General features: G+C 41.3%; 3 protein-coding genes and 1 long non-coding RNA gene across 11 annotated transcripts; 2 read left to right on the forward strand and 2 right to left on the reverse strand.

Annotated features, from left to right (window-relative positions):
* Positions 1-2,265: 2,265 nt before the first annotated feature.
* On the reverse strand, positions 2,266-22,645 carry HERPUD2 (HERPUD family member 2). Of its 6 annotated transcripts, none has more exons than XM_021553317.3 (9): positions 22,211-22,645; positions 16,769-16,846; positions 13,346-13,459; positions 11,198-11,352; positions 6,323-6,409; positions 5,560-5,682; positions 4,941-5,264; positions 3,639-3,726; positions 2,266-3,303 (listed from the first exon to the last, which is right to left on the reverse strand). In XM_021553317.3, exons 1-9 carry the CDS (start codon positions 22,355-22,357, stop codon positions 3,142-3,144), a joined length of 1,278 nt encoding a protein of 425 aa, XP_021408992.1. In that variant the 5' UTR covers positions 22,358-22,645; the 3' UTR covers positions 2,266-3,141. The 6 variants fall into 6 exon arrangements, with proteins under 6 accessions (XP_021408992.1, XP_021408991.1, XP_021408993.1 ...); XM_021553316.3 differs by having other exon boundaries at positions 3,639-3,753; XM_021553318.3 differs by lacking the exon at positions 16,769-16,846 and having other exon boundaries at positions 3,639-3,753.
* A 926-nt stretch (positions 22,646-23,571) lies between these two features.
* On the reverse strand, positions 23,572-57,967 carry LOC146768220 (uncharacterized). 2 transcript variants are annotated; one of them, XR_014953289.1, is made up of 4 exons: positions 57,746-57,967; positions 57,271-57,358; positions 29,015-29,566; positions 23,572-26,224 (listed from the first exon to the last, which is right to left on the reverse strand). It is a non-coding gene; the product is annotated as an uncharacterized LOC146768220 (long non-coding RNA). The 2 variants fall into 2 exon arrangements; XR_014953290.1 differs by having other exon boundaries at positions 57,271-57,967.
* Positions 57,968-58,497: 530 nt separating this feature from the next.
* SEPTIN7 (septin 7) lies at positions 58,498-136,755 on the forward strand. 2 transcript variants are annotated; one of them, XM_021553263.4, is made up of 16 exons: positions 58,498-58,618; positions 68,798-68,875; positions 71,225-74,434; positions 77,081-77,183; positions 110,150-110,256; positions 116,074-116,174; positions 116,782-116,916; positions 119,738-119,855; positions 121,428-121,520; positions 122,784-122,880; positions 124,915-124,966; positions 125,871-125,996; positions 130,095-130,115; positions 132,377-132,512; positions 135,046-135,185; positions 135,735-136,755. In XM_021553263.4, exons 4-16 carry the CDS (start codon positions 77,174-77,176, stop codon positions 135,772-135,774), a joined length of 1,176 nt encoding a protein of 391 aa, XP_021408938.2. In that variant the 5' UTR covers positions 58,498-58,618; positions 68,798-68,875; positions 71,225-74,434; positions 77,081-77,173; the 3' UTR covers positions 135,775-136,755. The 2 variants fall into 2 exon arrangements, with proteins under 2 accessions (XP_021408938.2, XP_085429467.1); XM_085573341.1 differs by lacking the exons at positions 68,798-68,875; positions 71,225-74,434.
* Positions 136,756-201,807: 65,052 nt separating this feature from the next.
* EEPD1 (endonuclease/exonuclease/phosphatase family domain containing 1) lies at positions 201,808-266,009 on the forward strand. The gene is made up of 7 exons (XM_021553314.3): positions 201,808-202,938; positions 235,516-235,567; positions 251,932-252,042; positions 255,427-255,561; positions 256,737-256,869; positions 263,976-264,170; positions 264,280-266,009. The coding sequence occupies exons 1-7, from the start codon at positions 202,085-202,087 to the stop codon at positions 264,477-264,479; spliced, it is 1,680 nt and encodes a 559-aa protein (XP_021408989.2). The 5' UTR covers positions 201,808-202,084; the 3' UTR covers positions 264,480-266,009.
* The last annotated feature ends 2,476 nt before the right edge of the window (positions 266,010-268,485 follow it).

Consider the following 268,485-nt stretch of genomic DNA (forward strand, 5'->3'; position numbering starts at 1 on the left):
TCCTTTTTTTCCTGATTCTCCTCTCCAGTCCATGAGGGAGGGAAGAAAGGGGGAAGGAAACAAGCAGCTGCATAGTACAGTTCCCAACTGGGGTTAAACTATGACAACTTATTAAGCCAACAGTGGCACTGCTAAACTCAATGTAAGCTGGGCTGTAGAAGTCAATGCAAATGTATGTATGGATACAAAGGAGTTGCAAAGTGTTTTTCAAAGTACAGCATTAAGAAATCATGCTAAGGAGTAGCTGTTTGTTGCTGTTTTCATACACCTGCTCCATCAACACTGCTGATCTGATCTGTGTCTTCACAGCAGAAGTATTATGGAGGGAATGTGCTTCACTTGTGTCTGTTTCTGATATGAGTCTCTTACATTAACACACTATGAAGGTATTACGCATAATGCCACAGATTCACTGTTAACCTACAGTTAGAGGAATCTAAATGCACCTGTCATTTCACATCTTCCTGCAAAGTAAAGGAAAGAATCAATTTTAATCACTTTTTCTAAATGCAAAGTTGTTAAAGTGCATGACTTACAAGTCAACTGGGGCACATCCTAGAGTGCTTTAATCCTCATGCCTTTTGATACATTTCGTGCCACAGACTTAATACAATTCTGAATTTAGCTTTGCCTAGAACCATGTACTACATAACTGTGTTTTGGTTTATGCTACTGAACAGTTTCTAAAAGGATATACTAAGAAAAACCAACAATTTTCCTAGGGTTTTAATTTCTCTCCCATCATGAACTATTACTTCATATGCTATTCAATTCTACTTGCAAATTCCTCAGAAAAACATGCAACAACGACCTTGTCTGACTACTCTTCACCATGTTCTTTCCTTTTCTAAAAACATTTCTTACCTCAATCTGCTTTTCAATGGTTGCTTTGTATTTAATCACGATCACAACCTTATTTTTGCTTCTGCCAGTAGCTTTCCTCTGCCTCCAATTCCTAGTAATGCTTCCTATCTCATTGTTTTTTCTCATTCACTTTCCTCGGTAACCATATTTTTGCTTTTCCTTACTTGCATCTTGGAAAGTTGTGGAAGCTGGGAGACTTAACGATCTCATAGAAGCGTGGCCACTCTGATACATCACTTCAGCTCTGCGTTCTGGTTAAACCTCGCAGAACATCTCCCTCAATGTCCAGCCAACTACCAGAAGCTCTCATTTCACCATTTCAACCTTGTGAAACCCATCAAATCTACCCTAGTCTAAATACAAATCAGCAGTGACAATTCTATGCCTTTTAACCAAACCATGGCTAGCAGCATGAGAGCAGCTTTTTTAATCTAGTCTGCTAACAGCAGAGAGCTGCCACCAACTGCTTCCTGCGGCATGGAAAAGAAACCAACCTGAATAACATTGGTAAGAAACAACAAATGGGTGCTGATAGCTGCATACTGTCAGGTCATAACTGCCCAGCTTACGGGCATGCTAACACAAGGACAAAAAGAAAAATAGTAGAAGAAAAACTTTGGTCAAAGTGAGAGGGAGAACACACAGGTCAAGCAGATGAAACTTCTTCAATGTATTTCAGAAGTAAGGCCAATGACATACAAGACACTTGTGACACTCCTTTAAAAATCTAAGTTTTTGTAGCAGCTCTTAAATATTAGCCAAGTTAGATCCATCTGCCAAACTAAAAAGGTACTGTTTCATGGACAAGGTCTACACATTTTATGCATATCTGGTAAAGAACTTAAACTGAGAGCAGCTTTCAGTAGTAAAAATGGGAAGGGAACATCATAATTAAAAATTACTTATTCATCATTGCCACCTATACAGCAATTAACATAATTGATGCTTTTAAGACTTACATCCCTATTTCTCCTCTGACAAACTTGTGAAACTTAAAAAGTTTTCTTTAGGTTTAAAACTTCGCTGCATAGCAGTTTAACATAAGCAAGTGAAAAATAAATCCCTATTTATCACTCATTCAGAATATTCAAGAGCTTTGCCCTGTACTTGGAAATCAAACAGGCTTTACTTTGGTGGAAGTGCAAGAGAATCTTTGCAGATATTTTTAAGTTAGAGAGCATGCGATAATTTTAGAATGCTAACTAGAAACAAATGCAAATGTACTATGATTAAGAAAGGCAACCAAAAACTTGACATAGCACTCTGCTACTCTTTCATGTACCATTTTCTTTTTGTCAGTTTTAATTAGGTAAATGAAGTTAAAGAATACAGATAGTCTGCTGTTGAGATCACACTCGTAACTGTATAGACGCTGCTACAAACATATTACTTTGGTCAATGTCAGTAATGCCACCATGATAACTTTATTACACTCTCAAATTAATCATATCCTCATCCTTAAGGAGGCACAAATTAGCCATTTCCATTCAAATATGCATATAAACATCCAAAAGAGTTACCGTAAGTTTTTATTAAAAAAACCTAATGTACATGTTTTGCCCCAACACAGCTATATTCTCCTTAAAAAGTACTGTATGTATCAAACATTTAAGGTTTATCCCATCATTGCCAATTTTCTTTGAAGAGCTGTCAAATACCTCCAACTTTAATCAATGTCAGTACAGTCTCAAGTAAAAGCTCTCAGCTTTTTAAATGAAGAAGCTTACTATGTTCTGACATGAAGACAAATGTGGTGGTGTGTGTTTTGCAAGATGTTACAATGCCATTAACAAGTAACCCTCGTGTTAACTGCATTCTCTCAGGAATTATATAAACTCCAAATTCCATGTGAGAATTCATACCCTGCATCAAAGACAAGATTTGTTATTCAGGTAAATAGAGAGCATATGGAGAGATCTGTCAACATTCATACTTTTAACAGCTCTTTAAAGAGGTAATGGTGCAGATTACATACAAGCTCTTTGCTTCAGAGTAACACACATTTGAAATTAAAACAAAACATGGAAGACCAATATCTTTACATTTTATTCTTCAGAAAAAGAAGAATCTTAAAGAAAGCATTTAGTAGTCCACTTGTGCTTAAAATATTCAATGCATGAGAAAGCCAAAAGAAAACAAATACACATTTTTGTACACCATGATCAAAAAGATAACATTATAAATTTTCAGAAATTGCACTGTATTTAGAACACTTTCTAGAATCTGCTCCGCTTCTACGTATGGCTACTGAGGCTGCCTGACAGTTCCTTTTCCACTTTAATTGCCAACCTGTGGAGGCCCTTCAGGGATCAGTGATGTGAAGAAGGTTGTGATAAAGGACCAAGCAGAAGCCATGAATCCAGGCTGCTGCTCTGTATTGCCATCTTCGCTTGAATCTTCTCCGTTGTCTTCATCAATCCCATCATCCATAAGTCGCTCCTTTAAAAACAGAAATTGAAGCAATTCAACTGCTTCTTTTCAGAATTCTGACATAAGGTAACTAGCAATACCTTCCTACATTAAGTGACTTCTCTCAGAACAACCTGCTGAAATAACTAGCATGAATAAAGTCTGTGATTAAAGTAGAGACAATCAGTAATTGTCAGACTGGAGAAATACAGAATTTAAGCAGCAGGCACAACCTGAGGACGATGCTGAAAACCTCTGGTTAAGCCAACTCCATTCCACAAAAGCTGGCTTTCTGTCCAGGCACTACAGCATACTTAACAATACAATACATAGGAGTGTCAAAAGACATGTCTGTCCTTACTCACCATCTCTTCAAGATCAGGATTATTTGCATGTTGCCCATCACGGTTCACTTCTGCATTATTGGCTGCCTGTTGTTGGCCTCCCTCTTGCCTAAAGGGAAACCATCCAGCTTGGTGTCTACATAAGAAAGCGGAACAGTTGAAAACCTCTCTTTTGAAAGGAACAAAAAAATTTTTCTTCTACAGATAAGTACTGCAGCAAATTCTGTAAGTATTTTCAAATGAATGAGGTTACATCTATTTTTCTGTAATTCATCCTTCTAGACTGAATGGCTATTATTCAATGTCTGCATTAAGGTCTTGCTGTTCACAGCCCTCAGTTTCAGAAGACAAATAATGTACCACAATTAGGTGATTTAATGTGTAGAATATGGGTCTCCTCCCCATTTTTAAGTACTGAAGTTAAGTAAGTTTTCAAAGGCAGCCTTAATTTTCCTAGTTTAAATTTAATTTTCTGTAGAAAAAAAAGCCATTCAAATTTCAGCTAATGCTTGAACCACATTACCACTGTAAATAAAATAAGCCTCTCCCATGTTTCCAAGCATCTATATTCTGATTTCAACTACCCTGCCTGTATGAAAGAACAGATCTAGTTAGGACTGAAACTACAATGTAAGGAAACTCTAGTGACTGACATCAGTCCAAAATATCAAGCATTATTTCTGTTTTCCACTTCTATTTACATCATTAAGTTACCTTCATATGCAAAAGGAAATGACGACAACAGTACTGGTATTTCTTAACTAAACACAGAATGTGCTTAGGTTGTTACGACATGTAGTTAAAAAATTTTTACATCTCTGTAATTCTACCATATCTAGTACTCCACCATTATAGCACCACTACCTTAACTTTGCCTAAGAAAATTTACTGCACACATCCCATAAGTTATTTTGGAAATGTACATGAGCTTTACTCTGCAATTTCATATCCAAGCAGTAAGTTTATGCAAGTATATGCTTGACCTATGTGAGCTTCCCTCCCCTCACACCCCTGCTTTCTAAATTTTCATCCCAAAATGGTACATTTCAACAATAGTGATCTATTAATATGACCAATATATAAGAACATTGTGTTTCAGATATAAGAGGTATCCAACTCACTGTAAAAACATTTTGAGAATTACTTCTTTCTTCACCTCAGTTTCTCTACTTGTTTAAATTTATTTTTTAATAGATACACCCTACTGTAAAGGAGCAGTGTATAAATTTTTGCATATAGATAACTTTTAATTTTAAATGGGATAAACATTAGCACCATACTCCACATCTCAAATCTGCAGCTATACTCAACTGTTGTACTCACAAATAAACCAGCAGCATGGCTCCCATTACCATGACAAACCGACTGAAAGAAGAATAGAAGTATACAATGCTCAGAAGAATTGCTGCTCTAGAGAATGTGTACATCCAGTCCAGCCAGTCCCGGTTGAAGTCCTCTTCATTCACTACTGGGCCACCCTGTGCATTCATCTGAACATTTTGGTTTACAGGCCTGTTTTCCTGGACAGCTACATTTGGCACTGCTGCAGGCTCATTTGCAGGAGCATGTTCTGAATTTACAGCCTGGGCAACTGCAGATCTCGCTGACTCAGTGCTGGAAGTCACTTGGGCTGAAACAGCAGCTTGGCTAAAAATTCAAACATAAACCTGGTTTGTCAAAAAACATGCACCATAATTACTAAGCCTGTCTTCTTTACTACAGTTCCAGATGCAATACATGTCTAAACAAACTGCGTTTTCCCTTAGAGTTTTATCTACTAAGACATTAATTCTAATTCAAGACTAGATTTCCTAATTTGCTGGACAAAACTAAGTATAAAACAGAGCTAGACAAAATAAACACAGGCATTTTTAACCTGAAAAAAACATTTAATATATTCTTTTCACTAGTGTAGCTCAGTACTAAAGTAATGCAGACTTACTATTGCATGTAGTACTGACGTACATACATCTGTTGCCACCATATCATCTGTAAGGGACTGAATGCAGGATACATGGAAAATCCAGCAGGAACACCTTGGCCTGGAAACTGGTTGCCTATGTTGCTAGAAAACAATTTAAAGAAAAATATTCAGCTCTGAATTGTGACATTTAAAAGAGTGCTAGTATTAAAAAACAATTAAAGTAGCATTTCTCCTCTCATTTGTCCCCCTAAAATAACACACTGAAAAAACAGTGACATCATCCAACCCACCCAAAAAAAAGCATTACATTTTCATAAAAGAAATGAATAAGCAAAGTTATTTCCATAGAAAGAATATTTGGTTCTGTACTTAGTACGTCACTAGCTGCATCTCTGAGACAAAACAATGCTGGAAATTTTTCAAGACTGTCCTAACTGCAGAAATTCTTTCATACAATTCCTTTTAAACTCAGAGATCATCCTTAAAGGTCTACAGGAGGACTAAAGGGAAAACCTACTATCTTCTATAGCTTTCTTTTAGAAGCAATACCTGAAATATCACTGTGATCAGAGATGTGAAGAAATAACATAAGCAAAAACAACTAATCTTTCAGATACAGCTTCTGAAGATTGCAACTAAGAACACTGCAAAGGATTTACTTCCCCCCCTTCAATATTTTGAGTATATGTGATTCTGATTCACATGCAAGAGAGATAAAAGTCCTGCACATAAGTTGTTATGTTTGGTTTTGTCTGCTATTAGACTTCTTATCCTCTCTTACCTCCTAGAGCATATAGCATGTTTTGGCAAGATTTCCAACTCTTTCCCAAAAGATTTTGATGTAGTGAATTGCAGTAAACCAGGACATCTTTCAGGACAGCATGAGAGTATAAAGCATGAAGAAAAGTTTATTCAGACTGCAGGTAGCAAAAGCTGAGACTGCTGTAATTGTACTGCAGACTACACCTGCTCCCTAAGTAAGGCACTCCCTGCAAAGATATCACCAAGAGATTTCATTAGTCTACCAGGCATTCAGATATACACGACATGCCCAGAAAGATGGGAGGAAGACATTAAAATCTGTTTCCATGTTACATGAGTAAGTATTTAACTGTAATTCTGGACAAGAGCCTGCCATGCAACTCCATGACCTCTGCTAAAACTGATATGTTTGCATTTAGCCATAATCTGTTTTGACGACAGTTTAGGAAAAAAAAAAAAAAAAGCAAAAGTACTTTCCTGATACCAAACACAAACTGAGACATTCACAGGCATTATTCAAGATTTTAAATGTTGAAAGGGTTAACTAGTAGCCCTACTGATGCTATTTATTTATGCATAATTAACATGTTGAAACAGTAGTGCCATGAAACTACTGTTTAATAACATTAATCATGACTTACAGCTGCAAGCTATAAGAATGTGTTTTTCTATCCCTGGAACTGGCAAACACTTGGAGAGATAAGACTCCTCCAAAATTCACAAAACATTTGACCTCAAAATGTAAAGATGATTTAAATATTCTACATGAGTGTTATTATATACTGTGCTGAGACCAATCACTGAGCAGTGTCTCAATTTCAAGCAGGTAGAGCATCAGATGGGGTTTTGAACAGGCAGGATCACTCACTACTACCGCAGTCACCAAAATGCAATACTACTCAACTTGCCTGGGTGAGTTCTGAAGAAATGTACCACTTCCTTTTCTCACCAGATACAGATTTTAGGGTTCTTCCTTGTAACTGCTATGTTGACCTCAAAAAAAGTTGAGAGGCCTTAATCTAACAGCTTGCCCTCACAGACACATCTTTTAGAAATATTACTGGATTTGAGCCTCGCCTTTCTTTCAAGCTCTTTTGAAAGCTGCTTTCTTGATGTCTCAAAGCTTAATAGCAGATTAAGTAGCCAGTCAAACAAGACACACCACAGAAGTTCAGTTGTGTCACGTTCTTTTCTTTCACATTCAAATATTGTGGTGGGTTTTTAATTTTTTTTATCCCAATAGCTTTTCTAGAAGACGTGACTTTTTGAGAAGCAAGACTTAATTTTTCAAGACTTGGCTCCATTAATTAAGCAAAAGTAGAATGGCTTACAACTGGCTTCTGGCTTAGAATGCCAACTAGTACAGCAGTACTTTGTTTGCTCATCAAAAATCAAATGTAGGCAGATGTTGTCAATTATACAGCTATTACAGCTGTCATGATATTAAGTAAGCGTATGAAATTCAGAAACATCACTTTACACTGTAACAATTTATTTCAGTGAGAAGAACCTCCACAGAGGAAGAGGATCTTCTCAGCAAACAAGGCAGCTTGCTGTTCAAGGAAAAAGTAAAGTAGCACAATACTTTCTCCTCATCTTTTTTCCAAAAGGAGGAGAAAGAGGTAGGAAGCATAGTATTTCAAAAGAATGGCAGCAACAGCATAAGAACAAAGAAACAAACAGGATCTGTACAGGCATTCCAAGACTGGAGAACAAAGCAGAGCAGACAACAGAACAGTTGGGTAAGCCAGAAAACAGTTTAAATGGTAGAGGTAGCTTCAGAATATTCTGAAAAGACACATAGTGCTCCTCAGGATGGCTAAAAAGTACAAAACTACTTCTTTTGGTCTACGGAAGACACCCAAATGAACTCCCTTGCACAGAGTTTGAAGGTAAGGTTATCACAAAGATACCACTCACCACTAGAGAAACAACAAAAATTTTTATTCAGACTTAAAATCTTGAGGTGGTATTTCAGCATCCTCCGCTATGATATCTGCTACTTAGAAGAAAATACAGAGCAAAGGTGACTGATGCAGCAATGTAGTTATGTGCTAAGATATGCTGCATGCTGTCAGTATGTAATTTCATTGTTTGCTTTCAAACATTACTGTGTGCACAATACAAAGGTATTTCACTAGATGGGCCACCCACACTTGACAGATGATTTCACTGCCTTGATGTCTCTTGTCTGTTTACTGCTTTCAAGTGCTCTCCAGTCTGAAATGCAAACCCTGTCAAAGCTGAGCCCATGTGTTCTGTTACCTGTGCAACACAGGCCCTGGTCCCAACAAAGTCCACAGGTGCAGACAATGCTGTGCTTGCTCCCCACAGCTAAAGACTCAGTTGGCACATACATAAACTACTTGCCCAGTCCTGTCTCTAATTTGGATTTCTTAAAAATGGCATTTGCAAAAGCTTAAAAGCAACAGAAGGTTTTAAATTTTTCCCCCATAATACTTCAACAATCTGAACTAAATGCTGTTTTCCCAAAGTATGTTCAACTCTCACACTGCAGCTTTAAGCCAGGAACTGAACAAAACATCATAAATGTAATTTAATCATCTAAGATCTACACTACTTATTTGTACAAATCAATCAAGTATTGCAAAATACCCAAATAAACTAACCCTTACATAAATTATCAAACACCTGGAAATCTTTCCCTATCAGTTGTGCCTATATTTCATCATGCAGCTAGAATAAAAATTGTTTGGTCATGAAAATAAAAGAAAAATCAACAAAGTAACACCAGCTTCAGCTATGAATCTTCATTTTCCTAACAAATCTTGATCTGCATATAAATTACATTAAATCTAGATTCCACTACCCCAAATTATGTTTAAGTGACAGCTAAAAAAAGAGAGGGCATTTCTTACTGCTGGAATACAAGCAGCAGTGCCTAAAAGCAAAAGCAGATGCATCTGGAAAGATTACCGAAGCATTAAAAAGGATTCTTAAAGAAGCAAGCAGGCTCCAGCAGGCATTGGTCACAGATTATTTCGAGTTGAGCAGAGCCAATACTCAACAGTCTACAAAGATCTACTTCAAGTTCTGATAGCATTCCATTAAAATACTTTCCAAAAAAAAGGAAAAAGGCCTAGGATTATTTAGGGTTTGTTTATTTTGGCATTTCTGTTTAGATTAGGAATGCACTCCTGGAAACCTCCAGTCACTTGCTCTTACTACAGTTCTGTCTGCACCACAGAATGCTCTCGGAACACCATCGGGATTCCTTCTAGATTACACAAAATTGAAATATGTGATTTGGGTGCACTGCTGATGCACCACAAACACAAGCAGGACCCTATTCCAGGTAATCAAGCTAGAAATAGTCCAAGTAGGACTGAAACCCCTAAAATATGTACAGTCTTGTCAGGTTCTCAGCACTTCTTTCAGCCTGCAAATCCACTCCTCTCAATCCACATTACATGCTAGACATAGCAAGTCAAACTTAGTATTTTTAGTATAAGATATTCCTTCCTTCCAAGACAGCAATGTCTCCCAAACTGACACAAATTAATTCAGCCCAAAGACTAAATAATGGTTCTGCTGCCTTTTTGAAGTCCACAGCCTATTCAGTTCAGAACACTTAACAAAAACTCACTCAGAATGTCTATGTGAAAAGCTAATTAGAAAAATGTTAAAACGTATTACACATTACTCATTCATACAACACATAATAAATTGTTTCTGGAATTAATTTACAAAACACCAACAGCAGTCTTGACACTCAACTTGGTGTCATCTAGCTTTGTCAGAAGGGCAAGTATGACCATGTCTGTGAAGGTGCATCGATCAGAATAATCTAAGTCTCCACCCACTCTTGACAGCAGATAGTACATTTCAGATAATAAAAAACTTTAACATATTCAATATGAAAACTAGCAAGAACAGTAAAGTCTAAGTTAAGTCTAATGAAAGCATGTAAATTAAACCGATGGTTTTTTAAGTTTCAACAGCTCTTGGCATCTATTTTCTTTCCAGCAACAGAAGCAATGTAACTGTTAGCACATTCATATTTTAGGGGATTTTGTTTCAACATTCTCTAAAGTAGGTTTCTAGAATCTATACAGTACTGGGATAACACCTTGTCAGAAAGGAAACTTGAAAGTGCTCCCTGAAGAAATGATAGCTATAATCTCAGAACACACCATCCTCCTGTTTTCCCCTTGGAAGAAGCTACTACTACTGCTACTAACAACAAAAACATGTTTAAGCAGCTGCTAAGGTCACATGGCTTAAAATTCCTAAAGCTGCTTCTTAAGCACAAAAAGAAAAGACAGAATTTTAATAGTTATGTAATAACAGACCTGATTTAGATCTTGTTACCTTCCACTGGTATGTAGGAAAATACTTAAAAATTCTGTTTTAGATACACAAGTACCCAAAACACCTGCATATCATTTCTACAGTTGAATAAAATATGCAGAAATGAACAATTACATTTCTTATGTGTAAAAAAAGTAGAAATCATTGTATTCGGATAAGAATTTAGTGTTGACTGCTAAAATAAAGGACAGATAGACTGATAGAATTATTACCAGATAACTGACAGAATTATTTCCAGAAGTAATAATTCTATCAGTCACATTGCTAATTACACCTACAAGACATATTAAAGCTGCACTTGTCCAAGAAAATCGAGGGCAGGAAGCATAAAGAAAAATATTTAAAAAATCAGCCTGAAGGGGAGCACCAAGAGTACTTCCTCTTTGACTGACATCCAGCTAAAAACACTAATTTTCATATGAAAACTTTTCTAATGCAACTTATGCTTTAAGGTGAAATAGCCAAATGGTTTTCCAGACTGTAAAAGAAACTTAATTGCAACTGAACATTTAAAGCACTGTATAGAGTATCAAGGAGTGGGGATTGCTTCAGTCTCACTTACCCTTGCATTAAATAAGGGAACTGGTGGCTTGGCATGGGATTGCTGTGTGCTTGTGGAAGATTACGATGTCTCACTCCATCTGCACTAGTGTTTAAAGACGTAGAAGAAACTTGGTTTGTGGGTGAGGCAGCAGTTGATCCAGAATGATCTAAATTCTTAAAAATAAATAAAATCAAGGTTGTGGATCTTTTGCCACAGCTACAAGATTTACTACCGTGTCTTAAAACAACTACTTGCTTTAATGTTTTGTCACGAGTTTTATTAAGAGTGTAAACACTGGGTAAGTCTTCTGTGGTTTCATCAGTTCTGGCAAGCCTTAGTAAAAACAGAAATTCAAAATTGCACTCAGGTGCAAGAGGGAAAAAAAAAAAAGAACTTTTCAGAAATACTCAACACTTGATAGTTTCCAGAGAAAACCACAAGTCACTGGGAATCATAGTTTCAAAAAGCTGAAGCAAACTAAAACTTAATTGAAAGAATATTTAGCAGGAACAAAAATACTAGTGGCTATTATTAACAGAAGTAATTACAACTTCAGGATATGACTGTTTTCAGAGACAGGGGCTTGAAATACCATTCCTCTATCCTTATTTCAGTTACCCCTTCTACTCTTCACTCTCTTCACTGTGCCAGCTGCCCAATCCGAATTGCTGCGCTCACCGCTGGAAGGGGGCTATCAATGGGAATAGGGAAACAGCTAGGAGCTACTTAGGCTCCAAGGAACACACCTGAAACTAGAGTCAGACTGCTGATACCTGGCTTATAAACCATCACCATAACAAGATTACAATGGGGCCATTGAGATGCATTATTTCAGTTGTAATAAATCCCCAAATCCTGTTGCTAAGAATTACTATAATATTTACTTAGTAAAAAATCCTCTTTAACTTTGACAACTCAGGAAGTGAGGAAGTGCAATTACTTATGACATCCATATCACTTTTGCCCTACAAAGAACACAAGTAAAATTTACTATTAGACAGTGGGGGTGGGGAGGAATAGAAACAAAACACAAATAGAAGGACAAAGGCCGTTCAAGCCTTGGGTTTAGGCTGTTTCCTCCAAAGTATTATGAACTTAGCACTTTGTATTAATGACTGCTTAAAGCAGGCAGTATGCAGTCATTCAAATACAACATTGACAGCTGATGTACACAGCAATAAAACACTTGCCAAGCTGACTGCCCGTCTCCTGCCTGTAAACAGAAATATAAATAAAGCCTTTGAAAAGATGTTGCAGCCACAGTCCCCTCTCTACCATTGCTTAAACTGCTTGTGTTTCTGACTGTCACAGAGCAGCCTGACACAGGCCCTATCAACAGCAGAATGAAGACAGACAGCTTCAAAGGCTATTGCCCATATGCTGACAATCAGCACATCTCAGATGAAATGTACCTACTCTGGAATTGTATATATCCCTTTCAGACCAAGGGTTCAAGAGTTGCTTAGTGATACTGCCAATTCTGGAAAAAAAACTGCCAAGCTGTCAACAGAAATCATAACTGCTTTTAAAACACAATACAACCAAAGGCCAACATCATTTTCAGAGGGTGTGAGGAGGGGAAGGTTCAAACACCATAAACAGACATATTCTGTAAACAATTAATAAACAAATAAAACAATGTTAAGAATTCTTCCTACTTTTGACTGTCTTACAAATGCTATGACTTGCTCCAAGTTCATACATAAATACTGGCCAATTTCTATCAAACAGAAAAAAACCTGGCCAAGTTCCACCAGTATCTCACAACAACAGCAATATTTTGACTGGTCTCTTAAATTTTCACAAAACGAATCTCAACTTAGTTTTCCTAAAATTCTGAATACACCATGCAATTTCTGCCAAAGATACAGGGATATGAAGAGAAAGGAAAGTGTACTTGTTAATACAGTGTTAGAAAGAAAGAATAGCTTAGGAAAAGTAGTGCTTTATAATCTAATAAAAATAAATATTACAATTTGAAAAAGGTCACCTTTGTTTAAATAAAATTACATCCTTAAATAATCAAGTCTAATTATACAAATTCATATCTCATGCTCTACTTTCAACACACCATTTTACACACAAACATAAAAAGTTAAAAGATAAATTAATGGCAAGTTTTCTTAGCATAGCAAGAATTCATCTCCTGTGTATGAAAACACTCACTGAGCTACTGCTGGAGGGTGACATTCCGTGACCTTCTCTACTGGTGCTGGGTTTTGGAGAACTTGGGGGTGTCCGAGATGTACATACCAGATGAACCATATGATATTCATCTTGCTAAAAATTAAAGAAATTGAAGAGCTAAAGCAACAATATTGGAGACACTTACAAGTAAAAAACCAGTCCTTAAAGTTCAAAGTTGCAAGCACTAAAGAAACATTATACAAAATATCATAAAGCAACACTTGAGACCAGCACAAGACAGTCCTACTGTTTCACAACAAATGTCTTCTAAGAAGGCATCCACAATATCATATGGAACATTGACTTTATCCTAGTTTTCCCTAAAACTGAAGTACAGCAGAACCAATGGAAGAGCTCTACAAGAAGCATGAGGAACTGCATCACAAGCTTTAACTTTCATTTGAAAAATCTCCCACCTTTTACAGGGCTCAGTTTACCTCAAGGTAAGAATGCTTACATTTGCACTGAAATCTAAGAAGGTTATTGAACAGAGACGTCAGGGTATGTGAAAAATGTAGGCACTGGAATTCCACAAGCAGACCGAGACATGTGCCAGTCATTGCATTCACCATTGCATGTTAGGCTTGAGCCAGGCTTGACATGCAGCTAAAGGATCCCTGCAGATATGCCATGCTCAGGGAATCGTATTCAAAGTGCTAGGTGGGGCTTGAGTATTCCTAAATGTTTCAAAGTGAAACTGTCACTTGAAGCCATGTAGCAAGGCCATGCCAATTCTGCAGGAGCATGCTCACCCCCAGTGTGAAGGCCATAACTTCATTCTGAAGCCATTTCACTGTACCAAATTAAAACATCCCCTTACATGGCCATAGCAACACAACAGCCACGGCTGCATATTTGAATTGCACACTGCAGCTTCCTCAGTAACTAAATTTTAAACAAGAGAAGCAACAAAAACACCCCTCTATCCTCCTCTAAAATCAGCATGGTGCAGGCAAGCTGCCATTTTTAATGAGGTGACATTCAGAAAATCTGCATTTGGAGGGTTTTTTTTTAAACTATATATAAATGTGCTATAACAGCCATTTTTATGGTTTTGATTTTTAGGAATAGAGAAAACTGGATAAATGCTTTTATACACCACTGTGCATTACTGCTAGCACAGGCAATGCACACTCAGTCATTTAAACTCCTCCCCATGTACTGGCCTCTTAACCCCAAGCACAAGTCTCATTGCTACATTAAGTGTAATTTCTTACCAGTCAGTGATAGCAAGGATCAAAAAGCACTGAACACAGGTGATCAGCACTGTGACCATGTCAAAAGCCTTTAACCTACCTAATCACCTTTTTCCTAGATAAGAATTTATGCTCCAGGGAAAGGCAAGGAAAGGTAGGCATACCACTGGTTAGCCTGCAGCACACACCTTTATTAAATGTGGCAGTTTATTGTAACATGCTTCTATTCATATGTAATGTGTGGACACCACTGTGCTAGGAGAGTGTCACAACTTCCAGCCTTGAGGCATTTTGTATTTGTGAAATGACACTGGTCAGTATCAAGGAGCAAGTACCACAAAACTAGACTGAGCAATAATAAGTCCTCAGATAATATTAGGAGTTTATAGATAATCCAGTAGGTAGATTTTGGCAGAGAATGAGACTGAATTTAAGTTTAATCATATTTTTCAAAAAGCTCTCAAAATCTTTAGCATAAAAACTCCTCTTCTTCCAACACAAATTTCTAACTTTGTGCTTAATACTGGTGTGTTTCCAAATTCACTAAATTTCTTTAACTACACCCAAGGCCTATAACTGCCATTATAACATTAAAGCATTATGCCAGGGCTTTAGAGGCAAACACAGCCCCTTTATGGTGACCGAAGACTTTAGTTTCCCTCCAGCACATAAACAAAGTTTGAAATCTTGTTTTCTAAAGCCAGTGTGCAGCAAGTACGCCAAGTGAATTTAAGGAATTCGGATTTCATTTTGTCCTTAGCAAGCAAAACTAAGCTTTGAGATAAGTTCTATAAGCATTTCCTTGAACATTTAAATGGTACAGGGTATACACCGGTTTGCAATAGCCCAGCTTCAGTTTTCTAGCAAACTGATACATAGTAAACTGCAAACATTTTCTTTGGTAAGAAGTCCCATTTAATAAAATCTATTTCAGAATAAAGATTATGAAGTGTTAGTCTGCTGAAGCAATACTCAAGACTCCTCTATATCTGTTTCTCCATCTTAATAATGAAATTCAGGTGCCCACTTTCACTAAAGCACCATCCACTTTGGAGACTTTCCTCCACAGGAAGTTTTAAAATGTGACCCCTCACTCTTGCAGCCTGTAGATTTATTTTTGCCTCAATACAGTACAAAAAAAGTATCCTTACCAACAGCCAGTTATTGTGTTACTGTATTATAGAGTTCATCTATTTCATAGTATTAAAAACTGTGCAAGGACCTAAGGTATTTCCCCAGTCACAGCTATTGATTCATTCTAAGCTACTTACAAAGAATTCAGACAAGTAAACATAATGCATCAGGTTTCCTGTCACTATCAAAACTGAAACAAAAGTTCTTCATAATCTATCCTTAATGTCTTGTTCTACACATTTTTAAGAACTTTGCTAACTCAATGAAGTCCTTATTAGTTGGCATCAATCCAAGCTATTTGAGCCAGTTTGAAAACCATGTATTCCAAGACTTCTGCATGAGATGCCACACATATTCCGAATTGGGATCTAGATGTTGACTGAAGAATCCAAAATTAGACTAACAGAATTATTTGTTCCAATAGGAACCAATACAATTTTTTAAAAAATAGAAAATTAAAAGAGCAGAAACTAACAAAATTTTAAATAACAGCTGCCAAATCAAAACCAAAACAACAAACAGCCTTCCCAGGAAATTATTCACGAATTGAGAATTCTTGGTTCTCCATAATTATCTGCTTACACAAGTGCCACTTTTGACTTAAGTTCTGGATCTGAACCTCTGAGAATTTAAAAGATGTTCCAAGTCACCACAAACATGTTGTATAATTCCATTTATGTGCCAGTGGTAACTGTCCAAAGAAGCCAAGGCCAGGCTGGAGCTCTAAGCAACCTGGTCGAGTGGAAGGTGCCCCTGCCCAAAGCAGAAGGGTTGTAACTAGAAGATCTAGAAGGTCCCTTCCAACACAAATCATTCCATGATTCTGTAATACACAACATATCATTTGCTTGGAACTTAGCATAGCCTACTTGCTCTCCCACCATTTGGAAACATGCCTCTTCAATCTACAAGTGTCATAATCCTACACACAAGGCATATTTCAAAATACATGTTCCAGAACATATCAACATACATCTCTCAATATAACAATGAAAATTTTAAGTTAAACAACAAATATAAATTCCTATTTCCCAAAAACAGGCTTTGATCAAATACTGGATATAAAGCTTACTTTTCTGAGAACATCTTTCAGCTGCAGATGATCAGGAAGCAGTCTGCCAGAATACACCAGTCTCTGATCCTTTGTAGACTAGGAGATGGGGACAAAGAAAGGAATTTAGCTTTTTTCCTGCTGCACAGGTATATAGGTGGAGATAAAAGGAATTTTTTCATCTACAAATGCTAAGTCCAATCACCAAGAGACATACTTAAGAACATTTCAGAGGCTTCACAAGTCCTACTCGCAAATTACTTCTGAAAAAGAATTATGCTATTAAGCACTCAGCAAGAGTGCCATAACAATTAACAAGGGTAAATGCTTGTCAAGAAAACTTTGGAGTACATTCAATAATTCCTGTCTTTTAGTGATTTGTTCTTTACCCTGCTCCAGGTCCCAGGCACCTTCTGAAAACATAAATGGACAAGTGGATGGGGCAAAGCAAGTTAGCAGAACAACGGAATGCCAATTAAAATACAGAGAGGAGCACAAACTGCAGTCTTTTTCAACAAGGACTTTCTGTTATTAGTCCTTTCCCCCACCTTCAAACCCCCTGCAGGGAAAAAAAAAAAAAAAACCAAAACCAACATCATTACAAATAACAAGAGGGAAATCATTTAAAAGGAAGAAGCAGCAAAAGCCTTTTTTTAAGGTAGCCTTCCAACCTGGCTAAATTTTTTCCCTATTTTTACAGTTTCCAAGTTTAAAATAATCTAATACTGTAAACAAAGATTTTACTTCATTTTTTAACAAATTATATACTATTCATATTTTAGTAACTTTGGATTATTCCACACAACAGAAATAAGAGAATTATTTCAAAGGAAACTATTTTATATCCATATCTGCAAGTAAGATGTCCAGTATGGTAAATCAAGGAGTTTACTCAATAAAACAAAATAAAGAAAAACAAAAAAATGCTTAAACAAAGCAATCTAGCCTAACAGCAATGGAACAGACATGCATTATCAGCATTAACTATTTGAAGAATTTCCCCATCATGCAAACACCAAACCTCACACCTCTCCTCTTCCTACCCCAGCCTTCTGCTGCCCACTCTATAGTCTTGTTCATGTTAATACTAGACAAATAGCTGAGCCCCAGATCTCTGTGATTAGGCAATGCTTTCACAGAAGTTTTGACTTTTTCTTTCAATAGGCTTCTACAAATCCCAAATAATTTAGCAGAATATAGAAATGTTACATAACTGGTTTTTTGTGGTTTTTTTTTTTTTTTTTTTTTGTTTTGTTTTTTTGTTTTTTTACCTGGAAAAATATGGTCATATAATTAGAACAAAGGAGATACTCAAAGCAAATACTGCTAATAAATACTCAGGAAATCTGAAGCCTTAACTTTTTTCCCAAACCATACTAGCTATTCATTATTAAATACATGGGTTTTTTTTCTAAAAATAACCTGCCACATATTGTGCAGAACTGTTTACCACTTCTGTTTAAGAGTAATTTTTCTCTACTCTTCTGCACTTTTCTGAATTTTTAATTAGTGGCCTTGGACGGTGTTTTTGTGTGTCCCAACATGGGGAACTAGTTATTTGCAGCTCAAATGGATAAATACATTCAACAACGCTATTTCTATTTACATTTAAAACAACAAAAAATGCCTGACTCATGTCACTAACTTCTTTTGAGCTATACTATTTTGTTGCTCTCTTCAAGATGGAACAGGCTACCAGCAGAATGCAAGCCTGCATTCTGTGTTTGCAAAAGGACTGAAAAAATCAGAATTTAAGCATCAAGATTAAAGAAAACTTTAAATTCCTGTAAATTGGAAACTTGTTTCTTTAGACTGACCAGTGCAATCGGAAGAAAAATTTTAAGAATCCTTGCTTCTGGGTCCTGAGACAGATTATCTGGAGATTAATCAGAACAGATAAGCACTTAAAACAAGGACAGCCCAACAGCAAAAACCCCTCAAACTCCAAATCTTTAAATCACCATCCAGCATAGCACTAGAGTGTTGTTTTGCCTGCCTCACTCCTAATGGAGCTTTCTACATTGCCACTTTCAATTGTTCTCTTCAGTACCTCACGAACCAGTCCCTCTTCCATCCCCTCTAATTAAAAAGCCTTCTCAAACAAGATAAAAGTCACTTTTAAATATTAATATTTTACAGAGATGAAACTGGCAAGACTAGAACAGCCCCTCAAAGCTGATTACATGGCCTTCAGTAATGCGTTTCAACTCCCTACAAAACCACAAAAGAAAAGGTTAAACGTGTGTTGAGTACTTTAATGGGGAAGATGGGACCTTAAACCCCATGCTCCTTCCTTCATAAATTAAACACCTACCTGAGAACTAAAGGATAATCACTTGCAATTTTCAGGTTGAAAGCCTGCAATTCTGAAATGGACATTTATTTTTTTAATGCAGATGGAAGAAGAGGTAATAAATATGGAAACATAGTAGCTCACATATATGCCAAAGTAAATGGAAAAGGCATTCAACTCATCCTCTGCCAGAGAAAATTTCACTACCACACCTCCTGCTTCAAGAATGGGACACTCACTGCTAGCTGAAACACTGAACTGTGATGGAAAAACACCTCAAACCACATAATTAGAGTAGCCCCATTTTCAGAAGAAAGCACATGGCATAAGAAAATAATTATTCTAGAACCTAGAGTGAGATGGGAAACAGTTTGCAGATCAAAATCCAAAACGTATGTATTCAAAACTAAGAACTCCAGAGCTACTGGTTCGGAATTTTTTCTTCCATTTTTCATGCAAGACTTCTTTTGCAATGCTTAGTCCAAACTAGCTATGCCCAGCACATTACCAAACACCAAACCTAACTCAGCGTAGCAGTATTTTGTAGAAACACAGGCAATCTCTGAGCTATACAGTTGCAGCTACCAGACAGGTATTATTTTAGCTCACCAAGCCTCTCTCCCATTCTTCCATAGCTAATAAAAATCCAGACAACCACATCTAGTTAGAACTTCAGGCAAATGCTAGATGACAGGCACGGTGGGAAATTAGAAACAGCAGTTTTAAATTACTCTTTATGGGTGTAATCAATGCAGCAGCTGAAGCACTGAAGGTAGGATCTGCCACACTGAGACACCCAGGCTGATTTTACAGCAGCCTTGTGTTATTCCACGTAAGTATTTCATTTAGGGACATTGTAACTGCAGTAATCTAGCTGTGAAAACTGGTTCAGACAGGGAGCAGAAGTATTGACAAATGTGAATCTTAGCAAAGACTCACAAACTAATTTAACACTCTTCTAAACCTATTTAGCTTATTCAAGTACTTACTTTGCAAAGTATATCAACTTTAATAACAACTAAACCAATCAAAATCTGCCTGTATTTGAAATTTGTATGTATTTAGGCAATTAATTTACACAAAATAATCTGGAAAAATCCCAAACAACATTGCCTTAAGACCTAATTTCTCATTTGCCTATTCTAACCACCTCACTTTCCAAAAACAGACTCTTAATAAATTGTAAACTTAATTAGGACACTTACAGTTATAATTTACTGATTAATTTGCAGATGTGCATACAGGAATGAGGTTCAAGTCACACAGAAAACTTGAAATGCTATGTATAGCAATGACAGCAACTGATTTCTATTTTACACCCTTAACTTCAAGAACACTGCAATGCCTATAGTCTCTGTGTTCTGGTGTATTCCCAAAACCTTAAAATAGCATTGTAATAGAAATTATTTCCAGGACCTATCATATTGAGGGAACAGAGAAATCAAGCTTTTAACACTGATCTGGTTTAAAAAAAAAAAAAAAAAAAAGGGAGGGGAGGGGAGCTCCTAAAACCAAAAGGACTTACATTTGAAAACTGCAGTAGCACTCAAAATATATCAAGCCAAAAATATACTTGTAAATTTTACTACACATAGGAGCCATGCTATTAAACACCTTTCTCCTCTCCCATGTTATTACTTTAATTTGAAAGGTCCTGTGAAATAGAAATATTGTGTTCAGTTATTAACTGCAAGTGCAGTAAATCCAAATTAAATTGGAATTACTGAGACAGTTCTCATTACAGAAACTCCCCATTCTTTAACCCAGAACAAACTTGAATATGCTGAACTAGCCATGTAATACTGAGAGGTATGTTGATGAATCTATTTTCACCAGAAGAAAGATGTTTCAGGAAACTGAAATTTAATACTATAGTACTGTTTAAAGCCTACAGTGCAACGCGAAAACCTCTTGTTCATTAAGGTTCTTTCCTCTCAGGAGCTCAATTTAGCAAGATCATTCATAGGACGAGTAAGAAAACTAGTGTTTAAACACCAACACCCACTGGAGGAAATTCTAGTGAGGAGGACAAAGTAGCAATCAGCTGGAGTGGTATTTTTGTTTTTCATAGCAGATAAGCTCTTTCAGCAGAGAATTACCCCCAGCAGTAACTATATTCACAAACTCTCACAACTGTTTAACAGATGTCAATGTACCAGTGATACAGCCCAAGTTGTTGGCTGCTTTTCTTCTTTCTTCAAAAGGCAGAAACCCTTTTTGAGACAAAGCAACCATTTTATTTTCCTTTGTCAAAAAATCAACAAGGACAGTAATTCTTCTATTGGACTAGGTGAAAATAATTTAAAATATAAATGCCACCTTCTTCTGGTGTTTTCTAAAGCCTGGTTGTAGGCCCCACATGCTGCTGCAGTTCTCATACTGTTCTCTGGAAGAAATTTTTAAATATACCGTTCTGCATGACTACCATTCTACACATTTACAGTATTATCACCTACTGCCTATGCTTTTTCAGAGCCCCTTTTAATTGTCACATTTACAATTTAAGAGGAATTCAGAAATAAACCGTATTCCCCTCAGAAACAAAAAAAGCTCCAGGTATTAAGTTTCAAAATACAGTCACGGCTGTCATACAAGTTTGTATAACACCTGACAGCAGAATTTTCAGCACAATCTCAAGAAAAATGGCTTTTCGAAGAGGAAATAATTTTGGAGGTTGTTCAACTACATAATTTCAAATAATTTTATAAATAAACATCTATCTGCTCCACACCTCAGTGAACTCCCTAGATCTTGTTAACCTTAAGTATATTGCTTGTACTTTTAGAACAGACAGAACTCTTAGCCAGTGCTCTTAGATTTACAAAAATCAGTCTCAAATTCAGTTAACTGAATCTCAGTTCCCAATAAAAAGAAAAAAAAAAAAAAAAGAAGATAAGTGAAGCATTAGTAAGCATCTTTAGCGATATCGCCTTTCAGGATGCTACACTGCGATCTTCTCACACGATGTAAAAGAGCAGCTTCATATTTGTTACACTTCCCTGAAAGCAGAGGGCCGGCCATCGCCTTCACGCAGGTCACACTCTTCGGCAGCAGGGCTCTTGTTTGTTTATTTAACAAGGCTTAAGGGAAGTCTTGACCGCCTGTCCCCAAGTCGCCGCAGCGCCAGCCTTACCGAGAAGGCGAGGGAAAAGGGCTGGCCAACAACTCACCGGCTTACTGGGGTACACCTTGGAGAGGTGGGACTTGAGCTTGCCCACAGTCCACTCCAGAAAGCAGCTGATGGTCTGGTCGGTGTATTTCTGGTTGGGGGCCTTGATGATGAGGGTCACCGGGTGCTCCACCACGCTCTGGTCCATGCTGCCCGCGGGGCGGCCGCCCTGCCCCGCTCTCCTCTCCCGGGGACACGACGCCGCTCCCACCTCGGGGGGCTCCGGACGGTTTCAGCGGCCGGGGGCGAACTCCCCGGGGGAGCTGGGGGAGCCCATCCCCGCGCTGGCACTCCGGGAACCGCAGCCACAGGAGATCACAACCTCGTCCGCCACGCCCAGAGGAGCAACAACGCGGCACCCGGAACACACCCGCGCGGCCGAGCCGCCCCAGCCGCGGCACCGCCTCGGCCCGCGGCCGCCGCCGCCGCCTAAGATGGAGGCCGGAAGCGGCGCCGCTGCCCCGCCCCCGCCGCTCCCGCCCGCCGGCGCCCGGGGGCGCGCGCGGGCCGCAATGGCGGCGGGGCTGCGGCCGCGGGCGGGGGGCGGGTGTTCGCCGGCTGCTGGCGTCGCTCTGCTCATTCACAAGAAGGTCTCGGCCACTGGAAGGCTTAAATGCTTCTCAGCATGGGAATTAATTAAAGCTTTGCTGCCTGTGTGTCTTGTCTCCGTCGCCGCTGCGTGGGAATGCCGCAGTGTAGTTATCCCAAACGTCCTTGTGAGGTCGGGAAATGCTATTTTATAACCAGATTGGAGGCCACTGAATCACAAAGAATCACCAAATCACAGAATACTTTGGGTTGGAAGGGATCTTAAAGATCATCTGGTTCCAAGCCCCTTGCCAAGGGCAGGGACATCTTGCAGTAGGGTCAGGTTGTGGAGAGCCCCATCCAGCCTGGCCTTATAGCAGTACCCAGGATGTGGCATCCACAGCTTTCCTGAGCAACTTGTGCCAGTGCCTCACCACCTCCACAGTAAAAATTTTCCTCCTTGTCTGTTTCATCTAAACCTACTCTCTTTTTGTCTGAATCCATTCCCCCTTGTCCTGTCACTACATGCCCTTGTAAATAGTTCTCCATCTTTCTTGTAGGCTTCCTTCAGATACTGGAAGGCTGCAACGAGGTGACTCTAGGTTGAGCTGTCTCTTCATGCTGAACCAACCCCACCATCACCCATTTTTTCTGAGAGAGCTGCTCCATCCCTCTAATTAATTTTAGTCTTGATGGCCTCCTCTGGACTTGCTGCAACAGGTCCATGTCCTTCCTGTGCTGGGACCCGAGAGCTGGATGCAGCACTGCAGGTGGGGTCTCACCAGAGCAGAGTAGAGCAGAGGAACAGAATCCCTTCCCTTGCCCAGCTGTCCACGCAGCTTTGGATGCAGCCCAGGACACATTTGGCTTTCTGGGCTGCAGATGCACATTGCTGGGTTGTGTCCAGCCTCTCATCCATGGGCTCCCCAAAGTCCTTCTCCCCACAGCTGTTCTCTATCTGTTCATCCCCCAGCCTGTGCTGACACGGAGGGTTGCCCCAACCCAGGTGCAGCATCTTGCACTTGGTCTTGTTAAAACTCAGGAAATTCCTATGGGCCCACGACATCTCAGCATCACTCAGCTTGGTGTCATCTGCACATTTGCTGAGAGTGCACTCAGTCCCTTTATTTATATAATTAATGGAGATATTAAATAACACTTGTCTCAATATGGACCCCTAATGTTGCTCAAGAATTCTGTCTAAAACCATAAAATAAGCTTCTGAATTTCGAGGTATTTCCAGGTTAGCACTGCAAACTTTTAATCGTCAATGGGGTTTTTCAGTTGTTGGGAAGAAAAGGCTTTAAGGATAACCATCAAAGTGGATGGATAACATGACACTCAATAAGGGAAAAGTTCAGTTCATGATACTTCTACTGAATCTTTACAATAAACGTTGGCCTCATTAACTTGACAAAAATTTGGAAATGTTTATAAAACCCCAATTTGTCTCTTGAACAAACAAACAATGTTTCCTTCTATTCCCTTCTGTCATCAAACACTGTATGTAGCTACAGAAGGGTCAAGAATTTCAGACAGGTTTGATTTTTCCAGTAGATAGTGTCCCTTTAATGCCAAAGAATCAGACCTTTAATTAGGCTGGAGAGAGGCATGAAGAAGTTTGCTAATGAAGAGAGGACCATGAGGAACTCCAGCTTCTGAAGGGAAAGATAAAAAGAAAAGCCTGAAGGAATATCATTAGCCCCCAGGACCTAATTCTCCCATTTAAATAAAACACGGATGCAGACAGTTAAAGTTAGCATTTGCAGAAGCAGAGGAAACAGTCCTTATTTTTATGTTCATTGTCTTTTAATTACCTTTCTGTATGCCTTTGCAAACCTTATGGCTGAGATGGAACATGAGACCTCAGGTGTGTTCCTATAGCACCTGTTGCCTTTGAGATGGTTTATCAAATTGTGAATGTTGACAACTGGTACTTGACAGCGCCTTCAGCGACAATGCTTGACATGCTCATACCAGCTTCCCAGTTCCCTCCCTTGTTATATAGGAGCAATTGTTTGCTCTTGAAATTCTGATCATGCTGTTACTTCCAGAGCATGTTACTTGAAATTCCTGGGAGTCTCCAAGAATAAACTAGAGTTTCCAAACACTTGGCAAATATTTGTACATAAGGATCAGCTAGCTGGAAGGATTAACATGCAAAAATCAAGGCAAATAGTCCACAAAATTTTTCATTCAGAGTGGTTGAAATTTTATTGCTTGACAATTTGGTGTCGGTAAATACACACAGTATTTTGCCAGCACACATTTTAACTACTATACAAAATTTCAGACTTGGGATGACTGAGAAATCTCCTGAGTAAGAACCTGAGAACAGTAAGAGCTCTTTGGTGGTGACATTTTAGAAGCTGCATGGTGTGCCAGCTCTGTGAGCAGATCCCCGCACTGTGCACAGGCCCTCAAGTGACAGCGTGACACTTGCAACAATCTCATTTTAGGACTAAAAGTTAAAACCTTGTAAAAATGGTTCAGCATTAATTTATGCTCCAGAAAATCAGATTAATGGAATTATAGAATTATTTGGGTTGGAAGGAACTTTAAAGAAGATCATTCCAAACCCCTGCCATGGGGGCATAAATGTCTTATGAATATGTATTGTGAGGTATCATATGACACCAAGAGTCCATTTGATATTTTAACATGCAAGAAATTATGTCGTTATTCTTAATACTTGTCTGGCTTGACCTATCTTGACACATCCACAGTAATAATTTTGCATATTTGTATCATCTGTGACATCTCTGTAGTTCAGAAGAAAAATTATGGCAAATATTTAAGAATGCCAAAAATTTTCTTTTTTGTAAAGGAATTCATGCATTAAAATGTTACAAAAGACAGAGGGATAATCTTCTGACTCTTGAAATGTCTAAAGCAGGTACCTGATTTGACAATTGGGCCTTCTTCTACAGCCTCTAGCCTATCCATAAGGAAATTCATAGCCTACGAGATCCTGCATCTCCAAGCTCTTAACAAAGGCACAGAAGATACATGTGTGATTAAATTATTAGAGAACATCCAAAGGGGGCCATGATGATGGTGACCAGTCTAGAGAGGGAATTCATACAGAGTGGCTGAGGTCACTTGACTTGTTCAGCCTGGAGGAGACTGAGGAGAGCCCTGATTGCAGCTTCCTCACAAGGGGAAGCAGAGGGGCAGGCACTGTTCTCTTCCCTGATCAATGATAGGGCTTGAAGGAAAAGCATGAAGCTCTGCCAGGGGAGGTGTAGGCTGGACAACCACCAGAGGGTGGTTGGGCACTGGAACAGGCTCCCCAGGGAAGTGGTCACAGCACCAGCCTGACAGAGTTCAAGAAGCGTTTGGACAATGCTCTCAGGCACATGGTGTGACTCTTGGGGTGTCCTGTGCAAGGGCAGGAGTTGGAATCGATGATCCTTGTGGGTCCCTTCCAATTCAGGATATTCTGTGATTCTATTATTCCAGTCCATGCTGATATTCCTTTATCATGCTGGAATAGATCAAAATCTCAAGTTATTGGCAGTAAAATACCATCTCTGTTTCTTGATTATTTTTTTAAATTTATTTATCTCCTCATAAGGTAGTATAGTCTAAAAACTTGGATCGTTTCTTTCTTTCATTCCTCTGAAGAAGCCAACAGGGCACAACTTAGGCACAGTAACATGAAGTGAAATCACAGCAGTTGCAAGCTGAATTACAAGCTGAGTTGCAACTAACAAATTACAATCTCTGTTTCTTGATTATTTTTTTAAATTTATTTATCTCCTCATAAGGTAGTATAGTCTAAAAACTTGGATTGTTTCTTTCTTTCATTCCTCTGAAGAAGCCAACAGGGCACAACTTAGGCACAGTAACATGAAGTGAAATCACAGCAGTTGCAAGCTGAATTACAAGCTGAGTTGCAACTAACAAATTCAGCCTCTTCTGTTATTTATACTAATAGTAGGGGTCATGTGAAATGTCTGACCTGTATGTGGGATGACAAACAGAAAGAACTTGAGAATCTCTATGCTCAGACACATCAGATTTCTCCAAGACTTTTTAAAAACTCTGCCTTACCATGAAACAATCACAAGAATTCCAACATTTGTTTTCCAGAACAAATGAGTGAGAAAATCAGTATTTTAGTCCTTGCCAGATTTTTTCTTACAGATCACAGAATTTACATTTGAGTTAATGATTTGGAAAACTTGATTGATGGGGAAGAAAGAGTGTGTTTCTGCTGGTTTTGCTCCGTTCCATGCAGCCAGAGTGGTTTATTCCTTAAGAAAACTAAGGGAAAGGTCATGCTCACATGGGTTTTCTCACTCTGGAACTGTGTATCATCTCCTCAGTACTAGAAATATAACAATTCCCAATAGAACTATAGGAATTTCCATAATGGATTTCCGTCAGGAAAAATGTCTCTGTAATCCTTTTTGTTGCCATATTAACAACACTGACAAACAGGTTTGACTACATGTCTTTTGACAAGAAGTATGCGATTTGTCAGTGATATTTCTGATATTTCTGTAAGCAAACAAGCTGAAATGCATATGTTTTTAAATATAATAATGGGCTTCTCAGGATTTTTTTTTGGTCAGGACTTTTGCACGTATGATTTCTATATGTACCAGTTGATTCTTCCTCTAAACTTTTAACTCAGTGTCCAATTTCCATAAAACAAGGGGTACAGTCAGATATTACTTGAAGGCTGCAAGAATTACAGGGCTATTAGGAGAGAGAGAGAGAGAAACTTTACAAACTTGTTCACTGATAAGAAAGCTAATATTCTTTCTCCTTTCTAGCCAGCAGAGAATTCAAATGGAGCAGACTGAGAGGGAAATACAGAATTACTTTTTTTCACTTGCAAATAATGTAAAGAATGAGACCGTTTAAGGCCCCACAAGTCTGCAAGGGGTGGCAGTTGAAAATTTGACAACATGGAAATGGGCTTCTGAAAGAAAAAGAAAAATTATTTCAAATACTTAATTTAAAACACTGCTAAAATGGCCATGGGAAATCTATCAAAACTAGCTATTACCATGGGTTTTTTTAAAAGAGCATTTGTTTTTGTATAAAGTACTATTTCCATTTAGCAAATTCCTTGTCTTTTTAAATTTCAAATAATTCTAAGACACTATTAAGAAAAATCGGATTAAAATCAGCATTTCTACAAAGAACGGTCTCTTGCAAAGCAGTAAATACAGGAAAGTCTACTGATACAATTGATTTTTAACTTTCAAAACGCCTCTGACCTTACTGCCCACAAGAGGCTGCTGATGAGATCAGTGCTGTGATCCAGCTTCTGCTTCCATCAGTAGCATTCTTTACTCATGTGACACCCCATTAACATTAAGAGACCTGTCAGTCTGCCCACATGAAAGAAATTGCAGTCAGCTCCCACAAAGACACTGATAGGGTAGCATATGATAAAATGACACAGAGACCTGAAGAAGTGTTTCTCACTCTAAATGTTTCCTTGTTTTCTGCTACTTGCTCAGCTTCCTTTTGAGGTTTACAAGCTCTTTGGAGCAGAGATTATTCTCCACAGAGCCTGGCTGTAGACCAAGCAACGAGCTGGTTGTGCTTTATGGACATGTATGAAATGTGGGAGGTGCATAACTGTGTGCTGGAACTGGGGCTTCTTGGTGCATCATGGCACAGCCCATGCAGCCCCACAGTTCTGGGTCCATATCCATAGAAGATTAAACTTGAAAGGATCTCTCGTAATCTGAGAACAAAGTGATACTTAACTAAAATAAGAAACAAAGTGCGACCCTTTCTTTTTATAGTTCTTTTTACAACAGCGTATAATTAGTCTGTGAACGTGCCATGTAAAGATACTCCCAAGCCCCAGTTTTGAGGGCAGTGTCAGGAAGCATTTGATTAGGGAAAGGCATAGTTCATGGTAGGAAAGGAGTAATTTGGCCCCCAGCTAAGAACAGAACAAGTGGAGCCTGAAAAGGTGCCTGTTTAATTCTCCATAGCAAACAAGCTATGTTGAAGCATTGCCAACAAGAGTATAATCCATTTCACCTCCAGGAAGCAGTAATGGACTCATCTGAATCAACAGCAATGTAAAATTTACTGCCACTTAAAAGATCACTCCTTCCTATAGTCCTATAGTCTTATTTTTTTCTTTGAGTGTGTTCAGGGTTAAAAACCTAAGGGGAAAAAAAATCAAGAGACTTGATGGTAGCCAGAATTCTTCAGGCTCAAAAGAGAAGTTTCTCTGAAACCTGATAGGTTCCTGATTTACATTACAGGGGCTCTATCAGATATTTTAAAATTGTCTTACCTTCTCTTGTGTAAAGTTTGTGTCAGCATCTCTAATTTCAGCTCAGGACAACACAGGCAGAAAGAGATGCAGGCATCTCCTGGCACATGCTCAGATAACTGGCACCTGCACAGTACATGTGACATGCTCCAGATACCTTGGATTTTTATTCACTTCAAGTACAGTTGATCTATGTATGTGTGCTGGCCAGTTATCAGTTGATAACATCACTTGACCTGCACTACTGCACATCCACTGAGGTTGCTAGCTACACAGAAATTCCAGACATAAGACCAAACTCCTGGTTTTCTGTGTTAACAAAATTTCAGGAGTGAGGGCGAGAAAGGAAATGCATGGAAAGAATTAAGATATGTAGGTGAATACCCAGCTTTTCATGAAAGAAGGGATTGCTCTTTCACTAATCACTACAGAGGTGTTTGTTGCTGAGAGCCTCCCCAGCTCCCAGGACACTCAAGGGAATTATAAGGGTGGAGCAGTGCAGCACTGCCAGTTCCAAGCCTTCTTCACCATGCTCCATGCATGGTGTGGCCCAGCATCTTCTTTCAGTGGCACCTGTGGGACAAGGAATAGAATTAGGAGTGTGGTTATGGCAGAATTGTCATGATGAGAACAAGGTGTGGCAGGCTCAGTGATGAAAATGCTTTGAATTAGCAAGGCAGCTCCTCCCTGCTTGCAACTCTGGTGTATCCATTTCCTCCTGGAAGTATCCCTAGCAGCAATGCCCTTGGGATTTCTCTCTTCCCCTGTGCCATGTGCTCTGTGTGTCAGTGCCACACGGGTGAAAACAGCCACACAAGTAATTCATTAATCGGCAGAAGAATGTGAAATGCTGAGAATGTGTCTTTGTGAAGGGGCAATCTAATGATTATAAAATATCTCCATTCTTGTCTTTATATGCCTTATTATTATTTATAACAAAGATTACCAAATGCTTGCTAAGTTTTATCCAGTCCACAGAAAAGAAACCATCGTTCTTCAGAACAATTTACCATTTCTGAAGTTTCAGTTTTACAGGTTTGCAGATGTCACAGCACATGACTGGAAACTTACAGACTCTAACTAATAACTTTACTCATGAGCAGTCCCAGAAAACTTCATTCATCCATTTCAGTGCATAGGTATTTACAGAAACAAGATCCGGTTGTCCTGGAAATCCATATATTTTGTATATTTATATTTATTATGTCTGAGCCATTGTCTCATGTCTGTTGTAATGACACTCTCATATATTTTTGAGTGGAAACAAGCTGGTTTAGATTTTCCTTCCAAATATTTTGATTCCAAATGCTTTTCTATTCTTGTTTGTCTTTTTAGGTGTCATCCTGACATCTGTACTCTGAAAAATATAACCTTCTCAGTCTGAAATGCTGTTCTTGTAGCTAGAAGATTTTATAATAACATTTATCTCTGTCCAATAAATATCACACTCTTACTTAAAGAAAGATTTTGCAAGTTCTTGAATATCATAAGAAGAGTCTTGGGTCTGTTTAAAGTTTCAAAGGCTCCTTGCTCATATATGTGGAGCTTTACACTGTGTTCTGAGAATCTATAATCACGTCTCATTTACAATAGCAAGATACAATGAAATAACCTAGGAGGGATATTTTGCCTGCATTTCTTGATGTCTTGGCTTTTGTTTTTTCTAAAAATTGCAAAGGGTGAATTCAGCCTATAGGTTATGTAAGCAATAGGGATTAAACCTAGATATAATTTAATTCAAGCCATGCTGAAGTGGTTGCAAGAGGAAGAAAGACACAATTTCCTCATAGTGACACTTCAAAGAGAAGCCTTAGCCATGTAAATCTGGATGCTCCAGTTCTAGCAAGGAATCGTATGTGTGTGTGCAATCAGCCTTCTTCCTAGCAGAGCACTCAGAGCTTCCTCAGGAGCACTGCAGGTTACACAGCTCCTCCTATACCCACGGGGGATCGTGGGACTTCATGCACCATTTGTGGAGACCAGGTTCTACAAGCTGTCGTGAGGGTGCTTGGGCAGGGTCAGTTGCTCTGACCAGTCTTGATCCCTACAGTCATTTCATAACAATGCCAGACTTCCTATACTGACAGTCTCTTGTTTGACTGCATTTGCCTGAGTGCCTTTTGGACTGTTCAGACAGCTACTTGTGCAGTAAGTATGCCAGGTATTTTCTCAGTTTGCTGGCACAGACATTGTTGCTGCTGAACCTTATATGATTATTAACTAACAGAAGCTTGGTAAGAGGGAGCTTCTTGACATCTATTCAGGATCTAGATGTTACTGTAACACAAATGGTCTTTAAAATCAGTATTTCATGCACTTTCATTCCATTTTCACATCTGTCATTTTAAGTTGCATGAGCCTGAAAGGTTCTTTGTTTGTTTGCTTTAATGAGAGTCTTTGGCAAGACATGGACTTCCTGCAAGACTCCATGGTCCTAGGACATGCAAGCCCTCAGGTCACATAGCACCCAGGGTCTTGCATGTCAGGCTCCATTTTCAAACACCTGCATCAGCACACAGCCTACAAATAGCTCCTAAACACAAGTAAAGACCCTCAATAATTCTCAGGTCAAAGATTTCCATCCTCTTATTTTGCTAGGTTGCACCAATAACATTGTGTTGATGTCCAGAATGTTTCTCTGCCTTCTGCAAAGTAATCTGTGTTTGGTAAACACCAAGCTTGCTTCTCAACCACGAGATGTGTTTTCATCTCATGCTTGGGAAAATAAATGACACATGCTTAGGAGTGCTTATTCACACAGGTACCTAACCAGATGTCAAAGCGGTGAGTAATAGGGAGGCTCAGCAAGTTGCTAATCAGCTATTAACTGTGTGCTTCAGTAATTAGCTTCTGCTGAAAACCAGCTCTCCACAAGCCACAATTTTAGGATGGAAGTGGCAAGTTAAGTGAGAAGAGCACAGAGATGCTGTGGTTAACCTTGTCAGTCAGTAGATGGCTCTGTTGCTTCTAGCCACCTTCAGGGAACAACACTGCATTGCCGTGGCCAAGGACTGACAGTGCTCGCAGATCTTTTCACTTCGTTGTTTCCAAATGGTTCAATTTGCACACAGTATTGTCCATCTATTTATTTTTTGAAGGTATTTGTTAGTTGCACAAAACCTTTGTAACTCTCTGGTCGAGACATCTATGCACTGCTGTTTCATAGAGCTTAGCTTAAGTAATTATCTACTCTTGCCATTACCATAATTTCACAGCAACACGTTACAAATGCCCCACTGGGAAGGAACAGGTTATTTCAACTGTGTTTAGAAGTGAATTGTGAGTTTCTTCAGTTGTGTATTCATAGTCACTGTCCTGTTTCCTTCTCATTCTTACCTTGTGGCCTATTGTGCAAGTGATGGGCTTACTGTCGCCTTAAAACATGGCAACGCTCACATCACCAAAAAATTACAATTGATTCATTGATTAGCTCCAGTAGAGAGAATGAATAAATACAGAGTTCAAGCTACTCTTCCCTTCCAAAGAAACAGTCACACCAAATTGGAATTGCAGGGGACTGCCAGGGCATCAGGAGGAAACTTGGAGTGTTAGGCTCCTTCTATTCTGCAGATAAAAACAACATTTCAGTTACCCAGAAAATCTATTAATGAGTTTTCTCATGCATTAAATGACCACACAAAACCCTCTTCCCCTCTGTCCTAAAAACACAAGCCAGCATGATGCCAGAAGAGCTCAGTGGTGGCAGAATTTGCAATGGGCACAAGGAGATTATATTGGCTGCAGTGGAAAGAAATTAAAAAAGAGACAAGTTTAAATTTTGGCAGTTGTGGGAAGATACAGCAAAACTAGTAGCAGAGGTAAAAAGTTCAGGAAGAAATAGTTAACACTTTCAGATGCAGTTGGATTAATGTGCAAAAGGTGGTAATATTATCTGAGCTCCTGGAGCAAGGAAAGCAGGTTCTGTAGGCAGGATCTGCAGTCCTCTGGAAGCAGTGGGAATGTTTTTATGGGTTTCAATAGCCCATAGAGCTGCCAAGTGTTGTGCATTTCACTCAGGACAGTGAGGACCTTCTCACGCTGGCCTGGCTTTCAGCTGGTTTCTCAGGCACTCAGGATGGCAGTGGGAAAATGTGTCAGGCTTTTGGCTTGTAATTCTTTCTTTGGACTGTTAGGGGCCCCCATGGCTTTATTCCTGTGTAATCATGACCTGTCTGTAACCAGAGTATGGCCCTAAACAGTGGTCCTAATCCAGGACAAGGGTACCAGGATAAAGGTTCCAAAGCTGACACATCTATTGTCAGTGGTGGCAGGATCCCCAACATTTTGCTCCTCAGGTAAAGTAGCTTCTACCTCTGGAAAGCCCAAGTCAGAGTGTGGATTGATTTTCCCACACAGCAATGTCTCACCCATTCATCATCCTTCTGCACTCGTACCAGATGTACCAGTGGGTCTGATGTTCTCTGTGTTTCCTCCTGCTTGGTGACCATCTTTTCTCATTAATCCCCTTTCTACTTCCCAGCAGCATCCATCCAGTAGCCCTCTCCAGCACTGTACTACCCCACACCTCTGCTCTACACTGCTTAAAGTAATGTGTGTTGCCTGCTAGTCTGAAAATTGTTTGCAAACATGTAAAATTGCACACAGAGAGCATGGCATCTTTTGGAATCACTGTTTCAGTCCCAGTCTGGGGCAATGCAATGAGGACAATAATAATCACAAAATCAAAGAAACAAATTTTCAACTTTTGGAAAATGCCTGCAGTCAAGGAATGACTGCACAGCATGTGGAAATGAATGACCAAAGTCTGGAACAAGATAGGATTTATATTGCCATAGATTTCATACTGGATGGCAAAAAACATCATACAGATTGAAAGAGCAGTGGAATTTATGTAGAAAATGCTGCCTCACAGAGCTATAAGAACATGGAACGTTAAAAATTCGTATTCAATGAGGGGTCAAGGAAGACATTTAACCTTTCTTGGACTGTACACATACAAAAACTTGTGTTAGATGGTTACAAGCTTTAAAGACGGCTGACCCATTTTGCTGTTTAAAATATTCTGAGACTTCCATGGAGACATATCTGATGCCACCTATATATAATGACCTAGATTTTAAAAACAGTTGGGAAGCAGACGTCTGGAAATCTGCTGTGAATTTTAACATTTTCCATGCAAAGATGGAGTGTAAACTGGCAGTTTAATTTCACTTATGAAGGACCAAAATGTTTTTAGGGCTTCCCAATTATATAATTAGGAATGTCATGTTTGGAAGATGACCGTGAAGTGAAAACAGAGCCATCCTTTCCCTGCTAGATTCCTGTCCTAAAGGATGCTCAGGTAAGCACAGGTCTGAAGTCATTGCTATCTAATAACTGTATGGTTGTCTGTGTGCCATATCCTAATGGTTTATTAATAAATGGGTGTCAGTGGCACAAAAATCATGGGCAGCACTAGTGGCTGCTGGTTATGTTCTCGTAGTGACCGACTAATGGAGCAGTGAAGAGAATTAATTGCTTTGCCAACGTGAAGCACTCAGAATAAAACAGACGTGATGATAGAGAAGAAGCACTTTACAGGATACCTTCCCCTCTCCTCAGATTAACAGGCTTCAGGCTGCAGGTTTTTCTTCCCAGCTATATTCTCTGGAGCTCACTCAACCATTCATAGCGTGGACTATGTGAAGTGGCATTTCTGGAGTTCAGCAAGCAGGCTGCCAAAAGAATCTCTTCTACTGCTATTTTAAACTGAATTTCTATGAGTTGGGGAAACTAAATCAAGCAGTCATATGAAAGGGAATTGCTGGCAGAAAATATTTGGGGGAAAAAAATAAAGAAACTAAAATGTCCCTTTTCGTATTTTAAATAGGAAAAAATATCCCAGAGCCTTGTAGGCTCAGGGATCCAAAGGTCAGGAGAAACAATAAGTAGTAAGCCTTAAAAAAGCAAATAATCTAGTAGAGGGGAAAAAAGAAAATTTGTAAAAATAAGCAAAAGCAAGTTAAAGAGTAATTAGTGAGATAAATAATACTGATTTACAAAAAATATTTCAGCTGACAGCAAGGGGACACAAATATGTTTTTAGTGGAAGCTGACCAAAGATAACTAAAAATTGGTCTATGGGAGTATGATTGGCTTGATTGTCACAGCTCTTTAAATAAGAGTTTTGAGATTATGAAACAGTTGTGTGATACTACTGAAAGTGCTCATTAAAACAAAGCAGGCATTTCTGCAGGCTGCTAACAAAAAATTCCTATGAAAAGTTTTGAAACTCTCTGCACAGCTTTTGGAGGCCAGAATCTACATGGAGCCAGAGAAAAGTAGAATTAACTATGTACTTTCTCTCACAATTTCATCAAAACTTTAGTGAACAACATTATAATCACGTTATAAAATAAATGCTCATTTTAATCCCCTGAAAGTCTCACAAGTGCTATCCCTGTTACACAAACAAAGATGACTCCAGACACAACAGTTATGTCTTGAGAAATATCAGGATAGATCATCTTTCACCAGAGCAAATGAAGGCCAGAAAGATAAAATACTGTGAAATTATATGTTGTCCTTTTTTGCAGATGTGAAGGCAAATTCTGTTATAGTAGCAATACTGAATTAAGTCAGAGCTAAATACTAAAGTGATTATTGCTATGCAGACTGATACAATGGCAGACGTATGTGCTATGAATTGGAACATACCAGATGCTTGTTGAATCTTTGCAAAAATTGAGTCTAGTGCAATAAATTCCAGAGCTTCAGCTTCTCAGAACACACTTTTAATTATTTCTCATAAATACTTGGTGGTTACTCTTCCAACTCTTCTTATTTCCTGAGTGCAGTCCTGTCAGAAGGAGACGATGTTCCTCAAGTCTCTTGTAGTCCAGTATTAGAGGGGACTGCCACCTGTTTTATGCTGCCCTGTGGCAGAACAAACTGGTTTTGGATGGGGCAAACATCAAGAGCATTTGAATATCAACTGGAAGTACCAGGTGGAAACCCTGGGCAAAGGGAAGCTTGCAGTGGTGCAGCAGACACAAGGAACCTGAGTAGAAGGCAAGAAAAAAAGCTTGGGATGGACAGAGGACAAATGCTACCAGATGCTTTAACATCAGCTGAGTAAGAGCAAGTAATTTTCACTTAACTGCTCTTTCTTACAACTGCAACACAAAGAAGCTTTGCCAATGCCTCCCATTCTTAACTGCACTTTTGCAGCAGAGAATTTAAACCTCACAGAAGCCAATATGGTACTGCTGGCAGAAAAATGGATTTTGCACTTTTTTTTAATATACAAATTTGACTAAAGCTTTTTAGTGTATACTGTGATTTCCAGAAATTACTAGATTTCCAGAAATTGCCTATTTTTTATACCAACTTTAATTAAGAATAACTCAGGTAGTAAAAACCTATACCCACTTTATCATCTCATAGCTTGCAAAGTTTTCTTCTCAACAATTTTTAGCTCATGCCCTCCACAAACATGACAAGAGTCAATCCCCAGAAGTTAAATGAACCACATCCTCTGTGAATATACCATCCCCCAGCCATCTGCAGAAGGCCTGAGAAAATAGAGCTAGTAGTATAACCCAGAAGGTCAATAAACTGATTCTTTCAGATCTGCACTATTTTGGATTTGGAGATAAAAGCCAGCATGTGAGATTTCTGAGACTGTTGCTTCTATATGTAGAGTGTGTTCACAAACTTTCTAAAGACAATTCAGAGCTATGTTAGTCTTCAGCTTTTCACACTTATTTGATATTTCCTAATTACAATTCCACTCAGTGACAGGACAATTGAAATTCCTGTGATTCCTGTTGTAGCTATTTTGCAGGCTTCCTTTATCTACATAAACATTTCCTGTTCTGCTTTCTCATCCTCCCCCAGTGTCCTATAATGGCTTCCTATTGTAATTTTTACCCTTTCTTTCACTTGAGTCCAAATTGATTTTCACTGGTGACCACTCTGTCTGTGATATTTCTTGGGTTAGAAATACATCACAGCTCTCCCCAAGTGAAGAGGTTTTCTGTGTGCTACCTAATTATTTGGATAAAATATGTTGCATAATGTTTAAAATTCTTGACACATCCTAATTTGACCAGAGCTACAGCACAGCTAGTTCAAGTTCTGCATCTTTCCCTTTCATGATTTTAACTCCTGGGTGGTTTTTTATTTATAGGACACCATAGGTGCAATTTAGCTACTGTACAGGTGCTGTGTTTCTCTGTGATTTATACTTTAGCACTATAATGATTTACTATGGAGCCTGCAGTCTGACTGAGATAGTTACAGACCACATAGCAAAAAACAAGGGAAAGACCAGTGCTGAACAACAGTAGTATGGAAGCTAGTTCATTAAAGTCAAGTCAAAGTCAAGCCAAAAAAGAGGAGTCTTAAGGAGGTTCTTAAGTCTTTGTTATGTGGAATAAGAGTTACACCTCAGGAAGGTCTGGGAAAGGCACCTGAGTGATATTTGCCTATCCTCACCCCACTGCTGTGCTCTGACCAAAAAAACTTGCCTCCAGTGACTGTTTTGTCTCTCTCCTACTGACCTTAAATCATATTAGTCACTTTTATAGCCTTGCTTCTCATCATCTTCCTTTCCAGTCATAAAATTTATTAATATCCCCCAGATACCACCACTGGCTCTGTCCCCTTACTAGCTTTACCAGTCCCTTGTTTTTTCTGTGCCTCCCATTCTGGATATTACCATCACGTGCACTTAATCTGCAGAACATTTTGCTTCTAGTCACTCAAACCTGACCCTTGCTACAGGCCAAGGGATTCTCCCACTAACACTTAAGGGTGCTTTGGGCGCTCTTTGGTGCTTTTCATTTCAAAAAGTAGAAGCCTGGTTCTTTTCCTTTCCCTGAAGTCCCTTCATGAAATACAAGTGTCCTTCTCTGAGACAGGGAGTGACCCCATCCTGTACACCTGCAGATCCTGTTCCATTAGTGTGTCTCAGTTCTCAGGTTAGAGTGCTCCTCATTAACTCCTATGAATTCGCTCATAATTGTCATGATTGTGGATGCCCACCACATAAAAAAGTCTGCTTTACTAAAACAAGTGGGCCTTTCTTTAGGGTTCTGCATGTTGTTTAAGAGGAAGATGTTGTAAACACGGCTTCTCTTACATCCAAGAATTATGTTGGCTCATCCTCAGCTGGAGCATCTCTCCAATAGCTTTTGTGTTTTGAGAAATTAGTAGATATAAGGGAGGTAAGAGACAAGGAAGATAATTTAGCCTGCTTCTATTAAAGGAAAGTTTAGAATAGAATACAGAATATTTGATATAGAATATATAGAAGATAGAATAGAATAGTTCAGCTGGATGGAACCTAAAATTATCTTCTTGTCCAGCTGCCTGACCATTTCAGGGCTGACCAAGTTAAAGCACAGTATTAAGGGTTTAGTCCAAATAAATGCCTCTTGAACACTGACAACTGTGGCACATCAAGCATCTCTCCAGAAAGCCTATTCTAGTGTTTGACCACCTTCTTGGTAAAGAACTGCTTTCCAATGTCCAGACTAAACCTTCCCTGGTGCAACTTTAAACCATTCCCATGTCACTGCACCCCAAGGAGAAGAGATAAGCAACTCAAAGGATATGCCCTCCTAGGGATCTTCACATCCTTTTTAAGTTTCGGGGCCTAGAAATACACAATATACTCAAAATTAGGTTGCAGCAGCTCAATATAGTGGGATAATTATCCCTCTTGGCTGGTAGTTTGATGCACTCCAGGATGAGGTTTGCCCTGCTGGCTGCCTGGGCACATCCTACTGACTCCTTTTGAGCCCCCAGTCAATTGGCACCCCCAGGCCCCATTCCGTGGGGCTGCTCTCCAGCCACTCCTCTCCTAGGTTACACATGCTCAGAAGTATTCCCTCCCCAGTGCAGAATCTGGTATTTCAGGTGGCTAAATTTCATCCCACTAATCATAAACTAATGTTCTTGTCTATCCATATCTCTCTTCAAGGCCACTTGTCCTTCAAAACAATCAACAACACTTCCCAGTTCAGTATCATCAGCAAAATTGCTGATGGTGCATTCAACTCCTGCACCCAAATAATTGATAAATATATTGAACAGAACTATTCCCGGGATTAAGCCCTGAGGAGCACTGATGGTGACTGATCTCTATCTGGATGTAGGCTCGTTCCCTACAACACTCTCAGTTCTGTCCTTCAGTCAGTTAAAGCTTGAGTAAAAAATATGCACCTTGCCATCTTTTTTTAAAAAGCAAGCAATGATCTGCATTTTTTTTCCAGATGAATTTCTGCAGTAAATGTGTGTTCCTCACTCTAGTCCCCTCAACTGATCTGAGTTTCATTTCAGTCAAGACAATTACATCATCCCTTTTGAGCCAAGTATCCCTGGAGTGGTAAGGAGGGAAATACAGTCATTAATGGGGTTAAACCCTATCCTTCAGAAAGCCAAAAAGAAAAAGATAATTGTTCTAGTTTAAAGTAGTGACTGAATGGGGAATCACTAAGCTGCAGGGAGATACATTCTGAGCTGTATGTATTTGCCTTTACAGCTCAAGAGATACATAGCTGCACAGTGGATTGGCTAATGCTTCTGAACAGCTTTCTGGACATTTCAAAAGATAAAGCATTCCCATCTTCCATTTTAGACATAGATACAGGGATAAACGCCCCAGCCCCAGGAAGCAGGTTGGATTAAGACAGAAAGTGTGTAAGATGGCTTCATGGGTGTTCAAACCCTTATCAGAATTAAGTATTACCTGGGTGCTGGTATTCTTGATGCTCTCTTATATATAATCTCTCCTTAGCAACTGATGGAAGAAGGGGAAAATCGTGATTTCCTTGAAGTGCTGTACCATCTGTCAGCTCTACTCATCTTTTCTTCAAACTTATTTTGAGATAGCTTCGTTTCTCCTTCTGACATTCTCTATTCCCAGGCTTGCTATAGCTGGGTGATCGTTATGTTCAGTTACAGATTATGAGATACATACAGCTGTTCACTTTGGAAATCTGAGGTATCTCACCAAGTGACATCCCATTGACACAAATATTGACAACCAGTTTTCCACGAGGGGATGTGAAGCAAGAAGATAACCATTCTCTCAGAAGATTCTCTCAGATATTTCTGCAGGGAGTGCAGATATAGCACAACCCCATTGATCCCAGATAGCTTCTGCAGAAAAGCAGATGGATCTGAAGTTCATTTGTGTTGAGAGCTGATGACAAACCTTGCAGACTTTTACCAGAGGTAAAAGGATCATATTCTGTGATGGCCATAAACCATGCTTAGAAAGGTTTGCATTCCTGTGAAAGCTGCTAATTACTGAACCTGGCTTTTTCATATTTTTCTTGAACTTAATACAGTGATTATGCAACACAATAATTAGACTCTTTTATATTTAAATGTGATTCTTTCATTGAGTAACATCTGGATCATGTATGAGGGAAGAAATTATACATATTTTAAAACTTCATGTGTGTTCTATAATTTTAACCTTGCAAAGACTGGTTTTTTGCTTTTAAATTTTCTTCTTGCTGTTATTAGAACTTTATTTTAGGGTTTTAATTATTTTTACTTGCCCTCTGCAGTCTCTCTAATGGAGCATTAAGGCAGAAGAGGTTAAAATGACAAAAAAAGGCACATCCTTATACAATCTGGATGCTAAATCCAGCTGAGCAAAGCAAGCAGAGTGCAGATGTAAGACAGAAATAAAATATGCAGCAAACTCAGAAGTGAAAGAATAAAGAAGTCAGTATGGCAGATAGTGAGAAACTAAGCAAAGACACTGAAAACACAGCCCACGAAAGAAGCAAATATGCACCACGTATAATGAGGAAGGAAAAGTCAGGCTCAGGCCATCCCCGCTCGTTGGCAACACATGAAGAAAGTCAGCAAATGCAAGCTTTATGGGTTTCTCTGAAAACAAAGGCTTGATTTTCAGAAATGGAATTTTCTTCTTCTCATGAAGCAGCATATCACTTTGTAAAAGTCAGTCCCTCCAAAAAGTCAATGGGAATACCAGAATGTGGTTTAGGGTTTTGTCTTCTGGGGAAATGTTTATCCACACTAACTGGGGGTAATTGGAAAGGAATCATTATAAATTATCTGTGGGACTTTGAAATTTATCTCTTGCATTGTGTCATGTTCTGGCAGTAAAGTGAAAGTAAGTTAATGCTGGCGGTTCAGGAAAAAAGCTCTAACAGGAAATATCAGGAAAAGTGAAGGCAGTGAGTAGCTAGTCAAAGAATAATTTAAAATATGTGGATGCTACACACATACCTGGTGCAAGATATGCACATGTACACCTTTGCCATGCAGACACTGAGGCAAGAGGCCAAAAGACTGAAGCAGAAAAAAGCTTTAGTACTCTGAGCCCATGTTCACATGTGTTAGACCTCTGTCCCAAGCCCACCCACACCGAGCCCTTTTTGTTCACTTCGCTAGGCTTGAAAAATGTGACAAAGAGCCCTGGCATGTGGCTAGTGGTTTGCTAAAGCTCTTATGGGTTGGTCTGCTTTCTTTGTTAAATGTGATTGCAGCTCAGAATTCATCCTTTTTTATGTTTTACAAATTGGATTAAAAATAAATAAATAGCTAAAAATAGCTTGCTGGCAAATTTATTTTATCTCTGTGTTGTTATAACTCAGCTAGCAAACACCAAGTTTTTCAGAGGAAAACATCCAGGGCTCAAGGCCTAAAAGATCAAAAAGCAGAAACAAGGGAGCAAGGAACTACATCCTTTGCTACCATTCCAGCATCCATTACTAAGATTTTTATTATTAAGTTACACAAAGGCAGCAGTGACAAATTATGAGCTCAGGAAGATCTCATATATCACATTAATGGAACTAACAAAATTTTAAAATATGTGTAGTTTTAAAGGGTAATGAATAAAGATAAATGTGTCTTGTTCCATACTGCAGAAATGAGCAGCTATTCAGAATGGGGAACTGAATAAACCTATCGCTTCATGTCACTTTCAATTCTTCTAGCATAATTTTCAAAGCCAGAATAACTTAATCAGAAAGTGACAGAGGTCACCGATATAATAAAAAGCTGAATGTCAGATAGTGAGAAAAAATCCTCAGTGGTTTTAACAGAATCAAGAGTATCAGAGGCTTGGCTTTCCTGAAGTGAGGGCTATCTGCACCCAGCTCTCACAGCATGTGCGCTGGGGGAACTGCTGTTGCAAACCAGGCAAAGCAAAATGAAGTTCCAAGTAAAGACCTGTTTCTGAAAGGTGGAAAGGTCTACAACAGACGCCTCAGCTTGACAATGTAAATTCTGTAAGGATTCAAACAGAAAGGGGCAATTACTGCCTTATGCTCAAGGTCTAATCTCAAATTATAGGATAGTTTCCTAATGAGGGGGAACATTGCTGGAGACAGCCGTGGTGGATAGAAGGGAACACTGCTGTAATTACAGATCCTTGCACATCAGTGACAGAAGTTACCAAACTCCAAGGGGAAACACATTCATAATGTTTGTTTTTACAGAATCAAATATCATTCTAAGTTTGCAGTGGAATGGAAACATTCAAGTATGGGAGCTTTAAAAGTAGATTTCAGTCCTACAAGATATATGTTAGGAGCTGGACTGGATTGGCAGAGGTGAGTTAGTGTGCTGGGGTCTTAATTTGGCTTGGGTACGGTAACAATGGTCAACTAGAGAAATGCAAGACTTGCCAGTGACACTGGAGAGGGAGAAAAAAAGAAAACCAGCAGACAAGTCTTAGGCAGAACATCTGATATGGCATAATCAGAACAAACTTGTTCCCTTCTTTCAAGATGACTGCTAGCAGCAATGGCGTTGAATATTTCGTATGCTTTCTTATGACACAGAGCATGTTACTGGACCAACTGAAAATATGATTCTTGGTTTAACACTTTTTTTTTCCTTTGTGAGCTATACAGCCATAGACAGCAGTCTAAAACATGTGATCCGCAGACTCCCAGGGTTCCACAGATGACTTCCAAGGGCTGCAGCAGAAATAACTAAAGAACAAGTTGTTGTCTAGTCACTATTCAAGGATCTGCATGTCTCCAGTAAAGTTTACAGGGTCTACAGGTGAAGAAAGCTTCAAATCTTTGCATTTACACTATTACTATTACATGAGAAGAAATGGATTATATTTTTCCAATTAGTACTTCCATGGATGACTCAGCTCCTACTAGCATGATACACAACTATATTTTCAGAGTATCTTTGTTTCAGCCCGTACACAGAACAAGACCTGATTATGGAATTAGCAGCTACTTAATGATTTCTGTTCTACTGGTTGTTTAATGGGGTTTCAGACTTCACTTTGCTGTATTCTTTTGTAATGAAGGAAGGATTTTTTTGTTTCCCAAGATGCTTGTTTATTGGCATTTAACAGTATAAAATCTGAGTATTTCACAAATATTTTTTTAAGAAAACCTGTGAGGTGAGTGGATAAAAAAATGGGGGGAAAAATAAAATAATCTTGGCAACCAATGTGAGATATTAAAACCTGATCTTTTTAAGCACTTAATGTTTGGGATTTTTTTCCATATACAATAAACACAGCCCCCATTGACTTTGGTCACAGCTCTGAACACAGCACTTTCTCACTTTAGGAGTCACATTGACCACCAGGGAAATTAGGAGCTTCCGGGTAAACATATACAAAGTTTGCCTGGAATGCAAGGATTTCTGGAGCAGTGGGACAGAGTCCAAGGTAGCATTTAAACCCCGGGGGCCATTTATCCATACCGTATCTTCTCTTTGCCCTCTGCTTTAAGTCCTGTACTTCTGATTGATTCAGTCCTTACCTCCACTCTCCACCAGTCCTAATCTTACTGCACAGCAAAACCTAGGCCTTAGTAAATCCAAGAGTAATGGACCACAGACATCAGCCCCATGTACAGCTTGTTTCTTGGACCAGCACCGTTTCCCCTCTCCTTGTCTCAGCATCAGTTTTTCCATTGCCTTTCTCCCTTTCTCCTGTGTCAACTCAGCCAGGTTCAACCACAAGTTCTCTTTGTGGGTATTCCCAAGCTCTGATGGTCCCTTCCATCTTTTTCCTTCCACTTTACTTCATCACTAGTGTTCTCCCCCATCTCTGATTCTGGCTTAAAACTTTCATCCTTCCTCCTGCCACCTCCAGGATCACTTTCAACTATTTTGAGGGTTCTGCTGTGCAGCAGCTTCCCCTTTCCTCCATAGTGCTAGCCAGGGGAAGCTGGCTGAAAACCAGGCTGTGCCCCTCTCTCAGTTCAGATCTCAACATTATGTGTGACCTGCCATAGAGCCAGCCTTGTAACAGCTGTACTGGGGGAAAATTTATCTTAAATTTTGATTGGAGTGTGCTCTGGGAAGAAAAGACGTCTGGGAAGTAAGCTGCTAAAACCGTGAACATTTCTGTTGAATATTTGTGAGTAACAAGCCTTCAAGGGCCTCCCTCTGACTGAGTGAACTGTAGCTGTGTTTGCTGAAGGAGTGTAAAAGAGAGAGCTCTTTCAGCAAGACCACTTCTCCCTCCTTGCCCCAGCCCTCCTGACAGCAAAGGCCAAATCTCCATTCCAAACGCCTTTGACCTGACCAAGCCTTTTAGGCTGTGTCTGAAAATTACAGCCATGCGAACGTAGGTGTACCTAGTAGAGCCAGACAGTTCTGAACAGCTCAATTCTGGAAGCTGAATTCAGAAGAAATTCTAACTGGCTGTAAACAGGGCTTTGTGAGGTGTGCAGACAATTTTAATAATACCTGGAGCCACCAGACTCACCTACAATAACTGATTTCATTTAGAGAAATCTATACAAAAACTGTTTTGGTACAGCCTACAATAAACAAGCTTTTGTTTTATCTTCCTCCTCCCCATGTTAATTGTGACAGATACAGCCTGACATCATTGTAATCTGGGAAACAGATAGTTAGGAAAGGAATTGCAGCCACACCAACACCTAGCTTTCATCTGACTTCTTTCTGCTCTTTGATCTCTTAGCTGGCTAATTAAGAAGCTTGAATCAGCATCCTACCAAAATAGGTTGTGCCTTTTTTCCATACCTGTGACCTTCAGAAAGAACAACCAGTGTACTCATGTTCAGTGAAAAAGGCATTGCTTATGAGCCTTTCAGCTCTGTTCATTTAGATGACCATATAAATGTGTGCTGTGCTCTACTGTGTACCCTCCTCTTTCTGCATTTCCTATTCAAAGATTAATTGAGAGGGAAAAATACAAGCCTTGACATCACATTTTGCAAAGGAAGTGAATGTGCTCCTCCCTAAATCTAAATGAATGGCCTTTTAAGGTGACTGCTGAATTAAATTCCTGTATGATGAAATCAACAGGCATGAGAAAGTTCTTATTTCCAAAAAAGAAAAATGCAGCAGGGGAGAAAAAAAAAAAAATCAGCCAGTATGTGATTGCAGAGCTGAGAGCGGAATAGGAGCTGTTTACACTAACTTAGTAAAGATACTTTACTCAGCTTTGGTAGTAAGGCAGCTTCACAGGCTGAAGGGAAATGGGGATATACATATTCTGAGCCTGCTAAGCTTCTCTAATGTAAGACATGTGCATTTCACTGAAGTCCTGAAATACCTCACTTAGAAGAAAGATGATTGAAACCCCAAGCCCATCTTTCTGTTTATCATACATTACATATTTCTGACGTACTTTGAGCAGTCTGTATGTAACCAACACCAGTCTTTATATATGTATGCCTGTAAGGTATGCAGCTAAAACTTGACTTCTGTGAAGACCTAAAATACCCTTAAGACAGAGTAAAAATAATCTCATTAGGGGAATGGGGCACGTCTGGACATTCTCAGGATAGAAGCTCTACCCAAGCACAGCCTGTCACTTTACCCTTGCAAGGGGAAATCACAGGGAACCAAACCACCATGAAATGCAAAAATTAAACAGTCTCCTTGCAGTCTTGAAAAAAAGAGCCAGAGACCTCCATGAGGGCCATAAATTTTGTAGAGCTCAGGAGGTCAATAATGGTTAATTAACACTACTGAAGCACTTTTCTCTCATTTTTCACAGTGATATTGCAGAAATATGAGAATACAATGGACATGAAAATCTGGCTCCATTTTTTTACCTTTTCTTATACCTGCTTCCCCAATGGAACCCTAAAACTTGGGTCCTTCCTCCATGTCTTCTATTGCTGGGACTTCTCCTGTGGCTGCATTGTTGATAGAAATAATAGCTTTAGGGCAGAGAGGTCCTTTAAGGTGTTGGTATTTTTATTATTATTCTATCATCCAGACTTGCATTAAGTAAAGTTAGACCAAACAGTGATAAAACACCCGATTCTTATCTTAACTATTCTCAGTGTTGCTACAGGCAATGATGCTACAGTAGAGATAACTGAATGTTAGGGGAGAGTGGCTATTTTAGACAAGCTTACATGTGCAGGAAGGAAGGGAACGTGACACCTCGTTAGGGATTTAGTTTTAAGATAAATGAAGCAGAAAACAGTGATTTTCCTTTTTCGAATGCAATTCCTCCTCCTATCACAGATTTACAAGCAGTAAATTAATTACTTGGGCAGTACAAATAAGGAATGGAGAAGGAGCTGAATGATGAATTAAAGACCTTTCAGAGGTGAGTGATTTCTGTCACAACAGGCAGGGGTACACTGCAGTCAAAGCAACTTTCTGTGTCATAATCTGGAGCTAACCCTGAACTGGATGTCTCAGCAGGGGACATGACAGCACTACACCCTTTTAATTTCTCTTCTTCTTTGCTCTCTGTCTATTAAAAGAATTAATTCTGACTTTTGGACCCTACATATATCTTATCCATAGCAACGACAACATTTCCCTGGGATTTACTAAAATGCAAATCTTGAATTTAGATGGAAGAATATTGATCTTCCCCTGATACTCTAATTTTGAGCTTGATTGAAATTTAGAGGTAAACATCTTTGTCAGCATCAGGGCTTCCTGATGGCCCATCTTACAGCCTCCAGTCTCTGGCTTAGCAACCCATGACCTTTGCTAGCAATCAGTGGGAAAGCACTGAAGAAAAATTGCTGAGTGATGACTCACTCTACCAGAGCTCGGTTGCTCTATCATTTTCTAATTCTGCTGATGGGAAGGTATTTTCTATTGTGAGAGGCTTGTTTTCCTACTCCATAAGAACAATGATCCATAAGGATTTCCTGAGGAGTGACTTCTCCTTAGAGTAAGTATTCTTGTCTCTTAGCCTCTGGAAGACTAACTGAATTACCCATTACCCAGTTACTTATAACCTTCCTGTTCCCCCCTATGTTTTCAAGACCTGCTTTAATGTAGAGGACTCCTCATTGGACACAGGCAGTGGGGAACAGGGAACTAATGAAAAACTTCCATAAATCAGCAGAGAAGGTAGGAACATGTAGGACCCACAAGTGGAATTAGGGGATCCACTAGGGAATACAGCATGGGGGATTGTACTTAGAGTTGAGCAACACGGTTCTGGCAATGCTGGAGTGTGAACTCCAGCTTGGAACAGCTGACCCTGATGAGGGTCATGGCAGCAGACTTCTTTCTTCTCTGATCAGAAATAGCACTTGGGGCTTCTTAAGAAAGCAAAGGCACAACAGCAGTCAAAATTTATCTGTTTGGGCAGAAGTCCCAAAGCCACTACATTCTTCCCCTTTTATTTACAGCCTTTGGTGATGACTCTTCTCCTCTGATGGCTGCAGACTGTAATGTTTCACTGCAAGCACAGCTGGCTGTTTGGGGTGGCTGACATGCAGAGCTGCACCTGCTAGAATAGATGCTTAGACAAGAGATGTGTTCTGAGAGATACAAAGGCATTGTCTGACTCGTTATGGATTGCACTGGCAAAAGGGTTTGTTAAGACCATCCTGTGTGACCTCCTGCATTGACCATTTGCTGTCTCCTGGCTGGGTGACAGAAAGCCTTTCAAGATGCTACCAAACCAATAGAAATTACTCTGATTTGATGGTGAGTATGTGTGTGTGTGTGCCTTTAGATTGGAAGAGATGTCAGTCACACTGCATAGCTCACTATTGTCCCTTTTTCTACTCCCAGGAGGCTGGGAGAAGCAGCTGTACTGCAGAGATGCCAACCATCAGCAAAATACAGCAATTGTTTTATGAGTTTAATGCTATTTATCTTCTAATTTATTTACCAGAGATACATGTAATGTTCAATGAAAGCCAGTTTGCTGGGGAGAAAAGTCTTAAAAACACCCTTTCATTTGCTAATGTATTTTTCTTATTAAATAGATGTTTTGTTTGTTTTAGAATATTAAAAAAAAAAAAAGGAAACAAGCAAGTGAAGGTGGGGAGTTCAAGCTGAGAGAAGATGGGAGCAGGCAATGGAAAGCAGGCCAGACAGGTCTCATCTTCTTGTTTCTAATTACTTGCTGTAGCAAGGACAGGGCCCCCCGTTGGCCTGGAAGTGTTTGCTGCCTGCTCCAAAGGCTCACACGTTTAGGCGTGAATGGTCACTTTGTGTAACTGTGTGTCTGAAGGAGCTCACTCTGATCTCCAGACAAATGTGAGAAAGTTGCTGGCTTGGTATTTGCCAGCAAAGGTACTGCCATCTCCTCTGTGTTTACTACAGGTATTTGTAATTGCTGGGACTGCACTGCCAGCCTCTGCACCAAGTGGAATTAATTGCAGGATAGAGGCCCACTGAGGAACAGATAAGAGAGATCTAGAAAAATGATGGAGGCCAGACAGCATGAGATAAACAGTGGTGAGAAAGCCTGCATTAATAGCGGTAATGTAGCTGTGTTTCCTGAAAAGAGAGCAAGAAATTCCCCAGTGTGGACACACTTCTTGTTGGCCAAAACATTCTGAATTCCTCAATAATCAGGCAGGAAGTGGGGAAATCAATCAGACAAAATGAACAATATGTTATTTTTTCCAACATTAAAAATACATTTTAGGTCATAACTATTACAAAAAAAAAAAACAAAAACAAAAAAAAAACAACAAAAAAAAAACCAAAAAAAAAAACCAAAAAAAACCCCAAAAACATTTTATGGCCAATCAGATTTATTTTTTCTGACACAATTTTTCAGTGATGGATGTTTTAGTAGTTTCCCAGTCAAGTAACCAGAGAGAAAAGCAGAATTATAATAGCCATGAGTTTTGTGCTTTGTGTAAACAGCTGGAGTGAGATAATTTCCGATTTATTTTTGTCACTTTGTCTAGTTTGCACCATGACTGCAGCCAGTGTTCACTCTGTACCACAACAGGTCTACAGCCTTGTATCTACTTTGCCTTGGTTGGGTGTTCTGAGAACCTCCTACCAAGATTTCCTGTTGCCTCCATTTTAAAACATTTTCTCCAATGAGTGGAAGTTAGTAAAACCCAGCAGATGCTGCTGCCTGAGTTCAGTCAGCAGAGTAACACTGTGATTCCTTCCAGCTTCTTAGCTAGTACATCAAGAGGAAGGAGGATGCTAACTTTACAACTTCTCTCCATTGTGCCTCAGAGGTTAGGCACCTTGCCATATACAGATGTTATCAAAAGTGGAATCATTTTATAAATAAACTGTGAAATAACAACGGTCTACATAAACGTATGCTTTGGTTCAAGACCGATGTATTCCATTATTTGAAACATTCTCTAAATAAACGGAATGTTTTAATTTTATACCTTATTATGATTTATCACATTGTGGTTTATTTAAGGCTTTCAATGTTCTCTCCTCCATTTGCTGAACTATAGGTATGGAATTAAAATATGCTTGACTGCACAGTCTTCCTTTATATTCAAAGAAGAAGCCATGCAGCTATCACAATGGATTAAGACATCCTACTTTAAAACGTGTCACTTTTGCAACTGCATTTATGCAAGAAGACAACAGTAGCTAATGGGTCCATCTAAGACATTGAGTTGAATGGACAATTTTTCAGAGCTGAAAAAGGCTGCTTTGCCAGTAGTAGCCCAAGAAAATTGAATACTGTTCTCTTGCAAAAAATGGTCTGCAAGTATTCAGCCATCTTATTCCATTACATGCCATTACAAAAAACAGTGACTTGTTTATTCATTGGAAGTTCATGCACATACACTATATCTTTTGACAGTCCATAAATACTTCTTTAGCCTGCTTTCTGTCAGAGGCACAGGCTCAAGCTAAGAACTATTCCAAAGGATTACTTCTCCATTACTTCTCACGATGGACAGACCATAGCACTAAGAGATGCATGACCTCAAAATTAAGTGATCTGAATTCTTTCATACAGGTTCCAACAGCCAGCTGTGCTATCTAGGCTCAGGCACAACAGAGTTATGGGGTGATCCACCCATCTGCAGAGAAAGCTTTTCTTTTGGGGGACATCCCCTGAAACATCAGGACCAAATGTTCAAGTCTGTCCAAAACAACTCTTTCAAGAAGTAGGGGTTTCCAGGAGAAAATATTAATGGTGTTGAGGTATCTTCACAATAAACTTTCTGCTGTTACCAAACCAATTGACTTCCATTTGGTATTTAGTTGTGCTTAAGTCACTTATTTACTGTCTTGTAATGATTCATATAACTATATAGTGCTGCCAAGTGAATTCCATTACCATGGGGACATTTGCAGACATTTTAAATATTTGAGATAAATACAATAATTTAGAAAAAACACCAAGAAATAGATTGATATAAACTAAGAGATCACTGGCTCATGAACTGGCTGGAATGAAATATACTGCATTTTTGAACCAGCTAGGCAACACAACAGTAACTGCACAAGCTGCTTAATAATATACTACAGGTAGAACAATACTACATTCTTTCTGCAATAAAGAGACAAAACACTTTTTAAAGAAAGGTAATGTGGGCAAGTATTTGCTTCCTACACAATTGAACCCTCTTTTGATAACATTCAATTTTTCTAGGTATTATTAACTAGGTATTTCAAGAAAATAAAGAACACACAGGAACTGGCATGTAAGTGTCAGTCCAATAGACTATTTCTATCACAGTATCTTTGGTGAAAGTCAGCAATATCTGAAGACAGGCATGGCCATTACAAATAGTACTAAATTAATTTCATTTCAGGTCTGTCTATCTATCTATCTATCTATCTATCTATCTATCTATCTATCTATCTATCTATCTTTTATTTAGTATATTCTATAACAGAGGTGTTCCCATGCACTCCATCAGCACAAGATTAACTATCAAAAAGTGCTATCAGTGTAAAACCAAACAGTATATGCTTCTCATATATTTGACCACAGTTTTTTTACCATGGTTTTTACAGGACTTTGGGCATTATATTGGACTGTTGGGGAAAAAAAAAAAACCCAACAGAAGTGTTGGCAAGGAGTTTAGAAACATCCTGTGAGGAAGAGTTCATGCTGCCAGTTTATCCAAGAAGGACACTTAATGAGCTCATGACCCAGAAGTTGTTTCAAAAAATGTATTAGTGATATTATGCAAATAACCCCAACCCTTATTTTCCACACTTCCATGCAGATTATGTGTTTTGCATTAAAATTTACACACTGTAAGGAGTGTGTCTGAAGTCTAGCTCTGTAACAAACACATAGTTTCTTCAAAAACCCTCTAACACTCTAAGTTTCTGTTATTACAACAACACAAGAACTTTCCTTATCTGGAAGACTAAGGATAAGTTTTGGATTATGCTAATGGATCTACTTTAAAACAAGCTCTTGAAATATTCTTGGCGTATATAATGTATTCATCATCAAAAAGACCATTATCTCCCATTATGAATCCCAAATGTCTGTGTAACTAATTCTTTCAGAACTGTGCTCTATTTCTAGTATTGCTTAGTCATCATAGCAAAATCACTAAGTATTTTTCTCCTTATGTAAAACAGAAGTTCAGAATGTTGCAATTCAGAATATAAACACAAAGAAGTAATCTAAATTAAGTTGCAGCATTTTCCTTGTTCTATATTTCTAGTTTTTTTCCCCACATTATGCAACAATAATTTAACTAAGTGGATTGAACCATAATGTATAGTGAAATACTTTCTATGAAAGTTATATTCATATTTTAGCAGTTTGTGGTCTTCTTACAAAATACAGTTTTGAGATTTTTTTTCTGTTAATAATGAGCTTTGACTATTCAGGATTGAATAACCCTTAAATTGCAAAATTCTCACTATCACAATAGCATTCAGTGAGACCTATGTGCCAACTGTCACACATGGTTTAAGTAAAAATTAAAAAATAGTTTGTTTTTTACTTACTGCTAAGTATTCCATATCGCCTCTTGTTGCAAAAGACAAGTGAGTAGTTCTACTGGATTAACTGGAGCTATATGCATAGGTGTGTTCAGCTTAATGACTGCCACTAAATAAACTACCAGCAAAGCCCAAAAGACAGGGACAAATAAGTCATCCTCTGACAAAAGCAGGAGACAAAACCAAGCAGTGAACTATAAAAGCTTCTATTCATTTATTCTAGCCCAGGGATTCAATGGCTGGGTTTAGGCTGGAACCTAGAGATCACATGCATAAGGAGTACCTGAAATTTGCAACTGAGTGTCTGAAAAGTGACTTTCAGGAGGTTTTGTAAGGTTGATGCTCTGGTGCCAAGACACCAATAAGTTTGTTCATACAGGGCAGCTTCTCAGAAAAAACGGGAAGGACTGTCTGACTGCCTGGGACAAATTACACTGTGTGGTAGATTACACAGGAGTGGTGGTCCTATTCTGTGTGAAACCCTTTGCTCCTAAAAGTTGTGCCAAGCAATTAATTTTGCTTAATCAATTCATTTAAGTGCCAGGTGCAGCCTCCAAGGGCAGATCCGGGAGCCAAGTCACGTGCTGAGTAAGCACAGTGGCACAAGGGTTAAGTGCACTGGTGGACTCAGGACCTGCCTACCCAGAGGGAACAGAGTCCAGGCTGGTCCAACCTGAGGCACAAAGGGAGAGACTCATCACTTTGGAATGAATTTGCAGAGGATTCCAGATTGTAGGCATGGCAGAAACTAAAACAGAAACTACAGTCACATTTTTACAGGTAAAGGGAACAGAATGAAATGACAAAGTGATTAAAATGCCAGTAAGTGGCACAATCTGCAACACTTGGCTTCAGCTGTTCAGCATTTCTACCCAAGGTCTTGATGTGCATACTGCTACCTCAAGTCTAATGTCAAGTACTAGATGTACTGCTGCTTCAGTATGTGCAAAGACAAAGCCCAATTCAATGCTCCTAGGCTGATATAGATGTCCTTTAATCAAAATGGGACAGCTGCAAAACACAAAGCCGGACTGCTGGGGCCACAGTGGCACAGGTTACACAGTACTTGTTTCCCATCAGAACCTGTCATTCACTTTATTTTTTATAGAAACAATGTCCTGATATGAGTAAAGAGAATAACGAGCTGACTACTGTACATACAGAATTGACGTTTTAATTAGTTCTGTAATATTTGATTTATTCTCTAATATTTTCCTTCTGGAATTAAAAAAACCCACTGTCTAGCATTTATGCGGGAAATTAATTTTTAGCTCATTAATTTATTTTAAGAAAAAACACTTTTATTTGGGAAAGCATAACTCCTTTCCTGAAATTACAAAAAAAAAAAAAAAAGGCAATAAAATGTCACATTGCATTGCATTTTAAGTATTTTTTTATCCCTAATCTAATATGCAAATTTTGACAGCACTGCCTTATTGTAGGCTAGGAAGCACTTGCTAACGTGAATAGGCAGCGAGCCGAGATGCCCAAAGGCCTGGCTCTCACAGCAGTGGCAGCCTGAGCAGCCCCTTCGTGTCCTGCTCAGACACAGCAGCCCATCAGCTGTGCACAGCTGCAGCACTGCTCATTAGCGATTACACATCTGGCTATAGGGAAAGCCTCACAAGCATCTACCCAGACCTGCCCAACCCTAGTGGGGCTTACTTATTAACAAATAATCAAATGGAGAACTGGAATTACAGGACACGTGGCACACACGATCACCTAGCTCCTGGTCATACCAGTAGTTGCTGCTGCTGCCTGCAAGCAGAGAGATGGAAGGGTGAGAGGGGCCTTTGCTCAAGGCTCTGGTTCCCTGATGTAGGAAATGTATTTTTCAATCTGTCAGCTCACCAGCTTGCATCTGTGACTTTTGTACAATGCATTAGATGGTGCATTTTTCAAACTGCTTAACACCACTGGAAACCTCCTATGTCTCCCAAGACACAAGTCTTTCACATGGATGAAGGAAACTGCCATGAAGGTTGTATCTCACCTCACTTAAGGAAGTAATCGTTGCTGGTGTGAGTGCGGGGCTAAGGGTTAGGCTGCCTTCCTTCTACTGAGCTATATTCCCTGCTACACCAATATAACTGCACAAAGCAGCCATTTTCTACCTTAAACAATAAGTGCATGTGTGTGCCTCTCACAAGGATCACATCATTGGGTCGTAATCTATCAAAGCCTCTTTCTTTAGATAATTGAAGTAATGGATGTATACCAGGACGATACAGTAAACACACTACAAAACAAGAGATGCTGTATTTTTCCTGTAGCAATTGTTCAATAGAAGCCTGTGTTCATAACTTTTACAGCATTCACTTGCTGGTGAATGTGGCTCTTTCTCATGGCTGCAGAGCACTTTTTAAAAAAGAAAATGGGAGAACTTAAAAAGGGGGCAAGAGGTGAACATTTTCTCTTTCTTCATTTGTGTATCTGCAGAATAATCTTGTAGGTGGAAGCCAAAGACGGCAGTCGTGATGCAGCAGTAATGATAGTTAGGGTAGAATAATAGAATGGCCTGGATTAGAAGAGGCTTTTAAAGATCATCTAGTTCTAAACGGCCTGTCATGAGCAGGGACATCTTCCTCTAGACTGGGTTGCTCAGAACCCCATCCAATCTGGCTTTGAACATTTCCAGGGATGGGGCAGCCATAACTTCCCTGGGCAGCCTGTTCCAGTACCTCACTACCCTCACAGAAAATAATTTTTCCCATATATCTAATCTAAACCTACTTTCACTTTGAAGCCATTCCCCCTTGTCCTGTCACTACATGCTCCAGTGAAAAGTCCATCTTTGTCCTTGCAGGCTCTTTTCAGGTGTTGAAAGCCTTCTCTTCTTCAGGCTGAAAAAACTCAATTCTCTCAGCCTTTCCTCACTGGAGAGGTGCTCCATCCCTCTAGCTGGTTACTGTGCTGCTTGTGAGTTTGCAAGGGTTGTTTCATGACAGTCCTCCGCCTCTGACAACAGAAAGGTGTCATAAATACAGGCCTGACTCTGGAAACATTTATTCAGGCAAATGACCATACTGTTCTTGGCATGTCCCCAACGGACAGGGTCGATGGACAAGACAGATGTGAAACCTAATGCCTCACATTACTGTAAGCATCTGTATTACTGCTGTTTCTTGTGCTAGAGAACTGAGAAAAATGGCAGCATTTACAAAGAGATCACCCAACAGGTGTCAAGGGGCAACACCTGTACAAGACACAAGTACAAGGACAAGAGACACTTCTGGTCAACATGACAAGCAGGGGTCAAAGAGGGGTCAAGATGCTGGTAGGCATTACTACAAATCTAAAATTTAAGGATGGGTTTGAAGGTGGATGCTGCATTCATTATTCCCCACTGAGTATCCTCAGCCTCCTAACTTGCAAGAGGTAGGCTGTAGACAGGAGCAGGAATCTGGGACTTCACCAGTTGATGTAAAAAACCTGTTTCAACAAGACATTGCTTGGTACACAAAGATCCTTGCATAACAGCTCCAAAGGATGCTGCATACTTTGGACTGACAGAGCAAGCATGATTCAGTCTGGAGATGCACCATGGGCCCTACCAACCCAGGAGGGACTGGAGTTGCCATGCAGGAGCAAGTCAGGAGACTATAAGCGCAGTTATTCCACCACATCTCATGCTGGAGCTAATGCTGTGTGCAAATTCACCTAGTGAGTCATGTCTGCTTGCATTAAGAGAAATACAAAAACAAAATAGCCTTCCTATGTCTCACTGGCAAGGAGAAACTGAAACTGGCTAGGCTGGTTGGAAACCAACTTGGAGGCAAGCCCAGTTAGTAGATTTTCTAAATAAGGTGAGTGGTTTTTGTTTCTATATCTGAAGACAAGAGGGACAGAGATGGGGGTTGAGTTATGGCAGGTAGCATCCTGCATTTGATTTGCAAAGCTTTTTATTAATTTCACAAAAAGCAGTCACAAAATTTTATCTTCTATATTTGAATCAAATAAATACAATCTGCAGAATCCTGAAATTTACTTGTTAAGTTTTTTAAAGTTAGTGACATATTTAATGAAGCCTTTGCTTTTGAAGGGGAGCAGCAGATCACCACAGGAATGAAAAAAGATTGGATTTATTATATTGTACACAGAACACAGTATTTTTCAAACCTCAGGGACCCATTTACATTTGCTTTATTTCTCAAAATGAACACAATTTTGCAGAATCTTCCAAAGCCTGTGAATTGCTGTATGAAAAGACACCCCCCACACTGCTATTCACAACCCAGAAAAATGGGACATTAACCTCACATAAAACCCATTGGGTTGCATCTTGCTTCCTCATTAACCCTGTGCCAGTTTTGCAGTAGGTTTCAAAGGTGCAAGCTCACTTTTTCCAACAATCAATCCACAAAGTACTGTTTTACTTAAAATTAAATCCCCCGAAATCATGATTTTCTACTTGAAGATATCCCCATCAGTTACATGCTATTTTCTCAACATTACATATCTGAAAACCAAGACAAAGCAATGTGAAGCCCTTACTACAAGAAAGAAAACAAGTATTACTCATATTGTTTGTTTTCCCACAATGTATTTTTATGGGAGAGCTGTGGGGACCATATTTTGCATTCAGTGAACAACTTCTGTGGTATAAAATGTCTCTCTTTGGTATTTGAATAACCACAAGAACAATGTAGCTCTATGTTATTGCCATGGACATTACCACCTAAACCAACCAGAATGAAAAAAAGGTTATTTCTTACATCATCCATTGTGAAAGACATGGATTTACGAGATAACATTTGGCAGTCCTGTGACCAACGATAACAAAAATCTCTTTCCCTTGGGCACCCAAGAACCACAGTATATTGTAACATTTCCAGTTCTTAAAGAGTGATGAACCACATTGTGAAGGGCTGCATACCTTTCTGAAAAGATTATGCATATTCCTTGTTGTCATAAAAAGTATTTGCTTATCAAATGCACACACACACAAAAAAATACTAGACAGGAAAGAATTGGATGGAACTCTGTGAGAAACAAAGGCAGACTTTGTGTCTTCACTGCTGCTCCTGCCTGCCTGGTTATGACTGCCTACAGAAATACTGCATTATTGAAAAATTTCCTTTGGCTGGTGAAATGAAAATTGCTATTTTCATCCTCCTGATACCAGGGCATGATGTTAAGATACATTTTTAATAATGGCAGTAACAAATTATATAATAAACAGTAAATTAATGTATTTTTACCTTTTTGCTAACCTGAATTCCTGAATAGAGAAGTGCACTGTGTCTCATGTGAAAGAAAAGGCCAAGAACGGACCATACGTGAAAATCCCTGACACAAAAGAAAGTATGCTAAGTTTCAAATCACACATCATAAATACAGGTCTCCACTATTCCAGTTTGAGCATAAAATATCCCAGATTTTAAAAGGCTCTTGGAGCCTTTGGACAGATAGCTCTCCAAAACGTAAAACAGAAATGCAACGTTGAGAGCTCTATTGGAACAGGAAAGGCAAAAGGCAAGTTTCTGCCTCTCTTGGAATCCATGTTTTCCCATGTCACTCCTGCACTGCAGTGGACGTTTATGTGTGCTGGCAGCAGCTTTTCCGAGGAGCCGATGCAGGCTCTCAGGGACGCACTAGAGCAGCCCAGGCAGCAGGGCACTGGCGTTCCCAGGGCACCCACGCATCCATCCCCTCGGCCCCCTGGACGGATTTTACCTAGAGCCTGCATTCAAATGGTTTGGTTGTGTTTTGGTCGGCGTTTTCTCACCGAGTCCTCATTCACTACGGGGCACTTGGGCACCCAATCACGACTATGCTGGGCGAGCAGCGAGCCGAGCGCCGCAGCCCGAGGCTCCCGGCGCTAAGCCCGAGGCCTCGCTCGCTCTGTCCATGCCGCGGGCAGCCGCGGGCGGCGCAGGCGCCCCGGCCCGCCCGGGCCCGCCCGGCGCGCGCGGAGCGGCGCCGCTCCGAGCACGGCCCCGGCGCGAGGCGGGGGCGGCGCGACCGCCGCGCCCCGCGCGTCAAGCCCGGCGGACATCTTTGATGCGGGCAGAGCCGGCCCGCCCGCCGCGCGGCCTTCGCGCTCCCGCAGCGTGCGCCCGGTTCCAAAATGGCCTCCCAGCGCTCCCTCTGTGCTCCGGCGCGGCGCGAGAGGAAATAACAGCGTGACCGACCCCGGGCTGGGAGGGGCGGGAGAGAGACGTGGGGACGGCGCCGGGCGGAGGGGCTGAGCCGGAAGCCGCTGTGTGCTCGGAGAGGCGGGCGGGGAGCGTGTGAGGAGCTGGGCGGAGGCGGCGAGGGAGAAGGAGGAGGAGCAGGCAGAGGCGGCGGCGGGAGCGGAGCCGCTAAGTCCGTCCGGCCGCGGGAGCGCGTAGGCGCTGCGTGCGGAAGGGCCGCGGCCCCTCGGCGGAATCGGCGTAGGGGGCGTTGGAGAATCGCCGCCGGGTTGGCTGGCGGGAGGCGCTCGGGGAGGAGGAGGCGGCCCGGTCGGAGCCGCCGCGGCTGAGGGAGGCAGGGCGGGAGGACGAGCAGCCAGCCGGAGCCCAGCGTCAGCAGCGGCAGCCGCACCGCCGCCGGCCAGCGCCATGGGTGAGTCTCCAGCCCGGGGCCGAGGCGCGGCGGGGAGGCCGTGACAGTGCGAGCCTGGGGCCCTGGGGTCTCCGCGATGGGTGGGCTGAGAGGCGGCGCGGGGTTGGGGGGGGGGATACAGCGACACCGCCGAGGCTCCCATCCCGGCGGCCCCGCCGCGGGGCCCCCCGTCCCTTTGGCCGCCCCCCGCCTTCCTCGTCCTCCTCCTCAGATGCGGCTCCAGCCCCCCTGGCCGCCGCCTCTCCCCCCACCCCCCCCCAGTCACTTCCTGCCTCGCCGAAATTGTATAATGCCTGCGCGGGGCTTGCGGAGCCGGGCGGCGAGAATACCGGAGATATTTCTTCCCCCTCGTTTTTCTCCCCTTCCCCCTCCATCCTAGTCCCTCCTCCCCTTTTTCTCCTTTTGCGCCCAAATTTGGGAGGGAGGAATTTGCTGCTGCAGGAATTAAAGCAGCCTTTCAAATATGCGGGAGAGGAGCGGGTGGGACTGGAATCGCGGGAGGAGGGGGAAGGAAGGAAGGGGGCGCCCGTGCGCGGTGGGAGCGTGTGTGGCAGCGGGAGCCCGCCAGCCGCCTGCCCGCCTCCCTTGCTGCCTTCTCCTGCCTTTTTTCCCCACCTTTTTTTTTCTTTTTTTTTTTTTTTTTTTTTCTCCTTCCCCCCACCCCTCCGCCTTAGGGCATTTTTGGAGGGCTGTGTCTCGCTTGGGTCTGGCTTTCATGGGCGCCCGCCCGCGCTGCCCAGCCCGTGCCCCTGCAGCCCGAGGGGTCCTCGGCCGGTCGTTTGCAAAAAGGAGAAAGTAGAAATTACAGTTTCCGAACAGCTGCCCCGGGAGTCTTTATGAAACGCCTTTTGAGCAGTTTCTGTTTGATCCGCTCGCTTAGCGAACTAGTCTTGCAGAATAAATTGGAGGGATACTTAGTGTTTCGGGGGGATGGCTGGGAAAAGGGAAGATTATGCACGAAGATTGTTTTAATGGGCGACTTAAGGAAAAGCAGCTAAACTTAGTTTAGCGTGAAGCTGTTGGCTTCACGCTGAACCAGTTATGTGCAAATGTAATTCCAAGAAAAGACAGCGTTCAGGAATCTTCTGCGTGCAGTTTGTGTGCCGCCTCCTGCAGATGAAATATCGCTGAACAGAAGACTGACAGAACTACCCATTCACTGAATGTTTTTTCCTGGCCATTGTACTCTCCCTCTGACTGACAGTGGCTTTAGGTTGTGCTTAGTGAAAGAAATGCTTCTATATGCAGAAATACCTCTGGTCTGTATTAATATCATGACCAAAAAAAAATCAGTTTGTGTAAAATATGCAGGTTTAGTTCCCATTAAAGTTAGATGGGCCACTGCTGGGCTTAAATGTAGACCGTATCTTCTTATGGAAGTGAGATTTTTTTTTTTTTTGTAGTAATAGCTGCTCAGTGCTAAATTATAATTTAATTTGTATTTAGAACTTTCACTGAGGTATTAAATTAATATTATTTCTTTATGATTATATATATATAATAAAGTTTTTACCTGCTGAAATGTTAGGAAATAAAGGGAGATGTATTTTTGTGTAGTGTTTAGCATCTTTCACTTGATACCCGCTTAGTTTGTGGGATTACTAGCATTTTTAGCTGTTGATTTGGGGACATAAGAGCAGTAATTCAATCTGCCTTTGGATGACTGCAATTTTTTTTTTTTTTTTGAGCTGACTCACGAATAACAAAAACCAATAAATAGACATTTTTTACCTTAAAAGACTGGGTTTCAAGAAGCCATTGCTTTAAAGGTTAATTACTACCTTGTCTGTGTTGAAACCTCAGTTGGAATCCAAGAGTGTCACCTGTTCTGTGTTTGCTGCTATGGAAAAAAGGGTTGTTACTTAAGTCATTTTGAAATTGAAGCAGATGTAACAAGAACTGTGCATATCATCCATGCACTGATAATAACTCTCAGCATTTCCTTCTGCTTACCCATAAGGACAAGTAACTGGTCTCAGAACAGTGGTTCAGATACATATTCAGTGCATATGTGTTTCTGTGTATATAGGCAAAAAGTTGATTGATTATCTTGTGCAGAAGTTAAAGGTCTGTTTTGTCTGCTTTGTAAGCTGAAATACAAGAGGTTTTTTTTTTTTTCTTGCATAGAAATGTCTAAACGTGCACAGCAGAATTTTTTTTTCTTTAACTGGCTGTCAACTTAGTGGTATTTGGTCTTTTTCATGGGGCAGACTCATGCTTCGTGTGCTTTATTTTTCTTCAGTTCTGGTAACTCAGTGCTGCTGTGGTGGTTTTTTTATTACTACCTTAAAATACTCATTAAGACAACAAATAGCTGCAAAATACAATGGCTGCAGTTTCAAAACCTTATTTTAATCATAAAGTCAGTGAAAGAAAATTTGCCTCAGAGAAGGTGTAGGAGAGAGGACTTAGTATGAGACACATTTTTAGCTTCAGTTTCTTGCCAGACTATTCACTTAACCTGTCTAGACCAGAGATGTGTATGTATGAGTGACGTTCTGTTTTCTGTAAGTTGGTGCTCCAGCTCTTGAAATGAGCTAGTTAATTGCAAATGTGTGCTCTGTAATTAGAATGGCATTTAGTCACCATTTAAGTAGTTTAGTTAAGCCTCGTTTAAATTAGTAATTCAAATTTGGGGTAGTGTTAAACTGTAGGTGGTCACAAACTATTCCCCAGGAGGGTTGAACGTCTTGAGCTGATGTTTGTGGAGTAGATGTCTCGCAGAGGTGGGGATGGTGGCACAAGCAAGGTGCAGGCATTTCTCAACTGCAAGGGCCAGGAACTCAGCTCACAGAAACCAGTGATTTCCTGTTCACCTTGCCAGAGTGAATTTCATGTATGTCAGGGATGAGTCAATTTTTTTTTCAGCCCTGGTTTAATCGCTGCGTACTGATAATTCCATAATATCATCAGGTAGCTCTTTTCTGTTCTGCAGTGTTTCTAAATAGGAAACAATCAGGTCAGTATTTACTTTCATAACTTTAGTTTAATGCAGCAGCCCTGTAAAACCAGGTATTAGCGTCATTGTGTGGACATGGCTGTGAAATTCCTGTAGGCCTTACTTTACATTAAAAATCAAAAAGTAGTGAGTAGGTTCATAAGCACTTCAGGAGCCAATATGTATCCACTTTTCTTTTGACAGAGTTTGAGTTAGTGTAAAACACATGCCTGACTAAACCCTGTTCTGATGTATGTCCTGGACTTCCTTCCTCCAAAAGCCACTTAATCTTCTGCTTTTTGTGCACCAGTGGAGTTCCATGCTTCAGATATGCCTTACAGGTACCTGCTGCTCTCACTGGCTGGCAGGGCTGCTGCTCAGAGGCACTGCCCAGCAGCCCTTCTTAAAGCCACTCATGGGGAACAGAATACTTCTGTATCTTATTTTCAAATGGCTCTTTGTGTGGCTGTTTTCATGCCACATTTCTGTCATTTAACGCAGTGATAGCTCAGTACGCGTTTGAAAATAATTTTGGAAGCAGTGTTGCTGAACAATATCACTCTGGGTGTTACATTCAAAAGCACTTAAACTAAAATAGAACTGAATTATTTCTTAGTGGTACAGAAGATTTAGAATTTTTTTTGGTAAACATTGAAAATAACATCTCCAAATATAGCTTTTCTTAATTGCCTTTTTTTTTTTTTGCTTATTCCTATTACTGCTCTTCTTACTCAAAACTACTATTGTGTGCTTCTTGCTTTTTAATCTGAATACTTAAGGTGTTGACTTACAACCACGGGGAGGATTGATTAAAACGTTAGGTGGATTGCTTCTTCCCATGACCTGTTGTAGTTCTAGAGGGATTGATATTAAGATACAGCACATAGTATTGATCTGAAACTTTTAAAATAGTTTTTTAAATTGAAAGATTGCATCATACTCAAAAAAGATGTGAGACCTGAAGAAAAGAAAAATTACTCTAGACTGCTCTTTTGTTTGATGAAAAAGATCAAAGGATGACAGTGGTCATTAGTAGTGTGCTCTTAAGGCAGAGAATGTCCCATATGAGGCTTCTTTCCAGTGCTGTGGGGTAAACCGTGACAGGAAAATGACCAGAAAAATCGAAATACAAACTAGGTATATGAGGTGTGCTCTGCAACATTGTTGGTGAATGTTGAGCTACAAAGTAGTAGTTTATCAAATTCTAATCAAAGCAGTCTCAATAGAAATCAGCCTATCATACAGTGATGTTATTACAAAGAAACCTTTCAGAAAGGCAGCTGAAGTCCTTGATGGCAGAATTTCTGGAGTGACATTTGTCTGAAAAAGCATTGTAGGTCATTGGAGTTGATGCTGAGAAAAATGTAAGATGGCATGAAGGTTGGTACTGCTGCCAGTGATTGCCACTGAATCATGGGCAGATAGATTCTTAGAAGAATAATTCATTAAATATTGCCTGTTTTTATGTCTTGTACATTTAAAAGACCATTCATGTAATAATTCATACTGAACTTTAAATAAAATGAAACTTGACCTAGTGAGGTGATCGAAATTGCCAAGAATACTTAAGCATTATGTTAATGTTAACTTAAATCAAACATTTTTTCAGTGTTGGCCAGTTGCAATGTTTGAATTTCATTTATGTGTAATTCTGTTACAGTGTGCAGGGAATTCTAGTGTGCCCAGGAGTGTCCTCTGCTTTTCTTTTTGTTCTTTCGTAATAACCTTACCATATGATTTTACAGCCTAGACTGACATGTAACTGCACTGCAGTTGAAAAATCCTGTCTTGATTATATGTGTTTTCTATGCACAGTGTAGGAAAACTTGGAATATTCATATGGTGGTGTGACTAGATGAGCTTGCTGATGCAATGGAAAGTTAACCTTACAGTAGAGTAGTTTTCAACTGGGTGTGTGAGCTAATCACTTGTTTAATGTGCAGTTATCAGAACTGATAGGAAGGCAGCCTGCGCTCGCCCTGGTGGTGCAGTTCCTGCGTGAATCTTGGCCAGCTGCTTGAAGGGAGTCAGTTCTGCTGCTCTGCCCACCCTGGTGCCTCTCCACCCCAATAGCGGGTCAGTTCATGGAGCTCAGCTCACAGGGTCTGCCTATTCTTTCTTCCTCAAAATAGTTTTTCTTTCTATTAGTTGAGCTCCCTGAACCTTTCATACCATGTGATCACAGAAGTGTTGGCATGGAAAAAGAAATGCAAGTGGGGTCGAGGCAAGAGCTGGAACTTCAGCCGACCACTTGGGCAGCAGAGAGCTGCATGCAGCCTTGGTTTAGTGTGTGCTTTAGACTGGTGCAAAGAGAAGAGGCTTCATTTGCTCTTCCCACCCAAACACTGAATCTTAAGGTAGGCCGGCAGTTGCTGTGTCAATGTGCCCAAGGCAGCAGATACATGGTAGTTGATCTAGTTGTACAGTCTGTTTATTTCCACTCTGCCAGTGGTTGAGATAGGGAAGGAGACTGTATCCTGTTGGAAGAATTAGTGCTAGTGGTTGAGAATGTAGTACTCTCCTCTTGGTGAGGGCTGGTGACTTAACTGAGAATAAACTCAAGTGGGCAAAGTTTAATAGCTTTTGTTTCAGTTCCTGTCACTCACTCCTTGATCACTGAATGGGTGAGGTGAGGCTTTTTATTACAGGCTGTTGAATCATTGCCTATGACTTTTATGGTAATATTATGTTAGCAATAGGACTTTCCTAGAGTGGTATGAAAAACTAAGGCACTCATTAATGATGACTGCAGAAATCTCACAGTGCAGAGGGTCTTGTAGTCGTGATCAGATCCTGAGTATGGTGGTATCACAGTTTTAGCTGACTTCCTGTTACAAAAAAAAAAAAAAAAAGGCAGTTCTGAGGCATTAAAAACTGTTGCTGGAGAAATGTAATTCTCTGGAAGCTTTCTGACAGCAGAGGCTTTTCTAAATGTGTGATCTTACCAATATGCACTGTAGTAAAATTCCAGATGCTGGCTTAAATGTAATTTAATGCTTTTACATTTTGGACAGTGAAAGTTTCCAAAGTAGATTGATGCCAAGATCCTCTTGTTTCTGCCCATCCATTGCTTCTGGGAATGAACATGTTCTAATTGTAGTTAGTAAAGGTGTATTAACAAACCAAGAGATTCAAGATTATCTTAGTTTCTTCTGGGGAGGCTTTGCCAGATGGTGTGAAATCAAGGTCTGAGTAATCCCTTGATGATGGGTAAAGGAAAGCCATTCTGTTAACTTCTGTGTTCTGTATTTTTGTAGCACTTAGTTGAGGGAGAACTTAGAGGACAATAGACTGCAAACTGCTGCAGTATGGTACTGAAGTTCGAAGTCACCTACTACTCTTCATCTGTGCCAAATATTGACCTTCAGTGCTCTTATTTGCAGTTCTGTGGGCATCTGCAAACCAATAAGTTCTCGGAGCAGTGGAAAGAGCCTGCAATTTCTATCTGAGAGACTGAAACAATGAGGAACGAGACCTTAAAGCAGCTGGGGCAAAAACCATACTATGTGGTTGTTTGTTGACAGTTTAGGGTTGTGAATAAAAAAATATCCATTTCAGTCAGTTAAAGAAAAAATGGCTAAATGTTACAAGTTCAAAACAATGCTGAAGACTAGATGCTAGAAGGGAGGAGAAGGTAAGGGTAATGAGCCCCCATCCCATAAACATTTGCTAAGGAAAGCTGGGAATTTCAGCAGGGAGTTTTTCCTTACCAGCAGTTTCAAATTTAGTAAGTTAATTTTTGAGCTGGGTGGTGGTTGGTGTTCCTTTTCATGTCTTTAATACCAGGGGCTCTGTAAAAGGTTGAGGTTTGTTGTGTTCAGAAGCCTTGAACAGTGGAATTTTTCTGCTGAGGAGTTTAAAATTTTATTAATATTCAGTATTTTTATGCAGACCTAGTTATTTGAATGTCAGTATGTTAGTAATGAAGGGCCATTGATGTGTTGTTTGTCCAAACACATGCAAGAGTTAATTTGAAGAAGACTTTGATAGTGATTGAGACACAGCTTCTGCGAAGAAGTATTAATGGATGGGCTCTAACCTGCTCACTGAAGGATTTTCACTTGCCCCTGGCCTTGTGATCGGCTTGCAAGGCTTCCAGTGTCCCCCTAGGTAAATGTGTTCAGTTCTTTGTGGCTGTGGGCATCAACAATGAGCCTGGGTTTCCTGTTGCTGTGAACTGTGTTTCTGGCTGTGCATCTTGCCTTCTGAGTACTCTGGTGTGGCAGCAAGGTGTGGAGAGGATTTAACTCCCACTTGAAAATTTGGCAGGGCTAATCATGCAGGATAGCTGCTCAGCTGGTGAACGTGTTGGACCATGTAGTGCATGCTCTTCACAGCCAGCTTCCTTACTAAAGCCAAAAACAAAAGGATTTGGGAAGTTGAGAAACCAGCAGCTTTGGTGCTGTTAATTGCTGGGATGGTTTGCAATCCAGCTGTGGCTTCACTCCTTACAGTCTTTAGTTTTGTCATACAAAGCAGTTTGACTGCTGTTGATTTGGTTGCTCTCAGACGTGTTGCCTTCCTCGTTGAAAAACATATGCATTAAACACCAAGTTAAAAATTAAATCTTTAATATAGAGTGAATGAAATGAAACTTTAGGATTTCAAAATGCTGACCTATTTTACAGATGAATGGTAGTTTTATCAACTGTATATTGTAATATTTTTAATATTTAATCTGGATAATAAATTTTACTGTAGATATGGACCATTCTTTATATCAGTTGCCGTTGCAACTCATGGGGAAACAGTCTTAACTTTTACTTGATATCTTCCTTACACAGTAATTATGATGGGAGCTATCTTTCTGTGGTATCTCCCTAGCTTAAAAATAAAGATAATTAAAAACAATGCAGCCAGCCAGCTGTGTTTCATAACATCTAAATTTAACACATGGAATGGTTTTAATGCTTGGCTTGGCATAATTCTTTGAAATAACACCTGGGTCTTTTTTTAATCATCTTAGTCTCATTAGAATTCTTTATATTCTAAATAGAGAACTCAGTGTGAAAGTAGTTAAAAGGTAAAATTCTCGAAGTATTAGTAATGTAATATCCCTATGGACCCATCTCAAGGTTTGATGAACCTTGTAGTAGAAGATTTGAAACACAAAAATACGATTTCAGCATATCACGAAAATGAGAATTAAAAAGCCTAAATTCTGTGTTCTGGTATCATTAAAATATGCTTTTGTAGGGGGAACAGGGACTTAAAATTTTAGCTCAAAATATCTGTCATGGTGAAACCAGCAGGACTTTTGAAAGCTTCTCTATAGCAGAGGGTAAGGAGTTCAACATAGAAACTAGTATAGGAAAATATGAATGTACAGAAGACCAGATGACTTCCATATTGGAATGATTTGCATCCACCATACAGAAATGTATGGTAAAAGGCCTTCACCCTAGTTATTTCTCAAATGACAATTGTCCACGTTGACAGAAGAATCAGGATGAAATACTGTAGTTTCTCTCTTTGAGGGGAACACACTTCATTTAGACAATGTTGAATGTACTTGAGTATTTTTGCATGAATGATTCACCTCTCATTAGCATTTCTGCGCCTACATGTTCAAGAAATTTTACTAGATCTGATAGTAATCCTTTGGGCTAGAGCTGTAATAATGGTGTTTCTTGTCCTGCCATCCTTAGAGCTGCTTGATGAGGAGGGAGCATGGGATGTGCTGCTGGGGAGTTCACTTCTGTGGAGATTCCAAGCATTGAACAGAAGGAAGTGCAGAGTGCACACCTGCAAATGCCTTTTTCAGAGTCCCTTGGCTGAAATACTGCCCAGCTGGACTGCAGCAATCTGGTCTTGCTGAGAAACTATCTTCTGTGCTTGGGCTTACATGAGATACCTGTGCTGTTGCTGCTGCTTCACCCAGAGATTTGGTGTGGGAATCAGTTAATTTGGGTTTATTCTTGGGGTTTTTTTGGGATTTTTTAAATTTTGGGGGTTTTTTATCATTCCCTGCTGAATCTTTCTGTGAACTGATCAAGCTGTATGCAAATTTTGAAGGAAAATGCAATGTTATGGTGAACCTGAAGGAACTGAAAAAGGATATCGCAAAGGAACTAAATGATACATTGCAGCATGACATGTTAGTTTGTTTCTTAGTACTTACTATGCTTTCTTCCTTTGGTGTTTCCAGTGCTAAGTGAGACTTTCAAAATGGTCTCCATGTAGAGGCACTGACCTACTTGGGGGAGAATTTCTATTTCCTTAAAAATGGCTCTTTTCAAAACCATTGTTTAGTTGATGTCATAGGAGATGAAAGTAGTGGGAGATAAAACTTTCTGAAAGATGCCACCATTTTGGTATTGGTTGGTAGGCATTTTTTGGGGTTTTTAAAAATTATTTTAAAATCTTTTATTTAGAAGTCTCTTGGAAAATATCCACAAGCTAAATAGACATGAGACATGTTAAATAGGAAGTGGAATAACAGATAGTTTCTTTTTGTTCAAGTTGTTTGTTTGTGTTCAGTATTTCTTTTTTCCTTGAAGGCTTTGTATCCAGGGATCTTCCATACTTGGGTTTGGTTTTTTTGGTGGTTTTTAATAATATTTTTTTCTTTTGTATCTTTCATCTTCAGCCCTTGGTTCAGTGTTTGTATTGGAATAAACATTCAAAGACAGCAAAACTGAGGGAGAAGATTTAGGGCAGCTAATGGTGGTGATCGACACACCAAGTGATGTGTGGTTGATGCTGTTCTTGACAGAAAGTCCCCAGCTGCCATTTCATTTCAACCCTGACTTTATAGAGTGGAAGATAATCGGTCACTTCACTGTCAAATGTGATTTTGAGTTGGTCATTTCAGTTGGATGCAAGTTGCTGTGTGATAGTGGTTTGTGTGCTGCTCTCTGCAGGCAGACTAAGGGGTTTTTTAAAGCCAGAATAAAGGGGAAAATGCACAAACACTCAAGAAGCTTTAAAGTAGTATTCTTGTACTTTAAAATCTCATCTAAATTGCAAAAAAGGTTTACTTGATTTTCAAGGAATTAATTACCTAGCTATTCCTAGTGGAGGCTGAACTATTACAAAAAAAGTCAACATATGTTATTGTAAATGCAGGTGAACCCAATGGGAAGAAATGACGATGTCTGGCTTAATTCAGAAGGCTGAATGATTTCTTTATTATAACTATGTTAAATACATTAATATACTACATAAAAAAGAAGATACTAAAACTACATACTACTTTCTCTGACTCTTAACTCTAACACAACTTGTGATCCTCTCGTAAGAGTCCAGCCACAGGTGAATTGGATTGGCCATCAGGCTCAAACAATCCTCACCAGAATCCAATCAAGCAATCACTCCAGGTAAACAATTCTCCAAACACATTCCACATAGGAAAAACAAGGAGCAGAAATAGAAATTGTTTTCTCTTTCATTTCTCTCTGTGCACCTCTATGAAAAATCCTGAGAGAGAGAGAATGTACTTGCCACAATATGTGGCTGGCCTGAATTATTCTATAGAGTCATAATGGGTAGAACTTTTTAACATTGTATGTTTTAGTTATACAGGCCTACTTTTATAGTTTGACAACTTTCCTCCCTCTCTGCCCCTTCTATAACTATAATTAGTTACTACTTAACTGGCTTAATTTTGCTGTAGTTGTCTGCTTTCTTGCACTTTGGCTGCTCAAAGAAGTGCAGCACTGGCTGTGTTGGCTGTAGCTGCTGTGCATATTTATTGTAGACTGGCTCTGAAGTCTCTCAGATTTCTTTTTACTAGACAAGTTAAGGTTTAGTAGTGTGCCTACTACATCCTGTTTGCTTTTCTTTGGAGTTTTTTGCTATCCTCCTGAACGTGTTGCCTGTAGCTCAACAGACAGCTTATGCTCTCTACTCTTTCTGGTCTTTGCAGTGCAGAGTCCTTTAGCTCTTAGATACCACTTGTATTTCAGCACAATTTTTAATAAGCCAGATTATGGTGTTAGGAATGGGAAAGAAGTGGGATGCCTAAAGCTCATTCTTCACCTGCTCACTCATTATGCTTAGTGCAATTTTGAGGAACAGTGGAATTAGTGCATTCAGTGTATCAGTGCTTGAAATCAGTACTATTGACTTACTCAGCTTGCTACTAGAGACTGAAAGAGATCGTCATTTCTTAATTATGGTTGTGCACGGAAAGGATTTTTTTTTTAATCCTTTATGAAAATATTTTTTTTCCTAATGTAGGCCATACTCTCAGTTCACACTTGGAAATCAAGTTGTTGTCTTGTGAAGAAAGGCTGCAGCTGATGTCTGTTTGAGGGAATAGAAGTACTCATTTCCTTTCCATTTCAGTGCTAGACTTCTACCATGCTGATTACAGCATATGTTACTGACCCAGCAAATATTTTTACTTTACTTTGAATAGTGAAAGGACAAATGTGTTCATAGATGCTCAACTTAAGTTTAAATTTGCAAAGAGATCTGATGAGTTTCCCTTTTATATTATTTCCATACTTTGTTCTTTTGTTCTTTGGATTTTTTTCTGTTGTTTGTTTGGTTTTTTTAGTATGGATTGTGTTTATCTAAAGTGTATTTGCAGAGGAAAAAGTCAATGCTGAGGTACTACATATTGTCTTAACAAGTGCTCATGGATTGTAGAAGCATTATTACACTAAATACTGCTACCTGAAGCCTGTATTTTAAGAATGCAGTAACAAAAACTGAGTTACAAGATGCATAGTTATGTCTCTGAGATGTGGGAGGACAAGATGGGGAGATGTCTTACTTGTTTTCTCTATGTATTGTCTCTATATTGACAGATTGGAAAAATGGAAAGTTAGATAAACTGTAGAAGATTTGAAGGGGTTTTGAAGGTGTTGGTAAAGCCTTATTGCAAGTTTTGGAGGCTTCTTTGTATTGATGTGGAGACTTCAAGTAACTAGCAGTGCTAGAAAGAGGAAAATAACAAGTTACCATGTCAGGGATAGTGTAGGAAATAGAAGTAAACAGTGCTTGTAGACCAGTCATTATGCATAGAACCAGAAACTGTCAGTCTGATCACTCACAGCATGGTGGTAGGATATTGTATAGAAATACTGTGGCTAAACGGTTTGCAGAAATTCAGCTAAAAGTTTTAAAAATACTATTTTAATTCTTGAAATCATTGTTAGAGCAGGTGCAAATTCATGTGTTTTAGCAGCACTGAGTAAAATAAACTGTGTATAAAGAAGACTTGCCTTGCATCTAGTTACCTTACCAAAACAAATTGACACCATAGCAAATGTAGATTGTAGAAAAAAATACTGTGTTCATAGGGTGCTCCTGGTTTAACTGTGTGAAATGCATGAAGAATAATTAGCTTTTCTTTTCATTGTTGATGAAAACAAACATTCCTATCATATGCCAAATGCAGAGGGTATCTGCCTTTTCTAATATAACTTCGTGTTATGGTCAGATTTCAACAATTTTTGGGTTTTCTGTGATATTCCTGGGTACTTCTAAAAGCAGTATTTCCTAGGAGGTGACTAGAAGAAAAGTAAGTATTTCTCTTAGAATAAGTTGGATTGAGAAGCGCTACAGCCAGCCTTGATTGGAAAGGACAGTGACTCCCCAATGTCACACTGCTGTTCTGTTTGGTCTTTTATTTTTTCTGCAGCTGTCTTCATTAATATTTGCTGCTATTTTGGCTATGTCATAAATCCTCAAAGAGTTTTCATAACATCATATTACAGGCTGTTGGTTGTTATCAGTGCACAGAAGCTGCACTTACCTGTGTGGAGTGTGAGCTGAACTCTCAGGTTGCACATCATAGAGGTAAACAAATGGCTTTAGCTCACCTCAGACTTCCATCCCCTTTTGATCAGAGGGATAAGGTATGCTCTTTTGCAGGCACTGGACCTTAGGCCAGAGACTCTCATCCTTTGGCCCAGATGGTAATACTTGAATAATGACTTTAAATTTATCATTCCTGAACACAGTCATCCCAGAATAAAGGAGAAATGTAAATTACAGTGTCTGGGCAATAACAAAGATGATAGACTTATTTAAAAAGAAACTCCTATTTTTTTTTTTTTTTAAATAAGTGATCTCCTTTAGAGATGCTTGGGAAGCCACTGATGCCCTGTTTGTCTTTTCACTCATTTGCATATTTAGAGCAGTTTGCTGCTAGCTATTAATTCATTGATTCAAATGATGGATCCAAAAACACCAGCTCTGCAGCTGGTTTATGTGGGCTGTGACATTTTGCTTGAGGGAGATGTACATTAAAGCAATATTGAATACACAGAGTAGATGCACTGAAAGTCATCTAAGGCCAGATTTATAATTGTATGGCTTGCCTTCATTTGTGCTAAGTTAGATTGGAGATAACTGACAACTACAACAACATGAAAATCTTAGAAGACTTGATATAAAATAATATCTGGAATGTATCTTGGGTGAATGTAAAGTGATGCACGTGGACTGCTGTGCTATATGCTCAGTGACAAGCTGTGAACATTTTTTAGAGCTCAGGAGTGAGGTCTTGTGTTCACAGTGTCATCAGCTCAGTGCTTGGAGGGAGTCAAATAAGTTACATGTTGGGAATCAGTAAAAGGATCAGAGAGTAAGAGACAGCACATGATCAGACATAGGATCTGCGTTTTGCCTCTTGGATACTGTGTGTAGCTCTTGCCCTGGCTTCTTCAGAAGAGTACAGAGCTAGAGTTATGTACTAGCAGCAGGAGCAGAGACATGAAATGGCTTCTTTTGAATGCAGTACGTTAGATGATTAGGGCTGTTTTCCAATGAAGATACTACTGTGCAGCAGTTAAGCTAACAGGAGGTAATTTTGAAATGATAGTCATCCTTTTAACCATGTACAGAGGGAGTCCTTGCTACAGGGACTTCTGTGGATGCTGTTTTAGTGATTATAGGAAGAGTGTGCATGGAAGAGAAATTGGTCAAATGCAATTTAAGTGAAGAAATACCCCATGCTAAATGCTTGTGAGGTAGATCTTTGGTGACTGTGGAGGTGTTAAGAGAAACACTGCTCTGTTTATTCTGCTGTATGTGCTACCTTAGATGTATGTTTCCAGCCACTGTTGAAGGCAGGAACTTTGGTGTGATCCATGTGGCTGTTCTTGCTGGATGATAGGATTTGAAATTGTACTGCTTTTGTCCAGGGAAGGAGGCTCCTGTGTGCCCTTAGTGAACTAATTCTTGATGATGTTACCTTGTTTCACCGTAGAAAGTAGTGATGTGCAACATGATACCTGATAGTAATGTAGTACTTAAGGTGGTTGATATTAAAATCTTGGAGTACTGGAACTGCTGTGGGAACTGCAGTATTAGTTACGTTCATTATGTTACAGCCTGTACAGCTTGCTCCAGATCTGCTGCATATGTATCTCCCTCCTAAAACAAAGGGAACTTCTTCCAGAGCATCTTGTGCCACCTTTCTGCGAGGCACAGAGAAGGAATGGCATTGATCAGCAGTGCTTTGCTTACTTGTCCTCTCAGAAGAGTACAGCAGCAATGTACCCAGTGTGCTGAGCTGGTATGGCTCTGGATGCTGACAGAACATGAAGGGGATTGTAAAATCAGAAAGCTTATATTGCATTAGGTTGAAAAACAGAAGGGAAACTGCTTTTAACTGCAGTTTCCATCACATTGATTAAAAATTAGATATTAAGGTGCAGAAGCATCTTAACTGCCAGTGTAGAATTTGCTGTTAAGATTTTTTTTTTTTACTTTGTTGGTATCAATGTCTTAAAATACTCAAGCACAGGAAGATGTTTAGTGATAAACAGGATATTTGTATTACAGCTTTTAGTTAAGGTATTGTAAGTGGTGTGTTGGAGAACTGTTGTAGACCTCTTGTCACGCACAGAGTTAGATGTTGTTGGATAGACACTTAGCTTGTGCTCCCTGCTTTGTTCTTTATTTTCTGACTGTTGAACCATGACAGTTGTGCCCAAGGTTGCAGCAGTGCTCTAATGCTCAGTGTTGCAAATGAAGTGAATTGGCACTGTTCACTGAATGTGTAAAGTGACTTAGAAATGCAGAATGCTGGGAGACATTTGCTGGGGTGATGGCTTTGATCTTTGTACCTTTTCCACAATAAAATAAAGATGTGATGCAGTAGTGTGGTGAAATGAGATGGTGTGTTCTAGTGAACACCTCAGAAGAAGAAACACTCCAGAACCCATTACAGGTTCAGGTAGCATATAGCAAACAAAAAACATGCTGAGTAATTGAAGTAAAAAGAGTTATTGTACAGCTGTCTGTACTGATCTTTAAATGGGTGGCGTTCATATACTATATTACCATGAAATTAGGTTGTTTTATGTATAATCCAAACTAAATTAAGGTTACTAACAAAGTAAATTAAGGACGCCTGCAAGAAAGGTGAAGAGGGAATTTTAACAAGGGTATGAAGTGAGAGGACAAGGGGAAATGGCCTTCCAACTAACAGAGGATAGGTTTAGATTAGCTGTTAGGAAGAAATTCTTTCTTGTGAGGGTGGTGAGGCACTGGAATCGATTGTCCAGAGAAGTTGTGGATGTCCCATCCCTGGAAGTGTTCAAGATCAGGTTCGATGGGGTTTACAGCAAGCTGACCTAGTGGAAGGTGTCCATGCCCATGACAGGGGGTTTAGAAGTAGATGTTCCTCAATACCCCTTCCATCCCAAACCATTCTGTGATTCTGCTTAAAATGTTGCATCCTGAGCATACTAGATAGAAAATACTGTGGGTTACTTTGATCAAATGTAAGTAACTTTTTCTTCTTTTCTTTTCTTTCTCACACTGCCCCTGTTCCTCTCTCTGGATTGTGGCTGCACCTGTATGGACTCATTGCTGCAATGGTTCAAATTAATCATTTTACTGGACTACTTCTGGATGTATTCTCTTGATATCTTCAATTGTGAAAATGATGGAAACGTGTTGTTTACAAAGTAGCTGTAAGTATTACATTGATACAGATATTTTACAGTTAGTATAGGAATAGAAGCAGCATTTGGTTTTTAGTAGCCGAATTGAAATTGAGCTTAGGTAGAAATTGGTTGAAAATCACAAAGAGATAAAAATTAAGGGGAAGGTATTGTAAGTATTAGAAACATGAGATCTCATTTGGCACCATGTTCAAGACAGTGGAAGCCAATTATTTTTCAAAAAAAGTACTAAGTTATTTTAAAAGCTATTGCAGGAGTTAAAGAAACTCAGTTCCTTACCTGTTTTGGTCTCTTTAGAAGTGGCAAGTTATGAACAAAGGCATCAATTTAAAATCCAGCATGCTGAAATCTTCAGTTTTAATTGGTATACCAGAAATATGAATCTGGCATCCAGCTGCAGGTTTTTAAAAGGCTCTTTCCTATTGATGGCAAATGCTCACATTAGACACAGCATTAATGCCCAGTGTAACATTTAGTGCATCTTCATTTTTTGGTTGCTACCATTTATATTTCATTATCTAAAATTGTAATTAATGTAGACCCACTTAATAAAGCAAACAACCCAAAATTTGCCATCTATTATTTTTTAGCATTTCATACTCAGTGATCTAAAAGTTCATAGGGGTAAAACTATCTGAAGTGTGGAGCTCTTTATAAATGGGAAGAGAAATAACTTTAGTTTGAAACAAGAATTATATGGAAACCCATTATTTTAAGCAAAAGAATTAGCTAATGAGGGGGTGAACTGTTTCTGGTAAACATGGCACACATTGAAAGGTATGTAGATACTAAAAAATGCATGTGGCTGACAAGTAGAACTATTAGGAGTGTCTGACTGTGATTAGATATTTCGTATCTGGTAGGATGAATAGGAGTTCCATGTCCTTAATCGTTATTAAGGACCTGCACTGTTAAGGAGCCCTTTAATATCTTAAACAGCACTGACCTGCATGTCATGCAATATCTCTGAAGCATTGGCTCCAGCTTGGAGTTTTAGATTGTGATAAATTCCATTCCTTACATGTAGTAATAGATTGGAAAATTAAAACAAATATTTGGATTTTAAATTCCTGGTTGATTTTTAAAATACTTCAAAACCTTTCAGATGAGATTATAGCTGCACCAAAGGCAAAAGAAACAAAAGAAGTTCCTTGATGACACAATACAAAGATTCCTACATTTAGGAAAGTAATAACCTTTGTTGCATTATGAGTGTTTAAACTTGAGCCTCTAACTTAGTCTTTGCAATGATGTAGTTTTGTTTGAGATTAATAGTTTATTTGTCAAATGGAGAAATCAGTTGGGTGACTTAAAACAGAGAGTCCATTTATTGACTAGTGCTGCTGGTCTGCCAAGAGCTTGCAGTCAATACTTTAAAGGTGATAGTGGTTTTATAGCCTTGCTTTAATTAAATAAATATTTTTAATTTCAAAGTTCTGAGTTATTACTGCATTGAACTTACTTTGTCAGTTTTAGAAAGAAAAAAATTCAAAATAAATGAGTCAACCACATACCAAACTTGAATTAACCATACTGTATCCCATACAGAGAAGTTCTGGGCCAAGAGTGCCTGCAGCATAAAACCTTCTTACAAATTATTTTTTAGAATTCCTCTATGCTCATAAAGATAATTTTAGGGAGTAGAATTTGAATTTGCAGATAGCACTTCAGCTGTGTGGGTATGTACAGCTCTCAAACTCTGCAACTGAGTCAATACCACCATCACATGACATCCTCTCAACTCTGCCTGGATGTAACGCCTAAAGGCTGAAATCATTGCTCCATGACAAGCAGTGCCTTGTGTTGTTTTTAGTAGACAGTGGTCTCAAGAAAGTGTTTTCAGAATATTTGTAAATATCTAAATTGTCCAGTCTTATAAGACAATCCTCAGAGCTGATGTATTAATAAACAGACAGTTGTAGGATTGTGCTGGAAGAGTGGTGTAAAGGTAGCACAGTTGAGCTTTGAAAGATTGCTGGGTCTAGTACAATGAGGAGGAGGCATTTTAAGCACCTCCAGCATTTTCATTAATGTGGTGAGAAGAAGTAATGGCTAGCATCCAGAATTCTTCTCTTATTTCACAGTAGGCACTATTTTGGTAAGTTTTTCGGAGTACAAGACAACTGAAGTTTTGCCTCTAAGGAGGATTTGTTGGAAGGCATGCTGCATTACTGTAAGTCTGGGTTTTACATGAAGGCCTCCAGTTGAGTGACACAGAAGCAGAGGTGTCAAGTTGGTTCCCATCATGTTGAGGCAGTACTACCATGACTTGGAAGTATAGGAAAGATGCATTCATACTGCTGGCCTGTGTTTCAAATGGGCATTGGTACCAAGCTGATTATGTTGTAATTTTGCACGTGCTCACTGTTGTGTTTATACGAACAGTCATAATATTGCAATTGCACTTGCCCAAAATGCTATTATACTTGAGTTTCTGCGCCAGTTTTTTGGCCATCCAATCAAAATTTTTTTTTTTTTTTTGTATTTTTTGCTGCAGTTCATTATACTGTCTTGAATGTAGATAGGTTGGGTAGATTGCACTTTTCTACAAACGTGAAAATGAAGTTAACATTTCAATAACTAAGAATACATGCCAATTAAGAAATTACTTGCTTTCCTTTTAACTTTGTTTTTTCTAAATATCTCTTGCTTTAGCAACAGAAGAACCTTGAAGGATATGTGGGGTTTGCAAATCTTCCAAATCAAGTTTACCGAAAGTCTGTTAAGAGAGGATTTGAGTTCACGCTCATGGTAGTAGGTAAGTTCCTTTATTTGTTTTGAGTGTTGATAGTTAGAAATATTTTGACGTAGTTCTTAAAATCTGTCATGGTGATATGTTTTGCATGATCTCATGGAAAAAACATGGATCTTCCCCTGCTAGACTGATAAATTCAGGTTGGTTAAAAAGAACATTCCTGGTCTGCAAGTTAATGAGGAGATTAATAAATGATGAAAACAGTATAGTTCATATAGTCTTAGGAAAACAGTTTGGTGTGGATCTGGTGTAAAATGCTACTTGCAAGTATGACTCAAGTAATTTGAACTGGATTTTCATTTGAATACAAAAGAACTGTTTTTATGGTTGAGTGCAAAACGACAAAGCCTGTTTATAACCAGGCGGTGGGATCCTGTCTATCCTGCATTTCTGTGACCACAAAACTATGTTACAAAATCAAAGCTTTAATTTAAACAAACCTTTTTAGTCTGTATGGTTGTAAAGAAAACCAAATGTAAACAATTTGTTCCCTATGGACTACAGTAAATGGGAAATTATTGTTTGAATGAATAACACTATTCAGAACAGTTCATTTAGGCTTCAGTGATGACCCAAATTTGTCATCTTTCCTTCTAGGGAATATAATTTCTTTCTTTTTTCTTGTTCTTTTGAGTACTTTTATGGTAGTAGACTTAGTAAAGTTGGATACATTTGTGTGTAACTGATGCTACAGGATATGTTACCCTGCTTTGGCATGCTAATCAGCATCATAATAATAATAATAGTTTAGAAGTTTAGAAAGTGTTTTATAATAACCATCTGTCACTTTGTTATCTAATTCTATCTTTTGTAGTTTGGCTAGCTGATAGTGCTCTGTCATTGGCACAGTGGATTTCTTGTGCAGACTTTATGTGCATGTAACATAATTGTATTAGTGGCAGTTGGAAATCAAGGGCAAATTGGTGCAAACTCATTGTATAGATCATATATATTTTTCTTTTGATTACAAAAGTGAGCTAGAACTTTAAAATTTGAGGGTTGATTTTTTCTTTTGGAACTTGATGACAGGTCCCTTTATAGTCTAGCATCCAAGTACATAATTAATTATTTAGTACAAAACTATTTAGATTAAAATTTGATTTTCTGTTATCTACAGGTAATAAAAAGGAGGAAGGGATGAAACTCTTAAGTGGTAGATGTAGGGATGTGATAGTACTGGAGAATGTCTGCAAAATTACATCAATGTCCTCTTGTTTCCCTGTAGTGTAGCTTAAAGCAATTACATTTAGGAAAGCTGTAGAAGATGGAAGATGCTCAAGAATAAAAATTAGTCCAAAATTAGATTGAAAATGAGACGTTGACTAGTTTTAATATTTTTGTGCTTACTACTAAGACTTCATTTGTTTACATGGAAATTTGTGCCACTCTCTGGAAGCTTACTAGGAGAGGTGGCAATATTTTCCTAAATTAAAAATACCACTAATTCTCTTCTTTTGACCCCCAAGTACAGAAGTCAGATAGTTGAAAGTGAGTGTTTAAACAAAATGATGGCTGATCTTTTAATACTCTGGGAGCATTTGGGGAGGGGTGGGGTAGAGAAGTTATTTTGTTTAAAAGTTAAGTGCCTGGTGATAGTGTGCCCTAAAAAAAAGTGTTTGTTTTTAAATATGAAGGTGAAGTAGTTTGTGTATTACTGATCACTTGTGTTGGTAAACATTGTAATGTAATCTGCAAGGAGATTGTTAGGATTGTAATTATTTGTGGCTGTATTCATCCTGTGAGGTAGTGTACTCTTAACTTGGTTTGAAGTCTTTAGCTGACATAATGATATAAATCTGTAATAGTAAATGGAATTATCTATAATCTTCTTGGTAATGTTTAATTAGAATGTAGTGTTTATATGTGTATGGTCAGTGCTGGAAAAATAAGAACACTGGATGTATTATCTCTTGGAGATTATCTAAAATAGTCACTTGCTCTTTCTACTACTAAGAGTCGTGTGTGCATGGCTACCTTTTACTGCAGATTGCACAACTCCTGATCTTCTGGCTCTGCTTTATTTAACTCATAACACATAACTCAGTATGTTACCATTTGTTCTGAAAGGCAAAAAGAGAAAAACAATGCTTGTGGTTGCTAAACAGGTACAACAAGAAAACAAATCATATCTGGGATCTGTGTCCAGCCATTTTCAGGTGTCCATGAGGTTTGATATTGCAGCTAATGCATTTGTATAGGAACTATTTTCCTGTTGTACATTTAGTCTGGAAATAAGAGTTAAACTTAGTAGATGTGCATAGTGTTATATCTGGCTTTTTTGTCCTTGGAATGCATAGTATGAAAAGTCACTAGAGCAGTATTGGAGGAGAATTTGCCAATATGGTTGTACTATTGTGTGTGTTCCTACTTCTGTAGAAACAATTCTGTTTTCAGTTTAACCGTGTAAGATTTTTCTGACTGAGCAAGTAGTAAGTACAGTACCAAACAGATCTGATGTTTCCAGTAAGAATTTTTGAAAGGAAGTAATTTAATTTTGCAGAACATTTCCTGTGCCTAAAGTGCGAATGTGAGTACATAAAATGCGTATTTCCCCAGTTATTGTCATTGCCCTGGAATGATGGCCATAGCAGTGTGTGGTGGCTTCCTGCTCTTCTTTGTGCCAGTGAAGTTGGAGAATGGGTTTTTAAATGTGGGCATGCATAAGGCTGAGTAGTTGTTGAATAGCCTAGAGAATGGCTTCTGGAGCAGGTTTTCTCCTCCTGAGCTAAGTTGGTTTGTGGCATTGCTTTGGACCCATGTGGACAGTTTTCCGTCCTGTAACTTGCTCTTTTGAGTCAGGACTTGGTAGGACGGATGTATTTGAGGCTCTTAGTTAGTGAGCTCTTTTCTGTGAAGTATAGTTGATGATTTCTGGGTGTTAGGGTGTTTACATTAAATATAACTAATGGGTGAAGTGATTATGAACTACACACATACAAGTATAAAAAAAGGATGTCAAAATACCTTTTTTTATCAAATGTTTTAAGAATCACTGAAAAGTAAACCTTAATAGAAACTGGTGTTACTCTATAATATTTAGCCATAATAAACATTTTGACATTTCTATCTCTGTTTCTTTTCTCTAAATTGTATTGATTCTTTTGTTAGTGTTTATAAACTTGAGAAATTGAAGACTGACACAGCCCTTTCTTTTCCTTATTAATCAGTTTTCATTGATTTGTCTTTAATCTTGATGAGCCTATTTCATATCAGAAGCTAAGCAGTAGTTTTCAACATGCTGCTTCTGCAACAAGTTGGTTTTGCAGAATAAAAACTCAGAAGAACCTTCTCTGAAGCTATGACAAAGTGAACAGAAATATACATTTAACTGAACTCTATTCTTGTTGCTTTCAAAGTAAGACATTTAAGTAGAGGTTTAAAGCAACTGATTCTACATTTGAAGCATTAAAGCTCAGCAGTGGAAAAAATGTCAAGTTTGCCTTAGCCTGCTTCCTTCATAATCTTGTGTCATCTCTTCAAGTATAAGATAGTTGTTGAAACACTTGAGAACCCGACATAAATATTTAGTCTGTCTGAAATCCAACGAGTATTCTCTGTATTTCTCTACTGTATGGGTTTTTTGGAGGAAAGTACATGTTTAAGTCAGATGCTTAAGAAAACTTCCAAAAGTAATACCACTGTGGTTACTAACTCACAGTTAAAGACAGTCTTAATTGTGGAATTGTAGTTCTGTCTATTTGTTAATATAATTACACTTGCTTAAGTAGTGGGTGTGTGTTTTTGCTTTAGTGTATATGAGGTGTGGTACAAATAGTTATTTTTCAGTGGGTCTTCCTCCTAAACACTGAGTCAGGAAATCCCTCTTTTGTTGTTTTTGTACTGAAACAACACCATTAATGGGATTTGAACCAACACCCAAGTAGATGCAAAGTCATAATCGTTAAAAATTCCTTTCTCCTATAGACCTTATGTACTTAAGAACATGTATTCGTGATGACTTTTCCTAGAGCTGTGTTATTTCAAATTGTTCAGGCTTCATGTGCTGCATTAGAAGTTGGACTTTTAAGTTTGGGGTTTTTTTTAAGTCATCTGATTTCCAAAGTACAGAACACTTACAGTTGAGTGGCTTTCCACAAGACCTTTCTATGCAGTTCCTAGTTCTTGAGCAACTGTTTGGTAGCTTTGACTTTGAAAGCTGTTTTGAAACCTCTCCCATAGTAAATTACCTGTTTTGTTTCCAAATTGTTCCTTTAGCCTTGTAGATCACCTGTAGATTACAACTGGGAAGAAAATGCCATGCAATATTGTTGGAGTCCTTCATTTGTAATTATATGCACGCTCAAAGGGTTTGGTTTAAACATGGTTTTTTGGCATGGATGCGAAGAAAAGGACTGTATTTTGCAAGACTTGAAGTTACGTTAAGGAAGCAGCACACCCCGATTTTAAAATGCTTTTATTGTTTACTGAAGAAAGCTTGGATTTGTTTAATACTTGTATCTTCTGGAGATAGATCGTGTCCTGATAAGAATTGCCCCCTTGTTCCCTTTCTGAAGCAATTTATCAAACCAACCAGTGGTACTAAGACACTTAGCTACTCACAGATACTTTGTCTTTACTTGCTGTCAATTTTAATGCCAGGAACAAAATAATTTTTCACAGGGTAGGAAGAATAATTAAATGAAAAGTAACCTGTGTGTGGGCAGTACAACTAAGTAGGAAGAGTTTTGGGATATTGGCAATTCTTGTTGCTCTGCTGTGATTTGAAATGCTCCTAGTTAAGGTTTCAGTCATGTCTCTACCACTATCTGAGTGGGTGTTTGGCCTTCGGTGTGACCTTCATTACTTGGCTGCTTAGGATCCTGTGCTGCCATTGCCGAGTGTGCAGTGCCTTATGCATACAGTCAGGGGAGTACAGTCTCGTGTACAGGACTGGAGTAGAGCCTTTTTGTTTTTACAAAGAAACAGCACGTGATGGAAAAAATGAGCAAGATTTCTTGCAGATGTCCTGCCCCCATTCCCCCTGTAAGTCCCTTTCTTCAGAATACCTGAATTCCTCTAATTCTCTCATCCTCTGAAAGCTGCCCTGTGCTATTGGACGCCTTTGGCTGCAGCCTGTTATGGGCTGCTTGCATCGCAACTGCCTGGTACAGCTGTGGCTGCGTTAGCAGTTTTCCAGGTCTCAAGGTACTTCTTCTCCAAAGAAATGTTGAAGTCTGGGTTCAACTGTTGCAGTATAATGGAAATAGATCCTTTAGAAAAATAGATAAAAAATAAAATTAGGTTACAGGGATTCTGTTCATGAGGTTTCCATGAAGTATAGATATAGATAAGGTTGTTTTTAAGGTTACAGAATTCTTTAAAGAAGTAATTGATTGTATTCCATTGATGATGCCTACAAAGTGTAGGAATTGATGGCTGAATACTTTGACACATACCCACTGGGGATGCTGAAGCAAAATAGGCTGAATGTAGGAGAATTGGCAGAGGTGAAACCAAAGGAAATTGGAAACTGGTGGAACTCAGAATGAAGTTAGTATATGCCCACAGATGACATGCTTCTCTGGACTAATCTCTGTTTTGGAGTAATACCTCATCAGTCACCTGTCACTCCTTTTTGTGGACAGAGATTGATAAAAAAAAATTTGAGATGGCTGAATAGATGAACTCTGAAAATCTTTAATGAAGAAATAAGTGTCTCCAAGATGTGAAAGATCAGCAGCTTAACAGTGAGTTTACTGGCCTGCATGATTTTCCAGTGAGTTACTTTCAGATGGGACATTGAAGGACATATTCATGTGAGTACTTGGCTTCAGGAGAAAATCTCCCCTTATACATTTTTGTTGGCTTATGGATGGATTTTTTTTTTTTCACATTTTTCCCCCCTCCTCTTTCTTTTGTAATGCAGTGAACTACAGTTAGCAACATACTGAGGCTGCTCTTGCCTCTTTTGTAGTATTTTGCTGTTTGTTTTTTTTTCTATTGCTGGGAAAAGTAACCTGCACCAAGTCTACAACCTGATGGAAAAGAGAAACTTTTACAGTGGGTTACTGTTGAAACTTATTGTCAGGGAAATTCAGTTAATCTACCTATTTGAGCTTATCTAGAAACCATAGCTTTTCAAATACTTTCAAAAGTTGCTTATAGCAGAGTGGCTTTTAATCACTCAATGGGAAAAAAAAATTAATCTTAATTTTTGTTAAGCCCATTTTAAACATTTTCGTCTCTGTGCAGTAGCTTAAAGGTTCTAATGAACAGAACTAAAGTTGACATTTAATAGGATTGATCTTCAATTCTCATTTTTTAATTGTTTGCAATTACAGCATTAATTGGAATTGTAGTGCTTACTGGATAACTTCTAAAGAGCCTTTGGATTTTTATTTTCTTATTAAGTGTTTGGATGCAAAGCTTCTTGAGTAGATTATATGAAAGCCAACTACAGTAAGGTACTTCTTATTGGATGCTTGCTGTTATATGACTCGAGTTCTGACAACTACCCTTAAGTACCAAGTATTGGTATATTAAAATATTACTGTGAAAAAAAAAGAAAATATTTTTGTAAAGTTTTGGTGATTGTAAATGTAACTGATCTCTTTCTCATATTTTGGTCAGATCCTAATTTATCTATTAAATTTCTTTGTTTAATGGCAAATTTTTTATGGAAAGAGACTTATATTTCCAAGTGTGCGGATGTGAACCCATAATTTGGCAAAAATCTGCCTGTAATCTAAATGACTTATTTTTTTTAAAGTGATGATTCTGTTACAGACCATTTTTTTTCTATTCCATATATTGTTTCAATCTCATAACAAATGATGTGAATTATTTCACTGGATCTGTAATAGATTAATTCAGGAAATTTCATAAAAACCATCTAATGAGAGACTGTGCTCTGCATTGTGTAGGTGTCATCTTCACTTCTGAAGCTTTGAGGATTTTTCTGGTGGTTCCCTGCATAATCAATCTTGTCATAGTACTAGCTGTCTTCAGGCCATCTTTGCTAACTACATAAATATTTTTCCAGGTGTTTTTTTCTTCTCCTACCTTACCAGTTTTTTGTTTTATTTCTAAATAAAAAGGTGTTTGCTGATTTTACACATTGAAATATGTGTGCACATGCACACAAATACACTATTTTTTTGATTTTTGATAAGGTGATACTTATTTTTTTGTAGTAAGCTTGTTCATTATGGTGAGATCAGCATTTGAACCTTGTCCTTGTTCAGGTTGATGACAGGGTTTTAGGTCACAATTTAACTGAAATTAATGTGTCTGGTCTTTTGATTTTAGAATAAGGATAATTAGTACTGTGCGAACTTGAAAGCATCTTAGAGAAGGTACCAAACTAATGGATGTTTTATTTTGTAAATTGATTATCGGGTGGCAACACTTGTTTTGATGCTACTCAACAAATTGTCTGTCCTGAGCTGTCACAAGCATGAGCAGAGTGTGAACTAAATCTTGCACATCTTGTAAGCAGTGATGTGTTAAAAGTCAAATTATACTGTGTCCAGTTCCTTAGCTCTGGATAATCAGGTGAAACCATACTGCAGCACTGGTTTTTGACACCATCATTGCTGCAAGCCCAGAGTGAGATTCAAAGTAGGAGGCAGTTTTTTGTATAGATAATTTGCAAGATGAATTTAAAACTGCTTCTCATTTCTTTTTGGCTGAAAATATTAGTCTTGCCTGCTGTATCAAGAAATGCTGACAACTTTTTAAAGGAATAGGTTAATATTGTAACCGAAGTGATATTTTTGGATGGAGTATTTGTGATCTAAATATCCAGTTGTAGTAAAGCCCATGTGACCCATTAAATGTGATTCAATATTATTGTTTTCCCTCTGGCTGATTTTACAACAGTCAGTTCAGCTCTTCCTTGTCAATCCATTTGAAACAGTTAGATTTTCTTCCTTTTTCAGTACGCAACTGCTTCATTTTGGGTTTTGGATATTGTTCTGTTGAGGTTCTGAGCACATTTACTGATAAATCAGTTTACACCATACTCTTGTCTTGAACTTTTCTTATTAAAGAGAACGAGCATCTTATAATAATATTTTTATCACTTCTTATTGTCTATCTGATGGTATTTTCCATTAATTTTTACCATAATGCAGCACTTAAGGCAGACTATTTAGATTTATCAGTGGCTGGAGGGGAGAAAGGCCCCTGAAGCTGTTTAACCAAATTACTTTTTTCTGTTTGAGTTCTTGTCATCCTTTACTTTCATCCTGATTTTTCTCTGTAGGTAGTTTACCAACAGCACAAATTTGAGAGCTCTTACACTCTATCTTGGACTAGTGCAAATTTTTCTGTTGGTGTTGATTTTAAACTATGTTAAGTTTGTAATGCCATTTGATATAGTTCCTTCCCTCTGTTAAACTTGAATTGAGAGGTTTTTTTGAGGGTCCTGGTTTCCTAATTTCACAATCACTTCTAGCTTTTTATCAGTGAAACCGGTTTTGGTCGTAGATGAAACCTTAAGCCAGAATTGTGCTGATATCTTCAGACTGCAACCATGTGTCTGTCAAAGTTAACACAAAGTGCATCATTCTGGTCCTTCTCATGAAACTTCTGCAAAGGCTAAACAAATGTGTTTCATAGGGCAGAGGCTTCATCAGAAGTGCAGTGATTCAAGGGGGTTAAACTCAGCCTTCTGTGGAGTGAGAAGCAATGCAATGGAACGACACAGGTAAATGTGAGCTGGGTAAAAACATTATGTGTCAGTTCTAACAGCATCTGGCTATGCTGTTTTACTGCTTGGGGTATGTGAAGTGATGTTGCTTTCTGTATAAGGTGACAGCTTGTGTTTTTGAAAAGAATCTGGAGCATTCCCAGATGACATCTCAAACTGCAAGCAGCAGTGCCTTTTAAAATAGCAATCTGAGGTCATTATATGTTGAATTTTAAATGCATGGGCAAAGCCAGAATCGTGGGTCCATTTTCTGTTGCTCACATAGTGAAAAAATAGTAATTCAGTGGTCTGAAGTGGAAAGAAGTTGTTGGATGCATGTGGAACACTTTTCAGTACAGGATCATGAGCATTGTGTTAAACTGAACAACTGTGAAACAAGCCACTGCTGAAGTATATAATTCTCAGATAAGCAGTTGCTGATGCTTAGTCTGATCAAATGACATAGAGTAACAAAGGGCATTCACGGCACACTTCCATCGGTTGTTCTTGCCTTCATGCACGTTGCTTGTGTCGTCTTTCAAGACAGAAATATTATGTTTTGTATTCACAAGTATGATAGGGAGGAATCTCAGGAATATTCCGATTTGGCTCATGAAAGATATGAGTGGTTCACCTGTGATGTAATAATCTGGTAAAGAGCTGGTTGATACTTCATCTATAACTATCTCCTTAGGCCCTATGATGTAAATCTGTAAAACATTTATTTTCTCTGTGTTAAACTGTGATCCATTAATTTGCCTTCATATCTACATGATTTTTCTGATGACAAGATATTGTTGAAGTTTCTGTCCCACGCTGTGGAGTATAAAGGGAGCTGTAAGTTTTCTGAGATGCTACTTCTTTGTCTCGAAAGTCAACAATTCTCTTTTACCATCTGTTCTTCCTTCGTTTGATGGATGGAGACAGTTTATTGTCAGTTTCTGGTTATTTTTTGCTCTGCTGTTTTCCTTATTAGCTATTTTCATCTGACATTGATGAAGATTATTTGGTTTGTTTTCTTTTTGTCATCCAAGAAAATGCCTTACATGACGTTGGCACAGTCTATCAAAGAAGCCTTTGAGCAATTAATGTAATACCCTGCAATAAAAATACCCTCTCTTCACATAGGACTGAATAACAAAAATAACACAAGGGGATTTTTAAGGACCTGAAGACGAGTTTTCTTGGCTCTTGGATGAAGTGTGATGGTGCTTTGCTTGATAGGCTAGCAACATAAAGTAATGTTCAAGTTCATTGTAATTATTTTTAAGGGGATGTCCCTTCTGAACATTTTGGTCACCAGATTCTAATCTTGCATCTCCAGACTTCTGACCAAAAACTTGGGGAATGTAAAAATATTTTTGATGTTTGCACAGGTTTATGACTAACCATTCTTCAGTGTTCTCAGCAATGGTAGTTATGAAAAGAAATCATATAATCTTTTCATATAGGTCCAGTGTATGAAACTCCCAGCTCTGAAAAAGCCAGAGGTAACCTTGTTAGTACAAATCTTCTGATGCAGAAAAAAGGAGCTTTAAACAAAATCACAGCCACCTTATTTCCATGTATTCTGAATCCTGTGAGGGAACTGATGCAGAGGTTGGTTTGAGCAGGATAAAAGAAACCACTTATCCCACACCCCACCTATGTTCCATGGCAGCATTTGTGAGACATTGATTAACTTGAGTGAAACTCCAGCCAAGTCAAACCTTGAAGAGTATGATCTTAGTTGCTCTGTCAAAATTCCTGCTATATGTAGGTTACTGTATCAATAAAAACAGCATTTTATGTTTGCTTATTCTGTAAAGTTGTGCTGGATTTTTTCAATTTTTATTCTATTACTATCTTAGAGTAAATAAAATTTTTATTTGAATTATTATTTCAAAGCTATATCTTGTCTCCTATTTCTGTCTGAGTAACTGAAAATAAAAAACTAAACCAATTACACTGCAGGACAATGTCTTCTGTCAGTGATTTTGCAATACCCACTTCTGCTTCAGTACAGGTAGACCTTAATCCAATAATGCATGGTGCTTACTAATCCACTTAATAGACTAACACTGTCTAGTGGTTAAAAAACTGAATCCATATTCTTAAGAAGAAAAACATGCTGTATTTCTGAAATACTGTTCTTGATCTGTACAATCTGATCCTTTTAGCCACTGTTATTTAACAGTGAAGTAATTTTATAACTTTTTAGTGATTGAATGCAGAGAAATTAGTTGAGACCTGGATGATTTGATCCGATTTTAGCTTTAAATATTTGTCAAATTGAAACAGTTTGGCTTGAATTATCACAGCTATTTCAGTCTACAATAAGAATGTGATTTTTATATGCTGTTTGGCTGTGGTTTGAACTGAGGACAGTGTCCACATTTTTGACTGTGAATATATCTGCTGTGGTTGATTTATGTCAAATGGCAAGCATTCAGAGAGCTGAATAAAGTAAAAGTGACTCAGAGGAAGTATTTTATGAGCTTTGCAGATACTTGGATGGTTCAAGGTTGTGCTCAAAAACAGCTTCTGCTTTAAATAACAGTAAATGTATTCTACAACTAGTTGCATAACATTTTTATATACACCTGTCTAATTAGAAAGGAGTTGAGACCTACCATTCAAGGCAGCAGCTGAGCTATGTAATCAACAGACAAACTTCTAGGCATTGTGTATTTATATGTATATTTTCATTATTGTTCCCTGTTTTTGCACTCATCTGAAGTTTTCTATTTGGTCTTTTTTCTATACATAAACTTCATTTATAAGAAGTAATTTGCTTTTAGGGCACAGTGTAGAGTGTTCTAATTGTATTTCTAGTGCCTATTAAATGGTGTTGAGTGGCTGACTAAGACCAGGCAAAGATACAGACAACAGGGTAAGTAGGAAATCAGGAGGATCATCATAATGACAGTAAGTGAAATCATGTCACTAATTTGGAGAAAATGGCTCTCTGTAGAGATGGATGAAGAGGTCTCTAGTTTTGTGCCTCCTGCAGTTTCTTGACTCTTATCTACAGAGCTCTTTTAAAAGGCTTCAAAATAGCCCTCCTGCAAATAAATGTTAAGCAGCCATTTTGTGCTTGTAGTTTGTGCCTTACTGAAGTCCAAGCCTTTAGTTTTTGAGGAACAAATACTGAGTTTAATAGCGTGTGGGCCTGGCTGTTGATAGTTTTTTGTTTACTATTTATAACTTTTCAAAAACACATGTTGTAAACAGGTCAAAATAAAGATTACTGTCAACTAGCACCATAAACTTTGGGAGGTAAGTGATATTTCATGGAAGCACTACTGTTTGCTAGCATGCCTTTTCACAGAATCATGGAATAGTTTGTTTGGATGAAATCTCTCAGAAGTCATCTGGTCCAACCACTGTTCAAGGCACTTTCACGTGGTTTCTCTTGAATATCTGCTTTTGTCCTCTCTCAGGAGGAGGATGCTAGACTGGATAAAATAAGCATGGTCCCATTTTGGAGTCACACTTGATGATAGTAGTCTGGTGTCAGTTGCCTTCTTGAACTTATGGTGAAATGTAGGCTTGCTAGTCTGATTATTAAAATTACTTGACAAATGTTTCTGTCAAATTGATTTAAGGACTCAGTAGTCCAAGCCTTTCAGAGACAGCATTGTCAAATAGAGATGCATCATATGGATGAGATGCTGCAAAGGTATCTTTGCCATTCAGCTTTGTCATTTTACCACTGAGGTGGTTTGTTTTGGCTCAAAAAAGGCTGAACTGCAAAAATTCTTTTATACTATTTCAACCAGAAGTAGAGCTCAGGAAGATATAAGATATTGATAGGACTCTGAAGTCTTTGTGAATCTGATACCTTTTAGAATCAGTCTGTGGTTAAATTTGTGTCCTGACATGCTTTGCTGGTGAAGTTAGGCCACTCACAGTATCGGGTTAATAAGAAAGTGAAAATATTTTAGCCCAAGATGAAATTGAGTTGCCTCAAAATAGATGGAAATTAATAGAAACTAGCATTTGATTAAATGGCATAAAATGACAGTTCTTATTTGAATTACACTAATTTGAATATGCAGATTGTGAAGATCTTTCTTGGTGTTTGTCTTTTTAATAAACTACTACAGAAAAGATAATGCAGTTAGTGACTAAATCCATAGTTGAATATCTTATTCTTCTAGCATCTTAGAACTGGCATATTATTGCATCTTTTCTTGGATTTTTTTTTTTTTTTTTGTGTTGCTGAAAAGCAGGGAGACAAAGGCTTCCCTGTTACTACAAGATGAACTGCTGGCAGATACAGAGAACTTCTGCTTACTCAAATAAGGCTGTGTTTGTCAATATGTGTACTTAACAGTTTCCTTAAAACTCCTGCTGTCAGCTTAAAAAAAATAATTTTAACGCATGTTGAATGTGATTAATATTTAAATAAGCAAATTATTACAATGAAATAATAATAATAATATTTTTAAAAAGCCCAGTAGCCATGCTTCACTACTTCACTAAACATATTGTGTTTTTTACTTGTTTGTATATTTCTTAGTGGTTTGATGTAGATGTATCACACTAAGGATCTCCTCAACTTGCTAAATACAAAAATAAATACTCAGAGCTCTAGCTTCAGTAAAGATGGTTCTCTTACTGCATTTGATGGTTTTGGGGAGACTTTTCATAACTTCTATGTGCTCTTCATGTTTGTGCTTTACAGAACACTTGTATGGATTGTGCTTTTTCTTGAGAAAGTGCCTGCCCATATCCAAACATTAATGGAGTGATGGGTGTTTTTTTTTGCTTTGCTTTTTTAATGTTGTTGTTTGTAGGGTTTTAACATAGAGCAGGATACTGCTTCCTAATTCTCCAGCTGCTGGGAGCTACACCTTTGCAAGTAAAGTAGAAGAGTCACATCTTGGAGAAGTGTCACATCTTAAGCTGCTCTTTTTTGTTCATGCAAAAAACCCAATGTACTGTTCTAATAAACCTACTATCCATGCACTTCAGATGAAGCTTGAGGCTGGCTCTTCTTAGGTAAGAGGAGAGAGTCCCTTAGCACTTTTAACTCAACAGCAAGATAAAAGATCAACTTTGACATAGAAATAATGCAGATTGTGGTGTCTTTTGGAGAGGTGGGTGTATAAGCCCAATTTAGATTGGCAGTAATTGCCGTATATTTCCCCATAAAGTATCTATCCTGTTAAAACACCTGGGGTTTTTCATATCAGATATTGCTGTCACATATATAGTATTAGCTGAATGACATGGACAACTCAGTTAATGTTGCCTATTTATTACAAAGAAGCATAAATGTGCAATTTCTCTACTTGTAGTAATCTGCAGCCTCTATTTGCTTATGTGCCTTTTTTGGTCTTTGTATAAAGCCTCTTTGTAGATGAAGTTCTATGGTAAATTCTGCTACATGGAGGTGCAAAAAGATGTAAACTCAGTTGGGTTTTCTTGATACAGTGAGAAGCTTTTAAATGAAGTGTCATTAAAATAATTATTAAAAATAAACCTTAAAAACTGAGGAATTTTTCTTTTCCAGCTAAGACTAAGACAGCTAGAAAGACTGTTTTTGTTTCTGTAGATATTCACATGTGACTTCTTGGTTAAATTGTATGTTGAAAATGTTTATGCTTCTGAGAATGGAAGATCAAGGGCTATCTTTTGCATGCCTTTCTACCTGTTTAGTTCAAGCTGCTGTGTCATAACAGTACTATTGAATGTATTTCACAGTCTTTCATGCCCAGTAAATTGTAGCGCTCTAGTTTCTGATGTTTCTGGCTGCAGCTTTTTTGTTGATGCACTTTGAACCTTCTCTGGAAGGCTTTTTATTACTTACTGTTCAAAAACCATTTTTAACTTTTTCCACATATTCTGACAAAGTGACTGCATATGTCAAAACATATGTATAGCTTCAGAGTTGTCTGCTTCTAGGAGCAAGCAAAAGCTGTGGTTCTCTGACCTATTCTTGGAGTAAGTGAGGACTTGATATATTGGGTGTGAAGGTGGGAAAGTACCGAAGGGGAAGGTGAAAACAGGAGACAAAGGAAGCTTCTTGTATTGTTCTTTGTGTTGAGATGTACATTTTGATTTGCAAAAATAATTAGTAATTGAATTTCCATGGATAAAAAGGTGAAAAAATATGACTGGGACAGATATACCTGCTGTGTGCTGTTCTCTTGGTTTGAATCCTGTGATTCATATTTAGCACTGGGGGCTGCTGAAGAACTGGAAACCATGTGACTGGTTGGTGATAGGGTGGGCAGGAACAGCAGAGAGCTGTGGCTCATGGAGAACCTTCATCTTTGGCTGAATTTGCTAACAGGTGAATTTTTGTTCAGCCTCTGGCAATATGCCACAAGAGGTTGTCAGATGGTACCCCATGCCCCACAAGGATTTCTCTTATCTTGAATCTGCTGAATACCACAGCGTTTTTTTCATCAAACTTTGAGATGAGATCACTTCAGAATCACAAAATTCTGTGAAGTAGTGGTGGTATGTTCCATGTTTCCCTAAAAGATTAGGTGCCACTTAATAGGTTGTTACAAAGCAGATTTGTAAGGGTAGGCTTGTGACCAGTCTTCAGTCGGGTGTGCCTGGGATATTGTGCATAGGCACTGTGCAGAATTAATGCAATTCCTTATATTCTACTTTATCTTTTTGGAAATGCTCTGAATAATGTATAATGGGGAATTTTTGAAAACATGAATTCTCTCTACCTCTTCTATCAGAAGCTTTTTTTGCTGCTTTTGCAGCTGCGAGCTGGTGGGTGTCACTGTTGAAGCCTTAGATGTGTTTTGGTCCTTCCCTTTCTGTCATCAAGTACGACCAAATCCATGCAGTAATACTCAAAAGTGACTCTTCATCTGACTCGTGTGATTCATGTCTTCCAAAGACAGACACTGTAAAAAGAAGTGCAGAATTTTCTTGCACAGATGTAGTGATCCATTGGCTCATGGTCATTCTGTGGATGTGCTGGCTGCTGCCGTTCTGAAGGGTTTTCTCACTTCTTGGCTTGCAGCTCACTGAGATTGATTCAGTTTACTGCTTTCAAAGGGTGCTTGAATCTGAAGTCTGTCTAAAACTACAGATGGCTGAAAAGAATGCAAAAGAATATCTGGAAGCTATTCTGAAGCTCTTTGCCCTCATTAGCTCTCTTGAGACATGTAATCCCAATCTCATTTAATTATAGAGGCCTTGAGAGCAGGATCTGGATTTTTTTTTTTTTTTTAACAAACAAGATCTGAATGTGGAAATCATGGTTGTGTTTTCCTTGTTTTTTAAGAGTCTAACAAAGTAGCAAAGAAAATTTTGAGTATTTTGTTGGTAACCTTTTTAATATAAAGTACAAGTTTTGCTAAAATGCAGTAAAACTTTCCCTTTTTTACTTGCTTATATAAGTTGTTGTGTAATGCTGTTTTTTAAAGGCTTTTGGGTGGTTTTTAGGATTTTTTTCAGCATGTCTCCATTTGCTCTTGGGCATATTTGAGTCTATGCATAATGACTATGACTTGTACTATGTTGATAATTTATCTACTCAAGCTCGTCGAAACTACTCTAGCTTGTCTTTCAGAACAGGCTTTTTAATATCTCTTCTAATCCTGCTAATTAGCAGTCAGTGTTGACCATAAATCAAAACCAAGTACTATTGTGTATGCTCTGAATAGTATGAATTAAAAAAAGTTTCTGCCCTGTCACAGACATGTTTTTCTTGGTGCTTCTTGTTTCAAGATATACGAACTGTAGTAGCTGTCTAATGTTGATCCTTCTCAGTTAAATGCACTGGAGTTTTAAAACAGTGTTTCTCCTATGCTCTAGGACCAACAGTGATTATGGAAAGAAGCAAGTTAAAAAGATAGATGACTTAAAAGCTGCAATGTTGTGGATTTTTTTAAATTTTATTTTTTCAGTAGTACTGATATATTTACTTTTAAATAAAACTTGTATGCAAAAGGATGCTCAAATATGTTGTTTATTATGAAGTTTCTTGAGATCTGTTATATAATGAAGCATTTCTAGTAGGAGTATGTTTGCTATATACTCTGTCATCCTTCTTTTTCACAATTTTAAGATCCAGAGGTACTAAATTCAGTTTCTTTTAAGACATTCATGTATACTTGCCAAAATACTACTCAAAATAGCCTGACCATGTTCTGCAGCATATTGCTGCCTGGGTCAATAGACCAATGTTAGAATTGTAAATGAAATGTATTCAGTGGGTTACAAAATCTCTGAGGGGAAAACTGTGGTTGCAAAAATTGCATAATTTTACATAGACTATTTAAGGTTTATTTTCTTGAATGGGATTCATTAGTAGAATGGAATAGAACTAATTTCTCATCCCTCCCTAATAGCAGAGTCAATGGGGTGCTCCTAGTAGTTATATTCCAAGGCACTAATATTAGAGTTCTCAGCTTTGGCTCTGGAAAGGAGGGCATCTCTGCTATTTTGTGTGAATGCTGCTGCTTTGGTTGGCAGACTAGCACTGTGTTTTGATGGGGTCAATAAAGTATCATGTAACTCACTGTTGGCTGCTTTAGGCTGTCTGAGGGGTTGAAGACTGAAAAATGCTGTTCTGCTGTAGATGAAACAATGCTTCTGCACCTCTAGGGGAAAAAAGTAAACAGCAACAGCAAGGCTCCAAGTAAGGAAGTTGGAGTCAAAAACATTAATACGCATATATATGAAATATAATATAAGGAAAAAACTGTTTTGGGTGTGTTCCTGTTTGGTTGATAAAGCTTACTTCCTCACTCCCAATTCTGGATGTGGGAAGACAGACCCTAAAGTTTTGAGGAAAAGGGAAGAAGGGAGGTTTGTTTCCTTTCTGGATTGTATATAAATAATCCCCCTATAATTAGATACTTTATCTACAAAAAAAACTTTGAAATCACTAAGGCCAGCAACAGTGGTCATGCAAAACAACTCCTTGAGACTGTGGAAGTATTCTGCATTCAGTTTTAAAATTACTGCTCTGATCACCCAATTCAGGATTATAGATGTTTGTATGGAGTATTGGAGCTGTTTTCTCCCTATACCTTTTGTCTGGTACCAGAATACTTGTTATTCCTTGTGGATGGAAGTCACAGTGGTCAAGCTGCCTGTTCTCAGATCCCTTCTTTTCTACTACCTCTTGATGATTTTTCATGTATTTAAAAAGGTGCTGAAGACTAGAAATGTAAGGTAATTAGATAGACATTGTTACTGCACATTTTTTTTGTACAATTGTATGACTGTCTCCCTGGGAGAGACTATAAGTAAGATTATTCGACTTTTGGTGTTAGTTGGACAATTAGTTAACACAAGTGTTACTGGCTAGCACACTTGCTTGTGTGCTAGATGGTTGCATGTGCAATTCAGTTTTAGCTGAGATTTAAATTCATCTTTTTAGTAGATCTCCCAGTTGTTTCCATTTACTGGGCTTTCATTCATATCATGGGGCAGCCTGGCAGCATGTGAACTCTATTTCTTTCAGAAAAAATATTAAATCAGAAGGTCCTGTCGAGGATTAGGGTTATAGGTAATAGGGTCAGTTTGCTGATTAGAGTTCAGTCCATCTGCCTTGAGGCTCTCATCCAGAAAGAGAAAGTCAGGAGGGCTGAGAGAGGAACCTGTGCTAACTGCCTGGGAGGAAGGGAAGGCCACTGGTGTCTAGAAAACCAAACTTGGTTTTGTGAGTTGTGGAATAACATGTGTAGTAATAGAATTTATAAACCTTTTTGTAAGTCTATATTTGCAGTTAAGCCCATAATAACTGCTTACAAATGAGGGCAATTTTTCTGGGCATAGCTATTTCCAGTAAAAGTGTAAGTGTGGCCTTAGGTGTAGTAGTAAAGTCTTAGGTGTAGTACAATTTCTTATGCAAATTTTGCAGTTTGACTTTTTTTGTATGTAGGAAGTAGTTTGTATTTTCTGTTAGGTGAGGCTAATTTCTTTGAAAGGATATAAGGAAATAAGTTATCTAGTACAAGCTTTAGAAGTCTGGGGGATTTTTATGTGTAAAAACTCTGAGAAACCATAAAAGCACATGACATGTTTAACATGCAGGGTGTAAGCTAGATTGAATTAGCCAAAGAAGTTCTGATTGCATTTTATTGATAGATTACTTTGCCAAGTGTTGCAAACTTCTCAGTGGTAAAAGCTTCAAGCTTGTTCATCTTAATTCAATAAATGTCAAGGTGCTTAGCATAAAACAGGTTAGCACTTCAAGGTTTGCTATGGCTTTGCTGCATTTGCTTTTCCTAGTAGGAAATTAGCCAATAGTCTCCTCAGATGGATGATGGGATTTTAATGATTGCCCCAATCCCAGGCTGTCCACGTTTGTGACATTTCAAGACACTTGAGTAAGCATGAAGATGGATATGGGAACATAGGTGTGGTGTGTCTGCAGTAGACCCGCGGAGCTTACAATATTTGTTGAGTAATATTTGTATAATCATAATGATCTTTAAGATAAGGAAATTGATTGTGACAGCAAAAAAGCCAGTGAAAAGCTCTTAAAAATCTAGTTGATATTAAAAACATGACCAATTTATTTTGTGCTACTGTACAAATGCTGTGAAATGAATGTAGCTTGGAGCAGATCTGACCTGATTTGAAATTAACAAATTTAATGCTAAAAGCGTATCTTGTATCAGAGTCATTATAGCAGAAAATGTTTTTTCTGTTTCTTCCTGTGCTGCAGACATCACTGTTGTTTATCACATTAGCGATCTTAATATAGCTCTTTGTGGGCTATTTATACTTTAATAAGAAGTTTAAAAAAGACATACCTGGAGACTTAAAGATGCGATCCAGATCACTTTGTGGTTTCCCCCGGTCATGGTAATTATCTCTTTTAATCATCGAAATTAATCTTATCAAGTTAAAAAATACTGTGGGCCTCTCTCACCAAGAAAAACAAATCCAAAATACCCAACCTGGGAAAATGTATTTTGTTGGAGTGCCTTCAGTACACTTAGTACAAGGACTTCAGGGAGAGGTAGTTGAAGTACTTTATTTTTCAAGAGCCCTTTCCATTTAAATCTTCAATATTTATCTTTTAAATGGCTCCTTTCAGAATCAGAGCTGGCTAAATTTTAGGAAAAAATTTAATGCAGGAATATGCCAAGATTGCATCCAGTCCTTCAGGATTGTTTCAAGCAGTAGAAAAGGCAGAGCTTGTGATCGTGATGGGGAGAACAGGAATATACATCTCATATTGTTTTTGCAGGGAGCTAGGGACCCCCTGGATACTCCTTTTCCAGTAATTAAGCAGTCATCTAACAGAGAAGGATAATTTTTACTTCTTTTTGGATTAACTGGTATGATTGTAGTGCAGCACCCTGAGAGAGATTACAGCCCTGCATCTCCAGTTGAGGGGGTAGAATGTGCTGTGAAATGTAACTCACGTGTAAAAGTAGTAAATTGGGTCCAATTACAAATAACTTCTGTTGGTCACTTCAGTAACTGAATTATTTCTGGACCAATTTAGGCCTATAATTCAAATGAAGCATTAGTACAGATGAATGGGGAGGAGAATATAAATCCTAATGGAAATTTGGAAGAAAAGATGATGTTTTGCAGGGGTGATAGTGCCAGCCTTGGTCTTTATTTTACAGAATAGAAGAATTAAGATCCACCTGTAAGAACTAGTTAACCTGAAACACATTGTAGAAAGAGGAAGTTTGTTGTGGTTTTTTATGGTGAGTTTATTTTTGGAAAGAATGCTACTGGGAGCAGAGGGCTTATTGATGTACACTGATGTACACAGCTCAGCACAATATATTTTTGCTGAAGTTTGAATCTTGCCTAAAACCATTTTCCATAGCTTTCCAATTGATTTTTTTGCAGAACTGTCTCACTGCAGCATATAACTGGATGCTGGGATGACTGGTGCTGATTTCCTGGTATTATATTTGATTTGAGACTCTGTATATGTTTTTTTCTCTGACCACTGTGCATGACTTGGGTGCTTCATTGTTGAGAAGTCTTGTTCAGAAGCACATAGATTTGGGCTGCCTATGTGTAACTGCTGTTTTCATATATAGTTAGCAGTTTATTTTTCCATTTTCTTCAAACTGTCTTGTACTTTTTGAACACTTACCAACTTTCCCTTCTCACAATTCTCTTCACTCCAGCCCCAGGTTTTCTGTTGATTCTGGTATTTGCCTGCATGCTGGTTTACCAACACCTTACAGTGCAGCTTAATGACTTTGTGTTGGCTTCATCCTTTTAATTCCCTATCCTTTAGGGTGCTTAGTTACATTTTCATTTTCGTTATGCTGACTTGGCTGTTGTTTTGCCTGTACTTTTGAGAATGGTGTTCCCAATAACACTAGAGGTATTCAAGTACAAAAAAACACGCTGTTTTTTTCATCATAGTAAATTTGAACAATAGCTGATGTTACTGAAATGGTAAAAGCCTCCCTATTCTCCACTCTTTTTATAAGGCTGTTATACTACTAGTGATAACATTTGGAAATGGCTAGGAAAACCCCAGAACTGGATCTTCCTTTTCAAAAGTATTAGATTCAGTGGAAAGTCCTTGTCAGTCAGTGACTTAGAACTCCAAAACAGAGTTGTATCTATATGTCATCTGGCTGCCTTTTTTTTTTTTTTTTTTTTTTTTTTTTTTTTTTATATCAATAACTGTAGATTTCTTTGATATGTCTGTTTTTTCCACCAACTCATGGGATGGTGGCAAACTATGGCTTCCTTCAATCACTTCAATGTTGGTAGATCTGTAATGTGACCAGCATAAAGTTACCACTGGAAAATAACCAGAGCTGCTGTCTTCAAGACTGCTGGATCCTTTGAGAGGTTTCCCTTTAGAACATGGCAAGGATGATGAGCATCACAGATGTTAATGGATAAAACACTGTGAAGAAAGAAAACTATTTTTTTATTGTACCACTGTGCTCACTGTTAGACTTGTTTATTTCAAGGTCCATATTCTTCTCATTTTCTCCTACCTTTTCAATAATAGCGCATATTTAAAAACTATTGAACCTGGATGCATATTTTCATTTAAGTATCGAGTGCTTGTCAGCTGCTTTTCGTAGGCTAGGTTATGGTGGCTTTTAGGAAAATGAGACTTGAGTACTTTCCATTGCCAAAAGAACTACAAAACCAAAACACAAACACAAAAAAAAAAACAAACACACAAAACAAAACCAAACCAACCCACATAAAACCACCCCAAAACATAAAAGGTTTGCATGTTTAATGAAAAACAGAACAAAGTGAAGGGGGGGAAAATTATACTGTGCATTCCATATGTGGTCAGCCTACTTTTGACTAGTTTTTCTGTGGAGCACTTTTTTAAGTCCCTGATTTTTTTTTGCATGCTGTTTATTAATGTAGTGGATAACTCTTTAAAGATGCTTGGATGGGAAAATTTAGTTGATATAGAGGGTGTCAATGGCATGAGTAAGAGAATGGAAATTATTCTTCATAATTTTTAAGTACTGGAAAAATCATAATATCCTCAGTGGCATTTATAAAGTGTCCTTCTGGTTTAATTAGAAAAACTGTGATCCAGCAATAGCAGCTGTTCCTCTAGGCTGAAGTTCAGATTTTAACCTGGCCTAAGTCTGTACTGCTCTTGAAGGAACTAATAGCACTTGGCCCGAATTGGATTAGTGTGCAAATCCAGCTGGAGTGTTTTCTGGGAGCTGCAAGGAAGGTAAGTCTTCTTGCACAGCTAAGGAAAATCTTGTGTCAGCACAAAGGAGGAATGGTTTGGAGGGTGGGATTTAATTTTTTTTCAGTGGCAGTACTGGTTGATATGACAGTCATGAGGCATTTGTTTCAGAAAGTTGTCAAACTGAGCCTTGGTTGCATTGAACTAATGTTTTGACTAAAAATCCTGAGCATTATGTAATGTTGTGGTTGTAATGAAGGATCTGTGTTTATGTCTGAGATATTTTTCCCTGAAGAATTTTGACTCTTCCAATTGGAAGAGCAGCGTATCCTATGGGTAACTTCCTACTAAAAATACTAAATGAGGCTATGCAAAAGTCAGTCTTGTAGGGTGGAACTGAAAAATATTACCAGATAAATGTTTAAAAACCACATTTTGTGAATCCTTTATGCATCTGAAATTTTTGAGAGCTCAGGGGAAGCAGCTTAAGCTGTAGCACTGCTCAGCTTAAGTCACACATCAGGTCAGCTGATATTAGTGGATGCATGTAACTTTGGCAACGTGGTTTTGCGTTGACACTTCTTTTAAGCACTGGTTGTTGCAGCTGCTGCCTGGTGTGGTGTAGGATGAAGGCAAATATTTGTTCTTGGTTGTAAAAGTACAACTTAAATATTTGTAAATGACACATCCTTTAGTATAGTGCAGTCTTAGCTTTAAATTAGTTGCGTGTTTCCAAATCAGGATGTGTGTTTCCAAATGAAGTATTTGTGGAATATAGAAATCTTAGTAGTATGCATTTCCAGATGACTCTCAAAATGGGGATCTTTCACATACGAACTGTAAATAAATAACTACATGTAATACAGGTATATCTCACTTGGACTTCCATGCCTCACTGAAGTTTAATTTAATTTCTTTTTTTTTTTAATCTCATTAATAAAATTACTATTTCAGGAGAAATGTGTATCTGATGTATCATTTTGGACAACAAACTTGAACAGGAATATGATAATTGCTCAGATGAATTTTTAAAATGGCACATGAGATGTGGGAAGATTTTTGCAATGGGAGAGCAGCATTAGACTTCTTCAATTCAGATTTTGAAGTTCAGATAAAACAAAAATTCATAGTACTGTAAGGGTGGTATAGTATCTAATTTAAGGAATATAGAAATTGAGACTGTTTCATGTCTTTCTAGCCCTATGGAAGAAAATAACTTTGAAATCCACAGTGCAACTCAGCCTTAGTGTAGCATAAATACTGAAATAAAAGATGAGGTGAAACTGTGATGTTTTGTATAAAAAGGTTAATTTAGAGGGATACCATTACATTGTGGTGGAGAAGAAAAGTGTGAAATATATATGAAGTTGCTAACTTGAAGGAAATTAACTATGGACAAGTATCTGTTCACTGCTTTTCTGCTACATCAGTGCCAGGCAGAGCAGAAAACAATAGCTGCAACTCAGCAGGCATTGAGACAGAAAAGAACATGTCAGTTTTTCACTTACTTACATATTAGGGAGTTCTTTTGCATTATATTTGACTGAATGATTTAAGAATTTATATGAAAAAATATTTAAGAATTATGATTTCTATCCCTTTTAACTAAACTCAGTGTGTATCATTCTCACCTTCTGCAAAGGATAAGCCTGTCACTTATCAGATGCCGCGTCCTTGGCTCTGGGCTGTGTCCTCTGTAGCTGGCAGGAAGTCCAGAAAGATTCCTGGTCCACCTCCCATGTCTGTCCTTCAGACTTATCCACTGCAAAACACAGCAAGCATTCTAGACAGGTCTTAGGATATGACCTTATCAGACCTGTCTGTTTGCCTTTCCACTTTGTAAACTGATGCTTCTGTTGTCTATAAAAGCAGCTCGGTTTTCTTCTTAGTCATTATTATAAAACTGAACAGTGATGGCAGCAATTGGGAAACAATGGCTTAGCACTTAAGCAGAACAGTTGTTGCCATATTAAAAGGGGTGTAGTCTTGACAACACAAGCTTATTCCACACCCTTTTATAGAGCTAAAATAACCATTTTTACAATTCCAGTGGAGACTGTCTTAGGGAAACAAAAGCAGGTTTTGCCAAGGTTGCTTAAAAGTGGCAACAGTGTATGCAGGAGAGCACATCCCTGTGATCCTCTTGCTCCTTGGTTGGCCAACACCAGATCAAAGCAGATTTATCATAATTTGCAAACAACATTGCCTTAATTTCTCATTCCTTATTGCCACAAGAATCATATCACTGGAGTGTATTTTCAGAATTCTGTCTAGCTATCTGCATCTTCCTCTTGCCACTTGTGCCAGTTAAGGGGTTTGTCATAACATAGTTTCCTGTTACAAAATGTGCTTCCAAGGATATTAAAGAGAGAAGGCAGCAAGAGGGAAGGTATAAGGTATTGAAAGAAATTTTTCCTACTGCAGGAAATATTCTAAGTTAAGTCTTCTGACAAAGTTTTATGGATTTACTTCATAGCAGAGTGTCCCATCTGGGATATTTTGAGAGCACTCGATAGACTTCCAATAGCTTTTATTCTGTTATAATGTAAATTTTCAAGGGAAGATATGATGAAGAGTTGAGTAAGTCAATCTAAGTGCTCTTTGTACTTTTCTGTTGAGACTTATTAGGTCCCATGTAAGTAAAAATAATTTTGGTTTTTATCCTTCTGAAATTTTCTGTTGTACTCATGCTTTAGATGTATCAGTTGGGTGGTGTTTTGAGGGAGATGTTGCTTAAAGTGCTTCACCTTTCTCTCCTTTTACTCAAGTTAATGTGTAGAGCTTCTTGTTCATGAGTTGCATGCATGCCGCACTCAGATGTTGACCCTTTATCTGTACCACTTGTTTTAGTCTAAAAGATTACGTAAACCCCATCACTCTTTCTTATTTTTTCATTAGCATTTTGATAGCTGTGTCAGTTTTGTTTCTGTCCAAATAATGAAAGAGCCTACTGTGACTAAGCTGTGATCTCTGTTCATTAATTTACTTTTTATTCTTTAGTCAGCAAATGTTAGGCTTATACTGTACAATTGGTTGTCAGCAGTAATGTAGATATGACAAATTTCATGTTCCTGTAATCTTACCCTCTTTTTTTTTTAATAATTCATATAATCAGGGAATACAATTTACCTATCCCTGTATTTGTCTCCAGAGAGTAAGTCCAGCTCTGCAGCAATATTGGTCTCACATGTTTGCTTTCTTGCCTTAAACAGAGCATCCTGCTTTATCATTTTTCACAACAGTTTCTGTTCCTCTTGATTTTGGAAGCAATAAGGTTTTTTTTCTTCTCTTGTGAAGGATCTTTATTTTTGCGTTGGCAAAGCCTGTGAAAATTGAAGGTGTATCCTGGTTATGAGGTTTCAGCATAGAAGATTTGTCCTGGAACTCTGCAGCTTCTGTCATTTCCAGCTGAATTCTTTAACCCAGATACTTCACAGTGACCTTGTGCATTGAGATTGCCCATGTAGGTCAGTTTTTACAACTTCTCGTTGCTTATAATGTCTCTAAAGCTGCATTGCAGTATGACTACAGCTTAATCAGACATAGGAGTTTTATTTCACCTAACAAAGAAAACAAAGCAAGTTAAGCTTTGGTGAGCCTGGACTGCAGCTGCTAATGGTGGGCTTGTAACTCTGAAGCTCAGATTGTTGCATTTCAGCTGTTCTTGGTACTAGATATGAGTGGACCAATACTATGCAGTTTTTTGTCATCTGCAGTAATATTGAAGAACTAAAAGTGAAGACAAACTGGGTTTGGTTCCTTGATTTTACTGGGCTGCAAGTTTTTTGTCCAAAATGCTGAAAGATTGCTTTCTATGCCTCATGTTAAGATGTCCTATTTTAAGTGGCTACTTTGCAGACACGCTGTTTATCAGGAGCAAAACCTGTGTATGCAATTAGAAGAAATAAGACTTTCTTCAGGAAGTGCCACAAATTCTTTGACTTATGAATTGTTGATGATTCTTTTGTGACAGAGAAGAGGTCTAGTTTTAAATGCAGATTTTTACACTTATCCTTGTTTCCAATAAGAGAGGAGAGCATTTGACTTTGCTAATTTACCTTTTGTCATCTCCCCCTCATTTTCCCATCCTGAAGCCCTGTGTGCCCTAGTTTGCTGGATCGCTTCTTGCTTCACATGCTCCATTGTGAGTTCGAGTGCAAGAGTTGGATTGGGAGTAGGGGACCATATTTCTTGCAGTAGCAAAAATCTCACCTGTGAAGTTAAACCATTGTTATATGGCATCTTTATAATATGTCAGTTGTGGAAAGCTAGACCTGCTTCTGCTTTGAGGGGAAACAATAGTACTTGGAAAATGCTGTGTAGAATCTGTTGCAATATTCTTCTGAGATATTTCCTATCCTTGCTAATGGGTTTTCTGAATTATTTAAATATGTCATCTCTGACAAGAATGATATACCAAGAGTCTGCCCTCAGTTATTGCACTTTAAATTCTTCTCTAAGAAAATTGATTAAATTGTCTTGCTGTATCCTAAATGCTGAAATTATGCTGCTGTTGATGCTGTTGCTGACAGGCAGAAATGGATTTATTTGCTGCTAGATTCCCCTGTTCTTCTGTTTTGCTAGGGGCATCTTTGTGGCTCTAACATATGTTGCTTCCATAATTTATGCTTCACATTCAAGTTGTGAAATGGTGGAGCTTTGACTTTCTTCCCCTTATAAATGCTATAAAAGACAGATTCGATAATTTGCAAGATTTCACATGACACCATCCTACATGGAAAAGTAGATGTGTGGTAGCAGCATGGTCCTGCTGCCATCCTCTGCCTGACTGGTTTCATTTGGATGTTCTTACATCCAGTTTATTGGACTGTTGGTTTGTATTTTGTAGAGCACTGAAGGCAGGAACTAGCCTTTACGAAAGCTTCTAAAATCAGACTTGAAATTAAAAGCATCTTGTAGTCTTCATTTTTGTGGTTGTCTATAATGACATGGCAGAGCATCATTTCCCTTGGGCAAGAGGATGGTTCTTTCATACCACTCACCGTAGGTCAGGCTCTCTGATTATTTCTGCATGAAAGCAAAAGCCTACATGTTACAGTGCCATCAAAGCCATTGCACATTTGCATAAAGCTGCAGGTGTTGTCGTGCACATAAACTGTGAATTGTACAAAGATGAAAGAAGATGAAATGCATTTTTTTATGCCTTCTGACAAACTTTTTACCCTTCTTTGAGTCACCAGCATCAAACTAATGGGATTATATTTTAAGCAAAAACTGTCACAATAATTAGAATTTATAAAATCAAAAAAATCCATAAAAAAACTTGTTCAACAGCTAAAAATAAAATATGCTCTGATATAAACATTCTGTATAAGTAGGTTGTGGAGAAGTGCAGCATTTTTCTGTTGAATTTTATCCCCTTGTAATAACTTTTTGTGGCTATCAAATGTGCTATTAATTGCCCTTCACAGAAGAAACGTGTTGTTGGATATCTTCATTCTGAAAAAGCAGTGAAGCAACTGCAGCTTATGCTTGACCATATCAAGGAACTTGAAATAAAGATGTCTACTTAAAATGCCATGGAAGCTTCCAAAAACCCTGTGCAATTTGTAGAAACCTGGTTACCATGGGACTTATTGGCAGCTTTTCTCTAATGAGCTACAAGTCCACTGGAATGAGTTACCTTCTCTCAGCCATCAGAATTAGCAGTTAATGCTTCTTCTCAGTCTGCAGTTCTCGCTGTGTCCGGTTAATAGAGACAATGACAGAGAGACTGGGCTGTCTTTGAGCAGTTTAACTGAAGTCTTGGCTTCCAGTGCTGCAAAACATTCTTCTTGCTGGTGGGTGGTTCCTTGGCAGTCTTATAGTCCCACCTGGAGTTTGGGAAAGCAACTTGAAATTCCTAAATACACATAGCACTTGTGGTCATGTTCCCAGTGGTACAGTTGACTGTCACAGGGCATAAGCATGAAATACTGTTTCACTGGTAGATAGCCAAGTAATTATTAGTGAAGAGTAGAAAACTTCTGGTTATTTCTGCAAGAGTAACTTATAATGAAGAGGTAGAAAGTCATGCAGAGAGCATGCTGAGAATGTTCAAGATTGGTTACCTTGATTACTTTATATGTTTAATGAGCTCTCATGTGAGATCATAAATCTGAGAATGCAATTCATGCTTTCTTTGGGGCTTGAGTTTTAGAAAACAAGATCCTAAAAATGTAGAAGAGAAACAATATTGGATTTTTAGAAAGATGTATCTACAAGATGTAGTGTGATGCATTTTTGATGAATGAGAAAACTGTGGTCTGCACCAGAAGTTACAAATAAAGCTGGGAGAAAGCTAGGACTGGACTTCTTGTCCATTTTGCTCATAGATATTTGAGTTTGATTGGCAGAGGCTGGAAAGTTAGAGGAGGTTGGAAATAAGCCACATTCTTAATGTGCTACAGCAATGAACAGTGAAAAAAGCATCTTTAAGGGTATCAATTCACTTCTGTTATCACAAGGAGCAGATGCTGGGAATTTGAGGCTTTTTGTAGTAATAAAATCATAGCAAGAACTGATAGAAACAAGTTATCTGTGAGTAGATTTTTCTAGCTGATTATCATAGATTAGGATTTCTTAGGTTCATTTATGAGGAGGGATTTGGAAATGAAGGTGAAAGATTTATGTAGCTCAGTTGAGCTAGTTACTTATTTTTTTTACCTGAGCACTACTTTCCCCCATTCACATGGATTTCACACCATTGTTCCAGTTTTTCAGTTGTTCATTTCCTTTAGTTACGTGTTTAGTGCTATTCTGGAAACTATTTACATGGTTTGCAAACCATCCCAGTGGTCTCCTCTGATCCCCAGAAGTACGTTTGAGGTCTGTATGCTTTATATATTAAAGAGGAGACTGAATGTGGGTTTTTGGTTTTTTCCCTTGGTTTTTCTTCTCATGTTAACAGCTAGTCTTATATGTGTAGGGAAAAAGGAAAGTACTTGATCAGTGTTCTGTTCACAGGTATCCAAGGTTAATTTAAAGTAATGTGCTGTGAGCCATCTTTATGAATATGCTAATGGTCAAGAGGTAATTGTTAACCCTAGTGTATAAGAAGAGTTCCACTCTATTTGTTCAGCCATTTCAAAATTCATGGACTTGAGAAGAGTTGGAACTTTTGCTAGTCCTTTGAGGGCCATAGAAGGTATTCCTTCACAAAAGTATGTTAGTGAAAATATGTGCTTATTTCTACCAGCAAGGGTGGCCAGCTCCATGTGTTTGAATGTGACAATAAGAACTGCTTGCTAAAATGTTAACATTTGAAAATACCAAGTTACTCATAAATATAGGACACAAAATAATGAAGAAAAATAACAATATTCAGAGGAATTTGAAGCCTATGTGAAATATTTAGTGGGAGAGAGGGCAAGGTAAAAGGCAGTACCTGGATACCAGAAATAATTAACATTATGGAGCCAAGATTACAAAATAAATGTTTCTTTGTTTTCTTCTTTCTAAAACACATTTCTAAAAATTGCTCACTCTAAATCAGGCACCTAGGTCTAATAACAACATAATTCATTATGTGATTGGGAGTTATTGCTGTTTAAAAGTTTCTATTACATTGCATCCTTTTGCCAATTCATGCAATGGTCAAAGGGCAAAATACATCAGAAGTGCTCGCTGAAAGTGGGAAGATACATTTTATTTGGGACGTATAATTTTGTTTCTGGAAGGGCAAATTAAATTTCACTTGTTTTCCCTTCTCCCTTGTGGTTTTGTTAGTCGTATTCATAGCCTGTTGCATCTGTGGAAGCCTTTCCCAGCCTTTTGAGTATGCAATCCTTTTAGGTAGTTTTGGGAAGGACAGAGGGTTTTGTTTGGCTGTGGAGTTAAGGGGTTTGTGTGTGTTTGTTTGGTGGTTTGTTTTGGTTGGGGTTTGAAGTTTTTTTTTGTTGTTCTACTATTTAGCAAATTTCTAATGAAAATGAGAATATTTTAGTGTGTCCAGAAAGGCTGCTAGAATGTTCACTTACAGACTTACAGTTGATCTCTCAAATTCTTCTTTCACAGAGAAACGCTTGTTTTATTACAGTGGAAGCAGCATGGCTTCCTGTAGTACAATATTAAATATTCCAGTTAGAGTTTTTTGCCTACATTTCAGTGCAATTGTTTTATCTGATTATAGCCTCTTACTGCTGTTGCAGATGCAGAACCATACATTGTCTAAGCACAGCTGCATCCTGGATAGGTGCACTGAATTGAGGTATCACTCTTATATGTGATAACTCAATTGCTGCTAGCAGTTAAGCAGTTTAAACTGTTATAATCTGCACTGGCTGATTAAAGTTAGCATGATGGGCAAGGATATCCAGGATGCTGGGCACCGTTGGGAACAAGATTGAGCATAAATATCCTTAGCATAGTTTATTTTCACTAATATCAGCTCAAAATTGTCTTCACTTCCTTGCAGCTGTGAAGGGTAGTGAAGGGTGAGGAGGAGAACATACCTGAGATCTCTCAGGGTGTGACACTTCAGCAGTTCAGGGACTGCTTGGTATGGAGTTAACAGATTCCCAAGCCATCTAGGGCAAACTGCTGGTTTTCCATTACACTCTTTTGAAGCTGAAAATCTTATTTCCATAAGTTAAATTTTAATGACAGCTTGAAAGGCAATCATTTTTGGGAGAAGTGGTTGTTTCCAATTTCAGGTTGTGTAACCTGAAATTCTTCAGTATATTAAGACTGGCAGTAACCCTAATAGAAGGGAGAAAGAAGGATCAACCCTTTTTGTCTACTTAAATAGAATCTGATGCTAAAATCTTCCTTCAGTACTGTAGTAGGGTGCCTTTTACAAGATTATGGTCAAGTTAAAAAGTGAAGGTAATGGAAAGGATATGAATTGTCCATTTCAAAACCAGAGCCACCCTCTTGAGGGCTTCAATAGAGTGGATTAAATCCTTCAGTTTAACTGGAACGATGTCTATCTCTTGAGCAGGCTTGTGAGATGGAGGTTAAGCTTTAACCAAAATGCATCTATGAGAATGGAGAGTTGGACATTTCAGAAGCTTCTTTTTTTTGCAGAATTGATGGGGTGGCCTCTCAGCTGCAGCTGACCCGGCCCTTTAAGTCTTGCAAATGCAGAGTAGAAAATCTGTGTCCAAACCAGTTGAAATTCTGTGTCCTTTATGACCAGACTCGGAGTGTTTACTGCATAGTTTGTAGGTGTCTCATGCATCTGACCACGGAAGAAGGCAAAATCTGCAGGGCAGTGGTGAAGGCTTGTCAACAAGCATGTCCCTGCTGGCTTGCATAAACGTGTCCTGGTGGGGTTATTGTTCATTGCTATCTCGACACCCTACGTTGAGTATCTATCTCCCTTTCCATCCGCCTGGCCGTGGGCAGCCCTGCTCGCAGCGCGGGTTAGCTCATCTTCTCAGGAGGGTGGGGTTTGAGGAGCAAGCGCTGCTGAGAGCGCGGACAGCCGGCAGGAGCTCTGGTTGCAGTGTTTCATCAGCTGCTAATCCGTTTACAGTGTAGCTGATGAGATTGCTCGGTGCTGCAGACTGTGCTACACCGCTGTAATCGAGATGGCTGCTGTGTATGAGCCAGCTCGTCTAGGAAACCCAGATACCTAGTGCAGGGGAGGCAATTCCTAACTACTTTGTTACATAACTATATTGCAGTAATCCAGGACTTTTACCCCGAGAAGTTGGAAGTTTTCTCAGTTCAGTCTCTAAATCAGCACAATGTTTGTTGGGGCTGGAGTGATTAGTGCTTTAGTTAAGTATTACCTTTTGATTATGGGCCGAGTTCAGCTAATTTTCCTCCCTCGGTGAAGGTACATGGTCTGCCCTCCAATTTGTTAGTTTGAAAGCAAATTTCCCTGTGTCGGTTTCTGTTTAGGTCAATGTACTGACAAACTGCATATGAAACCTAAACAGAAAAAAAGCAGCATTTTTTTATACCTTTTTCCTTACATTCATGCTGCAGTGAATTGTTATGTTGAAGTAGTTTCTTAGCAAAAAACCAAAAAAACCCAAACACCCACAACAAAAACACCAAAAAACTAAGCAAAAGACTTTTATTTTAAAATAATAAATAGTTTATCTGAAATTCTTGCCCTTGTCTATGTAGAGCTGTAAATGGAGGGTAATCTTTGCTGTGGTGTGTTTAGCTGTATTTGCTTGGATTGTCATGGCAGTAGTGTCTCCAGATTGTTCAGCAAATATGATTTACTGTTGCTTGTGAAGAAATTATCAAAAAATTGCCTAATAAAATCCAGCTTCCTCTGTACCCCAACAACAATAAATTCCCAGGCAAGCCATGTAGTTTGAAACTTCATTTTCTCTTGTGGCTTTAATAGTTATAGCAAACTAATCTCATCCTTTCTCCCCACCCCCGCTTCTTTTTCTCCTTCCTGATAATAAAGACTCTCTAATAAATAATATTTGAAATAAAGGAGAGAACTTAATCTGCTTTGGCATTATGGTGAGTTATACCAGGAAGATAGCTTATGTATAAAATCCAATGTAATATAATTTTGTATGTTGTAATGGGAGAAATGGACAAAAGTGCTGAATGCACTCAATACTTAATATGATCAGAGAAATTGTCTGTAGAGCCCAACAATGACAAATTGGATTTGAAATGTTTTCCTTGAAATTGGAAAAGATTATAGATTCTCAAAGTCTTAGAGTGAAGTGCGTGTTTTCAGGTACTATGTTTAAAGAGTATTTGAAATGTGGATCTAAATGTTTATATTTAATGTGATACTCCTGGTTTTACTGGAACTGTTCTGTTTTCTTCTAGGTGAATCTGGACTGGGAAAATCAACATTAATCAACTCATTGTTCTTAACAGAATTGTATTCCCCAGAGTATCCAGGTCCTTCACACAGAATTAAAAAGACTGTACAGGTATGTCTGGGGAAAAAAAGGTACAGCCTGAATATTGTAACTTGCAACTTAGTAATGTAAGGTGATGTACAGGTGTCACATAAGCACCTGAATTTCAAGATACATTTAGTGATTATATGAACCACTAAGACATATTCAGTGTGTATCTTAACAGCAAAATTTCCAGGTTCTCAAACCTGTAGCCTGTAGAAATGTGGGAGCCCTGAAGTGTTTTGTGTTTTGCCTGTAGATTAAAACGCACATATATGTGCAGAACTTTTTGAAAATGTATGTAGTGTTTATTATCAATTAAAATAGTGAGTAAATCTGTAGAAATACATAGATGTGCAAATCTGGCTGTCTAAGGCAGGCTTTTAGAGACCAGATATTAAATTATTTGACAGAAGTGCAGGGACCTGGGTATAAAAATATCTGTGAGTCTTCTGCAGACTGTATCCTTAGTGGTACCTTGTTGACCTGTTTCAAGTTGTTATTCTGAAACATCAGGGACTAGGGTGAGCCTGCCTGACTTTAAGCACTAGACTTAGTTAAAGAGGATATTCCTGCAAGTGCATGATGCAACTGAAATATTAAGTCAAAGACTGGAAAACTGAAGCTGAGCCATTTGTTTTGTGTAATAACTTGCTACTGATCAATTACATTTTCTCTTAAAAAAAATAACATGTTTTCAGTGTTATAAAAAGATTACTAAAAATAAGTTACCTAATGCTAAGAAATAATAATGCTATAGGTAATTTGCGAAATCATTGTGTTTGTGAGATACTTCTGCCTTCACAGCTGAACAGCTGAATAAGTATGCATGAGCTCTGCTTACATCCCTTGATGTGCACTTGCTTAAGACTTTGGTGAAGATAACTTGTGATAATCTAACCTTGTACAGGTGAGGACCAAGGGTGCTCACCATTGCTTCCATTGTCCAACAGAGTTCATCCAGCTGCAAAATTCAACTGTAGCTGAAGGGACTGGGCAATTGCAGAGTTGTGATAAAGGGATTGAGCACTGTGTTGAGTTAGGAGGGTATGCAACGTGCTAAACAGAAGCTGTAAAATAGAGTGCTTTTTTACTCATTGGAATCGAGTAATTAAACTCCGGTGCCATGAACCACTGTCCTTATGCTTTGTGGGACCTCAGGGTTTTTTTTGTTTGGGGTTTTGGATAAGGTATTTTTTAATCCAATGTCAGAACACAGAGTAATTACCACAGGAAAAGGAAAAGGTTAGTTATTATGTCCATATCGAGAAGTTTAAATTGCATTGCTTGTGTTAGCGCAACATTAAAACTTAAATGCTATTACAAAACAAATCCATTGGAGAATATCAATTTTTCTTATTTGAGAAAAGCATGTGAACATCCAGGGTTTGATTAACAATATATTAATAGTTTCTAAGCTTTGTGCATATCTGTTAGGATGCTTTATCAGTTTAATGTAAAACCATAGTGATTGACAAAATGGACTTGAAAGCTTGTTATTAGGGGCACCAGACCATTATTTGAATAAGATCTTGAAACAGCTTACTTGTTTCAAAGAGATGTTTACTGGGATGGAAGAGGTATGGGTGACTTTTTTACTGGAAGAGAGATGTAGCATGATTTCATTACTGATTACATTTTAGTTTAGCAGAAGCTACACCAATTCAGCTTATGTTCATTGAATTTTAGTTTAAATAACTGTGGGGTGGATTCCCTGTCATTGGAAGATTTTTGGTTTTTTCAGTTGGGAAAAGTCCTTGGAAGAATTTGTACAGAAGCTAACAAAAAAACCCAAAATGAGATATCTTTTGGAGAACACACTCCCCTCCTAGTTAAAGGTACATCAGTGTAAGAAAAAATATGAAGATCTGTGTGGAATTTCTGGAATTTGAGTTAAGTACTTTCATCTGTTAGGGGGCAAGATTAGATGATCTGCTGTTCATTCTGACCATCAAGGTGGTTTGATTTTTATTGATTTACTGGTGTAAGAAAAAGACATACTTTTCAGAAAGCCTCACTTAATGAATTTTTTTTTCCTATGTAAAGCTGGAGAGGGAAAGAAAAGGGCTTGAACAGAGCTCAGGCTGAAGAGTCATTGCATTTTCTTCTTACTTCTACTGTGTGGGCTAAAGCTTGAGGCCAAAGAGCTGTTTTCAATAGTGAATCAGAGTTTGACGTTACTTAGAGAATAATATGGTGGGAATGAAATAGATTTAAAGAAGGTCTTCCCCTCTAGAAACTAATTCTCACTTTATCTAATAAGTACTTTTTTTTAATAAACTTAAAATGCAGTTTTGCTTTCAGTTCCTTTGGATTAATGAAAAGTCAGTGTAGCATTTTAAGAAAGAAACTGAAACTGTCTTATTTCATTGTTAGTGTAAGTGAGGATAAAATTGTTTCCCCCTGCAAGTTCGAAAATCATGTGTGGTAGCAATGTGTATGATGTGGAGGTGTTTCCTGTCAAATATTAAAGAATAAGCAGTGGGAGTTGCTGTTTGGATCCACTGGATTTGTACTCTGCCAGTGAAAACCTTTTTAAGTTGAGGATTGATAAAAGGGTTTTGTAGGGTAGGGATGAGAGGAAACCACCTCACTTGAGCATCCTCAAATCTAGGTTGTTATATCGTGGGAACAGTTTCCTGATCAGGAATTGTGTAAGAGGCTCTCACATAGATACACACAAACTATGGTTTGGGCTTGAAAACCATTGCAGTTTGGAGTTGTTTTGTGAGGCAGCTCTTTGCATTTCTCATAGAAAATGCAGAAAAACTGTTGAGAGTAAGTGATTTGGTGTCAGAAGAATTCAAAGGAAACATACTCAGAAATGAGAGGGTATTAACTGTGTTTTTGCTGATCATTATCTGACTGCCTTAAATGCAGGATGGCAAAGGCATGTTTCATCCAATAAAAAGCAGTCAAGCTGTAACAAGCACCAAGTGATGAACACTGTGTAGTAACTGCCAAGGAGACCCGTGTGACCCAGCTGACTGGAGTGCATGGGAAAATAGCTGTTTGGAGGAGACTTTTCTTAAAAAGTCTTGAATTCCAAGACTTGAACTAATGTTTTCCATGAATCCCTTGGGAATACTTGTAAATCAGATGATGGGATGTAGTTGGATGCTTAACTGTGAATGACACTAGTTTACAGTGATTTTCTGGATCTTTTCCAGATGTTGCTGCTTTCTGTGCCTTTGACCATGTATGGACACATCCATTTAGGTTAGAAAAATGCAACTTTGCAGAAGTTTTGTGGCAGGGTCTTCATCTACTGTTTCCTACCAGTAGAATCTACTGCTTACAGTATATCCTGGATGTGGTCTGATTGTCCACAGCACAAGCACAGGGCTTTTCATTCATCAGCTAATGTTTCTTGTTCTGTAGGTTTGTGAAAACCCTGCTTTGATAGCAAGATACCTGCACGAATTTATGAAAATTTAAATCCTCACAATCCAGTAATGTATTAGCACTGTCTGCAGAGATTCAGTCGCTGCAGACCATTTGTCAGAAGGTGACTTTACAAATTCAGCCACACTTAGATTTTACAAGCATGCAGAATCAGCGAGAATGTTTGGCGTGACATTTCTGAGATCTCCTGACCTTTCTTTCCCTTTGTTATAAACATATGTTCAAGATAATGATTTATTAATTGCTTCTTTTGAGAACACATTCCCCTGTAAGCCCATAATAATTTAATGACTTTTGCTGGGAATTTTTTTTGCGGGAGAATAAAGCTTGCAGCTGGAGAATAAACCTTGCAGCTCTTGGCAAGAGTACATCTCTTAACATTATCATCTCTAGTATTTTGCTAGTGCTGTGGGTTTTGTATACTTGCAGACAGCGTGGTAATAGGAGGGCTGTGTTGTTACTATATACAAGATAGTCAAAAGAATGCAAGGAATCAGAAGTTAATCTCTTGTGTGCTAAAGCTTGTGAGTAGTAAACTCTTGGATGAGTTGACTATGGCAAGGGATTACTGTCTTGAGTTCTGGTATCAATTGTGTACAATAAAATTTCTTGATAGATCTCCAGAGGGTGGGGGGAAGTACATTCAACCATAATTGAAACGTACATTTCAAAAGCAGTGCATGTATTCCTAGGTTCTCATGGCTTTCAGCTGCATGCTTTTGGAAGGGCGAGAGTTGTAGTTTGTGGAAGAGTAACTTGGTGGTGGCTTAGGCTGGTGTGTGCAGTTTTGTTTGGTTGGTTTTAATTCTTGGTTTTTTACACCTTCCTAACCTTGTAGTAAGGCCTCTTCATGTTGGAGTTTGAATTAGGTGGTCTTGAAGTCCAGCCCAACCTGGATGTTTCCATGACTAGTATCCTGGTAGCCATTAACTGAGAACTAGCAGTGATAGGGACTGATCTGACTTGGGTAGGATCACTACTGATGAGTAGATAAAAACAGCATCCTGCATACTCAGATGTTAAATATGAAGCTTCCTTTGTAGGCAGTTACTGTTTTCTGTGATTCTGGATATTCTCTTTTGAATTGGAATCAGTTGTGCAAGAGGGATTTAGTTTGACTTTTTGCAGTTTTAGTTTATCTTGTTGGTTTACACTGCATCACATAAGCAGTGATTACAGAGCATTTGCAGCAATGTTCAGGTGTGGCTGAGAGTCTACTTCACTTACACAACAATTAGAGATGTGCAAGAGCTTAAGAAGCATTAATATGATATTTCTCAAATCTTGAACTGGTCAAGAAATCATCCAGATAGGGTTTATTATAAAAATAACTTTATTTTCTCTCCCCAGTTAGGGTTTGTGATACTTAAGAAATGTTAAGCAACAAGTCTTCCAGCTCTCATGTGGTTCTGGACAAATGGCTTACGTGGCTGATTTCTTGAATCCACATCTAGAAAACAGTGTCACTAGTGATTTAATAGGAATTGGTTTAATATCAGGGGGAAAAAAAGGATGATTAAATGTCTAAGCAATTGGAATGAAGCCAACATGGGTTTGTCATTTCACACTGCTGTGCATCTCACTTATACTGCAGTGGTGTACAGCACGTTTCCAGTCAGATGGACCTGACATTGGTGATAATCAATAATTACTGAAACATTAGTAGGACGAAGGGGGTAGCAGTCCATGTGTTGCTTAGCCTAGTTATTCTCTGTCATGACATGCTTAATCTGTTGGATGACATGTTCACTGCAAGCTGCCTGAGCTGTGCTGTGGATGGGTGATCACAACTGGAGGCATGAAATCCCATGCCCCGATCTTGCTTCATTCTTTGTGCTGATGCAGTCGCCTTCTGAGGCGGGTTTCCATCAGTGACTTGAGCTAACAGGAACTCAATCCATTACAGTCACACAGGTCTAGCTCAGCAGATTGCAGCCAGATTGTATCACTTTCCAATATAATTCTGTTTGTAATAGGAAACCATCACTTTGAGATTCCAGTCCCAACCATTATGCTAGCTGAAGAATAAATGTATTCTTAAAAATACATTAACAAGACTAGAAGTGTCTAAGGTGCTTGAGGAGAGGATTAGTTTTGAAAAGTATCATTTTCTTTGAAATGACCAAGTTTGCAACTTTATCAAGTTTAATGCCTGGTTAAGGTTTTTCCTGTTTATCAGGAATTTAAATATTACAATGTCCCATATACTTAGAGGATTCTTTTATCAGTGACTTTATTTAAATAATTACCTTCTTCTTTAAAAAAAATATTCATTATTGTGAAATTATTGGAATTTTATAAGCAGAACACAGACACAGTGTCTGTGAAGTAGAAGAGTTAACAATTCTTTGTCAGGCTTCTTATCCATTTAATGTTTTTCCCAGTGTTTAAGATAGGTGACTGAACTGCTGAAAATTTAATCTTACTGTATTCATTTCATAGGTTGAGCAGTCAAAAGTTTTAATCAAAGAGGGTGGTGTTCAGTTACTACTTACAATAGTTGACACACCAGGATTTGGAGATGCTGTGGATAATAGTAATTGGTAAGACATTCTTTCTATCTTCTTCCATGATAATTTGCAACCTTTTTTGCGTTTTGTGTGCGTGTGAGGTGTCAGACCTTGTGACATATTTTAAAATGCAGACTTCAGTATTCTGTTAAAATATTAACACTTCTAAACTTTTCATTTAGGTGGAAACTTTTAACTACTGTAATTCCAAATACCTTTATAACTTGGCTGAAATGCTGTCAGCCTTTCCCCTTAAACAGAATGGTGCATTTGGCTCTTTATCCACATATGCAGTGTGCAGAACCATCTTCTGTGCTGTCACAAGGTGTGATCGGTGAAGCATATTACCTTAGCTACAGTTCTTAAGTATTCTGTTTAATACTTTTACAATGAAGGTGATTGTGTTTGAAAGGTTTTTTCAGTGGACTCACACTGTATCTTCAGAACTATGTAACTTAATTTTAGGTTGAGGAGTTAGTCAGTTGCAGTGTTGAAGTACCTTAATTAAAGAAAGCAAATGAAAAGCAAAAAAACACACCCCAAGCTGTGGGGAAATTGTGAACATCTATTTCTTAGCAAAACCAGGATTCTTTCTGTAAATAATGTAATTTACAAGTTTTTATTCCTGTAATCCCTGCAGCTGGCAGCCAGTTATTGACTACATTGACAGTAAATTTGAGGACTACCTGAATGCAGAATCTCGAGTGAACAGACGCCAGATGCCAGATAATAGAGTGCAGTGTTGTTTATACTTCATTGCTCCTTCAGGACATGGGTTTGTATTAGTCTATTTTATGTTTTCACTCTCTTATCTCAGATAAATATGCAAATTTGTCAATCCGAGTTCCAAATTGGATTTTCTCAGTGTCCTGCAGATCATGCTTCATTTCAAATATCAGTTTACTTTGACTTGTCAAACATTTGCAAGCCAAACACCAGAAAATACGATTGCACATTAATTGCATAACAAGAGAAATAGAATTCTAGCAATGAAAAATACAAAGACATTTACAGGTGCCAGGTATGTATGTGATCTATATATCTTTAGATCACATTAGGAGAAAGTGGTTCACATGTCAAGCAAAGGGATTTTTCCTTTCCATTCTTCCTCCCTCCCATTAATGTAAATTGAAGATGGGAAGTTTCATGCATCCATGTAAGCATACCATAATTCACTTGGTGTGTAGTATTTTGTCTTGTGGCAATTCCAGTATAGACATTGCAGATTTTTTTTCTTCAGTTATTATGTTATCTTCCACCTTTGCATAGTTTTTACTTGATCAGACTTCTATCTAGTGGTAGACAGGGAGAACTGCATTTCCAGGGTGTGAGTTGGGTACAAATTAGCTGTCTGAAACTGGTTGTGTATCTTTTTATCATGGTATCATGACTAAATTTGTCAGACTCTTGAGTTATACCTTTAAAACCAGAAGGAAACAAAGAACAGTTTAAGCCTGTTCTATTGTGTTGGTCAAAAGTAGTGATACTTGTTGAAGGGAGAGTTGAAGGGATTTAAAGAGTATTCCTCAGGCACTAAAAAATGACAGCTATTATCCTTAGCTTCTGTAGCTAGCATTGGAATGAGCCTAATAGTTTTGAACTGTACAGATACTTCCAAATATGGAAAGAAATATCAGAGGGTGGAGGTTTGTTGTGTAGACTTGCCTTTAAAAAGCATTTTGTTGTTGTTCAACAGACACGTTTGTAATGCCAGTTTTGCTCAATATGCATGTCAATTTTAAATGCAAACACTTGAATTCTTGACATACTGCGTTACTACTGGGCAAAATCCAAAATGTAATTTAAATAAAGGGAAGATGATTCCTTGTGTTAGTCATTTGTTTCTGAGCTAATTTTCAGATTCTTCAAAAAACATGTCTTCCCTGCACACCCCCACATGTGTTAGAACTTCCTAAATCAGTGTGAGATACAAATTTGTTCATAAGGAAAATGAAAAGTAATTTTTCCAATGGATTAAGATTTGGTCACTAAATCTGTGGGGCTAAAAACTGTAAAAGTACATTCCTTGTACAGGTATTTAATGTTATATTTAGGAGAGAAAAAGGTGTAAAATTATGCTAAGTTTTCATACTATTTTTCAATTCTTCGAATAAATTATTAAAATTGTCATCTCAGTAAGGAAGTTAATGAAGAAAATTGGTGCTGCTTTTAGCATTCATTTCCTCTTTTAAGTTGCTGCCCTCTCTGAAAGGACAGAGCTCATGTCCTACCTGGATTTTGTGGTGATGCAGTCTTTACTTCTGTTTCCTGTGCAGACAGCAGCACATCTAACCCACCAAGTAGTGTCTTTTTTACTCTTAATGCATGATTATATTTACATTGAGTTAAAGCATTTGTAGGTGAACTTACTCATACTTGGTGTTTTAATACATTTGTAAAAGCCTACTTTAGAGATTTAGCAATTAATAACAAAACAGTTGAAGTCCTTCTATTTAATGCATCCCACCATTTTTAGCTAGTTTTCCCATAAACACCTGAAATTTATTGAATTGGTTTCTGTGGAAGCAGGGGGAGAGAGTGGAGAGGCAGGAGGAGCCTTCCAGGTAAGTGAATGGGGTGATGATGGAATTCAGTCTTTCTGCAATTTGGAACCTTTATGTAAAGCTTTCCTGCTTCAGTCTCCACTGTAAACATTCAGGTCCTTAGGTGAGCAGACCTTTTGAACAACTCTGCTTTGGCAACTGCCCTTCAAACCAGTGTTGCTGCCCTAGGTAGCTTTTTGAAGCGTTGAGAACTGGTGAAATTATTGACAGGCAGAAATTGTTTAAATGAACTTAATTCTTTTATGTATGGTTTTCAGAAATATCAGGACCAAATGAATCTGGTTTTAATGTTCCTAATACTAATTTGTTTTAGATGAAGAATAATCTTGTTAAATCCTCTAAGTGAATCCTTTAAGCCAGACTAAACTTGCTATCATTAATGAATCAAAACCTCTCTAGTTTTACTTCAGGAAACAGGAAATACTGACCACTTTGATACACACAGACGGTGAATATACTACCACACAGCCACCCTATACCCATATGATGGTTTAGTTTTTGTTACTGTCATCCACTTTCATAACTGTATTTTTGTTTTACCTACGAATTTAGAGATGAGATATTTCTAATTCATTTGTACCTAGGCCACAGAGGTTACCATCTTCAGCAGTCTTAAAGTATTAAAAGTCTCCTAGCCCATTCTCAAGAGAAAGCATACTGAGACATGACTTTCAGAACCTGCAACTGTATGTGTGAACAGAGCATAATTCGCAACTGTGAGCTCTTATCACTCAGGTTTTAGGTGGGATTATCTTTACTACCTTCATAGAAGAGTTCTTACCTCTTGCTTAAATGAGTGTACTTTCAGCTAGCAGAAGACTCATGACTGCTAGTAATATTAACTTACCACTTATTCCTCTTGTATTATACAATTTAGGGGATTTGCTATAATAATTGCAGGTAACCTTTTCATTTTCAGTCATATGTCACTCAAAAATCAGTGTCTTAAGAGTAGTTGTCAGGACAAATCTCATCATTTGTACAATCTTGTTTAATTAATATAAATTGCAAAGCTCTAATGCTGTATTTCAGACTTAAGCCTTTGGATATAGAGTTTATGAAGCGCCTGCATGAAAAAGTGAATATTATTCCACTTATTGCCAAAGCAGACACACTTACACCCGAGGAATGCCAACAATTTAAAAAACAGGTGAGTTTTATATTTACAACATAAGATAATTTAGTTAGTTGGTTTCTATGGAAGTTGTGAGATTTAACTTACGTGCAAAGTTTAAGCCCTGAAGCAATAACTTGAGACAGCAAACCTAAGTAATTTATATCTCTAGATTTAATTATAAATCTTGGTGAAATAATCTTGTTTGTGTCCTCAGGGGAAGTGGTTTCAAGTATAGGATGTTTCTTGGCAAGTGAAATAATTCACTGCTAAGATAAAAATCAGTAAGGGAGGAAAGAAGCTTTCAGGATTTAGGTGCCTAACGGAAGTGTGTTTAAAAAAATAAGGTATTCAACAATATCACAGTTTTACTGATGGCATTGAGGTATTCACTTCCATGTTAATGCACTGTAATTATTAAAGATACCTCAGGTATTGTATGAGAATCAGTAAAGCTGTTCACTCTTGGGTCTGGTAATGCATTTTAAAGATGGTGAGGTAATTCTAACATTGATACAACTGATATAATGTCTTTGTATTTGTAGAATGTATTTGCTGTGCATGTCTACAAGTAGTTTATGTTTTCTTTTCAGCCACATTATATTATCAGAGTAGAACAGTTAAGCTTTGTAGTACTGTATGAAGAGGACAAGGAGGACCCAGAACAAGACAAGACATAAAGTTTGTTTTATTGAACTCTGTCCAGTCCTAGTGTAGAAGAACACAGAGTTCTGAAAAGAAGGTGGCATTAAGCGGTGTTATGTGTAAAACTCTTGATTTTGTTAGATAAGATTAAAAATTAGATAACAGAAAGGAAAAAAATGGTAGGACACAGAATACTTCTAAATATTTATCAATGAGTGGATGTTAAGTGGGAAGACTTTCCCAAACCAAACTTTCAAAATAAGTCCTTGCATGATTTGGAAACTTAACTTCTCCTAAGACTGCAAACCTGTGAGCCAGAAATATTCCCCAGGGCTCCGCAGTGCAGCTGTCAGCTAAATGGTCTAATATTTTTCCATCCTAAAATTCTGCAAAACTAATCAGCTTGTTTTTAAAAATACCCTTCAGACAAATATAGCATCAAAACAGGACAGTCACTTTATTTTCATTATTGCTTGCAAATATTTTTCAACAGTACTAACTGCTAGAGTTAGTCCATCCAGTCACAAGCTCTATTAAAATAAGCAGGTGATCCTGCTTCAAGCAAGTGATGCTCAGGTATGATGGAAACTGCAAAACTGGTTTGACACTTTGTTCTATTAGGTTTTGCACCTAATTTTATGCAGGCAGAACTCTCATTAGAGTAAACCTCTTGTTTTGTTGTAGAAAATTGGTATTAATTTTTGCTGTCTTATATTGGTGAATAATATTCTGGTAGCTGGGAGGCTACCAGGCTCTCTTCTTTTGGCTAAGGAGAGATGGTTACACTATTAACCCTTTGGGTGTCACCTGAGGGTGTTAAACATGCAAGTTGTGTTGTAGTTTAAGTCAGGGTGATCTAAAGGATTTTACGTATCTAACAAAAGGAGAAACAAGAGACTGCATCAAAAAATCAGAATGTTAAAAAGTATTAAATCCTCAAGCTAATAATAATTTTGTTTTTAGATAATGAAAGAAATTCAAGAACACAAAATTAAAATATATGAATTTCCAGAAACAGATGATGAAGAAGAAAATAAGATTGTTAAAAAGATAAAGGTAAACTAATTTTCTTTTGAAAAAGTGCTTATGGAGGTGCAAGGTTGGGGGGGGGTCAAGTTTGAAAAGCATTCTGTCATTAATGAAGAGCCCACCAAAGTGTTTAGTATATAGAAATCAGATGTAAAGCTGTCCTAAGGGTCAGTGTTCCTTATCAGAAGCAGTGAATGACATTATTAAATCATCTAAGTCCTTCAGTGGCTAAAATTCAGAATGAGAGCACTAGATCACATGCTTGTTAATGTACTCTTAAAGATCACTTTTTAAAATTCATCCTTATTTGACTTCTTTCCACCCTCCACAGCCTACTTTTTTTTTTTTTTTTTTTTTTTTTTTTTTTTTTTTTGGGGAGGGGTGGATCTGAGCTTTGAAGGAGGCAAGGGTTTTCTTTCAAACAGAGGTGTACAATGGCATAAAGTGTGTGCATTACAGCCAACAGCTCTCTGGCTGATTGATACACTGAAACCCTAATGGAGATAAATGACTAAAGAAAATCAAAAGGACTGTAGGGCTGTTGAAAGGCTTTTTCTTAGTTTATTCATGTTTTCAGTTTGTTCTTTCATGTTGGAGTCCATGTTGTGTTTGTTTCTTGAGCCTTGCTTCTGTTTGTTCAGTAGCTGTAACAACTTGTAAGAGCTTTTACATTTTTTTGTTACTGGGGAAATCTCCTAGGATAGATAAACACAAATAGGACAAAAATGGAAGATGTTCTGGGACAAGCCTAGAGAAGAGCAGAATAAAAGCAAAGATAAAAGTGCAAAATACTGAGCTTAGTAGACTGCCCTTTCTGCCCCTTGACGCTGCTCTTGGCTTCTTTGTTACTTGTTACATTGGAGGCATTCTCAGTTCAGCTGAAAACAAGAACTTGACGTAATTCTTTGCCAAACCTTTGAAAACTGGGTACAAGATCCAGTCAAAGTAACAGCTGTTGTAGCCAGTGGGTATATGATGTGGTAAATAATTGTGCAGTTGAATAAATAGGAAATGGTTTGCCTCTTGCATAGCTTACTAAGTAACAGTAGTGTCTGTTCCTTAACTAGATTTACAGAATGTAGCAGCATAAGGAATTCAGAAGGAGTGTGTGTATACAGAAGTCATTAAACTGGGCAGAGGTCAATAAACATCACTATTCTTGCACTTTTGGGTTAGCTGCATTGCCATGTTGCAGCACTGACCTAACTTATGTCAAGTTGATACATGGGCATGCTTTCAGTATCTTTTGACAGCAGATTTTGATTTTTAAAGTCATACTTTATCTTGTAGGACCGTTTACCTCTTGCTGTGGTAGGTAGTAATACGATCATTGAAGTCAATGGCAAGAGAGTTAGAGGAAGGCAGTACCCATGGGGTGTTGCAGAAGGTAAGGCTTTCTTGTGATTTTTTTTTAACCCATTTGAAACTTACTAGACATGAGACTGTATTTGAAATGTTTGAAATGCTTAATTTCAATGATATTTCGCCTGGAAATTAATTGAATATACCATTTTGTTATTCTGACAATATTGGAACAAGGTAAAGGTTTCAGCAACATGTAACTTTGTGAGCAGCTTTCTCTTGAAGCCTCAGTGAGAAATTGTAAAACCTGTATAATTTATTGCAGGTAATGATGTCACTTAAATTACAGCTGTTTTCTGGCTTTTTTACTTTAATTATCTTAATCTAAAACCTGTATATTAAATTCTTCTTTCTAGAGCATTCACATTATAAATATTAATTTGATCAGTTCAATTGTCATAAATAATTTTTTTCCCAAAACATCTGAGTCTTAAGTGCTGGGTTGTAACAACGGAAAGATACCTGGTAATGAATAGAATACTTTTAATTTTTTAAAAAAATTTGTTTAAAACTTACTTTCTATTGCTGTAGAGACTTGAAGATAACTGCATGTTCTTCTGGCACGCATTTCTTGTGCTTTAATGCCATTCATGTATTGCCACATGGCATGACTTGGACCAAGCTCTGTATTAAGCAATCACTATAGACTGTTTTTCCATGATCATTGAGGTTTTTTCTTTGCTGTGCATGTATTGAATAAAGAGAAACTTCTTTCCTTCACTATTTCTACCTTCCAAGGGCAATGGACTATAAATTGGATGCAGTGTAAAACAGACAAAAATCCCAGCCAACAAGCAGTGTATGGACCAATATTTTTTAAAGGAATGCTGTAACACTTTGAAGTGCATGTCTGGCAGGAAATGAGGTTTGGCAGAAAGTAAAAACCAGCTGCATCAGAGAAGATCAAGCTTTATTTCAGGCTCTTCTGTTGGCATTTGGAGATGTGCAAAATTGTGCTGCTTTTCTTTACTTTAAAACAAATTTCTGAAAGGTTTCATGTTCACGATTGTATGACTTTTGGAAGGGAAGAGCTAGCCTAACTAAAAGGAGCCTCTTGGAGTGGCTTTCAGTCTGTCAGCTAAGGACAGAGATGATGCTTTTTTGAGAGTATGACTTCATGTACCATCTGAGTGGAATTTACCAATCTGTGTAAAACCATGGAATAAAATAATGCAGGAGTGCAGATACAAGAACGAACACACAAAGTGGCTATGTTCTGCATTTTTCTGTAGGATTCACTGAATTTACTTGGGCTATTTTAATTCCTTCATCTTGTTTTTTTCCCTCCTTGCCATGGCAATGTCTGTCTTTACTTCAGAGGCACATGGAAACGTGCCCTATGCCTTTCTTTTGTGTGCGCTAAGAGCTTTGTGCGTTGCCTTCTCTGTCTGCACATCAGAGAGTTCTGGAGTGTGCATTTTTCTCCAGTGTCATTTCATGATCACTCAGGGAAATGCCACTCACAGCATCAGCTTCTTCTACTTTTGTGGGGTGATAGGCACAGTGGAATAGGTGACATCTAACGACAGCTGCCAGCTCTCTCTTGATCTGTAGGTCGGTGCATCAGATTCAGTACACAACCTTCCTTTGCTTCATTAATGAAGAACTAAATCTATATTAAACTCAAAATGAAGACTTCTTGGGCTTATTGGGCAGGGACAAACAGGTTGAGTTTGTCTTTTAAAGGTTTTTGGATATAGCTGGATCTAGACTCAAGTCTTCACTTAGTGTCTGATCCTTACACAACTGTGCTATCAGGCAGCCAAAGGATCAAACAGTTAAACTGGCAAAACTGTGCTTCTGTTGTGGTAGCTTATTCTGCTGCACTGACTCAGAGTACAGTTTGCCAGTATGGCTTAGGGGAGCATAGGAACTCTGCTAGTAAGACACATTATAGTTATGTTAATGCTTTCCTTCTGTTAACACACATGTTGTTTGAGTAAGGCAAGACTGTGGGAGTAATTTGTTGTTGGAATGAATGTAGACGGGTGACATCTTACCTCTGTGTAAAGCACAGATGTTGGTTGACATCTCAACAAAAGCTTACTTCTTCTTGCAGTTGAAAATGGTGAACACTGTGACTTCACAATTCTGAGGAACATGTTGATAAGGTAAGTAACTGACAGGTAGCATTAAGTTTTCTGGTATACCTGAGAGATTGGAAAGTCATATATTGGAGAAAAAGGAATTTGAGATCATGAGTTCATATGAATTCCTATATTTTTAATTGTAAACAGTTACCTTACATTTTATGATAACTTGTTTAACCACATACTTAGCAATCAGTGCTGTTGGTAGTGAATTTTTTGTGATTACTTCTTCTGTTACTAGTCCATAGGAACCTGAGTTATCTCTTAGTGCTGATGTGTACTTAGTTGTAAGCATTTTCTAAAAACTTTACACTGAAAAAAGCAAGACTGTCTGTGCTTTGTTGTGTTAGGTGCCGAGTCCTGTGCTCCCAGCAGTCCACTAGGTGATATCTGCTGTAAAAACTGTTAGTTTGATTCCTAAGCTTTGCTTTTCTCCAGGCTGACAGTGGAAAATTTTGAAGAGACGTGAATGCTTTTAGCTTAGTCTTGATGTAGAATTGTGTAGCTTTTGTAGAATTAAAAGATAGAAACTAGGAAGTTTTGGCTTGTTGTTTCTGCCTGACCTGCTTTTTCTCACCTACTACAGTAGAAAACTACAGTTTTCTTATCTACCTATCAAATACCTGCAAGTTTATCCACAGAACTCAAACTTCCCAAAGACTGGTTCTGTTAAGTTAGTGTTAGGAATATTGCAAGCTTTAGATAGTTTGGTGCAAAATAACCTAGTATTTCTATGCCTTTGCTGTCTGGAGAGCTCCGATTTAAATGGTAAAAACATTGTAAATAATAGGACATTAATGGAGAGATACAATTTAATTCAAGCCAATCTGCAAAATAAACAGGGTCTGATTTTTCAGATAGTATTTTGTATTTGTGCACTAAGCTAAATTACACTTACACTAAGATAAATTACACTTATTGACAGAACTCATATGCAGGACCTGAAGGATGTTACTAACAATGTACATTATGAGAACTACAGAAGCAGAAAACTGGCAGCTGTTACATACAACGGTGTTGACAACAACAAAAATAAAGGGCAGCTAACAAAGTAAGTTCCTGTTAAGGCTGTATTGCACTTTAATTTTAATCTTTTTACTCTCCTTTTTTTTTGGTTGACTGGTTTTGTGAATGTGTGGTGGTATTTTTGGTTTTGAGTTTCTTGGGGAGGGGTGCTGGTAGGTTTTTACATATGTAGCCTTCAGTCAGTTATCTCTTTGCTGTGTCTGAAACTATATGCCTCTTGTTTACTTGTAATTTGGGTTTTTTCCCCTTTTATTAAGGTTTACACTAGTTCACTGAACGTGTTAAATGATAGATTCCATTTTGAAGAGAATTGTTACACTTACTCGGAGTTTTATTTCACCGGTACTGCAAAGTTCTTGTGCATTAGTTTCTATTTTGGTTTATAGGTTACTTGTGGAATTTTTGGTTCTTCTGTGTGAATAATCAATACTATTGTGTTAGGGATGTTTTTGAGAAGAATAGGTTAATATTTATTTAGAAACTCTGAAAAAGCAGACTTGGCTACTGTCATCTTTGAAATGCTGCTCTAGCAACTTATAAGGCTGCTTATCATGGCAGGGGAATTATTGCAACGTCATTATCTTTTGTGAGAAGAGAGTTGCAATGCAGTGTTTGGGGGCTTTTGTAGCTTTTTTTCAAACTCTGATATGTCATTTTTATTACCTCTGACAAGAAGTTATTTGCCAACATGATGAAGTTACTGAAAGATTGAAAAGTAGGCTCTGCTGTATTCTGAATTGTATAATGCTATTTGAGGATAGCTACATTCACATATCCTGCTCTGCATGTAGTAACTGCATCAACATTAATTAGTGATTAAGTAATTATTAATTAATGGTGCTCTTATTTTGTACTATATTTAAGTACAAATTTCTCAATCAAAATATAGAGTACTGTTCTTTTCAGCTAATAGTATGCAAAGTTGCAGTTGTTCTTCCGGAAAAAGATTCCTGAAATTAGTTGGAAATTCCTGATATTTGCATCCATTTGACAGCTACAAAACCATTTTTCACTAAAGAAATGTCTGTTCTACACTCTCTTAATGCTTTCAAAGTTGTGAGGGAATGATTTAAGTGGACGTGATTTAGTTTCATCTAGTGTGAGTCTACATGAGACTTCCCTGCTCAGCACTGACAAAAAGTGTAATAGTTTATGTCAGTTATAGCAACTCTTCAGAAGTGTACTTGCACTTACATAGAGTTTCTAGTGAGGTCAAGTCTTAAAAATACTTGTTTTCAAATATATGTGTCCATAACACTGTGGTTACGTCTTCTCACTGTCATGTTTCTTGCCATCATGTTATCCCTGACTCATAACTCAAGGCTTCTGAATGCACACAAGCAAGTATGTCAGGTGAAAATGTAGTAATAGGAGTGCAGAAGAGAAAATTCTGCATTTTCTTCAGGACTTCTAACTTGCTATTACTGTGCTTTTTACTGTATTATTATTTGCTATTACTGTACTGAAAAGTGAAACTTTGTTTTCCCATTGTTATTTGGAATATCAAATGAAGTTGTTTACATTTTCTGTGTATGTTGTTAAATACTGGGGTTTCTTATATACCTTTCAAAATCTTAGTATGTTTCCCTTAGATTTTGGAAAATATGAGTTTTAGTGACAACACTTTCACCATTTTTATTGTGTGCCTGCTTAGATTTGTGTTAGTCTGCACCTACAAATTCAGTCTGTTACCTCATCTGTATAAGAGGACTGGTTATTCTGAATTCTTAAAAATAACAGAGTGGCTATTTTAAATTATTTTTATTCCATATTGCAGACACAATAAGATGTTATTTTGTACAAAAATACATCTATGAGTAGGTTTCAAAACTCTTCGTGACCTTCACTCACCCCTCCACCCCACTCAGTTTCTGATAGCATTCCTGATACTTCTTTTTGAGCCAGAACCTCCACTATGAAGGTCTGGAATTACTTTGCTTTCTGAAGCATGCTCACTTTGCATCTCCTGTCACTTCAGATCACTGTGCTGTCCTACCTGAATATTTCCAGGTGAATGTGTCTTCTGGAACTATTTTCTCCTTTAGAAATCTGTTTCTTGGAGCACTGCAGTACTGCAGCTCAGAGATTAATAAATACAATTGGTGCTCTTTGCTGTCAGGGGTTTTTTGTTCAAGAGAATGAGGAAATAATTGCAGTTTGATTCAGCCATCTGAAAAATGACAAAATCTATTGCAAACTTACAAAGACTATTTTGAACATTTTGTAAGAGTTGATTCCCCAGAACACAGGGTGACTTAATAAGTAAATACATGAAATTCTTGAATGTGTGTGCTGATTATGAAGCAGCTGATGCTATTTTTCTGGCTTTATCTTAACCATATGTTGAGTTGCAGGGGTTTTTTTTTTCAAGTTTTTACATGCTTTTTTGACTTCAGTGTTTTTTTAGCTTTTGGGTTTTTAATCTAGTACAGTTGAAACAGCGTAGAAGGAATCTTCCTAATAACCATGTGCTTCCTGGAAACTGAGGGGGAGGAACAGATATTAACAGTTTATCTGTACTTCCCCTTAGGAATTTTATGCTTGCCTGCTGGCCTTTTGAAAGAAGCGTCTGTGTCTCAAATTGGGGCAATATTGATTCTTTCATGGGAGACAGATTCTGTATCTCTGTGTGAGAAAAGAGACGTGCTCTGATGCTGTCTGGTGGTATTACAAGCATATGGTTAAACACAGATAGACTCCCTGGCTCTGGAAACTCCTAAGCTGCTGGTTTTTGAGAGACTGGGAGGGCAGACATACCAGGAGACATGCAGTGGTGCTTGTACTTTTCCAAAAGTATCTCCTGCTGGCAGCTGTTGGAGCTGCTGGACTGACCTTTTGTAGCTTTAAAACAGCTGTATTTTTATGATCCTAGCATATCTCAGTTTTTCACGCAGCTGTTAACATATTTCTTTAGACAAAAATGCTAATGTGAAAACAAATAGAAGTATGTGCTACAAGTTTTAATAACATTGTGCAGATGAATTGAAGCATTTTTCTGTCCAGTTAATAATCTTAACTCTGATTTGCCTCCTTTGATTTGGTGAAATATGACTGTTCTGTAAGTAACTTGTTAACTTGGGAGCAATCCAATGCATGTGTCTTTCAAGGTTATGGAGGTATTTTAGGTTTAGTCTGATCACTCAAATTTTCAATATCATCCTAACCATTAAAAAAAATAAAATGTCAAGGTAGTCTTCACATATAGAGATAACTTGTCTGTTTAAATCATGTGGTAATTGTTTCACATGAAACGATGTAGCTTCACACGTGTACTATGTAACTTGAGAAAATTGGCATTTGCTCTGAAGTTCAGATGTGGTAATTAGAGAAGTCTTTTTGGTTCGTTCAACAAAGCTCCTATCTTCAGTGAATTTAAAAGTAAAGTCTTATTTCTATTGAAAGTCATTTTATACATCTTAAAGATGGGCCTTATCCATCAATGATCCAGGGTAACAAAATACACCGTGCTCTGACTGATAAGCCTGGAGCGCTTCCAGCTCCTTTTGCCTGTATTCTTGGCGACTTGTGTGAAACGGCCTTAATGCCCTGAAGCCCGTGTGGGAGGATGGGAGGTCAGAGCTTGTTTCCAGCTCTTTCCGCGGGGCCGAGGCAGGCTGGGTGCAGCACCCGCGGCCGGGGGAGGTGCCCTGCAGCCGAGCCGCCGCGGAGACCCCTGCTGGCCGTGCAGCCGAGGGCGCTGCCCGCGGCATTCCCCGGCCTTCCGTACACGGGCCTCTGCTGGCTGACACGTTCTGAACCAGGAGATGAGCCTCAGGAGCCATCGGCTTCCAAAAACCTGTGCAGAGCAAGCGGTGCTGCATGTTACTAAAATATTTAAAATCTTTTTGAAAGCATAGATGTTGTAAGAAAACTGTTCCTGAAAGCATCTGCACTGTGTTAATATTGACGTGATGTAGTGATCAACTAACTGAATTAGAAATAAATATAACAAGCTTTAACTAACAATTTTTCCTTTTAGTATGAAAAAATTGCTTTTGGGAGAGCACATAATTAGCTTTAGGAATCTAATACTATTGAATTTACTTTTTTAAATTATTGCTTTTTGGTTTTGTGGTTTTATTTAAGCATGCTAAGCTAAGCCTCTGTATTTTTTGTTTTTTAGATTTGACACAGTTGAAGGCATGTAAGTGGTGATTTAAATTTTTCCAAAAAACTTAAGACAAAAATTCTATAAAGACAAAAAGGATTTCACTGTTTGATGTTTCAAATTTAAAACAATTTCCTGGTATCCTGCTCTTGGCATTGTTTTTTCCACTAGCAGCTGGTTTGGTTTTTTTTTTTCTCAAGCTGTGCTACTGTAAATTTTAGGCATTTATAAATGCTTACAGCAACAAATACCTCTGTAAAAGCCCATCCTCTTTAGAAACCTTCTGGCTAAGATTCAAGTCAAATTTGGTCAAATTTCAAAAATCAGTAGAAGTGCATAAATTATGGAATTCCCCCAGTTTCTATCCATAGCTCAGTCATCTTTATATAGATGCTTATAAAGAATTTGTGGAATTTTTATCCATACCTGTAAATTCTTCATTGAATTTGGGACTTAGTAACTTTAATAATTTCTGACCATTATTTTATCTTACTACCTTCTTGCAGAGATTCTACTTTGCACATACCTAGAATAATTTTTAATTTTTGCAGAATAACTTAGAGGACTATTATTAGAGCACATGTCCTCTGAAATTAGTTAAATGTTTTATATCTTTCTTTAGTGGTTTTTGAGGGTTTTTTTCCGTTCAGCTCCTTTTTTTTGTGTTTGTGTCTAGTTTTTTGTTTGTTTGTTTTTGTGTAAATCCCTCATATAATTTCATCCTGAAATACAGTGTGATGTGCATTTACCTGTGTCACATACTTAGGACTTAACCAGTTGTGACCTATGTTGTAAAGCTCTCAGCTGTAAATGCTCACTTGTCAGTTAATCAGATTTTCTGTGCAGACTGATTTTTACTACTTTCTCAAATACAGCTTGTATGACATCCCCATTGGATTTCCTAAGTTTTCAATCAAAGGACAGTTCTGCACCTCTTTCAAGTTAAAACTGCAGCAAGGATTCCTCAATATTTATTCTACTTTGTAATTTTTGAAGAGCAGATGCATTTGAGAACTTTACATCTCTAGAAGAAAATAGTATTGTTTTGACAGCTGCTTAGCTTCCACAAGTACTGCTATTCACCTCCTCTTTCACTTCCTTAGTATTTTTCTGCATTATTGTACCTCACCTGCGATTAACCATTAATTTTTTCCTTGTAAAAGATTGCTAGCAGCTGGCCTTTTGAAGGACTAAAGTAAAAATTAAACTGAAGATCAATTTCAGCTCTGTATGTTATACAGCATTTTACTCACAAGTCCAAGCATTGCATCTATTAATTCAGATTTAGTTTAATATATACATTAGATATCCTCTGCTGATTGATTGTAACAATTCCAAATATAATCAGTTCTTCATTTTCACCAACACAATAGTTAAAACTTTGTGCTTTTAAGCCATAGATAATCAAAACTGAAATAAGAGGCCAGTGATTTAGTTTGATTGCTCTTTGTGGAACAGCAGAGTCTTAACAAAACTCTGTAGCAATCATCACTAGACCTCAATAATCCTGTTTTATTAGATGTTCACAGTGAAAGCTACTATTTAAAATCCATATCACCATAACATGGATAGCAGGCTTATTCAGCTTAAAAATTCAGTACAATTCAGGAAAGTATACCATAAAGTGTATGAAAAAAATAAAAATAATGTACATTATTTTTATACATTACATTTATTAATAGCTTTCTAAAGCAAAGCCTTCCAACTAACCTTTTGAAATACTGATGTTCACTTGCCCAGACCCTTTTTGACCCTTTTTTCAAAGCTGATCTCTCTTTTAAAACTATGACCAGAGCATTCAACACAGTTGCAATGTTAAGTGTCTCTTAGGCTCACTTGGGAACAATGAAGATTTAGAGAGAAAACAGAACTTTAGTCTGCAGTGCTCCTAATTTTCTTATTATGTCCATTAATTTTTTATATATATTTGAATTATGGGGAAGAAAAAGATGCATGAAGATCACTTGGAAGATGCTAATTTTCTTTTTCTTTTTTTAACATTGATTTCCTCTCTTCCCATGACCAGGTGGTTCTGCATATAGAAAGTCAAGAGTTTCTGTTAATGTAGTATAAATCAGTTGTGGGGGAGGAAGACATTGTATGAAATATCTTTTTGAGTAAAGCTTATTTAAACAGTTAATATAATAATGTAAATTGAATTTAAGCTAGCAGTGCCTACAGCAATGTGTTTCTGTTACTGCTTCAGCATTTTTATCTTGCTTTTTCCAGATGTCCTAATGTAACAGACAGGGAAAAAAGTTCTTACTAGCTAACTGCTTCTTCTGGATTTATGGCAGGAGCCCGTTGGCACAGATGGAGGAGGAAAGGAGGGAGCATGTAGCCAAAATGAAAAAAATGGAAATGGAAATGGAACAGGTGTTTGAGATGAAAGTCAAAGAAAAAGTTCAGAAACTGAAGGACTCCGAAGCTGAGGTAATCAAAATGCTTTAAACACCAATGGAACTTGAGGCTGAACAAGTGTAGAGATGGGACTTTTTTGCCAAGACTTTGCAACATAATTGATTCCATAGTTGGTTTATATGTGTAAAGACAACACTCTTCTTCTTCCTCAGTTTGTTGTCTCTGCTGAAATTGTGTAAGTCTAAAGTTAAAATGTGCTTTAATGTTCACATGCATTCTATTTTTATTTTCAGTCATAGCATGTTAAAATACTCCTTAAGTTCTTTACACTCTTCTCCCTTTTCTTTGGAATATTTTGTGCTTATTCTTCCATGCGATTTTAAAAGTTCTTGAGATTTTTATGGCTTATATAAGCTAATGCAATAATGATCATTTGTTGTGAGTATTGAAAAAGCATTCAGGAATTCCCTGTAGGGAATCACCTAAGTGAGAATTACTAGGCTAAGGAAGAGTCAGGTATTTGTTTTTGTCAGTAACCGGTATCATTTGAACAAATTTTATGGGTACTTAACTCTAATTTCTGTAATCTCCAGGTGAAGTCTTCCCAGTGAAACCGATTTTTCACAGGTTTTGAGGGGCTCTGAAAATGATCTTTTTAAGTGAATTTTATAATTAGAATTTTAAATAAAACTTCTGAAGTAAAAGTAAAAAATTAAGTAGTTTTTTAAGTTTTGGGAAAACAGTTTCTCTCAAGAAGCCTAATAGAGAAGTTCAGAACTGGCAAAGATCCTTAAGAAAGTTTGTCTCCAAATCTTAGGAAAAATGAGGAAACTTGGAAGGGTAGTTGAAATGTTTGGCAGCCTAAGCACTGTAAGGTGCCAAGGCATACTGGATCAAAGGAAAAAAAATTAGATTTTTTTTTTTTTTTTTAAGAACTGAATAGATAGGGATATGAACAGTAAGATATGCCAGTCAGCAATTTGAGGATTTTAAAGCTATATGTTTTATCTTGATCTTGGTTTTTGTAGTCATGTGATTTATCCTTTTTTTTATTTCTGTCTTGAATCTTTTTGAACCCTTTAATACTTCTGGTGTCCACATTCTTCTCCTTGCTATGTGAAATACAAAAATACTGGTTTTCATGTACTATCACATGACTTTTTGACTGAATGTATCCTGTGATACCAGTTTTTTATGTTCATGCAATTCATTATTCTTTTTTCTTTTTGGTTTTGTAAATTTCTGTTGTATTTATCTAAATATAGAAAAATAGGCAACAGACAGTGCCATGTAAAAATGTGTAAAAGGAAATAAGTTTTCAAGGTCTGTGTAAACCAGGCTCATGCAAGAGAGTAAGGAAAGAGGAAGTTTTATATCACTTTCTCTGAAGTGTGAACATGAGGTCGACTGAGGGGATTCTGCCCCTCTGCTCTGCTCTGCTGAGACCCCACCTGCAGTGCTGCATCCAGCTCTCGGGTCCCAGCACAAGAAGGACATGGGGCTGTTGGAGTGAGTCCACTGAGACAATTAGGGGGATGGAGCAGCTCTTGTATGAGTGGAGGCTCATACAGAGTCAAGAGAATTGGAATTGCTTAGCCTGGAAAAGAGGAGGCTTCGTGGTGGCCTAATTGTGGCCTTCCAGTATCGAAGGGACCCAACAAGAAAGATGGAGAGGGACTATTTACAGGGGTATGGAGTGACAGGACAAGGGGAATGGCTCTGAACTGAAAGAAAGTAGGTTTAGATCAGATATTAGGAGAAGGTTCTTTATTATGAGAGTGGTGAGACACTGGAACAGGTTGACCAGAGAAGTTGTGGGTACCCCAACCCTGGACATGGTCAAAACCAGGCTGGATGGGAGTTTGAGGTCCCTGCCCTTGGCAGGAGGGATGGAATTAAATGATCTTTAAGGTCCCTTCCAACCCAAACCATTCTATGATTTAACTCAATTCAAAAAAAACATTACACCACACAAAAGGAATCACTTCGCCTAACAAGTGTTTCCATCCTCACATACAACGCATTTGATTATCAGTCTGTCCCATCAACTTGCAGGAGAGAATTCTTGTTTTGGAATATAGACAATTTGCTTCCTCAATAATACTAAATCATTTAATTAGTGAATAAATTAATCTACTTTTTTTTTTTTTTTCAAATAGATCCACAGTATAGTTACTGCTATAGCATGAAATCAGTATTTTGGGGTTCCCCCCCTCCACCAGAAAGTCAAAGATGCTGCTCTTTTATGCATTAGTGATACTCAAATGGTCTGCAATTTGCCTCTTAATGTTTGTGTCAAATACCAAAGTATTTTTTAATTTCCTTTTATTTGCCAAACATAGCTCCTTACAAATTCTGCTTGTAAACTGGGTAGCATTTGGGGCATTTTCTGTTTACTGTAAAATGAAGCTATGGGATTAATAATCTTTTGGTTTCTGTTACTGGCAATACCTATCACCTTAGAGTTTTTAGTCTGAGCTACTTTCTCTGAAGAAAAATAGAATACATAATTTTGTTGCATTACTAAGTTTAGTTGCTGATGTTTGTACTTCCAAAAGTTGCTGTGTTTTCTGCACCTACTGACTCTGTTTGTAATCCTCTACAGCTGCAGCGACGCCATGAGCAAATGAAAAAGAATTTGGAGGCACAACACAAAGAATTGGAGGAAAAGCGTCGGCAGTTTGAGGATGAGAAAGCGAACTGGGAGGCTCAACAACGTATTTTGGAACAACAGAATTCTTCCAGGTAAGTTGGAGTCTTGTCCTGCAGCTCACGGTAAAAGTTCTGTGGCTTTCTGCCCAAAAGTGATTTCTGAAATAGTAATGGTCCATCCATAGTAGTTAACCACTACTGAGGTGTCACTTAAAAACCAAGAAAAATCTTGAACTGTTTTTAGTTACAAATGACCATATTTCAGCAATAGTGGGAAGATTATTAGCCTCTAAAGTGGGTTTTAGCCTGCAAAAACATGGTACCCACACATAAATATATATATATGTAAATAAATAAATGTTTATATTGATAGACTGCATCAGACTTCTGGGGGATGAGGAATTAAAGTTCCAAAAATTAAAATGTTTAATTCGCTCCATCCTTGGGAGAGGAAATCTGGTGAGAACTGCACTGCTTGATTCACACATTACAAGTACTGTGTACTTAATAACTTTCATCCATTGTGTTGTAACCTGTAAAGCCTTATTAAAAGGCCTGTTTTAAAAGGTGTATATAATTTTTCAAAAAAATCAGAACATGTATGCATTATTTAACAAACTTTTTCTTTTAATGTCATTTTAGAACCTTGGAAAAGAATAAGAAGAAAGGGAAGATATTTTAAATGCATCATTTTGACCACCAGTTATGTATTAGTTGCCAATATGCCAGCCTGGACATCAGTGTTTGTTGGATCCGTTTGACCAATTTTGCACCAGTCGTATCCATAGTAATGGATTTAACAGCATGACAAATTTTTGTTAATTTTGATGGAGAATGAGATGCCTTGAATTGTCTAGGGTGTTGTGTACTTGGAAAAATAACAGCTCTAAGTACCTTTTTTCATTAATTTTTTTTTTAAAACAGGTGTCATTTTAATGCAAAAGAAAACATTTTATTGTTGTACAATCATGTTCTGGTGGTTTGACGGTTTACAGGATATCAAAAAATGCAGGACTCTAGACGGTTTTTAGTGAGGATAAATTGCCATAATATGATGCAAACAATGCTTCTCTATTATTATAATAAAAATTCCATTCAGTGCAGCATATACAATAATGTAATTTAGTCTAACACAGTTGACCCTATTTTTGACACTTCCATTGTTTAAAAGGACACATGGAAAAACAAAAGTTGTAAGCTTACAGTGCACCTAAGCTTTTTATAACAACCCTTTTATGTTTTGGATTCTTTAAATATATGCTATTCTCATTTAGTAACTTCTTAGCCAGAAGGATCTCATTACTGCTTCATTTTTTGTAATAATGTTTAATTTAGATATTTTTCCATATATTGGCCCTCCTAAATAGAATATAGCTTCTTTCATATGGTAGGAACCAGTGAGTAAAACTTTCCTTTAACTCCCTTTTTACGTTTTATGGTAAGTAGCAGGAAAACACATTTATAGGTCATTTCTAGGCAAAATTGTGGAGTTAACTACCAACCTGTTTCTACCTGTGTGCAGTCTTTCTTTATTTTACTAGAAATGGGAATATGGCCTCGAGAAAAACATCACCATTTTGCATTTAGCTGTATTCATATATTGCATTTCTGTATTTTTGTTTGTATTGTAAAAAGTTACATAATAAACAATGTTGTGATGTAACACGCTGCTGTGTCAAGAATTGTAATGGAGTTGAGCAGCTGAGTACTTCTCTGGAAATGTGTGAACTTTCTCTCTGATTGACCTGTGTCTTTGATTTCATCCGAGGATTCAGTTTAAGGTGAAGAAGACCCCATTTACATGGCTCTGAATTGGCTAAACGAGGATCTTTCTGTCATGCCCAGGAGAGGGCACCAAGTGCCTGCACACCCTGTGCTGTGTCCCACCAGCTCCCCTTCTGGCAGTCCTGCTTTTCCCACTCTTCTTACTGCCTTCTGCAAGCTTTTGGGAGGATCTGGTGGGTGGGTGGGGAACAACACAGTTGTAAATTGATAAAAATTGATGGGGATTTTTTATGTCTGTTTGCCTATGGAAAAATGAAGACTATCTCAAATTTTTTGCAGATGTTCCCTGTATTTTCCGGGATATCACTCTGTTTCTTTCACTTTTCTTTTACATGAGTTATGATTACCAAAATATGATTTATTCAGCTAGCTTCTCAAAGAAATTGCATTTTCAGTAGCCTGCATAAAGGCCTCCTTGTAAGTCATTTTGCCTATCTCTTTTTCAGAGAAGACACTGAGTATCAGTAAGCGGACATTTCTTTCCCTTGCAAGTAAATAGAGTTACAAAATCTGGTTTGTGATACATCACAGAGGATGTACTTTGCTTGCATCTGCCCCCCAAGTTTCAGTTTAATTCAATAAATTGAATAATTTAATAACCAGATAACAGTTACCATCTAGGACTCATCAAAACTGAGGATGCACTCTATGTGGGTGTATGCTGGTACTTTAGCATCTCCATTTGCTCTGAAATAGAGATGTCATTTGTAAGGAAACTTGGTTTCACTATGCATTCTTCATTCTCCTCCTCCCTGTTACACTCTAGCCTGTCACACACAGTCAGGGTGATCAGAAACTTGTATAAGCTCGTTAGATCTTCTGTATTAATCATAGAACCACGGAATGGTTTGGGTTGGAAGGGTTCTCTTAAGTTTAGTTCCAGCTCTCACATCATGGATGGGGACACCTTCCACTATACCAGGTTGCCCATCCAACCTGTCCTTTAACAGTGCCAGGGATGGAGCATCCCTAGCTTATCTAGGCAATATAATCTATCACACAGCATTTGTATTGGAATGAAAATGCACAGCATGTTTGGAGTTCTCTTCTGAAATAAAGCATTGCCCTTTTGGGGAAGACTTCTCTCACCTCAACTTTTTTTTTTTTTTTTTAATGATTTGGCTTTTCATGGTGAGTTTGGGCTGCACTAGGGTTTTTGTATTAAAAAAGTAAAATTGAGAATGATGTGTGAACCTCTCCAATACTAGCTGTGTAGCCAGTACAAAATTTGTAAGCTAAAGAAGCACTATGAGACATCCCAGGTTTGTATTTTTTTTTCTTCCACTGAATAAAACATAATTTAAATGTGTTATTTCTGCAAAGCCAAAACTCATTTTACTTGCTAATATTTGGGTAGTAAAATTTCCCTGAAGTAGTGTCAGAACTCCGAGCACATGCAGCAGAGGTTTTGTGGTGTGCATCAGATCAGCCATAAACCTGTTGCATCCAGGTGTCACTGGATAGTACCAAACTTGTCTCGTGTTTCTTTTAAAGTGTGCAGGAAACACCACGTGCTCTGCAGAGGCACAGAACAAGAGCTCTTAAGGAGCAGTTCTGTGCATCTGTTGGGTGTTCCTGTATCAGGAGTTGCTCCAATAACATAGTTCCGGGTAGTTGTGGGGCTGGAAATGTTGCTGCTTTCATATGAGAATGAAGATCTTCATCAGCTTAGTGCATGTTCTGTGAAAGAGGTAGTGAGGGAGATAAAATAATCCTGCTCCTGCCAAGCATGGCACTGCAAACAGCCCTTTGAATGTGCAATTCCACTTAAATATAGGGGGTAGGTATATTTCATTTTAGATAAATATAAGTATGAAAATGCATTTATATTTTTATATATGAAGAAGTGAGTAAAGACTGCAAACTTAGGATTTTATTCTGGTATAAAATACATTACCAAATTGAGTAACTTACCTGGCTGACCGTAATGGAGGTTCAGCATCCTGATACTGAAGATGCTGAAATTGCTGCTTCCAGCATGAAATACAAAGTTTTGAGGAAGTGATATAGTTGTTTTGGCTCTCACTGCAGTTTTCCCATTTGATAAGCAGTGAGCTTAGTGAGCTGCTGATGCCCTGACTCCTTGAAAGGCCACATGTTGGACCTCTTTGTGTCAGGTGACACTTTTGCCAGAGTAGTCTTGTGGTCAGGCTGCCAAAAACCCCTCAATCTGATTTAAATATAAATGCCTTAAAATAATGCTTTTAAAGGTTTCAATACAGATAAATCAATATAGAAGTCAAGAATTGGGCTGGATCACTGGCTCATGCTTTGACAATAAGCAGAAAGCATAGCTGAATTTGTGGAGCAAGCCAATACATGTAGGGTTCATTCTCCTGGCTGTGTTAGTGCCCCAGGGAAGGATGTACTTTTCCCTGCAGATTACCTGATGAGGTTGTTTTTGCACACAGTTCTTGGGTTTCCAATCCTTGGTGTTTACCAGCCTCTCAATGCAGTTGATGTTTGTCCACTGCTGACATCTCTGTTTCATGACATCACGCTGTTCAAGGCTCAGCAAAGGCACTTGCTCCCTTCTCCACAGCCCACATCTGCCTCATCCCACATTCTGGTGAGTATCCTGTTCTCCTGGGTGGCTGGTGGGTTTGGTGGCCAGCCATCAGGATAGCCTGCTCCTCACACAGGTTCTGCTGTGCTACTCTTCCTGAAAATGGGCTGCCCCTGCCAGCACCTTCAGGAATGGAGCATTTCTGGAGCTTTGCTCCATGCTATGGGCTTGCCCACCCTGCCTTCCTCTTGCCACATGGTTACTTCTCCCAAGAACTACTCGGCTTGTTCCTCTTGGCAGCTTCCCTTGCTTCTAGCTAGTCATAAGTGTTCATCATTAGAAGTGTGTGTTATGGCACAGTAAAAATGGTACAGGTCACCTTCAGGGGGTGCCAATGGGATTCCTCCCCCACACCCGGATCGAATGCCTGCTGGTGCTGGGAAAAAGCACTGTTCCCATGCTATTGGCTTGATGGAGGCAAGAGAGGAAGCCCAGTGAACACAAGGCCTTCCCTTCCTGTCCCAGGAAGGGACTGTGAGCCTGGAGAGTTTGATCCATTCATGGGGTATCCACAGCTGCCTGGGGTGTCTCTGTGTGAGCAGGAGGGCACCTGAGACCACAGGTGGGGACCCAGCAGCAGCACTGGGGGACCTGCAAGTGGCCTGGGTGCCAGGCAGTGCTGCTGGGGTGGCTGCAGCTGCAAATAATTCCTGCATGCTGCACCCTGTTCTCTTCCCTTGCACTAGGGAATGACCCATGGAACAGATTTTTGAGCAGTATCATAAGGAACCGCTGACTGACAGGAAAACAAGTCAAAATTTTTATCCATTCCCCTCCTGGTTGAAAAAGCTCTGGTTCTGTAACATATCACTTCTGCACTGTCATCTGGAGAGGTTTCTGAGGCAGCCAAGATGTTTGCTTTGTGCAGACAAGGCAGTTTTTTAATGAAGGCGATCATATTTCAGCTTGCCCTGGGACAGCTCGACCACATAGGTCAAGATAAAACTCGTGCTTTTGCTTTACTAAGGGAATATAATTCCTCTGGCTTCTCAGATACCCCCTGCCCCAGTCTGCCTTTCACAATGAAAGGAAATGGAAAAAGGAGTCATGTCACAGTGACCAGATTTTTGTAGCGCAGCAAGATTACAGAGGGGCAAGAGGAATCCCTTGTCTGCTCTCAAGACTTTCTCATTTGGAAACCTTAAGAATTTCCTCTCTCCTTGGGGAGAAGGAGAATTACTTCTCCTCCGACTTGACTCATCTGAGGTCCTGCAAGTGTTGGGGCAGCCCCAAGCAAAATACAGGCTGAGCAGAGGAGCAACCCTAAGGAGAAGGATTGGGGGATGCTGATGGATGAGAAACTGGGTGTGATCCAGCCATGTGCCTTTGCAACCCAGAAAACAAACCTTTCCTGGGCTGCATCCAAAGCAGTGTGGCCAAAGCAGGGAGAGGGAGAGGATTCTGACCCTTTGCTGTGGTGAGACCCCACCTGCAGTGCTGCATCCAGCTCTGGGGTGCCAGCACAGGAAGGAAATGGACCTGTTGGAGGAAGTCCAGAGGATGTCACAAAGATGGAGCAGGTCTCCTGTGAAGACAGGCTGAGGGAGTTGGAGATTCTCAGCCTGGAGAGGAGAAGGTTCCAGAGAGATCTTAGAGCACCTTCCAGTACCCATAAGAGAGCTGGAGATGGACTTTTAATAAAAGCAAGGAATGATAGAACATGGGGGAATAATGGTTTTTAACTGACAGTAAGTTTAGATTAGATATTAGGAAGAAATTCTTTGCTGTGATGGTGGTGAGGCACTGGCACAGGCTGTCCAGAGAAGTTGTGGGTACACCTCCTCTGGAAGTGTTCAAGGCTGGGCTGGATGGGGCTCTGAGCAACCTGGCTTAGTGGAAGGTGGTCCTTCCTGTGGAAGGGGGTGGACCTAGATGGGCTTTAAGTTTCCTTCCAACCCAAACCATTCTATGGTTCCTGGTGAAGAGGAAAGCTTACTGTGTATGCGCCATGCCTGAGAACTGTGTTGACAGCATTCAGGCTTCACATGACTAGTAAAGGCCTCTGAGAACTTTGGAAAGTCACCTAAAATTGTAATTTCCCTCAATTTTCCCTCTGGAAACAGATTTGTGCCTCCCTGCAGAAGCAAAATTTTCTTTACTTGCAGGAGATGTGAGCAGGGCGATGGGGTCTTGGCAAAGTAGATGAAGCTAATTTGGCCAGCTCCAGTGAATGAGTGTTGGGTCACCTGGCACAGCGTGAGCTCCCCTCCCTTTCTGCTGCTATGTTGGTGATTTTAGACCCTGCATGGAGCTGGCTGAGCCCCCAGAAAACAAATATTGCAGAGTAATTTCATCATGTCTGGAAACCTTACAGAAATTAAATTCAGTTTAAATCAGTGTAAATCCCAAGGCTTTGCATCTCCATTCTGATGCACTGGACCCTAGTGGGGTTTCACCCCACAGATGGTGTAGCACAGTCCCTGCTAATCCTTCCTGGTCACAGCCACTGGTCTGGCTGCTCAGCTCGGTTCCCAGCATCCCAACCACATCTGCAGCTGAGGCTCCCTTCCAGATGGTTGTGATTAATAGATTTTTCCCCAGAGGCATTTTACCAGGGGGAATAGAAATTCAGTGCTGCTGTTTCATCAGCTCTGACTGCAGAGCAACCTGGGCTCATTTTATTTCACTTCTCATAGTCTGCCAAGCTACTGTCTCACAGAAACATCAGCATTTTTATTTAATCCTGCACAAAGAATGTATGCTCTAATTCTCAACATTAAAATCTAATTCTTTGAATTGCAAATAAGGGCAGTGGTTTCACTCCTATTCCTAATATGTGTAGTCCACAGGTTTGCAACTCATGCTAGGTTGAGAGCAGGGAAAAAGTGGCAACTAAGTACACAGCTGGGCTCATCGGAAGGCTTTTCAGGTGATGTTTACTTGCTGTGGTAGCCCACCTGATGTGCAAACCTGATTACAGTAAAAACTGCAGAGAAAGGAATGTTTTGTGTTCTGTTGTGTTTGCCAGCAGTACAGTGAGCACCTGCATTATGACCAGAAAAAAATAACCCATTAGTCCCTGTGCAAAAATTCATGCACAAGAATTCAAATCCCAGGAATGACCCAAACCATAGGGAGCTGATGTCTGCCCTTATTTAAGCAGCAGGTGGCAACATCCTCTGCCTGATGAAATTCATCTTAGGTTTTATGAAGGGTTTATTTTTCCTTCTTTTGGAACAAGAGAAACCTCAGGCTCTGTTTGCAGCTCTGCCTTTCTTGGGAGTACCTTTCTTTGGAGACTTTCTCCAAAGGAAAGTCTGCAGAAGCATAGTAGGGAAGTGTCTTGACTTTTGTGCCGTAGTTCCTGTTTAGAGAAGGTGTTTCTTCCCCTGTGGGTTTAATGGCCTTCACTGAGCGTAACCTGAAGTCAGTGACTGGAGAAATCATGCAAGGGCACACAGGAATGCCTCCATATGTACTGACAAATGCTTTCCCTACATGGTGGCTTTAGTAGGTATGGTAAAGATGAAGAAAACAAGATTTCCCTAAATACAAGGATGAGAGCAGCTGTGTGTTGTAGTGGCTTCTCAAATCAGCAATTGAGAAAAACATCTCTGCTTTCCTATTCCCAGCATTTCCCAGCTTCATGAGCCCCAGGACTTTCCTCATCTTGCCCTTGTTTCCCCAGCCTCCTGCTGCCTTCCCTGTGGTCATGCCCTGATTCTCCTGCCCCAGCCTCTTCTTCTCCTGCTCCTACAGTGACTGATGTGTTTGTGGAAAAAGACCCCACTGAACTGCTCCTCCCCACACATCCTGTTCTCCACCACCTCCTGGCTGTCCTCTCCTGCCATTGCCTCATCTTTCCTCTCCTCACTGTGCCTGGAAAGAACTCATTGTACTGAGGGTTTTGTTGCTGGAGTGAGCAAGGGGATAATGAGGGAAAACCTCTTGACTGCTGTGCTGGGCAAGCAGCACTCAGCCCTCATGTGCTCCTGTTCATGGCTCCTCATGTGCTCCAGCTCTCCACCTTCTTTTTCCAGCTGTTGGGCACAGGGACTAATCAGCTCTCCCAAGGCTGGCTCTGGCCTGCAGGGAGAGGTCCTGAAGCTGAGATGGGAGGTAGCAGAGCTGTGGTCCCATGTGTTTGGGATGCATCTGATTACAAGCTGGGCACCCATCCTGAATGATGTTTTAAAGCATGACTCTGTGTGTCTTGTTCATACTGCCTTTAATGAAGCATCAAGTCTGTTGTTTAAAGGCTGTTGCTGCTGCTTTCTTTCTGCTTCCACTGCTAAATCTCAATATGCTCCTGAAGTCTTGTGTGGGCCTTAGTGAGCAACTAACAAAATACTTGTAATATGAATTAAAGCCCTAACTTGAAATATCCTGGTATCAACTCTGATATCACAGTGGTTAGGTCTGAGATATGGTGGCTTTATTGCAATCCTTGGGACCACAAACTCCTAAGACCACAGCCCAACTCAGGCATCTTTGAACCTCAGCTTCTCAAAAAAGCTTCTGTAGACCCACTGACCCAATTCACTGTTTGTTTCTGTGTTCTTCATTCACCACCTTGCTCAGTCTCAGTCTGATGGGATGGGGAAAGACATTTGGGGTTTATCTCTAAGTGGGGAAGGCTAAAGCTAATTTTTAAATGAAACCTGCTGGAAGAAGCCTAAAATTATGATATTCCTGGTATAGGAGGACCCTGAGTCCAGACCAAGTGGTTTAATTGTATGATTTCTAATGAATCAGAGAGAACCCCAGTAATTTCTTCTATGTGCTGTCTTCATCTTACATCTGTACTCTTATGAAGCGTACCTGGTCTCTACTCTCAAACTCTTCTTATTGATGGAGAATCTTGAGGGCCAGAGGTAAGGTTATATATTGTTTTAAACACAGAGGAACAAACAAATGAAGTGAGTCTATTATGGAGAAAGAAGCAGCCAGAGAATTATGTCAGATCACAAGACTGTGGTACAACAAAGATTATGTCTGTAACTGTACAGACAGTAAAGGCAGCCCAGAAATTCCTGGAAATTGGAGAAGAACACACATGACACTGATTTAAGAGATACTAAAATATTTCTGTCTGTAAAGACAGATGATCAACAATAAATGCCTGGAAGCTCAGGGGATTTCATTTGATCTGGGTGAGGAGGCCAACTTATGAAGTCACAAAGTGATTGTAAGCAGTGAGGATTGCTGTGGGCATTGGCAATAGACCTGCTTCCACTTTCACCTTCTGCTCTTGTTGTGGTTGTATTTCTGGTGTGTGATTCATACTGCTGTTTCCCATTTGTCTTAAATTTTTCCTTTCTGAAACTTCCTCTAACCATTGTTCTTCCTATATTCCAGGTTTATATGTCTCCCTGTCTTTCCATTTATAGGGACAATCCCTAGCCACATGAAGCTAGAGAAATACAGTTGCATTGAGAAAGCATGCAAAAAAAGTGGTCTTGTGTACTTAGAAATTTAATTTTCACATTCAGAAAAAGCAGGAGCAGGTGTTAAACCTGGCCAGGGAGCAGTGCTGTGGAAAGTCCTGGGGGTGGGACAGGAGCCGAGTGTGTGCTCCCAGCGTGCCCTGGCAGCGATGGAGAGCAGCACCTCGCAGCCCTGTGGGCAGAAGCATGGCCCGTGGGTCAAGGGAAGGAGTTCTCTGCCTCCACTTGGCACTTTGTTAGACCATATGTGGATACCACATTCCACATTTCACATTCCACTGATACCGATGGATGTCAATGAACTGCAGCGAGTTCAGGGTGGCCTCACAGTGGCTGCCAGGTGCCCAGGAGGCTGGGAGGGCTGGGAGGGCACCATCCCTGGGCGTTTTGCAGCCCAGCTGGATAGAGCATACTGAGCACCCTGCTCTGAGCAGGGGATTGGAATAAAATCATGATCCTTCTGCCTGTCTTACTCTGTGCCCCTCCGGTTGCTCCAATGGAAGTGGCAAAGACAAAACCCTAAACTAAACCTGCCTGAAATCCACAGCCACGTAGAGCAGCCCAAGCTGGCAAGAGCATTGCAAAATGTCAAGAAGGGACCACCTGACAGTGCTGCTTGCTGCTGCTCTGCAGTCAAGAAAAAAACAAAACAAAACAAAAAAAATCAAACCACAAAGAAAACCTAATTGCCTTCTCACGACTGAGAAACAAGGAAATTTGATTCTGTTTACAATGCTAACCAAGAGCAATGTCCTGTATGTCTTTATTTATGTGAGTTTATATAGAGACACTGTTTATGTACGGGATGTAAAAAGTTGGCCCTGGTTTTGCATGGTGAATGGGAATGTCCCTCAGCAGCTGGTGTTCCCCTGCCCATGGGCTGCTCCCGTGACCAAATCGGTTTTTCTGAGTTCCCGTGTAGCTCCTTTAGCCAATGCCTCCTTTCTGGCAGTTTCTCCCAGTTTCCCGGGAATGTTTGCTCCCGTTTGCGCTGGCTCGCAGGTGCCTGACCCGGCGGCCGGCCCGGGGCAGGGCAGCGCCCTGCGAGCAGCCGTGGCCGGCACAGGAGCTTGGGACAGGCGAGCGCATCCTCTCTCCTGGGAGGGCCCCCGAGCCCCTGGACCACAGGGAGAGCGCAGATGTCCAGGCAAGCTGCGGCTCGGGGTTTTTATGCCGCCGTGCCCGAGCGGCGCCTGTGCTTAATCCCCGCAGAAAGACAGCGACGGGGCCAGATGTTGCAGCGACGGGGCCAGATGTTACAGCTCCGCCGACCTCATTGGGGATCTGGGCGCTGGCGCCTGCCCTCCCCGCCGCAGGTGCATCCCCTGCAGGGCACCTTGTCCCGGGGCACCGCTGTCGAGCCCCGCGTGTGCCCCGGCAGCAGCCCGGCTGCCCAGCGCCGCAGGACGGGCACACGCCTTGGCTTCCAGCGCCCGGAGCCGATTTGCTGCGCGCCGCGAAAGGATGGATGGCGTGCTGGGTTTTCGTTGAGGGCTGATTTCCCAGAGGAGGGATTTCTGTCAGGGATATTAACTCCCTGCTGGTTCAGGCTGAGTGCTTCGAGTGGCTCTCGCTGATGTCTTAAAAATAGAGACGTCCTTATTAATATATCCCAAAGACGGAAAAGGTTCTTGTTCTCTAGCAAAATATGTAGTCACCCTTGCATCAACCTTGCTGGCCTTTGGCTTCATCCAAATGAGAGTCAGGAGGCTGCATCCTTTTCCTCAGGATCATTTCTTTGTCAAAGAAGGGTTTGGGCAGCTTGAAACCCCAGGGAGTTTCACAGACCTTGGCTTTATTTTGATGCCTCTTAAGAAAGCCAATTCTGTTCCCCCAAGTATCAGTCTGAATGAACTAGCATCCAGCGTGGGCTGGGCAGTGCCTACCAAGGAATAGGTGTGCAGAGAGACCCTCACAGAATCACAGAATCGTCATCAAGGTTGGAAGAGACATTTAGGATCATCCAGTCCATGTGTCCACCCAGCACTGCCACTGTAACACCTAATCCACATCACCCACAGCCAGATCCATGTGCCCTCTAAATGGTGATTCCACCACCTCCCTGGGCAGCCTATTTCAATGCCTGACCACCCCAACAGTGATTTTCTTTTTCTAATCTGAATCTCCCCTGTTTCATCCTAAGGCCATTCCCTCTTGCCCTCTCACTGCAGGCCCGGTAGAAGAGACCGGCCCCCACCTGGCCATGGCCTCCTTCCAGGTGCTTGTGGAGAACGATGAGGTACCCCCTGAGCCTCCTCCTCTTGAGACTAAAGAAGCCCAGTTCCCTCAGCTATTCCTCACAGACATGATTTCTAAACCTTTCAGAGCCTGGTTGCCCTCCCAGGACACGCTCCAGCCCTCGGTGTCCTTTTTAAAGTGTGAGGTCCAGAAGTGGACGCAGCGCTCAAGGTGTGGCCTCACAGTGCTGAGTGCAGGCGGCGATCACTGCCCTGATCCTGCCGGCCCCACTATTCTGATTTTTCTGTGAGGACTTAGCCTTGCAAGGACCCTTTTTCAGGGTTTCTCAGGCTTTCTCTGTCACACCAAGGGCAGCAGCATGGGGACAGGGAGGCTGGATTTGAAGGATTTGGGGTGCTGAGTGCTGGCTGAGGTCTGACCCCCTGCCTCTCATTTGCTGTTTTATTGGCCAGCTTAGCATCTGGAGTGGTCCGTAAGAACCTAGCTCTGGGTATAGGAGCTCAAGCATGTATGGGAAAGACTTTGCACAGCAGGAGAGCTGTGGCCAGCCTTCACATACTGTATCTGAATAAAAACCACATGATTTTGTATTGTTTTTGTTCTTAATTCACATTTGCTGCTCCTAATCTTCTCTGATACTGTTTACAGAAGCACTGGGGGAGGATTTCAAGCACACTGCTGTGCCTCTGACCCCAAGGACTAAACCCCATGGGGAAATGAGGTGGGTTCAGCTGCAGGGTCCCGGGCTGCTGGGAGCTGGAAGTTGGCAGTCCTGGCAGCAGGCCCAGCTGCTGCTCCTGGCTCACAGCAGCCACCAGTGACTGGCTCACACTGCAGAGGCACCCGCTGTCCTGCCTGGAATGCTGAGGGAGGAAGGTAAAAATACCTCTTCAGTCACACGCTTGTGAGATTCTTGGATGGAAGATGCTAAAAGCAGCACAATGCTTTTGGGCATGTTGGGTTTCTGAGCAATGCTGTCAGCAATTAGTCTTCCTCCTGGCTTTGCACTGAAATGGAGGCGTGGGGGTTTAGGGCTGAGAGAAAGCAGTGCTGCCCTGGGGTTTGTGCTGGAGGATGCAGGGATGGAGCAGCCTTTTCCCAACTTTCCTTCTGCCTTAATACATCCTGGCAGAAGACCTTCATGGCCAAAAGCAGGATGCCCTCAAATCATAAGTCTGGTTGGAGCAGAACAGAGGCAGGACTGGACCATCCCATACTGGTTTAGAACATCACAGGGGAAAAGGCATTGTAATGGTCAGACAAGGGCTGAACAGATTTGCCCCATGCATGTAGGAAAGAGAAATTCTCAAGGACACAATATAATGGGGGAAAAGCTTCAGTTTTTTTCCACAGCCCTGCAAACCCCGACTGTGGCTGCTCAGAGCCCTGCAGCTGGGGCTCCCCACAGTATAAATGCAAGCAGATTTGGTAGGTGTGCAGCCAAATAAAGCCTGAAGAAGCTGGGCTGTGCTGAGACCCCAGGGGCTGGGGCATGGGCAAGAGGTGCCTCTTGACAGTGCTGCCCCACACCAGTGATGACTGTTGTGTCACTTCCCAAGCTTGACAGGGAGCACAGAGCAGTGAGAAGTATTGGAAGTTTGAGCTATTAGTAGGCAGCTTCTCATCAGCTCCTGGAAGAGGAGTGTGTCCCTCTCCCTAGCCAGCAGGGCTGCAGCCAAGAGAATAATGTGGTGAATGCCATTTTCTTGGCAACTCTGAATGCTGAGTTACTACCTCAGGGAGGAAACAGCCTGTGAAAAATGTCTTTGAAAACCAATTGCTAGATAATCATTGGGTGAAGAAGATGCAGCTTGAGTCACCTGCCTTTGGGCTGAGCTGCTTTCCACTGCTCATTCTCACCCAGCAGCTGCACAGCTCCATTCCAATGATCTGGAGACATAGCTGGCACTGCTGTGGGATGTCCAGCTCCCAGCAGTGCTGCTTTGGCTCTCCATCACCTCCTTGGGAGCCCTCAGGAGCTTCCTGCTCCTCATGCAGGGAAATGGTCTCTTTGCCCAGTGGACACAGCTGAGATACCCATCATGGATGAGAACACCACAGCCTTGCTTTGTGCTTAGATATGGGGTTTCTCAGCAGTGCTGGCCCTGGTTATCATGCCTAGCATGCATGGACAGGGGAAGCCAAATAGCTTTAAAAACACATCTACAGGCTGTGCAATGTCAGTGGCTGCTGTCTTGGAACAGCTGCTACGGAATGTTGCCCATCCCAGCTCTCACAGTGCAGGAATGAGCCTGGTGGATGGGAAGTCACAGGAAGGAATAGTAAATCAGGAACCAGCACCCTTCCCATCTATTTTTAGCAGCAGTATCCAGTGGTGTTTGCAGGAATTTCCTCCTCTTTCTCTGTGTTCCTGTTGACTTCCTTCTCAGTGATGTTACAGCTCCAGTCAGCATTACCTACAAGCAGATGCAAAGCACTCAACAAGCCCTTGCCTGGCCGTGGGGAGGTGTAGGATGAGGGGTTCTGCCATGGTGGAGGATGTGGGATGTTTCCATCTTTTATATGCCCATTCTTACCCTGAATGTCTTAATCCTCAGTGATGCTTTCTTTAGGTCACACATTGCTGAGAGTTCAAATCATCCCTCTGGAACTGTAAATGTCCCCAAATCCCTCTCTCCACCTGCTGTAAAAGGGAGTGGGCCAAAGCAGTGCTGGTGGCAGGAGCTGCTCCTCTGCTGGCCCTCAGTCACTGGTGGCAGGTGCCACAGGAGATACTCCATGAAGATGCTCTCTCCAGGCAGAAGTGGAAAAGCAATCACAATTTTATGATGTGTTGGGCCCCGCTGGGCATCTGTCAGGCTGATCCAGATTGTGCAACTTCAATGCTGCTGCCATTTAGCAGCACAGCCTGTTTAATTAGCCCCCACCTGCTCAGCAGTGGGAAAGAGATGGCGTTCACAAGCCTTGTACATCACCTTTTCTGGGCTCAACAAAGCCTTTGCATCCAAGAGCTGGCAGGGAGCACACCAGGCAGCAGGATGATGTTCCTGCTTTCCCTATACTGGCAGGCAATAGCCAGCCTTGCCTTCCCCCTCTACCAGCCCTTCCTTCTTCCCCTCTCCCTTTCTGGCAGGGCTGAGAAAACCCACATACACCCATCCCTGGCACAACAGGACATTCAAATCCCTGCTCAACCCATGAGGGCAGCAGTAGGGCAGCCAGACTCCCAGCCTAGCACACAGACCTTTCAGAGTATCACGATGTCAGTCATGATTTGCCATTTTACCCTCTACCTGGTCTTACTGATCAGGTAACACAGGCTGACCTTGCTTCCTGATGGGCTTTGCTCTAGGGGCTACAGAAGGAATAGACAGACTCAGGGCACAGAGAAACCCATCCCTGTTCCATCCTGGTGGGGCCAGGGTGTTCTCCTGCTGCTTTCTGGCTCAGTTCATCTGTCCTCTCCTGGCACAGAGACCCCAGTACCTCCCTGGAGTGGTAAGAGTGAGTTACTTCTGATTTCCTTCAGCTGGGGCTTAATCCCCAGCAGCTGCCAGTTGTGGGGCCAAGTGATATAGGGACCAGAGGACCCTTTGCCAGGTAAGGAGTTTGAGATTGTTTTGTTGCTGTGAATGTGTTTCTGGTTTGTTCCATATTGTACCAGGGACCTCAGAAGATATTTCAGTACCCGAGAGCAGGGATGGCAGGTAAATCATGCCCCAGAGAAGAAAGAAAAGTAAGGTTTTCAACAAAGCATACTGTTTCCCATTTTTGTTTCCTGTAGATTAAACCCTAAAATTTGAGGTGCTCATGTTCTTATTGTAAGTGCTTATTTGTGAAAGATTTGGGCTGTAAGCTGTTGTGTTAGAGCTCCTCTCACAGCATACTTTACCTTCTAAATATACCTGTGGGTTGTTATCGCTGTAGTGGAAGCCAAAAAGAAGAAGATTATGAAGTCTGGTGGTAAATTGAAACAGTGAGGGTTAAGGTTTTAAATCCCTCCTGCAGTGGGTTAGCTGGTACATGGCTCAGAAGGGTTTGTTTGGGCATTGGGAGGGAGGACAGCATGGTGTAGTGAGATGTTTTGTGGCTCACCTGGAAACCATTTCAGAAAGGTGTAAAGGGTGACAAATTTCTGCATGGAAAAGGGGCTGAAAAGAATTTTTCAGAAAACAGTCTTGGACATGTATGGAACCCTAGGAATGTAGTTTGTCTGGAGGAGCACTTGAAGAGTGCAGCACTCCTGAGTGAGGGGTGTGCAAGAGCTGTGTACCTGGGTGTTTAATTCTGTGCAGCTGAACTTGGGAAGCCACTGCTTCACCTGAATCTGGCCCAGCTGATTCATGCAGCTGTGCAAACTCTTGGTGGCCTTCTGGCCTCTGGAGGCTTAATTATTCTCTTTTTTATTTCTTTCCTCACATTAAACCAGTAAAAGAATAGCTTCCAGCACAGTAGTTTGAATGGTGAAGGTGGGTGAGATTTCAGGATTAAATTCTCTTACTGGTTTGAGCCTTTGAACACAAGCAGTTATGCTGGAATTGACGGCTGTGACTCTTAGACTACCAAAGTTTTCATTTACTAAGCTTGTGCACAACACAGCTTCTAGACTCTGGCTTGGGGTGTTGGTTTGAAGCTGCTTTTGGAACAGCAACTGTTCCCAACTGCTTGGGTGCTGTGCAGAGGGAGGAAAAAAAGAATGCCTCTTTCCCAGCCTTCATGGAAAGAAAAGGGAGAAAATGGCAAGGCTTGGTGCTGCAGTAGGTGAAGCTCATGTGCCTGTCCATGGGGAACAAGGGCACATACAGGTTGTTTCATAGAGTTTGGAGATGCTGGTCAGGTTACTGGCCCTTTCCTTCTAGAGGTTTGGGATTGCTGTATGGAAAGTTGCTACTGATTGGAGGACAAGGGACTTTGAAAGACCCCACGCTGAGATGAGTCACTTCCTGGCTTGAGAGGGTGATGAGATTGTCCTCAAATCTGCTCAGGGAGACTGATCAAACATTGCCTCACCTGCTGTGCCTATGGGACTTCTGCTGCCCTGCTCCCTACAAACACGTGCAGGGCTACAGGGGACCTTGCACCTGTTCTTAGGAGCAATAACACAAAATCAGCCCCCACTCCAAAAGGTATTGTCTGGGCTAGAGCCAGAGTCCTTCCACATCTACCCTGCTCACTAGCTCCTGGCATCTTGTTGCCCCTCTTACAAGTGAGCTGCACAGCCTTGCTTTTCAGAAACCACTGGTGTTTTGTAATTTTTTTGGCAGCTGGGACAAGTTCTTTGCAACTATCTGAACTTTGCATTTGTTTAAGCAATTTACTGCCGTGCCGCTCAGAGGGGTCATTTGTTCAAAGCTGAATAGCTGCGGGGTTGGAGAATAAACATCAGTCTCCCCACTTTTGCCTCCACAGGGTATTGGCCAGCTGTGGGTGATGCAAGATGAGATTAGCTTCACCCTGTTTAATGAGTCAATGAACCCTGTCTCTCTCCTGACACATGGGGTGACTTCTTAAAAGAAAGCTTTTATCCCTGGGCTGCCCATTCCCCAGGCACCAGGAACTGTGCCTCCATGCCCACCCTGCAGCAATGGGGTAGAGAATTTGGCCTTGGGGTGCCAGGGAAGGACAAGATTTTGTGGTTGTGACCTGTCTCCAGAGGGTCTGTAACAGTTGGGTGTTTTTTATCCTAAATAAATCTGCTTAAAGAGATGGTGACAAAAAACACCACTGGGCACTTGCAGGCAGGAGAGGCTTGTGCCAGCACCATGACAGGAGCGTCTCTCTCCTTGTTCCCTAGCTGAGACTGATTCCTTCTGTGTCTTGTGGCTCTCCTTGTCTCACTCAGCAGCCTTTAAAATCTGGAGGAAGTCTCTTTTATCCAATCCTCCAGGACAGAAATAAAACCCCTGCCAGGTATGTAGGGATACTCAGGTCAGGGCTTTTTCTGAGACACAGGGTGAGAGACCAAATGAAACATCTTTATCCATGCAATGGAAATATCCAACAGGTGGGTGTTTACTCTTTATAGATGTATAATGCTGTTGAGAACTCTTACTATTTCCTAGAGGTCAGGCAGCTTTAGGACTGGTGAGGTGTTATCCTGTTGTTTCACCCCCAAAAAGCACAGCAGCATCTCTCAGAGCACACAGTCGATAATTCAGTTTGCTTCCAGTTTATAACTAGCAGAGCCCTGATGATGATGACTTCTGGGCTTAAAATAAAAGGGATCCACATGAAACTGGCAGGCTCTGCTGGGCAGCCATGCCCACAGCTTTGCTGGTGTGGTGCAACTTGTTGGCTGACAAAAGGTGTTTGCCAGCTTGACAGCCCCTGTATATTGTAAATGCAGGTGAACCAATGGGAAGAAATGACGATGTCTGACTCAATTCAGAAGGCTGAATTATTTCTTTATTATAACTGTGCTAAAATACATTAATATACTCCATAAAAGGAGGATACTAAAACTACATACTACTTTCTCTGACTCTATCCCTAACCCTCCCACAACTCATGACCGTCTCACAAGAGTCCAGCCACAGGTGAATTGGATTGGCCATCAGGCTCGAACAATCCTCACCAGAATCCAATCAACCACTTACTCCAGGTAAACAATTCTCCAAACACATTCCACATAGGAAAAACAAGGAGCAGAAATAGAAATAGTTTTCTCTTTCATTTCTCTCTGTGAACCTCTATGAAATATCCTGAGAGGGAGAGAAATGCACTTGCCACACCTGTACACCCCCGCCACACTGCAGAGCCCAAACTGGGAGTTGTGCTCCATGGATGAACAGTGAGAGACTACCTGCCCCGAGCATTGTCAGGCTGCTCAACTGATTTGCATGACAAGAGGATGTTGGTCTTCCCAAAATTGTCTTCAGTGCATCTCTACGGTTTCATTTCCTTGTGGTGGTTGCTTTCTCAGACGCCTACACTTCCATATGCATATGAACACATCTGCTGCAACAGTGAGCACCCCAGCAGCCTGGGCTCTTGAGGCCTGGAGACAGACCTCTGGCTTTTGTTGGAGCAAGCCAAACTTTCTGCTTTGCATTGTGCCAGGCAGCACTGCTCCCCTGTCCTGCTCAGGGACCCAAAACCTGCAGTGCACAGCAGGGGAGAAGCAAATCCAAAGCCTGTACAGCCCTCCTGGCTGGCCAACATTCTGCTCGCAGCTTCCTTTTGGGTTCATGAAGCAGTGGAATGGCAGCATCTTTGCAGGCACCTCTTTGTACCATCTGCAGTGTTATGGCCTATGTGGTTTTAGGTTTTCCACATGGTGCAACACAAAAGCAGAGACAAAACATCCTTAAGGAAGTGTCAAAACAGGGCAGAAGCTGCACAGGCCCCTTTGCTCCCTGGAAGTGCCTGTGATGGGCAAATGATAATCTGGGAGATGTTGCTGGTTCCTGTGGGATGGCCTTGACAGACCTGGGGTATGCACAGATCTCCCCATGCAACCAGAGGCAGGATCAGAGCCTCCACCATGACTTGGGGCTGTGGAAAGAGTCCAAACCACTGGCTGGGTGGGAGCTCCAGCTCTGCTGGGTCTCGCTGGGGCAGGACAGAAGCGACGTGAACACCCACCTCATTGAAAGCCCCAGAAAAAGTCCCGGATTTTTTTCTAGCAAGACTGAAACCCTAACAGGCACAGCACAGCCCCAGCCTGGCTCATTGCCCAGCACTGAACTGGCAGGGGAGCCCCCATCCCCCAGAGCATCCCTCCATGCAGTGAGGGTCCTGCAAGGGAGTCCAGCCACCTTTCCTGCTTTCTCCATAGCATATGCATGTACCTCCATGCATTTAACATTTGACTCCATTTCAAATTTAACTCCAGACCTTCAGCTTCCCACATGCCAAGAACAGGACCACACTTGAGGTACTCTTGGCTTTGCCAAAGAAAGGATGTTCTGCTCTTGCATGTGGTAAGTTGGGGTTTCTGTTCCAGCCTTGACAGGGCTGGTGACTCATGATCCTGCTTTGAAAACTATGACTGGATTAGCAACTATAGGCTAGTTGTGGTTCTCCCCTGTCCTTTGTGCCTCATTTACCAATTCATTGCCTGATCTGAGGCTTTCTCGTTATTCCCACCAAGACCTTTGTTCCTGTCTCCCTGGCTTGTCTTTTCCTTGACAAATCTCATTTACTAGTTTCATTCATGTTGACTCACATCATACCCTCAATCATTTCAGACAAAACTGAATTTGGGGGCTTCTATAAACCTTTCTAGGAAAGGAGAGAGGGAGCTGGAGTGCCCCGTCTACCTCCAGCCCCATGCAGGGACATGAACATTTCCCCAGGCAGTCCTGGCAGGGAGTGTGGGGAGATATATGGGGCAATGCACTGGCAGGGCTGTCAGCAAGGCTGCTTTGGTTGTGTGGGGTTTAGTAGCAGCCATCACCAGGCTTGCTGTGCTGGGGAAAACTTGCTCTTTTTGCTTCCACCTGCTGCCCTTGTCACCTCCTCTGTGGCCGTGGTGGTGAAGTGAACTGTCACTTCATCCTTCAGCTTTTCCTGTGTGTAAGGATATGGCAAACCCAAGCTATGGTGTGCTTTGGGAAGAGGAATGAGGCATTTCTCAAGGGAATATTGCAACCCCTCTTCATGAGCAGGGCTGCTCGTGTCCAGCCAGCATCATGGTGTGGTTTACTACTTCTGCAGAGTAGGAAAGGGAACAGCATCCCAAAGTGCTGCTTCAGAGAGGAAAAGCTTGAATGATTTTAAGAGAATATAAAAGAAGTTAAGTGCAATGATTCAGCTGGGGGGTCTGGCTCCTGCAGAGAGAGCAGCAAAAGCCAGCCTATGCTGTCCCCTCTCTCCAGGACTGAAGACTCCAGGTACTGGGCCTTATTCCCCATCAATGGCTGAGGCAGGGAGCATGGAGGTGGTTGGTCAGGCCATCATTAGCACCCAACCCCAGGGCTTTCCAGGGATGTGCTTCCTACATAACCACACTTGTGGTACCCTAGAGTGAACAGAGAACTGGTGCTCTTGCAGCACCTCTTGCAGGGAGGTTGTTGTCCTTGGTCTGGAGCATTGCCAATGCTGAGCTGCAGCTGATGAATGAGCTGTTGGGGAGATAAATGTGCCATTTGGTGACTGGCCAGAGCATTATTTGCCATTTATGCAGGGAAAGCTGCACAAGGTGGTGCATGACTGGCATAACCGAAAGTGCAGGGACAGCCAGACCCAAAGGGCAGAGCTGCTGGCTTTTCCTGTAGGAGGTTTCTTTCTGAGCACAGCTGGGACAGCTTGTGCTTCCCAACAGACTGGATCAGAAGCAGTGAGATACTGGATTTGCAAACATGATGCCCTTCTGAGCTGACTTAAAGCAATGAGAGAAGCCAGATGCCTGTGGTAAGGTTTAGCAAGATTGTGTTTCAGGAGTCTTTATTTCAAAAAATGTATGCTGAGAAATAAGCTAGGAACTCAGCAGACCTACCTGTATTGTCGCTGCTACTACGGTAATCCTCTAGAGTTACTAGCTGTGTGTAACTCTGCAGCAGCAGAGCTCAGAGGTCCTGCTGCACAGAGGAAAATCTCATAGATGGGAAAGATGAAGCAGGCAGCAGTGCTGGTGCTCAGGGGCCACTAAACTTGTCCCTTCTGTGTCTCTCTACTCTGCTGGGTGGGCTCCTCTGCTGGCTGCTGCTCTAGAGCCAGAGCAGCTGTTGCCTGTCATGGGAGCAAGAGAGTGGAGCTGGGTACTGATGTTTCTTAATTAACAGGATTGTCTGAGTTTCTTTGCTGGCATCAAAATATATTCCTCACATAGCTGTGCTCTCAGCATCGCAAAATGGACACTGCTGCTATTTTTATATGTGTTTTCCCAACTGTTTTTCATTTTTCTGTGCATCTGTTCCTTGCATGATCTTGCCGGGTAGCCAGGAGTGAAGATAAAGTAAGAAAAGAGAAAACACTGCAGTTTCTCATTTGGGCAGCCATCTGGAGGCTTTCTCAAAACACTAAGAACCCCCTGAAACTTTGATCTTTTTGCAGTATTTATGCTGGGCATCCCCCAAAATGGCATAGTCTTAAGTCACAGCTTTGAATCACGAAGGCCAAGCTGTGGTGGTTGGCAGAGACAGCAGGCACAGTAACCAGTACCAGCCTCCCTCCAGAGCCTCTCTGCTTCTCCCACTTTCTCCTTGGTCCTCTCCACCAGCTTCTGCAGGGGGGGGGGTGGAGGCAGGCAGAACTGGATGGGATCCATTTAATATTTTGTCCTTGCTCAGAGTGACTCTCTGGAGTGATAATTTGCTCCTGGCAAAAGGAAGAGCTGTGCAATGCAAGGCCTTTCTGCCCATGCACCAGGTCCCTGTCCCACACCCCTGCATGGATAGAACTGGGCTTTTGCTGGGCACAAGGTACAAAGCCCGTGAGCTGCTGCTTGTGGGGAAAAGCAGCCCCAGCAAGGCTGTGCTACCTCTTTCTGGACAGAATGACAAAACACAGAGCCCTTCTCCCTCCCTCTCTGTTATTTTTCCCTTGTGAGGGATTTAGATAACAAACAGTATATATGGTATTCCTTCAATGTGGTGGGGTTCTGTGGCTGGCAGATCTTGACCCCTTAGATGTGTGAGTGAATTGAGCTGTTCCTCATTCTGTACAAGTATTTGCCAGACAAATTTTTTGTCTTAGGTTGCCTTCAGGTACAGGGCATACCAAGGTATCCTCAGTAACTGATGGAGAAATGTTCCTACTGAACATGATTCCTGCTCAAAATCACATTCTGGTCTATTTTCTCTTCAGAAATTATAATCTTTAATAACTATAATGGCTAAAACCAATCTCTTAACAAGAATGATTGAATCATTGTCTTGGTATAAAACTGCATGGTGAGAAAGGCTAAAGAAGCTGCAGGTGGAGATACAGGTTGTATGGCAGTAAACTCTGAAAACTGTTTGTAGAGTGCAGGGAAATTTTGTTTTTAGGCAGCAGTGATGACAGCTGGAGAGAAAGCACTGGACTTTCTCTGCAATTCTGTCACCCTCTGACATCTGGTGGGGAAGCTATTTCTTCATTCTGTGTTGCTATCCAGGCTTGGACTTCCCACTTAATTCAGAGTGAGCAGGAAACCTAGACAAAATGCTGAGAGGTGCCTTAGCATAACCCCCACTTCAGGTAAGCTCAGAGATGGACTTTCCCTGCTCTTCTTGCTGGGGGTTGTTTTGCACTCCCTGTGTGCAGAACACTGTTATGAAGCATGCTCAAACTGCTTTCTCCCCTTGTCCCTTCAGAGCTGTGCACTAAGTCTGGCTTGTTCCCTTGAGACAAGGACAAAGGAACTAAAGTTCCTCAGCCACAGACCATGTATACTGTCTGTGAAACTCAGATTTTCCCTTGCTGGTATTTCTGTTGCTGGGTTTGGGTTAGTTTATAAGCCAAAGCTTCAGTCTAGGAATTCAGCAGTTTAACTTCTCCCTGTCTTGGAGGGAGGGAGGGAATAAATCCCTTTCTCTGAGTGCCGTGCTGGGCAGAGTTCCCCATATTTGGGCTGTTAAAGCAGGAAGATAGCATATTTCTAACCTCAAGGAAGATGTTTGGAAATCACATATCATTGGCAGGTTCCACCAAAATCAGGTGTGTGACTCGAGCTGACATTTCTGGAGACAGTGTTAGACCAGTGCACAGCAGTTTTGAAAAATCCCACTCCTTTAAAGCTCAGTTGTGAGCATCTCTGTTTATCATGGAAAATTCTCCAAGTCTTCCCAGTCTAAGAGCAGGAAGGAATCTTTGGAGGAGCCTGTGGTCCCCATGGTACAGGAATGCTTGAGGCTGGTAGGTTATGTGCTCCTCTCCAAGACACATGGAAAGAGCTCAGCCCTGGATGATGCAAGGCTGGTGGGGCTCTGCCCAAAACTGCTGCTGAGGCTCCCTGTGTCCAAAAGAAGATGCAAGGCTCACTGTTTGGCTGAAAAAATTTCAATTAACATCAGGCTATCATGGGTTGCCCTATAACGATGTTGAACGTGCCCAAATTCATGTGGGCTGGGGAGAGTTTGAAGGTGTCCTTGAGCATGGCACTTCTATTGGTAGGAAAGCAACCCAACTGTGCAACGTTTAAAGCAGGAAGGAGAAAAGGGGAAACCCTGCTGCTTTGCAAGGAAGGCAGGCTTTCACTGGGCTTTATTTAATTGGAAATGATTAATATTCCCTTGTTGCTATAGCTCCTCTGGGGCTCTTCCTCCCTGTCAGGATTTTCATTTAGCATGTTTTTAATGCGCTCTCTGCATATCTGCTATCACATCTGAAAGTCACCTCTGCAATATATAACAGGCAGGGAGGAAGGAGCACAGATGCCTTTCCAGCATGCACTGAGTGCTGTCTCTGGAGAAGGCCTGCTGGCAGGTAGTGCTGGGAAGCTGGTAAGGCTGTGCCACAAGCCAGCAGGCAGGGAGCTGGGAGGATGGCAGGCATTTCAGCACGTAGCAGTTGACATCTGGTGCAGGGAAGGAGTGGGAGGGGAGGAGGGGAAAAGGCAGCCTGATTTCTCAGAGTTAGCTGCCAGCTTCCTCACCCTCACCACCTTGCCAGCTCCAGAGTTCAAAGTCGTGAGGCAGCCCATCCTTTGCCTGAAACTATGAGTTGTTGTTACACCATAAAAACATCCTAATCTCCTCAGCAAGAAAACAATACTAAATGCCTGGCTCTTTTTGGGGTGGGGGTAAGAGCATGTTTTCAAGCACTGTTCTGCAAGCAGGTGGGACAGAAATGCAGAGCTGATGAGTGCGAGCTGATGCCCTCCCACAGTGTCATGGGGACTGAGCTGCCTCTGCTGGGATGCTGCCTGTCAGCTGTGGAGGCAGCAGAAATTTCAGGCAGTATGTGTTCCGTCAATGTCCAGATCCCTCACACTGTGTGTGGATGTTTTGGGTTTGGATGGCCCCAGCCCAAAAGTCTGGCATGGTAAAACACCTGTCGTGTATAGATGTACTGCAAGCAGGGATTGAGTGGGAGAAATGTGGCCTCATTTCTGTGCTAGTAACACCAACACAAATTCTGACTGGGTTGTGGGTTTGTTTTTACATTAAAGTTTGCCTTTGTTCTCAATGAAATTAAAGAGAAGAGGATTGGGGTTTTCAAGTATTTAGGTCTACCTATCTTATTGTTTTTTGTTTCTAAGCAGTAAACACTTCTGTATCAACTGTTCCTGACTGCTGCCACCTCCTCATCTTATGTTGCTAACACCTGTCAGCTCAGCCAAAATCTGTCAGCAGAAGTCCAAGTGCACTTCCTGACTTGCCAGCCCGCCCAAAACATCCTAGCCATCCCAGCTGGCTTTCCTCGACTCTCACACAGTGCTTATTGGATCTAGAAAAAGATAAGTCTTTTTCTATTGCCGACAAGGTGTCTATATCTTTGTGGGTCATCTGTGCACACCTTAAAATTATTAGAAAAAAACCCTAAACCCATGTTGGCCACTGGGAGAAAAGGTGTTTCTTGGTAATTCCAGGAACAGTCTAGCATTGCAGCACTCCCCATTTGGAAGAGATGTGAATGGTCAAAATTGTGACCCCAGCACAGGGTTGTTAACAGTGTCTGTCATCACCCCTTCCAGCAATACATCACCCCCTGCCAGCAGAGACAAGTCAGGAGGGCTCTCAACCCCCAAATGGAATGTGTCCCACTTGCACGTAAAATCTTTTTGATGTTATAACTGTTTCTGTGTGGATCTTTTCACCTTCTTCAATGTCTGCTGTATTTTAGCAGATGCATTTGCATGTTACAAACCACTTCTGCATATGGAACCAAGCAGCAGACAATAAAACAGATCTGTTAAGCAGACCCTTGTACCACTAGAGTCCAAGGCAGCTTAGAGAGAGACCAAGGGTATCTCAGTGAATAAATCTCTTGTCAAAGGATTTGCAGCCACCTGTAAGAAATCAGTGATAGCTTACATTTGTCATCGATTTCTGGGCTGAAATACAGAGAGCAAAGACTTAGTTCAAGGGACCATGATGATTACAGCTGTTGGCTACACACTGAAAAACAAGCTTCTTTGGTCAGTCATTAACCAGAAAGAAGAAAACAAAAGATGGTTCGTTCAAGAGACCGTTTGTGCTCACTGAGTTGAAACAAATGCCTTTATATAATTTTGTGAAGTAATTTTCTAAGCAATTAGTTTCATCCTTACCCCTGGTAGCTGTGATATGCTGACAAATATTTTTCCACAGCCAAAGAAATTGCAAATGACTTTTCTATAAAAACTCAGCTGGTCTTCTGGGAATTTTGTTTTGAGAAGAGATGGCAGTTGAGTGAAATGGTTTTCCCCAAATGCTTTTTCCAGCTTTAGCTTGGTTGGGCACCTCTGCTGGAGAGCAGAAGTTTGGTCATTGTGGTTTTAAGAATCTCTTCTGACTTGAGCTTGTGGGATAATGAGTCAGTTAACATGGTTGCGCCCATCAGAACTACCTGCTGCTATTTTTGTCAGAACTTTGAGATGTAGGAAAAGATTTGGGGTTTTTCAATCTGAGTGTAACTCCTGCACTGAATAAGGTCTTGGAGTACTGAAGCACTTGAACATACTCATAGACCCAAGTCTTATTAGTCAAAATATGTAAGATTGTGTTTAGAGTCAAGGCTTCAAGAAACATTTATTCCTAAGAAACCTGATAATGGAGCTTTGGAAACCCAGAGCCCTTGTCACAGGGAGGCCACTTGCAGTCCTTTTAGTTAGTCTCTTGATCAGAAGCATTCTTAAAGGTAGCCTTGTGTTGAACTGTAGTTTTGGATCTGGGCTCAGGAAAACACAAAGAAAAGAACATTTTTATTACTGAAGACCATTGCAGGAGCTATTGTGGGGAAGCTGCTTTCACTATGAAAATCATGGTTGTGGCAAGGAAAATGTTAGCTCTTGAAGGCCAAGCACTGGTGCCACCTAAGGGATAATGGCCTTGACACAGGCAATCTGTTGAATATTGATTGTCTATTAGCTGAGACTTCCTATTGATCTCACATATCTGTTTTTCAAAGAAGATTAGATGTAAGCAACTTTCAATGGAGGAGAGAGCAGAAAAGAAAGGCTGGTTCCAGCACTAGCAGCATTTCTCTGTGCAGATTTCAATGTCCATGATTTAGGAAATGATTTGTGCTTTAACTTCGCCTCGCCTAGAGGCTGGCAAAGACACGACCTGTGAGGGGTTGGCAGGATTCCTGTCTTACTTTTTCCTTTTTTTAAGGGAGAAAAATTTACAAACAAGACAGTCTCTATTTTGTACCAATGTGGAAAACAGTCAAAGACAAACATCTTGATCTCTTCCTGACATTTGTGGTGGGGATTTCAAGGAACAAATCCAGCCCCATGTCAGCTAACCCTGCAGGGGTGGGCAACTGCTAGTTGCCAGCCAGGGTAGATTTATTCCAATGGCATGATGAGAGGAAGTAGCATGGACAGTGAGGTTTGGGCTCCTTGCTGAGGACCCCCTCCTGCACAGCTTGGCTGTAGATGTGTCCCCCACCTCATTCCTCAGCCTTTCCCTCTGGTCACACTACATACAACCACCAAGTTACCCATCCCCATGTTCTTCCATGCCTGGGGATCTGTAATTAGACAATGATGGCTCTGTAAGGGTGATGAAGATCTATTCTGGGGAAGCAGGTCAGATTTGAGTGCGAGTGCTTTGGATCTCTGTGTGTGTCTGCCACAGCAGAGCCCACGGATGGGCTGACATTTCAGTGCATCCTGTTTACACTGCAACCCAGACAGCAGGAGAAGTATTTTTAAACAAAAATGCAGATTGCATTGTAATCACCCCATGTTAAGGAAACAAACATTTTTGCCACAATGCAAAACCAAGCATTTGCTCAAGATTTAGGATTCCTTTCCCTTAAGCTGTCTGTAAAACATAAACTCTAACTTTTTCTCTTTTCTTCCATTGATTTCCTCACCACTGTCCTGTGATACATTAAATGGAGAAATGTTTGCCATAGGTAACAGTTTCACATTTTTGCATTTCATAGCATGCCAGGAATTTGGTTGCTGAGCATTCTGTGTTTTGAAATGTCAGGCGTGTCTGTCTGAATCAACTGACTGCAGTTTGCACTGCGAGCAATGCCTGTATTTTGACAACATCTTTATGCCAAAAGAGAGGGGGGAAAAAAAGCCAACAGAAAAGCACAGGCTAAAAATTACCCTGGTTGCTAAAAATACTGAGGACAGGAATAGAGAATTCACCATGCTATTTTTCAGACTCACGTGTGCTTTGAGTTTATTACAGGATTAGATCTGCTAAACTATGCCAAAGCCTGTGGTTGAGCTTCTATTATAAGTCTGCTTTCTGGCTTCTCCCCCAGACTGTGATTGACTTCATATAAGAATGCAAAATCCATACGTAGGAAGCCTTAAAGATGAAAGGGTAGACATAAGGAGTTGCTTTATTTTCTCCAGCAAATTTTGAAGTAGGGTGTCTGGAGCAGCCTGGGTATCGGGAGCACCAGTCCCTGGTGTGTGCTCTCCTGGTGGCCACTGGAATGGGGAGCAGCTGCTGTTGGCCACCTTGGCTTGGAAAGAGTTTATTGTCAATGCAATGAAGGGTGGGTTTTACCTGTCCCATATTACACCCCTCACTGTGCAGAACCATGATGGCAGAAACACTTGTCTGAAAACTGAACTGTCCTACCTTTTTCCTCCTAATGCTGGTGAAGAGGACTGAGAGGAAGGTGGGACAAAAGAGCCTTTTATAGAAGACACTTAATGGGGAATAGAAGTTAAAGACAGCATTATCACTTAACCAAAATCATATAGCAAAAAAACCCACCTGACCCATTGCTGCCTTTTCACTTGATAGGAACTTGAAACAATAAAATTTCAAGATGGATTCCAAGCAGAGATCCCCTTGAGGTGCTGCATTGGGCTGATGCTGCCTCATCATACATTCCTGCTTTCCCTTCTTTTTAAATTGTTTCACGTGGTTTTATTCTTCAACATGCAGAATACATTATTTTGAAGAGCTCAATCTAAAAAAAGCAACAAGTAAGATGGAGCCTTGACTCAGCTGGGAGCAGCTCTGCCACTCTGAGTTATCAAGCTCCATTCTCAGAGTCTGTGCTGGGAAGGAGCAATACCTGAGGGGACTAACCCAGATAATTTGAACAGCACCATCTCTTTTGCTTCTAGCAACAAGGAATGGCTGCTGCAGGTCATTATTGTAAAGAATCAAGCAGGCAGACAGGTCCCAAAGCAGCACACAGGGGCCAGCTAGTCACCCGTGCTGGCACCATCGTGTCTCCTGGTCAGGCCACATCTGCAATGCATGACAGAGTTGAAACACCTTGCAGCTGGCAGTAATGATAATGAGGCTAATAAATAGACTGGTTGTTTGTGAAATGATCATTTATTTCAAAACAGGCCTTATTAATAGCCCATGGATGGCAGTGGCCATCTGGGGCCTCAGCTATGCAAACTGCTACAAGAATTTGCTCTGCAGCTGATGGGGAGTCACAACTGCTGCTGGTTTAGTCCTAGGTGAAATGCGTGTGAAAATGAGGAAATGTTCCTTTGGGGAAATCTATTTTCAGTCAAAACATCTATTTGTTGCCTTGAATATTTCATAACACGGTTACAAAATATGCAGGAAGAATATTGACCCCTGGAGTACAGTATGGCTGACTTCATGAGACTCACTCCAAACAAACTTGGCCTGCTTTATTTCTTAATGACATTTTTGAGCTAATTAAAACCCTCCCATGCAGATAGTTTGCTTCCCAAGCAAGAAGGAAAAAAAAGGAAAGAAAATTCCTTGAAACCTCCCCCAAAGGTCAAGCAATGCCACAAGTTGTGATGAATGTGTCCATTTATCACCTCGGGTGTGAGGCTATCCAGAGCTGTGACATTTCCCTGGTAGAAGTCCTCAGTTTGTAGCATGGTGCGAAATAGGCTTGATTTTCCTTTTTCCTTCTCCCATTTCTGTTTAAATGATGAGATGGTCTGTAGCAATCTCTGTAGCAGCGATACCAGCTGGTCTCAGGCATGCAAGGAGCTGCAGAACCATCCCAACAAGACCTGCTCTAGCTGGGAGATGATGGGACTGAGGGACCAGCTCCTAGGAGAGGGCAGATCTGAGTCTGCAGGAACCATTAGCTGCCCAAGCTGCATATTAGCAACAGTACAGAGCCAGGACTGCTGTCCTTGTCCTCGACCCTCCTTTTCCTCCAGCACAGAGATGCAAGTCTGAGAGTCTGTGTCTGTGCCCGTTTGCCTCCCCTCACCTGGCACAGTTGTGTGTTGGGATGTGGGGCTGGATGCACCTGCAGGGTACTTTGGCTGATTTGACCCAGGTGCCTGGGAAAGAAGCCAAACCAGAAGCTGCCTTCATGTGCACATCAAAACTGCTCTGGCTCCATCTAGGGTGGCCCAGACCCAATTCTAAGTCCTTGTGACAGGGACACTGTTGGGGGGACCAGCCCTCCTCTGAAATGAAACCTTTGAACTGCTTATGGCGCAAGAGCACCAGCTGCTTTGGTCCACTGATCCATTCCTAGCATGCTGAATGATGCTAATTATAGCCAGGAGGCAGACCTTTCCCCCTGAGCAGCCCTGCTGAGCTGTGCTGGCCTCCCAGCGAGCTGCAGGGAAGTTTTACCCCTATCTGCTACCATCAAGTGCCAGGACTTCATCCCAGCACACAGCTGGCTCTGGCTGCTCTCTGCCAGCAAGGGCCTATTGCATTTAAAGTTTTAGTTGCCAAGTTTTAGTTTTAGAAGCAAAGGCTGAAGCTGTGGTGTCCTCCTACACACCCTGCTTCTTCCTGGCTTGTGGCTTTTGGGATGTCTGAAGAGGATCACAGGGAAGCGATGGCAGAAGGGGAGACCATGTGTCCCCACCAGCACTGGTGCAGGATAGGGAGGGGGGGAAATTCAGTGGCAAGTGAGTCATATGGAAGCTAATCCAGAGCTGTTTCACTCCCCTCCCCCTTCTCTGTACTCTCGGTGACTTTTCTGGGAGATGTTAAAAGTTCCAAGTTCTTCCATGACTGAAGTCAAACTGTCTGCCAACAATAGACATGTTCTTTCCCTTTACTTCACCCACGCAGGTTGATCTGTGCTTTTTATTAAAATTTTATGGAAGGCGCTTCAAACTTATAATGATTGAAAAAAAAATAATAAATCTGTTCCTTATGTTGTTGTTGTTATATTTGGGAGTTTATTTGGCTCAAGTGTATTTTTGGTTTGGCTTAGAAATTTCATGCTTGCCTGGTCTGCTTTTGCTGGCCTTTCTGTGAATACATGCTTTGTAGATAGGGAGAAGAAAATCAAAACAAAATGTAGTTTTCCCTAAGGGTTCTGAACCAGGTGGAAGAGCCTGTGTTTTGTTCCTAGCAGTGAGAAATGTGTTAGCTGCTGCAGCAAGCTGGCAGGAGGCAATATCTTGTTTTTTCCCTTTCTTCTGTGGCTGCTGCCTGTGCCACAGGTGTAGAGAGCTGCTTTGGGACACACAGCACCCCTGGGAGTTCTATTCAGAGGGGTATGAGAGGTGCCTAGCCAGGGAAGAGAGGAATGAGAGAAATGAGGATAGGCAGGTGAAGCAAAAGGGAAGGAGATGTGGGTAGGAGGATAAACAAAGAAAAGAAAATGGGGAAGCTGGAGCTGCATACCATGCTTCTAAGGTGAGGCTAATGGAGATGCCAAGTAGACAAATATATGCAGAGAATATATAGACACATCTGCAGATGCACACAGATAAAAATGTCTCTTAAGGGTTTATAAATTATTTGACTAAAAGGTAGCTCTGTGGGTATACATCATCTAATAACAATTGGTTTCTGAATTTGGTACTCTTCACTGCTCATATTATCAGTTCTGATCTATAAACCCAGCACAAAAGATCCATTGTTCTCTAAATAGAGTCTTATTTTAAGTCTGCATAAGGTCTGCAAAAATCAGGAGGCAAAATGTATGTTAAGTAAAATTGTATAGAAAGAGAGATAAATGGTGTCCTCCAGGGCATGTGCTAGAAGAAACTTGACACTTGCAACTCTTTTTAGCTCTGGATATTCTGAGGATGAAGTTTCTAGTTGCAATAAACACTTTAAGGAAAGGACCTAATGTTGAGACATTAGCTGGGAGCTTTAGTCTTCCCTGCTGAAGTCTGTTCTCAAGCAGCACACCTTGTTCACCTGAGCATCCCTAGTACCCTTGAATTAGATAAATTAAAATCATTGTGGGAGGAAAAATAGCAAAAAAAGGAAAAATGGAAGGGCTAGGCAACTGAACATACTTTTCAGATGTTCTCTGGTGTTTGCTGACAAGGAGTTATTTTAGAAAAAAGGTGAAACAAGGAGCCCCAACACTGGTGTAGGGCACAGACTTTGCAGAGGGCCCTAGAGTAGAGGCAAAGGCATCCCTCATGTGATGGGCATGCTACACTGCAGCTGACATCCATTCATAGTCAAACAGCTGCCAATTCAGTAGGATTTGAGTCCTTTTCATAGGATCTGAGGAAACTCCCAAACCAGTACTAAATTACCCCTTAAAAATTCAAAGGTTTACTATTTATTGCATGTGTCACAGTGGGATGTCGGAACTGTGCCAGGGCCCTCAGCAAGCAGAAAAAAAAGATGGCTTGTACCTTATATCAAGATTTTATCTGGGGGTAAAAATTTACTGGTATATGCAATGTCACCTGCAGAGAGCTATGAATGCCCTGAGAAGTTTAATCCAAATAACTGCAGAGTAAATGCTGTAAGAAGTGGAAAATTTTTCCGTAAGTTTTCTTCAAGTACTGCTTTCTAGAGTATGGAAATTATGTGTCTTGGGGAATTGGTGGATTCTTGGTTCTGGCCAAATGGTTTCACAGCAGTGCCTAAAGCAAGGGCTGGGGCTCAGGGCATGCCCCACATCAAGATCCTCTACAGAGAGGGAAGTCAGTATGGAGGTAGAGGTATCATCTGCAGTGGGATTTGCACAAAAAAATTGCACTGTTTTTGCTTTGTCAGCTTTCTTTCTTTGCAAAGAAACAGATTGAAGAAGTTTTGTTTTGTTTTGTTTTGTTTTGTTTTGTTTTGTTTTGGTTTGGTTTTGTTACACACCTGAGTTCTGATTCAATACCCACTTCTGTAGAGAAGGAACCCAGTGCATGGCTGATGCCTTTTTCTCTCAGCTGAAGGCAGCAGTAAAACATTGAAATTAGACTGGAAATCATAGGGCACTCCTGACCCAGCAGCTGTCTGTTTATCACAAGAAAATATATAAGAGTTTCAAATAAATAGGAAAGGCCACAGTCTCTGTAATCCCGCGCTTTAAGACTTTTAATGTATTTTTTAAATTTGTTTTTAATGCCTGTCCAACTCAATCTGTCCCCCTGTTTTTGTTTTTTGGCCATGGGTCAGCATTTCCCTTCTGGCTTGAAAGACTGATGTCAAAAGCTGGGCTGCAGCCAGGTAATCAGGTCAGCAAGGCAAAATTCAATCAAGTGGTTTTTTGGCCAGTGTCACTGTGGTTGGGACAGACCCTAGAGGCACAGCTGCCTGGCAGCCCTTGTCCCCAGATAAGCTGGGAGATGATCTGCACACCGTTTTCAGCACGTGTTTAACCCTTTACACCTTGCTTGTTCATTTTGGGGATGGGCTTGCCTTGCTCTCCTTGTGCCCACACCGGTGGCTGGCTACCACTGGCTACCCATTTTTGTGCCATCCTACCCTGATGTGAGTGCCTGTCAACAGGTATAAGGATGGGGTACTCACTGGTGTTTTCTGGGTAGTTCCTGGCTCTCAGGTGTTCTGTCTTGTGGGTATCTCACCATCCTTGCAGTCCTTGTGAACTGATGGGGTTGGTACCATGAGGTGACACAGCTTGAGGAGGCTTTGCATGAAGGGCTGCTTCTTTTTCTTCATTTTAAACCTGCCACTTTCACTTAATATCCAGAAAATAAAAGGTAGCAAAGGGGCTGCAAGGCTCCTGTGGCTCAACAGGTTTCAAAGCAATGCTTTCTTCTGCTGTCAGTGACCAAGTTTTGCTCTCCAGGCTGGCCCTGTTGGGAAAATTAGCTTCTCCTGGTAGTGTCTAATCCAAAGCCAAAGCTGAAAGATGAGACAAGTCAATTTTCTGCTGGGTGCATCTTAATATTTCATTGCCAGCATTGCACAAGCAGCACTTCCCCTCCATTATAAAATGGCATAAGAAGGATGCAGAATCCCAGAAACAGGCATTGTTAATTTACATCTTACAAGTGTTGCTTGTCAAATACAACCATTGTAATTGCTTGCTTTCCATTTCTAAAATATGCTAGCAATAAATTGGAAAAAAAAATGGGATACACATATTTGGCAAGCTCTTTTCAGGGTTTTATATTGGTTCACTGCTGGATTAAATTACAGGCGATTTGAATTTTTCACACAATGTATCTCTTCCTAAAAATGTCTACTTTCAAACCAAAACCCTCAAAATAATTTGTGAAAATGCTCAAGTTGTTTTAAGTTTTCTTCCAAAATTTTTCCTGTAGTGTGAAATTGGATTTTTGTGTTATGTGGAAAATGTTGTTGTTCTTGAAATAAAACTTCTCCAGCATTTCTATGTAAATGGGTATGTACTGAGACAGAGCAAAACAGAATTAATTTTTTTTTACATCCTTTTCTTCTGATGCATTGGGACAAAATTGCCTGTGCATATCCAGCTGTCCTGCTCTTTGCATCTCTGTCCAGGCACATACTTCCCCAAATTAATTCCTATGGCACCCAATGGTGACAATAGAAAACCAGGAACCTGTGATTGTAGGACAGCATCTCTACGGTTTGAGGATCTTTCACTTACCAAAAAACCCCAGTGGCTGCTGGCATTCTCAAAAGTATTGTAACTTCTTTTACTTCAATACATGATATCCCTGGAATTGTGCACTGGGCTATGTGGCTGTTTATCCCAGTTCACTGAGTGTGGCTTGGAGGACATCAGAAGCATTGCAATCTGCTTATCCTTCTGTTTTCCTCCTTGGGCAGACTTTGAGTTAAATTCCTTTCCTAAAAAGTGAACAAAGCACTTGTTGCTCATCCTAATTGATTTTAGCTGAAGTTAACAGTGCTAATTATCTCTTACACCTCCTTCCTATTTTTATCCTCCGCTGCTGAAAACAGAGGAGAAGCCACTGGATGAAAATCCTACAACATGGTGAATTTCTGTCCCGTGCAACCAGGGGATTAATAGAATATGGTGTTATTAACTGTAAATCTCGGTCCCCAGGCTGGCTGAATTCAGTACGTGACTGAATGTTCCCTCTTCCCGCTCAGGAATTTCTGTCTAATGCCACCCCACCCGCTGTGATCCCCTTTTGCACGGGGGTGTCAGTGACAGCAGGCCTGGCCAGCGAGCCACGATGGGGAGTGCGGGCAGGGCGCTTCACTCTGCGCTGCAGGGCTGTGCCAGGGCGCCTCTGCAGCCCGGGCACCTGCAGAACTGTTCTCACCACTTGCCTGGGTAGCCCCTCCATGCAGGGGTATGGAAACCTGTGCTTCAGACTGAACACATTCCTGCTTTACCTTTTTCCTATCACTGGCAGGTTATATTTTTAAAGGTCACAGAGGCACCGAGTGAAATATGAGCATCCTGCTGCTGCCGCTCTGGGCAGGAGACGTGTAATTTCTCCCTGGGGAAGGGGAGGAGAAGGGAGATTTGCAGACTTCCCTTGTAGAAGTGGAACCGCCTGGGAGAGAAAATGCAGGGAAAAGAGAAGAAAAATAACATAGCAGGATTGCAAAATATAGCAGTCCTGCAGAGACAGTCAGTTCTTGTTCAGCCTTCATTTGCTGATTGATATCACTAGTGCTTCCCGACGGGATATTTCAGTTTCCTACAGCTCTCCCTGCTCATATGCCATGTGTTTCTTCAAAATTTATCTTCACAGATGTGGACACAGAGACAGTAAAAAGTGAAATGCTTTTGCTAAGGTCATGGAGCAGATGTAGGAATTAGGAACAGGTGTTTTCCCCGATACTTTCTCCTTTTAAGCAGAATGAGGCAATGAATTTTGACCAGGGTCTTCTAGGTGGTTTTAGTGAAGCCAATGAAGCATCTACAGATCTGTTAGATTCTTGCTTCTGTTATGCAGGTTTCTGAGACGTTGAAATAAAGGGTAAAAATAAGGACAGTCCCACAGGCATAAAAAGGACTATCACGTGTATCTGGAAAATACAACTTTGGGCCAAGTGTTGCAGGGATTACTGCTCCCTCCTGAGCCTCATGCCAGGTAGGACACAGGATCCCATGCAGTACATGGGTGCTCAGGGCATGGGACACATCCAGCATACACCAAAATAGTCCAATGAACAGATTTGGAGGAAAAAACTTTGAGTATTCAGCCTCACAACAGCAGCAGTTTGCCATGTCACAGGCTTGGTCCTTTAACTTAGTCTCCAGTAATTTAGGAAAAGTGTATCAAGGAGTAAAATGTCTGGGGAGAAGGATCACTCCATCAGCTCAAAGGGGATAGCCCATAAACCATGAAACACATAAAATAAGTGTTCTTTCACAGTAACAGGAGTAAAATGTCTATCAGTAAAGTTAAGCATATTTATTAGAAGTGGCAAAACTTACTCAGAGAGATGAGCCCTTGGTGTAATTCTTCCCTGAGGTTGCCCCTCAGTTTTGTTTGTGGTGTGTGTGATTTTTTTGGTGGTGTTTTCTTTTTAATTCAAAGCTGACACACATGTTTTGGGCCACCAGCAAAACTGTGATGAAAAGGACAACATGGAGAAGCCCTATTATCAATCTGACCTTTCTTGGCAGAGATTTGGAGTGGCAGAGGCTGTTAGAACTGACCCCATGACTTTGACCAGCTAACCTAAATGGCTTGAAACTAGACTTTGTGCACCAGTTAGGGAAGTAAACTTCAGTGCAGCAAAGCCAGCAGGTACTTTTCAGTTCTGCTGTCAAAGCAGCATTCAGGCATCTCATTAAGTATCGGAATATTTTTTGTGTAGTTTCTGTCAGATGTAAGGGAATTTTTAAAATCTAGTTCACAGATACATGGAGAAATACTCAGGACATTAAAAAAAATTAGAGTAGCTTTCTTGTCCTGTATCCCTTGTGACTAGAAAAATTTGCATGGGAGAGCAGGAAGAGAGTTGAAATAGGCACCCAGGGCTGTGAGGCTGGTCCCACAGTATCTGTTCCACAGTATTGACATCAATGACCAAATCAATGACCCTTTGTTGTCTGGCTCCTAGTACTACAAAGAGACAAATATCTGCCTTAAGAGGTCACTTGATGTGGCTTCATAGAAGAAAGGGCTGTAAGGACATCAGCAGTGTAGAGGTTTCCACCTTTTGGCACATTTCTGCCTCTGGTTCTTGGAGTTGCAGGAGGGAGAAATGCATGGCTGGAAATCTTGACCAAGACATCTGGGCTTTCATCCCTCATGCTGCACACTGAGGTTAAGGTCTGTGATTCCAGTTTGTTGATCAGGTTCTCTAAAACAGTGTAAGCTGTAAAGAGTTTTAAAAAGAACAGAATCTGCCAAGATGGGCAACGCCTACAAAGATTTATTTGCTTTTGTCCCTATGTTAAATGTTTTCCCTTTCAGCCACTTTCACTGGACTACCAGTGCCAAACAAAAATAATAGGAGCACTGCAGGGAAATAGCTGGCAGTAGGTCGAGTCTTCCTTTACCTTGCACGTGCTGAGCTTAAGAAGTGGTGACTTTCCATCATGGATCTGCTGGCTCTTTCAGTTGGGTTCAGAAACTCATGTAAAGCTCAAAGAGGAATGCATGTCTGGAAGATATAAAACATGCTGTGGAAAAATGGGAGTGAGGTGGAAGACACCCAGCTCTCTATATTTAGAAGTCAGAGTATGTGTACTCCCCCAGCAGCTGTGAGAAATAATATTACATAGGAAAAAACCTGGCCTAATGGGTTCCAGCCTGCCTGTGGTGGCACCGTGCTTTTGAACAGCTATGGTATGAATTACAGCAGCTCCAAAATTTAATCTATAACCCAGGGACCAGCTGGAAGGTAGCAGGATGTACTGAAAATGTACAGCCATACATTACCAAACCCTAGTTACAGAGGAATGGCTCTGGGGTGGGGGTGGGGCGGGGTAAAGGAATTCAAAAATTCCACTGAGCAAATCACTGATGGCAAAAAGGCACAAAATTTTATAACTCTCTGTAAATTAGAGTCTTTAATAACATGATAAATTGTATTTGACTAGGATCCTCGGGGCTAAAGAAGCATCAGGAGCCCTTGGGCATGCATAAGGATATGGGTTTCTGCAGGACTTAGCTATCAGAGCACTGTGGATCATTAGAAAAGCCACCACAGGTCTTTAAATACAGTGGAGCACAAATGTTGTGCGGCTTAAAATTAAAAGGTATGCTTTTATCTAGGAAGGTGTAAGCCCTGGGGAGATGAACTCTGTGATAAGGGAGGAATTTAAGACAGTCAGTGGGAAGAGACCTGGAGAGGAGAATTTCTTACCTGCCTAAATGAAACCTTACACACTGCCATCTTCCCAGGCAGATCCGTATTTCAGGCAAGTGTTAGAGCACAGATCTCCCTTTCAACTCCAGTTTCTTTCATCAGAAACACAAGGCTCTAGCAAAATATATTTTGGAGAGAAAGATCTCTAGCATGGAAGATCTGAAGTAAAATTACTTCAATCTTTTATGCCCTCTCTTTCTAAAAATATAGATGACTAATTGAAATAATAAAATATTGACATAGTCAGGAATCCATGTTTACAGTTAATGCTGAATTATATCCAAAGACACTTTTAAATGGGAATTTAATGGATGTCTTTGAACAGAATGAGAGTTTTTTTTCTCAGTTCACTCCTCAGAGGAGTTTTGGGAAATCACTTTGGAAAACCCATCATTGGCAGCCTTGCCAAAAGCCACCAGTCCTGGGCAGCACATCCCTCTCTGTCTGCAGAGAACTTCCCCTGACAGGAGCTGGCTCCCTCCTGGAATGGTGCTGTACCATACCAGTGATTTTGGCAGCATGCTCATTTCCTGCTATCCAGGAACATAAAACAGCCTTTTCCTTTTTGTGGTAGATGAGAAGGGTTTTGTGCCAGGGACTCACCAGAGGAGAGACTGGGGGAATGAAGCAGGTCAGAGATGCTTCTCCATCCTCTCCATTGTTGTGAGATGGGGAGGGCTGTGCTGCTGAAGGGTCCCAAGCAGAGGAATGAATACATCTGGCTCTCCTGAAGCAAATTCCATTTCAGAGCAGAAAACACTGACCTGATCTTGAAAAGCCTGGGATTTGACATCCACTTCTGTCCCTGACTAGCTTAATATCCTTAAGGATGATGTTTCAGTTCCCCACAACTCAGTTTTTCACCTGAAAAACCTATCTGCCTGAGTTTTGCATTCCCTTCTCAGGGTGAAGAACTGCCCAGAAAGTACGTGTGACTTTAGAGCAGGTAGGCAGGCAGCACTGCCATGGGTCAGCACAGCTTGAGGAAGCAGGCTGGCCCAGGACTGCAGATACTGGTAATAGTCTCAGGAGAACTCTAAAAAATGACATTATAGTAAGAAAAAAAGGAGTGAAAGCATGGTGTCATTTGCTGTGGTTTTCCAAAATTCTGGTACTGAAAGTAGATATTGAGGAACACAGAGCTTTACAAACTGCTCAGTATGCTTTTTGAAGAGGTTTGCAAATCTACCTACCTTTCAAAATGTTGCATTAGGGTTTCTAGGGTGGTCCATTAATATAGATTGAAAGTGCACTCTAGCTAGGGAGCAGATGATGATCCAAGGATGAAGTAATCTTCCCTCTCCCTTCTGAGAGCCAATACAAGGCACAACCTGGTAGGGACTTACTAAACTTTCTCATCTCAGCTTCTAATTTCATAATAATTTTTATATTGTTGGCTTCATAGGCTGACTACCATTCCCTCCCTGCATTATTTTCTTCCCGATGTCCTTTTTTTTATTCCACCCTTAGAAATGCATGAATCTAAGACAAAATTTCCAATCCATAATACCTGAGGAGATCTGAAATGAGGTCAGAGAAATTCACCCATCCCTACAGGATATGCTGCTGCTCTACAGCATTGCTGGATGTACTGCAAATGCTACAGACACACTTGCAGGACTGATAAGAGAGCTGGGGGTGTATTAAATGGAGAGAGTACATGCACAAGAAAATCAGCAGGAGTCCTGTTTGGCCATCCCCTCTCCAGGAAGAATGTGGTGTTGGACTTCTCTGATTTCCTTGCAGTAAACCTGGAAATGACATCGCTGTAGCAAACCAGCAGCTGGTTATCACACCACTGCATGCCAAGGTCCTTTAGAAAGTCACCAGTGACTTTCTGGGAAAAGCAGCTCTCACCACTTCAGAGGCTCAGGCTGCTGCCACCAGACCTCATTTCTCTTCTTCACATCGGGCCTTGGTGCTTGCTCCCAAGCATGAAGGAAAATCTGCAAAGTAAGTCAATGTTTGCAGTTTCAGAACATGAAGAATAATTTCCTTCACTGTTGCCAAGGCAAGGCTGAAGGCAAGGAGATGAACAGATTCCTCCCTGCCCCAAGGGCAGCAGCAGGCATCCATCCCTCTTGCTCCCTTACAAGATAAACCATTCCCATTCCTGATGCTGGCTGTTAAATCCTTTGGGAAACACCATGATAAAGGACATTTATTAGTATGCTAACATGGTCCTGTGCGTCCCTTAAGAAAACACATGACACTGAGGAGAACTTCACATTGCACCCAAAGATGTGCACTGGCTGAAACAGACCTTGATCTTGGATTCAGACACAGAGTTAGGCCTGAGGCTGTTTCAGAGGATCCTGGTACTTTCAAAAACTTTCTGGAGAAAACCTTTCCATCCACTTTTGGTCATCTCTCCTGTGACTCAGCCTGACTTAAGTCAAGCTCAGCAGAATCCACCACCCCCTCTTCCTCTTCTGGGTTATGCTTCCCCTATACCCTCTTGCTGGGGCAGGTAACACTGCTTGCAAGGACATGGGTTATCCATTTGTAACTATGGTAGGACTCAAAAAAAATCCCCCAGAAAAGCCTCTGGGGAGAGGGAGGCTAATGAAAGATTTGGCTTTGAAAACAGTTGTTACAAACCAGTTCTTAATCACTCTTGGGAGCTGGAGAATTCTCCCAGGCTTATTTCTGGAAATTTAAAAAATCTTTTTCTTCATTTATTTCTTCTTCCTCCATCCATTTGGATCTGGAGTGTTCACAAGAGGTAAGGCAGTAGCCATTTGGCCAACCAAAACCCCTGATGGGCTATCTAAATGCATGTTGCTCCCATCCAAGAGACATCAGTGGGATCAGGTAGGAAGTTCCCCCTGCTAATGCAGGTCCCAAAACATCCTGGCTTCCCTGAGAAGGGCCATGCTTATATACAAGATAAATACACAGACATTACATCCAACTCCTCTGGGTGAAACCAGAGCTATTTTCCCAATTTTGGAGCTGATCTGTGAAGCATGATTCTTCATTTGCTCTGGTGCATGGCCCTTCACAGGTCCAATCTCAGCACCTGGCTGTTGTGGTGGGATCAGGCACACACAGATGTCACTGGACCTTGCCAAACCTAAGTGACCCAGACTTGAACGTCAAGCAGAGGAAGGATGGTGGCTGCCATTTGGTTTAGAAAGCTGGATCCTGGTGCAGCAGCTCCTCACAGTCACTCTGATGAGCTATGTGGGAGTGTGTGTGTCAGGAGGAGGAATATACCACTCTTCCCCAAGTAAGGAAAGCTTTTAAGCTCTGAAATGCAGTTATATGTCAAGCAGTGGAAGGATTAATAATTTTTGCTTTACAGTTCAAGATACAAGTCTAAACCAGCTTGGTCCAACACAGACTGACTGAGGAAATTACATCAGCCAAGTTAAAAAGGAAGAGCTGTATTTAAACACCACATCCCACCCCCCTACCTAGTAACAGGTTAGAGTCACTTTTTTTCAACTCAAATCTGTTCTTGGATCTGTCAGCAAAAGAAGACCCCTTAGCAAATGAACTGGATGACAATCTTTGGATATGATCCAACTTGCATGTGAAGTTGAATGGAGAACAAATGACATCCTCTTGAGCCAGGGAATGCTGTGGGTGACAGAAAAACACTCTGTGGTAGATGACAACTGTGTTTTCATAACCAAGCCATAACCTTGGGGTTACAGGAGAGGGAAGATGAGACATTGCAGTGAAACCACAGGGAGGATGACAGGTGATGCTCAGCCTAAAACACTGCACCCCTGCAAAGCAGCCCAGATGGACAGGTAATTTTTGCCCCAGGCAGAAGGAAGCTGGTCCCATCTAGAAACTCCAGCCTTACCTGACTATTTTGCACCATTCTTACTTCTGGTAGGAAGAATTCCATACATGGGACCTGCATTTGTGTCCCCTACTCCCATTGCTACAGCAAAGAGCATCAAAAGCTGGTTTATACTTCAAAGCATTTGCTCTGATGCTGTCTTGAGTCATCACAGATTTGGGTATTAAAGCATCATAGTTTCCAGTAATAGGTCACAACATATTTGCCAATTTAATTAACTTGGGCAAAATAAGATAAAACTTATTTAGCTTTCAGAGTGTATGCACCATGCAAATGCCAACCAATCTGGGTTTTAAAACAATCTAAAGCTACAAAAAGAAAGGAAGATAATTATTTTTAGCTCTGATTCAATGCACACCAGCAAGCCCCCTGTATATCCTAACGAGGAGCATGGAATGATGCAGAGGCGGAGAAAAACAGCCTTAGAGAACAAAGCAAAAAAGAAAAAAACAGAAGAGGAAACTTCTTAAGCTATTAGTGCCTTTGCAGTCTTCTTATCTGGAACTGAGTACAAGAAAATTGAATTACAGTGCAATAATTACTGGGTTAATGAGGGCAGACAGGCAATTGCAATATTCCTAGTTTTCTTCCTTCCCTTTCCTGAAAATACTTAAAATAATTGGTAAACAAAGTGGGTTATTTATAAATACAGACAGACTATACATCCAAAAACAGTACAGCTAGGCAGGGAGAATGGAAAAAATGTTTGCCTGGGATTTGGAGACATTTAAAGGAAAAGCTTCCCTTAAGGAGACAGCCAGCTGTATACTTTCAGAGCTGACTTCACAGCTGGCTGTTAAACACCCAGGCTGCTTTAAAACTCGACTTGGAGATGCTGAATACGTCGTTTTAACTCCTAATGAGGTGTTAAGTGGCTCAGTAATTTATTTCCTTCCCAGGGGCTAATGATCATGTCAGAAGGGAAAGGGCAGCTATCAGCCATGACATTTCGGCGATCCCCATCAGGACTGGTAGAATTATTATCGCCTGGTTCGCCACAAGGCAGCGAGCACTCCCGGTGTCAGCAGCACAGTGGGATTTTTTTCCCCCCCGTTATTCATGTTATAGCAGCTTGTGTTATTCCTGGCCTGGGCTATACACCGCGGGAAGGATGACAAAGAAGTAGCCTGTGCCTGGGGAAGTTTGTCAGGCAAACTCAGGAAGGCGAGGAGCTCCCACTGAAAGCCAAAGCTGTGCCAGCTCATTAGCGCTCTGTGGGGAAAACATCTCCTAATGACATGGGATGCAGCTACTTGCTGCCTTTTTTTAGCATCGGGTCTTCTAACTCAGCACAGGTCAGCTCTAATCAATGTGGGTTTTAAGCCTCAGCTGCCAACTGCTTTTGAGCAGAGACTCTCAGAACAAAGCTGGGAATGGTTTGCAAAGGTTTCCTCTTCTGCTTTTTCAGACCAGACTGAAATGATGAGGAAGTAAATATTTCATTTCGTTTTGGTTACTTTATGCCCCTGTGTGTGCAGCTTTGCTGAGGCACAGTCTATTGTGCCAAGCAGCAGCGTTTGTGGCCTCGTGTGGCTGCAGAACTCTCACTTAATTTCTCTGCTAGAATTGCTCGTTGAGTGAAATGAGGCTAAATCTTAACAATTTCCATGATGAGGCCAATGCAAGTCAGTCTCTTTGCAGTGAAGCACTGTGAAAAAGTTACCATTTAAGCATACTAATAATGATTAAGTCCAGGTAAATTCTTGCTCTTTTGGGGTTTTGCTTGGCTCAATAAAGATGAGCTGTGTGGGCTAACAGAATCAGAGAAGGATTTGGGTTGGAAGGAACCTAAAAGATCATCTAATTCCAGTCTCCTGCTAAGGGCAGGGACACTTTTCACTAGACTATGTTGCTCAAAAATCCCATCCAACCCTGCCTTGAAAAGGGTTGGGGCATCCACAACTTCTCTGGCCAAATTCATACATGTGGTAAGGTAAAGGAATGAAGGAATCCTATTGGGCTGACATGACATGTCCTCTGAAGAACTGTGGCTGTGTATGGTCAGGCCTGCAGGTGGACTTTCAAGGTGAATGTGGAAACAAAAGCCAGATGCCTGGGTCAAGAGCTTGCAGAAAGGTGAATATTTAGACAAAAAAATATATTGTGGGTTTTTTTCTTTTCTCTTCTTTCTTTTCTTCTCCTCTTTCTTCTTCCCTATTGCTCATGTCTTGTGTTTATAACTGGTTTTCAGCACATGTCCAGTATGAAACATTATTACAGTTCTTGTCTTATAATAAGGTAGCTCTGATGGGACTGGTGTTAGCTTCAGAGAAAGAAAAATGTGGTCCCCTGATTTCCATGGATAAGGTAGGTAGGGTTTCTTTGTGCTGGGTTGTTTGTCAGAGCTCTGTGTTTCAACCTCTCCTACAACAAAATCTCTGGCTCGATAAGATCACAGTAAAGGCTTGTCATACCTGTTGTCCAATTATGTCAGTCTATAAAAACAGCTCCAAGTGAATAAAAATAGCTTTGACAGTGTGAATTACAGTGCTCTGTTGTGTGACTAATTTCAGTGCCTTGGTGTAATAACTTAGTCGCTGTAACAAAACTATACAACGCCTTGGTAACAGATGTGAAACTCGGAGTTGGGCCCATCTTAACTCTTTGTCTTAGCATGTTTTTGAAATGGACTTTGCCAAATGTCTTTTCCACTTTCCAGTCTTACCTAGGAGGAGGAATTACATTTTTCCTGCTCTATTATCCTGGCCATTTTAAAGTTTTAATTTATATATTTCAATCCACCTGTCCCCCTGCTCCCTCTGCCTTTTGTAGCAGCAGCATAAACCATATTTTCCAGAGGACAGGGCCAACTGCTGAATGCATTGCTAGGCTTAAAGGACACTGCTGACAATCCCAGCTCCTGTAAGTCTGTAGGTCATGTTCCTGAGGTTAAGTAGCCTCTTAGAAGCCAGGCAAATGGGACATGTGAAGGGGCCCTCTTCCAGCCAAAGAAACACAAGTATGCACACAGGACCATTAGGCCACTAAAGCCAGTGGGGTTATGCACCCATTGCAAGATGAGCAGCTGCTTGGAAACTTTATTGCATGGAGAGAGAGGTCTCAGCACAAGCAAGATCTTCCAACTTACCCAGCTATACTGCATGATTTTGAATGACTTCATGAATAATGGCACAGGAGGGGAAGGGTGGTGTACAGGGTGACCCTTCTTCTTCTACAGAGAAATAACCGCTGCCACAGAACCAGACCAATGTTCTCCTTGTTTGGACTTCTTCCCCTCATGTTCTGCTGTATGGTTAGATGTGAGCACAAACATTGCTGAAGATTCAGCTTGGTTACTTAATCATGGGTTTGCAGCATGCCAGCTTCCAGGGGTATATTCCATTTTTAATTGCCTCTGCACCACTCCTTTGTATGCTGTAATTTGTCACACTGCAGGAGACTGTTTTGCAGTGTCTGTGCTCCATTCTGTTGCATGTCACCTCATCTAAAGTTAAACTCCAAAACAAAATAATTGTTATCCTATCTGTTGAGCATTAAGTATTGAATAGGGGGTTGTCTTGGTTCGACAAGACAGGAGTCTGTGAAAGAGGGCAAAGCCTCCTGTGCAATGGAGAACGGCAAACCCCCCTCCCTCTGAATTACGAGGATCTTTAAATTAAAAGGCTCTCAGGCAAAGATATGGGAGTGGGAGTAACAATTCTTTACTAGGAGAAAACTAGACAACAATTTAAAAAGGCAAATGCAATCGGTACAAACAAAACCAGTGAAAGAAAAAAAAAAGTCCAGAACCTGCGGGGTGTCAGTATCAGTTCTACTGGGACAATTTGCTTCCCTTGCAGTGGCTGGTGAATTGTAGCTGCAGTGGTGATCTCTAGAAGGGTATAGTTTCCCTCTGCAGATCTGGTGGCAGTGGGGCCGGTCTTCCTCTGCGCCGGGGTTGCCTCTGAGCTCCGCCGCCGTCGGCTCAACGCGCCGGCTGCTTCGCTGCGAGTGCCGCCGAAGAGAGAGCGAGAGAGAGCTGCTTCCCCAGGAATCCCGCGAAGAAAGAGAGAGAGAGCTGCTTTCCCCGGGAATCCCGCGCAGAGAGAGAGAGAGAGCTGCTTCTCTCGGAGTCCCGCGAAGAAGAGGGAGAGAGCTGCTTCCCCCCTCTGGGTGGGACCCCCTTCATTGAATCAGTCGAAGGTGTATACACAAACCATTGTCTCTGAGAGAGATAACAAAAAACCTGTCCAACCGGTTCGCCTTCGACAGATGGCAAATGGAATACAAGCTTATCTTACAACCCAGGACATTATCCACCCCTTATTCTATTTCCATCTGCACACCATGAAATCTTACACCCAGTTCTCTCTTAAGACCAAGTTTCCCTGTGGTACACAGCGGGTCTCCCCATCTTCCTGTATTACCCACCAAGTGTAACCAGGTCCTTGAGCAAAGACAATCCCACGAATGGGTTGGTCTTTGCCTGAGGTGGGATTAATCCAAACAGTTTTCTCTAAAATACCTTTCATATGTACTACAGGGACCTTATCTCTATCTACTGCGTGTAAGGGTTCTGACTGAGCAGGGCCAGCTCGATTGACAGACCCCCGGGTGTTGACCATCTAGGTTGCTTTTGCCAGGTTAATTTCCCAGTTTCTAAATGTTCCCCCACCAAGTGCCTTCAGGGTAGTCTTAAGGAGTCCGTTGCACCGTTCAACTTTGCCGGCAGCTGGAGCATGATAGGGAATATGATATATCCATTCGATACCATGTTCTCTGGCCCAGGTGTTGATAAGGCTGTTCTTGAAATGGGTGCCGTTGTCAGACTCAATTCTCTCAGGGGTGCCGTGTCTCCACAGGACTTGCTTTTCTAAGCCTAAGATGGTGTTCCGGGCAGTGGTATGAGGTACAGGGAAAGTCTCCAGCCATCCAGTGGTGGCTTCCACCATGGTCAGCACGTAGCGCTTGCCTTGGCGTGTCTGGGGCAGTGTGATATAGTCAATCTGCCAGGCCTCTCCATACTTGTACTTGGACCACCGCCCACCATACCATAGGGGCTTCACTCTCTTGGCCTGTTTGATGGCAGCACACGTTTCACAGTCATGGATAACTTGAGAAACACTGTCCATGGTTAGATCCACTCCTCGGTCTCGTGCCCACTTGTAGGTGGCATCTCTGCCCTGATGACCTGAGGCATCATGAGCCCATCGAGCCAGGAACAACTCCCCCTTATGGTGCCAATCTAAGTCTATCTTTGACACCTCTATTTTTGCTGCCTGATCTACCTGCTCGTTGTTTCGGTGCTCCTCATTAGCCCGACTTTTGGGGACATGGGCATCTACATGACGGACTTTCACCGTCAGCTTTTCTACCCGAGAGGCAATGTCTTTCCATATATCAGCAGCCCAGATTGGCTTTCCTCTACGTTGCCAGTTGGCCTTCTTCCACCTTCCCAGCCAGCCCCACAGAGCATTGGCTACCATCCATGAATCAGTATAAAGGTAGAGCTTTGGCCACTTCTCCCTTTCAGCAATGTCCAGAGCCAGCTGAACGGCCTTGAGTTCGGCGAGTTGGCTCGATCCACCTTCTCCTTCGGTAGCTTGTGCAACTTGGCGTGTGGGGCTCCATACGGCTGCTTTCCACTTCCGGTTCATCCCTACAATGCGACAGGAACCATCAGTGAAAAGAGCGTAGCAGGTCTCTTCTGCTGGTAGTTGGTTGTATGGTGGAGCCTCTTCAGCCCTTGTCACTTGTACCTGCTCCTCATCATCAGTGAGACCAAAGTTTTCACCTTCTGGCCAGTTTGTAATTATCTCCAAAATCCCAGGGCGATTCAGGTTTCCAATACGGGCGCGTTGAGTGATGAGGGCAATCCATTTGCTCCATGTGGCGTCAGTGGCATGGTGGGTAGTAGGAACCTTTCCTTTAAACATCCACCCCAGCACCGGTAGTCGGGGTGCCAGGAGGAGTTGTGTTTCTGTGCCAATTACCTCCGAGGCGGCTTGAACTCCTTCAAAGGCAGCCAAGATTTCCTTCTCTGTGGGAGTGTAGTTGGCTTCAGACCCTCTGTAACTTCGGCTCCAGAATCTCAGTGGTCGGCCTCGAGTCTCCCCAGGCACTTTCTGCCAAAGGCTCCAGGACAACCCATGGTTCCCGGCTGCAGAGTAGAGCACATTCTTGACCTCTGGTCCCGTTCTGACTGGGCCAAGGGCTACAGCATGAGCGATCTCCTGCTTGATTTGGGTGAAGGCTTGTTGCTGCTCAGGGCCCCAGTGGAAATCATTCTTCTTTCGGGTAACCAGATAAAGAGGGCTCACAATCTGGCTATACTCAGGAATGTGCATTCTCCAGAAACCTATGGCACCCAGGAAAGCTTGTGTTTCCTTTTTGCTGGTTGGTGGGGACATAGCTGTGATCTTGTTGATGACCTCAGTGGGAATCTGGCGCCGTCCATCTTGCCATTTTACTCCCAGGAACTGGATCTCTCGGGCAGGTCCCTTGACTTTGCTCTTCTTGATGGCAAAGCCAGCTTCTAGTAGTATTTGGATGATCCTCTCACTTTTCTCAAACACTTCTGCCGCTGTGCTCCCCTACACAATGATGTCATCAATGTATTGCAGGTGTTCTGGAGCCTCACCCTTTTCCAGTGCAGCCTGGATCAGTCCATGGCAGATGGTGGGGCTGTGTTTCCACCCCTGGGGCAGTCGGTTCCAGGTGTACTGCACGCCCCTCCAGGTGAAAGCAAACTGAGGCCTGCATTCTGCTGCCAGAGGAATGGAGAAAAACGCATTAGCAATATCAATGGTGGCATACCACTTTGCTGCCTTGGACTCCAGCTCGTACTGGAGTTCCAGCATGTCCGGCACAGCAGCGCTCAGCGGTGGAGTCACTTCATTTAAGCCACGATAGTCCACAGTCAATCTCCATTCTTTGTCAGATTTGCGCACAGGCCAGATGGGGCTGTTGAAGGGTGAGTGGGTTTTGCTGATCACCCCTTGGCTCTCCAGCTCTCGAATCATTTTGTGGATGGGGATCACGGCATCTCGATCCGTCCGATACTGCCGGCGGTGCACTGTCGAGGTCGCAATTGGCACGCGTTGTTCTTCCACCCTTAGGAGTCCTACTGCAGAGGGGTTTTCTGACAGTCCAGGCAAGGTGTTCAATTGCTTAATGTCTTCTGCCTCTACAGCGGCTATTCCAAAAGCCCACCTGAGTCCCTTTGGGTCTTTGTAATATCCGTTCCGGAGGAAGTCTATGCCTAGGATACACGGAGCATCTGGGCCAGTCACTATAGGGTGTTTCTTTCACTCCTTCCCAGTCAGGCTCACCTCAGCTTCCACCAGAGTCAATTGTTGTGATCCCCCTGTCACACCAGCAATGGAAACAGGCTCTGCCCCCACATGTCCCGATGGTATCAGAGTACACTGTGCACCAGTATCAACTAAAGCATCATATTTTTGTGGCTCTGATGTGCCAGGCCATCGGATCCACACTGTCCAGAAGATCCGGTTTTCCCGTGCCTCTCCCTGGCTAGAGACAGGGCCCCTCTAACACTGGTTATCATTCCTTCCCTGGGCATACATACTAGAGGTCCCTTCAAGGGGGTCTGACAGATCGTACCCACAAGCTTGGTCACGGGAGGTTGAGGCTACCTTCACTTTGGTGGAACTCTCCCGGTTAGAGTTTCCCTCCTTGAGTTGACGGACCCGTGCTGCCAGGACAGAAGTGGGTTTCCCATCCCACCTCCCCATGTCTTCCCCATGGTCACGCAGGAAGAACTACAGATTAGCCCTTGGGGTGTACCCTCTCTCTCTAGCTGGGGATTGTTGGGTGCTGATTCTGGGGCCTGTGACTCTCACGGGTGCTGTATTAACCTTCCTTATCTCCTCCCTCATCTCCTCTTTAAACTCCTTAATCACAGCTGAGATATGAGCCTGCATTGGCCCATTAATCATACTCTCATAATTCCTAAGTTTGTTGGCAACAGAACCTATTGTCTCCCGGTGGGTGTCAGCATTGATCGTTGCAATGAAGGTGGCGTATTGAGATGGCCCAAGATTTGCCAGACTCCACAGCATTTGTCCCGTACACCTGACCTTGTCAGGATCATTATTGTGTCGTCCATCCCTCCCAAAGAGTACCTCCAATACTGCCACTTCTCTCAGCTGTTGGATCCCTTCCTCGAGGGTCTTCCAGCGCATTCTATGATGGTGCTCTTGCATTCTCTCTCTGTGGATAAACCTCTCCCTGACACTCATTAAGAGCCGCTCCCAGAGAGAAAGGGACCCTGGTTCCCTTACAAAAACCTGATTTATACCTGAGTCCTGGGTCAAGGGTCCCAAGTTCCTTGCCTCACCACCGTCTAGCTGCACGCCTGTACCCATAAGATCTCAAACCCGGAGTAGCCAGGTAGCATAAGCCTCACGCCCTCGTCGCACAATGTCTTTATGCAGATTGCGAAGACTTTCGTACGTCAGGGACTCGGTGATGATAGCAATCTCTGGCTCCCCTGTGGGTTGTGAGGTTTCTCCATTCCTGTCCCTATCTGCAGGGTGCTCTGCTTTCACTTTAGACTTCCTTGTTTCTACCGGGGCCACTGCTGCTGACCGTGACTGCCTTTGTGGTTCAGCTGGAACCTGGACAGTTGTAACATCTGTGGGTTCCACAGCTGTACTATTAGACTGTCCCTCCTCAAGGCAAAGGGCCGGTTTCTCACCAGCTGGGGAAATGCACTCCTTCAGCATCTCTCGTATCTCCTTAACCAGAACCCTCACCCAATCTGGGCGGTTCATTTCTGAGGTGGGCTGTGGGGCAGGGTCAGGCTCTGGAGCAGCAGCATCTCGAGTCTGTGGTGTAGGTGTGAGGGTAGTTATCCAGGTTAATCTTCCCTTATCTCTGAATGCTAAATATAACAGGACTATCAGCAACACCACCCATTGTATGGTATCATTAGCACTTATAAAGGATCTTAACCCTTTGAGAACTGGTGGAGCAGACCCAAAAAGATGGTTAAAAGGTTGAGAGAAAGTTTGCCCAGGTGCTATTTCCTCGCAGTAGGTACCGTTATTAAAGTAACCCCAAAAACATACAGTTAACGTGTGATAGCTATGAATCCATGTACCTGCCTTCCAGAGGAAATTAAAGATCCATGAATTCCTCACCCAATTAACCCAGAAGCCAAACTTGATAACAGACACCGTAGCCTTAGTTATAGGACCCATTTTTAGATAAGGGTCTGCAAATGGGAAAAGTATAGCTACGATCACATGCCACCCAAACCAAGGTAAACTAGACCACATGGTGATGCTGAAGATGTTTTTACACACAACAAAACCAAATTACTTAAGAACTGTTAATCCTTTTTCCCTCTCAATGCCCTCGGGCCCCACGTTGGGCGCCAAATTCTGTCTTGGTTCGACAAGACAGGAGTCTGTGAAAGAGGGCAAAGCCTCCTGTGCAATGGAGAACGGCAAACCCCCCTCCCTCTGAATTACGAGGATCTTTAAATTAAAAGGCTCTCAGGCAAAGATATGGGAGTGGGAGTAACAATTCTTTACTAGGAGAAAACTAGACAACAATTTAAAAAGGCAAATGCAATCGGTACAAACAAAACCAGTGAAAGAAAAAAAAAAGTCCAGAACCTGCGGGGTGTCAGTATCAGTTCTACTGGGACAATTTGCTTCCCTTGCAGTGGCTGGTGAATTGTAGCTGCAGTGGTGATCTCTAGAAGGGTATAGTTTCCCTCTGCAGATCTGGTGGCAGTGGGGCCGGTCTTCCTCTGCGCCGGGGTTGCCTCTGAGCTCCGCCGCCGTCGGCTCAACGCGCCGGCTGCTTCGCTGCGAGTGCCGCCGAAGAGAGAGCGAGAGAGAGCTGCTTCCCCAGGAATCCCGCGAAGAAAGAGAGAGAGAGCTGCTTTCCCCGGGAATCCCGCGCAGAGAGAGAGAGAGAGCTGCTTCTCTCGGAGTCCCGCGAAGAAGAGGGAGAGAGCTGCTTCCCCCCTCTGGGTGGGACCCCCTTCATTGAATCAGTCGAAGGTGTATACACAAACCATTGTCTCTGAGAGAGATAACAAAAAACCTGTCCAACCGGTTCGCCTTCGACAGATGGCAAATGGAATACAAGCTTATCTTACAACCCAGGACAGGGGTTTAGATGTTAGATGCTACAATTCATTCTGACATAGCAAAGGATAAAAGGGATAATAAGAAGCCCTTTCATAGCTAAGCTTTTTATCTAAGAAGCCTTCTGGTATATAATTTTATCTTGTTAATATATTAATCTAAGAGTCAGGTGGCCAAGATTTCATGGTCCAGAAATAAAACCATCATGAGCAAGGATTCAAATGCAATATATGTCCATGCCACAAGCCATTATAGTACAGCAACACTTAATTTTCATGTGCTTACAGAAATACCTTTCTATGGATATGGTCTTAAAAAATTGGTGAGCTGGCAGGAGAGGGTACTGAAGGAAGAAAATATTTGCTTTGACTCATGCAGGATAAATGCAGTGCCTGAATGGTGTTTCTCAAAACAAATTGCTGTTCCAATTTTCTATCCTGCTCAGCTTGACTTCCCAGGGTTGTCTTTATGTTGCATATGTTCCAGGGGCAAGGGAAAAGCCTGGGACAGATCTAGTTCAGGCATTTTATTTTATTCCCTAGTTTTTCAGTTGTAAAAAGGGCTTAATGGCACTTCCATTGAAACAAAGGTGCTATGAGGAAAGATTTCTGTGATATTCCTGAAGCACATAGATTAGAAAGATTGGGGAAAGGACCTCAAATTATTTCCAATCCCACATGGTTATTTTAATTTTTCGAACCTGATCTTTTTGGATCATGCAGAGCAAGTGCCTCTGAGCAGTTTGTTAATGTGGCTTAGGATCATCAGAAACCTCTAGAAAAACAGTTTCACTGGTAGTTTCCCAAAGGGATACCCACATATTATGTCTGAACCTTGCTGTTAGAAGAGAGGAGAGAGGAAATGTTCTGTGTGATGCTCTACAACCCCTCGGCTGTATTCAGAGATTCATGATCCTTTGCTTCACTTGTCTGAGAGCTCTGGCCACTGCCCTGCTTGCCACAGTCTGACAGAGAACCTTCTTAGGGTTTTATGTATGGTGGGAAGACATAAGCCATATATTCCTTGGCCCCACTCGAAAACATTTATGCTAAAATCTTTCAGGCACTTTACTTTCATTATTATCCATTACTGTAAAATATTTTCTTAAATGAAGAGATTAAAACCCTGAAATCTCACTAACAGAGAGACACTGAGGCATCTCTCTTCTTCAGGTTCCCAGCCTTGGGATCATTACAGTGGCAGTAGGCTGGGCACAGAAGTGAAGAGACAAAACTCTAAGTGGTTTTTTAATATGTTCATTAAAAATGAACATATTTTATGAGCATTCTCTTCTAATGTGTAATTTCACTTTGCTATTCAATCCAAAGTTCCTGGCAATGCGATCCCACTGGAGTATCATTCAGCAAATAACACAAAGCACGGGCTTTTACTGGACTTTCTAGGACTGCACAACTTATACTTTGTAGGAATCCTCACTAATATTTGAGGGGATGATAATTAAGAAAACTGTAACAACAAAAAGCCCCAAGTTATTCCTCAATAAGAGCTTGAAAAATACTTCATCTGGCTTTTATGAAGTAGATAACCAGGATCAGTCTTCTGTACAGCTGCTGACAGGAGACATCTCATGACTAAGAGAATGGCAGCACAGAACCTGTTCCATTAGCAGGGACTGTCTCTGTGTACAGCTTCTGTATTCTCTCAGCTGGATGCACTGGCTGTATACTTCATCTCCCCTCAGTCTGCTAGGCCACCAGTCTCCCAAAGGCACAAGGTTCTGAGCTACATGGCTCAGGAAAAAAGGTGCTGAGCATGAGCAAGCAGCTCTCCAGACTCAATTCTTGTTATGTAGGCACAGCATCAGTTGCCAAGTCAGCTCTGAGCACAGCTACTCCCTGCAAAAAAGATTGAAGATCCTGCTCAGATGACTGCTAAGGTTAAATGGAGCGTGGCTGATAGCCCTGAGACCTCAGAAGAGCATGATCTCTTTTATCCCCATCACAATTTTCATTATGAAACAACATTTCAGGGAACAAAATAATTTTGAAGTGGTAGTTCAATTTGATTAGCTGCAACTAGCTTAGCAAGCTGGAGGTGGGGGCATTTTAAGATTAAACACACTAAGTTTCTGTTTACAGTTTGGCATAAGGCAAAAATAATGGTAATAGTTCCTCACTGGGAATCCAAATCCAGCATTTAAACTTGTGTGCATCTCATTTGTCTCCGAGTTCTGATTTATTTCCCCTCCTAGTCCTTTCTTGACATTTTTAAGCATTAAATATTAATGTAATTAAGCTCTAATGTGACTGCAGCCTCTAAGAAACACAGCATGCATTTTTGTCATACTCAGAAAGTCTCACACTAGTGTGGGAATTTCTTCTTTTCCTTCAGTTTCCTCAAGTTTTGGAACCTCTGTTTCCAAAAGTGATGCCAGCAACCAGTACACGTGGCCCCAGCACATGATGGGAGTGTGGCTATGAAATAAACTTTAAAATAAACATTTTAAACCTGAACACTTGACCAGAATTATATATCAATAATATCATATCATATCATATCAATCATATAATCATATCATATCATACATATGCCATATCAATCATATCATATTGTATCCCTTGAGCCCTGGGCTATCCTAGTAATGCAGCTAGTCATAATAAATACAATAACATAACAATTTTTTTTTAGGTGCTAACAAATGTAATGACCATAAGCTAGCAAGGACTGTTTCATGCAGTACTGGGCAAAACTCATGTGACTTAAGTGTTTGATATCTTTCTTCTGAGGGATGGGAAATCCCATTTGCTGTGGCAGATGGAGATCCTTTAGTGCTGCTTCTCTTCTGAGCCATGCTCTCCAATGAGGAAAGCATTTCTTTCCCAATCCCAGAGGTTTCTGTCCCCTTGTGTTCCAATGTAGTCCATCACACATCATGACATCTGTGTTTGGTCTGTAAGAGCAGTAAGTTATGGGAAAACATTTCTGTTATCAATTATTGTAACTTCTACAAAGTAGTTGGCTGAAGTTAAACCTTCCTATAATTGCTAGGACTTCTAAGCACAAACATCCCCTTCACATAATAATAATAGCAACAAAAAGCCTTCCAACTTTTTAGTGAGGAAATGTTCTATTGTTTCAATTTGCTGTAATTAAAGCCTGCTCTTTGCATTAGAAAATCAAATTCCATTTACAAGATGAATAATTCCCTTGAGTTCTCCTTGCTTCCATTGTTCTGGAGCAATCGAACTTCTCCCTCTTTGGCTATGGAAGCCCTGCAGGTTTTTTTTCTCTCTTAAAATTAACCCTGTATAACATGCAGAGTGACAGCAGAATAAGAGCTCTGTGACATCACTGGTTGCAAGCTGGCTTGTTTCTCCTTTCCCAGAGAAGGTACCTCTCCTCCCACAGGAGGTGACTTCCTTCACTACAAAATCTCTCTGCTGGACCATTTCAACAAAGCTTTGGTTCAGGATTTGTGGATTTTATTCTTACGGTATTAACAAACGACTATATCCACTCCTGCAGAATCAGAAACAAATCTTGATTATTTGAGAGCAGATGAATGAGTGTTTTTTGCTTCTTTCTTTCTTTCTCTCTTTCTTTCTTTCTTTCTTTCTTTCTTTCTTTCTTTCTTTCTTTCTTTCTTTCTTTCTTTCTTTCTTTCTTTCTTTCTTTCTTTCTTTCTTTCTTTCTTTCTTTCTTTCTTTTTTCCTTTTTTCCTTTTTTCTTTTTTTTTTTTTTGGACCCAGCTTAGATCACATATCTTCTTTAACTAAAAAAAAAAAAAAAACAAACCTAAACCATACATCTGTAAGCTACTTTTTAGTTTAAAATGAGGTGGTTATCCCCATGGATCTTCAAAGAATGGATATTAAACTATCAATGCCATACCACCCCTCCTCTATTCCCTTTTCTCTCTCTCAATATCTGTGTTCTCTGCAGCTTACCAAATCCTCCCCCAGCTCCTATTTATCACAGCAACACACTCAAGACCATAATTTTCTACAAAGCTGCAGAATAATTTAGAGTGAAAGGGAGATCATCTAGTCTGACCTGCTGGTTAAAGTTACTTGGAACCACATAGTGCTGTGTGTCAAATATCTCCAAGGATGGCGATTCCTCAGGTTCTCTGGACTCCTGCCCTTGGGCTGCACTGCTGTCATGGGCATATTTGCAGGGGAAAGATCACTCAGAATTTTCTGCTGAAATATAATACATTTAAAGAGTTTAGTGCTATTAAAATTAAATCTATTACTCTTAATAGCCAAGCCATGGTTAGCAGTAATGGATTTTCTCCTCTTGCATCCAGGCATAGGGGACTCTCCTCCATCTCAGCAATCCGAGCACTGAATTTGAGTCTTAACACAGCTTTAATGCATAGGCAGGAGTCTCTTCCTTGTCAGGGAGAGCAAAAATGTTACAGCAGTGAGCTGGCACAGCCTTATGAGCAGAGCTGTGAAGAGGAGATAAAAGTGGGAGCATGCTGGGGTGCCCAGGGAAATTCTTGTGCCATCCCATGCTTCCTCATCCAGCTCAGGCTTTGCTGCTGCTCCTCTGTCACTGCTAGCTCCGGGGTATAAACAGCTCTGAGGATCAGGGGTGGATGCCAAGAGAAAGGTAAGTTGGTGGCACAGAAGGTAGGAAGCAAAACAAATGGTTTCTCCTGGACTATTTACTCCTTGATATTAAATGAACCTGAGTATAAGTCTCTTGTGGTGACACCATATGAGTCAAGGAGCTGTAAAATGAAGTTACAGGCAACTGGGAGGACATTCTGGAGAGTGTTGGATATCTTATCTGTGAGCAGTCTCTGTGCTTTGTCCAGAGATTAAAATATGTGAGCTTTAAATATCTGGCCATACAAAGTGACATGCTATAATGAGTGAAGACCCTTAAAGCTGATTCCTTTAGTAACACAAATCAGTCAAATATTACAGGTTTTTCAAGCTGTTTTGAAAAAAAAAAAAATTCCTTAAAAGTTTGGGGGTTGTTTTAAACAATGAGTTTAGAGCAATTGTTTGACATCACAAATGTCCAAAACTTTGAGCAAGAGCAACTATGCTAATCAAGAAATTTTTGTTGGGATATTTCAATTTTCTAATTTGTTTGTTTGTTTTAAAGCTTAATTTAACATTTAAAACCAAGATCATAATTGACTTTTTATTGCATGTTCCAGCTCTGGAATTTGAAACTTCTCGATGCAATGTTTTTGAACTTTTTTTTTTAAATGTGAGTTAGGGGAAGCACTGTGAAATTCCTGAATAATGTGAAAGAAACCTGTCTTGACCTTTATATAATCAAATGGTTTTTACAGTTTTCTGTTTGGATGGGGGTTTTGTTTGTTTGGGGTTTTTTGTTTGTTTTGTTGTTGTGTTTTTCCCCATTTGGTTTATGCAAGTACAAATTCTTATCTTGCCTTTTTGTTTTCATGCACCACTCCTGGCTTGATCTCCTGGGGATCTCTAAGCCTTCCTGAAATCCAAGGGGAAGAATGTCCCTGCCTCTGCAAACACTGCAGAGAATTTGTCTCTGGTATCCACTTTGACTTAAGATCCTGCAGTGAGTTGGTGGAATGTTTTTGCTGGGCAGTGCATCTGACCTGGTCCCTGCCACAGCCTCCGCCCAGCTAAACCAAATGAAATTCACAGCTTAATGAAGGACAAAGCACAGCACCTTTCTGATCTGAAGGATTTCTTCTCTAACAATGGTTCTTTCATGACTTGTTCTTGTGATACAGAGTTATCATTGTGCCTTAAACAACGACTAGCTTAAATCTAAAGGGAATCTGCAAGTTTGTCTCACCTTATCTAAAAGTATCAAGAACAAGAGAATACAGACAGGGCAAAACTCCTTCCCCATTTCTTTTCAACCTATTGCAAAGGTGGCAAGAAGCCTGGAGTGTTTGTCTTTGGAAGAATCAGCTCTTTCAGAACCAGGTGGTGTCAAGACCGATTGATGTGAATGCAGTTTAGTGTCCTTGCCAACTCTCAATGTGCATGGCTGCCTGCCGCAAACAGCCCCTGTGAAGGCTGTGTGCTGATACCCTTTCTCACAGTGGGCAATTCCCCACTCTCCATCTAGTCATAATCACACTAGAGAGAGTTGGACTCAACAAGAACAGTGCAGATGGCAGATCCTCATGCACAGTGTGCAAACGGCAGGATCAGATCCAAAGACATCGCAGAGCTTCACCAGCAGCCACTAGAAACCTGCAAACTCTAGTGTGATGAATAATTACTGTATTTAAGTTCTCTAAAATACATGGAGACCACTGTTGGTTCTCTTTAACCTGCCTTTCTGAAACCCTACTGTCCTATGCTAGTAGGAGTAACAATGGCAAGCAGTGAAACACCACAAAAAAAGTTGCAGGTGAAAAAAATAAATAGTAGGAGTGATGACTTGGTTTGGTGAAAATCAGTCTCCCCGTCCCTGTGCAGCATGCAGGTGGCAGTGCATGTAACAACAACTGCTTACCTGGTTAGAGTAAATCATACCTGGCATATCTAATGGTCTAAGAGGTGAACTGTGTGTGAGCAGCCTCGAGACTTTGCCAAGGCAATGCTGGGCCATCAGGCAGACCAAGGGAATTGGCACATCCAAATCAGGTACCTGACACTCTGAAGCCCAAGACACTAGCCCATGAAATACCACCATGCAGTCAGTCCTAAGGGTCAGTCTGAAGTGTGGAGTGAGTTCTTATCCAGTTTGGGATGGCAATATGGTACACAAACTGAAGGAGCAGCAGCTGTCTTCCCAGAGGTGTTTGATAGCCACAGTTTGCATGTGTGCATGTGCAGTCAGAAACAGTCAGAGTCAGCAAGAGGTACTTTTGGGATGGGCCTTAGTCAGCTTAAGTGAGTCATTCATTCAACCTTTCTCCGAGTCTGGCATAGACTGTTGCATCTTCCTTCTGTCCTGTCTTAGGAGTCATACTGGTGGGTTACCAGCATTCCCTGATGTCACTTGGTAGGTATCAGGATAGGGATGCCCAGCACCTTTCAGTGTCAGGTCACAAGAATATCCCTTGAGTCATGGGAGGAGAACCTCACATGCCATAATTGCAAGTGCACAGGTTAAAGGAGACATGCTCCATGACTAACACAGGAAGAATGTGGCTCGTTTACTGGCTGGCAAGAATGTGTGTGTGTGACATGGCTATACGTGGTGTGGAACCAGAATTAATCAACTGCATGCTTTGGAACACTTGGGAGAAGGATTAAAACCTGATTTCAGGACACCTGGTGAGATTACTTTTGAAGCAGGAGGTGCTGGAGCCATTCCTGAACCACAACAATGTCTGAGAATTCATCACAGGAAAAAACAGACATCCCATAATACCCAGAACAGTGTTTGCATAGAAATGACAGCCAACCAATATCTGCTGTGTTGATTTTGTGGTGAGTCATGGTGGTGAGAACACACCAGGTGAGCAGTAATGGAGGGCCTGCAGAGTGTGGGGAACTCGTGCTCTGACAAAATGCAAAAGCTTGTGTAACGTGGTGACAGCTATCTTTCCTCACATCTCTTCAAACTTTGAAAAGGTCTCTCCAAAACATGTTATTTGGCTGGAACAAGGTTTGGAGCTGTGGATGTGACCTCAGCTAAAACTTCATACACAGTAAAAAGAATAACATCTTACCTACTTTAAATCTTTATTTAGGCAGGAAACTCCTCACCCCAGGATATGCAAGCTTTATTCCTGTCCAACAGAACTTCAGAGTTCCTGTGTTTCCAATTATTAGAGTAAATATTACTTGACATAAGCAAGGACTAGGATCTAGCCTTGAACTAGTAAGCACTTCAGGGCTGCGGGGGTTTGTTTTGGGAGAACTGTGTGGTTTTTGCAACATGTATAACATCTGGCAGCAATTCACCAATACTTTGGCATGGTGGCTCTAAGCACCATGTTCTTGAGTGCAGATGTGTCAGTGCATAGCTATCTTCCTAATAATGATGTTGGGATTCATGAGATAAGCTAGAAACAGACTTTGGTCTCTACTTAATGGGCCACCCCAATGACTCTTATTTAAGGTTTTGAGCCTTTCCTGCCCCATCTCAGGTATTCTCAACTTGAATGGATGTTGCTGATTTCTCCTCCCTAAATCTCTTCCAAAATGCATCTTGTCAATTTTGGCATGTCCCTCTGACCTGTGTAGACTTTTGAATTTTGACCCTACCCACCCAAGTCCTTGCAGGCTTTCTGACTCCACCCACAAGCTTTTTAAGTATATGTTCTTCCACACCCTCTGCCATTAATCAGCTGTTTCTGTCCTATCCTTCAAGTCAGTCATGCCATCAAAGAAAAAAGTGAGTTTGGTATAGCCATGCTGGTGGGGTTTTTTTGACAGCTAATTACCTTCCAAGGACTTAAAATCCTGTGCCAGGGTCTTTCTAGTGATCAAAGCTAGGTTTAATTGGTTCTTCAGTTTGGTTTTAATTAGGTCAGAGCTGTTCAATTCTAGGTGCTTGGGGGCTTGCTTGTCCTCCACTGGTCCAGTATTGCTCAGATGCTCTGCTGCCCATTCCCCAGATGCTGCTGACCTGAGTTCACTTGTCTTCTCCAAGCAGCCACCCTACAGGACCTGTTCCTCGAGGAACACCTCTGTACTGTCTTGCTGTTCTTCCTCCAGCACGCTTTCAATAAAATCTGGCTCTCAGATGGAGAATCACACGAGTCAATCCCACCAACAGTGCAGGCCCTCCTGCTTGCCTAAATTAGCAGAGCAGCCTTTTGAATCTTTCTGGGCATTTTCCTTTGCCTTCATGGGAATTGGAAAAAGCTTTCACTGAAGGTGTTGTAACAACTAGGCAACTTGTGCTGCTTGTCAGGGAGGCTCCTCGGAGAAGTTTAAAGTCTGCTGGGAGTGGTTGAAGCCATTAAACCATTTTAATTGTTGGTACAGGACTTGAAATGTGAGAGACGGATTTTCTCAGGAGAGCATTGCAGAGATGCTAATTTACGCAATGTGTTATGTTTTGTGTGAAAAGTCTTAATCAAAACTTTTCTGTTTCATAAACCAATGATCTGATCCTTGACAGAGCTCTGGTTTTATACTGGGGCTCTATCCTCTGCAGATCTTTGAGAATTTGGGACTAGGGGAAAGTTTGACTCTACTTTGTGGTCCATTTTCTTCTTAGCAAACAGAATTTTATACATGAAGGGGAAAAGACAGGAAACAATCACGGCACAAGTAAACCACACAGAGACCTGACTGACCCCTCCTTATATCTGAGAAAATGATGAGAACTAAGAGTCCAGGGTTTTGCCTATCTGAATAATCTTAGGGTCTGAAACACAACTGCTCAATGAGTAGAGATTAACCCCTTATGTTTTTATAACAAAAAACTACCAACCAAACCCAAAAGACAAACCAAAAGAAACCCCCCCCCCCCCAAACAGCAGAAGTTATAAGTAATATATAAGTCTGGGCAGAATTGCAGTAACTGCAGGATCACTGAGTTAAAAAGCTGTATGCATGAGTTAACTAATGATCATGAAACTCTTTGAAAAATAAAAGGTAAACATGGAACGGATTTTTTACACATTTCTCTAAAATTTGTTAACAAGAAAATTAATTATGGTAAGCTAGTAACTACAGGTAAAGGATAAAATTACAAATTATGCAAAATAGTAATTTATTCAGTTGAGAGGCTGGTGGTCCAACTGCTGATGACCAAAGTGCTGTGTGAAGTGCTGAAAGCTATACTGAACAACCCTTTCCAGCATATTTGTTTATTTTTCCTCTTCTCCTGCTTGGCTATTGAAGTGCCGAAAATCTCATTTCCTGTATCTTTTCCACAAAAACCCACTTGAGGCTTGCCTTTGGATGGAACCAAAGGAAAGCCTGCCCTTGGCTGAGAGCTTAGGCACCTGGATCACAAGTCATCAATTCTGACTCTCCTCCATGCCAGATTCACACAGCTGTGATTTGTGGGCATTTTTACTGGAGGCTTGATGGACTAGGCCTCAAAATAAACATTAGCTGGGTCACAGATCCACACATCCCGTGTTCCTCATCTGGGAAGTTCGGGAGATACCACCACTGAAGGCCTGGAGTAGGCAAGCTTCTGTAAGTATAGCCTTGATGAGTCTCCCTGGGGTTAAGGAAGGACTAGATTTTTTAGTTCTTTTCTATCCTTGTGCCCCAAGAGGTATTTGAGTCACCTTAGATGTGGAGCATGAGAATCAAATCCCCCCCTGCTTTATATTGAAACTGGAAAATGCATCCCATGCCCTACTGGAGATTGTTTTCTCTAGCTTGGGTTCCTTTTGTTTCCCTCTAGGATGAGCTGTCCTACTGAGCACTGGTGAGCCATTGGTTGAGGTCCCCTCTGGAAGGGAGAGGTCTGCACTTCAGACTCGAGCCCAAGCCAAGTGCAGCCCTCATCAAGGTATGAGGATGACTCACTTCTGCTCACCCTTCTGACTGTATTTCTCTGTAGGATGTGACACCTGTAACCGGGCAACGAAGCACTGGTGAGTGACATCACTTTCTTTGCAACAAGTTTGGCAGCTGTATGGAATGACTTACAGGAAAAAGAGCTCCACATCATAGACATTGGATTCCCAAGAAAAAATTCACGTGATTGTGTGCTCTGCTGCTCTACCTGTCATCCCTTCCCCAGGGATTTTATTAGAGAGAGGACTAATTTAGCGAATTTGCTAAAGGTTAAATGTCTCAAAAATATAGTTTCCAAAGGAGCCACAAATATTGATGGCCATGTAGAACAGAGATATCAGATTAGCGACCCCACTGAGAGACTAATGGAGACTCAGTTTTATTAATAAAGACCAGAAAATCAAAAAAGGAAAGAGCCACCAAGAATCAGACTTTGTAAGTCCCACCGCTTATGAAATTGCTCACTCCTACTTGTTATTACTTGTCTTCATAAAAACATTGCCTGTCTTCTCCCTCGGGCATCTGTTACAAGTGTTACTGAAGATGTCCTTGCAGAAAGAAAACAATTATTTTAATAGCTCCCTTTAATAAGAATACAGGCACCGCAGTTAACCAGCTGCCTTTTTGAGCCCTTGCCCGTTAAGAGCCCAGTGCAGCAGGTCTGAAAACACAGGGTGTAAAAGCGTGATTGCCGAGCCCCCCAAGGCTGTGTGAGAGCTGGAAAAGACACTGCTATCACATGGTGGGCTGGTAGGAACTGCAATTGCTGCCTGAACACCGAAGGCAAACTCTGTGTTTTTCTGTTGAGTAACATCATCTGGCTCCTTCTATCCCTCATCATAAAACCCAGTTTATTTACTTAGAGCCTCTGCAGTATAGATGAAGCATGTTAAAAAGCGTAAAAATAGATTAATTGATTCTTTTAAGACCAACTTAAAATGCTAAGAAGTTAGCGTTTAAAATCTGTTGGCCTGTAGGCTGAATTTTTGCATCAATTATGCCAAAAGACATTGTTCATGAGTACCTGCTCCCACTTCATCAGGTTCAAGCACTTCCATATCATCCTTAAACATTGCATTTATAGGCCTGGAGTACTGCTGAACCTCCTTCATATGGAAAAGGTTTAGTTTTGTTCTTTCATCTTAGAAGAATTCCTGCAGGGAAGAGGCATTTGAGACCTCCAGAGCTGGCAAGCAGGTGACACAACCCTGCATTTCTCATGTGGCCAGCTGCTTGCCCTGGTGCCACTCAGCTGTCCAGAAACCTCTTTCACTACCAGTTTAGGGGGACAGGATGTGAGATGCTCAGTTGAGGAGGGCTGTAGACAGTGGCAAAGCAAGTCCAAGATCAACAAATGGTCACTGGGCAATGACAAAACCATTGTTATCTAGCTCCTTGCTTTGTAACACTGTCAGGTAAAACAAAACAAGACTCTGCAGGAAGTGTGATGGCTGCTCCCAGGGGCCTTTTGAGATGTCCCCCCACACCTCTCACTGCTGGAGCCTGCCCGGCCCTGTGAGGTCCTCCCCAGATTCACACCCTCAGAGCAGTGAAACTCAATTTTGCTGTCACTGAGAGGTTTCTAAGCTAGCCCTGGCCAGCAGCCAGCTGCTCAGTAGGCAGCAAGCTGCGGATCCTGAGGAATAAGCCACCCACGGTGTCTCAGAGCCCTCTAAACCTGTTCGGGCTGACAGAGATTCAGAAATCCTGGTTTCAAGGCCCCTTGCCAGGATAGGTGCCAAGCTAGACCAGGGAGACTACCTGCCAGCCAGTGATCACCAGGAGACCATGATCAATCCATCTTTCTTGAATAAATTGACATACACTGAGCTCAGGATTGGATCAAAGATAAAATCTAGTATTTACCTGGGTTTCACGAGATTTATTTTCTGTTGCCTACACTGGCTGTCAATAATTTTGCCATTGTTTTTTCAATTATTTACTGACTGAACCTCATTTTAATGGATTGCCTCAAATTAATGGATTGCCCAACACTGATGTCAGGCCAGTTGACATATTTTTTTTTCTTTTGTTTTCTGTTTAACCTTTTCACATCTTTTGGTGCTTTCCTGAAATGTGCCAAAGATTGACTCAGATCTCAGCAAGCTTCTTCTAACTGTCAACAACAACTGAAAATACAGGTATGGGGCTAATGGAATGACATTCTCACCCCCAGCCCACATTTCACATTAGCATGAGGTCATATTCAGGATTAGGTGATGGGACACTTGTTGCTTCCCTCAGCTGCATCCAGTCTCGTGGGTTATTTTGGTGCTACAGATTCAAGAAATGATGAGTAGGTGCTGTCAACAGAAAGTGCTGGACAAAAGGGACATCTGTTTTCTTTCTGAAGCTGCTCCTGCTTTTTTTCTTAAACACAGAATACCTAGTGCTGCCTGCAATGTAGATGACGCCTCAGATGGATTTGGGGGCTTTTCAGCTTCAAAACTTAGTTAATGAGCCTGGATCAGTGCAAAACAACCTGCTGTAGAAAGCAAAAGAGTGTGTTCTCCATTGAGATAACAGCTTGTGGAGCTATTACTGTAATAATACTGCCTCACAAAGAATACTCATTTCAATGGTTAATTGTTTCCAGCTCTGTGCTGGTATCATCCCAGCAGGAATAGGCCCAGCATGACTTCTGCTGCATTGGCCACTGCTATCGCAGCGCACAGAGCACTTTCCAGCAGACGTGGAAGCATTTAATCACCTAAGCGAGCGCTTTCTCCGCTCCAGCAGTCAGCAGAGATCCAATGCCCTAATGCAGCCAGTGCCCTAATGCAGCCAGTGCCATTCCCGTAAGGATAATTTGCTAACTCCGCTGCTCGGGCGAACAGAAGGGAAATGTGTGATGCGCAGCAGAGTATCCAGAGCCAGCGTTAAAGCACCCGTGCCCCTGTGCAGTCTGAGAGCCTGGTAAAGCCTGGTGCAGCCCGCACTCCCTAAAGCACGTCACATTCTGCTTCGGCAAGAAGCTGAATAAATGTAACTTTTTATTTCAGGTGGACGCAAATCATTTCCATTAGTTGCCATGAAAACTACATGTACAAGCTGCTATTGCAAGTGGTTTCATTTTCATTAGAGGGCCAACCAAGAGTCTTGATGTTGAAAATACATATGTACCATATTCTATGCAGCTAAAAGAAATACATAGAGAGAGACTGTCAGAAGAAGGCAGCATGAGGGCACATAGCTGGCATCTACTATCATATGTTTGCTCTTTCTCTCAATTCCCCCTTCCTTTCAATTGCACCCACCAATTATATTTCGATTCATTGACATTGCAGTCACTTCTGTGTGGGCACAGTCAAGCTAGTTTCAAATGAGCTAATTTGGCTACAGATAACATTGCAGACAGTGCAGCATGGGACTGGATGCAGTAGAAACTGGGTAAATATTTCAGTGGCTTCACCAAAATGGGCTGTGGTGGGCTGCTCTGGCTCTCAGCACTCGAACAAACTATGCTAAAGACAGCTAAATCACACGGGCAATACACAGCCACGATTTCGGTGCAGAATGAGGTTACTGTCAGGGAATGGGTAGGCTTGTTGCAGACCACCACCCCGGCTGAGACAGACCTAATGTGTCCAAAAGCAACAATCTGTTGGGAGTTTCAGTTTGTTCAGCACTCTCATAATAATAATAATAATAATAATAATAATAATAATAATAATAATAATAATAATAAAAGGAAAAAATGCAGACTTTATCCCGATGTATAACTGGAGGAGCACAAAACAAATGGAGATGACTGATGAGGCTTTCATGAGGTCTGAAAACACACCTATGCCCCACCACTGCAGAGAGACGAGCCCAGGGAACTCCTAGGACAGTAAAGCTGCAGGGAGCGTATAAACACCTAAGACCTCAGCGTCCTTTCACTTGGGGACGGAAAACGCCCGCCCTCAGCGGCCCGGCGACACCACGGGGGACGTTCCCAGTCGCCCTGGTCAGCCTCCCTCCTCCTCCGCGCCCCAGGCCGGCCGCAGGGAGCCGCGGGGCGCCGCTCCCCGCCCGCCCGGCCCGGCCCGGCCGGTCCCGCTGCCCGGGCGGGGGCGGCGCGGGTGACGCCCGGGGGGCGGCGGCGGCGGCGGCGGCCCCGCCTCGCCCGGCCGAGGGGCGGGGGCTCCCGCGGAGCTACTACTGCCGCCGGCTGCGAGCGCCGGGGCCGGAGCGGGCAGCGGCTGCAGAGGCTTCTCCGGCGCCGGGGAGCGGCGGTGCCCGAGGAGGGAGGAGGAGGAGGAAGAAAGGCGCGGGGTCCCTCGGCGGGGCGCAGGGCTCCGCTGACCGGGCGTGTGTGGCGGCGCGGGGTCTGTCCGCAGCTGCCCCGCCGCCGCCCGGTCCGCCGCCGGCTTCCCGCCCAGGTCCATGAGTCGCGGGCGGGCAGCCCCGGCAGCGCCCCGCGCCCGCTCCCCCGGCTCCGGCAGCGGCCCGTGGCGGCGGTGAGATGGGGGGCAGCCTGGGCTGCCACCGCTCCATCCCCCGCGACCCGGCCGACCTGTGCCACAGCCGCAAGTTCAGCGCGGCGTGCAACTTCAGCAACATCCTCGTCAACCAGGAGAGGCTCAACATCAACACGGCCACGGAGGAGGAGCTGATGACCCTGCCCGGGGTCACCCGAGTGGTGGCCCAGAACATCGTGGAGTACCGCGAGTACATCGGCGGCTTCAAGAAAGTGGAGGACCTGGCGCTGGTGAGCGGGGTGGGGGCGGCCAAGCTGGAGCAGGTGAAGTTCGAGATCTGCGTGAGCAGCAAGGGCAGCTCGGCGCAGCACTCGCCCAGCTCCGTGCGCAAGGACCCGGCCTCCGAGCACCACCTGTCCGCCACCAAGATCAACATCAATACGGCCACCCCGGCACAGCTCATGAGCATCCGTGGCATCACCGAGAAGATCGCCAACAGCATTGTGGACTACCGTAAAGAGCATGGGCCTTTTAAAAGTATTGAGGACCTGGTGAGGATGGACTGCATCAATTCCTCCTTTCTGGACAAAATAAGGCACCAGATTTTTGCAGAGCGCTCCAGACCCCCTTCAACAAATACCAATGGTGGCCTCAACTTCATGGCCAAGCCGCACCCCAGCCCCACCTCTCTTAGCCTCCAGAGCGAGGACTTGGACTTTCCTCCCGGGGGTCCAACCCAGATCATATCTACTCGCCCCTCTGTGGAGATGTTTGGGGGGGTGAGAGATGGCAGACCTGTCTTCAGGGTGGCTACGTGGAATCTGCAAAGCTGCTCCATCGAGAAGGCCAACAACCCGGGCGTGCGGGAGGTCGTGTGCATGACACTGCTGGAGAACAGGTAAGAGGCAGCACCTGACCTGCAGGCCCAGCTCCACGCAGGATTGTAGGCTCATGCCTTTGAGGTTTGGGCACTGTAGAGCCTTGTTGTGATCCTAGTGGGACTCGCTCTTTCTCGGGATTACTAAATGTTTCCCACTTCTTGCAAGAAGCTCTGTTTGAGTCATAGCACTGGGACTGTAGTGGCTGTCCCTGGATAAAGCTGCTGTAACCCTTGATAGGCAGCAGAGCTCCTGAGGAGCAGGGGAGACTGGGCTGGTACAGTCACCTTAGGCCTGTTAATGGTTGGTCAAGGATTGTTTCTCCATTAAGAGCCTTTTGAACATGTCATGGAGAGCTGCCTTTCCTGCCAGAAGCTGGAGGGCAGTAGCAGGAGAAGGACTGTGTAACAGGTGTGGAATGCCACAGCTCGTCCCGCAAGGGTGACACGGCTTGTTAATGAGTGCTCATGGGGCATCTTCTGAGCTGGAGGGACTGCTCATCCTTGAGGGTATGAGACATGCAGCACCTGCCTGCCTGCTGTGCTGTCCTTGTGCCAGCCTTTGTGCCCTGACTGCGCCGAGCACTTGGTGGTGTCGCAAACAGGATGGTACTTCAGGTGTTAATGAGAAGCTGAGAGTTTGGGTTTTGTTTTTTGTGTGTAATTGGGCAAGAGTGCTGGGGATGTCTGTTGTACTAAACTTTCTGCTGGACACAGAAATGTAGATTGCAATAAGCATTTTGAAATAACTCTAGCCCTTTCCTTTTCGTGTCAAATCCGTCCCAGCTGATCTGGCATTTCGTTTACAACAGAGGTAAAGTTACTTTTCTCTCTGGCTGCAACTCATGCTTCCAGCAGGAAATGAATAAGGGCAGGGGACTCTTGGGCTTTTCTGAAAGGGATGGGGAAGTGCTCATGAACTGTTATCTCTGTCCTTTTCCAGTAATATGCTGAATAACAGCTCTTGTCAGTGTGGTTGCAGAGGTCAGGCATGCGAGCAGGATGGTGACAGTGATGTGCAACCCTGAAGTCCTGTGCTGCAGTACAGTATTTGTGGCTGCTGTGCACTGCTTGGGAGCCTGCTGCTCCCACATAGGAAACATCTGAACATCTGTCATCTCACAGCCACCACTGTTTGGTACCCAAAATGAAGATGATAGACCAGCAGGGTTATTGAGATGTTACACTGATAGCTTCAGTCTAACATCTGTCAGTATTCTGCTTCATTAGTTCAATTCAGGTATTCCTGTGCTTCCCCCTTTGTCTCCACTCTCCCAGTCTCTCTTGGTCTTTTTTTTTTTTTTTTTTTTTTTTTTTTTGGTAAGCAGCTGGAGTGGAGCTGCTGGGGAGAGAAACTATTATGTCTAGTCTCAGAATAATTCTAATAATCCAATTTTGGAAGAAAAGTGACTTCAGTGATTTATTTATATTTTTATATATGTATATAAGGGATTTTTTTAAGGACCTTATCCAGTAAAGTGTTGTCACTTTTGCAATTTCAGTATTTTGGGGGAAAAAGCTCCAAACAAGATGGCCCACCTATAACAAAAACCAGGAAGATGTAGTGGCTTATAAAATAAAGCTGCCTTAGTCCAAGCTAGCCACTGTGTATGCAGAGTTTGCCCCTAGGAATTTGTTTCATTTTTGCCCTTAGACTGCATGGTGCTTAATTTCTGTGCAGCTTAACCAACAGGCTGTTGTGCTGGGTGCTGTAAAATGTCTCTTGGATACTTTGAAGTTTCAAAGGAGCCTGGTAGAACTACTTGTTTTTGTTCTGTTTTATTGCACATATCTGTACCATCAATCACACAGGGTGAGTACGATGCAATTGTTTTCTGTACTTGATCCAATTTGTGATAATGTGAGAAGCTGGAAAGAATGTGCATCCACAGACAAGCCTGCAAAACTTACCTGGGAAAATAGATATGGGAACAGAAAAAAGCAACACTATGCAGGAAAAAAAAATAAATGCTGGGAAAAGCCATACTCAGCTACTCAGGCAGGAATTTCCTCTTGCTTGTATGAGCATTGCTGGGGTCAGTGGAGCTTTGCAGCTGTAAAACAGCCTCATCTGAGGCCAGAAACTGCCTTCATTCTGCTTCTGAGCTCTGTGGTGTCGCCCCCAGCTCAGGTTGTGTACGCTGGGAATCGACAGAATGCCTTGCAAACTAATCTTTGCCCAGGGAAATCGACTTCAGTAGACAGCTGGAGAAATTCACCTCTTGCTCTCCAAGCAAGAATATATCACTGCACAGGGCTCACCAGCACTTCAGCCTCACAAAATCATGGATGTGTTTTCAAGGTGCTCTCTGGGTGTCCCCCATGTGTTGCTCAGGTTTCCAGCTATGACCCAAGCTGGGGGTGGATCTGAAGGCTCTTTGGCCTGACTGTAGGTGCTCTCGTGAGCAGTGCTAATGGGCATCTGCTTGCTGCTGCCCTGATGTGCAGGAGTAAGTGTGCTCCTTCATGCTGGCTCCTTATAGTCAGGGCTGGTCTCGGGTAGTCCAGGATGCTCTCAGAAGCTGGTGTACTTCCTGTTGCAATATATAAAGCTGGAGGAGCTGCCTCACCTGGTTTCTTAAGCCCAGAAATAAAGCACAGCAAGTCAAGAAGATTAGTAAAACTGTGTCAAGAGAAGCAAAGAATCTTAATTTTACATACTGGGGACTTTTATGCCAGTTAAAAGGCTTGCTTTGGGGTTTGCTTTTTAAAATTGTTTTGGCTGCTTGGTGTTTTTTTGTGGTTAATGACCTGCTCACAGCAAGTAGCTTTAAAACCCCTTAGGGTTGTTCTTTCAGGTGTTAACAACAGGGAAAAGTACTGCTTCTTTCCAGATGAGGCTAGAAGGTTACTCTCCTGTCTTCCAGCCCTTTGCATTGAGGGAACAATTGTGCAGGAAGGAAAGAGGGCTGGACTTTCATTCAAACCAAACAAAAAGCAAGAAAATGCCACATTGTAACCTGCTGAAGGGAGGAGAGAAAAAAAAGAAACTAATTCAAAGTCTCATGCTTGTTCCCAGAAGTGCTAAATTTCTGAAGAGCAGTGAAGGGAATGTACACTAAATCAGTAAGCATGACTACTACTGCTAAGCTATTTTGAAATTCATTGCTGTAGTGCAAAAATAATGAAATACAGCAAGGTCCTCACCCTCTTTTCTCATATTACAAGGATCTATGTTTATCACAGTGTTTGAAGTGAAGGAGCGAGGTGTTTTCATTCAGAGGACTAGAGGGTAATTTTAGAAGAGCTTAACATGATGAACGAGGAGGCGAGCATGACACATAATTGGATTGAAGTATCAAGTCTGGGGTGAGTTTGCCCAAACCTGCAGTGTTTCTTGCAGGTGTTGCTCAGAAAATCTGGGATTTATTGACAAAGAGTCAAAGTTAGCCTGTCTCTGGGGATGCAAGTTGTCCCATCTATCTGACCTCCATGTCCTCCCCATTCTCAGGAGGAATGAGGGAACCAACTGCTTCTTCTCACCAAAAAAATAAAGAAAAATATAGGGTAAGAGCAGGATGAGTAAAAGGGCAAGGTCAGGTCAAAGGCAGCACATGTTTTTGTGGAGAATAAGTAGCCCCATGTTTCAACCCCAGAGGGAGAATATTTCCTCTGGACAAGGATAGTGGAAGCACCCTAGAACTGTCCCATACCCCAGGTCCATAGGGAAGGGTACTTGTGCCACTCCTTATCCACGCCTGCCTCAGGCCTGTCCCTCCTTGCCACAAACTGAGCTCAAGGCTCCTGTGACACCCTGTGACCAGTTTCTCTGGCTGTTGGGGTGCCAGCTGGATGATGCCATGAAGAAGTGTGGGGTAGGCATGAGCAACATTGACAGACAGGGCACCTTAAAGGTGCCAACTCCAGTTTGACAGTGTGTTTCAAAGTCTGCAAGTAGCCAAGGGCAGTGGTCAGTTGTGCACCTTCCCCACCATGGTTTCCAGTGGAGGTTTTCTAACCAGTTTTCATGATGCTTTATAATATTGAGCAGCAACTTTGTGAATAACTTAACTTTTTTTTTTTTCCCTTGGAAGTTGGCTGAATGAAAATTCATAGAGGGTTTGAAGGCCAGAACTTGTAATTTATCTAAAGGAGGGGGACCATGTGCCAAGATGATGATGGGTCCAAAGGTTCATAGAGCCTAGCTCTGCTTCCTTTCAGATGTCAAGCAGTTCAAACTGTTGGGCAGCTTCTTGTTGTGGTTACATCTTCTACATACGAAAAGTGTAAGTAATAAAGCCTTAACACTTGTTGCAAAATCTGAAGAACCACAGGAGAGCTCAGGTTGAAGTGACCTCAGAATATCATCTGACCCAGCCTTTCCTGGGAAGGGGAGCCTGGATGAAATTATCTATCACTGTGTCCAACCACACAGGCTAGAGATTTGCAAACCTTTGTTCCAGTGTTTGACTCTTTTCAGTATAAAAAAAGTTATAACTTGCACAAACACAAATAGCAGTATAAGGTTGGTACTTAGCACTACTGGTGTTTTTTTTCTTGGCATGGACAGCAAGCCTTCAGAACATGTCAGTCCTTTTTCCTTCACGAAGTTTGTAACTGGTTCGCTGTTTTCAGTTTGGTTAGACAGAAGCATAGAGGTCTCTCAAAGGCAAGAAATTAATCTCAATTTCTGTGTCTGGGACTTAAATCAATGTTCCAGCTGGGGAAACAGTAGGTAAACCTCAACCCAAAATTGCTTCCTGGGAGGCAGTGGGTGTACAGGCAAACCCTGGGTAATCCTTGCTGTACCACCATGCTTGAAAGTTCCTCTTCTTAGCCTTACCTACCCCAGGAGATCTTAAGCACATCCTCTTGTCACCTAATAAAAAGAGAACTGTCTGAGCCAAGATCTGAAGCAGTCTCTTCCCCTTAAGACATGAGCAAAACTTAATCTTGCCCCCTGCACTCGGTGCTGGAGGCAGGAGAGCCTCTCTTCCCATTGTTCCCCTACACTAAATAACAGGGTGGGGCTTTTACTTTCCTCTCCAGTTTCTTAGTCTGGGCTGAGAAGTGGAGTTTGACAAGGGGCAGCTCTTTGCTACTGGGCCATGTTAATTTGCTTGGGAAGGGGTATGGTGTGGTACCTTGCCTCCAGGATTGTATTGGGTTTCCTGTCAAGATGATGGAAAAACATTGCAGCCCTACGGAACAGACATCATAGTATTTTATCATGGTAGTAGTGATGGGTGTACTTGCACACTTCAGAGGCTGATCACCAGCTTGTATTTGTTGTTTCTACGCTTTTGCTGAAGCTCTCAGTGGTCGGTCAAAGCCCTGAGGTGCATCTATTTTATATCTTTTTCTTTGTAGAGCTACTTGGTTTTCCCTCCATTGGGTTAGGCTGGAGCCTTGCCAAGAATAATTCCCCTGCAAGAAAAGATCAGGAAGGAGGGCCTGGCTTGAGTAATCTGACCATGCTAATAAGTCTTAAACAGCAAAAGAACAAATACACCCTCTTCTCCTTATGTAATAGAGAGGAAATCCTGCCTCCTGCAACTTCAGAGAAAATTAAAAAAAAAGGGAATTGCTAGATGATATTGTTTATGTGCACTTCACAAAGGACTTTAATGAGCAGTAGAAAAAATGATGCATATAAAGCCACCATTAATTTGCACTTTATAATACCTCAGAGGACAAGAGAATGGGGTGATGGAAGAGCTGTTGTTTTTGGGGTCAGCTTTTTTGTTGTTGTTTTTTTTTTCTTGCCTCTGCCTGCATGAGACAAACTATATTTTACCTACTGGAGACTAGTGGGAGCCTTGAACTGCCTTCTGCATACCATCTGGCATAGGAAACCAGCAGGTCAGACCCTGAGATTTGTATTTTCCAGTAAAATGAAATTCAATTGATTTATTCCTGTTCAGGATTTGGCCCATTCCTTTGCATGTGTAAAATCACAGGAAGGCTGCCAAGCTTAATGCTAAAGAGCACTGCCCTCTCCCTGGAGGTTAGGGCTCCTCTAAGGTGCTGCTCCTGTCTTGGACAGGGATTCCAGCCCCTTTCATGACTGCTGCTGGGGGAACAGGTGATATCAGTTTCAAATTGATCAAATAATGTTAATTGAATTCCACTTCCCAACTTCCGCTTCATGGGGATGCAGTACTGAGCCCCTCTACAAGGTACCTGCTTCTCCTGCAGGAGGTGAGTTGCTTGTTTAAGATACTTTGCAGCTCCTGGGTCTTTGCAGGAGAGATCAAAAGCAGTGTGTGGACTTGCAGCAAGACCATGAAGGGCATATGCAATCCCCGTGTCCAGGTATTTGGAGAAGGCATCTGGAGCCATGTACTCTGCAGGAGATCGCAGAGGTGAATGCACTGAGCTAGCTGCTTGATCCTGCTTGGTCTCTGTTATTACAGCGCCCACAGCTTTCCTTCTTCAGGCATGACACAGGAATGTAGGACAGGCCCTTGAAATTACCCCTGAGTAGGCTTTCCAGGGATTTTCTGTTTTAAATGGAGATCTGGGCATTATTTTAACTTTGCACAACTGCAGTGTCAGCGTATTTCCTGAACATTCAAGAGCTGTATCCAACTAGTCATTTTTATCTGCTTTAAAGTTGAGAATGTGGCTGGAAAAATAATATAGTTAAAGGTTGGTTTATCCATATAAAATATTATTTTTCTCCTTTTTAAAATTATAACCATGCCCTGCCACTGTTACTTGTGCCATAAAGCTTGACTAAAATAAAACAGATTAGTGGGAAAAGAGTCGGTTAATGTATTATTTTTTTCTCCCAACATGTCTAATTGATACATCTGGCAGCACTTAATGGCCACGTAGTTTTAATCCATGCCTGCTTGACTATTTTACACATGTTGTTTTGTGTCACTGGATTCATGTTGCTCGTTGCAGGTATTTGGTAAACCAGAGCTCCCAGCTTATTCCTGCAGATCCTGCAAAGTTTGCTTTATTCCACGTGGCGAAGACTAAATGGGTTGGCAGATTCATGGTAATAAATTGGTGAATTATTAAGTGATGTTGTACTGCCTGTTCCCAAATCACAAGCAGAGGCCACAAGACTATAACCTCATTCTGCTTGACTTCTCAGAAATCTTGTGCCACATGACTCTAGGAGACAGACTGGGTACCTACACACAGGGCTTCATCCTCTAAACAGAAATATTGAATGCTTTGTGGTTTTTTTCTGTGGTTCGGGAAGTTGCAGTACAGCTGCAGGAAGGGTGGTTTTCTAACTTTGTCTTTGAAAAGAGCAATAGGACCATTTCCATTTCTTACTGGGAAAGGACCAAGGGACTGCTAAGTTCCTGACAAGGTGCAAGCAGAAATTTGTTCAGTTGCTGTTAACTAGAGGAAAACACTGTCTCTGCAACCAAGTGCTGGTCTAGCTCACTGTGAACACAGGTCTCCAACAGTGTTAAACAGGGACATTTAGGACAGGTTTTTTTTCAAATATAGCTGTATCCTTCTTGATGGAATTGAGCTTCAGTGTGTTTCCTTACAGCTTCATTGTTAGGAGGACCCTGCTTCTTTAGTCTTTAATTACTGTTTCTTTGGGAACATTTCAAGAGTTGGCTGGATGAGCAGAGAAGAGGTGATAGGTCATGGATTACTGTGTGCATGTAACTTTAAGTCACATTGTTCTTCAAAGTAATGCAAGTGTAAGCTGACAGATGGAAGCACAGTGTCCTTACTGAAATAATTACAATATGCTGCAGTAATTTCTTAACATTATTATATGGTGTGGTGATGGAGACAAGAACCATGGCACATTAATAATAACAGTGCTTAAAAATAGGAACACAATAGCTTCTTCACTTCCAGATTTTTTTTTCATTATTGTTTTGCGGAGGTACTGTGCTTCGTTTGAGTAATAGCTGGTGATCCCCACTGATTTATCAGAGAGAAAAAGTGCATGATGGCTTTGCTGAGGGGAGGGGAAGACCTAGCATAGATCTTCTTTCTCATGTTTGTCCTCTCCCTCATCTCAGGCCAGGGTGCTCCACAGTGGATTCCAAAATGCCTTGTAAGGTGCCAAGGGCAGGGTGGGCATCATATCAGTGGTAGATAAATAAGGAGGGGATATGTAGCTTTAGTAAAATATTTTCTATCAAAAAAAAAAAAAAAATTTCTGTCAATGGACAGTTTCATTTCACCCCTGGCATATACAGCATATCCATGTCCTGGTCAGACCATGTGGCATTTTCAAATGGCATGAGCATTTTAAACCACTCGGTCACCATTGGGGAGGCTCAGTGCTGCTGACCTCCTTTCCCTCCCTGCTGTGGGGGGTTTGTGCAGGAAGGAACCTGGTGTCAGCACCAAGCTGTTATTTTCAGTGCCTGTGGTAAAATTATTAGAGGCCAGTGACTAAGAGAAATGAGTTTACCCTGCATGTGCCCCATGTGCTTGCATGTTCCAGAAGTTCAACTGTGTATAAAAATATAATTTAAAAAACAATTAAATCCTATGGAAAAATGCATCTGGGGTTATATTGTGTGTGCTAGGGATGGCTGAGAACACTGTGGATGCAGATGTGCACTGTGAGTGCAATGGAATTAATGCAGCCTGCTTGTGCAGAATGGATTGGAATCAGTCTGACTGAGGCTGTCTGGAAGGGAGCCTTATGGCTATGCAGGCTGTCTGTCTGTCTGTTCTGTCCCTATGTCTGTCACGGAGTTGGGGGGAGAATGCAGTAATGCTCTTTGTGGTGAATATCCCAATGGGCAAGGCTATACTTGGGAGCAGCTCTCACCGTAGGCTTACAGATATGGATAAAGAAGAGGAACCAGAAAATTTCCTTTTCCTTCTGTGTGGCTATTTTTCTCCCTGTTTTTATAGGTGTTTCAGGTAACGTGCTCAATCTCCTGTGCAGATTTAGCTACAGCAGCTGTCCAAGTCATTCACAGCTGAACGGGTTTTTAATGGGTTACTGAACAGCTAATTGATCAGCTCTGCTCTGGCTGTGCGAGGCAGTGCCTGCCTTCCTGCCCTAAATCCCCCGAGCTTGCTGCACGCCAGTCCCGCAGAGCCGCCGTTCCCTCTGCTTCACGAGGCGGGCGGAATAAAGAAGCTGCTGCTTTTGCCTTCAGACTTATCCTTCCACTCCTTGGTATTTATAGCTCCGTTGTTCCCCTCCGCTTCCGCGTCGCTCTGTCGGGCGCAGCCCTGCGGGCGCGGAGGCGCTCACTGCCCAGGGCTTGCTCCGGGCTCGCTGGCGGTAATTGCCGGCCAGTGCCCACGCTCTCTAGCCCAGGCTTGGCTGCAGTAAAGGTCAGCCACCTTCCCACCAAACAGGAAGCAGTGTGCTGGTGGACACACGCTGGATGTTAACTTAGAAACCTTCTATTTGGTTTCTTTATTTATTCTATTTAAACAAATAAGACCAATCCGTCTCAATGTCACTGAATTGCAGGGTGTTGTGTCAAAAGCAAGGTCTTAATTAGGTGTTGAAAAATGAACTGTTAGGTAAGTTTTCCTTTCATACATGCAAGGCAAGTTCTTCGGGTTTGCTGTCAAACCTATTGCCTGTAGAATGTTAAGTGAGTACCTTACTCCTCTTTTTTTTCCTCTAAGCAGGCAGAAACATGGAATAGTGTGAACCCCTGTCAGGGAGGATAGCTTAGCTTAGCTGGGAACAACCCATGTGGCTTGTTTTAAAACAGTCTGCTTTTCTAATAGGGCAGTGTGGGAACTCAAAATGTCTCTCAGACATTTTTAGAGGTTCCAGGCCTTGGTCAGAAGCATTCTAGACCCTGGCAGACAGCTGAAAAACAATTGTGATTTTGAGTTTGAGCCATGGAATGAATTACCAACTTTGGAGGTGGAACAAGCAATCACAAAAGGTTAGCTAGTATAGTATAAGTAGTTACGAAGTAGAGGGGAAATTTTTTTAGTATTGTACAGGGGGGTTTTAGCACATGTACAGGGGGGTTTTCACTTTGTACATGGGGGTCAGAAGTTCTAAGATGGAGGAAAGTGGGCTGATCCCATCCTTCTTCCTTCTTCTTCCTTGCCTCCATGTTCTTGGTGATGTTGGCACTCACAGATTGGTTTAGAGTAGAAAAACACTTGGCAACATAGGTAGTAGGTATTGGGGAATAATTGTAAACATGTTATACGTAATATATCTTATAAAAGATAGCAGCAGCGCTGGGCAGAGGGAGAGACGAAGAAGACAGCAGATAGAGAGGATATCAGTGTGTGTGTGTGCCTCTACCCAGGCCGCTGATCAAATAGCTGCAGTCCAAGAACATAATCTGTTAGATAACTAGCAATAAACTGCCTTGAGACCGAACAGCTAAAGCCTGCGGAGTTTTTCTTTGGAAGCACGGGTTGGAGGAGGAATTTCACCACCACATGTGGCCCCAAAACAAGGCTGGGGTTCTCACAGGGCAGGAAATTTCCAGTGGTAATCCCATTTTAAGGTAATATGGGCAGATACTGCTCTTCCACCAGACACAATGATGGAGTCCCTTTCTGTAAGGATTGCCTTAGGGAAATCTTTGAGTTGTTCCCCTCTTGTGACCTGTGGGGATGATAGCGATGAGGCACATACCAGCACCACAATACATAGGAGAGAAAGTACACTGTGTCTGCAAGAGATTCTGCCCCCATACACAAAACACCTGAGCTGCTGGTGAATTAAGAGCTAAAATAAATGCTATTACCAAGAAAATGCTGCAGTGGTACCTGACTACCCTTTGCAACCCTCTGACCAGCCCAAGTTTTCCTATGATACTGGCAGCAATGACAGTGCAATTTTTGGCTATCTGTCTATATCTTCCTGCTAGTCTTTTGTACAGCTCTTTCTATTATCTCTAGCTGTATTTACAATCCCCTTTCATAATTAATGGAGACTATCAGCTGCCCACTGCCCTCTGTGCTGGCCACTGTCCCAAAAACAGAGCATTGAGCAATAAGCAGCATGTGGCCTGGGTGAGGGCAAAGGGGTTGGTACTGCTGGCAGATAGCACAGAGGTATTTCCAACACATCCCAGAGGGATCTCTTGGGGAATTACCCATTGGTTACCAAGAAACCCACACAATGTTTTGTTTTCATTGCTTCTGAGTTCTCTAGTGCAAGGCAGCGCTGCACAAAAGGAAACTGTGGCTTAAAGGACATGATACAGTTTCAGTCATCATCTTGTGGATAAGGATACAGATAGATATTTCAACAGTGTCGACTCTGGGCTGTAGTCAGTAAAAGTTCTGAAGCATTGCTGCTGGATGGAAGCTGTGCAAAAGCCACCTCCATGGATGTGATGCTTCCCATTTCTATTTTAAACTGAGAGCACTTGAACTTGGCTAAGGTTTGACTTGCTTCTCTATCAATTTTTTCCCTTTTTTTTTTTTTTTTCTTCTGTGTCTGTGTAGCAGATTTTTTGAGGACCTGTATGCAAGGATGATGGTGACCTATATTGCCCAGCTGAGCTCTGAAACTTGGCAAAAAGAAACTGGGCTGATATCTGTATATTGGTTGTCCATAGCTTGAAAGGAAATTTTCTCATAATCTTGCTTCTGTCTTTGACCTTATCTTTGAAGCTTGCTCTTGCAACCTGAACATGATTCCCCCTTCCATGTCCTATTTTCACCCTTCCTGAATCTAAAGCCTTTTCACTGGTTTTACTTGGCTTTTTGGTATGTTCAAGTCTTGCCATACCATGAACACTTCCAGTTATCTCAAATGCTGCTTGATCAAGCCTTTGCTTTCACACCATGAACTCATGGTTGAATGAAATCATCTCTCACCTACAAGGCTGAGGACTTCAATTTTCTTGGATCATCTGTGATACTTCCCCCAAATCATTCTAATGCCATCTTCTTCCTTTAAGATGTGCTGCAGCATTTCTTTCTCTGCTGAGGCCTTTTGCCAGGCAGTTTGAAAATCAGTGCCTTTTAAGATATATCAAGTTTCAGGCAAAAGCGGCCTAAAAACTGCAGCCTTGCCTTTTATGTCTGAGGAGGTTAGGAATTCTTGCAATTAGAGGAGGCTCTGTACCATTGCTTTAAAGGAAAAAAAGTATTTATGTTTTCTATTTCTGTTCCTTAGAGTTACTAGAAGCTGTGCAGAGAAATAAATTGTTAGCTTTCTGATGTGTTGGTTGTATAATTTTTAAGTTCTTAGAGCAGTTGTTTCAACGGAATGTGTATGTAAGTTAGGCACTTGGCAGTGTGAGTACTCGGTATTTTTTCCTATCTGATTATGCTGTGCGGGTGCGTGCTGCACTGACAGTTTATGGTTCCTCTTCCATATGCGTCCTATCTTCCTGAAGATAGTGTCAGAAATGTCAGCTCTGTGAGGAGAGACTGATGAATTTATATCAGAGGAATCTTTTTGTCTAGCAGCTCTTCAGCACAGCACGCTGTTCAGAATATCTCTTAAAAATAGAAAGTACTGGAGGAATATCAGCTTTGTCATGGCAGTGTTGTTCATCATCAGTGCCAAATTGATTTGACTAATCCCTTGTATTAGTCGGAGAAAGCCCGAGTTGCCCACACAAGATTCCCTGTGCCCCAGTTTTTAGAGTGCTTAGTGATATATTTTGGATTATTATTTTGGAATGTTCAGTCAGACCAGCACAAAGTGTGTGTATTCACTTAACTTGTCCCTAAGTGTGTTTTTTCAGTAGGAATGTAACTATGATGGTTGAAAAACATCAGTTCTTCTGGAGATTTCCTTGTGTATTTAAATGCTGCAGGCCAATTTCATGTTATCAAGGAGCAAGGGTCATACAACAGCATGAATCCAACATCCAAGAAAAGCACAGAGATTGTTGCTTCCCTTTTTATTACTCACTGTGCTTGGCTCAAGTTTCACCTCATGGGTCTATTCCTCAAAACTGGGATGTTCTTGGAAATGCTGTCATATCTAGAAGTTTTTTCCCACTGAATTGGTGGTTAAATTTTGGATAGTTTGATTATCCCGTTTTTCATCCTCCTGAGTGTTTCTCCAATCAAACACTTCTGCATGTTTCCCTGCCACCCTATTTTTATGTCTTGTTTTCCATACTGGCATTTTGCCTTATGGGTGCAATGAATGGCAAGATATATTTTAATACTGTGTTACTGCCCATAGGTATTAAATTACTGGTTTGATTGTTTTCATAGGCTGTTTTTATAGCACAACTTTAGAAGGCAGTCAGTCATGATAACAAAGTCTGTGTGAGGCACACCTCTTCAAATAATCTGGAACGCTTTCCATGGAGCAATGATTACTTCCTCCTCAGAATAATCAAGAAACAGGAGTGGGATCAGCATTGTTAAAGGTTTATAATTTCTCCTCCATGGACTTTGTAGACCTGCAGGTTATAAACACCATTGAGAAGAATCACTGGTGCCCTCTTTATGTTGTTTTATGTCCAATTTTATTGAATCCAATAAAATTGTCACTAGGGCTCAGCATTGAATGTTCTTGCTCCTTTTCCCTGGGGGTGTCTCCACTGCCAGCTTCACCATTTCCCCAAAACACTGGTTTTGGGGTCTTACTTTCTGCTCAAGCTTGAGAAGATCAGTGGCAAACTGGAGGCATGCGTGGCATGGCAGTGGGTGGCCAGGGCATCAGGGAGAACCTATCGGGAATATCTTCATGAGCATCCACATAATCCTGTTTCATACCTTGCATGTAGTTTGATAAGAGCTTGTTTGACTTGGAGCTTGTTAAGAGTTTGCCTTGGGTCTTGTTACAAAACATGCAAATCATATCAAAATATGCAGAAGACATAATTTTGTACCAGTATGTGCATCCCATCAAGCACAATTTCCTCCTGTCATCCCTTTCCAAGATACATTTGAACTTCAGCTCCAATATTTGGAGAGCTCTGGATCTGCATAAAGCAGACTTTTTTATTCCCACAGAAGTCTGGTGTTTCTAAGACTGTTTTGTGCTGAAGCCCCTGACCTAAATAAGGTTAAGGATCTGGGCTACACAATTAGCACCCAGTGCCAAGAAAGGAAAAGCTAAGCTTGAGCCACCATTCCCCCCTTAGCCAGGGCTGGTCTGCATAGCGGGCTCTGTAGTCCTCTTGCATCCTTATGCTGTAAAGGCCATTCTTATGTCCAGACGCCTCCGAGCCTGGCACGCAGGGGTCCTCTGTGACTGAGAAGCTTTCAAAACTCCTTCCTGCATGTCATTGTGCAGCTAGAAGCTGGGATTGCTTCCAGCTCACTGAAGACACTCCGACATTGTTCCCTCCTAATCCCCTCCTCACAGAGCATGGTTTTTCAGAAGGCTAGCATGTTCCCTTGCTGGCTTTCCACACGGGAATACAAGCGGCGGTTCCTGGGAATAAAGTAACCCTGAATTAGAGATGAGCCAAGGCAGAGGGCGGCTGTGTGGTGTGATGGTGGGATGAGCCTCTGGCTCTGTGGTGTGTTAGGGAGGATGCCTGGCTAGCCAGCCTGGCTTGTGGCCGTACTCCATTTATCTGCTTACTGGCTTGCCAACAGGAAGCACAAACATTTAGCAGTGGTAGGGCTGGGTTTCAGCAGGAAGAAATGCCATCCCCCCATCCCCCTTCTTGCAGCCCCTCAGAGGTTGATCCACACCTGGTTTGCTGTTTCTTTTTGTGTCTGGTAGCCTGGGGAAATAAAAGCAGGTTAATGGGACAGGGAGGAGGATGCTTTCTACTGAAAGAAAGTAGGGCTTTCTTTCTTGTGCTTTTTTTTCCCCCCCAAACCCAGATACAAGCAGAGAGAGAGAGAACAAGGTAATGAATAAATAAATTCAGATGTCTTTACAAGGACATCTCTCAGTGTGGGGATTTGACCTTGGAGGTTTGGATTGTGTCATTTATAAGATGGTGGCCTTGAGGTCAACCCACTTGATACCTGAAGGTGCAGCTCCAGAAGATTGCACAGCTCTCAAGGCATTTGCAGGTCCAAAGGGAAAGAAGAATAAAGGAAATTCATTCCAGCTAAGTTCTATCACCTTTTCCTGCCTTCTAGAAGGTCAGGAGCTCAGGTGAAATTAGAACTTCTGGTATAACTGGCTGTGCTGCTGTGCTACTGTTCACTCTGCTGCTCCTTCTGATGTTATTAGCTGTGTCTTATTTGGAGTGCTGGAGGAGATAGTTAAGGAGAGGGAAGCTGGGATTGAAGCTCAGATTTTTTTCAGGGTTTCTCCTAATGATGAGAACCTGGAAACAACTATAACTATGAGTACCAGCTGACATGACTGGTATCCTTAAATCAATGGTGAATCTATGGTGGATCATATCTATTCCCTAAACAGATGTTGGAGCCTCCTTTGCAGTGTCAGGCTCTAACCTTCAAATTTTGCCTCTTAGGAATATTCAAAAATTGTGAAGATAGTTTCTAAAAAAATAGCAGGATTAACTTAGAGCTACACTTGACAATTTTGCAGGTCTGTTGTGATCTGTAATGTCATGATTTTTGCTTTCAGACGTCAGAGCATGTCCCATAGAAAAGGCTGTGTTCCTGGGAGATAGGACAGCTAAAGTGGGAAGTGGGTTGTCAGTCAAATCCCACAATGATATGTATAGTCTTAGACTGGATATTAGGAAAAATTTCTTCATAAAGGGTTGCCATGTATTGGAATAGGCTGCCAAGGGAACGGGTTGAGTTGCCAATCCTGGAGGTACTTAAAAGATGTGTAGATGTGGTGCTTAGGGACACGGCTTAGTGGTGGACTTGATGCTTTCAGGTTAATGGCTGGAGCTGGTGATCTTGCAGATCTTTTCCAGCCTAAATATTTCTATGATTCTATGGGTTGCTGCTGTGAGCTTTGGGTCACATCCCGGTGTGACGTAAAGGGCACAGCAGTCAGAGACATGTTGCTCCACCTCCTCCAGCTAACCCACATCCCTTTCACCTCACATCCTGTAGACACGATGGGTATTTCCCTTCTTGAAAGAGAGCCTTAAAGCATTATTGTGTTTTGGGATGGGGGTAGGGCAGAGAGGAAATCAAAAGCCCAGCATGGTGGCTTTGCTGACTTAGGAAATTGGATGATTTGCCTCGTGAGAGATTTCTTCAGTGCAGAGATGGTGGTTTGTGGTAATGTTTTCCTGCTGGGGGGGGCATAGATTGATCCCAACAAAGTGTTGTTTCTGCCTCATGGTGTAACAAAACTCCATTTGCACAGTTTTTGTATCTGTGCACGCACAAGTTGCCCCTGCTTGCTCATCAGAACAGGTTGTCTCTCTGCTTTTGGTTGTGGTCAGCAAACTTCAGCTGGTGGGAGGTTTTGTAGTGACACAGGCTCTGGGAAGAGCAGCCTGCCATCCTCTTAAATTAAGGGAGGATCATCACTGCTGAAGATCTGTTCAAGTGTTAGCTCAGCCTCTTTTTCTGCCCATGCTATTAAAATGTGTCATTTTTTTGCCTGAACTATTTGTGTTTTTCTCTGAAGAGAAGAAGGGCAATTTAAAATTCTCCTTTCTGCTCTCTTCTTCTACCCTGCTTTTCTGGGAAAGCTGTCCTTAGCATTTTTCTCTGTGCTTATGTCATGAGATATGTAATGTATGTTGTCATTTCTTCCCAATGCTCTCCTAAAAGAGGAAGACACAACTGCAGCCTGTGTAGCCTTTCTTCCCCAAGGGTACTGCTTCTTTCCTCATCCTCCCATCTCACTACATGACCATTTGTGCATCTGGCACTGTCCAAGTGCGACCACCCAATTTTGTCATCATTGCCTTGCTGAGCATCCTGTGGACTTGCTAAGAGGTTGGCTATGACCTATGGTTATCACCCAGAGACCCATCCTACCTCTTTTCTCCATTTGGGCTCATTTTTTTGTTTCCTCATGCTCCTATCCCCAAGGATAGGGGTGCTTCATGGTGACCTTACTAAGATGCCAAAATTGCCATCTTGCCCTTGACTTTTTTATTCAGTGAAGTGACTGAATGCTGCTGTACCTGCTTGCTTTTCATCACCTGTGACATGGCCAGTCTTTTCCTGAATATTGGGGTTTCAGGCATTGGGGAAGCAATTGTGGTTTTTCCTTACTGGTTTGTATATGCCACAGTAGGGTTATCATTTGTTTAGTATTTTATTGATTAAGCTAGTGAAGCTGGTGAAGCTCTAAGGGACCACAGGCAGTTCAGCTGTAGATAAAGATTCAGGAAGCCCCAAGCGTCTGAGTGGCATTGTGTATGAGAAGAGCCAGCCTGATGGGGACTGCACTTTCCCAGCTGCTATTCCATGGACTCCTCTTCATCAGGAGAACATGTGAATGTGAAGGTTTTCCTTCTCTCTGGGTATACTGCCCACCTGGACTACAAACCAACATCAATCCCACTGAAGTGGTTAATGTGTCTGAAAGCTTCAGTACCCTTAATATGTGCTGCACATCGGCAAAAAACTGGAATGCTTAGCCAAGGCGAATGGAAAGGAGAAACAGTTTCTGCCTCCAAACCTCTTCTCCTTTCTGAGCCTTTAGTCATTGAACAATAAACAGGAAAAGGAATGAAATCACCTTTTTGATGCTCTTGCAGGTATGCTAGAGTTATGCCCTGTCAAAAGTTTCAGTAAACTCTATTAACCTTTCTCACACTGCTAGGACTTGCATAACATCAGGAACTTCTTTCCCTTACAGTAGTAGAGAGGCTGTGTGGTGTGTGTGCTATTTTTCTCTTTCTCTGTAAAGGAAAAAAGACATGTTGTTTGCTCCCTTGCTTAACCAAGGGAGATAAGAGAACTTCCTCTTATTTAGTCCCGTGGCAATGCAATCCCAACCAAATACTATCCAGCTGAATTTAAGCATGTGGAGACATCTGGCTTTGGCAATTTTAATTTTTATTAGTGAGAGAGAGTGAGAGTCAGTGTTTCTCCTCTTTCAGTGTGAATCCTAGTAACCCCTAAGATGTCTGGCTGGATCCCTGCCTGTGCAGGGTTATTTCAGTTCAGGCAGTGCACACTGCTGCAGCTCGTGGCAGGCTGCATCCATTCACAGGCAAAGCGCCTTAAATCTTTGCCCTACACACACTGTGTAGCACAAATAAGAAGATGTCGAGAATCATGTGTTTAACAAAATCTCCTTTCCATGGCTCTTTGAAGAGCTTTAAAAAGATTTTTTTTTTTTAAATCCCCAGCAAGCTCACAGTCTTTTAAAATTAGAAGGATTTGGGATTTTACTTTTATGTTTACCTGTACCCTCTCTAAAGAAAAACCTTTGATGACAGAGCTGACATAGCTGAATCATGTTTATTGTCCACTGTTATGCATCTGGTAAAGTAGATATGACAAGACCATAAATCTTTCCATTTTTTCTTAGTGGATACTAGCAGGCTGGTTAAATAGAATTCCTCCATAGATGCAGTCCTCTGCAATTTATGTCATCGTCATTTCTACAGCTTTGTACATACCTGCATGCTGGCTGTGCACTGCAGCAGTTGCAACAGTTTGCAGGCATCAGTGTTTATTAAGAATATTAAAATAAAATTAATGACCCTTTCCATCCTCCCAGCCTTTGTGATTTCTGAGGTGTTCTGATTTTGGTTTGAATTTTTGTTTATTTTGGCTTATTTTTTAAATAGCATATGGCCATTTAGGATTAAGCTGCAGCTGTTCAGTGTTTGGGGATTTATTTGATGCCCTTTGAGAAAGAGACAGTCTTGGACTTCTGTTGCTTAACAAGGCCTTGCTGAGAATAGACATTTCCTGTTACTGTCCTGTGCTTCTAAACTACCACTTGTCATCCACCAGGTTTTTCCTCTGCCTACATAATTAATCCTCTAAAAACCAGGGCTTGCAATTTGTAATCAAAATTATAGGTAGGACCTATGTGACTAAATTGAGGCAGGGGGAGGAGGAAGGGGGCCTACTACAAAAATCAGAGGAATTATCCAAATAGTGAAGCGTAAATGCTGAAGTAATGAATAATGCATTAATGCTGTCCTTAAGTCGGAAGTAGGAGCCCTGTACACTATATAATTAGCACTTATAAATGTGTGTGCATTCCTGCTCTGTAAAATATCTAAATGAGGCACTAAAACATGAGGTGGTCTAAGTGGAGTAGACTGGCTGGGAACTGTAGCCACTCTAGGTCTGTCCTACCTCCTCTCTGACACTATGCAGGATGAGTGTTGCCTCTTCTCTGTGGCTTCAAGCACATTCTGATCACTGAAGAAGCAGCACATGTCCCTGAGATCTCCCGTTAGCTTCTTGTTACTCTTTCTTAGCAGCCAGAGCTGATCCAGGTTAATCTGGGAGCTTCTTGTCTGCCAAGTAAATTGGCTTCACTTAGACAGCTGCTGAATACAGCTTGTTGAGCAGGAGTGGTCACTGCTCAGACCACTCAGTTGTCTGCTGTTGCAAGAGACAGCCAGACTATTCCCTGTTTGGGACATCACTGCTTGCTGCCTCTGTAAAGCATGTGGAAGTCCACAGGGAATGCTGTATGAAGACATCAACTTTAAATTACATAGGCAGGAGAGCTTCTGTGTCCTGGGAGCATGGCATGGGGAGAGGTTTTCTGGGTGGCCAGCTCTGGCATTTGATCAGTCCTGCTGCCCACTGAGGGATACAGAGCCCTGCCATACGGCCACCCCAGGAGGGTTGATGCAGCCAGCATGGTCATGGTGCTGGCATTGGGAGCAGGGTGCCTGGGCAGTGCTGAAGTGTTCCAGCATGATGCTGCTCTGCCTGGCCTTGTTCAGCCATGCTGTACTATTCATTATCAAATTCAGGCACTTAGACACTGTCACTAATTCTCATTTCCTTTTTTTTTTTTTTTTTTTTTTTTTTGAACACCCTGATAAATGCAGGGGTTCTGTTTGCTGCAAAGTCATGACTCATGCTCTTGAAATTGTAGTAATTGCTCTAGAAATTACATGGGATTCTGGCTTTGTTGCTGTTCTTCCCATTCACCTGGAGTTTCAGGAGGCTCCACTTTGATGGCATTCCTCTTGAGCTTCCACAGAACATGGCTTTTCCTTAGGACCGAGGATAAACTGTAAGGTGTCATGCTTCTGTGCACAGACCTCTGCTGCAGGGGGAAGCATTTACTAGGCAGGCTGCTGTGCACACTGTTTCTGCAGACATTGACCAAAAGATCTGCTTTTGTAACAGTGCGACTTATCACAGGCAGTATAAGCTTCTGTGTGCATATGCATATAACACTCTTGATTTGAAACTTGCTATTCCACATAGAAGTATTCCACAATTTAAAACTCTCAGTGATAACTTCCATCACAGAAACTTAAGATTTTTCCTCTTCTCTAGGAGAAATAGATCACTTTAATGAGGCTCCTTAACTGATGGAGTTTGTCCTGATCTCAAAGTCATAAGATACTAGAACAAAGAGGTTGCTGTGATAAGTGAATGTAAAGTCACTCAACTGTGCTATTTGCTAAGCACATTATAGAACAAGGGGAAAAACCTTCTGTTTTGCTTTCTTCAAGGAAACTTTTAACATGGCACATTCATAAACCCATGCCAGAAAATGCCACACAGTTTAGGACCCAGGCAGGAGCTCAAATAAAGGATTAGTTGCCCTCCACGTACCTCATTCCTGGGGTGTGACTGTTTTGACTGTGGTCTCGTCGTTGGTGAGACATCTCTCTTGTGTATCTTTTGGTCAAATATTTCACAACAGCATGTCATCTGCTGTGGAGGGCAGCTCCAAACTTGACAGCAGGCTGCAGGCCAGAAAGCCTTGGAACCACCAGATGAGATGCTTACATGGACAGTGGTGGCATCCTGTTATGAGAGATGAGAGCAACAGGGAAAGCAGAAAAACCCTTTGCCTTCCTTACCATGTGTCTCTAAAGAATCCACACCTGTTGGGACAGGGGAAAGAAAACATTACTTGACCCCTGTATCTGGTCAGATAAGCCTCTTCCTTTGTCAACAAAGACCGTTTATGGCAGTAGATATTTGCCATGCAGGATAATTATCATTTATGATGACTAATGTGTTATTATGCCCTATAACAGTGTTTAATTTGAGGGAGTGGCCACTGTGGCAATTGGTAGCCCTTGTATTCAGAAGATCCGAAGAAACTCAGCTGTGTCACTGAATCCCTGTGAAAGCTTAAATGGAAATGCATAGCTCAGCACTACAGGTAAAATAACTCTCTGCTTTTCTACAAATGGCCAGTTTCTTGGTTTGGGATCTTTAAAACAGACATTAAAAGAAGCTTCCTCACTCAGAAGCTGGTGCAGCACTGGAAAATGTTATCTCAAGGTCCTGGTATCTTAGTGTTTTAGAGGTTTTCAACACTACAGCTGACCTCATGATAGCCCTATGTTGAGGACACTGCTGCATAAATGGTGTCTTCTGACCAATGTTCCTGTGTTTGTGGCTCTGCAGTACTGCTAGAGACAGGCACACAGGATTTGGTTGGTAGAAGATTCTCCTCTTTGGTACACACTGTCTCAAGGGATTTTCTGAGATGGCCTGTGGAAATAGGCCATAGTCTGCCTGGCTGCATGTTTGCATTGCTTCTACTTTCTTTTTCAGTGGTCTGTCCCTTCTGCTTGGCGTACCTCTGCCAGCAAACTGAGCAGAGGCTGGTTTGAGAACAGCTGTTGGCTGGGAGAGTGTCGACTCAGGGAGTTTTTCTGACTTTGAGAACTGAGGATGGATTACATTTGCTCCCGGATTAGAGTTACAGCTATGTGATGCATCCACTGGAGGTTTAAATCAAAACCTTTCCGTGTTACTCTGATACTCAGAGCAAAGGCTATATGCGGTTGTGGCTTTTGGCTAACCAGAGGCTTAAGCTTGAGATAACCCTCATCACACTTCAAAGTCATTATTGAAGTACAAAACAACTGGACTGATAGAAAGACCGTCTGGTCTGTTATTTGGGTTAAAGTTATGTAAATGGTACTTCAAATGCCCCGTAAGATAAATTCCCTTTTCTAATGTAGTTTCATGTGATATTGTAGATGAAGCTGATAGGATACTTTTGTAATTAGCTCTTGGAAAGATGGCTTTTAACTTCTTACCCTTATTTGGCAGGTTTTCTTATCTAATTTGTGCTTTCTGTGGGCTCTTGCAGATGCAACCTCAATATTGGCTGGCTGTTGTTTTCTGACTACAATGTTCTTTTCATTTCTGGCAACCTAAGAGCATAGCATCAGTGTAAACAAAATTCTTTATGGCTTAACATCAACACCACTTGCAAATAGTAGTGAAGACTGACAGAAGGCTGAGATGCTTTCTGTGGCTTTTCTGACATTTAAAGGTTTGGGTGCATGCAAGATGGAGGAGTGTCATCTTCACTGGTATGCAGAACTTGGGTTTTCTGCCTTTGCTGCCTCTGGCCTGCTCCTCTTCACAGTTTTCCATTTCTTCACATTTTGTTTTGGACTGCGCAATTGACCTCTGTTTTAGGAGGATGAATGTTCATATTCATTCAAAGCTTAGGTCGCTGTTTCCAAAAACCCTTGTGTGGGCTAGTTGAGTGACAGTTTTGAGGAATTCTCATCTATTGTGACCTTTCCTTCACCATCTGGGATAGCTGGTGTAAAGAGAGCACCCCAGTTGCTGGCAGTGGGTCCTGACACCATTCCTGTGTGTGGAGAAGCAGATGGCTGTGCTGACTGACGCTCCACTGTGTTGACATGCAGACTCGATAGTGTTAGGCTAGGCCTGCACTGGAGATTTTTGTTGGAGTAGTAATGCATGAGTGTTATCTTGTTAAACCCACGCTTTCCTCCTCTCACGACAACAAGGTCTCAGTCACCTTGATTTGTCTCTTTGGATGCCTGCCCCTTGCCCTTACAGAGCACTGGTGTCAAGGTCTTGTCACCAGCATCCCAAGCTCCACTGTAGGAATACAGGTGAGCTGGCTTTTGGCCACAGAGTGGGAAGTCCATAAAATATACTGGCTATCTGCTAATACAGTTTCTGCTTTGTTTCCCACCTGTTATAATGATGCACTTCGTTTTAGCCTTCTTGTCAAAATGTCCTTGAATTCGTAAGACAACATAAGCTGCTCGTGAAAGAGTCATGGACAAAAGTGCACTTGACCAAAGCACTGCTCTCAGTTTCTGTAGTGCTCCTTTTCCCTCATCACAGTGCCTCTCCTCAGTAATTTTGTAGGGTCTCTCAGAGTGTTTCTTGTGCACATTCTTCTGTTTTAATACTCAGTGTTTAGCATGTTCCACTGTCTTAAACAATTCCAGTCTGGCACAAAGTCTTCTGCAAAAGATGCGCATATGAAATGCACAATGGCTGCGGTGCTTCAACCAGTCTCTTCAAAGTAGGAGGCAGCTCTTGAGGATCAGTCTCCTTCTTAAGAGTGTGCTGTAAAAAACTGCAGAGTTCTGTATCAAGATTCAGCCAGGAACCTTCAATGCTTTCTGCACAACACCAGGATAGATCTTAGTGGCACTCAGATGTCACCAGCTGATCGTAGTTGTACTACCATAAAGCTGCACCATTGCACTTGAGCAAGTATTTCGCAAAGCAAACTGACTCCCACTGTGTTCCTTTGTAATGATTTTAACTGTCTAAACTCATTTCTCTGAGATGAGGCTGTGCATGTATGGCAAAGCAATACTGCCTTAAGTTTCTGAGGCTGAATAAAGGGCCATGACAAATTTTCACGGAAAGAGCTTGATAGTATATGGTTCACATACCTAATGGAGAAAGGCAAGTAGGCTATTTCACATTTTATTTTGCAGGGGCACAGAGGTATATTTTTAGAGTCCCAATTAACCACTATACCTCCCAAAGCCCCATAATTTTGCTGGAAGCTTTTTAATTCATGGCAGAACGGTAGTGTTGGTGGTGTGCCCTTTCCCAAGCATATCCATTTATTTAACTAGAGACTATTCAGTTTTTCCACTGCTGCTGTAGGGTAGGATTGGGTGGGAGAAGGTGCTGTTTCTGGAACTAGGAGACTCTACCCCAGCAGGGAATGATTCAGAAAATCCAGAAAAAGAGCCAACTGCCAGAGACTGAGTACACTATAACATAATGCCTATATTTGGAAGCTCTAAGTCACCTTTAATTTTTATGACCTTCTAAATTTTTGTTTTCAGTGTTGGTCTCCTCCCTTGTTGGACAGATTTGAATAATTCAGTTCAAGTTAAATAAGCTGTTTATGTCCAGTTTTAATGACTCAGAAGAAATCAATGTTGCCACAGACACAACATTCTCTGTGAGTCTTTCTCTTCCTGTGGAATTACATGGAAACAGGCATCTTTTGAAAAATTAAAAAAAATCCTGCAACTGTGGACATTATACAGAGGATTGTGCCCAACTTCAAAACAACTGAGCCTAAGGTGAACTGATTTGGATGAAGGCATTATTGCTTTTAGCTAAATATAATAAGAAATTAAATACTGAGGAGGAAAAATACATTTCATCACCAGATAAATTAAACTAAAAGGCGACTCCCTTTTTTAATGCAAGCAACTGATTTAGGCTTGCTGTCTGTCAAAAGTGAGTTGCAACAACTGGTGTAATTTTTTTTGTGAATAAATATAACACACGTACACACAGATGCACCACCTGCAGTAGTACTCTCTTGTTGCCTGAATTATCATGTAGTGAAGTGTTTGTCACAGGATTAACCAGTGAAGGTGGAGGTAGAAGTGGTGACACAGAAGCCTGCTGGACTGTCACTCTGAGTATTGGATGATTTGGGGAGTTTGGCTGCATTGCCACTGCATGCACTTGGTTCCTGTTAGTATTTATGTATGGACAAGATTGCTGTGTTTAGTATAATTTAATATAGGTATTTGATTTACTGTTTCTCTAGGTTAATATTTTGTAGGTTACTATTTTGTAGTCATTATGTTCCTAGCAGTCTCAGGCCTTTTGTGGTTTCATTTCATGCATTTGGGAATTTGGAACATATTTTCAGCTGCCTAGTCTATTTTAAACACTCTTTTAAAATGAAAAAAAAAAATCAACAAATAATGGGTTAGAACAGATTGATCCTTTTGAGTCATTTGCCTAATTAACCTTTGCCTCTCAGGAATCAGCTTTGATTCTGTTCAATCCAGTGTAATGTATCCCAGCCCTTAATAACCAGCATTTCTTATGAGGACCTTGGAAGTCTTCCCTGACTTTTACTTTTCTAACTGCTGCCACTCTCTTGGCATTGCACCAGTTTGCAGAGACTGAATTGGAGAAGGACAGGAAAGAATTATAACAGGATATCAAGAGAAAAGGCCATAGGATGTCCTCTAACTTAGTCAAGTGTTTCTGGAAAGTACAGTTAGCACAGTGCTTGAGTCTTCAGTTCTCTGTACCTCAAATGCAGATTTATGAACCTAATAATGAAAGAAAGGGCAGTATTTAAGTGTGCATTGCATGCACCCAAAGGATGAGCCTTCTGTGACATCTTATAATGTAAAAGTTTGAGGGAATCTTCAGAGAGACTTTATATAAGTAGAAATTATGTCCTGGCTTCTTTCCCCTTACCTGAAAAAAAGGAAATAATTAGGCCCAAGATCTGATCCTCTGTGTGGAGAAAGAGGCAAACAGGATTCTTCTCTGTTGCTTCTAACCTACTCTCTCTGATAGAACTCCCCAGAATTTGCACAAGTGTCCTGAAACAGCCTCACAACTCAGGAGACACCTTTTCTGGGTAAATGGATATGACTGATGTTTCATTAGCCTCACAGAGATTTTCTAAATTTTGAGGAGCTCCCCTCTTAATTTTGCTGAGTTTGATCTGCTCTGTAGTGAAAGTCTGTATGCACAGCAGCATGGATTTCATCCATTTGGAAATAGCTTGGGTTGGTGTTTCCAAGGAGGTGGTCAAGAAGGCTTCCAGGTCTCATTATACGTGGGCATTCACATGTTTTCTGCAGCTGGTTCTGGTTTGGGTCATTGTGAGCATGTTTTACTCCCTTCCAGTATTCTAAAAGAAGTTTGCTGTTCTTGCAGACTTTTTGGTTTTCCTCTCGTGCCTTGAGAATACACAGTGCTCAGAGTTTATGAATCATCTTTCTGTTCCTGCAATGATGCAGCTGCACTAAAACCACAGCATCAGCTGAACATAAATCATATCCTCAGTGCAAAGTTCATAGATTCTGCAAAATGATGGCTTTGCTGCAAGTTTAGAGCAGAGAACAGCAAGTAGAGAGCATTCCTGAACCCAGAGAACCGCTGAAATAGGAAAGGAAAGAAATGAACTATTTAAATTGCCTCCTGCCTTGTAATGCTGCTGTTCTCCCCCTTCAACTCTCAGTAGTAACCATCCATAATTCATGTTTTCCTTCTTCTAGTTCCATTACAGTTTCCTTTCTCCCCATGACAAATACTTCAATCACTCGCATAATGTAATAGGATCCATGAATGCAAACATCAGGGTGGGAGTGTTTGTGTGGCCTGCACTACATTGCCAATTTGCTTGATGGATTTCGGCTTCTCTGCTCCTTCCATTTACTCCTGGTTCCCTTTCCAGCTGTAGTGTCTTGATCTGCTTTCTGGTTTCAGACCATGCTGCAGGCAAACCAGCAATGACTAGACATTGAAGAATATCTGCTTTCATCCCAATGAGGGAGCTGCAAAAAAAGTAGCCCTAAATAAATTCACCTATATATACTTGTGTATATATATATATATATTAATGTTTCAAAAATTAGATATAACATGTATATGATCTGTTTTATGTATATCTGTAGTACAGATAGATATAAATACATTTAATATGTAGGAAATGCAGCTCCCTGATTTTATCATAATTTCTTGTTACTGTGGATATATTTTTTCCTGAGAATCTTCCAACATATTTTGTTGTGTCATTAGCTGGCAGTTAGTCCCAAAGCAATATGGCATGGTATTCCCATCCAAGCCCATCAGTTTACTTCAGAAACTCTCTGGTGGCTTCCAGCAGCCGTTAAGATGTGGCAGTGGACACAGTTTTTCCTTCCATTTAAGGAGTGATTGAGAAGATGCAGATGCTTTTATTGAAAAAGGAGAAACTGGAGTTTTTTTCCTCATCCAACTTCACAGGGGTAGATGAAGGAAGTGTATGAGGCTGAAAGTCATTGAGAGTGCTTTTCTTTCCTCCTTCTGCTTTTGTTTTTACAGGGGTATGAGTGAACAGGGTCTTGGGGAGAAAGACAACTTTGTAAATGGGATATGCCAGCAAAAAATAAGAGGTATTTTTACAGGGCATGCACTGATGAAAGACTTAAAGGTCTGTCCTTCACTGTAAAGGCTTCCCACTTAGGTGACCCACTGCCCTGGTCAGTGTGGGCAACCCCAAAACAGGAGTGGCACAGATCCCTTTGCAGCCTCAGGGTGCTCAGACTCTCTTTCCCATCATCTCACCGTGTTAAACTTGGTCTGCTAAGTGCTGTTGGTGGGAGCCTGTTGTTCTTTCACCTACCCTTGTGCAAAGTAATCATCACAGGGGCAGAGTCAGAAGAGAAGACTTGGTCATTAGCAGTAAGGTCCAGCAGCAGGTCGATACTTAAAACAAACCAAACAGCAAGAAAACCCCACCCCCACGCCCTCTGTACACACCAACCCCTCATATTCCCCACATTTGTTTAAGCCACAAGATGTGTGTTATCTGTGTTTGCCACTTTTGGGCTGTTAGCTTTCCCTGTTCTCCATGTACTTCTCTAAGCATCTGTTTTTGCTTAAAACAATCAGAAAAGAGTTAATCACAGCCCTTAGGCTCAGGCTGTTGACAGCTGGGGCAGTGGGGACCACCAGAGCCCTCACAGGGGACACGTAAATGCGTGGGCTGCCTCCCCATCCTTATTGTTACTCACCCCATCATCTGGCAAGTGCCGAAGGAAAAACAGGGTGTGAATGGTGATGAGCGTGCCCTTTCAGCAGCACAAGGGGAGATTGAGGTGAGGGATGGGGAGAGCAGGCAGCTGATGGGGAGTGCTCCCTCTCAGGTACTAGGTACCATTAGCACAGCTCAGCTGCATTTTTTGTTTGTTTTTTTAGTCCTACGCTCACATTTTTTGCCCATCTCTTAGAGCAGAATAGATTTATGAGCAAGGCTTGTTTGGATAGGTTTGCAGATACAATTTTGGCGGACAAGTTTGGTGGCCCAAGTGGTTTTGTCCTTGTGTTTGTTCTTGTGTCTGTTAGTAAACACTTCAGTTACTTGTATTCATGCTCTACTCTTAGATATTTAAGTGTTCCATAAAACTTCCCTGTGGGCCATAATAGGTTTGTGGGATCTTATCTCAAGAGCAGAGAGGAAGAGTTTGTCAACTAAAAGGACGTGAGAAAGGAATTATTTAATGTTGCTTGAAATGGTTTGGGATTGAGTGGGTTATTGCGTGGGCTATTTATAATAATGTCTGTGAGTCTAGCTGAAGCAAGATTTGGTGTAGCTGTATGCTGAAGAAGGTGACAGAAAAGCAAGAGAAGTCAAATGGCATATCTCAATGTTGTTAACTTTAGGCTTATGCACTGGCTGATAGAAAGCATGAGGGTTTTGGAAAATCTCAGGCCTCGAGAAAAGGCATGTAATTAAGCTTTTGTAGGACAGTGTTGTGAGGCCAAGTGTTTGCTTAAACACTTCACTGAGTCTCTGATTGCTGAATGTAATTCTTCACATTTTCCTCACTTTCTCCTCTTTCCCCTTTCCTAAAAATTACCAGGTTCTGCACTGAATGGATGCCTCAGCCCTATGCTGTGCTCAGCTCAGCAGAAATAGGTCACTGTGCTCACTGATGCTCTGCTCTGGGGACCCTCTCTCTTGATAGTGGCAGCCAGGTGACCTGTGTCTGTAATAGCTGCAGTTCTAGTTCTGTGCAGGGGTGGTCCAGAAACTGACTGTAATTCTAAAAACCTTTCTACCCCTAAAGCACCCTTCAAGCTGATTTTGGAGTAAGCAGCTTCCCTTCCTCAGGTGAAGACCTGAGGTGCATTTTGCATGGATGGATCTGCGATCTGCCTATCCCATCTGCCTTGCTGCAGAGCCATAGGTTCACTGGTTTGCAGGCAGATGACCCTTAGCGGTTCTTGGGAAAGCCTCAACATTCCCCACTGCAAAAGCAGATGGGATTTTGTGGGCAATGTGAATTTAAGCTGGGAAGTGAAGCTCCGTGCAAATTAAATGTGGTCACGATGGCTCAGGGTGAACAGGAATTCATCACCAGGTGGGGGACCTATCTGCAAGTTTGCAGTGTTGCAAAAGACTGCCAGGAAGACTTAAATTTCTCCTGGGTATATGGAATTAAAAAGAGAAACCCAATGCTACTTGTTTTTGAGTAGGAAGACTTTGAGGAAAGGATTGCAATGATACCCTGAGGTGTAGAAATGTGCTGCAGCTATAGGCATTTGCTCAGCACTGTGACTAATCTTCTGGAAACCAAAAGGAATTCCCTTAGAGGAGAATGCCGTGCGTCACCCATGGCCAAAAAAAGAGGGAGTCGTGTTTCCTTGACAGCACATCATGTTTGCATATTTTCAGTGCTGGAGGAGAGTCCTTCATCCTGATCACTGCATGTTTTCAAGTATTTTGAGTGTGCCTGGGGTGCCAGGATATTAATTTCAATAGCTTTGTTTAAATAGATCATGTAAGTAATTCTGTCAGTGAGTATTTATAATAGAGTTTCAGATTAAAGCAGAGGCATTTTCAGTATAGTTACTCATATTACAGCTTTCTTAACCAGTATATTTTAATGCTGGTAAGTTAGAGCAGACTCTCCAGAAGCCCTAAGGTTTCTTTGGACAATACAACTTTTCTACAACTTTATTCATGAGTTAGTGTTTGTACAACACGGGTGAGGATGAAAGAAATAATGCCAAGGATATATATAAACAGAGTAGTACTTAAGTGTTGTATTGTAGTCTGCAAGAGCTTGGGCTTCAGCATTGGCTTTTGGTAACTTTTTTGCATTTCATTTGGCATTTTTTTAATTGGAGACTTCCTCCCCCTCTCTGCCCCCAGTTAGTGACTGTATTACCATCTATTTTGAAGTCATTGGTGAACAAAAATCTACAAACAGCAAAAGAAGTTATAAGCTGCTCTCAGTGTTTGTAAGATTGCTGATGTGGTGCCTAAATAAGCAGTCTGATTTCTTTTTGAAGCATCAAATGCCCAAAGCAGCAGCCTTGAAAGAAGCTGCATTTCCAAGCTGACATTGCATCAAGGTAGCACATACTAATGTTGCTTGGAATTGCTGGAAGAAATAGCAGTAAATAACTGGTTATCAAGAGCAATTTTCCAGGTAGTGGGCTATAATCCAATGGACAGAGACAGCATCTGTGATGGTGCTTTAAGGAAAGAAGGATCTTGCAGCTGGTTGTATAAAGGCTGATACTTTTGTGTTTGTAGATTCCTTTTGACCAAGAAAAAATATCTGAGGTATTTTCAGGTGTCATCTGAGGAGAAAAGAGTAATGGGCAAATACTGATCTGTTAATTTGTAACAGCAGAAGAAGTCTTTTTCTCTCCAGGAATCAAACCAGTGTTCCTGCAAGTCATGCAGCAACTCTGAATTGAGATTTGATTTGGACCCTGCATATGCAGTATCTCTGTAAGATGTAAACCTTTGTATGGTTTATTCACCTCTGAACAAGTGTACAGCATCTCCATAATATAGTGAAATACAGTAAAAAGATTCCTGCTTCCTGTTTAGTTAATTGCTTCTGTGTGACTGGATATTTTTTTCAAAATAAATGCATACCAGTTGAAAAAGTTCTTGTGGGGCTTTACAGGTGTAAATGGGAAGGAAGGTAGGTTTTTACAGCGAGATGATGATTTTTAATGAAAGTGGTACTTGCTTTTAGGGCAGTAAAAGTCTTTCTTCTGTCACTATTGTGTGTCAGATAACTCATGTATAACGTTTTAGAAGTAAATCAGTCAGTTGGTAGAAGTATCCACAGTGTTGATGGATTTGATTAAGTAATTAAAAAGTCTAGCCTCAAAAAGAAAAATACAACAGCAATTTGCATACCCCCAACCCATGTGTGCATAGGCTTGAAGCCACCTTTGCAGCAGCCCAGGGGGCTGTGAGCAGCCTGAATACATCCACGTGTGTGTTAGCCTACCTCCCTCTCACCCGTCTGGGGCTTTCTCAAGTGCACCACAACAGAGGTGAGTCATCCAAAATAAAGAGGTGACTCCTGCATTCAGAGACAGGTCTTGACTGTGGCTGCATTGTTCCTGCCTGGGTTATTGGACTTTGTTCTCCAAAGTGCATCAGCTAAGGCTGCTTCTGAGTTGGACACAGCGCTGCAGTGTATTTTAAATGTAACTGCCTTCTTTGCTTGCTGCCCACCCCATCTTTATTTTGCATGCTGGCTGAGTTGCAAGGAAAATTATGTTTAAAAATACCTTGTATTGGTTTTGTACTTTCCCTAACTGCCTTCCAGTGCAGCTGAAGGTGTGTGTGTGCAGCCTAGTGTGTTCACCAAAGAGTAACACCAAATCACATGTCCCCTGCTACCAGAGTGGTTGGGCTTTAATGGAATATCTTTTTCATTTTTCTGATTATCCCGTTGTTTTCTGAACCATCTCCACCCTCTTTGTCTTAGTAGTAATAGTCTCTACAGACTGGAAATGCATTGTGTGTAGCTATTTTATAATTCACTGGGTATAGGCTTTTTATGATACCTTGAAGACACTTAAAGCTAGAAGTCCATTAAAGTGAAAGCACATTGGAGTCTAGGGATTAGGCTGTGAATACCTGCAGTGGAAAGCCATAGAAAGACAGGACAGAACTATGCTTTGCCAGCTGCTGTTGCAGGATGGATGTACATAATTAGCATACAAGGTGCCAGTGGATGCTCAAGAATTATGCAGTATTGCTCTGAGGTTCTGAAAGGCTAATAAAACTTTTTTGTATTATATCCTTTGGTAGGCTTCTATGTTGACTATTCACGCCTTCTTGAATATGAGCTTTTAACTATACTGGCTTTTTACTGTGTCTCTGTGCAGGGTGGTGAGAGTAATTTAAACAATATTTATATGCATCATTTGATTCTTCTATTGGTATGCAAATGTTTTTGTATCTCTGGGTAAAGGAAATTATCCTCTGGAGTCCAAGGATAATATATTAAGTGGCTGGGTTTAAGGCTGGGTAAGGGAAGTGAGCCTGTGAAGTTGCAATACAGGTGTAGAATCCTGTTTGAGTGAATCTCATAAGCTCGTTGAAGTGAATGAAATAGAGTGTGCAGGATTTAGCCTCTAGAGGTAAATTTAGAAAAGATTCAGTAGGTGAAGAAATTTGGGATTGATTAGCAAAGAGCATTACAAGAATAATAATTATTACCTTTCTATCCTAATTTTAAATGGTGGTGCACATTTCCCTCATCTCTCCTTCAAATTTCTTAAGCTGGGTTGTTTTACTTACTGCACCTCATATATAATATTGTGAATCCCTAGAATGGCTTTCTGGGACTTGTAGGAACCTGTTGACACAGAGGAACAAAGCTGACTACAACTGATAGAAATGTCTAGAATATTTTTCTGTGCTTGTCATTCATAAGATCCTTTGGTGTTAATTTGGAATATTACACAAGTAACGATTGATGCATTTTCTCTGTAAGGTGAATTCAGATACACTTGTAATTTGGAAACCAAAAAAAAATCTGCTTGTGGTAGCTAACTCAAGGCAAACAAAGTGACATTGTCTCTTTTGCTTTATTTTGTTCCATCATGAGCTTTTCTTGTACTTCTTTTGTCAAGAGAGAAGATAAAAACAGGGCTTCAGTTCTGTTGTTTCTACGATTTCTGTAATTCCTGCAGTAGAGTGATTAATTCTCTTCGCTCTGTTTTTTCTTACAGTATCAAGCTTTTGGCTGTGCAGGAGCTGGCTGACAGAGAAGCATTGGAAAAGGTATTAAAAATACATCTAATGCAATTATTGTAACAGATTTAAGCTCTTAAAACCCTCTGTGTTAGTTGTGCTTCCTAACTTCATGCTGCATAAAACAGGACATCTTCCTAGCTACATAGTGCATGAAGGCAGAGGGTTCATGTTTTGTCTAAGCTGACCATGTGCTTTTGGTGTTTTCTGATTTTACAGCGAGTTTGGGGTAAGCCATGTTTAATAATGAGCAGTAACTAATAAATCCAGTGTTGCCCTTCATCCAAGGGTATTGCAAACACAGCAGGCTCAGGTCAGATAAATGGAAGAAACTCTTTACTGTCAGGGTGAGAAGGCACATGAACAGGTCCCTCAGGCCGGTGGATGGCTCATCCTGAGAAGTGTTCAAGGCCAGGCTGGATGGGACTCTGAGCACCTGGTCTGGTGAAGTGTCCCTGCCCATGACAGAGATGTTGGAACCAGATGATCTTTTAAAGTCTCTTCCAACCCAGACTGTTCTATGATGGCCTGCTTCTGGGTGAAGGACCAAATTTCTTTCTGGCCTTCTGGGTGAAGGACCAAATTTCTTTCTGCTTTATGATTCTTCTGGCCTGGCATGTGAGACTGGACTACCAGTGCCCATTCTGCCACCAGTGGCTTCCCTCCACTTTCTACACTAAGTCTTTCACCTGCAAGACCAAGGAGCCAGCTGTGAGGCAGGATGAGAGACCTTTTAGGATGCAAAGAAAACAAGTGGATTCTGAGCCCTGTTGGAAAAACTGCTGTCTTAAAGCAGGCATTGAGCTGGTCCTGATCCAAGCATCCCCTCTGTATCTACGAGTGGTGTGGCAAGGCTCAGGGAGGAAGGAGCAACCCTTCTCCTGCCTTGAACACATCCTTGTCTGTGTGAAGGAAGAGGTCCTGCAGTGCTGTGTTCAGGCTGCATCTACCGGGTACTCTAGAAATAATGAGTAAAACAAGATACAGCAGCAGTGGGTGCTTCAGCCTTGTGCTTTGCCACTGACTGGAGATGACCAAGATTCTTCATACAGCCAATTAATTCACATGGGGCATCTCTTCACTGGTGTTCATGAACTCTGATTTTAACTTGAAGAGGTAGATTTTGATAAAAGGCAGTGACACAGGACTGTGCATTGTTGTTTTTCACGCGTGAACAAGACATGGTTCTCAACCACTCATTGTGCAAAACAGGTTGATCTTAGCAAATTGTCATTGTTCGCAGCAGTTGGATTCTCTGGCCCCTCACACTCTGTACCCTTCCCACCTTTCACACAGACCCATACCTCCCTTTGGCCCAAGGCCTCCAAAAACATGGCCTGGCAAGGTTAAGTGACCTCAGCATGATGGGAGTGGCAGTTTGCGGCATTGTCTGGAGCACTGCAGGAAGCTCTTCAGAAAGGCTCAGCCTCAGAAAAATGATCTTTCTAAATTGAGCTCTCTGAATATTTGATATCTGCTTTCATACAATGCCAAGCTTAAAGAATTTAAAAGGCCAGTTTAGCCCTATGGAAAATAACATGCTTGAATTATGTAAGTTCAAAGAAATTTGCTGTCTTTATTTTTTAAGTGCAAGAGAGGAAAGAAGCCCACAGAATAGAACAAAATCCCTTGTCCAGCGTGCTTGCAGAGTCAGGTTTTGAACACTGTGCTGAGTTTTGTATTCTTAAGTCATTATTTATCAGCATTATACTGCAGGAATAAAGAATATTATTAAATGATAATATTTTCATATTTATTCTAAGATGTGTTTTTCTGGTTTTCCAAGGGAAGTTACCTTTAAAGTAGATACAGACTTTCCAGTCTGTCATAGATGGTTTTGAACTTGGGAACTTTCTTGTTTCTAAAATTTGCTGCCCAGCTTTGAAAGTGTTCTTATATATGTTTGACACTTGCCTGGAGTGAGCAGAAGCTCCCTGCTGAACAGACTTAGGGGCTGCAGATTAGCTCTATGAAATCAAATCTTATTGAAGTTAACTGCATGTGCAGCTAGTCTCTTGAGAACCAGGGCCTCAAGGCAGTGCCATAACATTATTCTGGCCATGAATAACACGGGCAGACTGTGAGGTGAGGTACGTGAAGCCAGTGGAGCTTCATGTGCCTCATCTCACAGTTGGAGCAAGCTGGGAGAACTTGTTTGAGCTGTTGAGGTCTGGCTTGCTGGAAAAGGTTTTTCTGTCATTCTGTCTTAGGTATTTAAGTGTCTTTAAAGGTTTCTCCCACCTTGGCTCTTGAATATAAACTAATACACTGTGAGAAGCTTTGTGTCATGCAAAGACGCCATTTGTTTTATTTCCTAAACCCCAACGTTATGACAAATTGGGCCAAAATGGCCCTTTAAGCCGAAGATCTACCCCACTGGTAGCTTCTATGCCTAGCGTTGCCAAAACAAGAGGGATGATTGGCAAGGTTTAATTACAGCCTGTCCTGGATTAGGACAAGCTCAACTGACCCTTGGATGCTGCTCATGAGCTGGTTTGTTTTTCTGGGGTGCCACAGGCTCCTGTAAGCACCACAGACAGGGTGCTGCTTGTCGAGCTGAGCCCCAGCACCATGCTTACTGTTGTTAGGAGGAATGGGAAAATAATAATTTATTTCAGTGAACCAGGTCACGTAAGAATAAAAAGAGCCTTTACCTAGAGAAAATTCTGGGTCAGAGGTTGGTTTGTGTTTGTTTTGGCCATAGCCCATCAGATCCATTCCAGCACAGGCTCCATGTGAGTGGACTTGCAGGCAACTTAAAACCAAACCCATGCTTACCTGTATTTTTTCCTACCTTGAGCCTTCAAATTGATGTGTTTTCTTCCCCCTGCCTCCTTGCTGAGCTTGCCCTGCTGCTGTGGGTCTGCGTTACTTACGTGCCTTCCCTTCACAAGTGCTGCTGGCATTTGCCGAGGGCAGGGAAGAACACAGATGGTGAGATGCCATGGGAGGGCTTCCAGCATGCCAGCCTCATCCCCACAAGGGTTCAAGGCTGCTCAGGCTTTAGGAAGAAGTATCACAGGCATGCAGGCTTGTTGGTGACAAGTCCTGTATGGAACATTTCTTCCTCTTCCAGAAGCACAGCTCTGGGAGATGCTCTCAGCGACACTCTTGCCCCAGTGTGGTTTTGAGTACGTTACTTTATCTAATTTTGGCAAGTCCTTAATTGCAGAAGAATTATTCTACTTGCCAAATGTTAATTGTATTTATTTGGGGAAGGGGAAAAATAATTCTCCCAAGGAACATGTTGTTTCTATGGTTTAAAAATAAATCTGTTTAACTAATTAGGTTGAACTGCCTAGCCAGGTGACATTTCTCATTGGTAACTGTTTTAGCATTTAAATTTGTAGCCCTTTTCCATAGGCAAAAATGCACACCAAAGCAATTGTTCTCATTGGTGCTTGATGCCAGCAAGTTATACAGAAAGAGTAATCTGTCTTACAAGAAAAATAAAAATATTCTTTGCATTCTAAGCATTTCCTCCTCCATCTTTTAAGTGTTTACAGGGGCTCTTGAGCTCATTCCTGCTTCAGAGGTGGGTTATAGAGAAAAATTAAATAATTTATGCAATTCAATAATCCCTTGACAGCTTTTTAAAAGGTAAGCCTGCTTTGTGAACAAGTAACAGTAACTCATTATTTTCCTATTTGTGTATTAAAATGTAAATGTGTTTGCTATTACTCAAAATGACAAAGGACTGTCCACTTGACTCCACAGAGAAGTTTGTTGGCTTCTCATCTAAGAAACACAAATCATATGATTCTGATCTGCAGTTTGTGAAGTGTTGAATTCACTTGCAAAGTGATTATTGTTCTGCCTGGAGTTGGAAGAGATCTGCTTAGACTGCTATGAGACACACTAGGTGGGCTGAAAGACAATAGGAAATGGGGTGAGAATTTTGATTTTGTTTAGGGATGATCTTTTTGACATTGACAATAACTTGCAGCTTGAAAATCAGTGTAAGTAACACAAGTTTCACTATTAAGGTCTGCCTATAGCAATGTTGGCAAATTTATGTGAGCTATGTCCAAGAGGTGAGAAAGTGAAAGAACAAAACAATTATCAGTAGGCTTGCACTGTCTGTGTGGGGATTTTCACCTTCACTTCTAGTGAGAAGTTTTGGAGGTCACAAATCAAGAGAGATTGAAAGTCTTTCACCTGGTGCCTCTGAAGCACAGGACACATTCTCTGGACATGAGGACAGGCAGCCATGCACTTTCTCAATACAGGAAGGGCTCTCTTCTGTCTGCTGGTCTAACCTTACTTGGTCATCCATTGGGAATTTCTGTTGGAGATGATAGAATAACAAAACTCCAATCAGCCTTCTTCTCCAGGTAGATTCCCCCCACCCCATCTAAAGAGCTATTTCTCTTTCTTCATATTTACCTGGTTGCATTAAATTGAAAACTTATCTCTGTAAACAAACAACCTCTACAATCTGTGCTCATTTTTTGGCTTTTCCCACCTCCTTCAGCAATAGTATTGGCTGGAGTTGTCTTCCATGATGTGGAATCAGTTTCCTGGATTTCCTCACCCATAGAAAAGACCAGATATCTGTGTCTGGGAAGTTCAGCCCCTTTGCATCACACAAAATTTTTATACTGGGTATGAGGAATCAGTGAAACACAACTAGGGTGATATTGAGGAAGTGGCATTATTTTACTAGAAGAAATTTAACATGTCTGCCATTGATCAGAATTGGCTTTTGTGTGAGAGGAAATTCAGTGACTACTGTTGCACAATTTTACTGGGTAAGATATAGGAGATGAGGCAAAAAAGGGGTGCTTGTTTATTTTTAGTAGCATTGCTCTGCTGGTGCAATTTCAGCTGCAGTCAAAAAAAGGTTTGTAAAATGCTGAGCTGCCCTGTGTGTTCCATGCTGCAGCCGCCTTCCTTTTACACAGCACATGGAGAATTTTAACTAAAAATTTGCTTTTGTTTTCTTGATCCAGTGTACTGTTTCCTCCAGATATTATCAGAACATAAAAAGTATGACGTCAATTGAGGTTCCAGAATTTCCAGTGTGAAATGCATCTGCTGGAGGTTTATATTTATCTTTTGTCTGCTTTTGAGTAGATTGAGCCAGATCAGTGTTTAATCATGATTTAGCCCATTGTAATCTGTGTTCTTTATAAAATCCCTCTCTGAGCAGAGCAGGTTGTTTATTTGTGAAAGGTTATCCCTAGGAGCTTTTCAGTTTTGAAAGAGAGGTGCTGTTTTTCATTTTCAGGGGTAAGCATAGGCACATCGCATCTTGCTTGCATGGATATAAATGTGTTTGTGTGTGCATTTGATGTGATTTTTTTTTAATGTAACCCAGAAATGAAGTTAGTCTGGAACTGAGTCTTTGTGTGCATATTTTTAATTGCCATAATCTTTCTGTACGGTGTGAGCCCTATCTTGCAATCTTTCTTTGGGCTGTTGGTTAAAAAAGATCATAAGGTGATTTGCAATGAATGAATTAGTTGCTGTAAAGGAGTTATATTTAATGCCTCTTCTTAGACCTATCCTTTCCAGGAAGCAGTTGACCCCTTTGAAAAGTAAGTACATTGGGATGTCCTCTAGAGTCAGATAAGGAAATAGCAGTCTTGCTTTCAGAGATCAGAAAAAGGAGATGCCAGCTTGGCCAGTGACTCAGTCAGGACATTTGATCAGTTTCTTCCAGCCCTGTCACTGCCTCATTTTTCTGCTCCCCATTTCTAGAGAGGATAGCTGGTAAGCTGTGGGATGAGCTTCTGCAGAGTTCATCAGCTGATGTTCCTTCAAAAGCCATCATGGAGTCAATGACTGATCACTTAGAGTAAAAGGAGATTATTCCAAATCATCCCACTGATTTTGCTTTTATTTTTTCTCTCACCTTATATCCTATTATTTTGCTCTTTTGCTTTCCCACACCCTCTCTGTATTTCCCCCTCTCTCCGTTGTCTTGCTTGTTTACCTGAGTGCAGGTAATACTCAGGAATACAAAGTATTAATTTTTTTCAGACTTCACCCCATGGGGTCATGAAATCTTAGAGTGAAGGAAAGAATAGCTGTAATTGGAAAGCAATAATTTTTGGCTGAGTGGAGCTGCAAATGTTGTAGCATTTTTTACTAAATGGGTGCCCTTTTTGGCTTTATCATATCTACTAAATTGTCTTAGGAACACTGCAGCTATACTGTGCTTGCTACTGGCCTTTCATATTTTCCTCCCTTCTGTCCTCTAGGACGGATCTAGATGGCTGGACGTTTAAATACATGTATTGGTGGACCATACAGTTCTGGCCATGTCCTTGATTTCAGTAGCTCTCTGTAGGAGGATCTGTGACTACTTTGTCTTTCCAGGCCCTTCACCTGCAAACTATCATCACGTGGTCAGCAGCATTGGAAGCACAGGCTTTCATCTACTAGGATTTCTGGTGTCTTTCATCTTGGCTGGATTTTTTTCCTCTGGAGTTGCATTGCCCATCTCTTTTCTGATGATGAGTGGACTTCAATAAACAAAACACTAGAAGCCATGCTATACACAGCACAGGGAGCTACAGAGAACACAAATTATATTAAAATGCTGTCCCTTATTAGGTGCCCTCTTCTTCCCTAGAGCACTGCTCTTCTGCCTCTCTGAGCAGTGGTGATTTGGAGATTGCTTGTTCCAATAGCTTGGCATTTTTTGTAAATCATCTGGTCTTATCCCTGAATTTAAACTAAACTCACCCAATAATGAAGTCATTCTCTACACTTCCAGAGCATAGAGAAACAGAAAGTATGTGTTTATAAGTGCTGGCAAGTGTTAAGATTTGGTTGTGAATAGTAGAAGTAAGAGGGGACTTACTCAGTCCTTTTTCCTTGATTTCTTCTAGAAGATGGTAGAAGACAAAGCAAGTTCAAAGAACGGGAACAGTTTTGAATAGTCAGCAACTTAAGGAAGAGTGGTTTTTAGTTTAGTTGCTTTTTTTTTTTTCCTTTGGTTTAGTTGCTTTTTTTCTTCATTTAAAATATTGACATAGCAGCAAGGGGATTTTAATGTCATCTCAAATAATTTTTGATAGTAATGTATATGCTCTCTATGGGAAGCCAGAATCTATTGGATCTGTTGGAGCAGAACTTTGGTGAGGGTTGAAGGACAGTCCTGTAGACTCCGTGGAGGGCATGCTAATAAGGACAGAGAGAAAACCATGTATTATTACTCATGGAAACTTGTAAATAAAGAATGAGCTCTCTCAGAGAGGAATCAGTGTCAAATTTGGCTCTTTGAATTAAGGGCTAGAGCTGTAAAAACAAAAAAGAAAGTAGTATGAGATTTTTTTCTTTTATTTTTTTACAGGTAAGATAAGGTGGCCTAGTGCTAGCAGCCTGCAAGAGATCCTCCAGATAATAAAGCAGTAAAAATATAAAAAGGAATTAGGAGGTGAGGCAGATTAACATAACTTTACAGAAGATGGCACAGTGTTCTGAAGGGTGGTGTGTAATCAATGCCTGAAGGAAGAATAAATATTTGAGGCTGGCAATGGTTGTGAGTCATATTAGATGTTTCTTTCTTCCTTGTTTTTGTGTTCTTGCCATGGGAAAGAATGCTTGCTCTAAGCAGAGATGTAAATCAGTTGGGGAGAACAGTAGTACTAACAGTAGGAAAGAAATGAAGCCACAAAACACCCAACTTACTGTTACGTCTAGATATTAGTGAAGTTTTATCATGAGATGAAGACCTAAGCTTACATGCTTAAGCAGTTTTCTTTGATTAACAACATTAAAATATTGTGATTTTTCCTGTTCCCTTTCAGTTTTATTTGTTTTACTTTTGCGTTAGTACATTTTCCCCCTTTCCTCTTCTCCTCTGGCTGAAGGTGGTATGCAGATGAGGAGATTCAGATGAGGGCAAATCAATAAGAGCTCACCAGTCAGCACCACTCAGTTTGTTTGGGGTGCTTTTAGTTGGTGAATAATCTACTTTTCCTTATCACTTTTGTATCTCATGTTTCATAGGATGGTTTTCTATTTGCTTTCGATATTAAGGGCTAGGTTCTGATAAACTCATTGTCACCTCATGCGGTCCTGGTAGTTCCTGGGTGAGTAAGGTTGTATTCACAGTGGTGTCATTTTACACCATACTGCCAAAATTGATTCTTGGGTTTTGTGGGAAAATAATTGACCCAGGATTAAGCATAAAAAACCAAACCCCCACGCCCTAAGAAAAAAATGAAGAAAACCTCCAAACAAAAAAAGCCCAACAAAACCTCACAAAAACCCCGCAACCAACAAACATCCAAAACCTACACAAACAAGAAACAAACCAAAGCCATAAAAATGTGTTCCCAGGAAGCCATTGACTCCTGGTTGCCTAGTATCTGATATCCAGTCCAAATGAACACATATTTTATGTCTCCAGACAACTGCTGTATGGATGGTCATGATTTTAATGACTCTGTGATTTTAGCACAGCTACTCTGTTGGGCTGGGTACTATTTGATAGCAACAAAGTGCAACTACTTGAACTCAAACACTCAACTTTGGTATAACCAGCCTGATAAAAAAATATTCTCACAGTCACCAGGGCTTCTTTTTATTCCTTTTTATATCATGTCAATCCCCTTGGCATGCCATTATAGCTGTTAATGATTATAGTGCCTACTTATGAAGTATAAAACTCTGTCTTGAAATGACTTCAAAAAGAATTTTGTGACTATCCTTGATGACCTCTTGAGCCTTAATTTATGAATTATGTTTAAAATAAAGAAAAACTCTTTGGGAGTATGAAAAGAAGTAGTCATGAAACATCTGCCAAATGAGTTTATCCAATGAAGTACAAGGAGAAAGGTCAGCTTGTGAATGGAAACATGAAAAATTAAGAACCCACAAATGTTCTACATGGAGGCCTGGTAGATATGGCTGTCCTCTATGCTGCCCTTCCTCCTAAGGGAAGGGGCAGCATAAATTTCCACAAGCATCTCTGAAGACACCTTGCCATTAAATGGCAAACTGGATGAAAGATAGTGAATATTCAGCTTTGACAAGAGGCAGCTGAACATCCCATAATTCTTCACTAGTGCCCCCAGCACTAGAAATGTGTTAGCGAAGTTATTGTATTGCCTCTTTCTGTTGTTTTGGTGCTCTGCACTAAAGGTTTTTCCTTGTCTTCCTTTTGAAGATCTATAAAAAGACACTGTTTATATAAATAATCACCTTTGTTAAGGATGAAGGTAGGAGAACAGGCCATTGAATGATCTGCATTGTTGTCCTGGGAACACAGTGTTTAAAGGTGAGCAAAGAACTGGGTTTATGGGCAGCAATATGTTTTTTTAATCGTATATCCAAAGATTACAAGAGTAATTTCCTCTTAGTACAGAAAAGTAAGTATTTGGGTGGCTGTGGTAATTCATCTGGGAGGGCAGTGTAGAAACTCGCTGTTTCTCGTAAGTTTTTCCAAAGTAAATACTTAAAAGGGAAAGCAAGTAATTTGGGAGTGCAAACTTAGGCTCCTACCACTCCCCAATGGATGCTGTAGAGCCTGACTTGGGAAGAAGAAAAAGTGATCTGATTCCAACAAGTTTGTATGTATAAACAAACCATCACACACTTTTGATAACTGAGATAATGTTAAGCTTATCAGCATCATTATTTCCGGCACATTCCCAAAGTACAATGGGTGAATAACACAGCAGAGGCAGGAGAGGGGTGTGTGTCCAGCTGGATCCACATCCATGGGCTGGTTCAAAAGAGAGTCAAGCTCATGAAGGGGCTCAGATACCTGACATGGGAAACAATGCCTTCAGTTTGAAAAACCTTCCAATCCTACCAAGCATCATTTATCTGCTGCCTAACCTCAGGGTGCCTTAAATGATGGTCTCCTCTGACGCTTTGCTGAGCAGTGCCTCTCTGCAGACATGGAATTACCCACCTCTGAAGCAGGCAGAGGGACTGGACCACTTAGTTTCTAGCCTGTGTATAGTTGGACTTGAAAAAGGATCCTTCCTATCCTGTCTCCTCTGCCAAGCTCAGTCCTGAAGGTTTCCTTTTTTAAAAGTATAGAGCTTAAAAGTGGTTTTTGCAGCAAAGCTGGGAATTCAGGTCACCACAAGGCTAACGGGAGTGAGGCTGCAGTATGGTGAGTGTTGGTTCTGTGTCCATAACATAGTGCCTGGAGCTGTCATTCCAGAGCTGAGTGAGAACCTGATCTTCAGAGGAAAGAAATCCTTCCTCTGTGGATGTCTGAATTACTGGTGTGCTCTTTAAGAAGCAGAAGCAGCACATTTTCCAGGAAAAAAATGAATCTTTCTTGAGTTGAGGAAAAATCTGTAGGTGCCTGCCTTCAGATAGACCAAGCTTTGGGACCCCAATTTGCACATTATCTCAACAAATGAGCTTTGTATGTCTATAGCACACAAAGGTATGCAGAGACTGTGCCTATAGATCTCGTTTTATTTCTGAAGAAAGACAAGGGGTGACTATGTGGCTGTGCTGAAGGGCTCTGCCTTGATTTCACCTCTTGCAATGAGTGTATAGAGCTTTTTGAAGGGTGAATTAGGTAACTTGAAGAAGGTGGAGGGTAGCAAGAATTTATTTGGTCATGAATCTGGATGTTTTGATTTAGTTCTAGGAAGAACAAAGCAGTACAGAAAGGATGGGAAGGTATTGCCCCAGGTCTCAATGACCCAGTACAAATAGGACATGCTGGTATGGCCAAAGAGACAGATAAGTTTTCCAGTCATGAATCTATGGCCTTTGCCTTTTCAGTGGATTGATTCCTTTTTTATGTTTTTTATTTTTCCTAGAATTTTTCTCTGAAACTTTTACGTTTTTAAAAATTATTTCCTCAGCTCTAATGCCATTGTAGAATTTTGTACAATATTGAGAAATAGAAAACTTTTTCCATGACAAATTTATTCATATGGCCAAGACTGAAACAGATTTCCTGAAGGGGGGGTTGTTCTTCTTTGAAAACACTCATAATTACCTGCCTATCAGACCCCTATCTACCTTTGTGTAATATCAATACATGATCAACACAAGCAGTAAAGATTATGCAGTCTTTAATGAAGTCTTCCTGAAAGGGCCTATTTGAATGGGCATGTGAAAAATGTTATAGCTTAAAATAGGGTCACTCCAGTTTTCCCACGTGCTACTTATGTGGAATAGAGCTGGTGAGTGCATCCCGCACGGCAGGGAATGCATCTCTTTCTTATGTGTGTGTATTTTTTGACCGTGTTGCAAACAGGAAAGGGATATGCTTGAGAGAAAGGCAAACAAGCAATGAAGGCCTGAGACAACATTCTTGTCAGTGGGAATTGGATCCAGTGAGGAGTGTTAGTTACAGGCTTTAATCATAATAACACTTCCTTCCTTGCTGTTACATTTGGGTATAGGAGAATCCAGGTGTCACTGAAATACCTGATGCTCCTCTGTGTCCCCTTCCTGAGTTGCTCCAGCCTGTGGGAAGTACATTCAATGTTACCCAGCTGCACAAGTGTGCTGAGCATCCTGGCCTCGCTGTGTCTTTGATCTCTTCTTGACTTGCCTTGTGCTGTCACGTGCGACTACACCAGGGCAACAGTCCTGAAGCCTCTGACCTTTCCCTACCTCAATAGCCAATACAATAAAATACAGCACCCAAAAATCTCTTCAGCCCCCAACTCTGCTTTTCCACCTCACAAACCTGATCTAACAAACCACTCATCTTCTGAAAGCCAAATTGGAAAGTTTTGCTTGAAAACCAAAGGTGTTGGTTTCAAGTTCTTGGAAATATTTGCAGTGTTTCTGCTCCTGGCTTTCTGGGTCAGGCTTCATTAGGGTGAGCCAGCTGTAGCTGTGTCCTGTTGTAGATTGGATTTGGATTAGGGGTGTTCAAGTCTGCTTTTTCAATTAGAAATAAACATACAGTTGGATGAATAAAGTAAGGATAATGTGCATTTAATTCTTAATTTATACAGTACATTGGGATAGAGCAGGGAAATCAAGTATGGATTAAAAATTAGCATTGCCAGATGGTCTCATGAAGCCACTGTCAAATTTGTTGTATCTTCTATCAGAAATAAATTTGATCATATTTCAGGATGGGATTTTTTTGGAGAGTGTTGTGGGCCTTCTCCTCAAGCATCACTGCTCAGTTTACAACGTCTATCTTAGAGCTCTTCTGTTTACTCTTCCTGGATGCACTAAGTCCATCATAGTGGAAATGCTCTGTAGCACAAAACAGCCCTTAGCTCAAACTGCAAGTGTCTTTCCCCATGCAAAAACAAATCTTTGCTAATATGACACCTACACATAGCTGAGATGATAAGAAATTGATAGACGTTTCTTACTCATTTCTGGTACTCATTAAAGCTGCGCCCTCTAGTGCTTATTAAAAGAAAAGTAACTGTGCATATGTGACATCTAGAAAAGGAAAATTTATTCTGTCATTCTCATCTCTCTTCTCAATTAGAGGAACCAAAATCACCTTTTCTTTGATGAAACAAGTAGTTGTTTACCTCAACTGCAGTGCCCTTTTAGCCTGACAGCTTCTGTGGTAGTTAACCTCAATGGATATTTAATTACTTTGAGTGCCTTTCTGAAGTCCTGGTGATCATTACTGCACCTAGATGTACCATGCCACAACAACAGGCTCACCCTGCAATCTCCTCTTGACTGCTCTTTCTCCCCATGCCCTTCTTACAGCCTCTGCTCTGACTCCACATCTGAAATAAAGGCATCCTCCAAAGAGTAATCACTGGCTAATAAGAAATATGTAATTTATTAAACTCTAAGGCATTGTTTTTCTGGGTCACATTTAATTTCCTCAGGGTTGAGGAGTAGCCCATCTTCTTTTTGAGCAAAAGATGTTCACCACAAGGGAGGTCGCTGGCTCAGGGTGGTCCCCAGACATGGCATTACAGCAGTAATGCTCGGCAGGCCAAGATGTTCAGCATGCAGTGGTGTCATCATCTGGGAAGGAGACCCTGCTGCACAAAATAAAGGACATAGTAACTAGGGCATCCTGAAGAAGAGGTGGTGGGAGCTGCTTGTGTGCAGAATTGCAGAGTGCTTGCTGGCAGCTCTACTAGTGGGCAGGGTCACTGCACTGGAAGAGACCAAACTTTATGCACAAATTAGATGTTCTTGCAGTGCTTGGAGTGCCCTGGGGAGGCAGATAGGTGTGTTAGGAAAACTGCCTTATGGCCTCCAGCATGTGCCAGCCCAGCATATGTTTTTTCCCCTGCTCCAAAATTAGTCCAAGACCCATTGCCTTCGCTTCTCCAGTCACTCCTCAAATGTACATTTCTCCAGCTTCTTCCAGCTGCCCTCTGGTCTCTTCCTAAGTAAGCCATAAGCACCTGTCTCTGCTTCTGGACAGGCAGGGAGGGTCAGGTGCCAGCTCTTTATCAGGGTGAACAAAGAGCAATTGCATCTTTGGATCCTCCTCTTGGGAAAATGACATGTTGTTTATTGGCAATTCCAACAGAGCTTGTCCCAGTTCCTGATGTAGCGGCTCTTATTGGTGCCTTGTATGCCAGATGGAGGCAATCATAGAACTGCAGACTAGTTTTTGGTTGGAGAAGTTAAGGATCATTGAATCCAATGGACAGGACAGGTCCAACAGACCTGGCACAAGGACGTTGACCTCTCACAAGCACAGGCTTCCCTTTGTTTAGAGTATGCCTTGGGGCTCAGTGCTGTCATTTTCCTGCTCCTTGGCAGTACTGCCTTTCCCACAAAAACCAGCACCCAGGTGGCTGAGAGACCACAGAGCATCTGTGTAAATAAGCCCTGGTGCTGTTGGTCTCACAGGGTGTGTGTATAGGTATGAGCTTTAACTTGGTATATGTATGTTATAATGAAGAAGTGGATTGAATTTCAGGAAACTTGCACCTCGAAAGGCTCTAGAAAAAAAGCTAGAGCTTTTTGCCTTAGGAGGGTTTTTTTTTTTTTGGTGGGGGGATGGGGGTGGGGTGGGGAAGAGGAAGTTGTTTTGATTGACTGAGATTTTATTTTTGGTTTTTCTTTGCCACTTTAAGAATTGCCTCTCAAAGGGGTTGGCATAGCTCTAACTTAGCTTTGCAGAAGAGGAAAGGCATTTTTTCATCCCCAATGAGGAGCTTGTCTGTATATTTTTGCTGCATGAGGGGAAGCGTAATGTTGGTTGACGTTGGGTTTTGTGGGCAGAACAACATGATTTGAAAAATGCCATTCTCACTTCAGCAAAAAAACATGACCTCAGCAAGTATTCTGTCACAGCTTCAAAATATGTGTGCCTGTAAGCCTTGGAAAATGAGTAGAGATTGAAATCAGCTGCTGTAGGCCAAGTTCTCCTTGGCTGCAGCCGTACCCAGAATGGGCGTTTTTTTTCTGAACAAACTGTGTTATCTTTTTTGTTTCCACAAAGTCAAATAAAGGCCTTAAAAAATCAATTTGAAGGAAACAAACTATTCAAACTAGTCGACTGCAGATGCTCTTTTTAATAAAATGATGGTTTCTGTAGGATTTTTTTCAATCCTGTCATATGCTTTATGCTGGCTGGACCTTCTAGGCAGCTGCAACCCAGAGATAAGACTTTTGTCAGGTTACAGTTGAACTTCTAATTTCAACAATATTTTTGTTTTTCTAATTCAAGTTATTTAAGTGTTAGAAAACTCATTGACCAAATCCACTCTGTTTGAAGACATCAGAATGGCATCAGGAGTGAGTAATTATTGCTGCTGTGATTTATTGTCTTAGCTGGGGTAGCACCTGGTGGTCAGCTGAGAGCAGAGCTGTTCCCAGGCTGTGCAAACCCCCTACCTGCCTCTGAGTTCCATAAATCAGCCCAGCCCCAGCACTGCCTGAAGGTCCATAATGGGTGACAATGTTACTGTGGCATCTTGAATAAGAAGGCCTAGCCAACCTCTGCATGTCAGAAAACTGTTCCAAAAGCTGTGCCAAGCATTTTTGCTTCAGGTGTGCAACCAAAGCAGCTCTTGGCCTTCTGAGGCAAATATGAGTGCTTGGGTTGTGTGTATCCAAGGATCAATGCCCACAGCTTCAGTCTGCAGGATGCTGAACTTGCAGAAAAGGGGGTCAGTGAAAGATCAGGATTTTATTTTAGTTTCTGAATCAAAAGATAAAGATGAAAATAACTATCCCATCATTTTATTGATATCTGTGTAGGAAATACTTATATCTGTGTGGCTCTGTAGCTCTTCAAACTGTTAGACACATCCCACTGCAGAGAGTCACTGTGCATACAAGGTTATTCTGTACCTTACAAATCCTTTGTTAAATTGCTGCTTGATCTGGAGGGGTGTTGTGGATCCAAGACTTTGTCTGAGGATCCTTCTTCGCTGTGAAAGCCTCTGCATTTAAACCCAGTTTCTCCAGTATGATGCAAGATGATGCACAGTGGAAGTTCCCTGTTGCTCTTCCACAGGGATGATTTTTTTCTAGCCCCTTTGCCCACAGCCAAACCTCTGCCACTATCAGGGCATCCAACTGCTGCCTATCCCTGCCAGCTTCCAGCCAGAGCCTGCCTGGAGCCAACATCAGCCTTGCAAAGGACTCTAGCTCCTGTTAAGCCTGGTTTTGAAAAACTGCTATCAAAAAGTATTCAATTTGTCTGCACAAAGGAGTTTCAGATCCCAGAAATTCCAGGGTGGCTTTTCTTATTTAGTTAGTTAGTTACTTTTATTTCAACCTCAAGATGTTACACAGGTGGACTCAGGGGCTCTCCACAGTGTCCACAGTTCTGGTACCTCTGATCTGCTGGGCATTGGGATGCAGCCTCTCTAGCTCTGACCATGAGCTTGGACATGTAATAGTGTCTGAGTGCTGTGGCTGTTCAGGGGTGACCAAGGAAATGAGCACCTCTGGGAAGCATGAGAAGGACGTGCTAGAACTGCATGCAAGTGTGCAGCTGCTTCCTTCACGCGCGGAGGAAATCAAGCACGTGTCCCTGGCATAAAGTCAGAGGAGCCTTAACCCCAAAATTCCAGATACTGAGCTTGGCCTACACCCTTCCTCTGATGTCGTGTTGGTGGCTGTGTGGTTGGAATGGGGCCAGCCACGCTATGGGGGCCTCCTGCCACCAGGAGGATTCAGCAGCTGTTTGTGAAGCCCCAGGCAGGAGTGGGATATAGTGCAGCCAGCATCTTCCGAGGCAGCACAGAGAAAATCCCTTTCCAATCAAACAAGTAGCTCTGGAGGAAAAGAAAAGGGTCTGAGGGATAAATGTTCTACTTGCAGCATTTGCACTGAGTTATTTTAGTTTTTATTTATCTTCAGTTTGGGGGTGAGTCAGCCTGGGATGTGGCTCAGACCATCTCCTTTGCAAGCCTTCAGGGAAGGCAGAGAGAGCGCAGCCTGTCCTCCTCTGTACCACTTACCAGTGCTTTACTACACACTTTATTTTGCAATTTTTTTTTAAACTCTCCAAGTTGATGTTATTTTTTTCCCCTTTCCTCTCTCTCTAGTTTTGTATGGAGTTGAACCAGCCGACGCTGCCAAACATCCGTAAGTGGAAGGGTCCTAGAGGATGTTGGAAGGGTGTTGTTTCCGAGAAACCCTCAGGCCAGCTACACAAGGTACATTAATCCCTAAGTTTGAACTTTGGTTTTGCTTTTTTTCCCCCCTCTAACCAAGGACATAGTTTGAATGTTTAAGACAACATTTTTTGCAAATCCTTTTTGGCAAGGTTTGTATTTCTTGGTTTTTAAGCTGGCTGTTCCTGCAGCTCTTAATTTCACTATACAATTTATGTTTTGGAAGAATTGTGGCGCACTTGTAAGGAGGAAGATGCATGTGTGTATTTGGTGTGTGTGTTTTTGGGGGAGATGGACAAAAGCAGTACAGATATATAAATGAAAAGCTATGCATTTGGACAAGGTAAGAGTCCTGAGTTTTTCCCCTGGCAGGCTGCAGTACTTTTGACATTTTTTGTGGAAGTCACCTGAGTTTGCTCCCTGGTGCTACACTGGCTGATATTCAGAAGGCCTTCCCATTTTCCTACCATTTTCCTAGTTTTCAAGTGAAGAGTTCTCAGAGGAGCCCTGCAGCCTGCTATCCTCACCTGGAAGGGTTTACCTTTTGTGTTCCCCAGAGTCCTCGGCACAGGTGTTTAAAATACTGTGGACTCCATTTGAAATCTGCACCATGCTGCACTGTGCTTTTCCCTGCAGCATCTTCTGCTCTGGGAATATATATATGTTTAAATGTGTACTGCAGGGAGGTACTTATTTGTTTAGGTGGTGACAGCTGCACGTGCCTACCCTTGAGAATATTCATAGTGTAGCTGCACTGGGCTGGACATCACTAACAGTGCCCAAAAGCAGTTTTTCCAAAGAGAAGTCTCTCTTTTCCACCTTTAAGGATGCTAATGAGTTTTCAGAGCAGTGCCCTCTTTGAGCTGGAGACTGTTGTTGCTGAACAGGGTTGTTCTCATGGTGCAGTTATTGCAGTGTGGATGTTGTTGTGGGTAGAAGCAGGATCTGAGAGCTGTCACATAACAATTAGTGCCTGTTAGCACATGGGGCAGACTTCAACAATCCAGAATTATTTATTCTGAGCACTGTTATTACTACATATGTGGCTGCAGTTGTGTCCTATAGCCATGCTGCTTAGAATCCACATTTCTTTATTTTGGCTTTTCCAAATCAGGTTGCGTCACCCTTCTCGGTTTTGGACTCATGTTTTTGCAAGTGCACCTCCTTTTATTGCCCTTCTGAGAAAAGAATGAGAAAAACCAAGAATGAGGGAAAAATAAACCCAAACAAATCAAAACCCACCACTTGAGCAGGACAAGGATTGTAGTCTAGCTAGACAGATACAGAGTGTCAAAGGGTCTGGAAAGATAGAGAGTGTCTGAATGTGTCTAAAGTTTAATACACTTCACACTTAATTGCAGTGCAGAATGTAAATGCCTCAGGACATTTTTATTTGTGGCTGGAGTTTTCCTTTGGGATCCCTTGTAAGGCCAGATCATTAAAACACTGAATATAAATAGCTGTGTAAAGTTGTCAAAGTTGTTCCCTCCATTTTTTTCTTTCTTACCAAGAATTATTAATAAATATCTCAGAATTTCTATGTTAAATTCAGAGTCTTTAGTCAGTTCTTTCTTGAGCTGTACTTCCAAAGATAACAATGGCAGCTTTGACTACAGGGTGCCTAAATAAAAATGATCATTCACCTTGTTTTACTGATAGGTATATAAGGATGAATGGTTCCCAAAATTATGGGAGAAATGTGCAACCAAACTAAGAATAGAAATTATAGAAATAGAATCAAAACCAAACTAAGAATAGAAATTTTATCTACTTGACTTTTCTTTTTAGCCAGAATCTGGCTGAGCTGTAGAGCCCTTCAGTAAGCCAAAAAGTTTCTTCTTTTTCTGGGGCTAGTTAGTGAGTCTGTCAGGTTTGAGCACAGTGTACACAAATGCAATGAAGTAACACAGTGTAATCCCAAGAGCAAAGCATCTTTGGCACCAGCTGATTTTGGGATGCTGTGTCGGGTTAAATAAGACAAAAATGGTGGATGGTGCTTCTGGCTTGTTCTTCCATAAAGTCTGAGCATTTCAACCAGGCAATTACTTTTGACTGCCATGTTGATACAAAGTCTGGAGCCTGGAAATAGCCAACAACTGTTGACAGCAGTTTTATTCTTCCACATCTTTTTCTCTATCAGATTTTAGACCTTAGGCTTCTTACTGCTGGAAGAATTTCCTCAGTATTTTAAAGGTGACTTATCAAAGGAGCTACCGAAGAATTTAAACCAGCCTTAATCCTTTCAAGGCTCTTGGGAAATCAGTGCAACAGTTAACAATTTTTTATTGCAGCTGAAATGGAGAAAACTCTTCCTTGCAATGGATTTAACTGTGATTTGCTAAGAGAAGTGGGTTTGAATGATGCCAAGGGAAATGGTGTCTGGGTGATGGGAGAAGAGGCTGACAGTCTTTGAATTAGAAACTGCTGCTGGTGTGACAGCTTTCTGAAAATGCCAATTGCACATCATGAAGTAATCAAGAAAGAAGCCCATTCAGGATCATAGAAGCAGAGCTGAAAGGACCAGAGAGCTGAACATGAAACATTCAAGCTGGAAAAGAGACAGAGAAATTGATAGGGCTAAGAGGTCTAGACCAGATTTCACACTAAGAGAGTGAAGGGGCCCGGATATTTATAGCTTGTGGGTGAAAAAAGGCTGTGAGATGGTGTGGAGCCTGGGGAGAAGGAACGACTGTGCACAGCATTGTCTGCTGCAAGCCCGAGCAGTCACTCAATGAGACCTCAGGGCACCAAACTCATACTTAGACAATTAATCATGTGAGTAACAAACTGCCTGATTACTGACCATGCTCAGAGGTATCCAATGCCTTGCCTGGAGTAGGAGGAAATGGGGAAACATTAGCCAAACACGCACACAAAGGGCAGCATCCTTCACCCCTGCAGTGGTCCTGACCATGCTCTGCTTGTAGAAGATAAAACAGACTATTAAGTCCTTGGCTTTCCTGGAGCAGTGTGGAATTAACTAGGTGTCCAATAGCCAGTGTGCAGGTGTGAGGGCTGTGAATAGCAGAGGGATGCGTGTTTCAGCTTGGCACACTCACTCTTCCATGAAGTCAGTGGAGCTTCCCAGGAAGCATTCCTCCCATGTCTGGTGGGAGTTTTGGCAGGGGTGAACTGAAGAAGCCTATTTGTCCTCTGTATCTTCCACTGATAGCCCAGAAAGCTGTTCCTACTTTATGCTTGGCCACAGCCAACTGGGCTTTCTGCCCTCAGCAGGCACCATGCCTATATATAGATAGATAGTTAGATAGATAGATAAGATAGATAGATAGATAGATAGATAGATAGATAGATAGATAGATACATACATACATACATACATACATACATACTGGGCTACATTTGGGCAGAATGTTTTGTTTTTACCATCTTATGACCGGCATGTGTCTTTTTCTTTTTTTATTCCAGGGAGTTGAATATTCTGGCTTCCTCTGGGATACAACAGCTGGCATTGAGCTGAAAGATGCCTCATCTCAAGAGACTGCACAGACTAATGGCAATGGGAGGCACTCATATCCTCATCCTTATCTTGCACATTTCAAGGTAATTGCCACAGTGCACCTTTCAGAGTTTTTACTAAAAAGAATTTGGCTGTGATGAAAAGAGACACAGCCTTCTCACAGATAAAAATTTGCATGAGCCTCTGACCCTTCTTATCACTGTCCCATGGCTTGATTATGGATAGGTGCTTAATGCACCTTAATACATGTGGTAGTTCACCACAGTCAGTCCTTCCCTTGCTCCTGTGGGAGCAAACACTGCTGCAAGGGAATATTTGAGAGCCTGACAGTCAATGGATGCTTAATAGCAGCCAGGCCAGAGGCCTGGGATTCTTGTCAGTGCTACAAAAAGGGATGAGTGCAGGGAGAATGGAGATGGATTATATATATATATGAGACTATGTGTGTGTTTAAGGCACAGTGCTCCAGTGAGACTTGGGCTGGCCTGTGTTATGTTGCTGCCACACTTCAGAATTTCCATTTTATAGCTTTTTCACTAGGGCTAAACCTGTCTAAAAGAGCATCATCATTTCTAGAGCCAGTTCTTGGGCATATGCTGGAGCAAACATATGAGCAGGGAGAGCCCATCTTCACACAGGCTGTGATTAAAGGGTCCAGTTTAGGGAACTTGACATCTCTGGCAATGCTTTGAGAGAAGCATTAATTGAATAATTATTAATAAATAAAGTATTAGTAATTAATTGATCATAGAAATAGGTCAAAGTGACTCCCAGAAGGTGAACAGGAGATTTCAGGGAGAACAACAACTCCTTTCAAGGTACATTAAGTTTCTTGGTTAGTCTCTGTGACAAGCCAGGGCTAATCACAAGACAGTAGTAATTAGCCCCTGTAATGACCATGACATTATTTCTAGCTTATTAGCAACTGGTTTTACATAAACTGATTTTCATAAGCAGCTGACTTCTTTCTGCTGACTTTTTCACCACAGTGGTGAAAGGAAGCTGTTTGCTAATACAAACCAGTTTCCCCAGAACTGAGAGGGTATGAGGTTACTGCAAACAAAGCTGCAAAATGCAAATTCCTCCATCCTCTTCCTCCCCACACTGAGACACACCAAGGCACACCACATTTACAGCAGCATGATTCCTACTGCCCCAGATTTACTACTGAAATTACTGGGAGCTGGCACGTGGTTTTGTGTTGTGACGTTCCATTCCCCATGTGCACGGCATCGATTTCTCCTCCTTGCCCCCCCAGGTTGGAATGAATGATCTGACCGTGGTTAACCTTCACCTGGCCTTGCCACCCTCCGTGGGAGAGAACACTGGGAAGAACCACGACAGCCACAAACTGGCAGCCTGTGCGCAGAGTTTGCAGGAGACTCTGAAAGGTAAGGCAGGGGTTTTTCCTGCCAGCTATCACGTGCACACTATCTAATTCAAAGGAATTTTTTAAAGAGTAAACTTTGTCTCGGTGAGCATTTCAGAAATACCCTTATCAGCCTCACAATTGTCTTTACCCATATTTGTGTGATGCATAGCATGACAAATGTGCTTTTCCCTTGCTCATTGTCTTATAGTCTTTTCTAACTAACACAAACAGCACAGGAGATCCTACTGGCTTTGACACCATTTTTTCAAATTAAGTTCCTTCTGTTTTTGTACTACCGTAACAGCAAGTTCAAAGGAAAGAAAAGTCACTAGAGTTAAAACCTTCTTTTAAGTGCATGGTGGAAATGACACCTACCTGTTATCAAAGCAAAGCTTAATTATTTTTTTTCTTCCAAGAGAAATAGGTTCTATATATTTAATTTTTGGATAATTGGAAGCTCTTTGGAAAGCCCAATGCAAATTCGCAGATGACTGCTAATGAGAAAAGAGGCCAAAACCTGTTTTGGCACCTGGATGTAATATGTGGAATAATTTTGTTGATTTCAAATAAGTTGCTCTAGCTTTACACCAGGATGAAATGACATCAGAATTTAGACCTGAGCTTGAGAACTGAAATAGGCAGCTGGATTTCTTTACTTCATTTCTGTGAATTTGCTTTTTACTTTGAAGCTTGCAATTATGTTTAACTTCCTGTGAAGCAGAAAAAGCAGTTTAGATTCTAAATGTTGCTGATCCTGTTATTGGAACATTAGAAATGTCTAGCCCTTTGTTTACTGCTTAAGAAAGATGTGAAAGGGTTGCAAGGTTATTCGCGTGATGATTTTCAACTTGGCCCAGCTCAGCAAGTTTAGTTACTTGGAAGTGTTAATATCTCTCTTGTATAACTCAAGAGGTATTTGTTGTTTTTCTACATGTTCTATTGTAGTTCCTTTTGAGCTGCAGAAGCCAGTCAGAGCTATTTTAAATGCTACTGATTTAACTATTTGTCCACGTACTTTAAAACTGGAAAGGATGAAGGTAAACAAAAGGATCATTTGTTTAATCCCCAAAGGCTGAACTGAAACATGGGATAAATGTGTAGCTCTTCTGAAGTCAACTGAGCTGCACTTCCACTGCATCTAAATTTAGACTGTTGGTGTTACCTTTATTTCATGTTTTAATTTTCATATGGCAGGCACATTACTGGAGCATGCTTATTCTTGGCTTAGTCTTTCACAAAAGAAGAAATTCAGATTTTTCCAACCTTGTGGGATGCAGGTGTGGTCTCCTAAGGAAATGGTAGCGCACACATGTGACTTTGAAATACTGAATTACCCTGCCAAAATGAATTTCATGTTTAGAATTACCACCATAGTTCAATTTCTTCCAAATTAGTCCACAAAATATGGGTAGTAAGAACTGATTTGTCTGTGGCTACTGCATTTGAGTTTCCGTTCCCATTTTGCTAACAGATGCCTGTTCTATTATCTTTTATTCTTACTAAGAGGCAGGTGAGCATTTGAGGAACATTGTTTACTATCCACAGCCTCCCTTTACACAGGGCATAGTATCCCCATATTTCTCCCATTAAGTTTGTGGGTCCTGGTTCCTTTTTCCCCTCTCTTTTCTTCCCTTCATCAGTACTGGAGAGATGCAGTGGCTGTTAGCTGCTCTTTGCAGCAGCTCTTCTGCCTTCTCTCAAGAGCTCCACCAGTTCATCTCCAGCGTGGTGACCATGGGCAGTGCACAGATGTTCTTCTGGATGTCCTGGTAGTGGCTGGATATGGGGATCAGGGTGCTAGGTGGATTGAGAGAGTCCTGAGGAGAAGAGCTTGCAAGTGCTGGTGGATGAGTAGCTGGACATGTCCCAGCCATGTGCACCTGCAGCCCAAGAAGTCAGCCTCATCCTGGGCTGCATCAAAAGCACCATGGGCCAGCAGGGCGAGGCAGGGGATTCTGTCTCTCTAATCTGCTCCCGCCTGGAGAGTTGCATCCAGCTTTGGGATCCCCAGCGTAGGAAGGACATGGACCTGTTGGAGCAAGTCCACAAAAGGGCTGTGAAGATGATCAGAGGGCTAGAACACCTCTCCTGTGAAGAAAGGCTGAAGTATCCAGGGTGGTTCAGTCTGAAGAAGAGAAGACTTAGGGAATATCTTACAGCAGTCTTCCAGTACATGAAAGGGGCCTATTAAAGAGCTGAAGAGGGACTTTTACGAGGACATGTAGTGCTGGAACAAGGGGGAGTGGCCTTAAACTGAAAAAGGGTAGTTTGAGATGAGATATTAGGAAGAAATTTGTGGTTGTGAGGGTGGTGAAGCACAATTGCCCAGAGCAGCTGTGGATGCTCCTCCTTTGCAGCGTTCAAGACCAAGTTGGATGGGCTGTGAATGACCTGGTCTAGCAGGATGTGTCCTACAGGGGGTTCGAACTAGATGACCTTTAAAGGTCCCTTCCAATACAAACCATGCTGTGATTCTGTGATATCTTCTGCCATGCGGCTTGGCCATATTCCACGGGTTACCCATGCATCAGGCACTAGGCTTACAAGACTTCTGAGAAGACTTCTTAGCAGCCACTGTAACATCACATCCTTCTCATCATACGTGTGTCACTCTGTTCAGGAAGGATCTGAGCATTTAAGTTTGTTTAATTCATGAGGGATATCATCCAGGGCATGGTAAAGAGCATGTCAGTAAGTGTGTCCTATAGATGTCCCCTTGGCCTGCCATGAAGGAGGGTTTCCCAGTTCCTGCAGAGATTTCAACACTGCAGACCTTCTGCAGGCACTGTCAGTCCCTCAGCTGATTGCCTTGGCACACCAGAGCTCAGCCACTGCAGCAGAGGGCTGAGTTAAGGTTCTGCTTTGCTTTGCTGGCCAAGAGCCACCTGCAGGCACTGCCAAAATTTGCCGGTGCTTTAGTGAATTTGAAAATGCCTTTGCAAACAGACCAGACTTATTTTTTCACCTGCGGAGTTCTCCATTGACAAGGGCATGGTTGCTTTGAGCCCAGAGGGTGTGAATGTGTGTGGGAGCGCTGCTGAGAGGTCATGAACAGGACATGTGCCTGGCTGCTGTGGGCTTTATGCCACCACGTCCCAACAGATGGAGGCTCTGGGTCCTTGTGGACAGTACAGTCTGTGTCAGGGACCTTTGCAGCAGAAGATTGGTTCTTAAGAGAGCTCCTGCTGCTCTGTCTCTTGGAGGAGGAGGAGGACCAGATTGCATTGACCGAGGAGCCTCTGGCTCCTGAGGAGCAGCATCAAGCCCTGCCAGTCTTAAACTCATTTCCTCCAAAAAAGGAAAATCACAGCACAGCACCAGTAGCATTGTCTTAATTTTCTATTTTTCTCTCCATCTTATCATAACTGGGGGCATCATGATTGTACTTTTTGATCAGTTATCATCTCTCATTATGAGCAAGGGCATGATTTCTTCCCGAACTTTTGCTAAGTTTGGCTGAGAGCCATTGAGGCTCATCCATGAGACCCCTGAGAGCTGCAGCTGCTGTGGGAAGCTCTGCTCCCTGCCTCTGCTGAAAGAACCAGGAGTGTCCAGTTAGACAGAGTCATACACTCAGGAGGATCCAGGCGGGTTCACTTCCTTCCCTCTCATGGCTGATGTCTGTCAGGGTCTTGGGAGGCAGACAAGACACAAAACTGCAGTTCTGGCGTGCTTGATGTTGTTGTTGCAGGAGCTGGCAGAGTTAGGAGCAGAGCTGAGAGTGAGCCAGGACAAAGGGGAAGTGAAGTTTGTGGTTGTTTAGAAAACTGGTTGCTTGCTTAGCATAGGAAGATATATTCCCCACTCTTGCAGTCTGAGGAGCCTCAGAAGCTCCTCTCAGAGGGGAACCAAAAGTACTCCTTTTTCTCCCCAATGGCAAATGGAGGTTCAGCTTTTTAACATGCTCCAGCCTATTCTGTCTGTCAGCTTTACACTTTGTTATGATTTTATGCTTTAAATGGGTGAAGAATATTATTATTCCCTCCCTGGACAGTCAGCTGCAGGCTGACTGCTTACCTCCTTCCAAGCAGGCATCCAAGTGCTGGGTCTTTTATACTCTGCTGTTTCTAACTTCTCCAGAATGGAAAGGTTAAAATTTTCAGTAATTTAAAATTTTCACTTGTAAGTACAGAGGTGTTTTTTCATAGATTTTTCACATAAGGGAGGTAGTCTTGAAGATTTGCTTAAAAAAGCATGAGTAGTTTAGGATAGATAGAGTAGATTTTGTGCATAATCAAGGTACTGCTGTTAAGATCCCAGCCTGTCTATAATTTTCAAATACCAAGGATGTGCTCCAGAGGTTTCTGTACTGGCCTTTTCCCATATAGTGTGGAGATGAAAGCATGGAAGGAGCCAAGTGCTGCCTGGGCCATTAAGCAAATGTTAGCACTGAAAGACCAAAGTTACACTTCAGGATTCCTGGTCCTGCCAAGCAAGAGATCTTGCAAGAGATCTTTGTTATGAGATGCATGCACAACTACCACCTCACAGCAGGCGCAGTCATCCCATTAGACAAAGACTGATTTTTCTTTTGGGTTCTGATGGAGCGTAGAATAACTTAGGTTGAGATTCAGGTGGGCTTTTTTCCTTCAAAGGTGGGAAGACTGCTGTAATGAGTGCTTTAAAGAATAATATTTAAACTTCATGTTATTTACAATATGATTTGTGACTTAAAAAGGGTAGAGAAACCACTAAGAATCTCACTAACTATTCATTGCCCCTCTGCATCTTAGCAAGCACCATGTTTTGAAGTATTTGTAAGTAGCATGCCCTCAGTCTCGCTTGCTCTCTTGCCCTTTCCCAATTCGTCTTTCCTGCACTGCAAGACAGGAGTGGAATAGATTTGTTGAGCTTGTGCCCCCTCTCCTGGATAGAAAATTCTATAGCAACAGCAAAAAATGAAGAGGTTTATCCAGAGCACTGAGTATGGTAGAGAAAGTCTGTCCACCTGATCTGCTCTCACACTTCAATCCCAGGAAAGAAAAAGCTTATAGACTATTCATAGATCTCTCCTCTGAAGTCAGCTTTGGCATAATTTTTTTTTTGCACATTTGTGCCTCCTTCAGCATCCTTCTCCAGTGGCAAGCAGTGACATGGAAGCATCTCTGGTCAGCTGTCACCATTCTTCAGTTATCGTGTCAGATATTTCTGCCAGTGGTTTGAGATGGGCATGGAGCTGTGTGCTTTGTCCTCTTATCCCAGGGCACAGGTGGAATGTCTGCATCCACATCTGTGGGGCTAGGAGAGCACACGTGGATATGAGATTAGAGTCTGGAGTTTCTATTCTCACTCATTAGGGTTGGAAACAAAATGTAACTGAAGTAATTTTCTGTTCCAAATTGAACAGTATCCCTTCAGTTAGCCAGGCAAAAGAAAGTTGGTGTAGTCAGGGAGTGTCTGTGTGGTTTCTCAACTCATCTTCTACCATCAGGCTTGCAGACTGCTCCTTGGTCCTATTCCTTGGGATTTTTTCAATGCAGAGGTTAGAATGAGCACTACACTTTCAGCAGTGAGGTATATATCAGCATAAGACTGCATGTGCCTGGGTGTCTCACAAAATTGTCCTTGACTCTTAAAAAAAATCTATTTTAAAAAATGCTCGCATAAGTTAAAGCCAGAAGATATTTCTTGGAGAAAAATAAACCAAACAAAAATAAAAAGGCACAGATTTCTAAAAACCTCTGAGACTAAAACTGCTTGTCTTTGAGTTTTTCACTAACAGGGAGTAGCAAGGAAAAGACATTAATCTTTGGGCTTCAGTAAAGCCTGTCTCTCACAGCATCCTTCTGGACAAAATGTCCAACACACAGCTGGATAACCATGTTACATGATGGGCAAGCAACCAAGTCACAGATCAGGCCCAAAAAATTACTGTGAATGGGGTGACATCAGGTGGCATCTGGTCACTAGTGGGGTTCCACAGGGCTCCATCCTTGGCCCAGTTCTCTTCAGCATCTTCAGTAATGGACATGGGACTTGAAGGAGGAGTTTGAGGAGTTTGAAAACAACACTACATTGTGAGGAGCTGTCAGCTCCCTTGAGGGCAGACAGGTCCTGCAGAGAGACCTCAACAAACTAGAGAGATGGAAAATCACCAACCATATGAAGATTAACAAGTTCCAGATTCTGTACTTGGGATGGGGCAACCCTGCTTGTGTGCACAGACTGAGGAAAAAGAGGCTGAAGAGCGACCCTGTGGAAAAAAGACCCGGGAGTCCTGATCGATGGCAAGTTGAACATGAGCCAGCAGTGCCCTGGCAGCCAGGAGGGACAAACATGTCCTGGGGGGCATCAGGCACAGCATGGCCAGGCAGGCAAGGGAGGGGATTGTCCCACTCTGCTCTGCTCTGCACTGGGGCGGCCTCACCTCAAGTGCTGGGGGTCACAATATAAGAAAGACTTGAAGCTGTTAGAGAGTGTCCAGAGGAGGGCAGTGAGGATGGTGAAGGGGCTTGCAGGGAAGTTGTATGAGGAGCAGCTGAGGTCACTTGGTCTGTTCAGCCTGGAGGAGAGGAGACTGAGGGGAGATCTCATTGTGATCTTGAACATCCTCAGAAGGGGAAGAGAAGGGGCAGGTACTGATGTCTTCACTTTTGTGCCCAGTGACAGGACTTGAGGGAATGGCCTGAAGCTGGGTTCAGAGGAGGTTTAGGTTGGGTATTAGGCAGAAGTTCCTTGCCCAGAGGGTGGTTGGGCACTGGAACAGGCTCCCCAGAGAAGTGATCACAGCATAAAGCCTGTCTGAGTTCAAGAAGTGTTTGGACAATGCTCTCAGGCACATGGTGTGACTTGGGGTGTCCTGTGCAGGACCAGGAGTTGGACTTAATGACCCTTACTAGTTCCTTCCAACTCAGCATTTTCTATGATTCTATGACCCTATAATAAATGAGATGCTATTTTAAAAAGAGCATCAAATGTGTACTGGCTAGTTTTATTGTCATGAGGAGAACGGCCATGTGTAAATAGTCAGTGAAAAAGGCTTCAAAAGGCATTTCTTTCTGGAGTTTAGAGTACAATCACTTTGTTTAGTCAGTATTTGTATTTTCCCCCTTTCCATTAATCCTCTTGTACTTGAGTGATGAATGTCCATTCCCCCCATTCTTTTCTATTTTTCCTGTTTTCTAGGAGAAAAAGATGTGATAATCCTTGGAGATTTTAACCAGGCCCCCGACAGCAGCGACCATGACATCCTGAGGAAGGAGAAGTTTCACCATCTGGTCCCTTCCAGCACCTTCACCAACATCAGCACAAAGAACCCACAAGGGTCCAAGTCGCTGGATAACATCTGGATCAGTCGGAGCTTGAAAAAGGTTTTCACAGGTAGAGTTGCTTGAGTGAAGCTGTGTAACCTGTAGCTAGGTTAGCCTCGCATGCCCCTTGCTTTGGGCAGTGTCACCTAACATTTTCCCTGTCATTCTCTTTGATGCAGGCCACTGGGCTGTCGTGCGAGAAGGGCTCACAAACCCGTGGATCCCCGATAACTGGTCCTGGGGTGGGGTGGCTTCAGAGCACTGCCCCGTGCTCGCTGAGTTTTACCTGGAAAAGGACTGGAACAGGAAGGAGGTGACGCGGAATGGGAACGGGGTGACGGTTGAACGCAGCGACTCGCACACTAAGCACGAACGATGACGTGAACTTGAGGGTGCCTCTCCTGCCACCCAGGGAAGGCTCTGACTTCATGGCAGAGCAGGACTGCCTTCCCCTCCCTCTCCTTCCTGCTCTCCTCCCTGCACCTAGAAAGCATCAGCACTTGATTTTGGTGGTCCTGGCTTTGTGCCACTCCTGGATAGTTCTGGATGGAGTCTCATGGAAACAGAACAATCTGCAACTTTTTCCAGGGACACAATGGACATTTCCACACCTGGAGATTTGGACAAGAATTGTACAGAAAATAAAGTGTACTTTTAATATTGGAAGAGCTCTTTGCTAAAATGCAGCTGAATGGGGTTTTGCTGGGAGGGGGAAGGGCAGGTGATGGTTATTTTTCTTTGCCCTCTTGTAAATTGAGGTAATAAGAGAGGCCCCAAAAAGAGAGATGTGGTGGACACTCTTGGCAAGTCTCAAATGCTGAATACAGCACTTGCAAAAGCTGGAGCTGATCCCTGTGTGACCTGCAGTGAGACATGAGTGGTGCCTCTGCCCCAGCCTGGAGAGACACTGTTCCTCTGCAGCCACATGTATGCACCCCCTCATCCTTTCTTTCCTTCTCCCTTATGCTCCTAGCAAGGTAATTTTGGCCCAGAATAGCTTCCTGGAGCTTGACTTTGTCTTTTTGTTTGGTGCAACATTCAGTGTTGAGTTTTCCTCCTGCACAATAGTTTTCAGGAGCTGGGAAAGCACCAACTTGTCCCTCTGCATGGCCAGGTCCACTTCTCCAGTGCCCTTTGCCTTGCTCCCTCTTGGGGATCTCACAGGAACAGCCCTTGTCCTCTGGGTCTTCAGCTGGCATCAATGAGATGTAGCCATGGGTCTTTATCTAGGAGTCAATGTTCTGCAGGCCATGCATCCTGGAGGTCTATAGATGAGCCCATATTCATGTGCTCCCTGCAGGGCTGGCCCACATGATGCACTGACCTCTGCCCACTGACTTTTTTAGGGGGTTTCAGTTTCTCTCTCTGGCATAAGCCTGGTTCACTCACTCACCACAACTCACAAAATACAGCGTGTGGCAGGGATGGGGGCTGCTTCCAAGGGGTTTGGGATCTCTGCATGTCCTGGGTGGGGGCACTTCAGTCAGAGCCCTGCCTCGGCAGCACCAGGAATGGAGCGTCGAATTTGCCACTTACATGAGATTTTTCATGCAGCAATTAATAATCAGTGACCCAGAAGGGAAACATATCAGCACTTCAGCATCTGCAAGAGAAATAGGTTGAGTGTGAAAGGTGCTGAGCTTCCCCCTAACCCAGTGCCTGCTGCTCTGGCCTGCAGATGACAACACATTTTGCTGCTGAGAGGAGAGGAAAGTTCTCTGGCATGGCTCACTACTCTTGACAGCAGTGCCACACTGAAGGAAATGTTGTAACTGAGGGTTTTAGAGCAAAACAGTAAAATATTCTTGAAGTATTTTTATTACTGTAACTTTCTGAGATACCACCTCATTTCTAATGACTTAATAATTGCAAATTTCTCAACAACTAAATAAATTCCCATGCAAACACACAGAGTTGAACAGCTTTTCTGTCTACATGCAAAACTAAACCCAGAAAAAGGTGGCACAGCCTGGGGGAGACTCTCAGACTGAGGGAGATTTCAAGGATGTTTCAAGAGGTCAAGTGAATGCCTAAGAACTCAGAACATCAGACCAAAAATGTACCTTTAGTTGCTCAACATTCCCTGTTGAAAAGTGCAGGCCCTTATTTCTGGTCATTAAAGAAACTATCTGAAGACCTTATCTCCAGCTTTCATTCTCAATCCTTGCTGCAACTTTGTCCTTTTCAATCAGGCACGATTTTGCTGCCCTCTTTTAATTTGAGCAGCACCAGATTCCCCAAGAAACTCTCACTGGATAACAGGCAAAGATGCAATAGAGTTGCCTTAGTCAAATGAATATTACATGAGGTGACAGGCAATAATATACCCAAAACAACACTCACTCTCATGTACCAGCTAGTGTTTCCCTGCTATAAATATGTTTGGAGGCTGAAATTATTTTATAGCTCTAGAAATAAAACTTGGAAATGCCAGATTCCATTTAATCTGCTGCAGGTATAAATAAGTGCAGAGGCACTGAAGCCTAGAGAAGCACCTGCAGCCTCCTGAGCAGGTGATAGTGCTCACAGGTGCTGCAGGGGCCCTTGCTTTGGCTCATGAGTTAACAGGGACTGCCAGTGTGGGAAATGAGCTGAGCCCCCTCCATAACCCATGTGTGAGCTGTAGGGAAAGTTAATGAGGCTGGTCTGTAGCCCAGAGGTTCCTCAGCCCAGAGGAGAGCTCTGGAAAGGTGATTTCTTGGTGGATAAAAAGATGCCTTGGGCTAAGATGGGAGGAAAATGGGGGAATTGGATACCTGTGTGTGGAATTCTGCCTTGCATGGAGCATCTGTATAAGGTATGTGCCTGGTTACTTCATTTTGCAATCAACAGTGCCTCACTGTGGTCTCACTGGTTTTAAAAAGTTTGCTTTTTTCTGACAACCCTGGAGGAGGAAGAGGTGGTTTTGAGTCTGATGGATTTTGGAGTTCCCAGAAACATCTGTTGTGCTATAGTTGTTCAGAAGCTGAAGTGGTGGCTGTGATTCTCCTGCCCCTGTGGGAGCAAGCCTGAATAGCAATTTCATTTCAAGATGCCCCTAGTGCAAGCTCAGCTGGCCCAGTTGGCTGTGGCTTTAGTGCCCAGGCAGTGCCAAGGAAGGCAGCAACTAAGGAGGGGGTGCAGAAGCAGTGAGCCATTCTTACAGAAGGGTGGATACATCTTACACATCTTGGGGTCCTCTCAGGAGCCCAAATTTTGTGAGGCAGGGTCCTGCTTCATTAGTAATGTCACCAATGGCTAGAGACTGATTTGGTCCAGGTTTTTTTTTTTTTTTTTTGTAAGGCTGTTTAGCTGTGCAGAGTGAAGGTTGGTGAAGCTCTTCCCTGTCTACTGCACATGGAGCCTTGGCCACTCCCTTACCACAAAGTGCTGCCTTCTGTCTCCTGCTAACACGTGCCAGCCTCAGACCTCCCCTGGCCAGAGGATGTGGTGACAGCTGATGCACAGCACATGGTCCCTGTGGTGGCTTCTGCAGGGATCTCACTGGAAGGACATATTTGAGTTTCTACCTTTTAGCATCCACTGGAAAAAGCTTAAAGCAGCACCTAGCTCACCAAGGCTGAGGGGTCCATTTTAGCATTTGGTCTCTTTGCTCCTCACAGTGAAAGCTTTAAAATTATTCTCAGCTAAATTATTCTCTTTTCCCATTTGCTCTGACTCATTTGCTTCATAGGAAATCCTCTGCTTTGTCCTGTGGACTTTTTAAAAGAACTTGGCTAATGTCCATTTGGTCACTTGTCTTTGCAGTGTTGTTGCACTGCAGTGCTGCAAATCATCTAAAAAAGGTGTGATACAGAAGAGCTTGGAGAGTTGTTAAAAACCTCTGAGGAGCAAACACAAGGAAATAACTGTCCTGGAGATGAACTTCCAAGATCCAGGTTGTGGCAGCAGCGGGTTGATAAATCCTGATGCAGTACTCAGAAGTGGAGGCTTGACTGTCCAAGTTAATCAGCATTGGTCTTGGTACCCTTAAACCCTAAGGGAAGTCAGTGCTCAGTGTTCCTAGAAAATGTCAGAAAAGGGTCAGTCCAGGGGTCTTTAAAGTTTTCCTAGACATCTAAATGCTGCCTTCTGACATCAAGTTGATTTTTGGTTTTAAACCTGGTGTCTTGATGGAGCATACTGGCCACAGGCAGGAGCCAGATGTGATGGTAAGCAGAGCTCCCAGGTCAGCAGCTGTTATTTGCTGGGAGCGCATCAGGTCATAAATTTAAGTGCTCAGAAATTAGGTGGAAATGTCCCATATTTAGGTTATGAGCTTTCCCCTAGCTGCAGGAAGCAAGGCAAAAGCACGTAGGCATTTCCTGGCCGCTGACTTTAGCATTTTTGTACAGAGTTTCTAGATGGGAAAAACTTTATAGGAAGCTCATGTTCTTTGTTTTTCC

The sequence above is a fragment of the Lonchura striata genome, chromosome 2 (genome assembly GCF_050655825.1).
Source record: "Lonchura striata isolate lonStrDom1 chromosome 2, ASM5065582v1, whole genome shotgun sequence".
Lineage (NCBI taxonomy): Eukaryota > Metazoa > Chordata > Aves > Passeriformes > Estrildidae > Lonchura > Lonchura striata.

Excerpts from the sequence above, each read along its gene's own strand:
- HERPUD2 (XM_021553316.3), bottom strand. The coding sequence starts at position 22,357 with ATGGACCAGAGCGTGGTGGAGCACCCGGTGACCCTCATCATCAAGGCC. Across the intron at positions 5,683-6,322 it reads CATGCTATATGCTCTAGGAG|CAACATAGGCAACCAGTTTC; the intron begins GTAAGAGAGGAT and ends ATTGTTTTCTAG. Across the intron at positions 3,304-3,638 it reads ATCCTGATCTTGAAGAGATG|GAGCGACTTATGGATGATGG; the intron begins GTGAGTAAGGAC and ends CTGTTTTTAAAG.
- SEPTIN7 (XM_021553263.4), top strand. Across the intron at positions 122,881-124,914 it reads CCCATGGGGTGTTGCAGAAG|TTGAAAATGGTGAACACTGT; the intron begins GTAAGGCTTTCT and ends TTCTTCTTGCAG. Across the intron at positions 135,186-135,734 it reads GAACAACAGAATTCTTCCAG|AACCTTGGAAAAGAATAAGA; the intron begins GTAAGTTGGAGT and ends ATGTCATTTTAG.
- EEPD1 (XM_021553314.3), top strand. The coding sequence starts at position 202,085 with ATGGGGGGCAGCCTGGGCTGCCACCGCTCCATCCCCCGCGACCCGGCC. Across the intron at positions 235,568-251,931 it reads ACAGAGAAGCATTGGAAAAG|TTTTGTATGGAGTTGAACCA; the intron begins GTATTAAAAATA and ends CTCTCTCTCTAG. Across the intron at positions 256,870-263,975 it reads TTTGCAGGAGACTCTGAAAG|GAGAAAAAGATGTGATAATC; the intron begins GTAAGGCAGGGG and ends CCTGTTTTCTAG.